We start from the raw sequence: 288,358 nt of genomic DNA, 5'->3' as shown, positions 1-288,358 counted from the left end.
TTCACAAATCCTGGTCAAAAGCATTCCTTTGAATTCCAATAGGAGATCCGGACTTGTCCCAGCCCCCATCCGATCTGAGCCAACTTGGGCTCTCCTAACCCCCATTCTGATGATCTGCTCAGGTTTCCCAACCCCCAACAAGACAAGCAATATAATGAGCTTCCATCAACTAAGGTCTTGGGAGATGGACCTTGGAAGTTCCCTTTCTGCTAGGATCTTCTGTCCACTGAGAACTGCATTCTCAGTGCAAAATTCCATTTTCCATAGATCTGTCCACTGGAATACTCTTTCCAGTACTATCCTCTCTTTATCTTCACCTATTTCCCTAACCAGATTTTAACCTTACTTCCAATCCCCATAATAAACCTCTTTTATCAATCTAGGTTTTGGGGTCTGTAAATTCCTTTACAGAGGGCCTCTGCACTGCCAGAAGGTGTAGAGGGCTGAAACTATTGAGTCGATGCACTGAGGTCAGAACTGCCGAGCACTTGAGGCTAACTACCAATTGGACAATACTCTATGGGCATATGCTTGCAAAATGGTCCTTTCCACTATCCGGACTAGCTCAATGATTGGGTGTATACAGAGGATTGTAGGAGGGACTAGGGGGTGGAGTAAGACTAGCCAGGGTCACTCTTTGGTGGTAGACAAGGGAAAAGGCGGTTGCAGAGATTCTGCTTCCATGCTGTTCAATCCTGTGTCTAAGACCAAGAATAAAGACTAAGAACTTTTGCTTATTCTGACTCCGGCTGATTCTGAGGTATCCTGGGTGCTAGCATGGTTGTCACAAGAAGGGAGTCCCCAAAACTCCCTATCTTTACGCCGAATCCCAAGGGGTTGCAGGGGAGCTCCATTTGATTCCCTGAGCCCTGAACCTGTCACTAGATCTTATTTAACTCCCCGACCACCAGAAACCCCAATTTCATTTGGGTTTTCCAAATCTAAACCTCATCAACATCATACCTTAAATATATTTCATCTAATTAGGATATATAATCCTCTTTAGTTAAGTTACCAAAGAACCTTATACCCAATTTTAAAAAACTTAAAATCAAATCAAATACAGATTTAGTAATTACCTAAGGGGAACATGCAGAGCTCCCATTTCTGACACAAGAACAGTAAGAAAAGACTTAAGAAATTGTGACCTTTAGAACCCTGAGGGAAATTTTGGACCCAGATGTCCAGTTCGGGCGCTATAGCCCAGTGACTAGTGTCTACCCTCCATGCCAGAAATGCCATGAAGATGTTGGGACACCAGCACAAACTTTGGAAGAATCCAGGAAAAATTATACAAGTCTCTTGAAAGATGAAAAGCATAGAAAATCCCAGAGAGGGCATTTTTTGTTTGGTTTGGTTTAGGTCATTTTTGTTTCTTGAGTTTTTTGGGTTTTTTTTTTTTTTCAGTTTTTCTGTAAGGCTGAGATTCAGGCCTTCAGGAGGCTTTTAGTTACATAAATTAGGCCTATTTAAAAATATAATAGATTAACTCAAGTTACCTAACCAACAATAACAAGCAACTTAATGATTAGTCTCAAAAACCCCAGAATCTGCCAAAATGTTTTAGCAGTTCTATAACTTTAATTAACTATTTCTGCAGACCCAAATTGAGCAGTTCTAGGTCTACAGAAATATGTCAGGTTTTTGTTGTTGTTTTTTAATGTGGCAATTAAAAACTTTCCCTATCTCAGAATTAGTCCTTCCTTTCTCTAGCTAAGAGCTATTTGCAAAAATTCAGTTACTTATAAAACAAACGCTTTTAAATCCTAAATGGCCAGATCTTTTCTTTTGTAATTCAATTAACTCAATTCTCATGAGAGAAATATAGAAGACAAAAACACAGGCTCTCTCTCTCTCTCTCTTTCTCTCTCTCTCTCTCTCTCTCTCACACACACACACACACACACACACACACACACACACTGTTTTTCTAAATCAACCAAGCTCTTGTTTTTGGTGCCTCCTTAGGGTGGAGGAGAGGAGGGGAGTTCCAGAGATGCAGCCATAAGAGCTGGCTGGGGGGGAAAGGAAAGTGGGGGAGAGGAAGAGGGGAGGCTGGGGGAAGAGTGAAAAGGAGGGAAAGGGAAAGGGTATACAAATTGTCCTGCAGTCGGCAACCCCAAGCCTGCATAGTCATTCTTCTTCCAGTATTAAAGGCTCCTTTGAATTTATCCCAGCCCTCAGGAAAATCTATAGTTCCTCTAAGCTAGGCACTGCCTAAACAAAACATCAGTATTTAGTCTTTTTTTTTTTTTTTTTTTTTGTCCTTCCCTGAAAATGTTGGTACTTCATCCCAAGTCTTCCTAAAAGACTATCTTCCAGGACACTGGATAGGGTTTTAGACCCAATCTACCTTAGATTGTTCCTTTTCCATGGTTCACAGTATCTTTGATGGAGGATTCTCCTGATCTTACCAAAGGGAAATAGGAGCACTTTTATGAATTATAACCACTTAAAGTCTCTCCCAACTCCAGTCATCCAGGTACTTCACCAGTTCTTGTCAAAGGGAAAGTACTCTTATGGATACTAACCACTTTCCCCCTTAACCAGTTTCTTACCTACCAGGGTTTTGTATATAACCCTGTATACAACTTACCAGACTGATTCCAAACTTTTCTCTTCTGGCTTATCTCCTGAGCCAAATTAATCCTCTATCTTTGCTGGCCCACTTACTTCCATTTTTGTTCTCTTCTCAGGAATTTATCTGATCAGAGAGGGAGTTCCCAACCCAAGTCCAAGGACCATGGGAGAACATAATCTTGCAATCAAAGGCTGCTTCATTTCTATTTTTGTTTCTTAAATAGGATGAATGACTTGCCCAGGATTCCACAGCTCCTATTCATCTGAGGTCAGATTTGAACTCAGGAAGAGGAGGTGTTCTATCCACTGCTCCAGAGCTGGCACATAGTAGATATTTAATGTTTATTTATTTTAAATTAAATTGAATTCAGTGCTTACATCTATTTAAATGACTTAAGAAGTGAACTGATAAAAAAATATTTGAAGAATTGTTATGTAAAAAGGAATGAAATTTGTTCTGTTTGGGCCAGGGGGCAGAACCAGCAATTATGAGTTGGAATCACTGGGAGGTAGATGTCTATATTTCCATTTAAAGAACTTCTCAATACTGAGAAGGGGACAGACTGCCTTAATTGGTAGTGATTTCCTCATTACTGGAGGTACTCCAGTCATTTTGCCATAAAATGAAGAATAGAGAATGATGAGAGGCAACCTGGTGTTGTTGCTGTAGGGCTGGACTTATAGTTAGGAGATCTTGGTTTAAATCCTGCTTTCCTCATTACTAGAGGTACTCCAGTAGGGTCATTTTGCCATAAGATGAAGAATAGAGAATGATAAGAGGCAGCCTGGTGTGGTTGCTGTAGGGCTGGACTTATAGTAGGAGATCTTGGTTTAAATCCTGCTTCTGACACTAATGTATGACTATGGGCTAGCATTTTATCCTCAGTTTCTTTATCTGTAAAAGAGGGATTAACATATTTTAAACTTCTATTTTGTTGATTTTTTTCAATTAATATGCATTTATTTTCTCTCCTTCCCACCCACTCTCATATTGGGGAAGAAAGGAAGGAAAGGAAAGGAAAGGAAAAAGAAAAGGGAAGGAAAGGGAACCATTTAAGAAACTTGTAAAGCTAAGCAAATTTTCATATTGATAATGCCCTAAAATGTGTATCTTAGGCTTCATCTGAGATCTATAGATTATAATATTTATACTACTTCTCTTATACACTGATTCTTTTTATTTTTTTTTATTAAAACTTTTTATTTTTCAAAACATATGTGTGGACAATTCTTCAACATTAGCCCTCGTAAAACCTTGTATTCCAATTTCCCCTTCTCCCATGCCCTCCCCTAGATGGTAATTAGTCTAATATAGGCTAAACATGATAGAAATATATATTAAATCTAATATATGCATATATATTTATACAATTATCATGCTGCACAAGAAAAATCAAATCAAACCAGTAAAAAGAAAAAGAAAAAGAGAAGCAAAATAAAATGCAAGCAAACAACAATAAAAAGAGTGAGAATGCTATATTGTGAACAACATTCAAGTCCTCTCTCTGGGTATAGATGACTTTCTTCATCATTGAACAATGAATCATCTCAATGATCATCGTTATACACTGATTCTTAAAAAAAAAAAAAAAAAAAAAAAAACATTTGCAAACTTTAGCATGATGTATGAATATAAGTTGTCATGTTGTTAAAGGGGATATTCTCATTCAAAGTATGAATTCTTCCAACTCTGAAACTCCATGAGTAATAGCTATCATATAAATGAATATCTTCTGGATTGAAATATGTCAACAAAAGATCAATAAGACGACAGAAAATGAGACTGTTCTGTCTGCAGGGTCCCATACTGCAGTGCTAGGACTGATGTGAAGATTGCAGCACTAGGATTTTGGCTTAATAGAACTCTCATCATTTACAATTAGTCTCTGATGTCACCTCCTACATGAGACCTTTATTGCTCTTCACTCTACCCCCAAACCATCCCATCTGTTAGTGCCTTATTTTTTATATATTTTTGTATATACTAAATATAAATATGCATTGTGACTGTCCCCTACATGTAGTGAGGGGTGGTGCTGTGTAGTTTGAAGGAAGATAGGATAAATGTCTCTTATCTCTTCTCCCCCAACCCTTCAAGTAAGACCATATTTCCTTCTAGGTGTGGAAGCAAGAGGTGGGAGCCAGAAGCTTGGCCACTTTGCTGTCCTCTGAAAGAGGGATACTGGGCTAATGTTTTATCTGATCTTTAATTTTATCTGATATATTTTTGATATTTTATCATAGATATATAAGATAATTTTGATATATTATCAGATATATTTATCTGATCTGATTTTGTTACTTTAGAGGGATGTACCCTTCAGGTTCAAGTAAAGCTTCTCACACTTTATTAATTGGGAAGACCCCCCCCCCCAAACATTATATTCAAGACTCGACTCCCTCCCACCAAATACCAGTTTCACAGCAAACAAAGAGCAAATGGCAGAGACTAAAGTGGCAAAGATCCAAGTTGGTAGAAAAACAGAAACCAGAGAAAGTGTACATAGAAGAATATATATCAGACAATACAGAGTGAAGGTACTCTCTCCCATTGAGAATGAGCTAATTCAGCTCAACAGAGAGACAGACAGACAGACACAGAAAAAGACAAAGAGTTCTTGGTCTCATCCAAAAGAACGTTTCCCAAGTTGCTTGTGTTGCAAGCCAGCGATAGGAACATGATGAAGACTGCCAGCTCTTCCCAGAGTCTTTTCCTTCAGCTGCCCGAGGTGCGTTTGGCATCTTCCATCTTTTTTCTTGAAGCTAGAATCCAAAAGCATCTGAAGCCACTGCAGAAGAGGAAGGGACTCAGAGAGACAAGGACTGTCCTCCCTACACTTCTTACCAACTCTTGCTCCACCTCCTCTCAGGGCATTGATCTCCACCAGGGAGAAGAGAATCTCAAACCAAGAGCTTGAGTTATAAATACAATGTTAGGACTAGAAGGGACTTGTAGGGATAGTCAAATCCAATTAATTGAAAAGGAAATCGCATCCAAAAAAAGGAAAATTACTTAATAGAAGAGCCAGGATTAGATCTGATTCTCATGATCTTAATCTTGCTTTCTTGGCCCCCATTTTATGGCCTTTCTTTTCACTGCCTCCATAATATGTAACAAGTATATGTAAGCATTGTGAGATGTTTGTCCTTCATTTTAAAGAGGATCAGAGACATCATGGGCTGATGACTCAAGCTCGAATTGAATTTAAGTGAGGAAGAGTTGCACAAAGTGATCATCCTTACTCTCTTCTAGAATCATTGAATTTCAGTTAACTGATATAAAGCTATTAATAGATCATCAGATTGTAAGCACCATAAGAACTATTTCTTACCCACTGCCTTGAATGGCCTTTTAGCGAGTGTTTAAAAAAAAGTTTATTAAATAACTGTGAGATTATGGTGGGCAATCCCCCAGATTTTAATAAACATTTGGACTCATCCCCTTGTACAGCTTTCTAATACCATGCATATCTGAAAAAGTCAACAGAGATGAGCAATGAACTGAACAAGGAGGGGGAAGGCAGGTTGGACTGCTTCTAGGAAATTACAGAGCTCCCTTACTGACTTCAAGCTTCCCAGGAAAGCAAGGCCTACTGCTAGGAACAATACAAGTATTAGGAAATTGAGGTATCTGAAGAAAGTGGGCTAATTTGAATGCAAGTTTTCCTGACTCCAGACCTGATGCTCTATACAGGGGTCCTCAAACTTTTTAAATAGGGGGCCAGTTCACTGTCCCTCAGACTGTTGGAGGGCTGGACTATAGTAAAAACAAAAACTTTGTTTTGTGGGCCTTTAAATAAAGAAACTTCATAGCCTTGGGTGAGGGGGATGATTTTCCTTAGCTGCTGCATCTGGCCCGTGGCCTGTAGTTTGAGGACCCCTGCTATCAGTTCTGATTACATTTAGCTGCCCCACTCAATTCTGCCTTTTGTAGAAGTCTTGTGATGTCTTTCTTTTACTTCTTTGGTAGGAGTTTCCCCAAGTATTTCTGCTAACTACTGTTTCTCCAGAAATGCTGGGCTGTACCATTTATTCAACCAATATATAGACCATAAGCAAAATTTTGTTTGCTTCTGTATAGTGTTCCTCTGTATTTCACAACCCCCTCCACCCCACATCCAGTTTATGACACCCCTAATGGCATCTTCAAAAACCTTGTTCTCACTTCCAGGAGGTACTCCTATTAGCATGGTCCTGTATGCCAATTCACTTTAAATACTTTGCTCCAACTCTCCAAAGATTTCACATCCTAATAAACTTTAAACTACAATGATAGTGTTTATATTCTTACAAGATACAAAAGCTTAAATTACAATGCAAAATTAATAAACAAAGCAATTTGACTTTAGCATAAAATCAAGGCATAATGAAACATAGTTCTGTTTAGAAGGGAGTTCCAGCATCAAAGCATATATTAAAAAAAAAAAAAAAATCTGAAAATCCAAGCTGTAAGAATTCATACACTTCTCCAAGACAACTAAACAAAATCTCTATACTTCAAATAAATGATCTCAAAGTCCTCCCTGTGATCATTTGGGTACTGTGACTTAAGACTGGTCCTCTGGAGCATTGAGGACTGGGGAATGAACTATATATAGATCAAGGGTTTAGGCACATTTGTCATTCTACATCAGAAGATACTTTGGGGCATTTGCCATACTCCCTTGTTTGTGGGGCTCTCTGATCCTTGACTTCCCTTGGATTAGAGCCTTTTGTGGATAATGTCATTTTCTAATGCCTAGAATGGGCTGTTAAAATTAATCCAATCAGATTATTAGTTAGAAGCCCTCATCCTTCTGGTTCCTCTTTTGGTTCCTTACCTCTCTATGTGGCTTAAAGTTCTCACAAAGCGAAGCTTAAAGAGGGATTAGGAGAGGAGCCAGACTTTTGATTAAATTGATGTAGAGAACACCCAGAAAAGGAACCTGCCTATGCCAGCGTGGATCAGCACATTCTCTTACATTTCTATTTTTTCTGAGAGTTGCCCAGGGTACTGAATGACAAAGTAACTTTCCCAATGATCATGTACCAAATGTGTTATAGATAGGATTTGTAACCCCTGCTCTGAGGCCAGTTCTCTAACCACTACACACACCATCTCTTATGCTTGCATACAGCTCTTTAATCAGCATATAAGAAATTCATTTAAAAGAGTTTAAAATCAAATTAATGTCAATGCATCTGGCATGCATACTTTCATCCTATATACATCGATACCTACATCAATTTCCCAGTGGCAGGAAGGCCTAGATCCGAGAACTACACTTGCTCCAAGCAGAGCTTTCTCCTTCATAACCAAACTTCTGCAGCAGATTAATTTCAGATTAATTTCCAAGATGTTGATGAGATTTAGGAGCCCAGAGCTCACGGCTGCTATTTCCAAAGAACAGCATCAATCTCTATAAAAATAGGATGGCAGTATTCAGGAGGAGTCCTGATCCCAAGCATCCAGCTTTCCACTTAGAAGCATGCCATCTAGGTGGAGTAGATAATAGTGTTGGGAACTAGAATCAAGAACTCTTGCATTCATAGCCTACTTTAGACATAATAAAATGAAAATTAGTCGTTCTATATCATGGAATATTTAAATTTTAGAGTCAAAAAGAACCTTAGAGAAATTTGAATATTTACTCTTTCTTGAAATTATAACTTACTTTGTATTTTTTTTCCTTCCCCCCTGCAACTAGTCTATCTTCCTTTAGAATAATCCTAGACGTCATCTAATAAAATTCCTCATTTTATTGATGGGAAAAAAAAAGGATGAAGTGAAAAAAGTGAAAAAAGGAAGGAGGGAAAGGAAAGGAAGGAAGGAAGGAAGGAAGGAAGGAAGGAAGGAAGGAAGGAAGGAAGGAAGGAAGGAAAAGAGGTGATACGGTTAGTGGCAGTGCAAAGAGCTGTGGTAACCCCTTTTGGTCAACACAGGACCAGCGTGAAAGAATTCATGAACCCTAAAAGTCTGACTGGCAAAAGGGAAGTTTATTGTGTTAGCCAGCTTTGTTAGGAAGACTGAGTCCTCAGTTGCAAGAGGTCCTGGTGAGAAATAACAAAAGATTATCACTGAGAAGGTCTCTTCACAGCCAGCAGGAGTCCTGGTAGGCAGCTGGGCCAAGAGGAGAGGTTCCTTGGTAAAGCACACTACTTCAGATTTCTGCAAAGATATGAGTTTTTTATGAGAGATCTGAGACTGGAGTTTCTATTGAATGAGATTCCTTCAATGTTATCACTGTCCCCAAGCTTAGATTTCCAGTTGAATGAGACCACTTAAGTTATATCAGGTCCAGATCTCTAGCTGAATGAGACCACTCAAGCTAAGTAGGGAGTGGTCCTGGGCTAATCGTAATGAAACCACTTAGCTGACCTGAAGGGTGGGTCTCTGTCAGAGGAGAGTTTCAGAGTTCACCCCCCCAAATCAAGAAAAACAGTTTCAGGGTTCACCTCTATCATTTCTCCCTTCAGGCAGTTACCCCCAAATTAATTTGAGGTAAAGGGGCAAAGGTCTCTTTTATAACTGCTTTGAGCTGGCAAGGGTCATAGAGATGTCCCTGAGTTTACTGGGGGTTCATGGCAGTAGGGTAAATATGAGATCTAAAGACAGCAGCAGTGGCAACCAAGGGGTGTTGTGTGTCCCAGTCAATCATCCCATTATCTCCAGGCCAAAGGAGCATTTGAAAATTCATAGCTTGACACCTAGAGGAAACAAATCTCAGGAGCAGATTAAAAGTGGGGTGTCACCCAGGGTTAAGATGTTGACGTTTAGAACTGTGGCCTTTTGCAAAAAAATTCATCAGGTCCTGTCTGTCAGCTGCCTTAAGAATGCTGATAGCCCACTCAACAAAGCCGAACAGCCCCAGTGTCCACATAACTCCCTAGCTGAAAGGCTGAGAAGGACTTAACTACTGGCACTGGCTGTAGAGTGCTAAGGAGTTCATTGCTGGCAGGGGTCTTAGAAAGCTAATCAAGAGAAGTAGGAGAGAAAAATGCTAGGAGCAAAAACAATTCTTATCCTTAGTAAAAGTGTTAATAAAACCCAAAGCAGTTTCATTGACCAGCTAGTTGATTGTGGCAGTAAGGTTGGAAAGATGTTCTAAGTATCCCATCCCGGAGGACTAGCAATGCTGTGCCTTTCTTTAAGAACCAAAGAACATTTCCCCCAAATCCCCACTTTTATCTCCTTGAAGGGGTTAGAGGCTGTGTTTGAGGTGCTGGCATTGTATACAGTGAAAGGAGCACTTAAGTAGCCTAGAATGCAAGACCCATAGTGCTTAAAATGTGTCAGCAAAGACCAGAAGCAATTTGAGACATCTACAAGGAGGAATTACCAATCTTCCTCTGGGTATATGGCTCTTCTCTGAATCAACTGGAGAGGGGCAGAGTCCCAATCAGAGGCATTTCTTCTCTCAGGTACAAGGCCTGATAAAGACCAAAGATCACTTTCCACTGACTTGCCTCTGGGATTAAGAGGTAGGCTGAGGGCATTTGAAACCAGCCAGAGGGAGAAAGGATATACCCCCTTTCTTCTGCAAGGGTTTTCTCCTGTGAATTAGAGGAAGGGATATAAGAATCTAGAAGCTGGGGGGAATTAAAGGTGCCCCAGTCAGAGGTAAACTGTTTTAGCAGCTGAATCTGCAAATGTGTTTCCCTTGACCTGTAGTGAATCTCCTATCCGGTGTCCTTTACAAAATATGACTGAAATCTCCTTGGGTTCGTGGACAGCTTGAAATAGATGTAGACTTTCTCCTGCATGGTTAAAGAATGGAGAATTCTTTACTGTCAACAGACAACTCTTTCTCCATATAGCCCCATGAGCATGCAAAATACACATGTTTACTCTCATTCCCTTCCTTTGTTCCAAAGCTCTGGTTTGGGCAATGAGTTCAACCCTCTGAGCAGAAGTCCCAGGAGGCAGTGGCTCAGCTTCCAGGGTCCTATTGAGGGTCACCGCAGAATATCCTGCCTTTCTTTCCCCATTTTCAAGAAAGTTTGACCCATCTGGGTTCTCAAGGGGGATTTTCCTTAAGTCAGATTTACTGGAGTAGACAGTGTCTAGAGCTTCTTCACAATTATGAATAATTTCTCCCAGTTGAAATGTGTCAGGGAGCAGGATGGCAGGATTTAGGGTATGGCACACCCTGAGAGTCAGGTCAGGGGTATTTGCAGGAGCACCTGATATAAGTCTCCCACTCATAAGTCACGGGTGCCCTTTGGCTTCTAAAATGCTCTGGATTCTGTGCAGGGTTAAATCTTTTAATGACTGTCTCAAGGTCAGTTTTGAGGTCTCTTCAATTAAAAGGGCTGTGGTAGCCATTGTTCTGAGACAGAAAGTCCATCTTAGAGAAACTGAGTCCAGTTTCTTTAAGAAATAAGCAAAAGGTCTGGGGCCAGGTCCCAGAGTTTGAATCAGGTCCCTCAAAGCTTGTCCATGCTTTTTAGAGCTTTTTAGCATATAGAATGAAAGACTTCTCCAAGTTGGGCAGGGCCAGGGCAGGGGATAGAGGTCAGTTTGGCTTTCAGTGTTTTAAAAGCTTTGGCCTGTTCAGGTCCCCACTGAAGAGAAAGATTTATTGGGGCCTTGAATAGAATCAGAGAAGTTTGACAATAATCCCAAAATTGGGAATCCAGATCCCACGAAGCCTGCCATGCCCAAATATTTGACAGACTGGCAGGCAATGTGGGCTTTGGGTAAGGAGACCCTGTAGCCCCTAAAGGTTAGAGAATAGAAAGTAGGTCTGGGATCACCCAGGACATGGCCCTGCTTGTTAGGACTTCAAATCAAGATAAGACTGCAATTAAGCTTCTCAAGATCTCTTAACTTTCTAACTAAAAGTTCTTACATAAAAAATTTCTCTGGAGGTATGAGAAGAGAAAATTGGGTCTCCAATTTCACCATTAAGTCACACCAGGAGGAAATAATAAACGAGCATTTAAATGACAGTCACCAAGCTGTCAAGGAAGAGGAGAGGTCTCAAGACAGTTTGAATTCCCCTGCAATTCCCACCCTATGGGGGGGAGGGATAAGAAAGACCAGAGTGCCAGATTGAGAGTGAAGCCCCTCCTATAGTAAAAAGAAATTCAATGGTCCTACCGGCCATACCCAGGGATAGCTGGGGTTCTGATGTCAATATCGTGTGGGAGCAAGGGGGAACTTGACCAAGCCCCAAATGCTTGCCAGAGGGCAGGGCATTGGGGAGACGGCTCGTCCCCTGTAGGCAGTCCCTCCTCCAGTGCTCCTCCTGCCCCAATCCTCCCCAAGGACTTTGGGAGTTTAAAGCACAGAACTCTGTGGTTCCCGGAAATAGCAGTCAAGAATAGGGACTTTTCTCCAAATCTCCCTTCAATTCCATAGCTTCTCTCCTCGGCTAAAGCCTGATCCCTATCATTAAAGACTCCAACAGCTATTTTTGAGGAGAAATTTGAGGGACCAAATCTGGCTTCTGCAGCTTCCTCCATATATCTGGGGTAGGTTGTTTAACATTAACATCTCCCCAGGACAGATCAAGGAGGGTGTTGACCTTGGACCCCTCAGAAAGCTGGGTGGCGTCCCCAGAGCAATGGCCAGGTTTCTCCTCAGTATCCTGAGGAGGAGAAAAGCTGGAAGTCCCAGGATTTAGTTCAGGTGAGAGAGTTAAAGAGATTAGGTCTTATTCTGGAAGGGATTCAAAAGCCTCCTGATATGGACTACATAGAGGTGCAGAGGGGGGGCTCCCTTGTCCCTTAGAGGGGCTAGAAAGAGGGAGTTTGATTTCCTTCCAACAAATTTAAGGAGCACCCTACAATGCTGTTTTAATTTAAGCTTTTTAGGTTTGAGATCTTTCAAGCCGAATTTGTTTCTGCCTAAGGAAGGATCCTTAGAAACAGAGGTGTTTTGTCCCATTTTGCCACAAGCCTTAGTTTCCCTGATTCTATAGCTCCAGATTTTCCAGATTCCCGGTCAGAGAACCAAAATGATGTGGTTAGTGGCAGTGCAGAGAGCTGTGGGAGCCCCTCTTTGGTTGGAGACACAGTTTCAAAGTGAAAGAATTCATGAACCGGAAAAGTCTGACTGGCAAAAGGGAAGTTTATTGTTGGTTGAGAAGCCAGCTTTGCTAGGAAGACTGAGTTCTCAGTTGCAAGAGGTCCTGGCAGAGAAATAACAAGGTTATCCCTGAGAAGAAAGTCTCTTCTCAGCCAGCAGAAGTCCTGTTAGGCAGCTGTGCCAATAGCAGAAGTCCCTTGGTAAAGCACATACTTCAGATTTCTGCAAAGATATGAGTTTAAACTTGTCTTATAAGAGATCTGAGACTAGAGTTTCTATTGAATGAGATTCCTTCAATGTTGTCACTGCCCCCAGGCCTAGATTTCCAGTTGAATGAGACCACTTAAGTTATATCAGGTCCAGATCTCCAGCTGAGTGAGACCACTTAAGTTCCAGCTAAGTAGGAGTGGTCCTAGACTAATTTTCAACTCAATAGAGGGTGCATCTAGTCACCACCAAGATAACAAAATGAAGCCACTTATCTTAATTCCCTAAGGTGGGTTTCTCCTAGAGAAGAGTTTCACCCCCATGGTTTCCCCCCAAAAAAAATCAGGGAGGACAGTTTCAGGGTTCACCTCCTTCAAAGGGAGAGAGAAGAACAGAAAAAAGGAGGGGAGGAGGAAGGGAAGAAGGAAATAAATACATGGTTATTACATATGATAATTTCTGGCTTTTAAAAGTTGAAAACTTATTGGAGAATAGAAAATATTCAGAAAGATTGATGAATCATACATGCATCAACATGAATTAATTAGGAAAGAAAATGATAAAGATTCACAAATAACATGACTTACATAATAAAATTACATCAGTAACCTTGTGAATTTATAATTTGATATTTCTAGCTGTCTTAATGTTACCCTTTAATTTCATTTTCAAGCAAATATTTACTAGGTTTCTTCTTCATAATTATGCTTACAATTATAATACACTTCCTTCTCAGGTATTCTGCCATTTGTTTTCCTAATATGGCTCCAAATGGCAGACAAAGGAGTAGGCTGTTTGGTGTTCTCTTTGCTATCATGAGTTCTGAGCAGTAAATAGCTCATAAATGTACCACATCATTCATGAATTATTCATTTTTGTCCATGCTTTCTATAGAACACTATTCATCAAATTCACATCCAATGTACTGTACTGAGGTTACTTTCTCAGTGGGTCATTAAAGTAGCCAGCTACTCAGCCTTGAAACAAGGTTCCAGAGAGTTTTAGCTATAGAGAACATTTTTTATCATATTGAAACATTTTCATTTGACTTTTTCTGTACTTATCAGAGTCACAGATATGATGAAATGGTTGTCAGAGAACATCAACAGCCTTTGAAACACAGTCGCCTTTGATGGGTTGGAATTTTCATCTAGTATTAAAAGTCATCTTTGTACACAGCTTGTTTGCTTTCCAATTTTATGTCCAGAGGCAAAAGGCCCTATTCATGCACAGTACAGATGAACTGAGTTAGGTTTGGGATAGTGAAGGGCTTTCTTCTCCTGACCACCCTATTTAGACCCTGTGGCCTAGGGCTTTGTTCAGTTTTGTTTGTCTTTTCTTTTCTAGAGGATGGCAGAAGAGTCCCTGAACCCTGAAATTTGAGCCCCATGACCTTGGATGCAAGATTCCTGGCCAGATGTTACAAGCAGCCCTGCTAGATAGCCTTGAGAAACCAAAATACTAGGATGCAAGGAAGGAGAACTTTGGAATTCATGCTTTGTAGGAACTAAATGGAGCTGTGAGTTGAATCCCCCTTAAGGATACCCACAACTGGGAGAGGAGTGGAATGTAACAAATTTTGTCTTTAAGCAGTGAAAGCCAGAGTGGTCACTGTTACATTTGTATGTGTCTGTATTCAAATTGTTTATCCCAAATAGAAAGGAAATTCCTTGAGATAAGAATTGTTCCTTTTTTTGACTTTGTACCCTTAGCAGACTTACTTGAGTCATGTCCAGAAGTTTCTACAAAATAAGAGAGAGAAGGAAGGAGACAAAGAGAGAAAGAAAAAGATAAAAAATATAGCAATAGCAACAGAGAGAGACAAAAGAGAATGGGAGGAGGGAAAAAAAGGAGAGGAGAGGAAACAGGAAAGGAGGCACACAGGAAGTAAGAAATAGGGGTGAGCTACAGCAGAGAAGAAAAAGATTGATAATGGACATTACCCTTCTCCCCAAAACCATCTTCAAACAGAAGCCCCAGGTGAATCAACTCTTCTAAGATTGAGGGAATTTCCTCTGCTCTTACCCCAGCTTTCCCTCCCTATGCCTGTCCACTAACAAATATTATAACGTATAAATAGCTTGCTTCTTTACTTAAACTTTTCTAGTAATTTGAATTTTGTCTCAACCGTGATGTTTTTTCACAGGATTAGCTTAAGATGAAGATAAATTTAAATAGGGCAGAGAATAAAACCTCTCTCTAAATTCTGGGAATTTTCCCAAGTGGGGTATATAAGTTAATGTTAGTGTGTTCCTAATTGAGGTTTAATACTCAATAATGAGTATAAACTTCTCAAGTCAGTCAAAGGCAGGACCATGTCAGTGTGAAGGGATGATTATATTGCCTATAAGCTAAAAAAAAAAAAAAAAAAAGTTTTATTAACAGGGCAATTTTCCTCAAAAACCATATGAAACCAAGCCTCTGAACAGTCTGATGTAATGAAAACACTCTCCAGCCTTTCCGGTCTAACTGGAAAAAACTTCAAAAGTCAGTCTTACTGGGATGAAAAGGGTGCTGAGCCCAACTCATGTAGACTTTGGGAAAACCAGGGAAGAGGGTGTTAATCCCAGCAAATCAGCAACTAAAACCCTAAGTCCTGGCTCAGTAGAAGAGCAAATCACTGGGGCAGCTTCCAGACTCAGCTGGGAAACCAGGCTGTTTCCTGAACAGAGCAGGCAAAGCTTTGCAAAGACAAGTAGCCACTGTGCTCAAAGCCAAGGCTCAGAGATGCACAGGAAGCTTGGCATAGTGCTCCCTTTAACATGGAAGTAGAGCTCAGCCTTAAAAATAAAAAAAGAGAAAATAGCAAAAGGAAAATGAACAAGAAACAAAAAAGAAATTTGACCACAGAAAGCTATTATGGTGACAGAGCAGACCAAAACACAAACTCAGATGAGGACAGAATGTCCACAGAAGAAATCTCAAAGAATAATATAAATAGGTCTCAAGTCCTAAGAAGTTTCTTGGAAATGCTTCATAAAAGACTTTAAAAGATAAATTGGAGAAGTGAAAGAAAAAACGAGAAAGGAAATGAGAGGTATGCATGAGTTAACAGTTTGGAAAAGGAAAGGAAAAAAAAAAACTGTCTGAAGAAAAAAAAAGTTTGTTTACTGAAAAAACAGTAGAATAAACCAAATGAAAAAGAGATATAAAAGATAACTGAAAAAAAATCACAGAACAGGGAAAATGGAAGCTAATGATTTGGTGAGATAGCAAGAATCAATCAAGCAACCTAAAAAGAATGAAAAAAATGGAAGAAAATGTGAAATACCTCATTGGTAAAACAGCTAACTGGAAAATAGATCTAGAAGAGACAATTTTAAAATTATTGACCTATCTGAAGACCATGGCTAAAAAAAGAGCCTTCTTCAAGTGATCATTAGGAAAACTGCCTCAATATTCTAGAAAAAAAGAGGGAAATACTCATTTAAGGAATCTATTGATCACTATTGGAAAGCGTTCCATAAGGAAAACCCCAAAGAATATTGTTGTGAAACTCCAGAACTATAATCTCTAGGGAAAAATACTGCAAACAGCCAGACAAAAATAATTCAAGGATTAACAGTCAGGATTACCTAGAATCTAGCAGCTTCTTCTTTTTTTTTTTTTTAAATAGCTTTTTATTTACAAGTTATATATATGGGTAACTTTACAGCATTAACAATTGCCAAACCTCTTGTTCCAATTTTTCACCTCTTACCCCCTACCCCCTCCCTCAGATGGCAGGATGACCAGTAGATGTTAAATATATTAATATATAAATTAGATACACAATAAGAATACATGACCAAACTGTTATTTTGCTGTACAAAAAGAATCAGACTCTGAAATATTGTACAATTAGCTTGTGAAGGAAATCAAAAATGCAGGTGGGCATGAATATAGGGATTGGGAATTCAATGTAATGGTTTTTAGTCATCACACAGAGTTCTTTCTCTGGGCGTAGCTGGTTCAGTTCATTACTGCTCCATTGGAAATGATTTGGTTGATCTCGTTGCTGAGGATGGCCAGGTCCATTAGAACTGGTCATCATATAGTATTGTTGTTGAAGTATATAATGATCTCTTGGTCCTGTCTAGCAGCTTCTACAATAAAGAACTGAAGGGCCTGAAATGCCATATTTTAGAAATATGGAAATATGGAAAGGACGTAGGATTACAACCAAGAATTAACCACCCAGCAAGAAAGACTCAGCATTATCTTTCTTCAATGAAGTAAGAATCTTTCAAACATTTCTATTGAAAAAACGAGAACTAAACAGAAAATTTAATCTACAAACACAGGACTTGAGAGAAGCACAGAAAGGTAAACAGGGGGGAAATGTATATATATACACACACACATACTATTTAAAGATTATTTATATCTTTAACTCTTGAGAACTGTATTTGTCACTGGGGCAGACAGCAGGGGGAGGGAAGAGAGAGACATCACATGGACTGAGGGTGTGGTTGTAAATGGATTCTGATGTGATGACATTAAAGAAAAAGACACTAAGGAGTGGAAAAAGATCTGTTCTGGAAAAAAAAGAGAGAAAAAGGGAGGTATAATGGGACAATTAGATGAAATATATGAAGAGGCACAAAAGACTTATTACAATTGAGGGAAAGAAGGGGGTGAGGGGTAGTTTTCAGAGACAAAGTAAAAAGGAGAGTGTGGTAAAGAGTGATGACTGTCTACCTCACAATTATACTCTCTACTTGGATACCCACAATCACCTGGTATAACAAATGAATGAATGAATGAGTTAGCCTCGCTAAAATGAAGAGTCAAAGGGTTTCAGAAGTTCAAATAACTGGTAAGTGGGAAGGATATATATCACTAATTAATTTTAGTAAAGTCTGAGTAAAGTCTGGAGGCAGCTAGATGGATCAATGGATAGAGTGCTGAACCTCAGGAAGACCTGAGTAGAAAATCCAGCCTCAAATACTTACTAGTTGAGTTATTCTGGGCAAGCCACTTAATCTTTGCTTTTGTTAATCTGCAAGAGAAGAAAATATCAATTTAACATGCTATCGAAAACAGGGTCATGAAGGGTCAGACTCAACAACAGAGTGTAAGTAAAATTTTAAATACATTTTTACAAAGAGAAAGAAGGTAGAACATTTCAAATATGTTTTTCTTTCCATAAAAGCACAGATTTAAAGATGGAAGAAACTTTGAAAGTTATCTATTTTATCATTTACATTTTAGGCACTTGAGACTCAGAGAAATTACTTAATTAAACATAGGTCAGCCAGATAGTAAGCATCAGAGACAAGATTTGAACACTTGACTATATCTAGTACTTCTTATCTAAAGAGGTATAATAGCTATTTTCACATTTGAAGAAGTCTTTTGTAGAAGAGGCCTAGAACCAGAGAATCAAAGAACTTGAACTGACTTTAGAGGTCATCTTGTTCAACCACCTCACTTTTGAGAGAGACAATTGGGGTTAAGTGACTTGCCCAGAATCACACAGGAGAAAGGGTGGATGTCTATACTAAGCAATCTGGCTGTCTCTTCTACCACTTAGGTACAATCTGAGCAGAAATGAGGGAAATTTGGGGAGCTATTTTAAATTGAACAGAATCACAGATTTTTGAAAACCATCTGAAAATGTTTTAAAAGGTGTATACCTATGAACGTTACTATTTCATAGAACCACAGAGTTAGAAGACAACTTAGAGATTGTCTGAGCCAGGGGTTCTTACCTTGGGATCTACAGACTCCTGGGAAAATCCTTATGAATTGATTTTGGCAGTCCAGAGGGCGTCTGTAAACTCAGAACAGAAAGAAATGGCATCTTTATTTTCAATAATCTCAAACTGAAATTTAGTATTTCCTTAATTTATCTTGAAATATAATACACAGAAGGGGAACATAGATCTCTAATACAAAAAAAAAAGTTAAGCATCCCTCATCTAGGTCATTTTACACTTAAAAAAATTGAATGCCAGTTACATAAGAGACTGGCCTAAGATTACCAAATTTGTAGTTAGCAGTTAGAACTCTTTGCTACCAATCCAGTGCTCATCTCCCTCTCCCAAACATCTTTTCTCTGTCTTCTTTGTTGAAAACAAACCTCTTCATTCCTAGCTGTGTGACCATGGGCAAGTCACTTAACCCCAATTGCCTCAGCAAATTAATTAATTAATTGAAAAAAAGAAAAGAAAAGAAACCTCTTCACACAAACCCCCTTTACTCTCTATCCAAGGAACCAGAAGCAGCTTTCTAAGCAGCACATAATGTCAAATGGGTTCTCTCTCCCTCTGTGTCTCCCCCTCTGTCTCTCCCTCTCCCTCTGTCTCTCTCTGTCTCTGTGTCTCCTCTCTCTCTGTCTCTGTCTCTCTCTCTTTCTGTCTCTGTCTCTTTCTCACTGTCTCTGTCTGTCTCTCTGTCTCTCTCTTATTCATAAAATGGCAACCACTACTTGACTATTCAGTCCTCTTCTGACTTTGGTCAGTCTTTTGCGTTGAGGTGTTTGGCAACTAGCAAGATTTCTTTCCCCTGTCTTTTCTTGAGTGAATATTAATGTATCTCCAAATGTTCTAAAACAAAGAACTGTTAAGGTTACTTGCAGAAGGGCTCCAGATCCAGCAGCTGGGAAATCATTGGCACTTGGAGTCTTGGGTAGAATCTTGTCTTCCTCAAAGCAGTTTTAGTTCACCAAGTCTGTACAAATTGCAGGCTGCAAGCAAAGCAAGGAACAGTCTAGGTAATACCTATATCAGTCACATATATAGAAATGAGCATCTCCTTGTTAGACTATAACTATAATTATATATATATAACCTGTAATAGCCCCTAAAACAGGAGTATCAAATAACTAAATGTTGGTTGGAGGAGTAATTGAATGAATGAAATGTATGTATAGATAAAAGAAAAATCAATTCAGAATGATCTCTTGAAAATGGAATACTATAATGAAAGGATCACTGGGATTATTGTTAGAAAAGAATTGGGTTCAAATCTGGTTTTTTATATTTGCTAATTGTGTGATCATGGGCAAATCACATAATTCATTTTAATTCAGTAATCATGTATTGAGTGCCTGCAACTGCCCCATTGTACTAACATAAAAAATAGATAAATAATAACAAATATAGTAATAATATAATTAAAACAATGTAATAATAAAGATAAATCATGCAACAATCTTGAAATCAAGGAGTTTATATTCTGCTGATTGTAACATCTTTGAGTCTCAATTCAGTACTGATATTACTTGTAGTAATGTCGTGTTATAAGATTCAAATAAGATAAAAGTATGAAAAGTGCTTCCAAAACAATAAGGTGAGAAACCAAATCTTTTTATCCTGTTACTATTTTAGTTACCCCATTCTACCCCATAATGAAGGAGGCTCTGAGTATCTCACCTAGTTGGCTCTGGAGATGACTTTCTCCTCATCAATACCAGAGTGCTCCACAATTGTGACTAAGAGATAATGAGTTCTCAAAGACTTCCACTTTTCTAGTTGAGGAATTTACTTCAGTGGAAAATGCAAATCACATGTGTACATGTACACATACATATACATAAATATATATGCAATACAGACATATAATTTGATATTGTGATGTATATGTACACACATATACACATATGTGTGTAATCATTATTATTGTTGCTTTGTGCCACTATGGGAACAGCAGAAGCACAGAGAGATGGAGCTTTTTTAGAGCTCACTACCTAGCTAGGATGTGTACAGTGTCCAGGGAGGACTAGCTCCTCTGATAGGAGGAATGCCAAAGTCTTTTCGGGGTTGCTTATCCACTTTTGGCATATGCCTGTCACTCAATTCTCACCTATGGCTCCCAGAAACTGTCACATGTTCAGAGGCCACATCCCAAACAACTGATTTTTGTCTTGCCATTGGACTTTGATGATTCTGGAAAAGAGACCAAGGTTGATGATTTTGTGCAACTCTGTTTTACTTAAATCACTCTCTGATTCCATTGGTCCTTTTCAAAAACAAAGAACAAAAAAAACATCATCTAGCTGGAGAGAACATAGACTTCTAGGAGATCAAGCCTGAAAGAGTCTAAAGAGTCATCTTTTCCAACACTCTCCTTTCAGGTGAGAAAACCAAAGCCCAGAAGGTTAACTTTTACTAGATTGTTAGGTTTGAAGTTAGTATTTGAACCCAGTTCCTGGATTTCTAAAGTGAATACTCTTTTCAATGTCCTTTTTAAAAATAAGAATATTCTTCAACACACACAATATACACAGGCAGTAATGTCCCCACAGAATACAGGTTGTGATAGGGGGTTCTGCTGTCCTGTTTTTCTTTTTCTCAGTCCTATTTGAAGGGAGAGCTCTGAATGCTGCTTTTGATTCCATGTTCCATGTAGCTTTCAGAAAAAAGATTTTGTCATCCTACTCAGAAGGAACCATGTGTTTCAGCATGTAGACAATGAATAGAACCTTTCAGGGCAGAGAAAGGAACTCGGAACCAAACATGGTTGTAAGCACAGTATTTCTGTTGAAGCTTTTCCCCTGACTGGAAACATGAAAATAGAAGAAAAGCAAATTCCAGAGAAATATAATATGAGGAGCAGGATTAGCTTGTGGTTCTGATTTCATAGCAATAGAAGCCTTTCAAAATATGAATCACTTCTTAAAGCTGAATTTACCAGAAAAACCCCAAACATTTCCAAATACATTCTGTTCTACTGAATAATTCTCATCTGGTAGCAGACCATACCAGTCCCAGTGACTCATACAAGACACTTTGTAGATATTAACATGTCATATAATCATGAGCTATTATTTTATGTATTTTAAATCTGTCCATTAGGAGAGACAATGCATTTAAGAGCCTTCCTGAATAGTCCAGGTATGAAAAGAACAAGAAAATGGCCATATTTCAGAGCCACATTGCCAGACATGAGAATAAGCACAGTGAGGTTAGGAAACTGTCTGGAGGGCAAAGGGAATCTTTAGGGAATTCACAGGCAGGACAAAGTGTGTGAAGGTTGGACAATATAAACAGCAGCTGGAAGAGGTATTAAATTAGGAAACAAAAGAAATGAACTACAAAATACCTGAGTCAGTAGAACCCCGAGGGTTATGATCTAGCTAGTAAATGAGACTTTCCAAAAGCAATGAAAAAGGGGAAAGGAGAGTGGAAGGTAGAAGAGTGGGGATGAGAAAAGAAGGAAAGAAACAGTGTCTAGTGAGGGACATGATAGAACAGAAGATAGAAGAAGAACATCCTCTAGAGAGATGGGTTGTCAAGAGAGAGGAATTTAAAAGATGGAGCAGTGCTAGCAACTTCAGAATGACTCATCACTGAAAGGATGCTGCCAGCTGCCATATAGATAAAACTTTGGTCTCAGTGATAAGAGTGAAAAGTCAGGAGCAGCTTATCAACAAGGGGCAGTGGGTGGCATAGTGGATAGAGCACTGGCCCTGGAATCTGGAGAACTTAATTTCAAATCTGGTTTCAAACACTGACCAAGTCATTGCAAATATAAACACACTTAGCTCCATGGTATATGTTTTGCATTTTTCATCCTGCTTTCCTCCCCCTTATCTTATCATTACACACACACACACATACACACACGCAAACACACACACACAAACATACTTAAACACTCTCAGGACTCTTGCTTCAAGGACTTCAAGTCCTGTGTTGGTTGGTTGAGCAGGAATAATTACTGTGATTCTATATAATGGTCTTTACTTTTCAGATAAAGAATTTCTTCTTGAACTACTGGGTATCCATTACATTGAGGGCACGGCTAAGTGAGATATTGGGGATGGAAAATGGAGGACTCTGTGTTCTGGTTAATAAAGACTGACTGAATGAAAATAAAAATCATCAGGTGCTTGCAATGAACTAAGTCATCTCAATGAACTTTGGGTTAACCTAAAACCCATGACATGAAAAGAACAAGTTTGGGAAGAAATGTGGAAGAGAGAACATGCCAATGGACAAAACATCTGATTTGGCATAGACACTTAACTTAAAAGAGATGAATATTCAGACACAACAAACAGGTATGACAAAGCAACAGAAGAGAAGGGAAAAAGAATATTTCCATGATTGTCAATGACATCTGCTGGGTATGCAGTGGATAGAGCTCTGGGCCTAGAATAAGGAAGAGCTGAGTGAAAAATCTGCCTTCAGACACTTATTAGCTTTATGACCCTGTGCAAGTAACCTTTTTGCCTCAGTCTTTCCATGTGTAAAATGGGGACAATAAAAGGACTAACTTCCCAGGGTTGTGGTAAGGATAAAAGAAGATAATAATTGTGAAGCCCTTAATATAGTGTCTGGCACATAATAAATATTATATAAATATTGGCTATTACAGTACTGCTGATTTGTTATTGTTGAGTCAGTTCAGTCACATCCAATTCTTTGTGACGTCATTTGTTTTTTTAGTTGTGTCTGACTCTGTGACCCATTGGGTTTTCTTGGCAAAGACACTGGAATAGTTTGCCATTTCCTTTTCCAGTTCATTTTACAGATAGGAAAATGAGGCAAACAGGATCAAGTGATTTGCCCAGAGCCACATAGTCAATAAGTGTCTGAGGCCAGATTTTAACTCATGAAGATGAATTTTTCTAAGTCCAGGCCTGGCTCTTTATCCAATGTGTCACCTAGCTGCCTGAGGCTGCTCAATGACAGTCTATATTTACCTTAAGGATGAACAATCTTATTGATATTTGTTCTATCAATGCAAATTACAGGATCCTTCATCTCAGTGGACAATATTTTTGAGTTTCTTTGGTTGAAAAAAAAAATTAACTCCTAATGGCTTAATGACTATTCTTTCCAAATTTAGTTCATTGAGTCCTCACATAATAAATCCATACTGTTTATTACAGAGCCATAAATGAAGTCTCCCTAGCTTAGTCAGTGCTTACACTAGCATAAGTTTCAAGAACCCAACCTTGCCTTCACACATTACTGATAGGAACAAGATGTTACAGTGGATAGATTGATATGAGTTGAGTTAATAACCCTGACTTACATATTACAATGGGACCCTAAGCTGTCCACTTAACCACTTTTTAAGTTCAATTTTCTCATCTGTAAAAGGGAATAATAATAGCTCCTACCTCAAAGGATTAGTTTGAGGATCAAATTTATATAAAGCCCTTTGAACCCCTTAATTTGTTTTAAAAAATATGTGGATGATGATGAAGACTGCCTTATGCCTGTCCAAATTAGCATGAAGGGAACCATGGGAGCAATTCTCATGGCTGGGAGGCAGTCATGATAACAAACTAAGCAAATAAGCATTTTCTGGGAGCAGCTAATAGAAAGAATTTATCAGGGTAGCTAAAAAGGACTGTAGTTGAGACCTCTACTCAATTTCATGTCAAGAGTTTGTAGAAACTAAGGAAGGGGGCTAGTGCTTTGTGAAATTACAGTGTGACATAAAGGTCCTGGAACTGGAGTCGGGAGATAGAGAGTATTGTCCTAGCTCCACCATTTGCTATCTAGATAATGTTGAATAAGTCATTTCACCTCTTATGGGCACTACCATCTTCATCTATAAACTTAGGGTCCTGGATTACATGATATTTATTGTCCTTTCTATTTCTGCTAGGATAATAGTGGATAGAGCACCAGGATTGGAGCAGGGAGACCTGAATTCAAATTCAGCCTCTGAACACTTACTAGCCATGTGACTCTGGGAAGGTCACTTAATCTTGTTTGCCTTTGTTTCCTCATCTGTAAAAGAAGCTAGAGAAGGAAATGGCAAAACACTCCAGTATCGTTGCCATCATTGTATGGGTTACAAAGAGTCTGACATAACTGAAAAGTGACTAAATGACAACTACTCAGACATTCTTTGAATCTAGATTTGTACTCCTACAGGCAGCATTCACCAACTACTTTTGCATTAACTATGATCTGATCTTTTTCGATTCCTGCAAAGTATGTGGGATAAGTGACTGCTAAGGTCAGAGAAGGTGTAGCCATCAAAATGCTTCTACACCTGCTTTATCAATGCTTATCCTCACTAATCAGAATGAACTCTAATATGCTTTGCTTGCCTATTGGTTCTGGAACATCACCTGTGACTTCAGAATTGATCCTGTGGTCCATTGACTCAGAACCAAGATCTCTTTCCTGATACCCAGGTCTGAGACTTGTTAATTTCTAGATTCTGCTTTGCCTCTACCTTCTTTCCCATATCAGCAAAGAGGTCCAATGAATTGGCAGGTCTCCAGCTCCTGCCTTGAGTACTTCTCTGCTTACTAAGTACTTCAGGTGATTCTGTAAAGCTCACAGGCCCAGTTAGCACCAGGCTGGTTCATATTAACCCTGTTGAATCAGATTCCTCTCAGACTGTGACAGGTTTTCCTGCTTGGATAGAAAATGAAAAAACTTCCCAGATATTTCTGTGTGTTCCTGGGAGGTAGAAGAGTTCTTAGATAGTATGGAAGATATAATCTAAGAAGGAAAAACCTAGAGAAAAACTAGAAGCAGAAAAAAAAATGAGGAAATGGAAGAAAATCAAATCTATGTTAATTGATTGATAAGTGCAAAAACCTGACCAAGCAGAAAATGGAAAAAATAAACTCTGAAAAATTAATGTTGCACAAAGAATGTATGACACTTCCCATTGGAGATGGATCTTGCAAGGTTTTCTGAAGGAAGAACTTCATTCTGTGATCTAGGGAACAATCAGCAAATGCAAGGAAGATAACCATCTTAACAGCCACAAGAAGGCTAATGATTGAGGACTATTGAGGACTGAGAAGAAGATCGTATACAAACTTATGGTCTCAAATATGACTATCCTAATGTATACTTCCCCAGAAGAGTTTCTATTCACCAAGAGATAATAAGCAATATGAAATTGAGAAATGAGCACAAGAAAACAAAGACAATCTCATAGTTTGTAACCAAGACTTTGTAGAAAGTAACTCATGATTGAAATATACAAACGGGAAGGTATACTTTATTGAAAAGAGCTTTTATAGAACTCAGCCAATCAGTAAGCACTTAGCAAACATTCACTACAAAGCAGGCAGGAATTGTATTAAGCTCTGAGGAGGCAAAAATGAAAAGTCCTTTCTAAAATGATTACATTCTATTGGGGAGACAATATATATATACACAAAGTTGTATGCAAATATGTATGTACAGAAATATATGTGTATATACAAACCTGTTATGGTCCAGAACTCTGAACTTGAAACAAAGGATTCTTACAAGGTGTTAAGTCAGTGGAATTGATAAAGACAATGGTAGTTCAGTACATGTACTTAGTACTTAATATAATTCTACAAGATTCACACCTATGATAAGAGAGCATATAAACTCGGACAAACTCAGCCAGAATCAGAACTAGGGAAGACAGAGACCATGGTGTTGGTCCTCCTGTCTCACCCACAGCTGGCCCAGGCTCCAGGCAAGGAGATAATAAAAGGATTTGGACTTTAACCCCTGGCTATTTGTGTGATGATTATGGAACTGAAACGAAGGCTGCTCCCAGAAAACCCAAGAAAACTGAAACAGAGTTCTGGCCCATAACATGGGCCTATGCCTACATGCATACCTATGCATACATCCATATGCATCTGTGCATAGATATAGGTGTCTTTGTATACATATATACCTATGTGAATTGCATGTGTACATGAGTATATGCACATGCTATATACCTATATGGTAATTATATATATATATATATATATATATATATATATATATAAAACAGTAATTTTAGTCATGATAATGGGGTACCAAGTAACTAAGCGGCATAGCAGTTAGTTACTCAGGACTCAGTAAGTCCTGAGTTCATATCCAGTCTCAAATGCTTACTAGCTATCTAACTAGATATGTCACTTAGATTCTGACTACCTCAGTTTTCTCATCTGTAAAGTGGGGATAATAATAGCACCTACCTTATAGGGTTATGGTAAAGATAAAATGAGATGATACTTGTAAAGTGCTTTGCAATTAAAAAACACTATATAATTACTAGATATTATTGGCATTAGCTGGAAGGGGACCAGGGAAGATAAGAAATAGCATGTGGCAAAGTTACACAGGTAGCAAGTATTCACACATTTTCTGACTGCTGGCTCAGGCCCCTTTCTACGACCACACTGCTAACTAGCCAAGAGAGCAGTTCAGGAGGCTCAATTATCAGGACATCTAAAGTATCTGTCCCTTAAAGGGCATGAAACATTAGAAATTATATATTTTAATCCCTCTTCCATTTATAGATTCAGTTCAACAAGTCTTTACTAAGCTTATGGTCTCCTAAATCTAAAAATTTCTGACAATGAATCCAGGCCCTCTAAATACCAGTCCAGTGTTCTTTCCATGATATCACATTGCTCTGACAGATCAGGATTATGTTTTTCATGTTCCTCAATCCCTAAGTATACCCCTGAGTTTAATAAATGTCAAATAATAATAACTCTTGCCTTCTTGATACCTTGTCTAGGTATTTCTTTAGTAGCTCTCCAAATTTACATGTAGAAGGTTTATATTGAACCAAAATTTGCAATCATTCACACACTCCCAGCTTTTTTCTACCTCTTATATACCTGTGAAAGGGGACAAAAATACCTGAGATCACCAGCCCTGTACTAGGAACATTTAGCTTCCCTAACCCATCACTTTGTTTCTATTGCCCTGATAGTCTGCAAATCTGCTGTGAGCTCAGAGTCAAATACTCCAGATCTTTCATATGTTTTTATTTATTGAGCCTGTTTGCTTCAACTCTTCATTGGTAAAAATGAATCGGAGAAGAAAATAGCAAACTATTCCAGTATCTTTGCCAAGAAAACCCCAAATGAGGTCACAAAGAGTTGGACATAGCTGAAATGATTGAACAACAGCTTAGCCTAATAGTGTGTATGCCTATTGTGTTTCTTAATAAATTGTAATAAAGTAGGCAGATGACAGTGTAGATATGCAGAATGCCAAGATAATAGGCAAGGGCGGTTATATAATAGTAGTGTTTTTTAATATAAGATTTCCTTCTTAGGGACAATGAGCAATCTCCTAAGGCTTTGAAAATCTTGGCCATGATTCAATATGCAGTTATTCTAAATGTATAGCTTTGAAAGCAGTCTTTAAATATATCCATGAGTATTACAGAACCAGTTTCTAAGACACAACTCTATACATATATAGATTCATATACATTATATTGTTTCTAAGTGTATGACATGTGTGTTCAAGTTTGTGGTTTTTAAAATCTGCCTAGATAATTTGACATAATTAAAATTAACAAGGTAAACTTTTAATTTAAATGTTGATTGCTTTGCTAAATTTCCCATAGAATTTGAAGGTTTATGGATATTGAAATATTTTCCATTCAATGCCAATTTAAATGTGTTTAGCACAGATTTTCCTCATTTCATCTTATCTCAAATTTCTTTACTGGGTAAGCTTGCCTAGGACCATGGTGAAATTGATCTCTTTTTAAAACTACACAGCCTTTAGTTAGATTGTGGCGCTGAATTGAGGAATAGGAGATAGGTTTGGCAAGGAACTGAGGGAGAAGAAAAAGTGAGGCTGTTGTTTTTTTTTTCTTAAGTGTGAAAGCAAAAGTGATGGAGCCTAGACAGAGGAGATTAAATCCATATTGGATTCCATCTTCCCCAGGGCCATGTCCCAAGGCAAATGAATGGGGATTCTTCCTCTTAGTCTAGAGATTATGCTTAACCACAAAGTTACAAATATGCAGAACTAGGTTCATGTGTCATCCCAACATCCTCTTCCCCCTTTAATGTCATTGGTGGCTAGTTCTAAAGGATTACAGGGTCCAATCTTGAACCTAGACACAGTTATACAGAGTATCACAGGTGCCAAGCGGGATCCTATTCATCTCTTCCAGGAGGCTGGTAGCCAAAAACCACTCACCAAAATAGAAGGGGATATATCATGATGAATCATATGACTTAGGTCAATTAGCAAGCATTTAATTTTTCCTTCTCCTACCTCTTCCAGCCCTCTAAAAAAATTTAAAATAGAGTTTATCAAGCCCAATCCTTTTCATTTCATAACCAAGTAAACTGAAATCCAGGGAGATTAAGCATTTTACCCAGATTCACACAACCCAAGTGCATGAGGTAGAATCTGAATTCAAATTATCCTGACACCAAATCTTCCCTAGTTGCTTTATTAAGCCTTACCTGTCCATTCACTCTCACTCTCTCACAACAAACAGGAACAAAGGTTGACTGGTTTTGATATCTGTTCTCCAGTATTAACCCCACATTAATTAATTGCTATTATTATTTAACCCCATATTAATACTCTCTCCTTCTAACCCAGATGGTAGCTTAAGTATTTTCTTCTCAATTTCAATCCACCTTTGCAATAGTCCTGACAGGGCTCTGCCTACTAAAAAAGCTGTCTTCCTAGCAAGCTATCTTCTTAGTGTAAATAAATCCCCTTTTTCCACAGACTTCAGGTTTGCAAATTCTTTTGAAAGGAATCTTCAGTATCGACCAGAGAGGATCTTTTACCGTCAATTCTCACACCTCATCAAAATCAAGATGTAGAACAGAATTCTAGACAAATAAAAAGTAAATATAGCATTGTAATGTACTGTGCTATATTTATGCTAGCTTTCTTGAGGATCTCTTTGCAGTCTGGAGTCTGAGATCAAGCTCAAGTACACTCTCACTCCTGTCTCTCTCAAGTCTGCTTATCTCAAGTCCTTTCAGCCCTTCTATACCTTAGTACAATTATATCACTACAGCACACTGAGCATGTGTCAACTGTAGAACCATTACATCACCATACTAAGTACTAAGTATATATAAACTAGAGAACCATTATCTCATCAATCAGACTGAGTCAATACCCTGTTGTAAATATGCTTGTTTCAAGTTTACTTTTCCAGAGTTCTGGCCATCTACAATACATAAATGAGAGAAATGGCAAAAGATATTCACATGATTGCTTGGGGGAGGGGGGGGAACCTTCTATAGTAAATAGAAACTATAAAACTACACAAGTGTGCAAAAGAGGTTAGTATAAATACAAATTTAGTGTAAAACTCTAGGGAAGCCAGGATCAACCTTATTAATAAAGCCCAGGAAAATAACCAAATAGGGTGTGGTTTACTAGCATCTTCAAGGGAGCAGCATAGAATCACCTCATATAGGATCTGAATAATAATGTAGGAAGAAGTAGGGTTGAAAAGGATCTGAGGTTGTGAGTAGGAAGGTAAAAAAAACAAGAAAAGCACTACTGGATTTTATGAGTAGCCTAGGGAGCAGCATAGGAGGGAGAAATTCCAAGTCACAGGCTAGCTACTAGTTAGCACTAAGGATGTAAATTTAAGAGTTACAAGATACAATAGGATAATATATTCAAAGCCATTTGCAAACATTAAAAGGCTGCATAAATGTTAACTATTATACCAGGGGAATCAGAAGCATTTAACAATTTACTGAAAAAACAAAAGCCTTGTGATGGTACCATTCCTACTGAACTTATGTGGGTTTGAGATACCTAACTTTCAGGTGAGGAGTGAAGAATATATTAGCAATTAAAAGAAGTGAACTGGTAAAAAGGTATAATCGCTATTTTGCTGCCATCTGGAAGAAGACACTAAGACATTATTGTTATTGTCTGGTTTGTGAAATAGAGACAGCATCTTCTTCCAATAGGTTCTATAAAATATATACAGATATTCTCTGCCAGCCTACCACATGGAACATTGAAGGCCTGCTGCTTTCAACAATTTGTGATTGAGTTCATGTGATGACCAAAAGAATTACACTTGGTTGTAGAGCTAGAAGAACTGATGACTCAAGGGCTGCTTCCTTCATTGGAGGGAATAATCTACATGACTCTTTTCTTTGCAGCTCAGAGGAAGCAGGACAACTTTGTTGTCTAAGAGACAACAATCTCCTAGAGCTAGGTGGAGGAAGGAAGCCTGTCTGCTCTAGCTTCCACCACCCAGCCATGTGGTTGTGAGTCCATGGTCACCTCCATCTTTTCTTGTGTCTCTGGTCTTAGGTAAAATTATATTTCAAGATGTAAGTGTCCTGGTGGCTTTGTGAATTTAGGAGATCTGGAAGTTTTTGTAGAGGGCTGAAATTCTGAAAAAGTGTGCTTGAATCAGCTAGCAGAGCACTTAACGATAATTATTTTTGGATGTGAAATAATGGCTCTATAAGCATTTACTTAGATGATATGGTAATGTGATGGCTCTCATGATTGGCATCTGCTAAATGGGTAGTAGTGAGGTAATCATAGGCAAGGATTGGAGGGCTGAGGTAGAGAGGTCAGTCTCACTTGGCTGCAGGACGAGGAGGAGAGAGGCTGGAGAATCTGGACTCCAGAATCCAGGACACATCTTTGGCAAGCCACATGGCAGTTTGTCTCCCTCCTTCACTTTTCCCTCTAAAGACCAAGGACTTTGATTTAACCTGACTCTGACTGATCCTGAGGCCCTCCAGGGAGCTAGTCCAGACATTATAAGTTTTAACAGAGGTCTACTTAGTAGATTGAGTTTACTATCTATGCATTTGTGGCCATATGAGTAATAGTAGCATATAGTCCATCCAAAAATGGCAAGAGCTTTCAGGAACATGTCCTCTTGTAGAAAGAGCTTATGGTTATGGACTCAAGGAAGTTGTGAATCCCAGAATTCTACTAAGTAGCTCACCTAACAGGAAGTTATTCTTATAGGGAAGTTCATCAGGATTCTAATTTTTTTTTTTAAAGAAAAGATTTCCAGGAGAGGAGTCTTAAGTTAAATCCTTTGCCACATATGTTCTTTATGTATGTGCCTCTCTATCATTATACCCTAAGGTTAAGCCTACTTTTCTCAGTCTTCTTCTATATTTGTAGGAAAATATGCCCCAGATTCTTTAGTAGAGGAGAGAAAATGTTTAATACTATCTGTTTGACCATACCTTGTTAAAGTAAATTCTTGAAGTAAAGGAGTGGAGCAGTGGATAAAATGGGAGATCTGGAGTTAAGAAAATGTGAATTTAAAGTAAATTCTTGAAGTAAAGGGGTGGAGCAGTGGATAAAATGGGAGATCTGGAGTTAAGAAAATGTGAATTTGAATGCTACTTCAAATGCTTATTAGCTGTGTGATTATGGGCAAGTTATTTAACCTGCCTCAGTTTACTTAAAAATAGGGTTAATAATAGCATCAGCTCTCATTTGAGGATCAAATGAAACAAATGCAAATCTAAGAGTACTATATAAAGGCTAACAGCTAATTAAGCATGGGTGACTGGCTTTTAATAGGGAATAAGAGTCAAGACCCATGAATAACTACTAAAAATAGATTAAGTAGCTTTTCTGAGGTCCCCAATCCACCAGTATGAGTGCAAACTGGGAGAGTGGCTCCATAAAGATGTTGTCTTTATTTTCAATCCAAAACATGCAGATTTTGAGTAGTATTATCTTAGATTTTTCCAGCCTTATTTCACATTTTTCTCCTCCTCACTCCATAATTCCATAAAGTCTAGTTTGATTACTAACTGTTCCCAATCAATCAAGGAGCATTTTTAAAGTGCCTACTATGTGTCAGGCACTCTGCTCAGCTCTAGGAATAAAAAGTCAAAAATAAAACACTCCCTGCTTCCAGAGGACTTGCATTTTATCAAGGGCATGTTGGAGAATTTTCTCCATGGAGAGAAATGGGATCTCTTGGGAAAATTATTTCCATTAATGGGAAGGAATGCATGTGTTAAATTATTATGAAAGCCAAACTGAAAGCTAAAGATTTTAAAGATGGCTTAACTCACTGATAACAATTATAATTTTCTATGGAACTGATTGGGTTTTATAAGTTTTCAGCCTTGTTCAGAGCATATAGCCAATTAGCAGTGTTGAGGTAACTATTTTGACAAGACTGCAGGCATCTCTTATCCAAAAACAAGTAGTTATTACAACAATGGATGGGACTGTCTAAATTTAATATAATTGGCCTAGAATATTAAGCACTTAAGTAATTTGCCCAGAGTCACACAGCCCTATATGTCTTAATGAAACCAGGTATTCCTGACTCTGAGGATTCTTCTATTTTCTGTCCAGCACACTGTAACCTCCCACCCAAAGTTACTAATTGTCAGTCTCACCTATCCCTGGCCACTGTCTCTTTGAGCAATGGTTCTCATGTCCAACAGAGCACCCGGACACAGTGACTTGAGAGCTCAAGACTTTATTCCATGAGGTCACATTCTACACTACTCTACTTCCTCCTGAACTCCTATGGAATTTCCACTGAACTCCTGCTAAACTCCTCGTATTTCCTGGTTCCTGCTTATATTGGTTCTGTGAGGTCACATGCACAGCCAATAAGGGAAGGAGATATCTCCCGTTGATGATGTGTTCTCAATGGGACCAGAGCTTCCACTCACAGGGTGGTCCTTACTAGCTGCAGAGATCACATCCTGGTGCCTCAGGCATCAAAGCCTCTTTACTTCCTCTTATACTATGTGAGGTTCCTCTCGGACCCTTACAACACATCATGCTGCCTCTCCTAGAAAAGCACATGGAAATTATAAGCAAAATAAATGCAAAGCAATTAGGAGAAGTGGCACTAGCTAATTAAGGCATCAGAATTTCTTTGGGCATGGAGGAAGGTATGCTCTAATTCTTTTGAGTTGAATTTTCATTTATACTTCACCCATCACATTTGGTTCAATATATGACTAACCAATTAGATGACTTAGTCTAGTTAGTATACAAAGACCATAGTGATGCAGTTAGTGACAGTGCAGAGAGTTGAGGTGTGAGAACCCTCTTCTGGTCAGTGCAGGTTCACCATGAAAGAATTCATGAACCTGAAAGATTAGTAGCAAAAAAGGAAGCTTTATGTTGGCACTGCAGCAGCCAGCTTTGCTAGAAAGACTGGCTTCTGAGTGATAAGGTTCTGGCAGAGAAATAAAAAGGGTTATCACTGAGAAGAGAATGTCTTCACAGTGGGCAGGAGTTCTGGCAGGCAACAATTGCAAGGAGAGGTTCCTTGAGAAGGTATAGTCCTGCTTCAGGTTTCTGCAAAGAAATAATAAATTTAAAATTGCCCTTTAATAGGAAATCTGGGACTGAAGTTACAATGGAATGAAATTCCTTCAATGTTGTCACTGCCCCCAAGCCTAGATACTTGGAGTTTCAAGCCACTCTATATCAAACCTAGATCTCCCAATTGAATGAAAATCACTTTGAAGGCTTCCTGAATGAGGATCCAGTTACCAATGGGTGGGGTGGGGTGATTTGTCTTAAAAAAAAGCCCAGGTGAATGACATCACTTAACTTGTCTGGGGAGATTTGTTTTCCCAGGAAGGCCTAAGACTCTGAATCTCCTTTCTTTATAGATCAAAGGGGACACAGTTTCACCCCCCCCCCCCCCCCCCCCCCCATCAATAAGATCATGGCATTAGAACTTGAAGAGACCAATCCCCTCACTTTTCAGATGAAGAAACTGAGAATCAAAACAATTGCCCATGGTCATACAAGTAGTATATGGTAGAGCCTACTACTAACCCTCATTCCTCTAACTCCATAATGTATTATACTCTAAAGGGACACCATTTCAAATGAAATAGCTCCATGCAATATAATCCAAAAAGTCCTCATTATTCATATGGAAACACAGGCACATTCAGATTCCTGGTATAGCCTGCCTGTTCCAGTTCTTGACAGACAACATGACAGATTGGGAGATAGGAGGGAGAAAGCTTATTCTCTTCCTTTCCCCTTCCAGTTTTCTCTGCAAATCTCTCCCTAGCCTCCACTTCCTGGAACTTTTGAGTTTCTTCTAGGGCTTGGCTATTTAAAGCCTTTATATATAATTTGTTTTCACAAATCATAAAGGGATCAGGATTTCTACATCTTAACTGTTAGCCTTGCTCAGGGTATATAGCCAATTATCAGGGTTGAGATAACAATTTAGACAAGTACCTCTTACCATGGACAAAAACTAGTTGTTACAACAGTGTTACACCTCATTAATGCCTTCTGATGACTGGGCCAAAGAACAACAATACTTACATGCTTACAAAGTAGAAGAAATCCCATGATTTTACAGACATCTTATTACTCCAACTAAGTATTATTTTTTTTCAGAACCAATCCTAAACTTCATTGTGAAGCTAACAAAATATCTTTAGCAGAATTAAGTCTAGCAATTCTGGGACTTGAAGAAATCATGTGTCAAAGATGCATATTATAGGGCTAAAAGAGGCCCAGGAAGAGTCTTTAGATTATGGGAGACATGGAGAAAGAGAGTCCAGGGATACCAAGAAGTTCCTAGATCTTATCATTTAACTCCCTGACCACCAGAAACCCTAATCTCATTTTGGTTTCCTAAATCTAGAGCTTATCATTTGGTTTCCCTACTAAAGGGAACCCCAAAACCTAAATCTCATCACAGTTTGACTGCAGCATAGATTGTGTAGTTTTATTGTTGTTCAGTCATTTCAGTTTTGTCCAATTCTTTGTGACCTCATTTGGGGTTTTTTTTGGCAAAGATACTGGAATGGTTTGCCATTTTCTTCTTCAGCTCTTTTTACAAATGAGGAAATAGAACAAACAGGGTTAAATGACTTGTCCAGGATCACATAGCTAGTAAGTGTCTTAGGACAGATTTGAACTCAGAAAAATGAGTCTTTCTGATTCCAGAGTCAATATTTAATCCACTAAACCACCTGGCTGCCCCATAGATTGCATAGAAGGAAATAATTAATATGATAAATCTTGAAAGGTAGAAGGGTGACAAATTGTTCATAGCTTTGTGAAGAGACAGCCTAGCAAAGTGGATAGAATAACCTGACAGTTAGAAAGATGAGCAGTTAAATCCATCTATCATTTACTAGTGGTGTGACAATGAGCAAGTGACTTAATTTCTTTCTTTCCTCCTCTGTAAAATGGAGGTAATGATAGTACCTGACTCATAGGGCTACTATGCAGATAACATGAGATAATATTTGGAAAGTGTTTTGCAAATTTTAAAGAGCTATATAAATGCTAGGAATTATTATTTATTATTATGATGATGATGAAGATAAATGAGATGTATTTGAAATGTTCTAACTTTAAAATGCTATAGAAGTGCCAGTTATTATTATTATTATTATTAATCAGAAGAATTTGGTATTTACTCTGTAGATACCCTAATCCAGGTAAAATATATTTAACGATTGACAATGGTAAGAATAATAACACAGCAGGCCCTAGACTCACAAATCATATTAGGTAGGTGGCAGCTTATTCTGCCTTTGTATAAGACGAGTCCTGATTATACCCACTGAAGATTTACAAATACACTTCACTCTTTTGAGAAATGGAAACTTACAAATGATAGTGCAATTTGGAGTATGCCAAGAAAAATAGGGATAAATTAAGATAGCTCTTTTAATCAATAATCATCTCAAACTGCTGATCTTTCCAATGTTTTGACAAATAAAATATACTTATGGTTCAGGACATTTATTTTCTATCTTAACTAATAAAATGGAGATTAAAGTTTGATGCTTGGATAATAGCAGATTTATTGGATGTTTTATGTGTGAATTTTACAATCATTTTTTTACAGCCCTTTTAAGAAATAAATCTATTTACCATACCAGCACCTGGACTTTTGGGTCTTGTTCCTTGCCATAAAGGACACATATAGATTTAATTTTACTCTCATCACTCTTTATTGTATCTTCACAGTAAATATTGGATGGCACTGTGACATGGACTATTACTAGAATGCCTACTTTCTTAACACTTGGAGAGAATGTACAGGAAAACTATAATTAAGTTGGATCTTTCAAGATAAGGCTGACATATTTCTAGCTGAAAATTACTAAATGGGGGGCAGCTAGGTGGTGCAGTAGATAGAGCACCAGCCCTGAAATCAGGAGGACCTGAGTTCAAATCTCAGCTCAGACACTTAACCCTTCCTAGCTGTGTGACTCTGGGCAAGTCACTTAACCCCAATTGCCTCAGCCAAAAAAAAAGAAAAAAGAAAAGAAAATCCCTAAATGGGCAGTTTTTGAGTTGTGACAAGCATCCCAGAAGTAATACCCTGCAATGGATTCCATTTAGTCACAATCCATGCAGCTGAATTCATGTTGGATTATGCTAATTGGAAAAACTTTTTTTTTTTCTTCTGACAAGATCAGAAGATCTGCTTCAAAATATTTTATGAATTTAGGGGAATTTCCAGACTTCACATTTTTATCAGCAATATAATTTGTTATTATGAGATTGGGGAAATATGCTCAGAAAAAAAAGAGCAAGGTCTTCCATAAAGTTTTATAATTATATGTCTCTGTCACTGTGGTCCTAAGGTCTTCTTATTCTGAAAATTTTTTCCACTCAGGGGAGAAATTGATTGGTCATTAATTGATTTCATAAATTGACTCCATTTTTAAGAAAAAGCCCATATTGGTCATATTCATTCCTGCACCCCTGTCTAAGCTATCTTCTCTCTCTTCCTTGCTTTTTACCTTCAATGTATATATTTGTCTTCTCCCATTAGAATGTAGGATTAGAATCTTTCAAGGTTCTGCCTTTAAAAAGAAAGGAACGGTCTTTATTTTTGCTTGCAAATACAATTCCCATTATCTGTGTTCTGCTGTATTTTTTATTTTGTTACATTTTAGTTACATTTTAATCTCATTTGGACCATCACCTGTCATGATGCTGGCAGCAACTGCAGGTTCAACACCTTTGCTTTATGCAGTTCTTTAAAATTATAAGTGCTAGATGCAATTCCTCACATGGAAGAGGCTAGAAAGTCACAATGACAGGTAAGAGAAGGGTCCTGCTTCCCAATATGGAGTGTGTGCATACATGCTATAGCTGGTTCTGTTATACTGGGTCCATGAAAGAGGAGATCGTTGGTAGTTGATTGCATAAGCAGACTGGCTCTTTCTAGACCTTCTGCCTTAAAGAATGATGAGCAGTTGTGGCCTCTGAATGGGGGTGGGATCTTAGACTTTCTCACCTGGAGGTGGCATGAAACCAAGGGTGTGTGACCCTGCTATTTCTTTTGTCTTTTTTTCCTGCTTTTACATAAAGGAGATCAGAAATAGCTATGACTCTGCAAGCTCTGAAAGATCAGAAGAATAAGCCAACAGGAATTACAGGAGCAGGGACCATGCCAGGTTTTTGAGCTAGCTATTTCCAACATCAAGGCCCTTCAGAATGGCCTAAAGGATGTGCACAGTAAGCAGAGACCAGAGCACATCCAGAAGCTATGCCATAGTTGGAAGCTAAATGGATGGGACAAATGCTTATGTCAAAATTATTATTACTCTCCATAGTATCAAGGGGGTGTGGGGATAGTCTGTACCAAGTGTTGGGGAAGGAGGGGACATATTTGTACTATTGTTCTTGCTTGTATTTTTGAAGTAAATATCCCTTTGTAAAATTGATTGAATGGAGCCAGGATGATAATCTCTGGAGGCTAATGGAGGAAGGTGGGGAATATAGCAGAATGGAGCTCAAGCTAATGACATTGTAGAAAAGACCTTAACTCCACTAGAGTATCCCTGGAATGCTGAGGTGGGAGAGAGATGTAGGTATCTAGTTTTAGAAAACTGAACCCAGATTTCTTGCTACACAGAGAAAGTGATAATCCAGTGTTCAGCACAGTGCCTAACAAAAGTAGATGCTTAACAAATGTTTATAATCTGATTTGTATCAGTAGAGGGAATTTTTTCACTTAGGAATTCCCTACACCAGTGAAATCATAGATCCATGTTTTGTTAACTAAATGCTAATAACGATGAAAACAGAGAAGGCTGGAAGACTTCCCTGGGTAATTTTCCACTTGAGCTCCCTTTGATGTGATATCAAGTAAAATGAACAAGACCAGAAAGAAACAAGATGATTATAAGTGGAAAGAACAACACAACAGTAGACACTGGATACCATAAAATTATAATGATGACGATTGGCCCCAGAGAAGAAATAAGAGAAGGTACTTCTTTGCAGAGGTGAGGAACTATGGTTGGGGAACCTTGAATATGATTTCAAATTATTGCAATGTGTTAGTTAATTTTACTGAATTTTTTCTTCTTTTTTATTTTTTGTTAAAAATGGATGACTCAGTGCCCATCAATTGGAGAATGGTTGGGCAAATTGTGGCATATGAATGTTATGGAATATTATTGTTCTGTAAGAAATGACCAGCGGGATGAATATAGAGAGGCTTGGAGAGATTTACATGAATTGATACTAAGTGAAATGAGCAGAACCAGGAGATCATTATACACTTCAACAACAATACTGTATGAGGATGTATTCTGATGGAAGTGGATATCTTTGACAAAGAGAAGATCTAATTCAGTTCCAATTGATCAATGATGGACAGAATCAGCTACACCCAGAGAAGGAACACTGGGAAATGAGTGTAAACTGTTCACATTTTTGTTTTTCTTCCCAGGTTATTTTTACCTTCTGAATCCAATTCTTCCTGTGCAACAAGAGAACTGTTCGGTTCTGCACACATGTATTGTATCTAGGCTATACTGTGACCTATTTAACATGTATAGGACTGCCTGCCATCTGGGGGAGGGGGTGGAGGGAAGGAGGGGAAAAATAGGAACAGAAGTGAGTGCAAGGGATAATGTTGTGAAAAATTACCCTGGCATAGGTTCTGTCAATAAAAAGTTATTTAAAAAAAAAAGAATTTATTATCTGACAAAAATTAGCAGGAAAACTGGAAAGCAGCTTGGCAGAAACTAATATAAACTAATATCTCAGACATGATTTAGACATAAAGGGTAATATCATGTGCAAATTAGAGGAGCATAGAAAATTTAACAATCAAATCTATGGCTAAGGGAAGAATTTATGACCAAACCAAAAATAGAGAGGATCACAAGAAATGAAATAAATAATTTAGATTAAACTAAATTTAAATTTTTTGCATAAACAGAACCAATGTAGCCAAAATTAGAAGAAAAGTAGAAAACTGGAGGTAAGGAAGTAGAGAAGCAGGGATTTGCATCAAGTTTCTCTGATAAATGCCTCATTTCTCAAATCTATAAAGAACTGAGTCAAATTTATATATAAAAAAAGAGCTATTCCATAATGGAGGAAATTCCACCTCAGACACTTCCTAGTTGTGTTCCTAGGCGAGGCAGTCATCCTCTCCAGCTGAAAAAGCCCTTGACCCTTTTTAAGCATACTGCGGCCTAAACAGGACAATACAGCAAACTTCTTTGCGGAGAATTGGATTTAGAACTTTCTCAACCTTCACTAAGGTTGAATAAAGAAGGGAATAGATGGCAGAGGTCCGGTAGACTCTGAACCCCAATTTGTCCTTCCATGCCTCATCTTGTGGCGGTGACGCAGACTATGCACTTGGTCTAGGACTGAGGGGATCAGCTCACTGGGACTGAGGGGTCCCCACCTCACTTCCAACCTCTCTGATCACCTCCCTGACATCATAGCCCTCTTTGAGAACAAAGGACAAATAACAACAATCCAACTTTTCCCCATTCTCTTCTCAAGAGTATCTCTCTCTGCCTGTCGCTAACCCCCTGTCCATACTCTCTTGTTATAAGACAAGATGTCTTCTTCCTCAGAAAAATACAAATGTCCACCCTGCCAAATTTCCCACCCTGAGGCAAAATCCAAATCATCTCACCCTGGTTATAGTTCTGGACAATGTGTCTTACCGTTGCCTTTCAGATTGGGATCCCCAGCTGGGGAAACATCTGCAGTTGCTTCTTCCTATTATTCTTCCTTTTCCAACTCAGAAAGGACCAAAATGTTATCACTATATTGGGGACAATGTACTGTATGTTTGACTATGGCTGATCAGACCAATATGAGCTCAGAAGTCTCTACCACAGGTCAGTTGAACCATATGAACCAATAGAACATGCAGCATTTCATGCTTAAGTCTTTTACTTCCCTATCAAAATAAGGGAGATATATTTATCATGTGACCAAGGCCAAGATTAATAATCACAATTGCTCACAATTTGGTTTTGCTTTATTATTCTTTTCATTTGCATTGTTATAATAACGATGTGTTTGCATTACTGTATTATTGTGCATTTTATCTAAGGTCACTAGATGGCATAATAGCCTATAATCTTGTAGTCAGAATTTAAATCCCACTAAAGATGTTTCCTAGTTGTGTGTTTTTAGGTAAATTAGTTGATTTCTCCCAGCTTCAGTTTCCTGAGCTATAAAATATTAATAACACCTATGTCTCAAAGTTGTTGTAAGAATCCAATGAGATAACATATATAGAAAATTTTGTAAACCTTAAAGCACTAAGTAAAAGCTTGTTATGATTATTCATTTTTTGGGTCCTGCTATTCACTCTCTAGTGGTTCATTCAAGTCTTCATATGTTTCTCAGAATTCTTCACAGTTTTCCCTCAGAGCTTTGCTTGAATATTCCCTTGTACCATCTCTCTTAGACTTTGTTGTTTGCCATTCACCAGGAATCTCTGAACTCTGCTCCACCTATCTCCCTGGAGTCTACTTGTTCTGCTCTATACAGCCTTGGAATGGTTATATTGCCAAGGAGAATATTTCCCAACTACAAAGAGGGAGTAAATAGTGATGAGTTTAGAACTCATATCTTCATTCTCCAAATCCAATCTTAATACATATAAAATCCAACAAACATTTACTTATATTCTACATTGCATGCAAGCACTGAGCCATGTACTAGGAAAGGAAGGAAGGAAGGAAGGAAGGAAGGAAGGAAGGAAGGAAGGAAGGAAGGAAAGAAAAAGAAGGGGAGAGGGAAAGGGAAAGGGCAAGGGAGAGAGAGGGAGGAAAGGAGGGAAGAAGGGAAGGAAGGAGGAAGGGAGAGAGGGAGGAAGGAAGGAAGGAAGAGGGAAAGAAAGGGAGGGAGAGGGAGAAAGAGAGAGAGAAAGAGAAAAACAGAGAGAGTGTAGTGCTTTCTTCTCAAAAATGATCATTCTCTGGGAGCAGGTTTCTTGAGGGGCTTCTGGAGGCAGCCTTAGTTTCAGTTCAGAGTAATAATCTCCTCAAATGCAGCCAGGTATTAAAAGTTTAAATTTTTTATTGTCTCCTTTAAAATAGCCTGGTTAGTTTTCTCAGAGGCCTATCTCCCTCCTTGGTTCCAAGAGCTCTTGCAGCTTGCCCTTTGCCTTTGCCAGCTTCAGCCTCCAGCTCTCTCTGAATCTCCAGTTCTGAATCTTCTCCTAACTGAATTCTGGCTCTGTCAATCTCCTGAACTGATTTAATTCTGACTGAGGCTCTAAGAGCTAAGATCTTATATATGATCTCTTAAAGGCGTAAACCCAAAGTGAGATTGTGGGAGGTGTAACTTGTGAACTAATGTATGGATTCTCAAAGGTGTAAACTTAAGTACATATTCTAACAGGAGAGAGAGAGAAAAGTAGGGAGGGAGGAAGGGAGGAAGAAAAATATAGAGAGATAGATATAGCCATGAATATGACAGACTTTTTCTCTTGTGAAATCTACAACTGAATAGATTAAGACACATAGACAAATAACTTGATGTAAATTAAATTAAGCTGTGTGTGCAGAATACACATAGGCAAAGAATAATGTGCATTTCATAGCTGGGGAGGTCACTTTTCCCTTGAGATGAAGGGAATGAAGTAGAGTAGAATGGAATTAAGAAGGCGTCCCAAGAGAAGATTGCATCTGACCTGGACATTGAAAGAAGAAAGGGACTTAAATGAATAACAACAAAAAGGCTATATCTCAATTGGTTTATTTCAGTCATATATGACTTTTCATAATCCCATTTGGGATTGGAATAAATCATTTGGATTTATTTGGCAAAAAGACTGGAGAAGTTTGCCATTTTCTTCTCCAGCTCATTTTATAGATGAGGATCAGGGTTAAATGACCTGTTCAGAGTCACATAGCTATTAAGTGTGTAAAGCCAAATTTGAACTCAGGAAGATGAGTTCTCCTGACTCCAGACCTGCTATTTCATCACTATAGTAGCACCTCAATATGCCTTCTCAAATATAAACTAGGATCATAGATTTAGAACTGGAAAATCATTTGATCTGATTCACTCATTTTGTTGTTGTTGTTCAATTGTTCAGTCATGGCTAATTCTTCCTGATCCATGGACCATAGCATGCCAATCCCATTCATCCTCCACTATCTCCCAAAGTATGTCCAAGCTCATGTTTGTTGATCATGTTTGCTGCTTCCATGAACTGTGACTCTCTAGTAAAGAGGGTTCTGGACTTGCAGTACTTCAAATCCCAGCTCACTATGGGACCCTGCCTAGGGGACTTAACCTCTCTTTGCATAAATTTCCTTATCTGTAGAATGAGGGGATGAGGTAAAGGTTTCTAAGGTCCTTCCTAGTTCTGAATCTATAAACTTATTATATTAAACTTTAACACTCAGTAACTTTTTGTACAAACATGGACATGTGGACCCTGGAAGTAAACCACTGGAAAATACATTTCAGGATCAAAATATAAAGGAGGCTTAAGGCTTTTAAACTGTATGTAAGCTTCATGCCTGTTTATCATGATGATTATGTTCATCAAGAAACGAGTTTGGAGATGGTAACCATGGCAAGCTCCAAGCAACATCACCAAAAGGGAGTCATTATTACATAAATTTGCTATTCACAGTGAGATAATCTTGTTAGAGCAAAGGTAAAAATCAACAATAAATTAGCAGAAAGGATCAAGATGAGAAGATATTGCATGCAATTAAAGTAATTCCAAACTCAGCTATTCAAATAAATGATCGTCAACATGAAAAAAAAAAAAAATGGAAGTGGATACAGCTACAACTTTGAAGTATTATTAATACAAAGTGACTGTCATGAGAAGGAAGCCAACAAACCTTAAAATCCACCTGAGCCAACAAATACTTAGTCTTAAAATGTAGAGAGATATGATAGCCAAGAGAACACCAGCTTAAAATAGATCGTTTGCAAAATCTTACAGAGAAAAAAAAAAAGTTACATGCAGTATCACTTCTTAAAAGACTAACGAGCAATGGAGAGAGAAAACAAATTTGTAATGAGTGTGGCATGAGATCCAAATCATTCCAAAGGCATTTGAGAATGAAACTGGGAAGAGGAACATTTACTGTACAAAAAATGGTTATGGGGAGGGGAAGGGAAATCTGTTAACATTCCTACAACAGATTTTTTTTTTTCATCAGTAACACTGGAATTCTCTCTGCAATTTCTCTCTATTATCACAATCCCCAATGTACTCTATGAAGAAATAAAAAAGGAAGCAAAGAAAGTATACATAATTTTGAGGACACTAAGGATTAATTCTTAACTGAAATGGGGGAGAATTCCAAATGATCAGGAAAAAAGTCACATTATTATCACTGAAAAGCTAATGAATTATATCTATATGGCCTACTTCCTCATTTCTACAGGTTTTTAAAGTTTATTTTTTAGCATTTTTTAAAAAATTGAGTTCCAAATTATTTCCCTCTTTTCTGTTCCTTCCCCACTCATTGAGAAGGAAAGCAATATGATATCAGTTATACCTGTGAAGCCATGCAAAATATATTTTCATTTTAGCCATGTTGAAAAAAAAACAATAAAAAGCAAGTAATGAAGAAAATAAGGGGTGGCAGGGAGTATACTTCAGTCTGCACTCTGAGTTCATCAGTTCTCTTTCTCTGGAAGTAGATGGCATTTTTCATCAAGGGTCCTTTGGAAATGTGTTGGTTAATTCCATAAAAATATTATAATAATCCACAGACAAGACAAGACATATTTGATTTAAAAAAAATGAGAAGGGCACAGATAGGTTTTACACACACACTGTTGCCTTGTTATTTAGTCAATTTAATCATGTCCAACTTTTCAAGTCCCCATTCCTCTCTAGGCCTAGCACTATATCCACTACACGACCTAATTATTGAGAGAAAAAGAAACAAGTTCTCACTATGCTTATTGTTTGATGACTAGAGAAAGTGTTAGATTTCATAGATCAAAATACACCTCGATAAAAACTTTCTTCCAAGATAATCTTCTATGTATCTGTTATAATCATAATATTATCTTTGATAGCTGTAATATCATAAACAAGTTTGGCAGTCTTCTGATTATAAACATTTAAAAAGCATAAAATAGGAAAACATAAAAGTAATTTTATTGTCTGTGACAAATCCACCTTTTCAATCAACATTTATGCCACCAACATGGAGTTTGTCTAGCTTGTTTTTGTTTAGTTATGTTCAATTCATGAAGACCCCATGTAGCATAATTCCACTATCTGCAGAAGTCTGTCCAAGTTCATGTTCATAGCTTCTATGACACTATGCTATGTATCCATCTCAACTTATGCTTTTCTTTTTTGCCATTAATTTTTCCTAACATCAGAATCCTTTCCAATGACTCCCATCTTTTCATTATGTGGCCAAAATTTTAACTCTTCCAGTGAATAGTCTAATTTCTTTAAGTACTGACTGGTTTGATCTTCTTACTATCAAAGGGACTCTCAAAAGTCTTCTCTACACCACAATTCCAAAGTATCAATCCTACAGTACTAAACTTGTCTTATATTCCACAACTTTTGTAGCCATACATTGCTAGTAAAAAACCCACGATGTCTCTGCTTTTTAGTATGCCATGCAGATTTGGCATAGTATTCCTTCCAATAATCAAATGTCTTTTAATTTTGTATATGCAGTGATTGTTGATTGCAAAAATATAAAAATCTGACACAGCTTTCATTTTTTTTTGCTAGGAAGTGATGGGACAAGTTGTTAAAACTTCAGTGGGTTTTTTTTTTTTTTTAATACACATACATACATATACACACATATATAGATATACATTAAGCTTCAAGTCAGCTTTTATAATCTCTTTCACTCTCATCAAGAAACTTTTTAATTCTTCTTACACTTAATTTTTTCTCACTTTCTGCCACCAGAGTAGCATCATCTGTATATCTAAGATCATTGATATTTTTGCCAGCAACTTTAATTTGGCTTTTGACACATTCAGCTTGGCATTTCACTTACTGTAATCTGCAGATAAGTTAAACAAGATAACAATTTATAGCCTTGTTGTATTCCTTTCTCAATTTTAAACCAATCAGCTGTTGCATGTACAGTTCTCTCAGGAGGCGAAATAAGATCTGGCACTCCCATCGCTTAGATTAGACTTTCCACATTTTTTTGTGATCCAAATAATGTTATGTTCTAGGGAGTGAATGGGAACTTTGACTCCAATTAACTATTCCTCAGTGGATGGCATTTTGTAATAATAGTAACTGATAATCATCTAGCTTTCCACATGCATTAATGTGAATTAATTGTTAGCAGTGAGCTTCCCAATGACATTGTGAGACAGGTACTATTATTCTCCTATTAACTATATAACTCCTATTGATGCCTAGATACCCAAGAAGAAGCTCTCTCTCCTACCCTATGATTGAATGAATACCAAATGAATGATATGCAGAAGAAATCTCCAGATGAAAGGGTACAGATGTATTATTATCTGTACTGTCAGGAAAAGTAAAGTCCATTGATAAAATCATAGATCAACAGATGCATTCAAGTAATATGTTAAATGTATTTTAGGATATGGACTTATTATTTCACTGGTGTAAGCAGCTATTTTATTGATATTTTGTGTTTTTATATTGCCTATCTATCTCCTTACATTCAATCTCTCATCCTTTTCAATGAGCCATCCCCTTACAACAAAGAAATTTTTTAAGGAGAAATAGAAAGGGGATAGAGAAAGATCAATACTAGTCAATAAAATGAAAAAAAAAAAAAATCTGATGCTACATTGATGTTCCACAGTCATAGGCCTCTACTTCCCATTTCTCCAAAGGAGTATGGATAGGTATCTTCTTGTAGCCCTTCCCTGAGGCAAAAATAGTTCCTTAGAATTTTACAATAGTCATGTTCAATTTTCTACACTTAGAGTTCATAAATTCTCTCTCTGGTAGTAGATAGCCAAATTAGGGGTTCTTAACCTTACTTCTTTTGGGTTCATTGATTTCATGGAGTTCATGAACATGGGTGGGGAACATGCATCTTTATTTCAATATAATTGGTTTCCCTTATAATCCTATTCATTTTATTTTATACAGTTAAAAACAATATTTTGAGAAGGGGCCTATAGGCTTCACCAGACTGCTAAAGCTAAAAGGATCTATTTTCCATTTACATGGTTGTAGTCATTTTGTATATTATCTGCTTCACTTTGCATCAATTCTTGTAATTCTTACCATGCTTTCTGAATTCATAAAGTTCATCATTTCTTACAACACTTTCTAATGCAGAAGTCAAAGTCTGTGATGTGAAGAGCATGAGGAGCAATCTTATAAGAACACAACATTAGCATATTTAATCTAATTACACTGACATAAAACACTAAATTACAAAGCAGAGAGAAATGCATCACACTAGGAGCAATTAAGTTTATGCAAATCTGTTCAAAGACTTGTACTATTGGGGCAGCTAGGTGGTTCAATGGATAGAGCAGCAGCTCTGAAGTCAGGAAAACCTGAGTTCAAATCTGGTCTCAGACACTTAACACTTCCTAGCTGTGTGACCCTGGGCAAGTCATTTAACCCTAATTGCCTAGGGGGAGAGGGGGGAGAGAAGACCTGTACTTGTCCTCCCTTCGAGTGATTATTAAGTATCACTCACATGGATACCAACCAGCCAGAATGCTGAACTGGTCAGAATAGTGACATCCATTTCCTTTCATTTATAAATCAAAAAAGGGAGGACAGAAACTATAAATCTGAGGGAGATAAGAGGGGAATTCAGCTACTCAGATTGTTCTGCCCTATCAAGAGTCTAAAACACTGGTTATAGAATTAAGAAGACCTGAATTTGAATGTTGTCTCTGATACTAGCCATGTGACACTGAATGAGTCACTTTACTGCTCTCAATTTTAGTTTCCTCTTCTGTAAAGGGGGAGAATAATAGTACCTGTCTCACAATGTCATTGGGAAGCTCACTGCTAACAATTAATTCACATTAATGCATGTGAAAAGCTATATGATTATCAGTTACTATTATTACAAAATGCCATCCATTGAGGAATAGTTAATTGGAGTCAAAGTTCCCATTCACCCCCTAGCGACATCTCACAATCAATGTGCCCAAACTGATGCTGGCAAGATGTTGGCATTAATGAGAGAAACAAGTGATCAAGTAGACAGATGGCGGTGCAGTATGCACTTTAGTACTATGAGACAATCCCTACGTCTTTGCATTTGAGTACTTTATTCCAGTTTGTCTGGTGCAAGTTTTTGTGCAAAGCCTGGCATGAAGATGGTGAGGGAAGGACTGGACCTATGGTTTCAATGAACTCCTATTGATGTAAGTTAGCACTTTCTCTACAATTTATAGTTTTAGAGAGTTGCCTAGAACACTTATATAATTTGCCAAGAGGCGTGGAACCAATATGTATCAGAGGCAGGTTTTGATCTTAGATCTACCTGACTCCTAGGGATAGCAAATTAGCATGTGATAGTGCTGAGTGCATAGTGGAGCATATTGAACTTGGAGTTAGAAAGACTCATCTTTCCGAGTCCAATCTGGTGTCAGAAACTTTCTAGTTGTGTGACCTTGGACAAGTCACTTAACTGCCTAAGTTTCCTCATGTATAAAGTGAGATAGAGAAGAAAATGAGAAAGTATTTCATTATCTTTGCAAAAAACAAAAAAACAAAACAAAACAAAACCAAATTGGACTATGAAGAATTGGACATGACTGAAAAACAACTGAACTGCTTGACTCCAAGGTAAGCTCTCAAGTCATTCTTCTTGAAACATACTAGATATTTAGTAAATGCCTTTCAAATTGAATTGAATCCAATTGCTTAATAAGTCATCTAAAGTCTTCTAATTGCTATAGGCAGTATGATTCAATGAATAGAGGCAGGTGCCCTATTACAAAGAACTGAGTTTGAAATCCTATCTCAGGCACTTAAAAAAAATGTTTTGACCCTGAAGAAATCACTGAATGTCTCTATTCTGCTTCCATGTGTAAAATATTTCCCATATAGAGACAGGTTAAACTTGATCTCTGAGGATCATTCTAAGTTTATGCCTATGAGTTTACAATTTTTTTTTTTAATTAAAATTCAGAATTACAGACCAAGGGGCTGTCCAAAGAAAGGGACTATTAGGGGCCAGAACTCTGAAATAAGGATTCTTACAAGGTGTTAAGTCAGTGAAATTAATAAATACAATGGTTATCTAGTTTAGCATGGTGTTTAATAGTTCTCTAGTTCAGTACATGTATTTAGTACTTAATATAGTTCTACAAGATTCACACCTATGATAATGTAATTAAAAGAGAGCATATAATCAGGGAGCCTCAGCCAGATTCAGAGCCAGAGAAGACAAGCAGACTGGAGGTGAGAGCTCAAGCTCTTGGAGACAAGGAGAAAGATTCATTCCATCTTCATCAGCCTCATGGTGGCCGGCCTGGCCTTCTGCACTTCTCCACTGAAACCAAGACTTCAAAAGGCCTCTAAGAAAGCTAGCCCGGACCCCAGGCAAGGAAACTAGATTGTGAAGGAAATAATAAAGGATTTGAACTTTAACACCTGGCTATTTCTCGTGGTGATTATTCAATTGAAACAAAGGCTGCTCCAAGACCTCCAGAATACCAACCAAGAACACTACAAAAGACCACTATGAAAATGAACTGAGAGCAAACTGTTTCCATTCAAGAGTGTGAATTTTCAGGTGTTCTTGCTACTTCTGTGATTTGCAAAGAGACCATTACAGTGATGGCACAGAATTTCAAAATAAGTTCTATGTCAGAAATACAGCAAAGGTTTCATCTGATCATTTCATCACAGACAAACTTTCCCTTAATATTGAACTCTTGCCACTCAAAGAAAATACTACTTTTACATGATATCAACTCCTTAAATAAGGCATTTTTAGAACATATACACACTATACTCCCTGGCTGCTTCCCTTCCAGATTAAGGCAAAAGAAGAATCATGTAGACATGGTCAATTCAATTCAATAAATTCAACAAACAAACATTTATTAAGTTCCTACTATGTACTAAGCACTGTGCTAAAGTTACATCAGAGAAATTTATCCCAGGGTAATGTAATGTTCGGGCTAGCTTTCTGGAAGTCCTTGGGATTAGCCTGTCCTTGGTTTTAGTGGAAAGTGATGAAGGCAGGACAGCTACCATGAAGCTGGTCAAAAATGGAATGTCTCATTTCCAGTCCTTCTCAGCCCCTTATACACCTTAGTACAATTACATCATTGCAACATATTGAATGTGTGTGAACTAGAGAAGCATTATTACATCACCATACTAAGTACTAAGTATATATGTGAACTAGAGAACCATCATCTCGTCAATTCCGCCGAGTTAACATCTTGTTTTAAATATATTTTTCCAGAGTTCTGGCTCTCTACAGGAGAATCAAGATAATGCACATCACTTTTCTCATGGGCTCATCTGGTTCTTAATTTAAACACTCTACCAGGGGTCCTCAAACTTTTTAAATAGGGGGCCAGTTCACTGTCCTTCAGACTGTTGGAGGGCCAGACTATAATAAAAACAAAAACTTTGTTTTGTGGGCTTTTAAATAAAGAAACTTCATAGCCCTGGCTGAGGGGGATAATTGTCCTCAGCTGCTGCATCTGGGCCATGGGCCGTAGTTTGAGGACCCCTGCAAGCACTAAGGTCAGACAAGTTAATTTAATCCACCAATATTTGCAACAACAGTCCTTTCTTATTTTTAAATATTTCTAGAAATTTCACCATTAAACATAATCACAACAGCAGGGTAGTACAACATAATTATACATCTCTCCTGTATATCAGCTACTAAGATCAGAGCATGATTCCATGATTCACCATCTCTATGTTTGAGAAGCTATTTACTTTTGTCACAGCACCAGTTATGGTGTTGATTGCTTCATTGCTAACAAAGCTAACATCATCTCTTCTTTTTAAATTTTCCTCTTTTATCTTTCAGAAGAGTTGTGATTTGATATGCTTTCCTATTGGGAATAGGAGTAAGGATTTCCTCACAGAGGTAATGGCATAGACATTCTTCCTTCATCTGTTGGCGAGTGATATGGCTGCAAATGTTTCTATAGCTTCCTGAAAAGGCCTTAACACATTTCTCATTACTTTCATAATCACCACACTCTTGTTATTCATTATCATTATTTTGAAGACCTGGTTAATACTAATGGCCACTCTAATTTTATGTTCTATCCCACTTGTGTTTTCAGTGAAAACTCCTGTTTTCACTGAAGCACTATCAGCTCCTATATCTTTTTTTCTTGATGTTTCCTTAGTGGAACAGAGGTTTGAATTAAAGGGTCCTATCTTGCTCAAGGTTTTTCCTAATTCTTTCAAATAACTTTTTAAATACTCCAGAATGTTAGGTCCTTGACACACAGGTCTAAAGTTGGCCTTTCTCCGAGATTACCTTGATTCAAGGCTCTAGCTGCTGCAATAAAGTTTTTGCAGAGGTTCAATAATTGATATTGGTCAGATTTGGTAAAAATGAATTGAGCCTTAGTCAAAGCAGGATTTGTTTCCCTGGAGCAATGCATAAAATCATAGGGTCATAGATTTAAAACTGGAAGGAATCTCTTATTCCAATGTATTTTTCTTTTCTGTTTTTTTGTTTTGTTTTGTTTGTTTGTTTGTTTGTTTTTTGAGGTGGGGATTAGCATTGCTTGGAATAGAAATATTTTAAGGGAACACCCAGCTATAGAATCACACCATGGAAAAGTATAAGCGATGTATCCTTAATTTTAAATAGACCTTACTGAAAGCAGTTCTTTATCTACTGGAGACTTCATTGAAAGGGAGAACTGGCTTCTGATCCCTTTTTTTCATTATGTCACTAATTGGCATTTTAACCAAATGGTATTCTGTCTTCAGATTTTTTATTAATTTTGGTTATATGTTCACAATAAAATCTTTTCACAATACTGGAACAATCATAGAATTTATGGATATTAAACACAAATTAATTATGAATGAAGGCATACTGTGTATTAATATATAATTTTGTATAATACTAACTTATTATTATTATTTTTTTTTTTAGTCCAGGCCTATGATTTCATTAGCCTCAGGGATTCTTAGCATGGAAACTGTGTTCATCAATTCATATTAGGGTATTATTCATTATGTATAGTCTTGAGAGACTATGTACCTAGGGCTACATAGCAAGCATATCTTAGAAACAGAAATTGAACTCAAGAGTTCCTGACAAAATAGCAAAGAGTAAAGATTAATTATCCAAAATGATACCAGAAGTCAGAGAAAGAGTATGTATATCGAAATATAAACCAGACAAGACAGAATGAATGAGATCTCTTCATGGGATCAAGATATTCAACTCAGCTAAGAGAAACAGTATCAGATCTCACCAAAAAGATAATTACCTGAAGTTTAGTTTTAACATGCTAAGGATAAGGACATAATGGAGACTATCAGCTCTTCTCATGTTAGCTTCTTCCTAGAATCTGTCTCTTCCTTCAGAGACCTTTAGAGAGGTTGACATGGTGCAACTTTTCTCTGAAAGCTAAACACTAAAAAATCCAAATATATATGTGTAATGAGCTAAAGCTTGAGGTGATGCACTGAGGCCCCAAGCACATGAGGCTAAATAGTTTTTTTTTTTTTTTTTTTTTTTTAATTTAATAGCCTTTTATTTACAGGTTATATGTATGGGTAACTTTACAGCATTAACAACTGCCAAACCTCTTGTTCCAATTTTCACCTCTTACCCCCCACCTCCTCCCCCAGATGGCAGAATGACCAGTAGATGTTAAATATATTAAAATATAAATTAGATACACAATAAGTATACATGACCAAACCGTTATTTTGCTGTACAAAAGAATCAGACTCTGAAATATTGTACAATTAGCTTGTGAAGGAAATCAAAAATGCAGGTGGGCATAAATATAGGGATTGGGAATTCAAAGTAATGGTTTTTAGTCATCACCCAGAGTTCTTTCTCTGAGCATAGCTGGTTCAGTTCATTACTGCTCCATTGGAAATGATTTGGTTGATCTCATTGCTGAGGATGGCCAGGTCCATCAGAACTGGTCATCATATAGTACTGTTGTTGAAGTATATAATGATCTCTTGGTCCTGCTCATTTCACTCAGCATCAGTTTGTGTAAGTCTCTCCAGGCCTTTCTGAAATCATCCTGCTGGTCATTTCTTATAGAACAATAATATTCCATAATATTCATATACCACGATTTATTCAGCCATTCTCCAACTGATAGGCATCCATTCAGTTTCCAGTTTCTAGCCACTACAAAAAGGGCTGACATGAGGCTAAATAGTAATTGGACCATACTCTATTAATATATATGCTTAGAGAAAGAATGCCCCTTTGTGCAAGTCCTGATGTGTTGTATAGGAAATAACGATTTTGGTGGGTGGAGGCAGAGGGGCAGAGAGAGGAGCGGAAAGAGACTGCTGGCTGGCTTCTTGACACAGCTGCACACATTGTTATCATGATCCCCCCTTCACTCCGATCCCCCTTTACCTTCGATCCTTCTTCACCTCTACTGAGAATAAAGATTGAAGACTTTCCCTTAACCTGAATTCCTGACTCCGGCTGATTTTAAAATACGGGATCATCACATATAACAACATTCTTCATTGGCCTATCATCTAGTTGGGAAGCTTTTCTCCATTGGCTGCATAACCAAAACTGTCAACATCTTTAAAACAGCTGAGTCAGCCCATATAGTGGCTTTTCTGTCATTCCCATCTGAGTAAGAAGGTAGTTCATTCAATCAAATAATATAGTAAAGGGGAAGGATATTAGTGTCTCCAACCTCCTGGCTGCAACAACCTAGAAAACTGGAATTGGATCTTTGGTCTTTTTATTTGTTCTTTTCTATTCCAGGTAAAGGGAGTCTCCATTTTGGCCCAGTAACTCGATTTCTAGGAATCTAGGATTCCAGGGAATTAGACTGGATATTTCAGACAGCTCAATAATAAGGCCCAAAAGAGTGAGGGCCCTTTGGATCCAGAGTGAGTGATTTTAGACCTTTATTCAATGGGACCAATCAATGGGACATTGATCCAAAATGTAAGCCTAATCCTCCTCCAACTCAGAATGCCCCAAGGTGTTGAAGGAAAATGTGCATATGTTTTTGCTCTTATCTTTTAAGTAAATATTTCTTTGTAAAAGCCAATCTGTTGGTAAGTTCATTGAAAATGGGGTTTGAGTCACTGGCACTTGGCTGGGGTGAGAAGATGAGCCAATAGCTGAAAAAGAGACAATCTCAAATCCCTTTATAGAATCTAGAGGGAAGTAAAATGTAACACTGAATGAGTATAGTTAGAATCAGCCATGTTCCACCTATTTTATTTCATTTCATCTTCATAACACAATAGCAAAATAGGTATCACAATCCCTTTTCATATACAACGATGGAGACCCAAAAAGGTGAGGTAACATGGGACAGAGGAGAGAGTGCTGGTTTTGGAATCTGAGGATTTCAAATCCCAGTTATTCTACTTACTGTCTTTGGATTTAGGCCAAATCATTTAACTTCTCTGAGACACATTTTCCTCCTTTGTAAAGTGAAACAGTTGGAACTAGATGATTTCTAAAGTCCTTTCCTACTCTTGAAATTACATGATCACACTAAATGCTGGAAGTGGGATTTGAATTTAGGACTGTCCTAACCCCAAAGCTGGTGTACTTTCCACATTGCCTCTCTGATGCCATTGATATGTGTTTGCTAGCCTTCAGGCAGCATCAGAATGGTCTACATGCTACTGATATATAGTAGATATAATAATTACCAACGTTTAGCTGATGCTGTGAATAAGGTGTTTTCTCCAAAGAAGAACTGATAAATTCAGCTTCACTAAGTATATGACCCTAAGCCATTTAACTTCTCTCTGCCTCAACTTCACTAGGATATTGTGAGAATGAAAAGAGATTGTGCTATAAAAAATGACAAGCAAAATGATTTCAGAAAAACCTGAAAAGACAATACAAAGTAAAGTGAGCAAAACCGGAAAAATATCTTATACAGCAAATATTGCGAATAATAGCAACTGTGAATCCAAAACAATCCCAAAGGACTAATGATGAGACATGCTATTTGCCTCCAGAGGAAGAAGGGAGAGAGGAAAGCTTAGAATTTGGAACTCAAAATGTTTATTAAAAAGGGTTAAAAAGTGTTTCGATATGTAATTGGGGGAAAAATAAAATTTTTAAAAAGAAGCAAATAAGATAATCTATGCAAAACACCAGAAAATCGTAGGGATATATAAATATAAATGAATTATAATCATCATTAGGCATGCCTTATTTGGAAGTATTCCTGGCTGCACTGCCCACAAAACTTCAGAACTGAGACTAAAGAAAGGGCTGGTGATTTAAAAGACTGGATAAAAATAAAGGGGAAAGATTTGCAGAAATGGATACTGGCAAAGGGTTTCTTGAGTATTCTTTTCCTCAACTAAATTAGATAGGATTAAAAAACTAGGTCATTTACGCATATGGACATTCTTCATTGGCCTATCATCTGGTTGGAAAGCTTTTCTCCATAGGCTTCACTTTCTTCATATTTCCCAGTATAAGGGGTGGACAGAAGATCAAGGCACAGAGATGAATCATCTAGATGAAGAAATCAGAACCTAATCTAGACTACTGGAAGAGCTCAAACATGAGCTTGAAAAAGGGAGAGAAGTCAATAGCAAAGTCCTGACTTCCTGAGTCAACTGCACTTACTCTATGGGAGTATACTAACTCTGCAGGATATCTTGTCATGAGTAGGAAAATCCCAAAGTTCAAGCCTTAATCAGTTCCCCATAGAAGTAGATTGGAGAAGGAATTAAGTTCCTCCTTGCTTGCTGAAAGTGAGATTTGAGTTGGTCTGTGGAGATCATATTGACTGATAGCAGGTACTCATACTGGATGATGCACTGATGTATTTGTTTTTAGTCACTTCTAATATGATTATACAATTATGCTTCTAAAAGTGACATCAAATGAAATGTAGCCAAAAATAGTATGAGTTTCCTGGAAAAGAATGTGAGAAGAATGATAATCTGATTGGATGAATGTTGCCCACCACAACAGGAATGAGGCTGAGAGGAGAAAGGTAGTTAACTTTCTGAGAATCAGAGAGCTTGGCAACCCCTTAGAGTACCCTCTCGTGTTGAGTGATGCAATACCTATTGACAGAGAATTTTAGATTGAAAGAATTTGGTTCTTACTACTGAATAGAATCAGGAAAGTTGTTAGACTTCTCCCTGGAGGAGGTGGGGACACCCTTAGTGACTATTATTTTCTTCAGTAATCTTTGAGAAAATCAAAGAAAATCTTATTTCCATTTTTCCATCTATTCTATGAAACTCTAAATAGCATTCTTAAGTGTAATTAAACAAATATTTATCACCAATTAGATGTAATACACAGTACAGGATACTGAAATACAATAATAAAATTAGCCATGATTCTTGCCTCCAAGAGCCTCCAATCTGCAAAGGGTATCAGACATGTACACAACTGTAATGTAAGTTTCAATATTGTATATTCCGGAGTTATTGAGAAATTGAAGAGAATAGCTAAGAATATTATAGAAGAATTTGCGGAAGAGGAATATATTGGGAGGAAACCGTGGCATGACACCTTTCCAGTGCACTCCTTCAATTTTGCCCCTAAAGAAATGTTTTATCACCTGTTAGCTGGGGACCCCCATTAGTAGAGAAACACAGCCTCGTGCTAATTGACTTAAGGAAATTCAAAAGAGAATTTCTGGGCCCATTTAGGCATTAGCCCTAAAGGCAGTAATTGCTGTGCAAAGTAGCCTCTGCGTTAGATAATCTTGGACTTGAAAAAGCAAATTTTTCTTGTTTAAGAAGAGCTATTTTTTTCAGTCATTTTTGAGTCATTTCCCCCATCTGACCTCATTTGGAATTTTCTTGACAAAGATACTGTGGAATGGTTTCTGATTTCCTTTTCCAGCTCATTTTACAGATAAGTAAACTGAGGCAAAGTCAAAAAGCTAGGAAATGTCTGAGGTCAGATTTGAACTCACAAAAATGAGTTTTCCTGACTCCAAAACCAGGACTCTACTATACCACCTCAGTGCTCCCTAAGGTGAGAGGGTGACTTTCTGGTCACCTAAATACAAAAGCCAGCACATAAGGAATTGATGGCTTTTTTCCTCAAGTTTGATGCACCTTTCTGACTGGCATGGCACCATAGCAGATATGGAGCATTCAGTTCAAACAATGCTGTGTCCTTGCTGAATATCCTTTTGATGCTATTGTTAAGCAAACTTCTTTTTATTGATTGGGTTTACTACAAATGTTTGATTTCATTCCATTCTGACAACTGAGTGATCAGATCCACTTGAGTTGGTTATGGCCTAGAAAATGTTTTTTCTGTTCTTTCAATGTATATTATTGTAGTCATTGTCTATATTATTTCCTGACTGATTATTTCACTTTATCTGTTCATATGAGTCTTATCATGCTGTCCTGGATTCTTCATATTCAAAGTTTCTTTCCATTACATTCATATGCCACAACTTGGAAACTGACAATTACTACTAATTTATTCTGGGCTACTTCCAAGTAGCCTTTATTTGCCTTATGACCGAAAAAAAAAAATGACTGATAAGTAGACATTGTACAGGGTCATAAATTAGAAACATTGGTGATTAAAACTGCATTGGAAACATTTGAAAGAAAATGGCCTTCAGTGAGACAGTTCCTACAATTCCTGACTTCATTGGAAGTGGGCAGTGTGTCAAAGGCAGAATTTGCTGACAAAACCATAGAGGCAGGAGAGGAAATAAGAAAACATACATGATCAAAGAAAATGGCCTTTGTTTTTCAAAGAAATTCCAATTCTCTCTAGTTGTATACAGTGTTTGCTTTATTGTTCTGGTTTTTTTTCTTTCTGAGAATGATGTACCTTCTAAAAGATCATAAAAAAATTCATCAATATTCCATCACATCGTCTAGAAATGGAGAAAGCACCCAGAAGAACTGGAGCTAAATCTAAACCTACCTCGTTTAGGTTTATATATACATGTTGTTTTCCCCAATGGGGAAAATTAAGGGTAAAGCCTGTTTTGTCTTTGTCTTTGAACCTAATGCCTAGAAGTGACTGGCAACATAATTCAGTGCTTAATAAATGCTTTTATGGACTTGCCAGGAAAATGAGGTTATGACTTAAATGCTATCTCAAGAACTTAGTAATTATTCCATCACACCAAAGGAAATATGGTGAGTCATCCATGCCCATCACAATATTTTGCTGAGCGTAAATCACTTGAGCTCATTTGGATGAAGCAAAACATTTTCTGGCATGTCCAATGGTCTGTCAATCAACTGGTGACCAATATTTCCATTATAAGTCATATATGGTGAGTATATTTCTTTTTTTTTTTTTTAATTTAATAGCCTTTTATTTACAGGTTATATGCATGGGTAACTTTACAGCATTAACAATTGCCAAACCTCTTGTTCCAATTTTTCACCTCTTACCCCCCACCAGCTCCCCCAGATGGCAGGATGATCAGTAGATGTTAAATATATCAAAATATAAATTAGATACAAATAAGTATACATGACCAAACCATTATTTTGCTGTACAAAAAGAATCAGACTCTGAAATATTGTACAATTAGCTTGTGAAGGAAATCAAAATGCAGGTGGGCATAAATATAGGGATTGGGAATTCAATGTAATGGTTTTTAGTCATCACCCAGACTTCTTTCTCTGGGCGTAGCTGGTTCAGTTCATTACTGCTCCATTGGAAATGATTTAGTTGATCTCATTGCTGAGGATGGCCAGGTCCATCAGAACTGGTCATCATCTAGTATTGTTGTTGAAGTATATAATGATCTCCTGGTCCTGCTCATTTCACTCAGCATCAGTTCGTGTAAGTCAGTGAGTATATTTTTCAAGGGAAGTAACATTTATTGGCTACAACATTTTCAGAGTGGGAAAAGATTTGATTTATGCCAGGCTATAGAAAAGACTAGAAGTACAAATACTTCCCAACATCTGTAAATGACAAAGTACCAAGTTTAACATCAGACAGTTCCTACAATTCCTGACTTCAGTGGAACTGGGCAGTGTGTCAATGGCAGAATTTGCTGACATAACCATAGGGACAGGAGAGGAAATAAGGAAACATACTTGACCTAAGTTCTTAATCTTAGAGCAGGGAGACCAGGTTTGGTTGACATATAGAGTACATAGATCTCTCCTGGGTTTTGGATGCTGATGGTGATGTCAGGTCCATTAATTGTGACTGGTAAAGTCAATCTAGTTACCTGCAAAGTAGAACTACCCAAAATACTAAAAATATGACTAGAATTATATGTACCTTTTTGTAAATTGTGTATTAGATAGGACACTTCTGTCATGCCTAAACAACAGAATTTTCATAGCCATGATATCTGATTCCTATAAAGGTTGGTTTTGAGAGGAATATAAAGTCCAGGAAATTACAGATTGTAAAACACTAGATCTGTAGAAAGCCAAAGGAAATTCATGTCCCCAAATGAATGAATTTCTTCTACCTGTGCAACACATCCAGAAAAAATTACTAAAATCATACCATTTAAGGCTTTGTTGAAGGACATACAGTATACATAGGTGTAGAATTTAACTTTTTTGGTAATAGACCAATGGGTGGATATTTATAGACAGGAATATAGATTTTAATAGTAGCTATATAGCCTTTACTATATTAGCACAGGATCTGGGCTAAATGCTTTAAAATTACTTCATTTGATCCTCAAGACAATCTTGGGAGGTATATACAATTAACCTTTTTAATTTGACCTTTTAGTTAATTAACCACTCTCCCTTTATAGGTGAAGAAACTGGGATAAAGGTGGTTTTTTTTTTGGGGGGGGGGGTTTGTCCAGGTTTACATAGCGAGTCCAGTTTTTGACTTGTCTTATTGACTCCCACTCCAAGTTTTCATACAGAAAAAAATTATAAAGTATTGTAAACACTACATTATTTTATCTTCATGAAAACACTGGGAAGTAGATACTACTATTTATACACATTTTACAGATGATTAAGACTTATCCAGAATTACAGTTTAAGGCTAGGTCTTCCTATCTCCTATAGGCTTGATGCTCTATCCACTGTATAGCTTAGCTATCTCTGATCATTTATCTAGGATGTTGTAGAATGGACTGAGCCTTTGGGAAGAGGTTCTGAATTCTCTTCTAATTCTTAAGTATCTAAACTTTGTAGCACAACCTCTTCAGGGGCTAAAAGGAAAAGTAGTAGTAAAAGAAATGGCAGCCAGATGACATCATATGTATGAAGCTCTGGGCCTGCATCAGGATTTATCTCCCTTAATTCAAATCTGGCCTCAGACATTTAGTGGTTGTGTGACCCTGACTTTCCTTTGTAAAATGAGCTGGAGAAGGAAATGGCAAATTACTCCAGTGCTTTTGACAGAAAGAATCCAAACAGCATCAACAACTGAACCAAATAAATGGTAAAATAAGGCTGGAAAGCAGGCTTTTAACTCCAGCAATGAAAAGGGACCCAAGTAATTAAAAGGTATTTATTCAATTCCCACTGTCTGCTAGGTAGTAGAGAAACATAACCAAAAAGAAACAAGCCATAATCTCAGTCTATGTTTTACTAGGGATATCAATGACTGGAAACATTATAGTACAGCAGGAAAAAAAAATCTTGGTTCTGGAGATAAAAGGATGTATGTTTAAATTTTACCTGACACTTGGCACCTGTGTAATTTTGACAAATCATTTAACTTCCTGTTAACCTACAAGGTAGTTAGGGAGAAAGATTTATGTTATAGATTTATGTTATAGCTGCATAACCAAAGGCAAGGGAGTTAGTAATGTGGAGGGAGGCTATCACATGCATGGAGGTGGATCAGGAGAGATAACCAGTGTAAACACAAAGAAATAAATTGAGTGCCCTTTTAAAAAAAGACAATTTTTTTTTAAAAGTTAGGTTAGGTTAGACAGAAGTCAGGAAAGGAAATAATATACGCTAACTCTGGAAAGACAGTTTGGGACCAGGTTGTAAAGGGCTTTAAAACACAGACAGAAAAGCTTTTATTTTGTCCCAAAAGTAATAAGGAGTCACTGGAGTTTATTGAGTAATAATATGGTTACAACATAATTTAAAAACACACTCTTGAGAGCTGTGTTGGGATGAAGTGAGGTGGGGAGAGCCTGAGGATCTTATCTAATGGAGTGGCTGTGCATATAAAGACATCTATGAGAGATGGAGGTAGAGGTAGATATGAAAAAATTTGGTTAACTTACTCACAGAGTCACTCCCCCCAAAAGAGTAAACTAATAGCTAACGGGTGAAGTGGTAAAGTCCAGGTGTTTTAGACTTGTAATGTGCATCTCCATCTTCCTCCCTTACTTCACACTTCCTGGGTCTCAGTAGCTTTCAGTCAAATCAAGCTCTATACAGTTTATGAGGAAATATGGTCCTAATAAATGCATTTTCCCTGGAAACATTGTTAGGCATTCTGAAGAACTAGTACAGTTCTAAGAAGCAGTGTGGTGTAATGGAAGGAACTCTGGTGATGGAAGCAGGAAATTTGAATTTGAATACAAATTCTGATTGTGACTAGATATATGACTAAGTCACAACCTATCTGAATTTTTCTGCAAAATTAAATTCATACTACTTATATGTAATAAGAAAAATAACTTTGTAAATCTTAGAACATTTATTTATAAGTACAATATACTTATTAAACCCACAATCGGCCTAATATTAGGGGTAAGACTGCCTATACTAGAAACACAAATACCATTTATATTGAGAAACAATAGGAGGAAATGTACGAAGTTCCAAATAATTTCTATAGACATTAATAACTTGGGTGCTATCTAGAATGAAAAAACATTAAATGAGAATATTTTAAAATAGATTATTCTAAAGTAGGTTTACTATCCTTTCAATGTTCACATGATAAAGTATAACCATTCATAGCATCAATTAAAAAATTACTTGATTGTAATTATTACTCAACAATATATGTCACAATAGGCAAAACAATTAGAAAAATATATGAATTATAATTATACTTAGTCAAGGTTTGTTTTTCTGCTCAGGGTAGAGCCATTAGTTTCCAAGGAAAAAAAATTTGTAAATTTTCTCAGTAATTTTTTTTTCCCATCAATAACCCAGTTTCGGTCAAAACGTTTATGGTTATAAAATAGTAAGCGGACAATATTTGAACAAGAAATGTAAATAGAACCACAATAAAAATATGTGAAATCATGCTTTATTAATATGGCTATGAAACAAATACAGCAGTAGGACAGGGTATTAAAAAAAAACAAACAAACAAAAAAAACCTTAGTGTGCTAGTTAAATACAACAAATGAAAAACATTTTTTCTGACATATTATGGACAATTAATGTACAAACATAGAAAGGGAATGGAAAAAAGGGAAATGAAGAGATAAATAAAACTTCTTGCCACCCTTTTCTGATATGTTATTAATAAGAACACACATATAGTTCCCATTGAGCAATATTTGTAGCTTGTGAAAGGCTTGTTGTATCTAGGTACAAAAATGACTAATACCTCATGGTTTCATCTTAGAAAGTCAAGGATTGTGTTGACAATTCTCCACAGACTGAGCCAGATTAAAAAAACAAACGACAAAACCCACTGAGAACAAAACTACTGTTTTCACACATCTTCTGTCTCATCACCATCAGTCTTTTGTGGCTGTTTGTTAATCCTGACGACTAACTCAACAGTTAAGAGTTTTGTCAAGCAGTGAAGCACTGACGTCAATAATTGATATTTACAAGCTACTGATTCAAGGCCTGTTTGACTCTCTGCCATCCACTGCTTAGCTTGTAGAGCATGCATAGTTCTTAAATACACATGACAAAAGCTTTTATTTCCTCTCTTAGCTTTATAAAGAGTTTTTGGAACACTCAATAGTGCATTAGCTATTAATGAACATATCATACTTACTTCTGGCTGTTGGCACTGTCTGGAATAGTCAATTAGATAATAATGTAAGAGGATCTCAAAGTGACCACCTACTGGTAAAACAGAACCAGCCTCTATAAAGGAAGTACAATAATTTTTTGAAGTGTGCTCGAGTATCTCCTTTGATGTCATGCCTATGGTAGTACTGCTCATTTTGCAAGTCTGTTCAATGTCACTTAAAGGATCATCAAAAATTTCTGACAGGGAATCACCATTACAACCACAATTAATAGCTATACGTGATTCCTTGGCATTAATAATACCAATTTTGTTGGGATAAGTATGTATGAGGGATTTGAAGTCTCCCTTTTCTTTATGTGTGTGTGTTAAAGTTGTACTTGAAATCTCATTCTCTGATTCTATACCTGGCAGTACCAAATCTGGAGTGTCACTTAAATGAGATTGCATTGATGGATTATCTTTACTTTTTAAAACCGAGTCCAGACACTGTCTTTTAAACAAAGCTCTATAATCTATCAAATGATGACTTTGTTTATTATCTTTAGAAGTAAAAGATTTTGAGATCTCATTTTGATTATTCCCTTGTGCTTTGTAATTGAGATTAAGCACTTTAAAGACTTGTCGAAGTACTTTAAATGCTCCATGGAAAGCATGAATGTGCTGATCAGTAAGGCCTTGTACTGGTCCACAAAGGACTAAACAATGGGGTATAAAAAAGTGTGTGCTAAGTAATCCAAGATGAACATACCTTTTGGAATTAAGCAAAATGGGCTGACAAAATTTCACTAATGCAGTGTCAGAGATGTAACACTGTGAAGTGGCCCATGATGGCATAAAAGATGACAAAGCACTGATTCTACAAAGGAGAGAAATTTCTTCTGATGGTATACACTCTACCACTGATATGCCATTCAGTTTTGCATAATAAATAACTGCATCCTCTTGCTTCACACTAGACAAAAGCAATTTTACACTCTTACTTTGCAAATCTTTCATTATGGCTCTTGTCCTTTCTATAGTCCAAATGTGAGATGCCTGAAATTGTGCTTCTGAATTTATAATAAGCTCAGAACCAGAAGTGGAAAGTGCAGGCTGAATGGACTCAGTTACAACGATAATTCTCACATCACCATCTGCTGGGCAGTAAACAGAAAAATCTCTATGAATAACAAGCCCTGATATGATTCTTGAACTTGAAATTGGAAGTCCTGTGACAGCAGTGCACAATTCCAGAAAATATTCATCTACTAAATCAATTATTTCATCTTTACCATCTTCATGGCTCAAACACTGATAAAAATAATCACAAGTTAACTGGGAAATAAATTTCTGATTATTTCTTCCCACTCTTCCACAAAAATATGCATCTAATAAGGATTCTAGTGAGCTCTTACAAAAATTTTTTTCTTCTCCAGAAAATGAAAAGATGGACAAAAAGTGTTTACTCAAATACTGAGCCACAATGTAGTCTAATATGTGTGCTTGAAATGTCAAAATAGCTTGAGAAATGTATTTCCACTCACAACAATTTTTCCAATGTCTTTGGTGGCTTTTACTATTTCCCCCATAAGAACTCCTTTCTTTGTCAGTGATTGCCTTAAGTCCTCGGAGTAAATCACAAAGAAGGATAATAAATGTTTTAGAACCATCTCCAGTCACACTCCGATTCATGGAAACACAAGTCACTATCATCCTGTTTAAAAAAGAAAAATAAAACAATTAAGATTCATATGACTTAGATGTCCAAAATTAGTTTATTAATTTAGTTTCATACTAAAAATATTTTCCTTTGTTATCTTTCTCTAAGTAAACTCATTGGAAAGGAGGACTGGATTAAGATAGAAAAAGAAAAATAACTTCTCTAAAGAGGTTTTTGGAAGAAGCATGTGGGGACAGAAAAACATCATGTGAATTAGTAAAAATAAATTTAATAACATGTGAAGTTTAATCCTTGCATGGAATTGTAATTTTGCTATTATTTGAAAATTTTTCCTTCTCACTTCTGAAAATCCTTTTGGATTTTGGAGATTCAGTTTAAACAATACCTTCTATGTGAGATCTTTTCTAGTTCCGGCAGTTTATATTGCTCTGAATTACCTTTGACCTATTTGGAATATATTTATATATGTACCTACTGATTCCTTGATTTGGATGTAAGTTCCTTGAGGGTAGGTATGGTTTCAGTATAGACTTTGTATCACCAATGCCCAGTGCTTGGAATACAGTCTTTCAATTATTCCACTAACATTAATTAAATGCCTACTATTGACTCAGCTCTTTGCTGAGCTCTAGGGAAACAAAAACAAATAGGAAATAGTCCCTGGCTTCAAGGAACTTGTAATGTAACAATATACTTGTTTCTCTATTCATTCTTTGGTCTTTATTTAGATCTGAAGTATGTGTACATACATATATAAACAGGTATCCCTGCCCATGTCTATGCACTTGCTTACATAAAGGCATATATGTTTATACACACATATTACTATATGTTAATATACAAAACATAAAAACTGAACCTGTGGATTTCACTGCTATAGGGAATTCCCTCTACCAATGCACATAAACAGTTTCTCTGTAACTGTAAGTCTTTAGAGAATTCTGGTGTAGGCACTGAAGAGGCTAAATGACTCCCTTGGGATTACAATGCCATGGGAGAGGCAGGATTTTTAACTCATAATCTTCCTGTATCTGTTACACTACTAAAACACAAGATCGTTTGGGGTAAAGGAGGCAGGAGAGGCAATAGCAAGGACGGATCAGGAAGAGCTTCCGGATGAAGGTGGAACTGTTGACTTCTCCACAGAATGTATATTTCTTGAGAGAAGGAGCTGTGTCATCGCCCTTCCCCACCAATATCACCTTGTACATTTTCCCCCTGTTTCTCTAGCTTGTCCGCTTTGGGTCTTCCCCGAGAGAACGCAAACTCCTCGGGAAAGAGAGAGGTGTCGTTTCTTTGGAATCCCCAGTATCTGGTATGGAGTAGGAGCTTAATAAATGCTTAATGGCTCTGCAGAGTTTATTAAAAGCTAGTTGTGCCCTTTTTTTTTTTTTTTTTTTTTTTAAAGGAGCGGTATGAGCTAGCATGAGCACAAGCGCTGTCTTTACTCGGCATTTATATTTATCCACTTAAGGGAGCCAGGACTTTTTCTATCAGTCTCGGCACTGAATGCATTGTAAGCGCCGAGTCTGTGCCTTCCCTGAGCTTACTCTCCGCGGCCCTCCGTTAGAGGGGCGTTCCTTTTCTCATAGCTAGGCCCGCGCTTCCCAAAGCCCGGAGGAGTCACCGACAGCCCGGAACGACGAGGGGAGGCGGAGTGACCGAGGGGGCGGGGCGGGGGCGGAGACCTTGCCCCTACCTGGCCACCGGGTGCTCTACGTTCAGCGTCTCCAGGAGGCGGCCCCCGTCGCGGCTGAGCAGCACGTCGCCCGTGGGCTTGGTGCACAGTACCTGCTGCCCCTCGGGCCCGACGCAGCCCCCCACGACGCTCTCCAGGACCTCGGCCGCCCGTAGCGCGGCTCCAACTCCGCCAGCCGTCATGGTGGCCACCATCGTCACGGCCGCTCTGGCGGAGGGCCCGCCCTCCGAATGCCGAGGCGAGCCGGAAGCAGCGCCACGGACCGGAGAGGGGGCGCGGCCTCTCGGAGGGAGAGGACATGCGCTGTTTTGTTTTATAACGAGATGGAGGCCGCTTCACCCAGTGTGGCGAGCTTCCGCCGGGCGCCGGAAGAGGATGGGCTGATCACAGGAAGTTCCTCTTTCCTCCTGCGGGCTCTTGGGAAGCTCCGCGTGCGTGGTTGTGGCGCCGCTGACCGGCTGCCCTACGCTCCGGGGTGTGTTGGTATCTTTAACAACCGGCTCTCCGGGCGGAAATCTGTTCTACGTGAACTTCCTATCAGTCTGACCCGAATTACGTTTCCCCGAGTTTGCGTCCGCAGAATATCCCAGCCCCGATGTAGCACTGGCCGCTTTCCGCGCCAAGGTGCTAATATTCACCAAAGATGGAACTTAATTGCCGGAGGCGGTGGTTTCAGCTCCGTCCCACCCTCTGGGCGAGCCGCAAGGGGCGCGTCGCCTAACTGCCTGGGGACCTTTAGGGCGGTTTAACTCGGGGCTAGTGACTGCAGTTTCCCCGCTCTTAACACTATACCATATTCCTTTGTATAAATTGTAAGACTAATTAAATCCAAAAGAGATTAGAACGATTGCCGCTTAGGTTTCCTATGTGTACACACATCCCTTTCATTTGCTCATCTCCTGAAAATATTCCCTTTGTTTTTTTAAACATCCCTTTTAACTTTACAACTCCAACAAAGCATATATTTTCATTTTTTTTCAATGCATTTAATCTAGTTTTGGGGGCTCCCGGTATGGGAACCAAAAACATGAGGTTTAGGTTTTGGCGTTCCCTTTAGTAGGGAACCCAATGATGAGGTCTAGATTTAGGGAACCAAAATGACTTTAGGTTTCTGGTGGTCAGGGAGTTAAATAAGGTTTAGTGGTAGGTTCGGGGTTCAGGGAACCAAATAGAGAGGTTTGGCTCCTCTTGGGATTTGGCGCAAGGGTAGGGAGTTTTGGGGAATTCCCTTCTAGTGGCGCAGAGATTCTCTGTTTACAGTTTACAGACCTAAAAACCTAGATTGATAAAAGACGTTTATTACAGGGATTGGAAAGTAAGGTTAGAAATTCTGACAGAGAGGCATAAAGTCTCAGGGAAATAGGTGAGGATAAAGAGAGGGTAACACTAGAAGAGAATATTATTCCAGCAGGCAGAGGTTTCCTTGGTATAGCATGACATGCTTAGATGGGCTCTTTTTATAATAGGAGCTTCAGCTACAAGCTGAAGGGTGCTGGCAGGTGGAGTCCTAAGTTGGCTCATCTACTAACTAGGTTTCAGCTTGATTTCAATAGAATCCAATGAGTTTCTTTAATTGAATAGGGTTGGAATTCTTTTAGGTCAGCCCCACCTAGATAACAGAATGAAACGGTTTTGTCTTATTTCCCTTGGGGGCGAGGTCCCTCATTGAGGCAGAGTTGAAGATTTTCTCCTTCAAGGAGTTTTAGAGTTTCAGGGTTCTTTCTTCATATTGATTTTTTTTCATTAAAAAAATGTTATATAAGAGATTTCTCTTTATATACAAGGGGGAAAACTGATAATGTAAAACAAAGAAAAAAAACCTATGGTTTCCCAGAGGTTGCTACAACTTGGTCTTTCTGTAATAGTGGCTGTACCCTTTACTTCCTCTCTTCAAACCATCAGCACTATCTTACTAGCCACTTAAATAATGAATGCCCTTTCTCCACCCTTAAATCTTTTCCCCAGATTTTCTGATATTTACCCATTACCTCATCTCTTTAAGGAAATCACAAAATCATGCTGACTGGATCCCACTTTCTCCCTAACCCTCCTCAGTCAAACCACTTTGTTCCAGCATCTTAAATATGCTTTACTATACTTTTCCTCTTAGATCAAGGGTTTAACTATCTAAAAATTTTATCTTGTCTTTATTATACCATCTGCAAAATATTGTTCCGACTTTTCTTTTCAGTGCTAAATTGCCAGGAATCTCCATTCAGTATCTACATTTTCTCATCAGTTCCTTATATCTCCTCTTCTTTCAATCTTGCTCTGATTATCTCCATAGTTGTCTCCTTATTGACCACATCGAATTACCCTTTTTTCCTTTCCTCCATCTCTTTGGCACTTGAAAATAGGACCAGTTTCTTCTCCATAGCATTTGTTTGATGTCACTGTGATAATTCTCTTCTCTCCACTTCTATTTTCAAAGTCCTGTTCGTTCAGTCAGTGGAGATTCCAAGGTTCTCTCATGTTTTCTCTTCTTTGACTATACTCAATTTGTTATTTAATCAAGATGACTGAAATCTAGCCCCAGCCTTTCCTTAAAATTCCAGTCTTTTCTTTTCAAATGACTGCTAGATCTCTTCATGGCTGTCACTATGATCCTGGACAGTTAGCCCACTCCATGGAATGAATTCCACATTTTTTCAGCTTCTCAAAAGTTTTCTCTCTGCAACTGAAGTAATCCGTTTGCTCTGAAAATATTTATAGCATTTTGCCTACACTTTCATGGCTGGATAACTCCTAAGGACTTTGTATTATCAATGCTTAATCCTGACTAGTACTGTTATTTCACTCTCCTTTGATTGTAGTTGTTTATAGCTTTGCCCTTCAGGTATCTTTGCACTTAATACAGAGGCGGCTTCACACACAGAATATTCAGTGAAATACTGTCATATTTACATACTGTGAAATTAATAGTGTGAATTTATAGAGCATTTTTCACATTTTTTCTTCAAATGGGAATTGGTCATTTTTAATTTAAATACTGCTTTAGATATCTGGCTATTTAATCTTATGATGCTTAAAACTGAATGTCTCAAGCTCTGCAATAGGATTTCCTCTCCTTAGCCTCTCTTTGTCGATTTCATCTACTCTCATGGACTTCTAGAATGAAGACTGGAATCTCTAAATTTTTTGGAAATTTCTAAAATAGCAATACTTTCAGAGTTCCTTGCCATCTATAAACACAAACAGGATGGAATTAGAATATACTTTCAAATACTCTTAGAAGCCTATGACTGCCTATCTGCACATCTTATAAACTTGGAGAACTCAAATATTGTACACTTACACACACTGCAGATAATATCTCTTTATTCTATTAATCATACAAAACTTGACCAGTGGTAGTGCTTTAATTTACAAGTGGCCATTAACCAGATGTTTACATGGGTTTACACTTAGCATGCCATACAGTGAAAACTCCAGTTGAATTTTTGTGGCTCATTATCTTTGTTACATTACATTTTTCTTTAAATAACTTTATCAGTAATGTGACACTAAAATAATTTTACATGAAAGATGCAGAAACATGAAATAAATTTTCTAAATATTTTAGGAAGAACATTCACATTCATTTTGTCATGGGTTTCTTTGTGGCTCTTCTATATATATGTTTATACTTGTATTCATATAAATATATATATATATGTTAATCAGATTAATTAATGAGACACTGGTCCTATACAACTTTTAACAGTCAATTTTCATTTTTAAAATGTAACAGTATAAAAACAAGCAATATGTTAAAAGTAACAAAAGAGAAAATTAAAAAATGCCAATATGACATTCTCTAACTAGAACAAAATGAAATAAAGGTACATATTAGTGGCAGGCTATGCATTTTAAGGAATCATTTCCCCAGTTAAGCAAAAGTTGAAATGTAAACATTTATTCATTTCTATGTTGTTGTTTTTCAGATAGTTTAAAATGTCAATTTAGGTTTAAATATTAAGTTTAATTTTTTGCATATTTTACATAATGAATCCATTGTAATCTATGGTGTCATTTATGGCTCTTCAATAATGCCACAATGCATTATACCATTACTGTACAGAAAACAAACAGCACAGATGTTTACCACTCAGTAGAAAAACTAAAAACTAGGGGAAAAAATGGAATTGTATATATTGTTTCCTTAGATATTTGACTAAGAGTGAGATAGGTTTCAAAAAGTTATAAGTAACTTAACTGCCTCCCACAAAAGTTTTTTTTAATATATATATGGCACAAATTAACAAGTTCTTTATACATCCCCAAACAGTGTGAATTCATTAAAAGGCACTGTTTACAATACTCAGAAAGAATCTGGCAAATCTATTTCTGTGATATCTGAAGAGTGGAGGATATAATTTTAAGTACAATAATTAGACAAACCCTTATAAAACTACAGAGTTACTGTTTAAATATATTTATAAAAGAAAAGTGACAGTGACCCTTTTAAAAAAAAAAATCTACTGATTAACAAATACTTTCAATTCAGATTTTTGTCTCAGTAAATACAACTGGCAAAAAGATTTCCTTAGAGGCACAAAAGCATAAATATTAAATGAGTATTATATTTTACAAGGCAAAATTTAATACAATGCAGATGGCTATTTGTGCTAATATGAATAAAACTGTACTGTACCTTTATAAGTGCTACAAAAAAGTAGTGACATGTGAAATATTTAGGAAAAATTATCTATTGCTATAACTCTACTTAACATTTCACATGACTCACATACTCTTTTTTGATAGACCAAATGCATCTCACTAAAAGAAAACTAAAGGTTAACATTTAAAAATAATAACATTTCTCTAAATTTTTATGCAAAAAAAAAAAAAAGAGTAATAAAATGAGAAAACAGGTCATAAGGAGTTTAGCCCAGAAGGAGGCACCAGCCTCAGATAACTGCAAACTATACAATCACAGTTTTTCTGAATCATGTGTAGATGAAAAAACAGGTTACTCTCAAAGAACATTCAAGGTCTCAACACATGTTATGGCTAAATACGAGCTAATTATGTGTTTTGAAGGATTCTTATACCAAGCCTATTACCAGCATTGGTCTAATACTAAGCCACCAATTCCTGAGTGTCATGTTCAGCTCACAGAAAGGTACTTCATGTGACTAAAAACATTAGGATATATTGTATTCGATATGTGCTTTTAAGCATATAATAAAACAGTCATGAAAAATCTTATTTTCACTTTTGCAAATTCCGTGAAATATCCTCTGCCTCTTTAGTTAAAAACTGAACCTATATCAGATGGGTTAAGGAGCAAGCAACCACTTTTTAGTTGTGGTTAAGAAGGGATATTTTTCTAGCACATCTATATCTTAACAATTATATTCAAACATAAGAATAAAAATAGATTGACCTGGTCACCAACCACTCATCATCCTCAACTCATCACCAAAAAAAAGTTTCAATTTTAAACTAGAATTGAAATATAAAGGTAACATAATATATGTAACACAAATACACATTTAAATATCTTTTTAAAAACTACAACAGATATCTAGACAGGCTAAACACTGGCAATGGAATGAATAAGTAGAGAAAATGCAAAGTGTAAGTTGCAACACTGTGGTTTCTAATATGGAAATGTTTGATATAATCTTTTTTTCTTTACCTATATGATTATTTCCAACTGAATAAGTAGGCATATTTATTTTCCTAATTACGCAGGAGAAATCAGCTCTTCATGTGTGTATGTTAGATTCATATTACCCAAACATTCTACTTGGGATACTTAATTCAGTCAGACGTAGACTCCTCAGTTTTCATAGTTTACCATATGTCTTTTAATCTTACTTACTGGCTTGTAGTTTTTATTCTGTTAAAGTCAAAACTTGAGAGTTACATCTTTTTGCCCTTATTATCAGCAAGTCTCAGAATCTTTTTTTCAATATTACAAAAAGTCTTTTATAATTAACTACTTTAAGTAATTCACAAAAATTGCATCTGAAGACTATAAAAAGCTTGTAAAAATCCAAAAAAAAATCTAACATCTTAAATGAAAAAGTTAAATTGTCTTACTTTGTATCATGGAGCTTTAAACATAAAACAAGATCTTACAGCAATATGATTTACATTTTTTAAATTACTAAGAATAAGGATAAAAATAAAGGATTAAGTTGCTAAACTCTTCTTAGGTATGTAACACTGCTGTATTTCTTAAGAGTAATTTAAAAAAATCATTTGCAGAATCTTTAGATCATTATTTCTCATTTTCTATCTCCTTTTGGCTTTGATGTAAAATTTTAATAGTCTTCTGTGCTTTTCAACCATTAAACAGTTTAAGGTATAAATAAAAGCTCAAGAAGCATTCCTAAAACAAACCACTTACTGATGAAATTACCTGAATCATCTCATTTCTCTGTTTCATAAACCACTTAGAATTGCTCTAGGCTGTATCATAAACAATACTCACTTTTGAGTTCTAGGGCATACAGTAAAAAAAATTCAGATAGCAAAGATAATTTAATACCCAATAAGTTTTTTTTTTTTTTCAAATTTACTACAATGAAATTAAGTTCTCTTGTTTTCTTGAAATTTAGATTCATAATAATCAAAGTGGTAGAAGGCCATGAATGTTGGCAGGTCTTGCTTAAAGAAATAAATTTACAGAAATTTTTTCTAAGATGTGCTCAAGGAGTCATCAAACATGACAAAGACAATACAAAGGTCATTACTAGACATAGAAAATAAAGTGAACTTTTCTACATGTACATGCGTAAATATGTCCATACCAAAAGTTATCTACATTAAACATATGCTAAGAGTCCACACAAAAAACAAAAACCCTTCATGTAAATTTGATTTTTGATCCAATGTGTCATTGTGTGTATTTGTGTGTACCATCAACATATTTTTCTTTTTATATTTCCAAAAAGAAAGAGATAAAAGTTAGGTCCTTTGGAAGTCATCTGTGTACAGTACAGCAAATTCTTTAGATCTATTTCTCTATTTTTCCCCATAATGTAAGTCCTTATCAATAAAAGTTGTATGCCTGTTTTATACAGAAAACTGATTACTGTACATAGTTGTACAAACTTAATAACCTTTTGTTAACAACACTACATGACTACAGATTGAAACATTACTATAGAATATATGACTATTCTTAGGAACTAATACCTACAGGATGTATATGCACAGATGCACACAGATAAAAACACATGGATAAAAACAAGAAATATTCTGGCACTTACGCAATTTTCACGTTAACCAGAAAGGACAGGTCTTGTTCCCGTTAAGGATACAAGGCATGAGAGGTCAAACCTTATAGATTTATCTCTAAGGTTCTTTTAAGAAATATTGCATTGTTTGAATAAAGTCCAAACCAACTTGAAAAATGGTCCCAGGATAAATCTAATCATTCCATTTAATTCACTCAATTGTGTAAAGAATTCTACTTAAACATGAAGTTTATTATGATCTGTAGCAAAATCAGCAAGAAAATGATGAAGTAGTCTCTCGGTTGTAGGAAATAGTCTGTGGCAGTTGAACTTGAAATAAGATGATTTCGTAGAGCCATAATATTTCTACAAAATACAAAGCAAATACATATTTATAGTAACTTGTTAAAAATTAATATTGCAAGATTATATCTAAATATGACTTAGAAGATTTCAAAATGCTTTTAATTGCATTCTCTCATTTGAGTCAACAACTTTATAAACTAGGCAGGAAATATAATATTTGTACTTTAAATATGAAAACATTGGCTCAGAAAAGTTACAATGACCAAAGTTATATGGCCAGTAGCAGAAAGAGTAAAAGACCAAAATCTTCTCATTTCTACTTCAGTACCTTGCTAAATCACACTCTAATACAGATATATAAATTTTGGCATTAAGTATTTTCATGCAAAATTCTAGAATGTGTCTGCCAAACTCAAATTCCTTTAGCTCTGTAAATAATGGAAAGCTGAATAATCTGTATATATGAAACATTATCTATGAATATCATGAAGTTATAGAGTAACAAATGTATTAATTATTAAAACATTATTTATTTATTATTATATTTCTCCCCTTTTTTATCTTCCATTGCCTGCTTTATCCTAACAAAGACTTCTTCTTTTTTTATTTTTTAGTGAGGCAATTTGGGTTAAGTGACTTGTCCAGGGTCACACAGCTAGGAAGTATTAAGTAAGTGTCTTGAGACTAGATTTGAACTCAGGTCATATTGACTTCAGGACTGGTGGTCCATCCACTACGCCACTTAGCTGCCCCTCCTAATAATTACTTTTAAACAGTTTAAATTTTGCTTTATACTTAGCTGCTAGAGCCCTCCCAGTATAGAGATTTTGGAGATGAGGAGAAAAAAGCCATTCAATTTCATACAGGGGAAAAACTCCTCTGAATTTCCGGCCTCTACAAACTCTATTCCAGTAGTTTATACTGTGGAGGTTATTACATTACTGAAGATTATATTAGCATGGCACAAACTCTGGCAAGTTCTGTCATGATGGCACAGAATATATGTTTGGAAACTATATTTTCACAATGTGTTGAGCTAAGCTGAAGCTGATAGATGTTACCTGTAAGATGCTCCCTGAGATAGATTCTATTCTAGATTATATTCCCCTGAAGAAAGTTGTGAACCTGCAATGTGATATCACCAAACACATAAAGCTTAAAATCTACTATAATAGTCTTGTAGAGGATTATGAGGGTCATGGGTGGACAAAGTCAGCTATGACAAAAAGAATTGACCCTGTACCTAATGTATGCCAATGAAATAGGTGGCAGAAATCATGGGAGAGAAATGAAGATGGCATAGATTTGAGCTTGGCATCCTGAAATTCTGGGTTCCAAGAAGCCATGGTTATGTCTACTGTGATGAGAATTCAGTGTTTTCATAGATTATTGCACTGAGACAGAAAAGCAAGCTAAGCAGAGAGTTTTGGGACAAAGTCAAGCATCTATATGTAACCTTTTTCTACAGTGCTGAAGATTTAACTGGATAATTAAGTATCACTCCTAGAAGAAAGCTGAAGACAGCAACCTTTTAGGTATGGATACAAAATGTCATTAACATTTATAGCCTTTATTCTGACTTCATATGTTTTATAGCAAGATGCAAAATATCAATAGGGAGTCAAAGCTATGGATCTGGGTAGATGACCCAAAATATAAACTGTCCTTTTCAGCATTTCTTATGGCAAAATAATATTCCATTAAATTCATATACCACACTTTGTTTCCAACAGCTAAAGCTGAGTATGGTTAAGAGATATACCATATGTTACAATGAAAAAGGGTAAAGACCTAATGACTGAGGTGGCCTTTTTGATAGCCACCTTGGTGATGAATTACTTTGTCATTAAAATCCTTCAAATGAAAATACCAAATGACTTTTGGTCCTCTATGGCTCCTTTTTGCTACTGCAGTGATAGAGTAGCACTGTCACACAGATTTTAGATTACTTATTAAAACAAAAACTTAGCTACTAGGGTACTGAAGGCAAGCTCCTTATCCAATACACAAAACAGATCAGTACCAGAGGAACATAATTGTAAGTCTTTTACATTCTCACTACTAAGAAGGGAGGAACATTTCCCCATCTCATTCTCAGAGACAAATCTTATTTTTTTCATAATGTTATCACTGCATAAATTGTTCTAGTTCTGCTCATTTCATTCTGTTTCAGTTCACAGAGGTCTTCTCAATTTCCCCTGGAACTGTCCTTTTCAGTATTTCTTATGGCAAAATAATATTCCATTAAATTCATATACCACAATTTGTTTCCAACAGAAATTCCCTTAGTTTCTAATTTTGGGCTACCACAAAGAGTTGTTATACTTTTGTATAGGTAGACCTTTTTCTTCATTCTTTGATTGTTTTAAGTAGTGGAATAAACTACTTCTTTCCAAAATAGATGGATGAATCCATTACACATTAGAACACATTATTCTGTTTTCTCCCAGAGCCCTCCAACTTTTGTCATCTTTTATTAATCTGATGGATATGAAAGAGGACTTCAAAGTTGCTTTAATTTGTATTTATCCATTTATTAGTGATTTAGAACATTTTTTTTCACATGGTTGATGCTAGCTTGGATTTCATCTTTTGATCATTTCATATTCATGTCCTTTGACCATTTATTTATCTATTAGGAAATAGTTTTTATTCTTCAAAGTTTTCTTCAATTTCTTATGTATCTTGGATGTGAGACCTTTGGGCAAGAAATTTATTGCAAACAGTTCCCATTACCCAGTTGCCTGTTTCTTTTCTAATTTCAACTACATTAGATTTAATTGTACAAAAACTTTTAAACTGTACATTCTAAATATTGAATACTGCCCATTTTATCTTGTGTCATCTTCTCACTTGAGTTTGAATCCTTCCTCTATCCATTTATCCTATTCTAGGTCATGTATCCACTTAAGAGTTTATTTTGCACTGTGGTATTTATACCATAGTGTGGTTAGTGAGGTTAATCTATTTCCACCAGACTTACTATCCAGTACTACTCGCAGTTCTTGTCAAATAATGAGTCCTTCCCTCAGGAATTGGGGTCTTTGGTTTTTTTAGAATGTGTTTGCTTCTATGTACCTAATCTGTTCTACTGACTGCCTTCTCCCTTTTTTAAAAAGCAGTATCACAACATTTTAATGATTACTGCTTTGTATAGTACAACTTAGTTTTGGTACGGAAAGATAAAAGATGAAATTCTGAAGACACAATCCCAGTTGTAATGACAAGGAAAAGGCATAGTTCTCTAAAATTAAATTGATAGAGATGCAGATGAACTTTCATTTTCCAATGTAAGATTTTTAATATATGACTGAAGGAAGGGCAGATAGCAAAGAATGATTATTAGAACATAGCATGGCTCTATAAGAATATCAGGTTTACTAAAGTTCAAAATTCAGGCATTTATTAAGCACCTACAATGTACATAATACTTATAAAGTGTGCTAGGCTCTAGGTATTCAACTGCAAAAATGAAAGTCTCTGTCCTCAAGGAGTTTAAACTCTATTGGAAGAAATAAGACATAAAGTATTAATATGTAGTAAAAACAAGATATTTTGGGGAGGGGTCATTAGTAAGCTGAAAGATCAAGAAAAACTCCCTATTGAAGTAGTATTTGAGCTGAGGTAGAGGTAAGAAGGGAGTGCCTAAAAGCAACAAAAAGGTAGGGGTAAGGGTGTGTGTGTGTGTGTGTGTGTGTGTGTGTGTGTGTGTGTGTGTGTGTGTGTGTGTGTTCCTGTTAACATTTGGGAAATGAATGTGTGTGTCTCTTTCTGTTAACATTTGGGAAATTAAAAGGCTCAATTAAAGGACAGACCACTACAATGTTCAAGACAGAAAGGATGATCATAATGACTGATGGATAATATAAAGGGTGTTTGACCCTTCAACTATGCACTCTCATATAAATCCACAGCAGCAAACATCAGTTTTAATCTGTCGTTGAATAGTTCAGCCCCAAAGCTGCAATGAATAGAACTGCTTTTATGTCAAATAGTATCTTTCTCTTTTCATGAGTCAAAGATTGACTAAAATATGTACATTTGTAAATGTATACATATATACCACACCAAATAGTTAAATAATTACAAGGTCATCTAGGAGGAAGGCACTAACAGAAAAGGATTAACACAAAAGATGGCGCCTCAGTTCCTTTTTAAAAGAAAAGAAGCACTCTCTAAGGTAAAAGACTTAGGAATTAAATACTATAATCATTATGTATTACCTTTTAATTTCTTCCTGTGTTTGTTTTATAGATTCAATGGAACTCTGCAGGTCTGCAAGATCTATTGTCTTCTTTCTTCTTGAACTTGGTTTTAGTACTTGAGCTAAAAAGACATTTAGGATGGAAATAATGAGACAATGAAATTCCATTCTTAAATGAAGGGTTTTTTTTTCCATCAAGGTTTCAATTATACAAAAAACATTTTCTAGGGGTGGATTTAATTTTTGTGAATTTATAGTAGTGTCTACTATATAGACACTAAATCCTTACATCCAAATAATTTTTAATTTTGCACAAGTAAATTTAAAGTAACAACTGAATTGGATAATATTGGTTATAAGATTTATTTTTCTAAGTTATAATGCAAAGTATCATATATTTTAAAAGTAATCTTTTATCAAGTATTGAATATATGACCTGTAGATGCAGTTGAAGAGAAAGGAGAGGAGAAAAATAAGTGGAAGAATTAAGTCAAAAGAGTAAAGGTATTACTCTTTCCCACCACTGTCATTGAACAGATCAGAGGATCATAGACTTAGAGTTGAAAAGGAAAGAAGTTTTTTAGAAAAGGAACTCTATCTAGAAAGGTTAAGTAACTTTTAATCAAGATCACTGAGGTGTAGTAATCAAGGGTAGACCTGAGATTCAAACCAAGGTCTGTGACTCTAGATCTATACCCCTTTTCCATTGTGCTATAATTCCTCCCAAGAGCTAGCACTATTTATAACTTTTATTATTTATGTTAATGGTACAACCTTTTACTCATACACTTGAAATCTCAGAAAGTTTTGACTTCCCATCTTTCTTGGATTTTAATATTTTATAAATCACCAAGTCCTATTGATTCTTCCTTCACAATATTCTCTCATGTGTTTCTTTTCATTTCTAATGCCATCATCTTGTTTTAGAACCTCTCCTACCCCATATCTAGATTTAAAATTGGTCTCTGTTTCCAGACTTTCCCCTATTATATCTATCCTGTTTATTGTTCCCTAGTTTATCTTTCTATACTTTCTATTACTTTCATTTCATACCCCTTCAGAAATCTTCAGTGGCTCTACACTAGCTATACAATTAAATTAAAAGTTTTAATTTAGCATAAAGTCCTTCCTGATTTGACCTGAACATAATTTTCAAGTTTTGTTTCCAATAATTCTCTTCAAAAGAAAGAGTTGGAAAGGCTCTGAAAGGTCATCTGAATTCAACCAGCCCAACAAGAATTTTACAAAAAACATTTTCTTTGTAAAAACCTCCACTGAAGTGAACTTTTTATTTAAGACATTAAATATGCCTTCTCCACTTCCCACTATTTCTAGTCCTCCTTCTGAAGTCAAGTAGAACAGATCATATATAATATATAATAGATGTTTCCTATAAATCTTTTCTTCTCCAAATTAAATAAATCTAATTCCGTTCACTGATCTTCCTTTTACACAATCAATAGTCATTTCCTGTTTTGCTGCCTCTATATAAGTTCCAACTTATCAATGCTGACCAAAAAGATGGTACCCAGAATCATGAACAATAATTCACATATGGCCTAAACAGAACAGAGTACAACAATTTCCCTATTTATGGGCCTTATACCTCTTTTATAGTCTGATTGTTTTCAATGAGTTCTTTTATATTACCCCATTGGTACTGTTGAGACTAATTGAACTGACAAGAACCCCTAAGATCTTTCACTTAAACCATAGACCACTGCCACCATAAAATTTGTGCAGTTAATTTTTAAAAAACTGTTAGGATTTTGCATTTTTCTCATTTTATAAAATCTGGCCCACTGTTCAAGCTTATTAAGATATTTTAGGATCCTAACTCTGTCATCCTTTACAATTATCCTCACCATCTAAGCTTTATACTCCACACATTAAGCTTGAACCCACGTAGAATGTTCTTTACTTTCTTCTTCACCTATCTATATTCTACTCATCCACTGAGGTCTACCACATCTCACTTTTTTAAACTTTGTTTTTAGTTTCCTTATTCCAAAGTAATGTCTCCCTCTCAACTCTTAGAGTCATTTATTATCTATACTATTCATTTACCAGTTATTTAGTTAACTTTTCATGAATGTCTTAACTTCTCAATTGGACAATAAGCTTCTTGAAGGCAGAACTTCTTTATACCTCCAAATATATGTAGGCAGATTGTTAACTACTTCATTAAAAATAGATTCATAAATGCTAGTGTCATGTAGTAGTAAGGATGAAAAATGACTTAATATGGTCAATATTAAGATTAAAATCTCTAAAAAGCAATTATTTGTATTGCTATAATTTCTGATTTTTACTAGGTATGTAATTGTATTTAACTTAAAGTGAAATACTATGCTTACTTCTTCAAAAGGCAGTGATGGAAAGCTCACAAATATTTGCTGAAATGAACATGGTATATAATATCTAGTGATTTCTTAGAAGTCAAAAAAGCAAAAGATAGTAAAATACCATTCTTGACTTATATAGCAACTCCTCCCCAAATTTCCCAGTGTCATTACTTTCAGAAAAACTTATTAGTCACCTCAAGCAGGCACCAGCTTTCCTCCCATCCCCCCACCCCCCAAAATGCTTATTCCACTTTGGTAAGTCATTTTCTTAAGTTTTGGAATATTTTTTTTCTTAATATATGCCTTTTATAAGGCATATATACTACATGCTACATGCTACAATGAATAGTAATACCTTCACTTCCAGAGGAGTCCTGGATATCAAGTTCTGGAGAGGAATAGCCTTTTATCACTTTCTTCGGTTGCCTACTTGGCTTATGCTTCATTTTGGGAACACTAACCTGAAATCAACAAATTTATGAAATTGACTGGGAAATGGTGGTTCCAGATACAAAATTTATGTAAGGGAAAAAATGTTGTTTATCTTTCATTCTCAAAGAGGACCATGACATCAGGGAAGTGATGCCATGACGTACAACTGAGTTGGATTTAAGTGAGAGAGAGCTGTGCAAAGTTACTGGCCTCACTTTCTCCTCCAGAACTATTTGGGTTTAGTGGCAAGATATAGACATCTATACACACACACACACACACACACACACACACACACACACACACACAGATAGATATTCTGTAAAGATATGGACAACTGGAGATAGCCTTGACGCAGTGGGAGACCATAAAGAACATAAAGGACAAGCAATGATAATAATAACAAAATATGGTGATAGGAAATATCATAGTCTTTGAGTAAACGTTAAAAGTCTAATTTCTTTGCCATATGAAGCATGTGAAGGTGAAATAAGACTAAAAAGATAAATTGGCACCTAGCTGTGGAGGGACCTTAAAATACCAGGCTGAATTTACAATTTATTCTAGAACCAAGAGAGAGAACCAACATCAAGACCTTTAGACATAATCAAAGGCAAATATAAGGAAACTCATCCCAAAAGTTTGAGCTCTACAAAAGTGGAATAAACTGCCAAAGGAAGTGGTGGGTTCCCTCTAATACTAGATGACCATATGTCAGATGTATTGAACAGTAAATTCATGTTTAGACATGGAATGGATGACCTCTACTGTTCCTTCCAACTTCAATTTTGTAAGAATTTTCATTTCTATTTTATTTACATAACAAAACAAAATGTACAATTAAATTCAACAAATATTTATCAAACACCAATTACACAAAAAGTACTGTGTCAGTTCAATTTTGTTACAGTATAGAATGCATATGAGTTAAACCATGAGATAAGGTTAGAAAGAAAGGCTTCAATATCAGGAGAAAAATTAAAAAGGGAAGCCATTGGAGGCAGGGAGCTTATTTAGGAGATGCTGTTACTTTTCAACAAACATAACTTCTTCTAAAAGAGTTTTCTATCTAGCACTAGTCAGCAAATTATTTATGTGTCCTGTTTTTCTCTATCTCTATATGCCAAAATAACCAAATCCTCTAGCTCTGTCGCTTTCCTATTTTTCCCAGTTTCTACTCCTACTTCTAACATTCTTTTAAATCCATCCTTCACAATACACTTAAGAATAATATTTTCCAGATACAGATCTGACCCCAATTCTTTTCCTATTCTAAAACCTAAAATGGCTCTTTCAAATAAAATATGAACTCTTTAGACTGATCTTCAAGGCCTTCCATAATCTACTTGAGGAAGCCAATAGAGAAAATGTACAGTAAAATTTACTAAACTGTTCAAACCCTTTGACTCAGTGACCCCACTACTAGTACTATATTATAAAAGTGAGAGGCAATGTGGCATAGTGGATGATGAGCTGGACTTGGAATCAAGAAGATTTATCCTACCTAAAATACTTATTATGTGACCTTGGGTAATATATAACTTTGGGCCCCAATTTCATTATCTGTAAAAAGAAGGGGCTAGACTTAATGTGCCCTATAAGTTCATTTTTAGCTATAAATCTAAGATCTTATTTTATTAAAAGGGAAAAAAAAATCACATCTGTACAAAAATGTGAGTTTTATTTTTAATAATAAAGACATAGAAGCAACCTAAATGTAGAACTGGAAAACAGTTGAATATATGGTATATATGGTGTATATATATATATATATATATATATATATATATATATGGTATATATATCAACATAAGAGTATTACTGCAACATTAAAAAATTGGAAATTTGGAAAAATAATCCCAAAATATATAAAGTCTTATGCAAAGCTATGCAGAATGAAGAAAGAATAAGGCAAATAATATACAATAACTCTCACCAGATAAAAATGATTACCATTAAAAAATTGGAAAAAATACTTAAAAGATTAGAAAGGGGCATGGAAACAAGCAGGACTTTTTGTTATTTAGTTGAAATTTATTTTAATTTCAACTAAATAACAAAAAAAGGACAGGAATAGGCACCAGACCTATGATTTCATTGGTACAGGGAATGCCTACAGGAAGCAAATCCTTTTACCAATGCAGGTCTACAGCACTTCTGCAACTTAAAACTTTACAAGAATTATCCAGAGCCCTAACAACTTAAGTAGAGACTGCCCAGTCACACAACACATTATAGATATCAGAAGAAGGGTCTGATACTACATCTCCTGACTTATAGCCGTTTCAAAATAAATAGTAGATAATTTTAAATTTATGATTTTTATAAAGAGATTTTTTTAGCTTTTCTAACTGCTACATATCTATGCTGAAAGCATTAATAAAAACAACTATATTTAATTACATTTTGAGAGCATAGCATACCATTGGTGTCCGATGTCTGACTTTAGTTTGGATGACACCATCCTTTTCAAACTGTATCAGATCATTCAGAGGATCCCATGGTCGGGTACTATTGAGAATGAAGAAAAATATTTGTTTAGAGGCATCTTCATCACAAAAATACTCCTTAAGGAGCTCTCCTTAACATGACATGATGCTCTTTGCTAGACAAAATAAAGAAGATATATTGCCACTTCTTGATAAGTTTATATTATTACTACACGGAATAAAGTTTTCTTTATTTTTTAAAAAAACACCAGAAAGGATTCTTCATACAAGCAAAGAACTGTCTAACATGGGCTAGTCACTTAAAATAGCAAATGACAAACACAATGGTTGCTTATTAAACACATACTACAGGCAAGGCCTAGTTACTTTTTATTTCAAAAAAACAAATAGAATAAGTCCCCTCCCACAAAGAATCATGGATGAATAAAAATTTTCACAAATAAGTATATGGTAAGGAAAACTGGCATGTAAAGGATTAAGAACTGAGGAAATGAAATAAACTTCCTTCAGGAAGGAGGTGGCACCTGCCCTGAGCCTTAAAGAATGATCACGATTCTAAGATGTGTGTATATTAATCCCTCTCTAAGCCAATTCCAATGAAAGTAAAGTTTAAGCATGCCCTTCCCCACCTTAGCTCTGTGTAAAAGTACTTTTGTGCCTTTTATATTTGATTAAAATTTACCCCATTGAGAGTAAATCTAAAAAAGAGTTCCAAATAACACTAGATTAAATTACCACAACAGAAAGAGAATGGATCAGTGATTATACTGGTACTGGAAAGTGCCTGGTGAGAAACTTCCTCTAATTCATATCAGAAACTTCTCTGCAAACTAGAGTTTAAAAAAGATGTCTAGAGCACTAAAAGGTTATGCTACAGGTACAGGTTGAAGTCAAATATGTTCCAAAAGCAGGATTTGAACCATATTTTCTGGTTCTAGGGATCCATTCCTTCATAGCATTTGAGTTCAATTAAGATTTTGCCAATTGATCCAGGTGGAACCTTGGGAAAGTTAAGGCTGGAACAGAGGATTTCTAAAATTCCTTTCAGTCTCAAATTTTATCATTCCATAAGATAAGAATTATTAGATTACCTGAAAGCCATAATGCAAAAAAACCAAAAAACAACAACAAAAAAAAAATCATACAATATAACAAGAAATAAATGGAAAGTACCTTGAAATTTTAGAAGAGGTAAAAATAGAAATGGAAAAAAAAATTCAATGTGCATTGTAGTCAAGAGATGAATGCTTCTGGCAAGGCACCAGATATGTTCAAAGAACAAAATATAGTACAATTTGGCTTTACTACATACAGTTCAGCTTCTCCACTGGAAGCTCAGCATTATGAAATAAAGTCCTTATGGCAGGTAAGGGCCAGACTATCAATGATCTACACACCAGACAGAGGCACTGAAGGTTTCTGGGCAGGAGAGTCAGACCTGTACTTTAGTAAGCTTATTTTTGCAGCAGTGCAGAAGCTCATTTAACAATACTCTCACCATTTGATTTTATAATGTAAGCACATTAAGATCACAACCTCTAATATGCCAGGATTGAATTTTAAAATTTCTATTAAAAACAGTAACAAAAATGTGCTAAAAACTGCAACAACCCTCTCCCCCTCCTCCCAAATGTTCTGTTTACTATAAGCATTTTAAGTTACTCACTCAGAAAATCTGTAATGCCATTCTCCTGTGACTGAATCGAGTTCAAATAACTTGCAAACCCATTCTTCATTCTTCCCTTTCCGTTCTCTGGCAGCCTTTCTTTGAGCTTCTTCTAAAACATATTTCTCTTGAGTAGCTTCTGTCTGATCTTTGGCATTTATGGCCCGAGTAACCCGTTGCCACAGCCTGGATATATAAAAAGAAAATAACTTAAAAGTGAAACTTTCTAAAAGGTACTATAATCAACCTCTGTGCTTGTTGCTTGAAATATAAATTTAATTAAACAATCTTTATTCCCAAAGAGCTTCCACATAGGAACAACAATAAGGGTATATAAAATAAATAAAGTATTAGGACAGCAGAAACAGCTGAAGAAAAGCTTCATGTAGAAAGTTATACTTGAGCTGCCTTTTTTCCATATGCTTTTTTAATATTTTCAATTTAATGTTTTATTTCCCCCCAATTACATGCAAAAACAATTTTTAACATTCTTTAAATTTTTAAGTTCCAAATTCTCTCTCTTCTTCTCTCCTCCAATGAGAAGGCAAACAATTTGATATAGGTTACACATGTGCAGCACATAGTGCAATGATTTTGCAAATCATGCAAAATATATTTTCATGTTTGTAAAAGAAAATAAAAAAGAAAAAGAAAAAAGGAGAAAAAGTATACTTCTATCTGCATTCAGACTGCATCAGTTCTTTCTCAGAGAAGGATAGCAGTTTTCATCATAAATCCTTAACTGTATTGCTGAGAATAGCTAGGGTCATTCACTCTATAATATTAATTATAGACAATGTTCACTTGGTTCTGCTAATTCACTTTGTATTACTTCACATTTGTCTTTTCAGGTTTTTCTGAGCATTCTGCTCATCATTTCTTAAAGCACAATAGTATACATCACAGTCATTTTAGAACAGCTTGTTCAGTCATTTCTCAATTAATAGACAAGCCCTGAATTTACAAATCATTGTCACCACTAAAAAAATTACTATTAAACATTCTTGTATCTATAGGTTCTTTTGCTTTTCATTTTTTTATCTCTTTGAAATACAAAATATCAGCCCTACTAAACATATTCTTCTACATACAAATTATCTATGCATACAGCCTCACTATATTTCCCACATCTCACAACTCTAGTAATATTGTTGTATTGCTTGGTCAAAGGGTATGCATGGTTTTATAGGCTTTAGGGAATAGTTCCAAATTGCTCCACAGAAGGGTTAACTTAGCATACAACTTCACCAACTGCATTAGTGTTTCATTTTCCCACCTCCCCTCTTAACATTTGTCATTTTTTTTTCTGCCACATTAGTCAATCTGATAAGCATAATGGCTAGTTCAGCAGCAATGTAACAGTATTTTTTAAATGACCAAAGATAGCTTTGCTTATTTGAAAGCTGCCTGTTTATATCATTTGATCATTTAATCCAGGGGTCCTCAAACTGCGGCCCGCTGAGGACGTTTATGTGGCCCGCTGGGTTATGGCAAAATCAGACTGGAAGTAACATTTGGCCTAAACTCGCGTTAGCAACGCACACTTATGGCACTGGGCTGAAGCGATGGAGACAGAGTGTGAGGGGATACCAAGGTGAGGTGAGTTCCCAAGCCGGGATGTGTGGTGTGGGGAAGGGAGAGAGATGCAGAAGACGGAGAACTGACAGCCTGCAGCCTTGTATAGTAACGGCAGCTACCACAACAGACAAGCCCGGGGGATGTACAGTGCATGCTGCGCATGTCATGGCCGCTGCAGGGGGAATTCACTGCAGCAGTGAAGGTCGGAAGCTGGAGCACAAAGTGCAGGAAATGGAGGCATAACAGCACAGAGGCAGCTTGGAGGAAGTTGGGCATTGCAGTCTGTATGTCTCTGTGTGGGCAAAGTTATTGCTGGTATATTGTTTTTGTAACTCTGTGTGTGTGTGTATATATATATATGTATTTTACTAATAGCAATTTGGAATCCCTAGGAAATAATGAAGTCAAGAAAAAGAAAAATTGACTCGGAATATAGGATATTAAAAAAACAGTAGACTTATGATTACTTTTTCATGCAGTACAAGGAAAGAGCTGTATGTTTGATATGCCAGACACTATATTCTGTGTTCAAAGAATATAATTTGCATGAACACTATAACTCAACATAAAGATAAATATGATTGTTTGGTTGGAGAAGTGAGAAAAGATAAAATATTAAAACTGAAAAATACATTGACAACTCAGCAAAATACTTTTGTGAAAGAGAAGCAGCTAAATATTTCATCACTATGAGCAAGTTTTCAAGTTGCCAAGCTAATAGCACGCACTGGGAGACCATTCATGAAGGAGAACTTGTTAAAGAATGCCTTCTTTCTGTTGTCAAAGAGATGTGTCCAGAGAAGGTCCATTTATTTAGTACAGTGAGTCTTTCAGGACCTACAGTTACACAGAGGGTTGAAAAAATGGGAGACAATTTGCATCAGCATTTGCAAAACTCCATAAAAAAAATTTCATATTTTTCCTTAGCACTCTACGAAAGCAATGATGTTCATGATTCTGCACAACTTCTAATTTTTCTATTTCTAATTTCTATTCGTGGGACGAATGATTATTTTGAATTCATAGAAGAGCTTGCTGCACTGCAAAACATCAAAGGTACAACTACAGGAGAGGAAAAGGTTTGCCAAACTATGAATGGTTTGGAGCTGGACTGGGCTAAACTAGCCAGTGTGACAACTGATGGTGCTCCTAGCATGGTGGTGTCTAAGAAAGGAGTAATTGCTTGCATTAACCAAGAGATGGACAAATATAACCATTCTCATCCAACAGCCATACACTGCCTCATCCACCAATAAGTGCTGTGTAGTAAATCACTGAAGTGGGACTCTTATGAAAATTGTGGTATCTTGTGTTAACTTAATTAGAGCTAGTGCACTAAATCACAGACAATTTCAGGAATTTCTGTCTGAACTAAATGTTGAGTATGAAGATGTTCTGTATCACACAGAAGTCCATTGGCTGAGTCGAGGGAGAGTTCTGAAACGTTTCTATGACTTACTTCCACAGATTACAACTTTTCTGCTTTCAAAAAACAAAGAAATACCAGAGCTCAATGATGCAGAATAGAAATGACACCTTGCCTTTCTGACAGATGTAACAGAGCTACTCAACAATTTCAATATGCATCTTCAAGGAAAGGGGAAGCTCATCTGTGATATGCCATCACATGTCAAAGCATTTGAAGTAAAATTAGGCCTCCTCATCAAACAAGTGAAGGAGGAAAACTTCTGCCATCTCCCCACAACTTGAAATCTGTTAGCGGAAAAACCACTGATTGCATTCCCAAACAAAACGTGTGGATTCACTGGAAAAATTGCAAAAGGAGTCCAATTTAGATTTAAAGAGCTTCATCTCCATGAACAGGACGCATAGCTTTTCTGTAACCCATTTCTATTGACACTGAAAATGTGGATACAATTTACCAAATGGAACAGGATCAACTGCAGAATTGTGACTCTGAAAGACGCATTCAAGTCAAGCAGCCTTCATAATTTCTATGTATCTCTCCCCTCTGAGACACATCCTCATCTCAGGAACCATGCATTCAAAATGGCAACCATCTTTGGCAGCACTTATGTCTGTGAACAGACTTTTCTAAAATGAAACATTTGAAATCTCCAACCAGATCAAGACTAACGGATGCACACTTGCATCACTTGTTACGACTAGCAGTGACAAATATGGAACCAGACACTGACCATCTCATTACTGGTTAAGTTTGTTGATTTAACTTTACTTCATTTTAAATATTGTATTTGTTTCCATTTTGTTTCTTCACTTCAAAATAAGATGCAGCGTGCATAGGAATTTGTTCATAGTTTTTGTTTTTACTATAGTCTGGCCCTCCAACAGTCTGAGAGACAGTGAACTGGCCCCCTTTTTAAAAAGTTTGAGGACCCCTGATTTAATCAATTGAAGAATGGCTCTTATTCTGTAAATTTGACTCTGTTCTCTACATAACTAAGAGGTCTTTATTGAAGATACTTGCCATATTTTTTTTTACAGTTATGATTACTATTTATTTCCCTCTATCCTATTTTCCCCATTTATCCTACTTTTTCTATCCTTTCACCCTGTCCCTCCACAAAAGTGTTCTGCTTCTGACTCTTAGCTCCTCCCCAAAACCCCTCCACACCCTCCATTATAACATGCGCGCTCACACACTCTTTCTTTCTCTCTCTCTCTCTCTCACACACACACCCCTATCTTTCCTTTTATCTTCCCCTCTTATTTTCCTGTATGGTAAGATAGATTTCTTTACTGAACTGAGTCTGTATATTAATCCCTCTCTAAGTCAATTCCAATGAAAGTAAGGTTTAAGCATGCCCTCCCCATCTTGCCTCGTGTTTTTGTGCCTTTGTTACACTGGATTAAAATTTACCCCATTGAGAGTAAATCTTTAAAAATGAGTTCCAAGTAACATTAGATTAAATGATCACAACAGACAGGGAATGGACCAGTGATTTTACTGGTACTGGAAGCTCCTGGTGAGGAACTTCCTCTAATTCAAACTTACTCTAATTCTGAGTTAATTCTAACTCAGAAGCTTCTCTGCAAACCAGAGTTTAACAATGTTGTCTAGAGCACTAGCATTAAAAGGTTATATGACAGGTACAGGACAAAGACAATATGTTTCAAAAACAGGATTTGAACCCATATTTTCTGGCTCATTCCTTCAGAGCATTTGAGTTCAAGCAGGATTTTGCCACTTGATCCATGTGGAGCCTTGGGAAAGTTAAAGCTGGAACAAATGATGTCCAAAGTTCTTTTCAGTCTCAAATTTTATCATCCCATAAGATAAGAATTATCAGACTACCTGAAAGCTACAATTAAAAGAAAAAAAAACCTTCATTCAATATTACAAGAAATAAATGAAGAAAAGTTCCTTGAAATTTTAGAAGAGAGGGGAAAGTAAAAATAGAAAAAAAAAAAAAAAAAGAATACAATAATCACCAATTGAAAGAGATCACAGGATGAAAACCTACAGGAATATTATAACCAAATTTCAAAACCCCCAGATTAGAGAGAAAATGTGAGAAACAAGAAAAAAATAATTAAAATACTGTGGAGCCAATTATTGAATCCTTTATTTCAAAGAGTAAAAGAGCTGGGGTTGCAGCCAAAAATAACTTACCCAACAAAATATAATCTTGAATGAAAAATAATGGCTATTAAACAAATTGATTAAGACTTTCAGGGTTTTTTAATCATAAAATACAAGGTAAATATCAAAGTCTAATTACAAGAGATTCAAACTTTTTTATAAGCAGAAATATAAACTGTATTCTTAAAACTGTCATAAGTAATTGGGTAATTCAAAAGAAAAGACTTGGGATGATCTGGGTATGATGTGGTGGGTTGCTTTTTAATCTAGTTTTCTTTTTTGAGAGGCAATTAGGGTAAATGACTTGCCCAGGATCACACAGTATCAAATTTGAACTCAGGTCCTCTTGAGTCCAGAGCTGGTCAGTAGATAGAAATCTACTGAGTTATCTAGTTGCTCCTGATGTATTAATTCTAAAAAAAAAAAGCAAAGCTGTGTAGGAAAAAGTAAAATGAGCAATTATATCATGCAAATAAAGCACAAGAGGACAAAATGATAGAGAAGAATCAGATGAGGCTGGTAGTGCTGAAACTTCACTATCATCAGATTTGAATTAAAGAGGGAGCAATATATACATCTAAAAGAGAATAAATATAAAAACTTTCTAAATTTATAAAGAAATAGGAGGATAAAGTCATTATTAATCAGAGAAATGCAAATTAAGACAACTCTAAGATACCACTACACACCTGTCATATTGGCTAAGATGACAGGAAAAAATAATGATGATTGTCGGAGGGGATGTGGGAAAACTGGGACATTGATGCATTGTTGGTGGAGTTGTGAATGAATCCAACCATTTTGGAGAGTAATTTGGAACTATGCTCAAGAAGTTATCAAGCTGTGCATACCCTTTGATCCAGCAGTGTTACTACTGGGCTTATATCCCAAAGAGATTATAAAGAAGGGAAAGGGACCTGTATTGCACGAATGTTTGTGGCAGCCCTTTTGTAGTGGCTAGAAACTGAAACTGAATGGATGTCCATCAGTTGGAGAATGCTGAATAAATTGTGGTATATGAATATTATGGAATATTACTGTTCTGTAAGAAATGACCAACAGGATGATTTCAGAAAGGCCTGGAGAGACTTACACGAACTGATGCTGAGTGAAATGAGCAGGACCAGGAGATCATTTATATACTTCAACAACAATACTATATGATGAGCAGTTCTGATGGACCTGGCCATCCTCAGCAATGAGATCAACCAAATCATTTCCAATGGAGCAGTAATGAACTGAACCACGCCCAGAGAAAGAACTCTGGGAAATGACTAAAAACCATTACATTGAATTCCCAATCTCTATATTTATGCCCACCTGCATTTTTGATTTCCTTCACAAGCTAATTGTACAATATTTCAGAGTCTTGATTCTTTTTGTACACCAAAATAACGTTTTGGTAATGTATACTTATTGTGTATCTAATTTATATTTTAATGTATTTAACATCTACTGGTCATCCTGGCATCTGGGGGAAGGGGTGGGGGTGGGAGGTAAGAGGTGAAAAATTGGAACAAGAGGTTTGGCAATTGTTAATGCTATAAAGTTACCCTTGCATATAACCTGTAAATAAAAGGCTATTAAAAAAAAAAAGAAATAGGAGGATAAGGTAATAGGATAAAAGGTAAAGGGCTTTTAGAAGGGTATACGGATTAAGATTTAGGGGGAAGAGAGAGAAGAAAGAGGAGAATAGAAAAAGGAGTGAATAGAGCAAGAGAAAGGAGGGTTAGGAGAGAGAATAATGAAGAGACAATTTAAAAGATTATAGATTAGGGAGACAGTGGCTAGAAGTAAACTAGAGAAGGGACAGAATAAAGAACAGTGAAGAAAAATAGGATGAAGAAAAATATACAACTTATAATTTTCTAAGTTATGATACACACACACATACACATACGTATACACATACATTCATACCCACCCAACAGACCCACTCACATACCTATATAGACACATACAGAAAGTAACCTGCATACATTTGTATATATACTCAAATACATACATGCATGTACCCATATGTAAACATGCATGTAAAATAACATTAGTATGGCTGACATATAATGCAGATTTCTCTTGATTGAATCTTTTAAGTTTAATTTTGTCAAAGTCAAGAATTTCAAGGTAATTAATGAAAAAAATGCAAAGAAAGGTGGCCTACCTGTATCAGATCTAAAATGATATTATAAAGCAGCAGTCATCAAAACCATTTGGTACTGGCTAAGAAATAGTTGTGGATAAGGTAGGTACAGAAAATATAATAGTCAGTGACTATAGCAATCTATTGTTTGATAACCCGAAGCTTCCAGCTTCTAGGTTAAAAACTCACTATTTGACAAAATAGCTGGGAAAACTAGAAATTAGTATGGTAGAAACTAGGCATTGATCAACATCTAACATACTATACCAAGATAAAGTCGAAATGGGCTTATGATTTAGATATAAAAGGTGAAACTATAAGCAAATTAGGAGAACAAAGAATAGTTAACCTCTCAGATTTGTGGAGAAGGAAGGAATTTATGGGCAAGGAACTAGAGAAATGAAAAATAGATAATTGTGATTACATTAAATTAAAAAAGATTTTGTATAAATTAAACTAATGCAGCAAAGATTAGAAAGAAAGCAGAAAGCTGGGAGGAAATTTTTTACATCTAGTGTTTTTGACAAAGCCCTTATTTCTGAAATATATAGAGAACTGACTCAAATTTATAATACAAACCATTCCCCAATTGATAAATGGCCAAAAGATATGAACACCTGTCATTTCTAGTCATATGAAAAAATGCTCTAAATCACTAAAAATGCAAATTAAGAAAAATCTGAGGTATTATCTCATATCTTTCAGATTGGCTAAGATGACAGGAAAAAGTAATGATAAATGTTGGAGAGGATGTGACAAAACTAAAACACTAATGCATTGTTGGTAGTTGTGAATTGATCCAAGAATTCTGGAGAGCAATCTGGAACTGTGCCCAAAGGGCTATCAAATAGCATATATTATTTGATCCAGCATTGTCTTTACTAGGTCTGTATTCCAAAGAGATCATAAAAAGGGAAAAGAACCCACATGTGCAAAAAATGTTTGAAGCAACCCTTTGTGTAGTGGCAAGGAAATGGAAACTGAGTGGATGCCTATCAGTTGGGGAATGGTTGAATAAGTTATAGCATATGAATGTTAGTGTTCTATAAGAAATGACAAGCAGGATTTTTCAGAAAATCCTGGAAAGACTTGAATGAATTGAAGCTAAGTGACAGAACCAAGAGAACATTGTATACAACAAGATTATGTGATGCCAAACTACGATGGACTTCCCTCTTTTCAGCAATTTAAACAGATTTGTGATGTAAAAGAGTCATCTGTATCCAGAGAGAGAACTATGGAATGTGGATCAAAGAATAGTATTTTCACCTTTTTGTTCTTGCTGCTTATTTGTTTGTTCTTTTTTCTTTCATATTTTGATCTGATTTTTCTTGTGCAGCATGACAAGTATGGAAATATGTTTAGAAGAATTCCATGTTTAACCTATATTGGATTGCTTCCTGTCTATAAAGGATAAAGGGGGAGGGAGGGAGAAAATTTGGAACACAAGGTTTTGTAAAGGTGAATGTTGAAAATTATGTTTGCATGTATTTGGAAAAACAAAAATCTATTTAAAATTTTTTAAAAAAAGAATTACACATTTAATTAAAAAAAGTTTATCTTTGTCTCAGATTAATGATTACTAGCCATATTTTTTTCCCTAATAAATTCTATTCCTAATCTTTGTTGTAGTGTTTGTGTAGATCACCTTGCCTACTCCTGCCAACTATTTGCTTTAATTCTGCTCCTTAAATTGCCTCACTGCTACTTAACCTTCTCCTACCCATGGATCCTTCCCTTTGCTTCCCCCTACATCCATCTCTTTCCCCTTTATAAATTTTGCTATACCTTCATGCTGTATATGCGTTTTATATTACTTCCCCCCTCCATCCATCTCTTTCCACTTATTTCTTTTGTTGTGGTTGTTGCTGAGGCAATTGGGGTTAAGTGACTTGCTCAGGGTTACACAGCTAGAAGGGTTAAGTGTCTGAGACCACATTTGAACTCAGGTCTTCCTGACATCAGTCCATTTATGTCTTTACAAATTTTATTATACCTTAATGCTATATATGCATTTTATATAGTGAGAGCCTATTTAACCCATTCTCAATGTGAACAGGTTTTCAGAACTATGGGCCCTCCTTCCCCTTCTAATGCCTTTTTGTCTACTCTTCCTCTGTACCTCATCTGTATAACATAATTACTGTTTTTACATTTTTTCCTAGGCGGTTTCACTTTTTAGGGTCAGGTCATATTCAATTCCATGCCAATCTTTGTTGAGCCACTCAGTTGCTGATGTCAATTTAAAACATATGGTATACATTTCTATGTAAAAAACAAAATGATTTATCCATGTTAAGTTCCTTGAAAATGATCTTTTATTATGACTCTTATATGTTAAATTTTCTATTGAATATGGATTTGGTTAATAGAAAATCCTGAAAATCTGCAAGTTATCCCTTTTTTCTCATTTAATATTTTAGATAATTTTGCTGGTATATATTTTTGGCCACAGACCTAGTTCTTTTGTTTGTCAGTAGTATGATTTCAAGATCTGCAGTCTTTTATTGCACTGCTGTGATAAGTCCTATAAAATTCTAATTGTAACTATCTGAATTATTTGTTCTTTTCTTTTTTTTTTGGTATAATGTTCTCTTTGACAATATTCCTATGTATTTTCTACAAATGATCTCTTTGAGGTGGTCATCAATGGATTTTTTCCTGTTTCTACTTTTCTCTCCTGTTCTATCATCCAAGGACAATTTCCTTTTCTATTTCTTGCATTATTGTGTTGAGGTTCTTTTTTTGGTCACAGCCTTCAAGTAGTCCAATTATTCTTATATTTTTTTTTTCTTCATCTGTTCTACACACCTGTTGTTTTTTTATGTTTCACATTCTTTTCCATTTTTTCATTATATTGTTTTGTTATTTCTTTTTCTCCTATATCTTCACTGACTTCCCCTTGCCCAATTCTTGCCCAAAGAGTTATTTTCATCTTTAAGATGAAAATCTTCAAGATTTCATCCTTTTCTAGTTGGTTAACTTTTTTTTTTTTTTTTTTTTTTTAATAATCATGTTTTTCCTGGATGGTTTTTATTTTTTATTTTTATTTTTTCTTCAATGTCTCTCATTTAATTTTTAAAATTCTTTTTTGAGTTCTATAAATTCTTTCTGGGCAGGAAGGCATTATTGTTATTCTTGGGGTATAAGAAGCTTTTTATTTTTAAAAGTAGTGTCCTCCTCTGAAGATGAACCCTTGGTATTCCCTATTTCCATAATAAGTGTCTGTGGTTGGTTCTTCTTTGCCTGTTCTTCTTTCTTTCTTTTTTTTCAATGAGAAGTATTAGTTTAAGTGCTCTAATCATAGAGTGGGAGGCTGGTGCCTCTAGTTCACTTCAGCTCTCCCCTCTGACCTGGAAACCCCCCTCCCCAAATTCCACCCTCCTGCAAATGCCAACCCCACTTCCTCTTCACTCAATGAGTATGCTGGCTCCTTCCCACCCAGGGCCACATTTCTGCAGCACAACTGGGCCTGGTGTTCCTAATCAGCTGAGTTTCACTTGGTTTTCTTGCACTCTGACCTCTGACTCTACATGCAATCCAGTAGGTGAAAATTTCTGTGGTTTCAGCTGAGACTCCAGCCAAACCCAGCTAGTCCCAGAGTTCCCTACTTGGTTTTCTGTGGAGCTAACCTGGAAGTGTTTGCATTTCACACTGATTAATCTTGACCTGGGTTCTTCTTCCTATTTTCTTGGGTTGTATCAGGAGGATCCCTGTGCTACCCCCAAGTCTTTTTGATTTTTCACCAGTCTATGTTTGCCCTGAGGTGCAAATTTGTTTGGTTTATGGGGGCAATATGGAGAGCTTGAAATTTACTGACTTATTCCACCATCTTTCCAGAAATCTCCCCACAAATTAAAACTTTGATTGTGAATGGGATTAATTCACCCACAGAATTGAAATGGATTGTAGAATGGATTAAAAACCAGAATCTGACAATATGCTACTTATTAGAAACATGTTTACAAAAGAGAGATACACAGAGTTAAAACAAAGGGCAAAAGCAGAAAAGCAAAAGTAGCAACCATTGTATCAGATAAAGTCAAAAGCTAAAATATAATAAAATATTATAACTTTTTATTTATAAAATATATGCATGGGTAATTTTTCAACACTGACCCTTGCAAAATCTCTTCCAACTTTTCTCCTCCTTTCCCCCACCCCCTCCCCTAGATGGCAGGTAGTCCAATATATGTTAAATATATTATATGAAATACATTTAATTTTAAAAGATTTTAATAGAGAAACTATATTATAATAAAAGACATCATAGATAATGAAGTAATATCGATACTAAATTTATATGCACCAAATACAATAGTTTTTAAATTTTAAAAGAAAAGCTAAATGACCTACAGGGGAAAAGAGATTATAGTACTAATTCTGGGGGATTCTCATCTTCCCCTCTCAAAACCAGACAAATATAACCAAAAAACAAATAAGAAAGTGAATAGAATTTTAGATAAGCTAGATACAATATGTATCTGGAGAGAACTGAAAAGAAATAAAATAGAATACACCTCAGCAGCACATGGAACCTTTAAAAAGATTGACTACATATTAGGGTACAAAAATTTTATAGCTAAATGCAAAAAAGCAGAAATACAACAAAAATTCTATTTAATAAGGGACCGTGGAAATATAGAAAAAGATTGGAGAATTAAACAATCTAATCTCAAAGAATATATGGGTTAAAGAACAAATAACAGAATCAGCTATTTCATTAAAGAAAATAACAATAATGTGGAGCAGCTAGGTGGTACAGTGGATAGAGCACCAGCCCTTTAGTCAGGAGGACCTGAGTTCAAATCTGGCCTCAAACACAAACACAACACTTCCTAGCTATGTGACTCTGGGCAAGTCATTTAACCTCAATTGTCTCAGTTAAAAAAAATCCCCCCCAAAACCAATAATGAAACAACATACGGGATTAAAGCAAAAATTAGAGGAAAATTTATCTTGCTAAGTGCTTATATTAGTAAAAAGAGAGAGAGAGAAGAGAGAGACATCAGACCAATAAACTGCATATGCAATTAAAAAAAAACAGAAAAAGAACAAATTAATAATACCCAATTTGCCACTGTTAGAAATTTTTAAAATTCGTGCTGAAATTAATTAAATTTGAGCACAAGAAAACCAATGAATTAGTAAATAAAATTTGGTGTTGGTGTTATGGACAAAAATCAATAAAACTGATAAACCATTGATAAATGAGATTTTTAAAAAGAGAGAGAAAAACTCTAAGCTAGAAAAAAAAATTTGAACAGACCATAAATAAGCTTCCTAAGAAATAAGTATTGGGAGAAGAAGGATTTACAAGTGAATTCAAATAGTTATAGACCAATTAATCCCAATATTAAATATTTAGAAAAATAAGCAAAGAAGGGGTCCTAACAAATTCCTTTTATGAAATAAACATGATAAATAAAAGCTGAGAAAGAAAATTATAGAACAATTTCATTGATGAATATGAATGCAAAAATCTGAAATAAAATACTAGCTAAAAGATTATAACAATATGTAACAAGGGCCATATATTATGATCAAACATGATTCATACCCAGAATGCAGGAATGATTTTAACATAAAGAAAACATTTAAAAATTAACAAAACTCACTAATAAAAGTAACATAAATCATATGATAATATCAATAGATTCAGAAAAGCATTCAGTAAATTACAATAAATTAAAAACACTTAAAAATATAAGCACAATTGAACTGTTCTTTAAATTTATAAGTAGCATTACCTAAAACCATTAGCTAAATGCCTCCCCAGTAAGATGAAGTGTGAAACAAGGATGGCCAGTGTCACCAATCTTATTCAGTATTGTATAAGAAACCTTAGCAATAGCAATAAGAGAAGAAAATGAAATAGAAGGAATCAGAATAGGGAATGTGGTAATAAAATTATCTCTTTTTTGTAGATCATATACTTGGAAAATCCTAAAGACTCAACTAACAAGTTCATTAAGATAATTTCAATAAAGTAGCAGAATATGAAGTAGACCCACATAAAATCATCAGTATTCATATATATATATATATATATATATATATATATATATAGGATCTTCCAGGAAGAAACAGCTAGAGTACTCCCCATTTAAAATTCACTCTGTACACTATAAAGTACTGGGAATATGCCTACAAAACAAATCCTGGATCTATATGAACAAATCTATAAAAACTTTGTACACAAATAAAACCAGGTTTAATTAAATGGAGAAATATTGTTTATGAGTAAGCAGGCCCAAATATAATAAAAATGACAATCTTACCAAAATTAGTCTATATGTTAAATACCAACCCAATTAAATTATCAAAAAAATATTTTGTAGAACTGAAAAAAAAATGATAAAATCCATTTGGAAGAACAAAAAATAAAAAATATACATTAAAAAAAAAAACAACTAATGAAAAAAATGGTATTGGCAGCAGTACCAAATCTTAAACTATATCGTATGGCAAAAATTATCAAAACTATTTGGTATTGACTAAGAAAGAGAAAGATAAATGAGTGGAACAGAGTAGACCTACAATCTATTGTAGCAAATGAATATAGTAAACCAATGTCTGACAGGGATAAAGACTTAAGTATTGGGGATAAGAATTCATTTTCTGATAAAAATTGTTGGGAATGATGGAACCATTTACCAAGAAGGTCAAAATGGATACATGACCTGTATATAAAGGGAGAAAATGTGAAGAAAAGGAACCTATAACCTATCAGATTTACGGAGAGGTGAACAATTTTTGAACAAAGAGATAAGAGGGTATTATGATATATAAAATAGATAATTTTGATTATGTACAAATTAAACCAATGTAGCCAAGATCAGAAGAAAGCAGAACACTGGGGGAAAAAGACTATTCCTCAGATAAAAGTCTCATATCTCAAATATATAAAGAACTTTGTTAAATCTTTTAAGAATGTGAGACATTTCCCCCAACTAGTAAGTGATCAAAAGATATGTCATTGTCACATTCCTCCATCTGTAATTTCACTTTCTGTAATTTTGTTCAAGTAACACAGACTGCAACCCTCCAGCATGTAGTAGAATGCGTTGAAGAACTTATGTGGCTGAAAAATAACAATGTAACAAACCTACCAAAAAACCTCTCTAAATCCTGTTAAGATGAAACTCAGATAAACGACATTTCCAAGATCACATCTGGAACTGACAAAGCTGTGTATTTTTTTAAATCTAAATTTTGTTTTCTTTCCAAAGAATGAGTACTGGTGAGCTAAATTCCATGAGAATAGGATTGTCTCTTTCATATTTATAGTTATTAACAAGGGCCCCCAAAACAAAATACTGCCCTAATCTATACATAAAATAATAGATATAGTCTTAAAGGAAAATAAAAAGGCTGCATACATAGTGAAATGCTAACCCTGGAGTTAGAAAGACTTGGCCCCACACTATATATACTGACTATATGACTATTAATAAGTTCAGGCCCAAGTAGTTGGAATTTACTCACATGAATTTTCCTTCACCCATGAAATAACAACACAAAAATAAATAGGCTTTACCGGAAAGCAAAGTATACCTACTTCTCTGATTCAAATGGTTCCTGTTCTTCAAATTTTACAGTGTGCCTTATTAGTCTCCGCTGTTTAATTTCACTAGTTGGATTCCAGAAGATCTCTGAAGAATCAGTCTTTTTATCATTAATAATAACTTCACTATCCTGTTTAAAATAATCAAAAATTGGGTTATCTTTAAAAATTCCCTTTGTTTTTACAGATTTATATTGTTACTGAGTGCCAAGTACTTAAAAATGTGATGTGATCAATTTTTCATACTTACCCCTTATCTCAAATTTGATTGGCTAAGATATGAACTTTATGGTTTCTTTTGCTCCTGAATCTTCTGAGAGTCTGCACCAATTTCAGTCTCTAAATTTATTCAGTCTCTTTCCTATATAGATCAAATTATCTAAGATTTTCTACAGGATTGAGACTTTCAATTAACTGAAGACAGTACCTACTTTTAATTTAAGAACTAATAAATCAAAATATTTTTATAAGATCTTTAATAGAGTACAACATTATTCAGAAATGCTACCATGAAACTTGAGGTAGAAAATTTATCCAATAGAAGAGTTTCAGAAATTGTTTTCAAACATGTGTATACATACATACATACACACACACACACACACACATATACACACACACACATCTATAGGCTGTTAAAAAACATACTGACATATGCATATAATTAGCATTTTAATAAAAAATCTTTAGACAGCGATATATGCCCATTGCAAGAGGCCTCAACAATAAAATCCCACAAAATGACAATCCAATGACAATAGTACAAATGTACCTCTTCATTAATTTTAGCTCCTCTTGACTAAAGTGGATGAAAACTTTATATAAGTGTGCTAATTACAGAACAGGTTTAATATATCATTTCTTCCTTCTTATAATGCTGGCTTCACAGAAATTTTCTTAGTCTTTTAATGCAATGTTTGTTTCTAAAATATTAATTGTAATACATTGTGAAGAAATCCACTGAATTATAAAATAGTTTGTCTAATAAAGTTCTATTACTAACATTTTTAATATAAAGATGGCACTCGTGAATAGCAAGATTAGTCATAAATTTTCATTTTGATTATTTAAAAGTCATTTTGTAAAAGTTAATACTTACCCAATGGCCTTCCAAAGTAGCCAACACTTCTTTTCCCAGTTTAAGCTTCCCTGATATCTGATTAACACAGTCACTGCTACCTAAAAATGGCTTTAAAAAAAATTTCTTTCATTTTAAAACTATACATATACAACAATGACCACATAAACAAAAATCCTGCATAGTTGGTTTATTTTGAAGCCCTCATGCAATAATAAAGTATTTTTCATAGACAGTGTCTCTGGGGGAAAATGAGCAAAATATAATGAATCAAAAAATATATATACACACACAAATCAGTAGATTCATAAAGAAATCTCTAACAGAAATTACAGAAACTACAGAATTATAGAAATAACAAACTACTTTATGAGTAAAAAATTTAAACTTAAACAGATTCAAATGAATACTTATCAACTGAGTACTGTAGCACCATTATTATTACAGAGATCATTATCTTCATTTTCAGAAGGTGAAGCTGAGGCTCAGAAGTTGTTGACCATAACCACACATCCCCTAATGAATCATTGCCCTTCATTTCCTGATTGTACTGATTTGATTATAAGAGCTTCTCAGTATGATATAATGGAAGCCACCTATTTTATATTTTATTATTTTCTCTATCCTTTGTTTGAGTACTTCCACTCAGCCACAACTGTTATACAGCTCTTTTCTAGTTTTTTTTTTTTTTAATAGTTTGAATCTTTTGTTTCACTAGATAGTGTATTCATGTATTAAGTTTATTTTGGCATATGGTTTACGATGTTGGGCTAAGCCAAATTTCTGCCAAACAGCTTTTTATTTGTATATCCAGCAATTGGCACAATATCTAGGCAAATTATTAGTAAACGCATGCTAACTGAATGACTAATTTTCTTAGTTTATTCAAATACTGAATCAATTTTCTGATCAATGTCAAATAAGTAATTTATATTCTTGGATTTTTTTTTTTAGAACACAATTTATTTAGTTCATTTTTAATTCTTTCATATTAGTTTGCTTCAATCTACTTTTCTGTTTTTAATTACTACCTAATATTTTAATGATTATTACTTTAAAATATGATTTGAAGGCTGGAAATGATATCTCCCCTTCATTAATTTCCTTAAGATTCTAGAGCTTTTATTGTTCAATTGAATATTATTATTGTTTTGTTTAACTTTATATGAGTACCTACTCTATCTGATGGTCTAGCATTAAATCTTTAAATTAACATCATTTTTATTAAATTTTATTCTAACCATAAGCAACAATCCTTATTCATTATTTCTTTAAAGAGTTGTTTTATAACTATATAAAACTCAATGTAGATTTAGTGCCAAATATTTTAAACTTTTTTTCCTTTTTTTAGTTATTCTGCATGAGACTTTTTTATTATTAGATTTTGTCATTGTTATATAGATATGCTAATAATTTTTCAGATTCACTTTCTATTCTTCTATTTTATTAAAGGCAATAATGGCTAGAAACTTTTCTTTTTTGATTCTTTCTTGTTTTCTAAAGAAAACATTATTTCAAATGTAAATAAGGATAACTGGGGTAGCAAGGTGGTGCAGTGGACAGAGCACCAGCTCTGAAGTCAAGAGGACCCGAGTGCAAATCTGGTCTCAGACACTTAACACTTCCTAACTCGGTGGCAAGTCACACAACCCCAATTGCCTCAGCATTAAAAAAAAGAAAAAAAAAAAGTAAATAAGGATAACTGTCTTTTCTTTGCTATGTCTTTAGTTTCTTCTTTTCATCTTAACTAGCATTTGAAGAACTGTATCAAATTTTAAAAAAAGGTACCTTGTTTTGTTCTTTACATTTTATATTGAGAAAGCTTCTAACTTTCTCTCACTTCAAATAAGGCTAAATGCTTTTTAAACATACATTTTTTTATACATACATAATGCAAACTTGTACTTTCTCTGCAGTTTACTGTCTTATTATAATGTTACCTATAGCAGTAATATCGAACTCAAATAGAAATGAGGCTCACTATACAATGCATAATAAACCCTATATGAAGAAATTGACTTGTTTAAAATTTAATTTATTTTATTAAATATTTCCCAATTGTATTTTAATCTGGTTCAGGCCACATGCTTGAATATTATGAACCTAGTTTAGAAGTTAAATCACTACCCCAGGGTCAAAAAGCCAGTGCATACCAGAGGTAGACATGTACTCAGTTTGTCTTCCTAGCTCATTCTTTACCCATTACACGAAGCTTCTCTTGATTTAATAAATGTTACTTTAAACATTGACTTTCGAAATGGTATATAGAAGATTCATGAACTTGCTCTTCATCAAATAACTGCTCTTCCATCAAAGAAGACATTTAGATATTTATATTTTATTAATGCTAAATGTACATATAGTAGAATGAGAAAAAAAGGATCTTTAATATTATGTTTAAAAATCAAAATCTTAGTAAATGAAGAAATTTTAAACCATTCTATGTTACATGGTGTGTAGGTTTTTTGGTCTAGGAGGAAGTTTGTTTTTTCTTTTTTTTAACTCGGCCTAACAGCTGAGATGAATCTTATAGCTTAATATCATTTCTAGTGTGTAAACACAAATCAACTGTAACTTCATAGTGTCTCTAATATATTACTATCTATTCATGCACTTGGATCTTGTTTTCATTATGTCTACAATGTGTGTTTCCATCAATACTATCTTAGATTCTAAGCTTCTTGGATCTATATGTACATAACCCACTTTGTTCACCCTTAACATAGCATTCCAAAGCAACTCGGATAGTATAGTAAGAGATTCTGACCTTTAATTTGAATTCAAGTATCGCACTATATCCAGTTTTCTGACATGTAATGTTAACAGTTCCCCCAAGCTCCAAAGTCATTGTTCCATACAAAATTCCTAAAAGAAAAAAAAATAATAATTCCGGAATATTTTGAAGAGAACAAAATATATAGCAGCAACAAATATGCCTTTGTAAAGAAAAAGTCAGAGTACAAACTGAATCTACGTCTATAACAAATTATTTTGTTGTTTGGTCAGTTTTCCATAGTGTCCCTGATTGGGGGATGACGACCGTGAAACTGTCCTGACTTTGGGGTAAATGCTCGAGAAACTGTCCTTGAAGGGGAGAAAATTTCCTCTGGGAATCAAGATAAAGTGGTTTCATTCTGTTATCTTGGTGGGACATCCTAAGTCCAAGACTATTCCTACTTGGATCAAACTTAAGTGGTCTCATTTAGCTGAAGATCTAGATTTCTATAGACCTCTATTGAGCTGAAAATTAGCTCCTCAAGACTACTCTTGTTCAGTAAATACTCTTTTTCAATTGGAAATCTCCGCTTGGGGAAGTAATCTCATTCAATTTTAAAAGAGCAAATTTGGGGTTCATTTCTTGGCAGAAGCCCAAAGCAGGAATATGCCAGGCCAAAGGACTCTCTTTGGCATAGCTGCCTGTGAGGACTCCCTGCCCACTGAGAAGACACCCTTTTCTCAGCATTAACCCCTCTTTATCTCTCGGCCAAGACACCTCTGCTACACCTTTACTTTTCTGTCAGGACCTTGCCATTGAGGAAGTCAGCCTCCTAGAAAAAGCTGACTTCTCAGTGCCAATAAACTTCTTTTTGCCAGTCTAACTCTTTGGGTTTATGAATTCTTTTATGAAGGACCTGTGCTGACCAGAAGGGGTTCCCACAACTTTCTGCCCTGTGCCAAATCTGATCCTTTGGTTCTCTGACTGGGAAACCCTCAAAATTCTGGATGAGGTAAAAAGCCTTTTTTTGTTGTCTATTCAATAGCTAAGACACTCAAACACCCAGTAAGGTCTGAGTCTTCGGAGCCCCAGGCCCGAGCAGAATTCTCTCAGGGACGCTTGAAATGGGAATTCCTGCATTCTCTGACAATAAGCCCCCTTAATCAGGGAGCGTTTTGTCATCTATCTCTAGAGACCATCTAGAGACAGATGAGGAGCTATAGAATCAGGGAACCTAAGGTTTTTTTCTGGCAAAAATGAGACAAAAACACCCCTGCTTCTAAAAACCCTTCCTTAAGCAGAGACAAGTAAGATGCTGAAATTTGCTGGGTGGGAATCAAACTCCCTCCATCCAGCCCCTCTAGACAAAGGAGCCTTCCTTTGCATCTCAATGTACTCCTACCTCCCTTTTGTGAACTAAATCCTGGGACTGATTTTAACCTCTGCCCTCTGGAAGAAGCAGCTGAGACTCGGAAGTGCCTCTTTCAATGCCTAATTCTTCCTAGACAAAGGAGAAACCTGGCTATTCTGGGGACCCTACCCAACTTTTCGTGGGGTCCAAGGACAACACCCTCCTTGATCTGTCCTTGGGGGATAAATGGAGGAAACTGGAGAAGCCATTTTTGAGCCCTCAAGTTTCTCCCCTTCAAGGAGAGTTTCTCAAGCATTTACTCCAAAGTTAGGACAGTTTCAGGACAGTCCCCCCATCATCCTAAATCTTCGTGACCATATGGGAGATTTTCCTGACACAGACACTGGAATCGTTTCCATTTTACAAATGACAATTTCCAACTCATTTTACAAATGAAGAAATGTGTTGAGATGTGAGAAATGGGGGTTGAGAGATCCTGTTGTCAGTTCCACATGTTCTTGGCTAAAGAATTCACAATCTCGAAAGGTGAGGTTTGTGGCAAAAATGGGTTTATTACACTAAGAAGAAAATATTTTCAACAGCAGGCAAAATCCTATTAGGATTTTTAGTAGACATGGGTTTATAGGCTTTTGGTTATATTGGATTTTTGTGGCCCGGGACTGGGGGGCAATTTGAGGGACTAATTTTCAACTCAATAAAGAGTGCTGATTATGCCTTAGGCTAAGATCTCCAATTGAACTGCAGGAGGATATTACTCTCTGGGAGTTTTCTCTATGAACAAGAGAATGGGGCCCCTCCCAGAGGGATTTGAGATTTCTAACCCAGGACCACCCTTCTCTCAAAGATCACAATTTACATCAAAGGGAGGCAAACAGGATTATATGACTTGGGAGGATCACATAGCTAGTGTCTAAGGTCTGATTTGAACTCATAAAGAGGAGCCCAAGCTCTACCCACAGAAGTAAATGGCAAAACATTCCAGTGTCTTTGCCAAGAAAATCCCAAATAGTCAGACACAACTGAAAGACAAATGGATGACAAATGTAAGAGTATGATAATTCAATAAGAAATTAAAGAGAATCTAGTTAAAACACAGCAAGACTTTTGTTTTTGGTCATCCATGAAAGCTTATAGTTTGGATCAAAAAAGATCAGTCTGACCAAATGAAATTAGTGTCACACTCTACCAGTGTCACAAAGAGCTTTTTTCAATCTTCAAAATAAAAAGACATTGAAATGAAAACATCTTTCATTGTTAATTAGTTAGAACTTGAGTCATTAAATTGCCACCATATGTAAGGCTTTCAAAGTATGTTTTATCCTTTATATTCTAGCAATAATACAATTCACAATGGCTATTTTTTCATCATGCTTGCTTCATGAGAACAGTATAGATGGTCCCCTCAAGTTGGCATTTCTAGTACAACCAAAACAATTAAATGGTACATACTCTAATAAGCCAATGATATGAGCACTGGTTAGAAATCGAGAAACCTTGGTTTTGATGCTAATGTTTCCACTATAATTAGCTATGGTAGTTCAGGCAAAGCATTTAAATTGAATCTCAATTTCCTTATCTATAAAATGAAGGAAGAGAACTACATTTAATTTAGTAATTCAATTAACATTAAATAACTATTCATTCCTTGGAAAGTACTATTATGCTAGATAGCGGTAGAGATACCAAGATTAAATAAGACAGTTCTTACCCAGAAGCAGCTTAGGATCTTATAGAGAGAAAAAGAAAAAAAGCATCCCTTATAGGAAGAAAGAGACCCATCAATAAGTCCTTTTCTAGTTTTAAATTTCTATTCTATTCTAAAATGAATGGGAACCAAAGAGTAATTAAGGACTTATTTATAAAGGAATGGGGAGGGAACACAGGAAGAGAAAGAATAAATTTAATAAAAGACTGTCCTCATAGGATCATTACATTTAATGTAATATGTAATGTAATATCAAGATTGTCAAGCATGCTCCTTGAAAATTGAGATATCATTACAGGATTAAGATTAATGTTTTGATTGGAACAAGAGGTTTGGCAATTGTTAATGCTGTAAAATTACCCATGTATATATCATGTAAATAAAAGGCTATTAAATAAAAAAAAAAAAAAAAAAAAAAAGATAAATGTTTTGTAATCTGGAAGAATGAGTCAGAATTCTAAATGAACATGGAAAACTGGAAAGTTATCGAGAAAAAATATAGTGAAAATACTACAAAGATAAAATGTGGGGAAGGGGCACTTTAATAAAGAATACTGTATTCTTGTAAATATGGAATAAGAAGACCAAAGTAACAACACAAATAAATGATATACATATTAGAGAATGATAGTACCTTAAGCAAGCATTAAAAGAATCAACTAATGTTCAAATACTACCTTTATTTTATTCAATATTGCTCCTACTCTTAACTAGCAGAAAAACCTGTACTTGATTTTGAATTTTATAACTAAAGAAGAGATGAAAATTTGGGACAAAAATCAAAGAAGAGGCAAAGGCGTCAATAGTTCCAAAACACTGAATAAGGAATGAAATTATTCAGTTTAGAAAAAAGAAAGCTAAGAATATGATATAATACTCTATATGATATAAAAACAACTTAGACAAAAGATGGTGACTAGTAGTCCTTTACCTCTGTTGAGAAAAGGAACAAGCAAAGAAAAGGCAAGGGAAAAAATTCCTCTATGAGGAATTTATTTTGTGTGTGCGTGTGTGTATGTGTGTGTGTGTGTGTGTGTGTATGAACTATAACTACTAAACACTAGAAAAAAACAAATTCAGTGATGCAATCCTACCAATAGTCTTTTAAAAAACACTTACATTCATCCAATAGTAATTATCTATAACAAGGAAGTAGTTGATCTTTCAACACCTTTTCAATAAAATATATTATGCTTAAAGAAACCTAAAATGGCAATTCTTCTCATTTGTAGATTAATTAAAAGAAGAGACGAAACTAAAATAACAATGGAAAAGAGACAATTCTTTAAAATTTCTAGCTATTCTCAGATCTCATACTATTTCTCCCATCTCTAAAAATTTCCCTCATATCTGTCTGAAAGATATTCCTTCTCCATCTTTATCTAATGAAATGCTTTTTCTTCTTTCAAAGTCCAACTCAGATGATCTGAGAAACCTTTCTCCAAGTTACTTCTTCCTTTCTCAAATACTTCTGGATTTTTCTTTCACCCATATCTCATTCTACCTTATATTATATATTATATATATATTACATATTATATATATTAAGACTATAAGGAGCTGTGTGAGGGCTCCTGTGGTTTTTTTTTCTCATTCTTGTATTCCTAGAGTACAATGTTTTGCCCACAATAAGTGGTTAATGTTTGTTTAATTGAACTGAAAACTATTGCTGGTTCAGTTATCTTGGAGAAGCTAAATAATGATCATTTACTATCAAATAAATTAAACTCTATAACTGAAATAGAAATATAAATCAGTTGGATTGTCTATAATTACATAAGAAAGTATATACTTGATTAAAAATATTCCCTTTGATAAGATCTTTGAAAATTTTGAGTAATTAACATTTTTCTTATACAAACAACTAAGTATTTCCCAAAAGATAAAGATTCTTAGAGCAGAAAATGTTAGAATTAGCTGAGACAGTTAATCAGAGACAGATCTCTATTTTGTATTCTTATCTGTAGATACACAAAAGCCATGGAGTAGTACATAAAATGAAAAAATATATATATTATTTCCTTAAGTTTAAAAAAGTAACGACTATAAAGCTTCTTTATGATTTCAACTAAATAGCAAAATATAAGAACTGGAAGAAACCTTAGCTTAAAAGTGATGTTCAAGGATCTATTCAATGTATAAATGATCTCAACATTCCCAATAAGTAATTTAAATATCTCAAAAACTAGGGAACACAGGGGCAGCTAGGTGGTGCAGTGCATAGAGTACCACCCCTTTAGTTAGGAGGACCCGAGTTCAAACCTCAGACACTTAATGTTTCCTAGCTGTGTGACCCCAATTGCCTCAGCAAAAAACAAACTAACAAAAAAACAACTAGGGAACACACTAATACACAAAGTAGCCCATTTTACTTCAGATAATGTTAAAAAATACATACATACATACATACATATAAAAGAAATGGGTCCTGGGCTTTAAAGGATTTAAAATCTAGCAAGATGATAAAATATATGATAAAAATCAGAAAATGTTAAGTATATAAGAGGACGAATATAACAACTAGCATTGGTATAGTGCTTTAACGTTTGCAAAGTCCTTTAAATATGCTAACTCCTAATCCTCACAATAATATTGTGGAATAGTTGCTACAATTATTCTCATTTTACATGAGGGGAAACTGAGATAAAGTGAGGTTAAGTAATTTACTTGCCTAGGGCCATACAATTAAGTGTCTGACACAAAATCTGACCTAAGGTCTTCTTGATTCAACTTACCCAGGAGATGTTTTTTATCTATCTACTGCACCATCTAATTTACACAGTACAAGGTGCTATGAAATCATATATAAGAAAAAATTTCCAGCTTGGGGAAATAGGGGAAGTTTCATGAAGGCAGTATTAAGCACATGGGGTTTTCTAAATGGGAAGGAGAGCAACAGAAAGAGGTGAAGCAAAAAGGTGGGGAAACATTTCTTCTGGGGTATAATAACTTAAGAAAAGTTTGAGGGGCAGCTAGGTGGCGTAGTGGATAGAGCACCAACCCTGAAGCCAGGAGGACTTGAGTTCAAATCTGACCTCAGACACTTAACACTTCCTAGTTGTGTGACCCTGGGCAAGTCATTTAACTCCAATTGCCTCAGCAAAAAAAAAAAAAAAAATAAGAAAAGTAAAGAAAAATTTGAGCAAACACAGTACAGTAATAGCCTGCAATTTGTATTGTTTCAGTGTGTTCTCAGGTAAAAAAAAAAACTATGTGAAGGGTGAAAAAGTAGATTGGAATCAGACTGTGGAGCATACTAAATGCTAGATATGAGCTAAGGCTTATCTGATATGCAAAATAGAGACATTAAAGTTTGCTGAGTATACTGCAGTGTGTTTTCACTGATATTTTAAAAAACTAACCTGGATGCAGAGCTTGGGATGCTTATGGGACCATTCAGATAAAAAGATACCTAGTAGCCATATAGAAACAGGATTCTAGAGCTTTTGAGGGATGAGGAAAAGGGGCTAGAAATGAACACTTTGAAGTAACTCACATAAAAAATACAGATGAAATTATAGTAGAAGGTGAAAGAAAAAGAAGGAGAATGTCTTAAGAAGAGGAGAGAAAAAAGAAATGCATTAAGAGAAGGAACTGTCAAAGAACCAGGAGAAAATCTGGGCTTTGAAGCCAAGGGAGGAAACTATTATAAAGAAGACAATGGTGAGCAGTATCAAATGTTGCAAAAAGGATAGGGAGAAATAGATTTTTTTAAAACAAGCCACTGGATCTGATATTTTGAAAGAATATTTTTACAGTATAATACTTCATGTAGAAATTAAGAGAATAAGGGAATATTATCAGTCAAATTCTATAAGCAGGTGAAATAAAGTAAGAATTAATGGAAGGAAATTACATCAAAGTATAAGTATGGTTCACCTTTCTCTTGAAAGGTGGGACTAATGTCAAGAAAAAATTATGGGTGAACATCTATGATTCTACATGATAGATACCAAAACAGCATACTGTCGACAGGTGATGGCAGAACTCAAAATTGAGTTTCTTCAATCTAATCTTCAGCAAATAGTACTCATTTGAAAGATATAAAAAATCCAGAAATTTAAAGTATTTAAACTAGACTTTTCTGTCAAATTTGCTCTGAACATTTATATTTATTTACCTTTACAATGAGCATATGGCATCGTCATCACATAATCTTCACCTCTATTCAAAAAAGTTAAACGTGCTTCTCCTTCCAGTATAGCAGATAGAGAATTTCCTGAAAGAAGTAGTTCATTATAATTATACAGAATATATCTAAATACACTTACAAGATAATAACTTGGAATACTTTAAGATAGCTTGACCTCTTTCCTGTCTTCACTAATGTCTTAATTTGATATTTAGAAATCACTCCTGAGAAATGACTATTTAAAATTATTTAATATAATGAATATATTTGTAATGATATACAAGTAGAATAAAGAGTGTTAATAGCCTATAAAAACATAAGGATACAACTGCTATCATTTTGAATATATGAAAGCACAAAGCAAAATAAAAACCACCAATGAATATTTCTCAAAACATAGCTTTGAGTTTTGATTGTATCTCTAAGAATATTCCAAAGTAGTTCTTGAAGCATGAAGAGCAGAGACAAGTTTTGCTTAAGAAACGACTCTTGTATTACTAATATTTCAGAATTTTCACAAAAGCACACGCACACACAAAATCTATTTATTTTGGTGGTTTATTCTTGGAGTTTTGCCAGTTGCTTGGGGTTTATGTTTTTTGGTTTTTTGAGTTTGTTTTTTAATGTAAATGGTATACATTGTCCTTCTAAATGCCTGGGTTTATCCATTTCTATGTGACCATAATTACTCAATGGTAAAAAAAAAAATAAGTCAATTGCATTTTATGTGTAACTGGGATATTATCACACGTCAATTTTCTTTCTAAGGATGGGGGGAGGGGGAAAGTAATCTTCTCCAATCTAATCTAATTTTTTATATCTGCTAAGGAAGATTAGATTTCATTTATCCAAGTAAACTCTAGGCTAGATTTCATGTTTTCTTTTGCTTATGCTTTACACTGAAACCTTTTGTCTCCTACAACTTATCAGATTCTTTATAAAAATTTTTTTTTTTTCAAATAGCCCATCCTATAAAAACTTTCCTCCAAAATAAATGTTGGATAATGCTCTGTATCTTATTTAAATGACTTTTTAGATCCTGACTCAGTTTTTGGATCGTTTCTCTCTCCTGCCAAATCCAACTCCTAATCTTTATTATGCATTGTTGTTTCAAATTCTACTTGGGAAATTTCCTTTTTATCCATGTATACCTTACAACAATTCTAGTTCAGTACTTAACCAATTCTCCCCCACATCTACTATGAGTCTAGCTGATCTCTCTGCCTCTAGCATCCTTTATACTACTGTCAAAGTAACCTCACTAAATATACCATTAACAGAACCATAGATTTGGAGATGAAGGAACAAAACATGTAATTCAGTATAATTCCCTCCTTTTATAAATTAGAAAAGCTGAAGCCTAGAAAGCAACTTGCCCCAGGTCACACAAACTATAAACTACAAAGCTGGGATTTAAACCTAAGTCCTCTACATCCCAATGGATTACTCCTTCCACTGTACCACATCACTTCTCAAGAAAAGGCCTATTACAATTCCTAGAATTCCCAAGGTCTCCCATTTAAGCTTGATCCTGATTAATTTCTGAGAACAGATGAGAATAGGTGCATTCAAGGCACTAGGGCACTCTAATAATGACAAACTAATAGTCAACCTTTTTGGTAATTTCCCATTGTCTAATGAAGAAATTTCTCATAATAGCACTCAAAATGCTTCATAAGCTAGCCCCAATCCAGCTTTCTAGTCTTAGGAAGTTTTATTTTCATACTAGTCCCTCTTTGACATATTCCATATTTTAGACAAAACTGGACCACTTAGACGCCAATGAGTAGTTTTCACCATGCTTACAATGGAAGCCTTTGCTCACCGTCCTCTTTTCCTAGAATGGATTCTTCCTTGTCTCTCCTACCACTAGTTTCTGATTACTCAAATATCTGCCCTTCCTTCATAAAAGTTCTCCTTCTTTCCCCCTTTTTTGTCTAGACCTCCTTTTTTGCACTTATATATTGTTTTGTAGAAGTAATTTGTATATAAAGTTCTCTTCATTAGACTCTAAATTTCTGAAAGGCAGGGAACCTGTTTTGTTTCACCTTCATATCTAAGTACCAAGTACAATGTAAAGTATATATGAAATGTTTGCTGTTGTTAAATTATAGCTCTGAAAATTTTCTTCTCATCCTCTACTATATGTTAATTTACATATTAATATATATTATACACACTACATAAATCCTTTTCGTAAAGAAATATTCAATAAGAGCATCATTTGTGGATGGTTGTTTATATATCTATCCCATACAATATGTGTCTGACTCTGCTACCTCTATGAAAAATCCTAATGGGCAAAATCATGTGGGAAACTTCCTTGACACTAGCAAAGCACCAAGCATTTTAAAACAATGACTATTATTCTTTTCATTACTGTGAAAGAATCTCCTTCTAATCTAAGATTAAGTATGCTTCTTCTCCATCAGTTAATCTCTGGATTTTAAGAATTTTAAGTCCCAAGACTAAGGATTTCTTTACAACTATCACTTACTTTAAGAAATAGATCTATTTTTTTTTTAAACAAAGTAAGCCCAGCTTTTTTCTGATATCTTTTTCCATTTCAAATTTAGGATTAAGACACAAATATCAATGGACTTATAAGAAAACTTCCAATAACATAAAAAATTACTTGAGGAAATAAGAAGCATATAAGCTAGCAGGGAGTTGTCGGTCCTAACTACAATTCACTTTCCCTATGGGGACTTTTCCCTCTGCTATTGGTTATTCCATGTCTTAAATGGACTGTAAGAATTACTCAATGGCCTAATTCCCAGTTTGTGGCTACAAAAACTTAGCTCCCATTTGTATTTATCAAACTGAGTCACAATACTATATTTGCTCAATGTGTCCTACAACTTAACATGATACTACTATTTGAAATGAAATATATACAAAACCAAAAAATTTTACTTTTTACTAAATTAAGTTTAACATTTTTCTAATCCATAAACTCAAGATTCCAGGTATATTATACCATTTGTTTGAAGAAAAACTGTTTCAACTTAGTCTTCCCTTATCTATTTCAGAAGAGAAAAACATTTTTAAAAATCCCCCACAAAGAATGTCTAACTTGCCTTAAATTTCTTTCTTTCTTTCTTTTTTTTTTTGCTAAGGCAATTGGGGTTAAGTGACTTGCCCAGGGTCACACAGGTAGGAAGTGTTAAGTGTCTGAGATCAGATTTGATTTCAGGTCCTCCTGACTTCAGGGTTGGTGCTCTATCCACTGCACCACCTACCTGCCCCTTAAATTTCTTGGTATCATCATTAAGATGCTTTAATAAAATTTTTCTTTCCTTTCGTATTGATTTACAAGAAAACATAAGCTATGCAAAAAATTCTATTGAATATTTTAAAAGGGGAAGCCTACAAATACCTAGTCAAGTTGCATTCTTTTACAGTAACTGAAATTTGCAAAATCACAGAATTTGAGAGTTGGAAGCAACTCTGGTGAACATCTAATCCAAATCATACATGAAGGGATACCCAACAAGTAGTAGTCAGTGACCTGATGGTCATGCCCTGGGATGAGGACATGGCCCAAGATCACCAAACAACTCTTCTTCTTTTCCTCTGTTTATCTTATGCTACCTACCACACATCCAACTCCTTAAACTATACCAAAACACCCTACATAATAAGAGCAGGAAAAAAGCAAAAAGGGACTAGAGTTATCTCTTTTTCAGAAGCCCTGAAAACTGACCAGAACTATTTTTCTTACTTCCAAATCTAAGCCAACTATAAAGCCCATTCATCTCATTCCTCTGAAACTGGGACATCTTTCCTTGGAATAAAGCATTTTGCTTACTTAAATTATTTATCTTTTTGGTCAGGAACTCCATTCAGTCGGCTAACCTATCCTTGGATTAAGGCTCACACTATTCGGACAGAAGCCACAATTTGACAAAATCGGAGACAAAGGAGCTCTGTTCAATGCCTATCTTCAAATGTTTGTATGGAATTTCTAACTGCATAATGGTCATTTTTGCATAATAGCATCATAACACTAGTTGTGGACTGACAAAATCAGCACAAAAGGTACACCTACATCCAAGTAAATATGGTTGATGAAATGGGCATTAACTACACAAAAGCACTAAAAATTTAAGGCATGAAAGATTACCATACTCTGACTAGCTAAAGTTGAATACAAACTCACCATAGAACTTGGACTTGGCCAGGATACTACCACTAAGGCAAAACCCATCCTTTCGGTTGCTAATATAGAAGGCAGAAATAGGTGGGTGATGGGACACCTATTGAACACAACAGGAAAAATAATAATATAAGTATTACTATACTGTATCATCTTAAATTTTATTAATTAATTCCTAAAAGTATACTCTGAAAAAGACATTCATAAGATAAAAACCCGAAAAGACCATGTATAAAAACTGTGGTTCAAGTCTTCATACATAATACTGAAAAGATTTTAGAAAATCAATGAAAACACTGCTGAAGCTATTCCTGCTTAGAATCACAGAAGGCTTGAGAGAAGAAACCTTGGCCATCATGGAGCTAAAGCATGTGAAGCTGAGTAGTGGAGTAACTCTTAGATCACTTTTACAATCAAAGCAAAAAGTCAGGATAAGCTCTCCTAACTTTGCTCTTTTTTGCTATAAGCCACCTCCCTACTTCAAAATCATGTGTGCCATCTGCTTCCTGAAATAAAATCAATGCCACATAACATTTTGTTTGTGAGGTTTCGGTAGAAAGGACCTTCAACAGAACACTGAGTTCACTGCCTTCATTTAAAAGTGAATAATTTGAGATTCAAAAAGGTTAAATGATATATCACATATATGATAGAATCAAGATTCGAACCTAGGTCCTCTGACTCCAAATCCACTCAATATTTATCTAATGTATTTCCTCTTACTATATCGTGGTACCTTCAAAGCATTTGCTATGCTCAAAAAGATCCAAGATTGTAAAGATAAATGGGGATATAAATATTATTAGATTTTAATTATGTAAAAAATACATCTATTTTGATGGAAGGAAACATACATTCAATTAAATACCTGCTATATATAAGACACCTTGATAAGTGCTAATAGGAATACAAACACATGGTTTCCTTGCCCAAAAAATTTAGTCTAGTTGGAAAAACAAAACAAATACATAATGTTAAATAACAACATATGATAACAGGTTTAATATTAATACAACAATCCAAGATATATAAAATAGTACAAAATTGATATAAGCACAATAAGTAAATAATACTCATGTGCTTAATTATAATAACAGTAATAAGAGTTAAGAGGAAGGAGATAACAATGAGCTAGAGTCATCTAACAAAGTTTTTGAAATAAGAAAGGATCTGAACCAGGCTCTGAAAAATGAGCAGAATTTGGATAAGCATAAAAGGCTAGGGAAAGGCAAGAAGAAAACTGCTTTTTAAAAGTATGAGAGAAAGAATAAGACATGTTCAGATTATAAGAAGATATGTTCAGCTTATAATAAATGTGCCAGTTAGTATGGGAGTCAATAAATTAATCAGGATCAAATATTGAATAGCAGGTTGGGCTAGAATATGGAAAAGTGTTTTCATGTCATATTAAAATTTTAGATTTTGTAAGAAAGAGGAAGCCAATGAAGATTTTTGATCAAAGGAATATTAAGATATTGCTTTAGAAAGACAAGTCTGCAGCAGGAAAGTCAGCCTAGAATAGGAAGCTGAAAACAAGAAGACAAAGTAGTATTCTCTATTGAAGTAGTCAAGACATAAAAGGTTGAGGGAATAAAGTAGGATGGTAGCAACAGAAATGAAATAAATGAAATAAAAATCCTGCCCTATGTAAAAAGATAAATGGAAAATAGTAATTTACATATACAAAATAATCCCTATAAATAGAAAGGTCACCCAGTAAAAATATATTTATTTTATACACAATTCATATGAAATCTATATATTTGTCTGAAGATTAGAAGTAACTAGAAAGAAATAGAGAATTTCAATAATTAACACTTTTGTAGCACTTTTAAGTTCCTCAATAGGTGTTAGTCCAGTCTCCATTTTACAGATGAGGGAACTAAGACCCAGAAATGTTATGTGAATTACCAAGGATCTCAAAGCTAGTATCTGAGGACAGTCTTAAGCAGTAAAGACGGCGCTCTAACCACTTAGCTACTTAGCCACTAGCATAGGGAACAATACTCAGTAACAAAACCCTTTACAATGTGCCAATACTGGAAAAACAATAAACTGAATTGTATAGGATTCTCTCAGGGGGATTCTCTCAGGGGTCCATGATAAAAGACCATATTTACAGCTGAAATAATATCATAATAAGGATGTGCTTTTATTTAAAGAATATATATGAAATATATGTTGGGATGTTTTTAACAAACCAAAGAGAAATGAATCTCTGAAAGATCAACAACAGAACGTAGGTTTACTTATTTTTTTACTAAATAACTTTCATGGATGTGGTAGTAGTGCTTTTAAGAAAGTGAAAAAAGTAAAAGCCCACTTATTTACCAAATATCCATAAACTTTTGTTTTTAGCTGGAACATTAATTAGAAACAATTTCCACCAATTATTTTCTTCAAAAATAGTCCACTGACTTCAAAATCAGTTTTGCTTTATAGATATGTTGCTCATACCTGTTCGGCAATATAAAAAGTTTTGCTGTTTGTTCTTGGATGAACCCAGAGACAGCGGAAAGTCTCACCAAGTATAGGATTATATGGTTTCTTTAATCCCTAAAGAAAAAAACACCAAAAAATAGGTTTAAAGTTTGTCATATAGATAACAATCTCTAAAAGAGTCCAAAGGCTTAACATTTCACATAGCAGTAGGTATTCAATGATGTTGTTCCCCGATATAAGATTAATTATATTACATAATGATATTAACCATAATCAGATTTAACATTAGGAAGCAGAAACACCATTCTGTTAAACCAAAAATACTTAATAATAAAATTGACAAGAAACAAAGATGCTTCTTTTGAAAAACAAAAACAAAAACAAAAACAAAAACAATTAAAAGTTCTAAACAATAATGAAGAAGCAATGATAGGCAAATTACCTTTGGTTTTTTATAGAATCCTGACAAATACCATTTCACTACCCTTTTTAAGCGGAAATAAGGATTTTCTTCAAGAGATGCCCTACAAAATAACAAAAGTAACATGAGATGACTAACGTGAATCTTCTTTAATCTAAAACAATTGTATTGAGTTGAAATATAAAATGTAACAATGAAAAAATTATGTTAATAATATTTAAATAATTGGGGAAATGGGGAAATATCAGTTTATTTTCCAGACAGAACCAGTGAAGTAGTTTAAACTAATTCTTTGAAAGGCATTTAGCCATATGAACATCATTAATGATGATGTGCCAAATTCAAGGACAGTTCATCAAAATTGATGAGTAAAGAAAAATCATTCAACAGAATTTATAATGTTCTTTAAAGGAGTGAAATACAACCTCAATATAGTTTGTATTTCACTTATTCTTTAGAAGAATGTATGCTACCAAAAACGATACTTTCTTTGCAAACATAACAACTAAATTACAATTTAGAAAACAAAGACCTGTTTTAGAGTAACAATATCTATGATAAACACAACAGTTAACTTTTCTATACATTAAGCATTTGCTTCCCCAAAACAGGAAACTTATTTTTTTTTTTTTTTACAAAGTACACTCCATTTTTACAAAGCTCTAACCATTAAGGCTGAAATATACCTCTCATATTATTGGTCATCTTAGTTTTTAAGTTTAACTCTTCAGAGAAAAATTCAAAGTTTCATTTAAACAGAAAAAAGTGATTGGTTTCTAAAAGTTTATTTTTATAATTAGATTATCTAATGGAAATATTTAGTGTAAATCTATAAACCTCTTAATAATCCTTTACAAAAGTTTTCAGAGGAAGAATAAGATAGATCCCATGCACCTAGGGAAGTCAGCCCCAGATGGGAGATGTTCAACATGTAAACTCTGAGACATAAAGGGAAATGTTTCCAATGAGGAACAAAAAGGAAATATGTGTGAAGGGATCAAGTTAGATACATAGCCAACTTAGAAAGAAATGTACAGAAGGTGACAGGCCAGATAACAGAAAACAAATGGTGAATATAAGAGCTTAAAAGTACTATAGTACTGTAAAAAATAAATAAATTAATTAAATAAAAGGGCTTATCAACAGAATAAGTTATGGCCAATAAAAGAAGTGAAGGACAAATAAAATGCCTTGTTTCCCCCCTTTTTAGAGTTAAAATGAAAGAGATAAAAGGAAGAAAAGATGGGACCAATACCTGAGGTGACTGGAGTAATGACTCAATTCTTATTTGATTTCTAATTTTCTTTCTTTTTTTTTTTTTAAAGGTTTTTATTTTAAAAACATATGCATGAATAATTTTTCAACATTGATCCTTGCAGCCTTGTGTTTCAGATTTTCCCCTCCTTTCCCCCATTCCCTAGGTGATAAGCAATCCAATATATGTCATACATGTTAAAATATATGTTAAATCCAATATCTGTAAACATATTTATACAATTCTTTGCTGCACAAGAAAATCAGATCAAAAAATAAAGTAAATGAGTAAGAAAACAAAATGCAAGCAAAAAACAACAAAAAGGGTAAGATTGTTATGTTATGATCCACATTCGATTCCCACAGTCCTCTCTCTGGGTGTAGATGGTTCTCTTCATCATGAGATCACTGGAACTGGCATCAATCATCTCATTATTGGAAAGAGTCACATTCATCAGAATTGATCATCCTATAATATTGATGTTGCCATGTACAATGATCTCCTGGTTCTGCTCATTTCATTTAGCATCAGTTCATGTTAAGTCTCTCCAGGCCTCTCTAAAATGATCCTCCTGATCGTTTCTTATAGAGCAATAATATTGCATAACATTCATATATCATAACATATTCAGCCATTCTCCAACTGATGGGCACAACTCAATTTCCTGTTCCTTGCCACTACAAAAGGGCTAACACACCTGTGGGTCCCTTTCCTTTAAGATCTCTTTGGGATATAAGGACTCGGAACTAGTTAGATGGTCAGGCTCAAAAAACAACTATTAAAAATTTCAATATCAATATTGAAGTAATATTCCAAGGAAGTAACCCAGGATGATTTAGATGAATGCACTGTATGTTTACAAAATTGGCAGGTGACAGAGAGCCAATAGTCAGGATCCAAAAGTTTAAACTAAACTTAATAAAGTTGCTCGAGTTTAAGCTAACCAGTTTAAATCAGCAGGGATAAAAGTAAAGTCCTGCATTTGGTCAAAAACAAAAAATGATTTTTTCACAAATTTGACATGGGAAGATGCGGTTTGAGAGCAGATGTTCTAGAAACAATCAGGGTGAGAGAAGATAGTTATGCAAAAACTTAATGAGTCAGCAATATGATGTGGGAGCAAAAAAAAAAGCTTATGTGATCTCAGGCTGTGTTAAGAAGGACATACATAGCTTTCAGGAAGGAAATGAGTCTTATGTTAGTTTAGAGCCTTATATTCAATTCTAGATGTCAATTTCAGAAATACACAGAGAAGCTGGAAAGTGTCCAGAGAGCAATAATCAGGATGGTGAATGGTTGTGAGACAAGGGCTGTGAGAAAGAAATGGGCGTTTCAGCATAGGAAAGAAAAAGACTCAGAGAAGACATAATACTAATAATAGTCAAGTATTATAATACTAGTCAAGTATTTGAAAGGCTATCAAGTAGAAGAATGATTAGATTTGTTTTGTTGCCCAAAGATCAGAATCAAGCAAAAAATGGCCAAGTGGCCCATTTGATATCAGAAGAGAATTCCTAATGATTAATATGGTCCTAAAGGGAAATGATCTGTTTCAAGACTGAAAAGTCTTCAAGCCAAGACTAGATAAGCCATCTGTTGGATTTGTTAGCATGGAGATTCCTTTTGTATGTGGAGTGGACTAGGTAGCCACCGAAGTCTCTCTCAACTCTCAAATTTTGTGATTCTGCAAAGCTGCATATCTGTAACTCTGGGAAGTATATAGCATAAAATGAACTCTTTAAAAAAAAAGGGAAAAATTATTAATCCACCTTTCAAACTCATCTTTTTATTAATTAATTTAAGAATAGATCTTTAATTATAGTGGACAGACAAGGCCCATGTCTTAGATTATTGCTATTTATAAAGTACTGGCAGCATTTGTCATTATTCATCAGGTAGAAACAACTTGATTTTGTACCTATTAGAAATCAAATTTAAAGAAATAAAAATTAAAGTATCAGATGACACACTTCCTTAGCCTGTACTCTCAACCAGTGTCCTAAGGTCTTTTATTCACAAGAAGAATGTTGTTCACCTCTGACAGGGCATTATATCTGTTCCTAAAGTCCCTCTGTTTAATTGAATCTGTCTAAAAAGTTGATTTGATAAGAATCTTTCATGCTGCTTAACCTGGTCCTATTTGTCAGAATTAACTAATTATATATACTACTCTTTCTTTGTTTTCATAAAAAAAATCCCAAAATGTATGAAAAAGAAGGTATAATGGTAATCTTATAATCAAATTACTTAGAAAGACAGAATTTAAAAAGACATTTCTGAGAACTAAAATATTATCAAATATTTTATGTTTTAAGAGATAAGAATTCACTTACTCAGAAAGGAAATCTGCATGATAGTAGTAATCAGAGAGTTTATCCAGAAAAGAACGAGGTTCCAAGATAAATGTAGGCAGAACAACCCTGGACAAGTCCATGCCTGGCCGCACTTGTTTCAGCAGTGTCCATATAAGACTTTTGTTTTCTTCGGATACAGTTTCTGTTTGAGAAGCCTCACCTGCCTTTAACAATTAAATGAAATTATTTAAATACCCCATTTACACAAAGATGTTTGAATATATGTGAAAAATATTCACCCTATATAATGGATAAAGTATTCTTATAAATTAGAAGCTTTTTAGCTTATAAATACCAGTTATTAAAAAGTACACAAAATAAATGTCATTAGATATGAAGAGTTCTAAAAATTTTTAAATATATTTAAAAAGTTGTATCAAATCATTACATATTATTTTTATGTAAACACACACACACACACACACAAAAGAAAAAAAGTTCATATTCTTTTGCTAATTGCCTGGAATATCACAATCACCAATTACAGTCCTGTTTATCAGTTGAAAAAATTTTAAATGCTCATTTTTAAGTGTTCATTTTTTGGGAGCAATGCCTCTCTTTATTTTCTGAAATATCCCACAAATTAGTGAGCTATGGAAAAATAAACACAGGTAGAATTTTTTGTATTTAAATAGAAATAATGCAAATGCCTCTTTGATTAAAAACAAGCAATTGTTGATGTAAATTATTTTCCAATTTCATTTCAGTTAAGTCTCCAACTGTTACAATGCAAGACATTTGACAAACAAATGCAGGTTCTCACCTCTCCAAGTTCTTCATGACCCTGCTCTGTGTAAGTGGTCTCTTTCAGAAGTTCAATAGGCTCAGGTTCAATGTAGGAATCATCCTGTCTTTCTGATGTATCTGTGTCACTTTCTTCACTTTTCCCAATTCCCTCATTGTCAGATTCATCATGTTCATGATCATTTTCCTTATCAGATTTATCAGAGTACATATCTTGGTCCTTAAAATGTTGTCTTTCAATTTCACTGTCATTTAATCTGTGGTAGAAGAGAATTAAAAATACAAGAACAAATAGTTTCATTTCTGATAACAATAAATTTCTACAATCTGTTTTTAATATTCAATAATTTAAAAACATATTTGGTAGATTAGGATTTCTTTCCCTTAAGATGACACAAGTTCACAGAGGCCTGGGCCTAGAATCAGAAAAACCAGAGTTCAAATCTAACCCCAAACACTTAAATTTGACATACAGTTTATGACTGTATTTGCCTCCAGTTTCCAGAACTATAAAATGGAGATGATAATAATAACATCTACTGAGAACAAGGGATAATTTACCTATTAGATCTTTAGAGAAGGGAGGAGTTTATGGCCAAAGAATAATTAGAGAAAATTATGAAATGCAAAATGGAGAACTTTATTTATATTAAATTAAAATGGTTTTGCACAAACAAACCAACACGGCCAAGATCGGAAGGAAAGCAGAAAGCTGGGGAAAATTCTAAAATATATACAGAACAGTCAAATTTATAAAAATATGCCATTCTTCAATTGATAAATGACCAATTAAAGCCATCTATAGTCATATGAAAAAAATTCTAAATCATTATTGATTAGAGAAATGAATATTGAAACAACTTCAGATTGACTAAGATGACAGGAAAAGATAATGATGAATATTGGAGGGGATATGGGAAAACTGGGACATTAATACATTGTTGGTGGAGTTGTGAAATGATCCTACCATTCTGGAGCGCAATTTGGAACTATGTTAAAAAGGTTATAAAACTGTAAATACCCTATAATTCAGCTACAGACCCAAAGAAATCATGAAAAATGGAAAATGACCCACATGTGCATGTTTGGAACAGCTTTTTTTGTGGGGGCAAAGAATTACAAAATGAGTAAATGCCCATCAACTGGGGAATGGTTGAATAAGTTATGATATATGAAAGTAAATAAATATTATTATTCTTTAAAAAAATGATGAACAAGCTGATTTTAGGAAGACCTGGAAAGATTTGTATGAACTGATGCTGAGCAAAACCAACCTGGTGATGAGTCTCAGAACTTATTATTTAGGCTGATGATCTTTGGACAACAGAGATAGATACATTCTTAGAAAGAGACAAACTAGACATTTTCAAAGTGGTTCTAGTTTGAACAGACCTTACAGAACTACTCTCTCTTGGCATAGTCTTTAAGAGTTCAAAATCACTTCCATGCTACAAAGAAGCTGAACAGAAGAGGGCATACAAATATTTGCCTCTTCCTTACAACAATATGGTGCAAATATTATCATATGATCATCCAAATCCATTTTAGAAATGAAGACTTAGGGTCCATGAAACTCCAATAACTTGTCCAAGGTCATATAGCTAGTTAAAATAGCAAAATCAGGATTCAAAGCTCGTGTTTTCAGGTCACATTTGCCTCTCTAACATAATTCTGGATCGTGAGATTACAGAGATAAAGGAGTTTCATTAATGAAATAAAAAAAAAAAAAAAAAGGAAAAGAAAAACCCTATATTAAATAAGGCAAGAGAAAGAGATCCAAGCCTCACAGTACAATATTCTTATCTTTCAAGAGAAAACTTATTGCTAAAAAGGGGAATTAGACAGTATCAGGACAACTGCTGGGACCTTGCAGGAAGTTATATTGTGTGGTTTACATGTTATCAATAAAGATCTAGATAAAATAATAAGCCCACCAAATCAGTGCCTAGCTAGCTGACAAGAAATTTCACCTTCCACTAACAATTAAACAAGTTTTAGGTCATATTTTGGATCATTAGTAAAATTATGAGTCTCTTTAGAGAATTCAGAGAACAAAACTACTTTTCAAACTATGGCCAAGCCCAGTGACAGTGTCTACTTACTGGAAATTGTCACCACTATGAAGATTGTTAGCACGTAGTAAGCCATACAAAGTCACATGTGTATTTTCTGATGACATGGTCAGGTCATGTTCTTTACCTTCCCTGATCATTGTGCGTTTAAGAAGACTGGAACATTTCAAAGCCAATTCCAAAGCATCCATCCAGCACCTACCTAAAAGAATACATATACTATTTAGTGTAATTAAACAATCTCTAATATTAATATCCATTTCAATTTAACTATTAACCAAGAAAATATACTATTTTCACTGAGAAAATGACACTGTCAAAATCTTAAAAATTAACAAAAGTTAATTCAAAAGTTAACAAAATACAATTTTTTCCCCTTAAAACCGTGATATAGTTTATATTACTTTTGTCATAGTTCATTCAAGCACTGATTCATAAACTTTATACCCCCAATTGAGAGCCATTGTGGTGTAATAAATAGAAAGTTGTCCTTGCAATCAGAGAAAACACAATGTGGCCTGACAAATAAGTCACTCACCTCTCTCAGTTCTCTAAAAATGTTCCCAAAATTATAAATTGAAACATATCTGCCAACTTGTATTGGTAGAAGAGTTTTCTCACCTAGGACCAACCAGTAATTTGATTGGTACAGAGAACACCTAAGTGAGAAAACTCCTCTACCAACTTTTCCCTAGGAGTTCCCTGTACCAATTAAATCACATTGATCCTTTTTCCTAAATAGGTTACTTATTTTAAGTTATAAAGTATACCAAAGTTATATATCTGATTTTTACACATTTCCATAGAGAAATTTTAATATATGACATACATCAAAGGTTCGCGTTATGTTTCCTCTGGAGACATGGAGACAAATTAGCTTTACTTTGAAGCAACATTATATAGTAGAAAGAACTTGGGTTAAGATTAGAAAATCTGAGTTTTAACTGGCTCTTCAACTCGCCAACTATCTAAACTTGGAGAAAGTATATGACCTCACTAGTCCTCAGTTTCCTTGAGTAGCTGTAAAATAGGGAATATGAGATTTTGAAATGGAAAGGACATTAATGCTAACTTTATCCAGCTCCTCATGTAATACACTGGTAATATGGCTACATATTAAGGGAAAATAACATATAAAACAGCATTGTAAATTGTAAAATATATAATCTTTTCTATATAAAACTATCTAACTTTAAGATATTTACTTAATATTACTTTTTTAGCCCTAATACTGTGAAAAACTATCAAATGATTCAAACATACCTACTCTTTAAAGTGGTTATACCACAGGAAGAAATTAATTCTTTTGACTGCCATGATTCATGTTATGTATCTTACTTGACTACCATAATATTCCTGTATCAAATTAAAAATAAATACCCCTTGTTTTTTATGTGGGGGGAGAGGGAGAAATACTTTTTTTATTCTAGCACAATTTAAGGCTAGCTTATTGAAACAAATATTGTTTTAAAATTATATCATTGGGGCACCTAGGTGGGGCAGTGGATAGAGTACCAGCCCTGAAGTCAGGAGGACTTGAGTTCAAATCTGATCTCAGACACTTCCACGTTGTATGATCCTGGGCAAGTCACTTAACCCCAATTGCCTCCAGGGGGGTGCAGGAGTGGGGGAGTGGGGGGAAGGTTCTATCATTAAAAAACTAAAAATTTAGTTTTCTCAAGTCTAACTTCCACATTTTAAATTAGTTTTATGGTTTTTTTTTAAACCTTCTGAAATTCAGCTTTGCAAAAAAAATATTTAAAATAAAAACATTCTTGGTTGCTAGTTCACAACCCTATTAAATTGTTTCTTGTTTTTCTATTAAGTGACCTGAAACCAGTAAGCTAAAAATGCAGATCTTTCAGTTTAACAATGTACTTGCCGTACTGCTTACAAGGCTTATGATTTGCATTTTTTCAAATTCTATAAAAACATCTTACTAAAAAGGCTTAAAAATAAATAAAAAATTTACCATCTGATTCTGAAGTAGCTCGGATGATCAAATAACTGCTAGGTAATGGCTGAGTTATAGATCCAACTGCTTCACCTTTTGGGCCCTTAAATTTAAACAGAGTAAGTAGAGTATAAGAAGATGCCACTACTTATATTCCACCAACTAACTCCACAAAAGTAAGTAAAAAGTAAAGGATGCTAATTTGGGATTTTATGATCGATGAAAAAACTTCTAACAATTGCAATATGATTATATAAAAACACCTGATTAACTAGAAAATGATCTTTTTAATTAGAATTTTAGCTTTCTAAATCAAACAGGTATTGTGAGATAATTTTTTTATTAAAAAATCTCTTATAACAACTGACTTGTTTCTAAACCCTGATAATTTCATCTCTTGTTATAACTAAAATAAACCCAACTTATTCTTCCCAAGTTCATTTTATCTAGTAAAATGTTAATTTAACTCAAAATTCTAGTTCTACACTATTCCACAATAATAACACTGTACAATTTCTAGAGGTCTTCAAGTGTACTTCAATTGTGCTAATGGTCTGAGAGAAAAGATAGAAATGTGGTAACAAATTATGAGTAACAATAGGTAAATTAATCTTAAATAGGGTCGAGGAAGGTACAAAGATTCTCTCATTTGATAACTGAAAATTTTGTTTTTAAAAACATGTAACAGAGTCCATAATTTGTTGTTTTAGGAAAGGGAAAGAAGCATTTTTATTTATTTATTTATTCATTCATTCATTCATTTATTTATTTTTTATAACTTTTTATTGACAGAACCCATGCTTGGGTAATTTTTAGAATATTATTCTTTGCACTTACTTCTGTTCTAACTTTTTCCCCTCCCTCCCTTCACCCCCTCTCTTAGATGACAAGCAGTCCTATACATGTTAAATATGTCACAGTATATCCTAGATACAATATATGTGTGCAGAACCGAACAGTTCTCTTGTTGCACAGGAAGAATTGGATTCAGAAGGTAAAAATAACCCAGGAAGAAAAACAAAAATAAAAAGTTTACATTCATTTCCCAGTGTTCTTTCTTTGGGTGTAACTGCTTCTGTCCATCATCGATCAATTGAAACTGAGTTAGATCTCTTTGTCGAAGCACTTTTATTTATTAAGAAGCAGCATAAGGGGGCAGCTAGTTGGTGTAGTGAATAGAGCACCAGCTCTGAAGTGACAAGGAACCCGAGTTCAAATGTGGCCTCAAACATTAAACATTTCTTAGCTGTGTGACCTTGGGCAAATCACTTAACCCCAATTGTCTCAGCAAAAGAAAAAGGGAAAAAAAAGAAACAGCATAACACAGGACCAAGTAATTTAACACATAGGATCATAATTTTCAGGCAGGATGTATTCTGAGAAGTCTCTGATTCAACCTTCTTAGATAAAGAGAATGAGATCTCTAGATCTCTGAATCCAGAGATCTGTATGATGTCACATTTGTAGTAAATAAGCATCAGACAAGAGATTTAAACCCTCATCTTCCAACTCCAGAGCCAGGCTTTTTTCCAATCTTCTGTGCTGCTTCTTCATAATACAAAGTATTAATAGTCAAAAGATTTTTTTTAATGCTTAATCCTACCAGTTCAAACAATTCAAATTGTCATTAGATTCTGAATTGAACAGAGGCAAAAGGAATTACTGAATAGGCAAGTTCCTTTATCTGGGAAAGAAATCTAAGAAATCTAATGCACAGCAGGGATTCAATAAAACAGGTGTAATTTTTGCTAAAAGGGATCAAAATATATTTAGACATAAATAAAAAAATAAAAATCTAAAGGATTTCATTCAAGCAGTAGGGGGACTTTTGAAGCATATTTAAGTTGAGGAAATAACAACTGATGAATTAAAACAAGAAAGATAAAAGGGGGAAACCCCCTGCCACTAAAACAACCAATATTCCATCAACTAACTCCACAAAAAAACCTGAAGATTTCAAATAGGTCTGAATAAAAGTATGGGTTACTTCTGTCTTTATATCCAAATCACTGTCTTCATAATGCTAATATAGTAAGGTAGTTCAGAAGACTATTACTGATGGCACCATTAGTCCAAATGGCAATACATTTCATAAAGGTATTTTGGTGACAAAGAGGTAATGTGGCAAAGCAGAAAAACACTCAGCCCTGAAAGTTAACTAGGAAAATATGGATTTAAGTCCTATTTCTGAAACACATTAGCCATATAATACTGTGCAAGTCATTTATATGCTCAGTGCTCCAGATGACTTACTAACACCATAAATTAAAGAGCACATACAAGTTGGTATTAGAAGATACAAAGTTTCTTATATCCATGTAATCATAGATCTTGTCCAAAAATTTTGGAGGTTTAAGATCTTAAAAAAAAAAAGACTTACAAATCAGTTAAATGTTAAATTATTTGACTATGGCAGAAGTAATAGGTATTGAAATAACCATTTTCATAGATTTTACAGAAAAAATATCTAACAAACTTTTCTTAAGAAGTTTTATTAAGCAAGTAGAATTTTTGATGCAATGTCTTATCTAATCTTTTAGCATTACAAAATGATCTGTTCCTGAGATAAAGGACCAGACTTGAGATATGAATTGTCCCTTTAAATTTCACATAATGGGGGTGGGGGATAAGAAGAATGTTAGACTAAATCAAGAAAAAGTTAAGTCATAGAGTAGTCATCCCTATTCTGGTAGATAACTATTATTGGATAAATTACACCAGAGAGGCAGTGAAGGGAATAGCAGAACAATTAAGTGCCATTAGCATCGCATGGTAAAATAAACTAGCTTTTTTGAGCGCAGAAATAAGAGGAACATGTATTATGGTCAGAGACAATTATTGTACCTTCAGTCATTAATATATACCCCTCACAGAAGAATTAGCAGAGAATTCAGGCATTGACTAACTAAAGGCATGGTTTAGAAAATGGCAAGGAATAGCAATCATTATCCTGACCTTCTTAACCAAAGTTGCTGAGACTATCCTGTGTAAGGAAAACTCTTGCAAGAATATAACAGACTTTTATGAAAACGGATGTAAAAAGTATTAGCCAAATTTGAGGGATTAGAAAAGAATGTGGAAATGAAATTATGGATTTAAAAAAGGGGAAGGGATTATGAGAAGTGCATGGGGATTTAGCTTCCACAGATTTATAAAATTTAAATTGGAGAAATGAAACAAATTACAAAATTGAAACCTAAGAAAAGCAAATAAGCAAAACTAAAAAAATACATATACTGTATACAAAGTAATAATAATGCTCTGGGATGACTAGCTATAAATGACTTTGTTATTCTCAGTAGTACAATCACCCACAACTACTCTGAAGGATTTATGAAGGACTATCCATAGCCAGAGAAGGAAATGATGAAATCTGAATACAGATCAAAGAATTCTCTATTTCTCTCTCTCTTTTTAGCTTAGTTTTTCTTGGGGGTTTTTATTTTCATCAGGGTGGGAGATTCATCTTTTCCTTTATAACTTGACTTTAATGGAAATGTTCTACATAACTTTAAATGTGATTTCTTACTTGTGGGTGGAGAGAAGGGAGAGAACCTAGGACTCAAAAATCTAAAAACAAATGTACAAAAAAACCCATTTTAAATGAAAAGAAAAAATACCAAATAAACAAATATTTTTTTAAAAAAAGAAAGAAAAAATAAAGAAACAATCCCATTTGAATTGTCTAGATTTAAGAACTACCGTGCTAGCATTAACATATTCTACTCTCAACAAGCTCAGCATACAGCTACATCACAAATGATGATTCTGAAAATGTGCCTATCAAAAACTGCTTACAAGTTTATGATATCCCTATAATAGTCATTTTAGACACTGAAAGTCTTTTCTCTTTATAGCTCTCTTCTTTCACTACTACAAATGAGTTAGTTATACCTTCTTTTGTCAAGTTTCTTAGGATAGGAACACTTTAAAGTCAGGAGAAAAAAAGAAAAAAATAAACAAGAGGATCATTTCAAATTAGTATTTGAAAAACAGTTTCTTAGATCAGCATTTTGAGATGGTCAGTGGAGAGGGTCTGGTGTGCAGTACCAGGGCAGGGCAGCCCCAGTCCCAGCCCCAACCCCAACTAGCACACTAGATCTTATAGGTACATAGGGCAGAGATAGACCTAACAGCTCCAGGGCAGAAAAAAGTGTTTACGGTCAGAATCCTAGAAAGAGTTCTAAAAACAGCTGCACAAAACCCTCAAAGCTTAGGACAATGCACCTTCCATCCTGGATATAAAGTCTTACTTTAACAAAGAGTTAAAAAGCAGAGTAATAAAAGACTAGGAAAATGAGCAAAAAAGGAAAGTTTTCCATTTTAAAATATACAAGTAATTTGAGAGCTGCTGTCAAAGCCTAAAATATATGAACTTTCACTACTACTACTTAATATTATAACAATAATGAATTGTTAGCACTCTCAAATATCAATTATCGATGTTAATAGTATACCTTCTAGTAAAAAGTAAATTCCTTAAGGATAGAAAATAATTCTTTTGTTAACATATCTCCAGTATTAAGTCATATTGTTCTGAACACAGTATGTGTTTACTGTTTGAACAACAACTGTTGGGGACAGGGCAAAAGAAAGAAAATAAATAGGAACAAATACAATTAGCAATAGTAACTGTAAAAATAATTTTGAAGCAAGTTTCTCTGATGGAACATTATTGTTCTTTGAGAAATGATGAGCAGGATGCTGTCAGGGAAAAAACAAACATGGAAAGTCCTCCATGAATAAAGTGGAATATACTGTATATAAATTAATAGCAATGTTCTGGGATGACCAGCTGTAAACAACTTTGTTACTCTCAGTAATACTACTGAAGGACTTATAAAGAAAAATACTATTGACACCCAGAGAAGGAACCAATTGTGTTTCAATACAGACTGAAGAATTCTTTGTTACTCTATTTCTCTGTTTATTTTTAACTTAATTTTTCTTGAGGATTATTTTCATTAGGGTAGAAAATTTCTTTCAGAACTTGACTTTTATGAAGATGTTTTACCTAACTTCAAATGTGGTTTCTTAATTGTGGGTGAAGACAAGGGAAAGAACCTGGAACTCAAAGATCTTAAAAACAAATAGCAAAAAAATATTCCGAATGCAACTGGGTAAAATAATAAATTAGATTAAAAAAAAAAAAGAATGTAAAATAAAAATTTTCCTGCATTCATCAATGAGTCATTGTAGTTCTTAGTAAGATATTTTGTTTCTTATAGTATAAACTGAATCTATAAATGTAAAGGAAAGATAGAGAAGCAATATGAATAGGAGTAAATGAAAATTTCTGGATGAATTTCAATTTAGATTCTAAGGAAAACTAAAGAAGCTATGAATATTTCCAATGAGAAATATACAATGTAAAAATAGAAAAATAGGAATTTGCAAATAATGACAATAAAAATAATCATTAAGTGAATTTTTACATATTGATTTCTGCTCAACACTAGTCTTAGAATTTTAATTCCTATCTTTGATGTAAGTACCAGCTTCATTCTTACCTTAACTGCCCAAATGGACTGTTCCAAAGGATGAAAAAGTTTGAAACAGAAGCCATCCTTTTTGGATGGTCGCTCAATAAGTTCACAGGCATTCAGAAGCACTGTTCCAACCCACTGACCATTTTTTTGGGTTTTATAAATCAGCAACACTCCAGGTTTCAAGACACACCAAAGTTTGGTCCAGCTTTTAAGTGTACCACGAATCTGCAGAAAATCAAATGTAAAATATAAAAAAACAAATTTCTTATTTTATGAAATGTGCTGGATGCAAGTTATATGACAGAATATTCATGTTTAAATCAAAGAAATAATGCTTTTAAATTTAATTCTTGAAATTAAACAACTTGAGCAATATTGAGATACTAGATATTCTATTCCTCAGCAATGAGGTTTTTATACCTAAGGGTTACACCCAAGTTAAATTTTAAAATTATAAATTAAACTCAAATCTTTCTCTATTTTCATCAGATGTACATGTTCAAGGGCTCAGTACTTTAGAAAAAGGATTACTAAGACACATTAAATGTTTTCCAATCAATGTTTAATTGCATAGAAACACTACTTTTCCATGGCTCAAGGACTGCATGTAATGAAGTTCAATTCTCAAGTATCTCTATCCATATAAAAAAACACCATCCCTGTTAATCTATGGCTTACTCCTATTTTCTGCTACAATGAGGTCAATATAAAGATCTATACTGAAATAGGAGGCACCTGAGCCAAAGAAAGAGAAGTATGTATTTCAGACAGACTGTATATACATGCAAGAGAAGATTTCCTAAGAGAATTAGAGAGTAGAAAATAGATGAGATGAGGTTTTCTGGAGTCTGGAGAAATAAATGGAAACATTTTACTAACAATTTTGAGCTGTCTAAAAGTGGAATGTCCTTCCAGCCTTGTGAAGTTATGGAGTATGGAGAATATATCCCTGGACATATTCAAGCAATGTATGACCATTTGCCAGATTTATTATAGAGGTTTCTCTTCCAGATATTAATCAAATTAAATGACTTTTCATGTTCCTTTAAGCTGTATGATCCCAAGATTCTGACACTTTCATTCAATTGATGTCACTCAGATATTGTGACCATGGGCAAGTCGCTTAATTTCTTCAGACTAAGTTTCTTCATCTAGAAAGTGAGAATATTATAGTATCTATCTCCCAAATTTATTTTAAAGAACATGTGAGCTAATATTTGCAAAGTATTTTCAAACCAAAGAGGGCATTATAAATTTAGTTATTATATTTGTTAATTTTTTTTTTACCAAAACAAACGTAAAATCTAGCCATGTTATTATAAAAGTACTGTTCACAAATTCACAAATCTCACATTAACCCAAACCACTTTTTAACTAATTACTGTGTATATTTAAATCCAAGAGTTTATTTCTATGCTGTTTTAATGGATTTTTTTTTTTGATTCCAGAAAATAAATATCAAACAACTTAAAATTCTAAGTTCAACACAAAATCTGACCTTAAGCCAATCAGCCATAACAATAACTGAAGGATCTGTGATTGTACTTAGTAATTCTTTTGTGGCTCTCTTCTTTTCTTCTCGGTAATTTTTCTTTTGTACCTGGTTTTAAAGAAAGAATATAAAATAAAGATATGATAATTTCATGAAAGTGGGCAAAACGCTGAAAAGAAAGTCACACATATGTAGACTGTGGGATGAAAACTTTAAAAACATCTAGAATTCTTGAATCTCAGACTCAAAGAACTTTTAGAACTAGAAGAGATCTTACAGATGATCTGATTAGTCACCTTTACTTTACAATCAAGTTAACTGACTCCCAAAAAGGTTAAGTCACTTAGAACTATATGACTAGGAAAAAGCAGGAGTAAGACTAAAAACCTATGTTCCAAGTCTAGTTTAGTGTTCTTTCCTAGGAAAGGTCAAGGTTGCCTATTAAGTCTGAAAGTCAGAACAAAATACGAACCTTGGCTTGATTATATTTATTCATTTTATTCATTTAAGAAATCACCAAGGTTTTACCTTCAAAATAAGTCACTTATTAGGTAATCTGTGAAAGAAATATTAACATAATCTTGAAATTATATTCCTATTTAATCTTTCTTTTATTTTATTTTTAATAGCTTTTTATTTACATGTTATATGCATGGGTAATTTTACAGCACTGACAATTGCCAAACCTTTTGGTCCAATTTTTCCCCTCCTGCCCCCCACCCCCTCCTCTAGATGGTAGGATGACCAATACATGTTAAATATGTTAAAGTATAAATTAAATACAAAATAAATATACATGTCCAAATCGTTATTCTGCTGTACAAAAAGAATCGGATTCTGAAATATTGTACAATTAACCCATGAAGGAAATAAAAAATGCAGTCGGGCAAAAATATAGGGATTAGGAATTCTATGTAATGGTTCTTGGTCATCTCCCAGAGTTCTTTCGCTGGGTGTAGCTAGTTCAATTCATTACTGCTTCATTGGAACTGATTTGGTTCATCTCATTGCTGAAGATGGCCAGGTCCATCAGAATTGATCATCATATAGTATTGTTGTTGAATAATAATAATAATCTCCTGGTCCTGCTCATTTCGCTCAGCATCAGTTCGTGTAAGTCTCTCCAGGCCCTTCTGAAATCATCCTGTTGGTCATTTCTTACTGAATAATAATATTCCATAATATTCATATGCCACGATTTATTCAGCCATTTTCCATTGATGGGCATCTACTCAGTTTCCACTTTCTGGCAAACAAAGAGGGCTGCCACAAACATTCTTTTCACATAAAAGTCCCTTTCCCTTCTTTAAGATCTCTTGGGGATATAAGCCCAGTAGTAACACTGCTGGATCAAAGGATATGTACGTTTGATAGCTTTTTGAGCATAGTTCCAAACTGCTCTCCAGAATGGTTGGATGTATTCACAATTCCTATTTAATCTTTTAGCCACAATAAACTTAGCAACATAGAAAAATTTCCTAACAGCAAACCTGGATGAAATGACATTTGTAAAGCTAAAGAGGTATGATAATAAAATATTATTTGAAAATTCTGCATGCACAGGTTTCTTTTAAAACTCAGGCTACTCTCATTTATGAGCTTGATTTGTTACAGTACTGAGCTAACTGTTTAGTTAATGGAAAGGACAATAGATTTGTAAAAAATAAAAAGGAAAATTGTTTCTATTACCTGGTCAGACTTCTTTTCTATTCTGTTATACGGAATTTAATTCTGCAAATTTACCTTAAATGTTTAAGGCGTTGGGGCCAGCAAACATTTATTAAGCATCTATGTGCTTTCAAAGGAAGGTAAAACTAGTGCTCTGTTTTCAGAAGCTCAGAAGTTACTTGAATAGAGGGTTGACAAGGTCAGACATGACTTTAAGATCAGAAATGCACTTTGATAGCTTAGTAAAAAATTTTTCTTTCCATAATCTTCCCCCACTTTACCCAAATTTATAATTTATGTGCCATACTCAATTTCTCACTCTCTTTCACCCAATTCATTACCAGGTCTTGTTGATTCTATCTCATAGCATTCTATCTCTCTTAGAAGCTTCTCTTCATCACCTCATGCCTAAACTATTATAAATGCCTTGATTGTTCTCTATTTCTCCCCATTGCAGTAAATTTTTCTATAGCAAAACTTAAGTCTACTTCTACATTTTAAGTTACTTATACTTAAAACTGTACCAAGACTTTTGGGACATCCCAAGTATTAAACTGGATCATACCAAATACCTTTAAGCAACAGCAAAAAAATGTTAAATTTTAAAATGGTAATGCTTGTTATAAAGGCAAAAATTACTTACATTATTATCTCTAAAAAACAAAAAAAAAACCTTTTTCTTAACTAAAAAAGGTAGTGTATATTAAAAAATTAATTGATATGATTGTTGTCTTGATTTGATTTTCCAAGGAAAACTGCACTTTAAACTTCCTTTTTTTAAAGGCATGTAAAACAAAATCAAAGGAAAAACTTCATCTAAAATGTGAAATTTTACTTTTATCTTTTGTTTTTATATTACCAGCATTTTCCACTACAATTTTCCCTCATCCCTTCTTGCTCTGTGAACCCAATGTTTACAACAACAACAACAAAAAACCCAAACAAATAATTCAACAAAACTTAAAAAAAAAAAAAATCAGAGGGGCAGTTGGGTAGAGCAGTAGATAGAATACCAGCCCTGAAGTCAGGAGGACCTGAGTTCACATCTGGCCTCAGATAGTTAACACTTCTTAGCTGTGTGACCCTGGGCATGATAGTTAACCCTAACTGCCTCAGAAAAAAAAAATCAAAGAAAATATGACATTGCAGGCAGTATTATATATTTTATACAACTCTACCTCTGCAAAGAAGATAGGAAGTACTTCCTCATAGCTTGGGGTCAATGTAGGGTCAATGTATTTATAATTTTTATAACACTCAGTTTCAATTGTTGTTCTTTCAATATTTCTTTATCTTAGTATCAATAGCTATACTGTTTTACTGATCTGCTTGTATCAGTAAATGTTTTTTTTTTCCCATTTTTCTCTGTATCATATTGTTTCTTATAGCACAGGGATATATTATCACATCCATGTAACACAATTTATTTAACCATTTCCCAATTGCTGGACATTTACTTTACAAGTACAAAAAGCCCTGCATATATATATGTATGGGCATTCTAGTTCCTTTCTTAACGCCAAAATTTTTTCCCAACCCCTTTGAACCAAATTTCCACAACATTCTCTTTTTCCTAATCTCCTAAGTATTAACATCATTACCAACAAACCCAGGTAATTTAGATGTTATCTTCAGCTTTCATTTTCACTCATACCCACTTTCATTCTCACTCATACCCAATCTGTTGCTCAGTCTTGTTGATTCTACTTCACAGCTCTCCTCCTGGAGGCCTCTTCCATTACCTTCTGCCTTCTCTGTTACAAGTATCCTCTGGGGGGTCTCTTTGTCATGTTACTCTCCATTTCAATGCATCCTCTATATTCATTTTAATCCCAATTTTTAAAAGTTTACGTGTCTTGTGCATGTGTAGTTCTGTCTATTAGAAAAGACTGAACAGCAAGAAGACAGGATTTCTACTTTTATAATCTAGGAGGGGCTGTAAGATAATGCAGTGGATAGAAAGTGGAACCTGAAACCTAGCAGAAAAAATGAGATGTCCATAATATCCATATAAAGGGGATATTTCAGGAGCAGACTATTTCATGGTGAATGTTTCTATGCGTAAGGAGTGAAAACACCTTCAAAAATGTGTGTGAACTAATCCAAAGGGGAGTGAACAGAATGAGTTAACAGTTCATATAGCGACAATAACACTGTAAAAAAGAATAAGCATTAATGGAAGTATTAATAACAATGATCAATCATACTTCCTAATGGGAAGGCCTAATGGGAAAGAATGCTATCTATCTATTTCCTCATAGAGAGGAGTCCTCATGGACTAAACATACAAAATGAGACATTCTTTTCATGTTTTTGATATGATCAATAAGGTAATTTGTTTTACTTGACTATACATATTTGTTACAAGGGTTGTCTTCCCCCCCCCTTTTCTCTTCCAGTAAGAGTAATAAGTGGGAAAGAAAAATAAGTGCTTGTTTATTGTACCCCAACCCAAAATTTAAAAAAAAAAATTAACATTAAAAAGGGTAAAGGACCCACCTGTGCAAAAATGTTTGTAATCTTTTTGGAGTAGCAAGGAATTGGAAATCAAGTGGATCCCCTTCAGCTAAAGACTGGCTGAATTAATTATGTTATTTGAATAGAATGGATAATACTGTTATTCATTGTTATCTATTATCAGTTACCCTAAAATAACAGTTAATACTGTTATCAATTACTGTTAACCCTAAAATATCAACTGTTCTAAAAGAAATGATGAACAGGCTGATTTCAGAAAAGTCTGGAAAGATTTACATGTACTGATCAGAACCAGAACACTGTACACAGTAACAGCAAGATCAATTCCTTTTTCCCCCCCTGACATTTTTAAAATTTATTTTATTTACAAAAACAGAGTAAGAAAAAAGAAAAACAGCAAAGAAATACAAAACAAAATAAAACAAAACAAAAGAGAACATTGTCATGTGTCCAGCAGAACATATGAGATGATTCAAAATATAACCAGAAATTACCAGTTCAAGAAAGTATATATTCTACTAATGTAAAAGAAATTATATTCATATGTTCATCTTTTCTTTACTTCCTTGTAAATTGTTCTTTTGTTCTCTGCTGTGCACTTTATTTTCTCCTCTGTCATCCTTCCCAACACCCCCAAGCAATAATTAAGAAAAGATATATGTGTGTATACGCATGCAGATATATACATACACACACATTCATACACATATCTTTCCTCTCTGCTGACTCTTTGCTTTAATTCTGCTCCTTAATTTGCCTTGCTATTATTAAAATAGCTTTCCTATACCCAAGGATCCCTCTTTTGTCTTCTTCCCTCACCCTTTGCTTCCCCATTCACTCATTCCCTCCCCCCTTATGTCTTTATACATTTTGGAGGCTGCTATACCTTTCATGGTGTGTGTGTGTGTGTGTGTGTGTGTGTATGTGTGTGTAGTTTCCTATTTAACCCATTCCCAAAATGAGTGGATTTTCATAACTACAAGCCTTCCTTTTCCCTCTAATGCCTGTGAATAATAGATTAGAGTCTTATTCTGCCCCTCATTTGTATAACATAATTACTATTTTTACCTTACTCTGTTCCCAATCTTTCTTTTGAGTTACCCTATTGTTGATGTCAATCTTAAACATATGATATACATTTCCCATGGAAAAAAAAAAGATTTGTCCACATTGAGTTCCTTGAAATTGATCTCTGATATTGGTTCTCATATGTTAAATTTTCTATTAAGTTTGGGATTGGTTGAAAGTCTTGAAAATTTGCAAATTTGCTGAATGTCCATTTTTTTCTCATTCAATATTATAGATAATTTTGCTGGATGTGATATTTTTGGCCACAGGCCTAGTTCTTTTGGTTGTAGTAGATATAATGGTTACAGGACCTATAAAACCATAGGTCTTTTATGGTTGATGATTGGTCTGGTACAAATTGGAACTCCAGAATATTAAAACTTTTTTTCTTGTTTCTTGAAAATATTACTCTTTGATCTAGGGATTTTGAAATTTGGTAATAATATTCCTATGTGTTTTCCACAAAGGATCTCTTTGAGGTGGTAATAAGTGATTTTTTCTATTTCTACTTTCCCCTCATGTTCTAACATTTCAGGACAATTTTATTGGATTATTCCTTGCATTATTGTGTCAAGGTTCTTTTTTTATTTTTTGTCACAACTTTCAATTATTCTTATATTTTCTCTTCTTGACATGTTCTCTAGATCTGTCATTTTTTTCTTATAAGATATTATATTTTTATAACATATATATATTTTTATAACATTCTGTTATATTTTTTCCATTTTTTTATTATCTATTTTGTTATTTCTTGGAATCTCATAGATTCACTGGCTTCCCCTTGCCCAATTCTAATTTTCAAAGAATTACTTTCATCTCTGAGACTCTTATCTCCTTTTCTATTTGGTTAACTTTTTTTCATAATCTTGTTTTTCTTTCTTTCTTTTTTTTTTTTTTTAAGTTTTTCCTCAATGTCTCTCATTTGATTTTTGAATTCTTTTTTGAGTTCTATAAATTCTCTCTGGGCAAGGAGCCATTTCACATTACTCTGAGATAGAAGCTTTCTTTACTTCAGTGTCCTCCTCTGAAGATGAACCCTGGTTTTCCTTCTTCCCACAGTTCATATGGTTTTGTTCTTTCTTCTTAGCTAGTTCATTTTTTTTTTTAAATAAGAGGTATTAGTATAAGTACCTCTAATGAATGGGTGAAGATGGTACCTCTAGATTCACTTCAGCTCTCCCCATGACTAGGAACTCCAAACCAAGAGTTCCACCCTCCTGCAAGTGTCCATACCCAGCAGTGTCCCTGCCCCATTGCCTCTGCATCCACTATGGGCACTGGGGCTCTTTCTCACCTAGGGCCTCATCTCTGCAGCACAGTTGGGCCTGGCATTCCCTCAGCCTTCCTGGACTCAAACTTGGACTCTATACACAATCCAGAAAATGAAATTTTCTGTGGTTCCTGCAGAGGCTCCAGCCAAAATCAATTAACCCCAGAGCTCCCCAATAGCTGTTTCTGTGGAGCTAGCCTGGAATTATTTGCACTTCACACAGGTTAATCCCTAACCCAGAATCTTTCTTCAGATCTTCTAGGGTTGTACCCAAGGATCCCTGTTCTGTCCCAAGCCTTCCTGATTTTTCGCCAGTCTGTGAACATAAATTTGTTGTATTTGTGGGGTAAATCTGGAAAGTGTGAAATTTACTAACCTACTCAGCTATCTTCCCAGAATCCTTCCTCTACAAGTCAATTCCAATAGACTTGAGGTGAAAAATGCCATATCTGCATTCTGAGAAAAAGCTATGAAAATTGAATGCATATCCAAAGCATAATATTTTATTTTTTATTATTTTCCTTTCTTATAGTTTTTCCCTTTTCTTTTGATTTTTCTTTTGCAACACAACTAATAAGGAAATATGTTTAAAATGAATGTATATGTATAATCTATATCAGGTTGCTTGTTGACTTTGGGAGGGGGGGAGGAAGAAAGGAAAGAGAAAAAATATTTGGAACTCAAAATCTTACAAAAGCAAATGTTGAAAACTGCCTTTACATATAATTAGAAAAATAAAATAAAATAAAATAGAGACATTATATAGAGAAGGTAGCATCAAACAACGTTGAAGGAGAATTCAGCAAGAGAAAATAAGGATTATGGAGGAATATGGGAAGGATATGTCATTCTAAAAGCAATAACAGAACAAAACTTTGTTTTCAAAAAAAGTGGGAACTATTATGCATGAAAACTACGGGGAGTATTTCAGTTTGACTGTAGTATAAAGTATATAAAATGAAATAGTATTAGGCAAGGATATAAAGGTAGTCCTAAGCCAGACAGCAAAAAGAAAGACTGTAAACTAGATGTTTAAATCACTGAAAATTTGGGAAATTATCTAGAGGTTAGTCAATAACAGCATGGAAGATGAGTTTAAAATGGCATAAATGAAATGCATAAACTTTGAAAGAAAGAATACTAAAAGATGTAGGGAGAGGAAAGGCACTTAGAAGTAAGAAGTACTCCAGCCTCTCCTTATGGTACATGTCCCACAGAATGATTTCCATCATCTACCACAGTAAGTATGAGAAAAATATGCATTGTACTCGGGAGAATTCCAGGTTGTACTAAAGCAAGAAATACTGATTGAGAAACTAGATAATGAAAAGTTTTTTAGTCAACAAGAGATGTGATTGTGGATTTCAAAGGATTCATAGTTCAAGGTATTAGCAGATAGATGCATTGGTTTGAAATGGACTCAAGGAGAAGATGGGCCAATAAGAATAAGGATCAGGACTCAGCATACAGTCTGCCTTATTTTTTCACCTCCCACTCAATTTCCAATGCTTTGCAATGTGGCATCTCACCTGTCATTTGATAAACAGCTCTCACCAAGGTTATAATGAAGCCAATCAATGACTGACTTTTTTCAGTCCTTATTCCTCTTCACCACTATAGCTTTTCACACTGTAGAAACTGCTTCCTTGGCTTCTGTGACATTGGCCACTCCTACTTGTTCTCTACTTATCTGAATACATTCATCAATCATCCTTTCAGGATTAAAAGCTATCCTTCAGATTTTATACTGGGCCCTCTTAATTTCTTTCACTATATTTTCTGTATTAGTGATCTCAGCAATCCACTTATTTAACCACTAATCTCTCTCCTCTGCTCCAGGCTCACATCATAAACTATGTTATATATCTTCATATAAACTTCATATAAATGTATGAAACTTACAACTTCCAAAATGAGACTCACTATATTTCTTTTATAAGATCCCTCTGATGATTTTATAAAAAGTTCTGGATAAGCATTTTAATAATAATGCTAACATAATATTAAAGAACTGGGGGCAGCTAGGTGGAGCAATGGATAGAGCACCAGCCCTGAATTCAGGAGGACCTGAGTTTAAGTCTAGTTTTAGACAACACCTCTTAGCTGTGTGACCCCTGGGTAAGTCACTTAACCCCAATTGCCTCAGCAAATAAATAAAAATTTAATAAAATAAAATAAAAGAACTGATATTTGGCCATCTCTCTTAGATGAAAGATCCCTCATGGAATCCATTCAAAACTTATATGCCCTTATAAGAATGTATGTTCCTAAGAGTGGAATTTAAATCTCACTAGTTAATAATTAATAAGAATATTATAATGAAAACTAGACGTTTTCTAATGAGAATCTGAAGGGAATGTGATGCTGATCATTCAATTTTCATGCAAGGCAGTTTTGGTCAAAAATAATTAGAGTATCACCTCCCAAGTTTGAAATTTCTATTGAGGGTATTCAATTATTAACATTTGCAATCATAGTATCAAAGTTGGTTTTTTTAATTCTTACTTTTGTGGGAAAAAGTTTTAGGAGATGGAGCAAGATTTAGACAAAATGAGAAAAAGAAAATTATGTAGAGGACTTGTAGTTTGGACTATGTAAGTAGTCAAAATGTGTATCATATGTTGAATGTGGAGAAGAAAATTAACAAATTGGGAGCAACTGAGGAAAAAATATAAAAAATAATCTTCCAATCCAGATATTGGTCCAGATTTTACTTCCTGGTTGAAAGAAAAGCAGAACAATTTAGATAGCTATAAGAGACAATCTGGTAAGAGTGAGAGGAAAAAAAAGAGAATTAATAGTAGCTGGTAATTCCTTGACCTCAGAATTGAGGCAGCCATTTGTCAACTTGACAGACAGCTGATGTCTTTTCAGGGCATTCATGACAGAGAACACTTATGAAAATGGGTGATAAGTACCCACTTTAGTTGGGTATAGCTGTCAGAAAAATATTAAAAAGTACTATCACCATTTTTGAAGGTAAAGATCATAGGAGAACAAAGTTGTGTTTTTCTCAATGTGGCCTTGAAGGGATGAAAGTGGTATCTGAGAACAGGATTTGTATCTCTAGACCATAGCCTACAATGTAAGGATGACAAATTCTAAGACATAGATAGAATATATCTAATGGAAGTTGATAAAAACGTATTCAACAGGTGTCTTGTACAGCTAATCAAAAGGATTTTGATAGTATTTCCTGCCAAAATGGTGACAGGCTTAAAATGCAGAATGAAACATGCCTTTTTGGACTTGGCCAAGATAAGGATTTGTTTTGTTGGACTTTGCATGGTTAGGAGGGTTTTCATTTTTTTCCCCCCAATTGTTTAACAATTGGAGGAAGGAAGACACTTGAGGAATGAGAGGAAGAGATAAGTGGTTATATGAGGGAGAGATAACAAAGGCCTTTGAAGCATGTCCAGATCACCTGACATGCTTGAACCTTGTCTTGCATCTTATATTCCCCTACCATGTGGGTAAGACTGATATCTGTTGGCTGCATAATTGAATAAACTGTGCCTTTGAAACTACTCAAATTGGGATAGTTCTTCTCTCTCCTCCATGTAGTTCACTCATATTGTAAGCATCATAAACTGAAGTAGGATTACCATCACGCTCTCATCTCTGTCTCTCTGTCTCTCTGTCTCTCTCTCACACACACACACACACACACACACACACACACACACACACAAAGGAAGTCTCTGCCTCTCTCTCTCTTTTTTTGCTGAGGCAATTAGGGTCAAATGACTTCCCCAGGATCATATAGTTAGGAAATGTTAAGTGTCTGAGGCCACATTTGAACTCAGGTCTTCCTGGCTTCAAGGCTGGTGCTCTATCCATTAAGCCACCTAGCTGCCCATACAGAATCTCTTTTACTCTGACTCCAAGGAAAGGGCCTGGATATAGCGACGTTTGCTCCTGTTCCACACATTTGTACTTCCCAGTTTCAGATAACAGTTAATGTTGTCTACCCCTGCCAGAGAAAGGAATTATTTGCTTTCAAACATTCTGCCATCTAGCTTCTATTTCACCATACAACTAAAACTACCCTCTTGAAAATTACTGAGAATCTCTTAATTGTCAAAGCTATCTAATAGCCTTTTCTCAAACCTGATCTTCCTTCATTGTAGTTTTTTAATGCTATTGATTACCTCCTTCAAGATATGCTCTTCTTTCTGGCCTTTTGTGATAGTGTCTTCTCCTTCTCTATACCTGACCACTTCTCATTATCCCTTGAAAAATTTTCATGTAAGGCAAACCCACTAAGCATAAATATCCCCTAAGTCTCTATATTATACTTTTTAGATTCTTTTTCCTTCTAAATTATCTTGCTTGGTAAATAACACTCATGAGGTCCAACTACTTTCTCTATGTAGATGACTCTCCGAACTATAAATCCAGTTCTAATTCTGTCTCTTGAATTTCAGTCTCACATGAACAACTGCCTGTTAAGATGCCTAAAATTGGGTATCCCAAAGATCAAACAGAAAACTCAAAAAGGTTTTTTTCAGTCGTTTTTAGGAATTAGTCAGTTAAAACAAAATCATACTAAAAATTGGCTCACCTTAAGAGATTCCTTTTTGGTGAGCTTGCTTGAAGATGAAATGTCCTTCTCTGAGCCATTATAAAGTTTGGATTCAGACTGTAATTACAGAAAAATGAACAGAAAAGTAAGACTGATTGAGCTCTTTCTATCTAGCACTCATGATCATACAGAACTTTAAAATAATTTCTAAACACAGTATTAAAACTATGTCCATTTAATGCAATGATATACAGAAGTACCCATGAAAGAAAAAGTTATTTTTGTGTACAATGTTTTTTAAAATAATTATGCATATAACAAAGTAGTCTCATTTGATAAGTTAGGAAGGTAAACAACAAATTTTGTACATTTTCTATATTTCTTTCCAAAAGAAGTTGAAGAGAAATGTCATGTAAATTTTAGCCTTTCAAGGAATAAAAGCAACCCTGATAAGTTGTTCAACTGTCAAGTCTTGAAACTCATTAGTAGTACACTAACATTGGCAGAGATACAGTTGAACAAAATGTTTACATTACTTTACTTTTTACATGTTCTTCTGAGGAACAACTATGGTACTATGGAATGTGCCAATTCAGCTTGTCCACAAGAACCATATTGTATTTAAAAACAACCTACTCAAACATTCAACTCCTTTCACTTTTTATAAATACACCATGCGTTTTATTAAAAAGAGAAATGCAATTCTAAAAAGTTCCTTCTAAAAGTTTGGTCCAACATAGCTATATTGTGCCTTCCTTTGTATCCTCAGAGCTTGGCATAGTGAATGGCTACATAGTTGGTGCTTAATAAATGCTTGCTGACTGACTGACATAGCTAGATGATATCAACAAAAAATCTGTAAGTTATTATCTAAAAGGAGACAACACTATTTATTGCTTAAAAATCATTCACTTACCTTCAAAGGAAGGCATACTTGAATGTTAGACAATTTAGACAAAGGGACAATAGCAGAAATTTATACAAACAAGTAGTTAAAGAGACAGGTAGGAAAACTTTGAAGGTTACATATTAAATTTATTATAACTTCATATTTTGTATTGTTCATATTATATTATTATTTGTAGGGGATCAAAATTAGTGAGGAAACTCTGGGTGAGATATAAGACCCTTCAGCCCAGAGGGAAACTGCTAACAATGTCTGATTCGGCTCCCCATCGCTCCTAAGGGCTCCTGGCCTTCCTGAGAAGTCAGGGGGTAGTGACAACCTGTGTTGTAATTGCAACAGAATGATTCCAGGTGGCAAACTACAAAACAAATTATTTATGTGCACAGTGTTATGTACATAAGGGAAAAGCCCTTGAGATAAAGGAACACCATTTTTCCACCATCCTCAGGAGTCCTGCCCCATCACTTCTCCACTAGGAAGGTATATCTTAATCACCCTGATGTGGGGGCTCTGGAAAACAATAGTACATTTTGGCACCCCAAGTTGGGAGCTCTAGAAAGCAGGACACAACAATTATTTATATTATTACATATTGTATGTTATATACTTTTATTAATTATATACTATTTAAATTATTTCATTATACTTTTACATTTTGTATTTGAAAAAGAAAAGCATGTACAATCCTTCCCCCCACCCCCCCCCCTTTTTTTTTTACTATAGATGTGGATATGCCTATTGTATTTGATTAAACTAACCTTAGATTTTACAAGTTTTCATTAAAAAAAGTCAATCAAGTAAAGATTTAGATTTAGATCCGTACTCTTATGGAACTCATATTCCATCAGGAGAGAAAACACATACATACAAATATGTAAAGAAGATAAATACAAGACAGGTAAATACAAATTATTTAAGGAATAGAAGCAACTAGGTTACTACAAAAAAATTAGGCAATGATTCACCAAAAAGTACTTGAAATGCATCTTAAAAAGTTAAGTATGAGCAAGGAGTCAACTAGATTGGATGGTAGAATGTAATAATAATAATAATATATAATATGAAATTGAAAAAATAAATTGAGTCCATGTTGTAAAGGGTTTTGTAAGCCATACACAGGAATTAGTTAATATTTTATATTAGAGCCAATAGGAAACCACTGAGTTCCTGAGGGGCTGTTACTAAATTAACTGAATAACATGGTTAAATAATTATCTGAGAAAAATTATTTAGGTAGCTATGTGGAAGTCAGATTAGAGAGTCTTGTGATAGAGAGAACAATTAGAATGGTGCTGCACTAAATTAGGAATGGCTCTAATTCAGGTCATAGTTGAATGCTATGTGATACAAATAGAAGTCAGATATGAGAGATCTTATAGAAATATCATTGGGTATTTATGAAAAAATAATGGGGTAGTAGTATATCACTTGTCAAAAAAGAGATTTTAAATAAGTACCACAAATTTTAATGTGTTTCTAGATCTGAAATTGGCAGGACTTTCTAGGCTATGACAGAATAGGGACTTTGAGTACTGGCATGTATGTGCACCATCCTATCTCTTCTTTCCATCCAACAAGGGGTTGCTAGGTTTTCCACCCTGTTTCCCCATTTTGTAAGCTTTGATTAAGGCCTATCAAATAAATAAATAATCTGAGAGTTTAAAGACTTTATTCCTAATATTAACCCAGACTCTAGCTGCTTGAAAAATAAAATTTATATTTTGAGTTTTTCAACTTCAAGAAAATCATTCATCATCCTAGTCTACTATTTTCTGATACCACATCACCTCCCACCTGACTAAACAACACTATTTTACATAAGTGTTTTTAGTGTTAAGTATAGTATCAGCACTTTAAGGACAACCAATATATATAAATGTATTTAAAGCAATTTACATTCATTATGCTCTGAATACTAATGAGGAACAGCACATAAACCAAAATTCTGTAATTGAAATAATAACCAAAATATGCTACAAAAATCTGCACCATTCTCTGAAATGAAGGCAACAAGTTTACAAAAAGAATGAAGAAAAAAAATCTCTATTAGGATGCAAGGGCAGATTTTTATGGAATCAAAAAATGCATTTTTAATCTGAAATAAAAAAAATTGATATTAGCAATCAAAGCTTGTCCCCAAGATAATAGAACATATTAAAAATAAAACCACCATAGCCAAAAAGCACTTCTTGTAGGTTAAGTCTTGGAAAATCAAAAACAGCAGAGAAATGAAAAATTGAAGATGCAATTCCATGGACAAAATATAGCCAATTAAGAAAAGATCTAAAAATGTACTCAAGGTCAAAATGCAGAAAACCTGGTAGTAATGTTCTTATTTTGATGCACGCCAAATAACAAATATTACATATTTCAATGTAACTTGTTCCCACTTGGTATTGGCTGCTGTAGAATCTCATTTCTTTTATATTTAACACCATAGGTTAGGATGGGATGATTTTTTTTAAATGTCATAAACCAAATCATGTAAATTGATACATATCTCTATAATATCAGATGGCTACTGACATAGACACTACTGATGCCATCTTGTACATGCAGAATAATTATATCATAAAAATACTTTTAGGGACAACAGAAAACTTACCTTGCTTTTTGACATTGAATGTGATGCCTCTTCTTTATTTTGAGCAAGATCATCCTTTCCTCTTTCAAAACCTTAAAAAGAAAATTATTATTATTATTATAATTATATTGCTACATTTATTTATTTTTATGAGGATTTCTAAATCTTATTTTTGGTCCAGATTAACTCTGTAACTAGAGACTTGCCTTCTAGGAGCTACCAGAAGTATAAAACATAAATAAAAAACAGAAACCACCAGAAGCACAAAGTTACTTGACTATGGTCATCAGTACATATGGCAAAGACAGAAACTGAATTAAAGTTTCCTGACTTCAAGACCTGACCTCTCTCTGGCACTGTACCATGCTGCTCCTCATGCTTCAAGTAAATTCACATGACACTGTTTTCAATTCATTTAGAGAGGTGTTTAGGTATTTTTAAAATTACTCATCTTCAAAAAAATCACTGAAAATAAAATTAATTTAAAGTTATTGCCTAAGAAGTCAATTACTTATTTAGCGTCAGACTAATCAAAGTATCAAAAATTTATTTTATACTGCTAGAAAATGATAACAAAATTCATCTGAAAAGAACAAAAGTTCAGGGATATCAAAAGAACCAATGGAAAATAAAATGCAAAGGAAGGTGGTCTGACATGCCAGTCTCAAACTATATTGTGAAATGGTATTTATCAAAACAATCTGGCTAAGAAATAAACTGATACAGCAAGTGAAAAATTCACGTACAAATTACATAGTAATTAAGTATATGATAAACCCCAAAAACCAAACTTTTTAAGCAAAAACTCATTATTAGACAAAAACTGCTAGAAAACTAGATAACAATATGACAGAAACTGGATAGACCAATATCTCATACCATATACAAGAAAAGGTCAAAATGGGTATATGATTAACACAGGATGATACCACAAGCAAATTAAGAGAGCATGTAACAGTTTATATGTAAGATATGTGGATATGGAAAGAATTTAGGACTAAAAAAAGTATGGAGAGCATTATAAAATGTAAAATTAAGTTTTTGTACACACAAAAAACATCAATGTAACCAAAATAGCAAGAAAAATCGAAAACTGGGGGAAAATTTTTGCAATAGGTATCTCTAATAAAAGCTTCTTTTCTCAAATGTATTTTTATAATTTATTTTCATAAATTTGAGTTGGTTCTAATTAAAAGTCATTTCCCAATTGATAAATGGTCAATGGCAGTTTTCAGACAAAGAAATCAAAGCATATTGAAAAAAAATTATAGGACAGAAAGTACTGGCCCTGAAGTCAGGAGGACATGAGTACAAATCCGGCCTTAGACACTCAACACATCCCAGCTGTGTGACTCCTGGGTAAGTCACTTAATCCCAATTGCCTCACCAGAAAAAAAAAAGTTCTAAATCATTATTGATCAGACAAACTGAAATTAAAACAACTCAGAGGTACCATCTCACACCTATCAAAATGATTAAGATGACAAAAAAAAGGAAAATATTGGATGTTGGAGGGGATGAAGAACTGTAAATTGATCCAACCATACTAAAGAACAATTTCAAGGGCTTTTATTATAAAACTGTGCCTACCCTTTGATCCAGAAATGCCACTGCCAGATCTATATTCCAAAGACATCTTTAAAAAGGGAAAATGACTTATTTAAACAAAAATATAGCATCTCTTTTTTGTGATGGCTCAAAATTGGAAATCAAAGGAATGCTCATCAACTGGGGAATGGCTAAACAAGTTGTAATTGTCAAGGGATATTATTGTGCTATGAAAAATGACAAGTCCTGCTTTTTCACATATAGTAAAGTGAACCTAACAGGGAAAATGTACACAGTAACAGCAATACTGTCTAATGAAGAACTGTGAATGATTTAGCTATTTTCAACAATACAATGATGCAACACAATCCCAAAGAACTAAAGATGAAAACATACTATCTAACTCCAGAGAAAGAATTTATATTGATTTAATACAATCTGAAGCATGCTATTTTTCATTTTCTTTCTTTCAGTTTTTTCTTTAATCCGAATCTTTTTGTACAAAATTAATAGTATGGAAATATTTTACATAATTATACATGTATAACCTATATCTGTCTTATCTATCTCAGGGAGGGAGGAGGGAAGGAATAGAGGTAGAGAATTTGGAACATAAAAGTTTAAAAAAAAATGTTTTGTTTTGTTTTTTTAAATGGAAGGGGAAAAGTCAATTACAAAAACAATTTCAAAACAAATGATAAGAACACTCAACCATTTGCTAACATCATTTATGAAGATACAATCTCACATAATCAAATACATTCATGAATTTATCTATCCGTATACTCTCTCCAATGATTACATGACTACCCATCCTGATTTAATTTTACCTTATGCCCACAAGGCCCAAAATGCACACACAAAAAATGAGAGAATATTTCTGCAAATTTATAATAAAATGAGCTAAACAGCATAAAAATGAAACATGGGCAATATATGGCAACAAACTCTTGGAACCCAACAAGTAATTTTTTCTGACAAGAAGTATATTTCATGAGCAGAACCAGGAGATCATTATACATGTCAACAAGACTATACGATGATCAATTCTGATGGACATAGCTCTCTTCAACAATGAGATGATTCAAACCAGTTCCAACTGTTCAGTGATGAGGAGAGCCATCTACACCCAGACAAAGGACTGAGGGAACTGAGTGTGGACCACAACATAGCATTTTCACTCTCTATTGTTATTTCCTTGCATTTTGTTTTCTTTCTCAGATTTATTTTTTTTCTTCTTGATGAGATTTTTCTTATGCAGCAAGATAACAGTATAAATATGTATACATATATTGGATTTAGTATATATTTTAACATATTTAACATGTATTGGACTACCTGCCATTTAGGGAAGGGAGTGGGGGAAAGGAGGAGAAGATTTGGAACAGAAGGTTTTATTAAGGGTCAATGTTGAAAAATTGCCCATGCATATATTTTATAAATAAAAAGCTTTAATTATAAATAAATAAAAATATAAAGAAAAGAAGGAAAAAGAAAAGAAATATAAATATACTTCCAATATGCTCCAACTTCCTGCCTAGCAAGATTAAGATGTCATAAATCAAACTCAATATTGAGACTACAAAAGCAAATGTTTTTCTTTTCCACAGATCTTAATTATTCCTCTACACCTATCAATTACCATTTGTAGTGGCACCACTTTTATTGCTACCTGAAGTCAAAACCATGGAACACTCCTCAAATTCTTCACCTATAACTTCCAGTCAATTTTAAAATATTTGAGCCCTTCAGAACCTAAGCCTCCAGGGATTAGCTTTTCATTGTGAATGTTCATCTGAAGGTCAGGAGAAGCCAATGGAAATCTTAACCTTAGACCTTTGGAGGGAAGGAAAGAAAAAGACTGGAGAAAAGAAGAATAAGAGTACTCCAGTTAAATAGAAAGGACTGAGATGCAGGATTTCCATCTTTTTATCTTTTAAATAAGTAGCAAACTATATACTACCAAGAAAAATAGACAACGTTGTTCTTGTTTATGAAAAAGTCACTGAAGTCATCTATGTTCATAATTTGTTGTTCAAAACTTTTTTTGAAAAAGGCTATATTAATGGACTTATACATGTTATATAAAAGTTTATATATAACATTAAGTATTAAAGAGGAAGACATTTATTGAAGATATTCATTCATATGTCCTAGTATGGAGATGTCAAACTCAAAATGAAATATATGTTTCTCCGAATGCCATATACTGACTTAGTTTTAAAATGTAATGTTATCTATGTTTTGTTTAGTTTTTAAAATTATTTTGTTAAATATTCCCCAATCACATTTTAATCTTATTTAGGTTACACTTGGAAGGGTTGTGGGCAGCATGGCCCATGAGCTATTTGACACTTGTCTGCTAGAGACTGTTTTGCAAAGTCCACAAAATACCAGAGGAATTTTCTCTTTTAAATATGACATTATTCTAACTGTATTCATTTCTGAACCCCTAATTGGTGAGACTAACAATTCCTAAGCCTAATATATACATAAGAAAAAGCAACTCAACATAAGTTATATATTGACCATATTGTGATAAATGGATGAAAAATCTACTATATCATTATACTATGCCATTAGTATAAATATCTTCATCAAGATTTCAGATGGACAAGCTGTACCCAAAACCCACAGGTAAGTTAGACTCCATTTTCTGAAATTACAATGTGCTTCTGAAAATACAATCCCAAACCATTTGGTTGATAATAGCACATATTTTTTAATACCAATATTCTCCCATGATATGCAGCTCCGTTTGGTCCATAGGACCTAAAAATTTCAAAGTGAAGTATATTATAAACACATCAAGGTCAAGTATGACTACAAAAGGAAGTAAAGCAAGCAAGGCTTAGCATAAGCAGATCAACAACCTAGATTCTATACAATTATCCTTCAAATATATATATTTTTTTAAAAGGAAAAAGGCAGCCTTCAGAGTACTGGATAAATATTCTACGAAAAACCTGGATGAGAATAACATAGAAGAAGGCACAGATTGAAATTAACATCAAATAAGGGAATACACACATCAGTGAAGTAGAGATCTACTAAAGTATGCTTCAAGATATGCAGGTTTTTATCATTCTCTTTCATTTCTAATTAGGAACAGACACAATACAAATTGTGTTTTATATTATTGTGTTTGATACACAAAAACCCAGGAACATTCATTCATTCACTAAAAAAATATTAGCTTGATAACTTAAGAATTCATAACATCTTTCTTTGGCAAACATTGATTGAAAATGCATGAAGCTTAGAGGGACAGGCAACACAGAGGAAGACAAAGCTAGTTTCCAAAAAGACCCTGACAAGTTAAGACCATTGAGAGAAATCTAATAAGATGAAGTGAGTTTCCTTTTTTCTTTGTTTTTTAAAGAACATTTTAAAAATTTTAATTTTCCCTAGTTACATGTAAAAGAAATTTATGTTACACATGTACATTTATTTTTTACATATTTCTACATAAATCATATTGGGAGAGAAAAATCAGAATAAAAGGGAGGAGAAAAAACAGAAGGAAAAAAAGGTGAAAAGTTATGTGTTGACCTACATTCAGTCTCCATAGAGACTAGATGTAAATGGCATTTTCTATCCAAAGTTTATTGGAATTGCCTTGGATCACTGAACTGCTAAGAATTAAATCTATTATATAGTTGATCAATAAGATGAAATTTTAAAGGGAAAAATGTAAAATTTTACACTTAGGCTCAAAAAGTCAAATTTGTGAGTACAGGATAAGAAAGATGGGGGAAAAAAGGTTATTTCTCACAAGAGAAAAAAGATCTGGGAATTTTAATCTGAGTCTACAGTACTGAAGTCCAAAAAGCTAATGTGATTTTTGGCCTTTCAGGAATGAAGATATATTATGGCCATGCAGTCCTCTTCCCAGGTCAAAGTACACACCTTGCAAACTGATTTTAGTTTAAGACACCACAGTTTAGGAAGGACATTATCTAAAAGTACAATCAAGGCATATGAGGACTGGTTAAAAGAATCTAGGAAATCCCAAAGAATGAGAAGATCAGGGAAACTATAATCACATTTAAATATACAGCAAGTTGTCATACAGAAAAGACAGTCAACTTATTTTGAGGGAAGAATCAGGGCAATGATTCAAAGTAGAAAAGGGGCACAGTGAAGATTGATATCAAGAAAAATTTCCTAATAATTACAACTATTCAAGAATGGACTGTATTGCTTTAGGAAGTGTTAGTAACGCCTCCCCCCCTCCCTTCCCCCACCAATGGATCTACAAGTAGAATATAATCATTTGTAATGATTATTCAGGGTATATTATTTTGAGCAGAAGACTATAGAAGCATCATTTAATTCTATAATCTTAGGGACTCTGTGAATTTATAAAAGTGGATAGAACCTCCAATAGTGCAGTTTGTTGCCCATCCCTTCCTTCTTTTTCTGATCCTTGGAAATTCTCCAAAGAGAGCATAACCAATGTATTTGCAATCTTCCTGCAGGACTATCAACATTAGCAGTCCATATGCTCTTTCTTATACTTGATACATAAAGAATTCAGCTCTTTTTTATTCAAATATCTTTTTTCATGCTCTTATACCACTCTATACAATACATTATCAGTTTATTAAGTCAACATTTCATGTATAAATTATAATTGGCAATATGTTTATTTATTTTGCTTTAATTTAATATTTTATTTTCCCAGTTATATGTAAAACAATTTTTACATTTGTTTTTAAAACTTTTTGAGTTACAAATTTTCTCCCTTCCTCCCTCTCTATTTCCCCCCAGCATATGTGAAGTTAGAGAAAACATTTCCATAAAAGTCATTTTGTGAAAGATTCCCCTCCCCTGCAAAAAAATTTCAAGAAAAATAAAGTTTAAAAAAAATTGTGCTTCCTCTGTATTCAGACATAATCAGTTCTTTTTCAGACTATGGATAGCATTTTTCATATGATGTAGTTTTTTTTTTTTTTAGACTTATCAAGTGTCTTTCCATTGCTTTTAGTATGGTTTATGATTTTAATTCTTCTAAAAAGATATGTATTCCATTTTTAGCAAAGAATATATATATTAGAAAGAAGGGTCTTTATAAGTCATTCTCTACAATTATATGAAATAATGCTACAAATTATTAATAATATGAAAAACATAATTCACAAGAACAAGTGGTTAAAGCTTACAAAAGATGGGAATAGCCAATACTGAATAAGTTGTGGAGAGATCAATGCATTGTTGATGGGCCCTAGAAATTTGTACAACCATTCTAGAAAGAGATTTAGAATTATGTGAAACGACCTTCATATACTTATAGGAAGTTACTAACCAAAAAAAGGCTCCCTATTCACTGCATTGTAAAATAAAGAATTCTGAGAAGCAGAAAAATTTACATGAATATATTCAAAGGGAAATAAGCAGAACCAAGAAAATTATATATTCTGTCTACAAAATGAAGATAAAAGAGCAAACAAAAAACCCCAAATATATTATTATATTGTTATTATATAAACAATTACCAAAGCTGGCCCTAAAGAAGAGATAATAAAGAGTATCCCAAAAGTCTAAGTATGCATTTTAAGTGATTTAAGCTTAAATCCAACAGTAAAATTTTTGGTACACTGTCTCACCTCTTTGCTTTGGCAACAGTAGGTAACTATGGTTGTAGAAGCAAGATAATTATAAATCCGATGTACTTCTTAGTTTGATTCAACTTGTTTGTGTTTCTCTCCCTCCCTCCTTTTCCCTCCTCCTTTCCTTTTTTCTTTCCCTCTCCTTCTCTTCTTCTTCCATTCTTTGTTAAAAGGGAAAATTTGGATTTCAGTTGCTTCCTGAGCTGCTATCCAAAGTACCTCTATGGAAAAGTCTTTAATATCATACATACTTGTGCTTCTTCTCATAGCCAGCCTTAGTCCAGGGCCTTATTCCCAAACTACTTTCAAAAACAGGCAAAAACTCTGTAGCTTAATCTATTCTACAAACATCAGTAAGAATATTTTCTAATTGTTTTGATGTTAGTTCTCTAACTCATAATGCTACAAAAGTTCTCCTTTTGAATAAAATATTAATTCCTGGCTAAAGTTTTAACATAATGAACAAACTGTTGTCACTGCAAATATTTAATGTGCTACTTTGCTCTAAATGGCTTCAATATTTCTTAAGTTCTTAGTATGTACAAAGCACTAATCAAGCTTACTTTTCTCATTGATGTATCCTTTTTGCCATCTCTGACACATGTTCTACCCACCCTTCCTTTTTTTGGCCACAAGACTATTAAATATGTCCACAAAATTCATGACTCACTGCTACTTCAACTTCACATTTTTAACCTCTCTAAAGCACTTAGCACTTTTGTGTATATATTTATATATTTCTCTATATAAATCAGTCAATCAACAAGCTTTACTTGAAGGACTACAAAAAAAATGCTAGTTGATGTGAAAAACCCCCAAAAGATTTCTAGACCATCTTCAAGCAGTTTATAATCTAGCTAAGGAGGGCAGAAGTACAAAATGTAAAAATACAGTTATTCAAAAGATAAATTTAAAAAAGAGATGAAAGACAAAAGTGTAAGCATTTGAGGGGAATAAGAAAGGCCTCATGCAGAAGGGGGAATTTAAACTGCTTCTTGAAAGAAGGCATGGGTGTAGTATGTTTCACTTACATTTATGTGCATACATCCAGACTCTGCCTAAACTCAAACAAAATCTAGATTATCCTGCTAACACAGCAAACAATGGGGGCTTTGTCCTTATTCATTTAACCAACAAGCTTTACTTCAATCAACAAGCACTTAACAATATGCCAAGGACTACACAGAAGACTTCAAAGGCATTCACTATATAGCCTCAATTTACTAACCCAAGTAACCCAAACTGTCAACTAACCAAAATTTATTTTCACCCCATTTTTTAGGAGAAAAGAACCAACTCACAAGAAAACAGGTGATCATATTTAGTAAAAATGTTTCAGACACATCTTACGATTGGTACCCATTCAAGCACATCTCATCTCTTAAGAAATATAGTAAATAATTAGCAATTTCCAGAAAATGATGGCATTGTAAAATGTTCAATAATCCAAAATACAGTTTTAGGAGCATATATCTAGAGTTAGGAAGATTCTCAGACAATAGCTCATTTAGCCAAGTGAAAGGTTGAATATCAAAGTGACAAGATCTATCAAAGAGTTGCAAAGGCAGTAAATATGACAGAAGCAAAATAAAAATGTGACTCACCAAGATTCTAACATCAATACTTATTTTTACTCCATTGCACTGCAAAGTGATATCAGGGTTTCAGTCCAGACAGTAAGTGTAGTCAGGCTGCTATGGCTTTTGAAATTTTATCTTTTATTTTCTTCCTTTCCTTCTTAACGTTCGCCTGCTGGCTGTCACCTGTGTTAAGTATTTCCTATTTAATAAGACTAGCAAGCAAGGGCTAAAACAATAACCAAGTAACCCTGTCAATCCTCTACCAGTTAACCAAAAAAGCAAAATTAATCACAATACTTGATAAAAAAAAAAAATAGTCTATGCCTTCTCAAAGCTTGATATTGTATATAAAACATATTTTTTGCCTTAAGACACTGAACCCAATTTAATGTTTTTTGTTATGAAAATTAATTAACCATATTGTGCAGTAATGGGTTTGTGTGTTTTTATTTTTCTATCTCCTTAATCAATAACAGACTATCAGGAGTCACTCTTCCTGTTTATTTTATTTATTTTTAAATACTCTTCCATTCTAGTTTTGATGATAATAATTTAAGTAGTCTTTTTTAACATTAAAAATATACAAGAATTGACAGATATATGTAAGCACTTTAAATAAAGCATTTTACATGCATTACACCTCATTTAATCATTAAAATCTATTTGACAAATAAGGAAACTGAGGTTTTGTACAGTTAAGTGACCAGTCCAGTAAAACATGAAACAAACTTAAACCGAGGTCTAGATACTTAAAGATATCAACTTTCCATTCCACCACAATTACAATCACCTCTATTCAAGGGAACTCACAGGTGACTTTTGGCTATAGTATAAATTAAGATTAAGATTTTTTTTTTTTTTGAGAAGGGTAAGGAGATGCAGCTTATATTTTCTAAAATGCTTAATTTCACTATTTTTAGTGGATTAAAAAAAGCTAAAATTTTTCATTAAGAACAAAATGGAGGGGAAACATTCTCCTTTATTTTTTTTTCCTTCTACTGCAAGCACTACTGAAAAAAAAAATACGCACTATTCACTTGCTTTTCTATTTAAATCATTTGATACTATAAACCTTGGTACTATATTGATTACAATAAACCTCAAGAAATACCAATATTTTCTCCCTCTCTACTAAAGTAAATCTTCAAAATGTTGTGAAGCTTTGTACTGTGATTATACTCATGTCATCTGGCTTTTCATCCATTACTTACAAAATTGTCCTGGGTCATACCTAGGCATGGTATGCCCAAAGGACTGGGCAAAAAGGTGCTGATGCAGAACAATTAGGAAAAAAATCATTTTAATTATACTTCACATTCTGTGCGACTGCTGTAGTTACATTTTTAAAAAAAAAATTATAACTCTCATTCACATTACACAGAAGCATAGCATGAAGGTCAAGAAGTTCAGCTTTTGTTTCTAAGGTTGGCCTGGGAAAAAGGATAAGAGAAAGGGAAACATTCATGAAACCAAGCATTAAACTATCTTGAGAAATTCAAAAATACTGAAATTTTCAAGGTAATTTCTAAGGTAGGGGAAAAAAATGTTTTATTTTAGATATGTTTACATGAGTAAAAAGGCACATATAAGTTCACTGGGACATAAGAGTGGAGCAAGTCAGCAAGTGTACTACATGACCTGGATGCTGAGGACAGATTATTTTACTTCTCTAAAGTTCCCTATAATACTCATATTCAGCTTTGAAGTTCTAGATTCTTTCTTAAACTTATGAAGCGAGCTCATCATTTGAAAATAATCACCTACACATAAACTATATGAGATTTTCACTACCTTAAAATAAGCATTAGGTATATGTTTAGATACATGTATATGTGTCTTAAGACTATTATAAAAGCTTAAAGTCAAAACACAATAAACAACCTGTATTTTGAACAAAAAATGTAAAATGACAAATACTCAAATTTTTGTAACTAATTTTCAGATAAATATTAAAGCAAATATATATCAAGATAAAAATTTTTTAAAGAATAAATTCAATTATTGGCAGTATATTAAAAAATTATAATTTTAAATTTAAACATTAAACCCAAAACCCAAAACAGTGATTAACTATTAATGGCAACAAAAACTTCTTAAACAATAATGACCAATTTGTCTCAAATCAATGTTATATCACCTTAATCATATTACATGTACCTTGAAATATCTTTTTAACCCTCATTCTAAAATATTAGTTTCTTAACTGAGAGATACCCATCCTACTTCTTCAATATCCAGAAAGTAATCATGTATGAACAATTTCAAAGCTTAAATTTATGATGACAGCAATGTTCACTGTAACTGAAACTCAGATATTATTTAAAGACAATATTGAACATGAGTTTTATTATAGTTGCAATACAATTAAATTTACAGATCAAATATAATTCCACTGCAAAAATCTTGGATGGATTTGGTACAATTTTAGAATCAGAAGTGTCTCTCTAATCCAGAGAATATTTTCATTTTACCAGACAATGGTCATTATATTTACATGTATTTAAGGGTCATTATATTTACATGTATTTAAAGCAAAAACATAGTATTTTTAAAACTCAAGACTTCTGATACACTGAATTCAAAATGATAAACCTCTCTTGACAAATTTCACAGATGATAAAGATATAAAGAAAGCTCTATCTCTGTTTCTGAAATAAAATTCTTCATTAAAAATTTTTCTAAAAAGAAAAGCTATTTAAAAGGCCAAAAGACTTGGCTTATTTAAGTATCAAGAATCTGCCTAATAAGAGAAAAATTCAAGATAAAACTAACAAACCTGGCAATGCAGGGGAAAGTTCATTGTATCCTCCAAATGAAGCATTCCGGACAAGTTTTCGGCCATCAATTCGTGGAGGAAATACAAGAGGCGAAACCCCAGTACAGGAAGAAAACCTACGTCGTTGTGGACTCTCCTCTTTCATGGTTAGAAGCTCTGTTTAAGGTATATGCTCACAGTGGAGGCTAGTTAGAACAGCAGGGTAGCAATGGCAGCCTTTTCCTTTACATTCTAGTATAGTACAAACAAAGGACAAATACACAATAACAAAGGAGAAGGACCAGAAGACTGTCAAATCAGCAATAAACAGAGACAAGAATAGAGATGGATGGAAAAAGGCATTAAGCGGTGCTGCTGCTTTCCTCCCCCCCCCCCAAAAAAAAAATTAATTGATAAACAGGAGAGACTTCTCCTTCCATTTCACATTTGATCACAATTTTGACTGAACAGCTGCTTGCTGCCTTAGAAACATAAAACAATAGTCTTAATTGGGATTCAGAATGCAGTAATGAAATCAATTTCTCTTCTCATTTTAAGACCTGAAAAATCCCCTCCCCCTTTACCCACATCTCCTTATTCTCTCGCTATAAAGCTCTGTACACTTCAGAAATAAATATAAAAACAGAATATGGCTTTTATTTAATAGATATTTCTAAAGGATATCTAGTCCAGCGTTTGTTTCAGTCATAATTAAAAATTCATAAGGAAAGCTATTCTGTCAAGCATCCGATTCCAAAGACATCATCAGCAAAAGCAGTAAACGTTTAGTTTCAGCATTACAGAGCTAAAATATGAATGAAAATGTTAATACCAATGAATGAACTAGAGATTAAAATGATTTTGTAATAAGATTACACTCCTTAAGAAAGGTTTCCCAGAAACAGATTTTACTGAGATATAATCTTCAATGTATCAACATTTAGTATAAAATCAACTACTTTCATTTAAAACTCCCTACACATTTGTATTTTAAGTTGCTTTTCTAACAAAAGCATCTTTATAACACTTCAAACTGGTTAATATCATGCCATATTATTAGGTTTAACAGTAAAGAAAATGGAAGGTCAATTTATGCTAGCAATCTAAGATTAAACTATTGTGACAGCTTCCCAGATAACTTTAAATATCAATTGACACCTAATAATATCCAAAATCTGATGATTCTACCTTAATTAATGTTTTAAATTAGTATTCTATATATATTTACATCCTTTTGTTTGATTTGTTGAAAAACCATCCTCCATGATGAGTAGCACCGAGGGAGTTGGACAGCAGTTGATTCAGTCACTACTTTTCAAGATTTTTCTAAGTCCTTACCCCACAGGATGTCCTTCCCTGCTTTATCCTGCCCTACTGTGCATAAACTTTATAGTTACTTTTTTTTCTTACAAGACAACAGAAGTCCTACTATGGCTGCCTTTGTCAGTTTGGTGAAGTCTATGGACCCTTCTCAGACAAATGTTTTTAAATGTATAATATAAAATATATAGGATTGCTATATGTAAATACAGTTGTTAAAATATTGAAAAAAGAGGTTACAAATCTCAGGTTAAGTACTTCCCTTCAAGAAATACTGTTGGAAAAGAACATTATTGATATATCCAAAACTGTAATTTTTTTCTTCTGGAATTAAAGAAAAAAGTCATTACGCTATGAAATAATGGTTTTTGTTTTTTTTTTACATTCAAAAAGGGAGGAGAGAGAAGAAATTCACTCTAACTATATGTAATTTTGATAACTTCTAACTTGTAAAAAGCAGGAAAGAAAATGAAGAAAGGAAAAAGATCCTAACAATCTCTCTACTTTACATCTTGGTTGGATCATTTCATAATGATGATGATGAGAGCAGTTAGTCTTGTACCTAACAATATACAGCAGGCTAAAGCAATCCCTACAAGAAAATGCAATGATATTATCACAATGACTTAAAGGAATGTGAAAAACTGTGTTAACACACCTTCTCTCCACATCCTTACAAGCCACCTATAAAATGAAATATATCCCCAAAGCACTATATAAATGCTAACTTCTATCAATCTTATTATTAGCTGATATACATCCCTATTGTCTTTTTCCATTAAATCTCTTATTAAAAAGAACTTTTTCTCCAAATTTCATGTCCTCACTAAAACATTAAACTGATTTCTTCAAATGATCAACAACTTAGATATTTTTACAGTGCTATTTTGTATATACCTGGATGGTGTAGACTTTTTAAAACATTTATTTGGGGAAAAAATGTTTACAACAAGAATTCTCAGACTGGTCCCTGAGACGATAATACTTATAAGTTGAATCTGAAAAGTATAAGATGCTATGAAAGTTCATAGTTAACATGAATAATACATTGCTTTCAAGTTATACACAGTTATTGTTGTTTCCTATCATGCAATCTGAGACGTGTTTAGTGCTATGTCAGAGTTGTCTTAATTTGTATTTCTCTGATTAATAGTGATTTGGAGCACTTTTTCATGTGACTACAAATAGTTTCAATTTCTTCATATGAAAATTGTCTGTTCATATCCTTTGACCACGTATCAATTGGAGAATGGTTTCACTATTATAAATTTGAGTCAATTCTCTATATATTTTAGAAATGAGAACTTTATCAGATCCTGTAGATGTAAAAATGTTTTGTCAGTTTATTGCTTCAGTTCTAATCTTGTCTCCATTAGCTGTGTTTGTACAAAAAACTTTTTAATTTAATATAATAAAAATTATCTATTTTGTAATCAATAATGATCTCTAGTTCTTCTCTGGTCACAAATTACTTCCTCCTCCACAGTTCTGAGAGGTAAACTATCTTATATTCTTCTAATTTGTTTATAATATCATTCTTTATGTCTAGATCATGAACCCATTTCCATCTTATCTTGACAACAGTGTTAGGTGTGGATTGATGCCTACTTTCCACCATATTAGTTTCCAATTTTCCCAGCAGTTTTTGTCAAATAGCGAATTCTTATCCCAAAAGCTGGGGCCATTAGGTTTGTCAAACACTAGATTGCTATTGTCATTGACCATTTTGTTCTATGAACCTAACCTATTCCACTACTACTCTATTTCTTAGGCAGTACCAAGTGGTTTTGATGACCGCTGCTTCACGATAGTTTCAGATCTGGTACAGCTAGGCCCCCTTCACTTTGCTTTTCTCTTCATTAATCCTTTTAAAATTCTTGACCTTTTGTTCTTCCAGATGAATTTTGTTATTTTTTCTTGGTCAGTAAAAGTTTCTTGACAGTTTGGCTGGGATAGCACTAAATAGATTAGTTTATGTAGTATTATCATCTTTATTATATTTGCTGGCTAAACAAGATCACTTAATATTTTTCCAATTGTTTAGAACTGAATTTATTTGTGTGGAAAGTGTTTTGTAGTTTTGCTCATACAGTTCCTAACTTTCCCTTGGCAAATAGATTCCCAAATATCTTATACTATTGACAGTTATTTTAAATGTAATTTCTCTTTGTATCTCTTGCTGTTGGATTTTGTTAGTGATGTATAAAAATGTCAATGTGGATTTATTTTGTATACTGCAACTTTGCTAAAGCTGTAGATTATTTCTTTTTATTATTATTATTATAGCTTTTTATTTACAAGATATATGCATGGGTAATTTTTCAGCATTGACAATTGCAAGACCTTTAGTTCCAATTTTTCCCCTCCTTTCCCCCAGATGGCAGGTTGACCAATACATGTTAAATATGTTAAAAGTATAAGTTAAATACAATATATGTATACATGTCCACACAGTTATTTTGCTGTACAAAAAGAATCAGACTTTGAAATAGTGTAAAATTAACCTGTGAAGGAAATCAAAAATGCAGGCAGACAAAAATAGAGGGATTGGGAATTCTATATAGTGGTTCATACTCATCTCCCAGAATTCTTTCACTGGGTGTAGCTGGTTCAATTCATTACTGTTCTATTGGAACTGATTTGGTTCATCTCATTATTGAAGAGGGCCATGTCCATCAGAATTGATCATCATACTGAAGTATATAATGATCTCCTGGTCATGCCGATTTCACTCAGCATCAGTTCATCTAAGTCTCTCCAGGCCTTCCTGAAATTATCCTGCTGGTCATTTCTTACCGAACAATAATATTCCATAATATTCATATACCACAGTTTATTCAGCCATTCTCCAATTGATGGGCACTCAGTTTCCAGTTTCTGCCCACTACAAAGAGAGCTGCCATAAACATTCTTGCACATACATGTTCCTTTCCCTTCCTTAAGATCTCTTTGGAATATAAGCCCAGGAGTAACACTGCTGGATCAAAGGGTATGCACAGTTTGATAACTTTTTGAGCATAGTTCCAAATTACTCTCTAGAATGGCTGCTTGTATTCACAATTCCACCAACAATGTATCAGTGTCCCAGTTTTCCCACATCCCCTACAGCATTCTGCATTATCTTTCCCTGTCATTCTAGCCAATCAAACAGGTGTGTAGTGGTATCTCACAGTTGTCTTAATTTGCATTTCTCTGATTAATAATGACTTGGAGCATCTTTTCATATGGCTAGAAATAGTTTCAATTTCTTTGTCTGTTCATATCCTTTGACCATTTATCAATTGGAGAATGGCTTGATTTTTTATAAATTAGAGTCAATTCTCTACATATTTTGGAAATGAGGCCTGTATCAGAACCTTTTAGTGTAAAAATGTTTTCCCATTTTATTGCTTGCCTTCTAATCTTTTCTGCGTTAGTTTTGGTTGTACAAAAACTTGTCAATTTGATATAACCAAAATTTTCTATTTTGTGATCAATAATGATCTCTAGTTCTTCTTTGGTCATAAATTCCTTCTTCTTCCACAGGTCTGAGAGGTAAACTATCCTATGTTCTTCTAATTTATTTATAATCTCATTCTTTATGCCTAGGTCATAAACCCATCCCATTTTGACTTTATCTTGGTATACAGTGTTAAGTGTGGGTCAATGCCTAGTTTCTGCCACACTAATTTCCAATTTTCCCAGCAGTTTTTGTCAAACAGTGAATTCGTATCCCAAAAGTTGGGGTCTTTGGATTTGTCAAACACTAGATTGCTATAGTTATTGACTATTTTCTCCTGTGAACCTCAGGTACAGCTAGGCCACCTTCATTTGATTTTTTTTTATTAGTTTCCTTTAAATGGAATTTCTCTTTGTATCTTTTGCTGTTGGATTTTGTTAGTGATGTGTAAAAATGTTGATGCGGATTTGTTTTGTATCTTGCAACTTTGCAAAAGTTGTGGATTATTTCTAATAGCTTTATAGTAGATTCTCTGGAGTTCTCTAAGTATATCATCATATCATTTGCAAAGAGTGATAATTTGGTTTCCTCGTTATCTAGTAACTCTAATTCATTTAATCTTTTTTTTATCTTTTATTGCCAAAGCTAGCATTTCTAATACAATATTGAATAGTAATAGTCAAAGTGGGCATCTTGTTTCACTCCTGATCTTATTGAGAATGGTTCCAGTTTATCCCCATTATATATAATGCTTACTGATGGTTTTAAATAAATACTACTAACTATTTTAAGGAAAAGTCCATTTATGCCTATACTATTGGGTTTGTTAAACACTAGATTGCTATAGTTGACTATTTTGTGTTGTGAACCTAACCTATTCCACTGATCAACTAATCTATTTCTTAGCTAATACCAAATAGTTTTGGTGACTGCTGCTTTATAATATAGTTTTAGATCAGGTGCAGCTAGGCCACCTTCATTTGATTTTTTTCTAGATCATTAAAATATTTTCCTGGAAATCTGATTGGTTTGGCACTAAATAAATGGATTAGTTTAGGGAAGCATTGGCATCTTTATTATATTCACTCGGCCTATCCAAGAGCACTTAATATTTTTCCAATTATTTAAATCTGACTATTTGTGTGAAAAGTTTTTTGTAATTTTGCTCATATAATTCCTGACTTTCCTTTGGTAGATAGATTCCCAAATGTTTTATGCTGTCGACAGTTATTTTGAATGGAATTTCTCTTTGTATCTCTAACCATTGGATTTTGTTGGTGATGCATAAAAATGTTGAGGATTTATGGGGATTTATTTTGTATCCTGCAAATTTGCTAAAGTTATGAATTATTTCTAATAGCTTTTTAGTAGAATCTCTGGGGTTCTCTAAGTATACCATCATATCATCTGCAAAGAGTGATGGTTTGGTTTCCTCATTGCCTACTCTAATTCCTTTAATCTCTTTCTCAGCTCTTATTGCCAAGGCCAGCGTTTCTAATACAATACTAAATAATAATGTGATAATGGGCAACCTTCCTTCACTCCAGATCTTACTGGAAAAGGTTCCAGTTTTTCCCCATTGCATATGATGCTTACTGACAGTTTTAAATATATGCTCCTCACAATTTTAAGGAAAAGTTCATTTATTCCTATCCTCTCAAGTGTTTTTACTAGGAATGGATGTTGGATTTTATCAAATGCTTTTTCTGCATCTATTGAGATGATCATATGGTTTTTATTAGTTTGGTTATTGATATAATCAATTATGGTAATAGTTTTCCTAATATTGAACCAGCTCTGCATTCCTGGTATAAATCCTACTTGGTCATTGTGTATTATCCTGGGGATGATTTTCTGTAATCTTTTTGCTAATATTCTATTTAAGATTTTAGCATCTATATTCATTAGGGAGATTGATCTATAATTTTCTTTGTTTTCAACCTATTTGGGTTTAGGTATCAGTACCATGTCTGTGTCATAAAAGGAGTTTGGTAGAACTCCTTCAATCCCTATTTTTTCAAATAGTTTATATATCATTGGAGGTAATTGTTCTTTAAATGTTTGGTAGAATTCACATGTAAATTCATCTGGTCCTGGGGATTTTTTTCTTAGGAAGTTGGTTAATAGTTTTTCTATTTCTTTTTCTAAGATGGGACTGTTTAGGATATTTACCTTTTCCTCTGTTAATCTAGGCAAGCTATATTTTTGAAGGTATTCTTCCATTTCATTTAAGTTGTCAAATTTATTGGCATAAAGTCGGGCAAAGTAACTCCTAATTATTGCTCTAATTTCCTCTTCGTTAGTGGCAAGTTCTCCCTTTTCATTTTTAAGACTAACAATTTGATTTTTCTCTTTCCTTTTTCTAATAAACTTTACCAAAGGTTTATCTATTTTGTTGGCTTTTTCATAAAACCAACTCTTAGTTTTACTTACTAATTCAATAGTTTTTTTATTTTCAATTTTAGTAATCTCTCCTTTTATTTTTAGAATTTCCAAGTTTAATATTTGACTAGGAGTTTTTAATTTGCTTTTTTCCTAGCTCTTTTAGTTGCAAGGCTAATTCATTGATCTTCTCTTGCTCTATTTTATGCAAATAAGCCTCTAGAGATATAAAATTTCCCCTTATTATCACTTTGGCTGCAGCATCTCATAAATTTTGGTATATTGTCTCATTATTGTCATTCTCTTGAGTGAAATTATTGTGTCTATGATTTCATGTTGCACCCATTGGTGAATGGATTGATTACTTAGGATGAGATTATTTAGTTTCCAATTACTTTTTGGTCTATTTTCCCTGGGCTTTTAATTGAATGTAGTTTTTATTGCATTGTGATCTAAAAAGGATGCATTTACTATTTCTGCCTTTCTGCATTTGATTTTGAGTCTTTATGTCTTAATATATGATCAATTTTGCACAGTTTCCATGAATTGGAGAGAATAAAGTGTATTCCTTTCTGGCTCCATTCAGTTTTCTCCAAAGATCTATTATACCTAACTTTTCTAATATTCTATTTACCTCTTTAACTTCTTATTTATTTTGTAGTTTATCTAATTCTGAGAACGCAAGGTTGAGATTTCCCACTATTATAGTTTTGCTATTTCTTCTTTCAACTTCTTCTTTAGGAATTTATATGCTATATCACTTGATGTATATATGTTTGGTATTGATATTGCTTCATTATCTATGGTATCCTTTAGCAAGATGTAATTTCCTTTACTCTATATGTATGACCCTACTTTAAATGTGTTTCCTGTAAACATCATATTATAGAATTCTGTCCAGTCTGCTATCTGCCTCCGCTTTACTGGACAGTTCATCCATTCACATTTACAGTTAAAACTACTAATTCTGTATTTCCTGCCATCTTATTTTCTCCAGATTATACTTTTCTCTTTCCTTTCCCCCTTAGCCCCCTCCCGAGTATTAAACTTATGGGCACTTGCCTCACACAGCCTTCCCTCTTTAGAATGCCTCCCTCCCCCTTTCTTAAACCTTTCCCCTACTATTTCTGTATTTCCTTCTATTTAGCCTACCCCTTCCCCTTTCACCTTTCTCTTCCTCCTTTGCAATAAGGTGGGAGAAGTTTCTCTGCAAATGAAATATGCCTAATATTTTTTTTCTTTGAGCCAAATCTGATGAGAGTTAAGATTCATACAATGTTCATCCCCCTCCTTTTTTCCTCTCAGCTATAATAGGCTTTCTTTGCCTTTTCATGAGATGTAATTTCCCTCATTTTACCTCCACTTTTCCCTTTTTCTGGTACAATCTCCTTTCCATCTCTAGTTCCTTTTTAATATTATAACAGTATAATCGAATTATACATTTACTCTCTTTGTATACCCATAACAGAAATGTAGTTCTCAAGAGTTCTTTTTATGTTTTTATGCTTCTCTTGAGTCCTATATTTGGGACTCAAATTTTGTGTTTAGCTCTGGGTTTTTCATCAGAAATAAATGGAATTCAACCATTCACTGAATGCCCATCTTCTTCCCTGGAAGAAAATGCTCAGTTTAGCTGGGTAGTTTATTCTTGACTGTATTCCAAGTTTCTCTGGCTTTTGGAATATCAGATTCCAAGCCCTTCAATCCTTTAATGTGGACCCTGCTATATCCTGCATAATCCTTACTGTGGCGCCTCAGTATTGGAATTATTTTTTTTTCTAGCTGCTTGTAATATTTTTTTTTCTTGGTCCGATAGTTCTGAAAATATAGCCATAACGGTTCTTGGAGTTTTAATTTTGCAGTCTCTTTCAGGAGGTGTTCAGCCAATTTTTTCAATGGCTATTTTATGTTCTGATTCTATGACATCTGGGCAGTTCTCTTTGATGATTTCCTGAAAAATAGTTTCTAGGCTCTTTTTTTCATCATGATTTTCAGAGAGTCCAATAGTTCTTAGATTATCTCTCCTAGATCTATTTTCCAGTTCTGTTCTTTTCCCAAGTAGGTATTTAACATATTTTTCTAACTTTTCATTTTTGTTCTTGCTTGACTGATTCTTGTTGTATCATCAAGAATTCATTTCCATTTGTTCAATTCTCATTTTTAATAAATTATTTTCTTCATTTACTTTTTTTTAACTTCTTTTTGTAATTGTCCAATTGAGTTTTTAAATGAGTTGTTTTGTTCTATGGAGTTTTTTCCATTTCACTGTTTTTTTTTTTTTTTTTTAAGGGAGTTATTTTCTTTTTCCAATTCACAAATTCTGTTTTCCTGGGAGTTCTTTACCTTTTCCATTTCACATTTCAGAAAGTTGCTTTTTTTCCCCACTTTATCATATCTTTCTTTTAATAAGTTATATGCCTTTCCCCATTCTTCTTGTAGCTCCTTTTTAAGATTTAAAAAAATTTCTTCTATGAGAACCTTATGTGGTGAGGACTAGGTTATGTCGCCCTTTGGGGCTTCATCTGGAGGTAATTTGCTTTTAGTCTCCTTAGGTTTTGAAATCTGTTCTCTTTCACTATAGAAGCTATTCTAGAGTTAGGGCTCACTTTGTTTTTTTTTACTCATTTTTAAGAAAAAATTGGGATCTGTTTTTTGGGCAAAGAGGTTCCAAGCTTCCTCTATAGACCCAGAAATGACAGCAGCTGCCCTGGGGTCAGCGGTTGTGCTGGGGTCAGCTGCACTGGGAGTGCCGAGTCACTCCTGACACTGGGTGGGCATGACCAGGTCCTATGAGACTCTGGCTCCTTGGAGTACACACTTTACTCTCTGCATTTGTGCAGGGTATTTTATACCTTCTCTGCTAATCTACTGGCTTCCAATCAGAGCCAAGCAGCCATCACTGAGATAATAGTTCTCCCCATAGCTTCTCCACCTGATGGAAATCAACCCCCACCCCTAGTCTCCTCAAAGTGTGCTGGCTTTCGTGTCTGTGCCTAGCCACCTCCCACACCTAACCAAAACAGACATTTTCTGGCAATCTTCAAAATTATCTTCTACTGGTAATTTGCTGCATTCCCAATATTTGTGAATCCTGTCAGCCTAGTACTATTTCAGAGGCTGAATTTCTTATTTAGTTTGAGGGTAATAGGAGAGATCAAAAAGAAGCATGTGTCCTCTCCACCATCTTGCTTCCGCTCCATACCGAAGTGATTTTAAATGGAATTTCTCTTAGTATCCCTTGCTATTGGATTTTGTTAAGAATGTAGATGATTAATGTGGATTTATTTTCTATTTTGCAACCTTGCTAAAGTTGTGGATTATTTCAAATAGTGGGAAAACTGGGGTACTGATACATTGTTGACGGAACTGTGAATGAATCCAACCATTCTAGAAAGCAATTTGGAACTAAGCTCAAAACGTTATCAAACTGTTCATACCCTTTTATCTAGCAGTGTTTCTACTGGTATTATATGCCAAAAAGATCTTAAAAGAGGGAAATGGACCTACATGTGCAAAAATGTTTGTGGCAGCCCTCTTTATAGTGGCAAGAAAGTGGAATCTGAGTGGATGCCCATCAATTGGAGAATGGCTGAATAAATTATGGTTCGTGAATACTACTATTGTTCTGTAAGAAATGACCAGCAGGATGCTTTCAGAGAGGCTTGGAGAGACCTACATGAACTGATGCTAAATGAAATGAGCAGAACCTGGAAATCATTATACATAGTAACAACAAGAGTATATAAGACAATTGATTCTGATGGATGTGGCTCTTTTCAACAATGAGATGATTCAAACCAGTTCCACTTGTTCAGTGATGAAAAGAGACATCAAAGAGAGAAAGAGAGAGGACTATGGGAACTGGGTGTGGAAGACAACATAGCATTTTCATTCTTTCTTTTGTTTGCTTGTATTTTGTTTTCATTCTCAGTTTTTCTTTTTCTTCCTTCTTGATCTGATTTTTCTTGTGCAGCAAGATAACTATAAATATGCATACATATATTGGATTTAACATGTATTTCAACATATTTAACAGTCCAACGTATTGGACTACCTCCTAGCTAGGGGAGGGCGTGGGGGGTGAAATTTGGACATTGTAAAGGTCACCATAACTTATAATGTTCAAGTTCTTTAATGTCAGTTTAAAAATAATGACAAAATCAAAACATGGAAATTACTAGGCCCCTTACTTCCTGTTAACATGGGTTAGGGAGTCCCAAATCTTGCATAAACATTCAAATAAAGTTCAAAAATTATACCGGAAGGTACAAGGAAAAGACCAAAGAGGAATAACTATAAGCACTTTTATCCAAACCAGAGATGAGCAAAAAGATTTTCAGAAGCCTGCAGTTTCTGTGAGTAGCAACAAGCCATATGAAACAGATGACATAGTCTCAAGCGGCACACTTAGGGTCATTGAACAAGACAGGATCAGTATAGTATCTTGAGCAAAACCCCCAACAACCAGTGCAGAAACAATAGAAGAAAACAGTGCCAGAGCACCATTTGTAGAACAAAGTGTATGGGATCATAAAGCAGGCTTATGATCAGCAGATTGAACAATATCTTTCTGGGACCTGTCAGGGTCAGAGCAAGGCACAGAGCCAACTCCCAGATGAGGACTATACATGGAAGAGATACAAAAAGGGGCAAATCAAATCCCAATTCAAATCACAGAGAAACTAATCAAGAAGCCAAGTATTCCTACAATGAGTGGGTCACAGCTTTAGTCATCATTCATCTACCATGGCAGAGGCAACAGGATCCAGACTAGAGAAGGAAAAGGACCCAAACCAGCACCTGAGGCTAGAGAAATGAGTAAAGTGAAGAAAACACTGAACACAATAAAGAAACACTGCGGACTGAAAAAAGGCAAAATAACCCAGAAAAAAAGTAACTATCCATCATTGTAAAGAGTCATAGAGGGGGAAAAAATGGGTACAAAGATTTTAAAATTACCTGAACAAAATAAGAAGAAAAATAATGCAAATAAATAAACTAACTAGACTAGTAGTCAAATAATGAATGGAAACATTATAAGTCAGTTAACTATAAGACAATGAATATTAAAGTCAAGAGATCAGAAAAAAATAGATGACATTAGGCATTTACTTATCAATAAACTGTCCTTGGAAACAAATTGAGTAGAAATAATTTAAGTTAGACACCCTAAAAACGATGACAACATACTTCACAAAAATCATAAAACTGCCCACAATCTATTTAAACACAGGACATGTGAGATAGAAAATGAACATTTTTATTATATTAATTTGAAAACTTCTTATCCAAATAAAATCAATGTAGACAAGAGTAGAAGTAGAAAATTGAGGACAAAAATTTCAGTCTCTCAGATTAAGGACTCATTTCTCAAATATGTAAAGAACTTTGTCAAATTTATAAGAATTTGAGTCATTCCTCAATTGACAAAGAGGTCAAAGATATGAATAAACAATTTTTCAATGAAAAAATCAAAACTAACTATGACATAAAAAATGTTGATAAAAAATTATTGATGAGAGAAATGCAAAGTAAAACAACTATGAAGTATGTTGGCTTAAATTTATAGATATCCTTCTGTGACCTCCCAGGTAATTACACCTGCCTGGGTGATGTAATCATCTGCCTAGTATGTGCATACTTTTGTAAAGGGGTGACAGGCTGCAATTTTGACTGCAGCTGCTACTCTTGCCCTGAGGCAGAAGCTGAAGACTGTGGCTGTTCTCTCTGGGCTGGGTCTGGAGTCTTTTGTTTAATTGTAATGGTCTTGGCTAAAGGAGGTGCCTTATCAGGATAGAATTTCAGCTGAGAGGTGCTTTAACTTCTCAGAAGCAAGTGGGATCAGCCTCGCACAATTTTAAAATATTATGCAGCTGAAAACAGTGAATGGGAAACTTATCGGGCCCTACCTTTTGAAAGTGTTCTGTTAATTGCTCTCTCATAACTTTCCATTGTGATAAATCCAAAGTTCCTTCAGCTGGGAAAGAAGGAGAAACCAGCTGAACTAGGTCCAAAAACTCCCTGATTTGCTTTGAAGTGATGATGAGGCCCTTCTCCCTCACCAGGGCTTTTAAAACCTTTTCATATATATCTCAGCAAGGTGGCTTAACTTCTGCTTACCCCATTGACTGAGTGACAATAAATGAAAGGAAAAGAAAATGCAGATTATATTTACCCCACACTTCCTTGTGATGTTCCTGGTTTGAATGTCTTCTGGGGCTGACCTCAGTACAACGGGAGTGTGGGTCTTGGGCTCCAGGAAATTTCTAAATTATCCCTTGATTATGCTTAATTGTGCATTGAGGCAAGTCCCGCAGTGGGTGCCCGTGTGTGGAATGCATAACCCATGAAAATGCCATAAAGCAGACCAGCTCTTCTGGGTTTCACAGAGACCATGAAAAGCAACAGTTACAAAGAGTCACTAATGTTCTTGAAAAGTGAAGTTCTCTCTGGAAGAGAGACTAGAGAGAGTCTCAAGAGTTTTATTATCATTAATAGTACCCTTAAATGCTTTCTAACCACAGTGTTGCTAAGGAAACACAAATGAAAACAAAAAGTAGATAAACAGTCAGTGTATGAAGGTGAAGCGGGTTGTGATCCCTTTAAGAAACTATTTCCTATTGATCTGTGATTCCTTTCAGATTCCCAGCCCCTCCTGGCTGAGGCATATTCTCCCCAGACAAGTGGTCTTTCCTGGATGCCAGAGCCTTTGATTCAATTACAAGTCCTGGTCAAAAAGCATCCCTTTGAATTCCAATAGGAGATCCGGGCTTGTCCCAGCCCCCATTCTGACTTACTTGGGCCACCCAGCCCCCACTGGTTCTGATCTGCTTGGGCTTCCCAACCCCCAGTAAGATACCCAATATAATGTGCTTCCATCAATTGCAGATGGACCTTGGTAGCTCACTCAGCTGCCAGGACTTTCTGTCCACTGAGAACTACATTCTCAGTGCACAACTCCATTTTCCATAGATCTGCCACTATAGAAGTCAGTCTCTGGGTAAACTGATTTCTATCTAACAATAAACTTTCATTTTGCAACTAATATTCGGGAATGAGTAAATTCTTTCACTCCTAAAATCTGCGACCTATTTAAAGGGGATTCTTAATAACTCTCTTATAACCACTAACCTCTAGACCACCAGGAATCTAGACCATTCTAAACATCATCAAAGGGACTATGAGAAAGTTGGGTTCAAGGAGAAACTTAGCATTCTCAGACAAACTGTCTCTCCTCCTTTCTGTGCAGGTGTCTTATTATATCCTGCAAATTCTATTCTCATGAGAACTCAGTACTCCCGAAGCTTCCTACCTAAATCTAGAGGCAGTTGTTTTAAATGTGGCGAGCCAGGACACTTTCATTCTTCTTGTCCAGGGTAAAGGCAAGATCAGAAAAAAACCCCAGCCTTTTATACCTTGTCCCAAGTGTAAAAAGGGATTTCACTGGTTTTCAGAATGCACGTGAGGAAACCAGTAAGAGGACTCTGCCCCCAATCCCGACAAAAGAATTTGGGTATGATGATTCCATCACAGCAGCTGCAGCTAAGTCAGCAGTGGCTGAAGGGGCAGACACAAAAGCCTTCATTTTTAAAGATGCCCAAGATAAAGCTATGTTCACTGGGGATTTCCACTTTTTGTAGCCTGTGTCAAATCTTTTTCTACTTTCCAGGTTAACATAGTAGAAAATCCAGCTATTCCTCCATCCATTCTAGGCATTACTGTAGACACAGAGGATACTGCATTTAGTTACATTATTCACCCCATCCTCCGGACCCTAAAGAAATTTTGAAAAAAGTGGCTATCATTAATCTAACCAAAAGAGCAATGTATTTTCATGACTGGGAAGTGTTAGCCTTATAGTCTTATTTTCCACACCAAACAGCCTCTTAATTTCAAGAAATTTGATACTGAAGAATCCTTCAGCATCCTTTAGATGCAGCACATTCTCATGTTTATTGGTCTAAAGTGATATCTCAGTCTTCTTGTCCTATATTGACAATTAATATTTATGTAAAAATGTTTGAAGGTTTTATAGACACAGATGCAGAGAAAATAGTGTTGTCATCTTTATTTTGGCTGGCAGCATGGCAATCTCAATTGGCTGATATCGCCTTGGTGATAATCCGTGCTGGCACAGCACCTCGAGTTAGTACTCAACCCTTAACTTGGGCACCAAGGAAAAAAAATCAGACCTTATATTATTGACTACCTGCCAGCAAATTTATTGACTCCCTGCCAGCAGAGATTTATTCAGTGAACTAGAGATTCACCTTACCACAGAGGTTTTTTCCCCAGGGGCCACAGCAGAGCCTGCTGCTGTCCCAAATAGATGGAAAACAAATCAACCAGTATGGACAGAGCAGTGGATCCTCTTTAACCAGAAATTGCATGCTTTGAGAAACACAGTACAAATTCAATTACAACAAGGACATATTAAGATCTCTAACAGTTCCTAGAACTCTCCAGTATTTGTGATAAAAAAAAGAAATCAGGAAAGTAAAGAATGTTAACAGATAAGAAAAGTAATGATCAAATGGAGACAATGGGTTCTTTACCATCCGGACTCCCATCTCCAAATATGATTCCTTCACACTGGCCAGTATAGGTCATAGATATTTAGGACTGTTTTTACTCTATACCTGTTTATGCCAAGAACAGACCGAGATATGCTTTTTCTGTCCCACTCCTAATCTTCAGCTTAAGAAAGGCATCAATAGACAGTTTTGCCACAGGACATAAAAAATAGTATCACCAATGTACATTACAGAAGTTATTAAGCCTATTTTGGACAAAATATCCAGGTTCTATAATAATCTTTTATATGGATGATATTCTTGGTGCTGCTACAACACCCTCAACTATTTAGGACATGCTACAACACACAATCAGAGCTTTAGAAACAGTACAATTACATATTGCTCCTGACAAAATACAGAAAACTACTACTGTTAACTACTTAGGTTTCAAGGTATCCCCAGAATTTTGAAAGTGATTAAGAGTAATCAATCAATCTGTTCTTATTTGTATCTTCTGAAGTGAAATGAATTGATACCTTTCATGCTTTAATTGAGCATTAGTTAATGGTAATCTCAGACAGAACCATTAACTAATGCTCAATTAAAGCCTTGATATGATTTGCTGCCAGGAGATGCAGCTTTAAATTCTCTCCATTTCCTCACTCCAGTAGCTAAAGCTGCTTTGGAGCAAGTTGTAAATGCTCTTCACTCAATGTCTCATCATTATGATCCAGGCCTTCCAGTTACTTTGTCTCTCCTTCCCACACCCAAATATCCTACTGCATTACTCCATCAAAATAATTATGAAGGGGGAGGGAAACTATTCCCTTTACTGAAGTGCTGTGTTCCCTTTAAGATTGTCACTCTGAAACAGTGTTGTGTTAACTGTGTTCCCTTTATTGAAACTGTATTTCCTTCTTTTGGAGTCTCAGCCCCTCCTGGGCTTATCCCCCCAGATAAGTTATCTTCCCCAGATGCCAGAGCCTTTGATTCTATTAGAAATCCTGGTAAAAAGGCACCCCTTTGAAATGTTGTTGATTCCAATTGGAGATCTGGGCTGGATACTGATAAGCATCTAAGCCTAGGAACCTTGACTTCCTGAAGTCTCAAGACTTAAAAAGGGCAGTTTCTGGACTTACTCTTGGCAGAGGGCCAAAAGCAGGACTTGCTATGCCAAGGAACCTCTCTCTCTCTCTCTCCTTGGCATAGCCACCTTAGAGGATCCTCTGCCTGCTGTGAAGACCTCTTTTCAGCATTAACTCCTCTTTATCTTTCTCACCTATTTCTCTAATAGGACCTTGTAGAGGTCCAAGCAATTTGCTAGAACCCTGCCGGCTGAGAAGCATTCTCAGCACCAGATTCCATTTCCCTAATTAAAGTCAGTCTCTTAGCAAACTGGTTTCTATCCAACAACAAACTTTCATTCTGCAATTAATAATTCGGGAATTCTTTCTAAAGTGAAAAAAACCTGTGGCCGACCGAAAGGGGGTTTTAACAACTCTCTTATAGCCATTAACCTCATCACCACTGGGAAGTGAGAGGATACGGACCTCATCAATTCTATTTTAGAATGTTTTTTTCCTCCTATTCAACCTAACAAAGTGATATTAACTTATGCTTCTTCAGCAGAACGTCTCTTACAAATAGCAAATAAGCAATTTTATGCTTAGCTTTACTTCCAGATATTATTGCAACTATGTATACTAACAACCAATTGGAAAGACTCCTTTCACAGGACCCTGAATGGCAATTGCCTACACTATTCCATTCATGCCATCATCTCACTCAAAAATTCCAATCATATCCACTATTTCTTACTGGCTTTGGATTGCTCTGAGAATAACAAGTCTTTCTCCCTTGTCACAGGCAATTCACGCATATACAGATACTACAAAGAACTATAAAGCTTCCTTATTTCTTGCTGATTTGTCTCAATCTTTTGTGTTTAACACACCTTTTATTTTTATACAGGGTAATGAACTTTTTGCAATTCTTCAGGCAGTAAACTTTGTCTCTGGTCCTCTCAATATTATCTCTGGCAGTTTGTATGAAGTAAATGCTATTAGACAATTAGAGACAGCTATCCTCCATAGAGGTTCCAATGATGTATTTCAATTGTTTTCAGATCTTCAAGCCTTAATACACTCCTGGAGCTCAACATTCTATATCATTCATATGCGCTCTCATACAAATCTACTCGGCCCAATGGCCAAATCAAATGCCATTGCACTCTCTTCTCCTAGGTACTCTACAAGAAGTTCAGTTTGCACATGCGCATTTATATTTCTCAGCAAAATCCTTTGCAGATTGTTCCACATTGAGAGAGCAAGCTAGACAGATACTGAAAAGCTGTCCTGCTTATCTGCCCTTTTCTTCACTCACTCTCTTTTCCTCTTTTAACCTTTACAGTTGTTTTCCTAATCATCTCTGGCAAACTGATGTTACTCATATTTCAATGTTTGTTTGCCTTCCTTATGTCCATGTTTTCATAACTATCTATTCATCCCTTACATATGCCTCAGCCCATTCCTCAGAGAACCCATCAGTGGTTAAAAATCATTTTCTCCTCGCATTCGCAACCTTAGGTATTCTGGCTTCTCTAAATGGCCTTGCATATGCTTCTGCTTTTCGAGCATTTTGTGCTCCCTTTAGTATTTATCATCTCACAGGTATTTCCCATTATCCCCAGGGTCAAGCCATTGTTGAATGCTGCTACCAAGACATCAAAGCCTATCTCTTTAAACAGAAAGGGGGAGGGAGTTAATGGCCATGAGCAATCACTTTCTCCAGCAGCATGATTAGCACAGGTTTTATTCACTTTGAACTTCTTAACTCTTGACTCAAATACCATTTCTCCTGCAGAAAGAATTTTTCTTCACCCACCACAGCAAGTACCGGAGCGTGGTTATCATGACTGGCCCCCACCATTAGCTTCACAAATCATGTGGAAAGATCTGACCACAAGGCTGGGAGAAAGTTTCTGTTCTTTCTTCTCATTACAGATTATGGAGACAAGGTAACTGTACCCTGGCAAGCGATACAGTCCATGCAAAGTAAAGCAGTACCTGAGAAGCCACCATGAAGATCTTGCTGTGCCTCATCGTTATTCTAACATCAGAGCATGGATGCACAGAACTCCGTTGGGCATTATGGGATGCACCTCTGTGGTTTTCGTTGGTGACTTGGGAAGATCCACTTGTTCCCTTAGAACGGATGACAGTTCCGAACCACCCAAACTATGGACATACTAATACCTCCCACTGTAAAACATGCTTCATGAGAATGTTATGTTACATTTTAATTATACTGGTGTGTCAGCTCACCCACTCACCCATTCACCCCATTTGTTTCAACTGGGGCACGGGTCCTGGAACCCAGATAGAAAAGGTATCATTGTTATCATCTGGAAATGTACATGTAAATAATAGATTCTTTTCTCTAGATATTATTCTTCCTGCAGCTCAACATGTTAATCAACCCAACATACCTGTTCTTGGTCCCAACCCTCCTTTTTGTTACAATGAAACTGATGTTATACATCCTGAGTTCCCTATTTTAAAATTCCTTCCTTTAGCATATTGCAGTACCAATAAGTTATATCAACACCCTCTATTTGGAGCCCACTGTACTTTGGTATTCATACTCCCATAAGTGTGCCTCAAATAATTTTTTGGTAATCGGATCCCAAGGACCTTCTTCCCACTTTTGATACACCAGTTTTTCAGGAATTGAGCACCCTTCTTCATGGATGTTATTGTCCACCTTTGCACCAGCTATTAATGTTTTATATCTCTCACTTTTTAAGCACAATGCTATAACTCTGTTATAAAATCACTGCCTCATATAGTGTGTACCACAACTGATTGTGCCTTTTGGTCCTTCACAATTTCATTATGATCCCAAATGTTAATGGACAAGGATTATGAAATGTAATTTGTATGGATTGTATGATTTTGCAATGTTTATCTTATGGAATGTATACTAAAGCTCAAACTTTATGGCCTGAAAAGCAAATTCACATCTATATATTAACATATATTCCATTTGCTATATTGCCTGTAGTTCTTCCTGCCCAAGAAACGCTGTATTATCTTCAGCACAATAGAAAAAAGCAATGTATTTCATGTATCATTTTAGGTGTTATGCTTCTAGAATCTCTTATTACTTCTGCAACCTCTATTGCTTTTTCTGTACAAGCTGTTCATGAGAATGGACAGTTTAATTTGTAACCTCTTATCAAAAACAAGAAGCTATTAACCAGAACTTATTACAATTTATTACTGAAATAAGAGATACTTTGTTAGTTTTAGGAGATCATGTAGATCACTTAGAATAATGGCTTACACTGAGATGTGATTATAGATTTTATCCTTTGTGTGTTACTGCTGTAAAAGTTAATGCATCTAACTATTCTTGGAATCAATTAAGAACTCACTTGTTTGGTGTTTCAGACTTCTAAAATAGGTGTTAATATGGCAACCTTTGAAAAAATCATTCAGGATATGAATCAGACTTCTTTAGATCAACCTGACCCTAAGAGCATTGCTGATAAAATTTGCAAATTATTTCAACCAGCCCTGTCATTCTGGCAATCTATGTCCTAACTCCTTTTTCCTGTAGTCGCCATCCTATTGTTCATATTTACACTCTGCTGCCTGATGCCCTGGCTCTGTTGAGCTTGCATAAGCAAATAGCGGTTATTAATCACCAGATACATTTGCAAAAAAAAAAACCCTAAAAGGTGGAATTTGTGACCTCCTAGGTAATCACACCTGCCTTGGGATGTATAATCACCTGCCTAGTCTGTGCAAAGCTTGCTATTTCCAAACTGTACTTTCCCAGGCATTCTGGCTCAATCTGCACTCAATTTGTAGTAATTTGTGTCATCCGTGGCACAAACCCCCATTTATTGGCCGGCAGAGGCCAGGAAACTTCAGAAGTACTGAGTTCTCATGAGATTAGAATTTGCAGGATATGATAAGACACCTACGCACAGAAAGGAGGAGAGGCAGCTTGTCTGAGAATGCTAAAGTTTCTCCTTGAACCCAACTTTCTCATAGTCCCTTCATACACTGATTTATCTATTTTTTGTTTTCATTTGTGTTTCCTTAGCAACACTGTGGTTAGAAAGCATTTAAGGGTACTGTTAATGATAACAAAGTTCTCAAGTCTCTCTCTACTCTCTCTTCCAGAAAGAATTTCACGTTTTTAAGAATACCAGTGTCTGTTCATTTTTCTTTCTGTCGATTTTCATGGTCTCTGTGAGAGCCAAAATAGTTGGTCTGCTTTCTGGCATTTTCATGGGTTGTGCATTTTACACCCTTCAATTGGAGAATGGCTTAAAAGTTGTGAAATATGACTGTGATGGAATATTACTGTCTATAGAAAATTATGAGCTAACTAGTTATAGAAAAACATAGAAAGACTGGAACCTATGAAAGATGTTACCCACCTCCAGAGAAAGAACTTATAAACAGAAGTAGGTACAGTATACTTTTACATATATGTATGTGTATATGCAACATGTATACACACACACACATACATATATACACAACACACGTAAAATACTAATCTCAGCCCTCTCTCAGGCAGGATAAGGAGAAAGGGAGAAAAAAAGCTTAAAGTACACAACAAAGAACAAAAGAAAACTTAGAAGGAAGCAGAGAAAAGCTGGTTAGTTTTTTTTTTTTTAATGGGTAGTATCAACATAGTTTTTTAAAAAAGATAAACAGTCTAAAATGGCAATTCATGGTTTTATATTGAATCTTCTATGCTCTGCTCTGTACATGGAAATTTTTTTCTCATTTTAGTATTTAAATTTAAAATAGTTAATTTTTTTAAAAAGGAAAAAAATGATATTTTAAAAAAGCCGTTTCCCAAAGACAACCCAAAAAAGGTTAAAGGACCAACATGTGCAAAAATTGTTTATAGCAAATCTATTTGTAGTGACAAAGAATTGGAAAATGAGTCGATGCCCATTAATTGGGGAATGGTTGTTATGGCATAGGAAAGTTGTAGAGAGCCAAAATTCTGGAGAAGTATACTTGACACAAGGTGCTAATTCAGAGGAATTGATGAGACAATAGTTCTCTAGTTTACATATATACTTAGTACTTAGCATGGTGATATAATGGTTCTCTAAGTTCACACATAATCAGTATGCTGTAACGATGTAACTACAATAAGATATATAAGGGCCAACAAGGACTGGAAGAGAGACATTCCATCTCCCACCATCCTGGTGGCTCTCCTGCCTCCAGCATTCCTCCACTAAAACCAAGGCCCATGTGAAGGTCCTCCAGAAAGTTAGCCCAGCCCCAGGAGAAGGAGTCAGATTGTGAAGGAGATAAGGAAGACTTTGGACTTCATTCCTGACTATTCTTGTGGTGATTGTTCTGTTGAAACCAAGGCCCATTCAGAGGACTTCCAGAGAGCTAACCAGAACATTACAGAAAGTGATGGAATTAATTATTGTTCCACAAGAAATGATGAATAGGCAGATTTCAGAAAAATTTGGAAAGACTTACATGAACTGATGCTGAGTGGAGCAAGTAGAACCAGGAAAACATTGTATACAGCAACAAGATTATGTGACAATCAACCATGATAGACTTAGCTCTTCTCAGCAATTCAGTGATTCAAGGCAATTCCAATTAACTTTAGATAGAAAATGACATTCACGTTCAGAAAAAAAAAAATCACAGGGTAAAACAGAAATTAAAAGAATCCCATAGTCACTTTCTGACAAAAAACCTAGAAAAAACACAGACCAAAAACAAAACTAAACAAAAATTTCCAGGTCAAGGATACTGAAATAGTCCGATACCAATACTTGACTGAAATAGTCAGTCAAGATGACACAAAATTAAATTGCAATTAGTATAAATTATAAGAAAATCTTATAATATTCCAAAATACAAACTATAAAGATTTAGAACAAAGAAACAATTTATTTTACAAAGGTGAATATAATCCCATAGAGACTTATAAGGGACTAAAGGGATTTATGCAGAACAGAGCATCCTAGAAGAAAAGGTAGAGTTGGGTAGAATCACAAAAATGAAAACAGAGACAAGAAAAACCTTCAAATGAGCAATCTAAGCAATAAGGGGCCAAATGCTTGTATTTCAAAATGAAAAGAAGACAAATGTCCCTTTAAAATGTCACTTGGCTTTTCAGACAACAAAGGGAATACAGAAACTGCAAGGATCTACTTTGCCACAGTAACAGAGATTACTTAACATAGCTCATAATTATATGAAAATATAAAGAAAGTTTACTAAAAAAATATACTAGTAATTTTTTAAATTTAAGACTTCTTCTCTTACAGATTTTAAACATTTTTTGAACATCCTTTTATAATTTTAGGAAAAATTTCTGGTTTAAGATTCTGATTTCCTCTTAACTCGCAAAATGTGAAATATTTGGAAATAAGTAGGATATTTTATAAAGATTCTAACTCCACAATTTTCTAAATCTAACAGGTAGATTTCCCACATTAAAAAAAAAAAAATTACAATATACATCAATGACAAAGTCACATTTTTTTTCCATTTCTACACTCTACCAAGACATTTAATGTTGTTGAAAGTCTAAACAACTAATAAGCAGATATTCAGCTTTCTTTCTGGATCAACCATAGCATAATATTTTCAGAAATAAGGAGCTAGAAGGGCCATATAAGTCAACTTCCTCATTTTACAGATGAGAAATTGGGTACTATTTAATGAATTTTCCAAGGTCACAGTGTCAAGAGATCAGTATCTTACTTTTAGTATGAGTATTATGAATGAAAGCAGATGAAAAAACTGGCCATTTCTATCCTTCCCAATCTAGTATTTAAAAATTATTTTAATAGATTACAATATGCAGCTAGATAATCAAGTAGATAAAGCACTAAACTTACAATCAGGACAATTCAATTCCAATCCAGTTTCAGACACTAACTAGATGTGTGACAATGAACAACTCTCTTAGCTTCAATTTTTTCTGCTGTAAAATGGGCAATATAATAGCACCTATCTCATAGGGCTACTGTAGACAGTAAATGTAAAGTGCTTTATACTCCTTTTCCCATTCCTTCTTAACTGTCAGTGCCTTCACTCTGGTGATTATTTTCAAATTGTTCTATATTATTTTATCTTCTCTCTCGTTAGACTATGAGCTCTTAAAGAGTAGGGTCTGTCTTTCACCGCTTTTTGTATTTAAAAATATGCTAAAGCACTGAGCATATAGTAGATGCTTCTTAAACATTTAATGGCAAATCTTAAAAGAACTATCATAATACTAGGCGTCATCATCATCATTATCATCATCATTACTAGCACTCCCACCACCATCATGGGACTTAAATCTACCCCTCTTTTTCACCATTTTTTGTCAATGAAAAATTTCCTAAATGCCTGCCCCTTATATCAGATATTCATTCTCATTTTCTATATATATATATATCACACACAATTGGGGTTAAATGACTTGCCCAGGGTCACACAGTCAGTAAGTGTTAAGTGTCTGAGGTCACATTTGAACTCACATCCTGAGTTCAGGGCTGGTGCTCTACCTACTGTGTCACCTAGCTGCGCCGGCTCCCCCTCCCCCTGCATCAGATTCTGAATGAGATCCTGAACACACAAAAACAAAACCCTAAAAATTCCTTGATCTCAAATAGCTTACATTCTCAGTGCCTCTCCTCTAATTCAGGTCCTGATCAGTTTTTCATTCATACAAACTGCCCTTCTAAGAGACACTGTTGCTTCTAAACCAAGCTACAAATCCCACAGCCTAGATCTAATCTTTGTGTACAGGTCTAGTCACAAAACTATATAGTTTCAAACTGGCTCTGGGTAGAAGTAGCCAATCAAAGAAAGGGGTTTCTAGGGAAAGAGGTTTTTCAGTATGACAAGTTCAGACTGGAACAAAGTGAGCTTGCAGGGAGCTTCCATGGCCTACAAGAGAAAGTCTGGAGTGAGAAGCAAAAAATGAGGAATTTAAGACAGATGTCCTTTTTGACAAGAGTTACAAAGAGAGACAAGTAAAGTAAACAGGGGACAAGGTGTGCTTTGTTTTTACTTTATTGGTTATGGGGGGAAAAAAGAAAACAGTAAAATTAGTAAATTAGTAAAACAATTAAATTAGTAAAGGGGAAAAAATTAACTATTTAAAACAAATAGCACATATGAGAAAACGGTTTACAAACTTGTCGGAAGGGATGAGGAAAACAAGCATCTTACAAAAAAATAGAAAAGCAGCATTTTAAAAAAAGTTCAACATTAAATTAAACTAGAAATCAAAATTAAACGGAGATCAAAAACAATGAAAGCAAAACAAACTTAAGTGCATACATGCATACCCTCATACATACAACACATTATATATATACACACATTACACATATATATACACACACAGTTTTGATAAAACTAAGAACTAGTATTTTTTAAACTATTAGTATTTTTAGATAACATGAATTTTAGACTACAAATAACATAAGTTCCTTAAAAGCAGGAAATGTCTTGACCAAGCCTTTAACACAATCCCTGGGACATAATTAAGTACTTAGTAAATACTATATATTATGTTACACAGGAATCACGATTCATACTTTTGATGTGGCCCTGAGTGACTAGGTAGGATTAGCAGAGAAAGTCTGAAGTACTGACTGATAAGATTGCCCTGAGGCAGGCAAGGAAGGGCACTGATGGGGATCAGCTCAGCCTTACAATCCAAATTCTATGCAAGTTTTTGTTAACCTCACCTTACTGTATCCAATCAGAAAGCCAGGTTATGAGGTCAAAACCCTGAAGTTAAATTTCCTCTATAGCCTATACTATCTTTGTAGAAACTCTTTTGGGTCAGTCAGCTAGCTACCAGGTCAGCCTGCTCCTAATGTCTTTCTCTTTACTTCATCCCTCCCCTATGCCTATGGTGTCTTTCTTCTTGTTAAAATTAACTCTAAAAGAGTTTTTTGAGTCCTAAACTACTGCCATTTAAATGGCTATTTCCCACCTCAAAATATACTCCCTTTCTATTGTTTAATTGTTAGTTCTCCTAGGAAACATGCCCTTTCCCTTGTTAATTGCTATATATATATATATAAAAACACCTTTCCTATATGCTCTCCCAAATCATCTTCATATTTACCACTCCTGTTATTTAATTTATTTCTTTATTTTGTCTGTAACCTGTTATGGGCCAGAACTTGAAATTAGGTTCTCAAGTCAGTAGAATTGATAGAGATAATAGTTATTCTAATTTAGCATGGTGCTTAACAGTTTTCTAGTTCAGTACATGTACTTAGTTAGTACTTACAAGATTCACACGTTTGATGAGAGACCATATAAGCTTCGACAAACTCAGCCAGAATCAGAACTAGGGAAAACCAGAGAAATGATGATAGGCTGTCCTCCTTCACTTCTCCACTGAAACCAAGATCTAGACGGACTCCAGAAAAACTAGCCGAGCCCCAAGTGAAGGAGATAAGACTTTGAAGGAGACAATAAAGCTTTGGACTTTAACACCTGGCTGCATTTGGGGCGATTATTGAACTGAATTGGAGACCCCAAGAAAACCTCAACAGAGAATATTGCGTTTTAAAGAGAATATTACAGTAACCTTTTCAGATTAAATAAATGTACCTTTTGACAAAAAAGAAAATCCTTTGGAGGCTTCACTTGTGAACTACAAATTCCATCATTTGATACAAATTGCTCACTTCAGTCTCATTGCTTTTATTCAGCAATTTACAGTTACAGAGTTAATTATAACAACACATTCTCTGATCTGATCTAATAATATTGTGGATTCATTAACACATAAGCTTACATGTCATATGCACAAATAAAGAGGAAAACCAAGATTTCTAGATTACAATTTAGCACTGAGAAGAATTTTACCCAGAATAGTAAGAAAATTAAAATACAAAGATGATAAATTTATGGAGCAACTACTATTATCAAGTTTTAAAATAAATAAAACTTTACAAAGAAAACCATTCTCTATTTCTGGCCCCTCAGGCTAAGTGAACAAGTTTATTAATAACATTTAAAGAAATATACAAATTAAGAAGATAATGAGTTTTGCTCATTAGAAATCCATACTAAAAGTTTCTTCCATCCATTCCCATCTCTTTGAGATGAGATAGAGAATCATGGAAGATATTTAGGTTCAAGTATATTCAAGTCTCATTGATGTATTATAATCATGTATCGTTAATATAACAATTCTAAAACACAATATTTTTATTTTACAGTTATTTGGAAAAGAGATCTGCAAGTTCCATATTATCAGAATTAAATATGATCAATAAAAATGCTTTTCATAGCAAACAGAACAAATAAAAACAAACTTTTCAAGCAAATCAAAAATATTCAACTACATAATACTCAAAGGAAAAAAGGTAATTATTCTTCTGTTATGCCACAGTTCTCTTTAACTGTTCTGACTCGCACTAGTTTCCCTTATCTGAGTTTCCTTAACTGTTCTCTCAATTCCTTAAAACTGTAAAAACCCCTTCTGGTCCATTAAAATTGGGAACCGTTTACTCTAAAGTTATAAATTGTTAGCAAGATAAGCAAGAGAGCAGACCTCCTGACCCTTCCCTGTCCTCAAGAATTTACAATATCCCTCTAAAATATTCCAAGATACCTCACTGACATCTTTATCTCTGGGTATTCAGACATCCTGTCTCTGGGCTTTAAGGATTTATGGTCTTCCCCCAACCTGACAGAAGTTCTTCTCCCTCCCCCCCCACCCCCAGCTTCTTGGTTCTTTGTTTCTAAAAGGTATTTAAGAGCTTGAGATACACCCATTCATTGCTGGAGGCTGGCTACTGGCTATGACAGTCTCCCCCAGCCCTGGGACCAACATGGATTCCGTGGTCCCAGTATATCTATCTGACTGGATAATTTGAGATGAGAGTCCTGTCCAGTCAATTATACTCTCCAATTAATAAAATAATGAAAACTCTCTAATTTCTCTCCTGCCTCAGTTTCTCCAGCATTACACTTCTGTGCTTTAAATAGCACCCTCACACACACACACACACACACACCCCTACCTTACAGATATAATGTACCAGAAGTAGAGTACTAAACTACCATGTGGATTTAAAGAAAGGACCCTGAAATTCTAAAATCTCTTGAAGGAGAAAAACTCTGCCTCAGTGAGAAACCACCCCAGGGAATCAAATAAAGTGGTTTGTCTAAGTGGGATTGGTTCAATCCTGAGCTAAAAGAATTTTAACCCTATTGAAATAAAGAGACATTCAATTCTATTCAAATTCCAGAAGAGCTGAAACCCAGCTTGGAGATAAAAAGCGCCAACTTGGAACTCCTTGCAGAGAGGCCCTGACATGCCATGTTATGTCATGCTATACCAAAGAAACCTCTGCCCACTGCAATAATATTCTCTTCCAGTGTTGCCCTCTCTTTATCCTCACCTATTTCCCTAAAGAGACTTTATGCCTCTCTGTCAGGATTTCTCTCAGCCTCTCTGCCAGAACTCCTCCACTGAGGAATTCTGCCTTTCTATTCTTGTATAGTTCCCAATGCCAATAACAAACCTCTTTCATCAGTCTAGCCTTTTCAGGTTTGTAAATTTCTTTACAGAGAATCTCTGCACCACCAGAAGGGGGTTCCCCAAAAACTCCCTACACTTGTGTCAAATCCCAAGGTGGGGCAGGGGAGCCAAACTTCTCCCTTTGGTTCCCTGAACCCTGAACCTGTCACTAGATCTTATTTAATTCCCTGACCACCAGAAACCCTAATCTCATTTTGGTTCCCTAAATCTAGACCTTATCATTTGGTTCCCTGACAAAAGGGAACTCCAAAACCTAAACCTCATCATATTAATTTAATTTATCCAACACTTGTTGGATAAGTTTGTGGAGCATTTTCAAACCTTATGACATTCAAACTTCAAAATGCAATGACTTTTTGACAATTAAGGTAACCAAAACCCCAAAAATTGCCCAAGAGCAAAGTCAGATTGAATAATTTAACCTAAGTATTCCAAAAGAGACATCTATTCAGAATTCTAACGTGGAATTCACATGTCTCCCACTGCAACACTGACAGGAGGAGGAAAATCCCCTTTCCCTACCACCTGCCAAGTTGTGGCAAAAGTAAGAACCCTCAACTCTAAACAATTAGTATTAGATTCCTTGACTTGACTTGTCCTAGGCAAGGCAAATTTTTTATATTTTTTCTGTATACTGTGAAAGTATACACACACACACACACACACACACACACAAACACCATGAAAGAAAGGACACAGCTATTTGGATGTTTGAGACAAACAGACTAGTGTTCTAGAAAAATAAGTAGAAATTATCCATAAGTAAAAGTTTCAATCTACAACACGAAAATCACACAAATAGCAATAAAGACAAATAAATAAGGCTTTTATGAACTAATGTTGAGTTGAAATAGCAAAATCAAGAAAACACTATAACTAATTATAAACTGAAAAGAACAAAAAAAAGAAAAAGAAAAAGAAAATGAATGCCTTGTCATAATTATGATCAAGCTTTAATTTTGAAAAGAAAATTTACCTTTTGCTCTTCACTGTAGAGGGGAAAACTGCAACTATAGAATACTGCATATAATGTCAAACATTACTTATTTTTTTCTATTGCTATTTCTCTCTTTTTTTAAATCTTTGCTAAAAAATATAACTTGTTAAATAGGACACGTTTTTAAGTGTGTAGGATATGATGCAAAGCAATAACAAGATTCTAAGTCTTAAAGCCAGAATGGAAGAATGCTCCAAGATCATCTAGTTCAACCTCCTCATTTAACAGAAAAAGAAAGTGAGGCCCAGAGATATTAAAGGGAGGGTCTAAACCTAGATCCCCTGGCTCCAGAGCTAGATAGTTTTTTAAAATTATGCCAAATTTACTTGAGGCTAATATTATAATGGCTAAAATTAGTACATGTGTTTCATTTTTCAGACTATCCCATTCTATTTACAGTCCTGAGGAAATGAGAATTTAGAAGCAAGAAACAGAATAAAAGACTTTGAGAGAAAAGATAAAAAGATCAGGAGTTCTGAAGAAAGAACATCATAAGGATTTATATAGGATTTGGGAGCTTCCTACTTTTGTTAATCATCAGAATACATCTAACTCCCTGGTTATGCTTTTCTCTTCCTTATATATCTAATATGTATTCAGAATCCTCAGCTTCCTTAAAAAGCACAACTCAGTTATTACTTCCTTTTTTGACACCTTTCCCCTACCTGGAAATATTCATTTTCTCTCTTTGAGTATTGTAACTAACTACTAAGCACACAATTTGTATCTAGTGCAATATATTTTCTGAGGGCATGGGCTTTTGTTCTAATAACAAATATTGAGCAAAATGTCACAGAAAGACCTTAATAAATATGTAAAGAATTGGAGTGAATTTTATTCCCTGGACTCTGAGAATGGGTAGAGTTTCCCTCCTGTTTGGGAAGCATATAGCTCTTTCAAGAGGTGGAAGGATATTTGTTGGGTTTTTTGTTTTTGGAGGAAAGGGGAATGTTGTTTTTTTTACTAGTAATAAGAGGAAAGGAGGGTGGGGGGGGGGAAGAGAATTAAAGAAACCATTTGCATCAAGCTTCTGAATTGATAAATTACTGTTTTTCATGGTCCTGTGATCTTGGTCTTTTAAAAAATAAATTACCATTCATTATCTTTCTTGTTCACCTGACAATAATCAAATTCTAATTGCTTGAACAACTAAATTTTATTCAAACTACTACTTTCAGAAATTCCCTGACCAAAAAGCCTTGGAGATAATCATTTTTTGGTATCAATTTGTAAACAATGGGAGCTGCATTGTTGGCTTATGTTTGTCAAGCACTCAGTGAACTGTTTTTTGCGCTTTCTTAAAAGGGCTTTTCTAATTGTATACCTATCATCTGCTTTTCATACTCTGTAACAACTCTGTATTTTATTTTGTATTTTTTTTGGATTTTATTTTATACTGTGTTACTCTATTTTATTTTATTATTGTTGTTATTTTATTGCTAAGACAGATAAGACATGTCTCATTTCAGTAATGTGGGTCTTTTCTACATATGCCTGTATTAAATTTATTTTGCATTTTTAAAATTTTATTTTATACTGTGTTACTCTGTATTTTATTTTATTATTGTTGTTGTTTTATTGGTAAGATAGATAAGACATGTCTCATTTCAATAATGTGGGCCTTGCCTATATATGCCTTATATCTTTACCAATTAAGTCTTATACTCATTAAAACTGAGATTATAATTGGCTCTTGCAGTAATATCCAAGGTGGCAAGTATTGTTGTTTTTAACTATTGTTTCTTAAATTTTGTTAAGTAATCTTCTTTTGCTGTTCAGTAAGCATTTCCAAAGTTAAGGAAATGAATTAATAAGGAATTTAAAAATTAAAAATGTGACTTTTAAAAAGTAATTTTTAAAAATGTTAGTACATTAAAAATTCAAACTTTAATATAAAAAGAAAACCCCTTAAAATATATTTTAACATTTTTTGTGAAAGGAAGGAAACTTTAAATATAAATATCAAATTTCAGTTTATCACACACACAAAAAAACAAATGCTAAATCTCTTAGGGAATAAAATAAAGGAACAGTATTATTCACAGTTCTCATTTTTAAACAAACCAATCTAATTGATTTCATGTTTATCTTACCTATGACAGAAGAATTGCTTCGGTTCATGGAGAAAACTGATTTCTCTTCTTGGTTTTGTCTAATATCAAAACTAATGAATGTGCTCTGTATTTTCCCCTTCGTGTTTTAGACACAGTGTTTAACGTTGTCACTCTAGGGATTTGGCATAACATCTTCAGACTTGTAGGCTTTTGTTTCAACAGAAGGTAACTTTAATTTTGCAATTATTGTTTCTACTTTGTGTGCAGATCCCAAACACAACCTTTTTACAGATTCCTCTTACCAAGAGAATCAATGAATATCAATGGATGGAGGGCAAAGTGTAAGTCAAGAAACACAAAAATGTTTTATGTAGTTATAAAGAAAAGCACAATTACCTGAGATGACACCTGAGAACTCTGTAAAAGCAAATGTAGGATCACATTACTGAGTTGTAATAAAAGGCTAAAAACAATATTTTGTGGTATCTTATTACTTATCTACACATACACACATCTCTACCCTCCCACCCCCAAAAAGTACAGTACTTAGAAAATGAGCTTATATCCTAAATAAAAGCAATACACCAAAAAATAAAAATAAAGGGCAGTGGAAGCATTATTTACAATATCTGATGGTATTTTGACAATGATGACAAACATAACTTTGTACAGAATATTATTTAAAGGCTGAACTGTAAATTAATCTAGAGATTCAATCAACAGATCCCTTTATCCCTCTAGTGAAGTCCATAAGAGTCCTTCTCAGAATAATGATTTTTTTAAAAATGCATAAAATGCATTAGATCAAAAGAGGAAACCAATTATATTGAAATGAGGAAATATTTTCCTCCACCCAAGGCATAGATCTCCCAAAATTGACAGACCTTTTAAGGAGGTCTAAATAAGTCTCAATTTCTGGGGTTGGTCCCTGGTTTTGTATCTAGAGTGGGAGGGAAAGATAAAGAAGTTAATAAGCTATTTCTCTTCTCTTTGTAAAACATTCAAAATATGCTAGACTTGCATAATTGAGACTAAAATATAGTTATGTGCATTAAGAGATACGAAGATGAATACGATTTTGTTTGATTGTAAGAAGGTTAAAAATAGCTTATATTTATAAAGGATTTTAAGATTTGCAAAATTCTTTTCATGTATTCCCTCACTTCACAATAGTATGAAGTGGGTGCTATTATCCCTATTTTACATATGAGCAAATTAAAGCTCAAAGACATCAAGTAATTTGTCCATGGTCACACACCCCAAGTAAATCTGAATTTGACTAGATCATATCTTGACTGCAGATTCAATAGTATTCACTATACCAAGCTAGTTTAAGAAAGAAGTTGTTTCCTCCAATTTAGTGGAAATACATAAATAACTGTAACAAAAAATATAAATTATCTGTACTTACAATAATTTCCATTTAGACAGTACATGAGGTTATTACTATACAAAAATGGAACCAAAGAAAGAGGAAGCCATGGTGAATAACACACCTTAATAACCTTACCTTGAACTCATCATTTGCTTAATGTTTTTATATTCACCAATTAAATAAACATTACTTAAGTTCTTATAATTTTATAAATACTGAAATTCATAAACTTTTATAGTATTTAGTTTTATTGGATCATCCTGTTCCAATGCCAATACAGATAAATTACCCTACTTAATATCTGAGGAGGAAAGTAGTATTCCATAGTATTCAACAAGGACATTCTTATTCACTAGTTGCATATATACGATATCTCCATCATCTTTTACTGTCTTTTACTACTATAAGATGCAAAATATTAATATCTACAACTATGTTACTGTGTGGAAAGGAAGGCATGCTTTTGAGAATATACAGCACCCACAGCTAACAGTTATTGTATTATCCTTTATAATTTAAAAAAACATTTTTATATGATATACATTTTCTTGTTTGCTCTGAACCTTTTGAGAATGGTAATTTATGCTTAACTGCATCCTTCTAAGAGATAGAACATATAAGTAGATAGAACACAAGAATTGGAATCAAGAAATCCAGCCTCAAATATTTGTGTGATTCTGAGTAAGTCACAAAGCCTTATTTTCTTCATACATAAAATGGGAAACATCACAACATCCACTTAACAATACTGTTACATCCAATAAGAGAGTGAATATAAAGCCATCTGCAAAATATAATTGTTGTTCTTTTTGTTTTCCCAAATGACAAACAGGTGAGACTACCTGTTAGAATCCTTACAAAGTGTTAACTCATTAGAGTTGATGGAAACAATGCTTGTGTGCTTAGGATTTACACCTTTGGGAGAATTCACACATTAGAGCTCACACCTTTGAGAGTTCACACATTAGCTCATACATTGGAGTTCATAAATTCAGGAAATTCACATGTCAAAAACTCACAATCCCACTCTCTCAGAGGAGGAGTCAACCTTTGGGTTCACACCTTTAAGAGATCAAATATAAGAAGCTCTTAGAGCTTCAGTCAGTCAGTCAGTTAGTTCGGAAGACTGCCAGGAGTCGGAGTTGAGTTAGAGCAGAAACTAGCAGAGACAAAAGACTAGCACGAGAGCTCTGGGAACCAAAGAAAACTCAAGTCAGTCAGTTAGGAAGATTGACAAGCTAGAGACTGCAGTCAGGCAGAATGAAGGATTCAGAGGAGGAGAACCAAGATTCAGAGGGAACTGGAGTAGACAAAAGACAAGCTGGAAGAGCTCTTGGAACCAAGGAGGGAGATAGGCCTCTAAGAAAGCTAACCGGGCCCAAGGAAAGTGGCAAGACTTGGAAGGAGAAAATAAACATTTGGATTTTAACAGCTGGCTGCATTTGGGGTGATTATTACGTTGAACTGAAACTAAGGCTGCCTCCAGAAAACCTCCCCAAGAAACCTGCTCCTAGAGAACCATTATATTTTAGAAAAGAAGAACATCACAACTATCATGTATAATTCCTATAACTTCTAAAAGCAAATTTGGTTGCTTTGTTAGAAAACACAATGTATTTGGAAAGGATCAAAAATTGTAACTGGATCTATCACTTCATTTCTTTGGCCCTCAGACTCCCTACCAGAAAAAAAAAAATGAATTACTACATTTGGCAACAATTATTTTTTAAAAGATGGTATTTACAACAATTTAAAAGTTCTATACAGCACCGTAAAAACATTAATTGATTCTTGCTAAGTTCTATTATTAGCTCTGTTTTTTCAGGGATGAAACTAGAACTACAAGAAGATAAATGACTTACAGACAATCACAAAGCCAGGACATCCCTGCACCACAAAAGTCCCATATGTAAATTTGAAAAAGTCCCATCAAGTTCTCATATGAGAGCTAGAGGCAGGAATTAACCTAGTTGAAATCAGTACTGAAAACAAATATAAAGATACTTTTATACTTTATGGTGTATGTTTTTCTAGCATTCTATTTACTACTTTAATTTATCTAGTTCTGAGAGAGCAAGGTTGAGATCTCCCACAATTATAATTTTACTATTTCTTCTTGCAACTCTCAACTTCTCCTTTAGGAATTTAGATGCTATACCACTTGTTACATATATGTTTAATATTGATATTGCTTCATTATTTATGGTACCCTTTAGCAAGACATAGTTTCCTTCCTTATCTCACTTAATTAGATCAATTTTTGCTTTTGTTTAATCTGAAATCAGGATGGCTACTCCTGCTTTTTTTATTTCACCTGAAGCATAATAGATTCTGCTCCAGCTTTTTACCTTTACTCTGTATGTATCGCTCTGCTTCAAATGTGTTTCTTATAAACAACACAATGTAGGATTCTGGCTTTTAATCCAGTCTGCTAATCACTTACACTTTACAGGAGAGTTCACCCACTACTAATTCTGTATTCATCTCCTTTCTTTCCCTCAATTATAATAGATTTCCTTTGCCTCTTCCTGAGATGTTATTTCCCTCATTTTATCTTCACTTTCTCCTTTTTTTCCTGTTACCATCCCCTTTCTACCTTTAGTTTCTTTTTTATAACAGTAAAATTAGATTATGCATGTACTCTCTATATATACCCATAACAAATACAGTTCTCAAGAGTTCTTTTCTTTTTACCTTTTTGTGCTTCTCTCCACTCCTATATTTGGAGGTTAAATTTTTTGTTTAGCTCTGGTCTTTTCATCAAAAATAAATGTAACTCACCAGTTTCATTGAATGTCCATCTTCTTCCCTGAAAGAAAATGCTCAGTTTAACAGGGTAATTTATTCTTGACTGCCTTCCAAGTTCCTTTGCCTTTTGGAATATCAGATTCCAAGTCCTTTATTCCTTTAAAGTGGAAGCTGCTAGATCCTGTGAAATCCTCATTGTGGCTCCTCTGTATTTGAATTGTCTCTATCTGGCTGCTTTTAATTTTTTTCCTAAGTCCAATAGTTCTGAAATTTAGCCACAATATTCCTTGGGGTTTTAATTTTGGGGACTCTTTATGGAGGTGTTGGGTGAATTCTTTCAATGCTCATTTTATCTTCTGATTCCGTGACATCCAGGCAGTTCTCTTTGATGATTTCTTGAAAAATAGTGTGTAGGATTTTAGGGAGTCCAATAATCCTTAGATTGTCTCTCCTAGATCTATTTTCCAGGTCGGTTGTTTTCCCATTAAGGTTTTTTTTTTTTTCCCTACTTTTTCTTTTTTCTTTTTTGGTTTTGCTTGACTGATTCTTGTTGTCTCATTAAGTCATTCATTTCCAATTTTTTAGTTCTGAATTTTAGTGAATTATTTTCTTCATTTATTTTTTTTAACTTCTTTTTGTATTTGTCCAATTGAAGTTTTAAATGAGTTGTTTTGTTCTATGAATTTTTTTTCCATTTCACAAATTCTGTTTTTTAAGGTGTTATTTTCTTTTTGTTTCACAAATTCTGTTTTTCTGGAAGTTGTTTTCTTTTTCCATTTTATCAAATCTACCTTTTAATGAGTTATATGCCTTTTCCAAACACTCTTGCAAAGTTTTCATTTCCTTTTCCCATTTTTCTTCTACCTCTCCTTTAAGATCCTTTTTAATTTCTTCTATAAGAGTCTTGTGTAATAGGGATCTTTTCGGGCTTCATCTGAAGACAATCTGCCTTCAGTCTCCTCTGGGTTTAAAGTCTGTTCTTCTCTTTCACCATAAAAGCTGTCTGTGGTCAGAGTTCTCTTTACTTTTTTACTCATTTTTTAAAAAAAAGTTAAGGTATGCTTTTACGACAGGGGAGGTTTTCCAAGCTTCCTCTATAAGCAGCCAGGGATGTTGGATCAGTGCTGACTCACTCCCCCTAGTGCTGGGTGAGCATGGCCGGGTCCCATGAGATTCTGGCATTATGAGGTTCACTTTTGTGTTTGTATTAGATGTTTTATAACTTCTCTGCTGAGCTCCTGGCTTGCAATAAGGGCAGAGTGGCCAACACTGCTGTAGGTTTTTATAGATTTCTGTAGATTCTCCAGCAAGGGGTCTGCATCATTCTGTGGAGCCCTCACTACCCTGGAGACTCCTCACCACCCTGGGACTCTGCGCTCTCTAAGCTGGTGTCTGTGCTCAGCTGCTCCTTCCCATTTCCAATTGAAACAGATCTTTTCTGGAGATCTTCAAGATTATCTTCTGCTGATAATTTGTTGCACTCCCAATATTTGTGGATTATGCTGGTCCAAAGTTAACTCAGAGGCTAGATTTGCTAATTAGTCTGAGAATTAGTAGAAAGTCAGAAAGAAAGGTGTGTCCTTTGCCATCTTGGCTCCACCCCCAGAAGTAGTGCATGTTTTTAAAACTCCATATTTTAATACGCTAACATTTTTTTCTACACTTTCTTATTGATCAAAAATAACCAAAATATATCCATTAGATTTAAAGAATATCTTGGGTTTTCAGGAATATAATTAATAACTATATATTCTAATTTGGTTTATAGCACTGAATAAAGATTCCTAGGTTGAGTAACAGAAAAATCCCAACTTCTCAAATTTATAAAGGAGCATTCTGTATTCTAAAGAGATGAAACCCAGGTTCTAAAGGAACCTATGGTTTAAAGTTTAAGTGTTACAGCACTTTAAACAATAAATCTCACCAGAAACAACAACAAAAATTTCTGTTTTGAGTAATTTTGACAAGTTTAAGAAGTCTTCTCATAATGAAAGAATTGTGAGGATAGATAGGATTTAAATAGATAGAAGCATAATTTGGGTTGAGATAACAGTATAACTATAGGCAACACCCTGGAAATGAGTGAGGTTGGAGAGCAATGATGAAACTAGCTAGAGGAGAGGACTGGGACTTAATGATATTGTCAAGGGAAAGCCACTGGAAGATTGTGAGCAGGAAAGTAACAAAACAAAATTGGTCCCATTTGTCCACACGCTATTTAACATTTTTATGAGTAACTTCAAAAACAGGGTTGATAGCATTAAATTAAATGAAAAGATGACAGATTAAAAAAAAAAAATCAAAAAAACCGTATCAGGGAAAGTCAATTTGGATAACAGCAAGCAGAAGACCTTTGACAGGCAAAAATGTTGGCCATTCTATTAAGAAAACAATGAATAGAAATAAATGTAATTTTGTATGTGGGAGAATGGGGAACAAAAATGAACTTTATAAATATAAAATGGATGAGATATAATCTAGAGGAAAGGGTATAGTTATTGTGTGCACTAAATAGCAAGTGTCATAGGGTACCCAAAAATATTAATTCAATCTTAAATTTTCTTTAAAAAATGTTTGCATTAGAGAAATAAAAACTATGCTGTATTCTTACTGCTTAGACATTTGGAATATCTTATGCAATTCTCTGTGGTGAAATTAAGTACGTTAGAGAATATCCACAAGATGATGACCAGGACAGTGCAGGGCTTGGATATTAACCATATAAGTAACATTTGAAAAACCTAGGAGGTTCCTTCTAGTTCCAACTAGGAGTTAGAAACTAAATAGTGGAAAGGGCTAAAGCTTTGCATAAGGTAAGCTGCCATGTCTTTAAGCAAAACATATTGTTATTTGTCAAAGCTGATATAAAAGGAATTTGTGTTCAGATATGATTTACACTTGACAATCTCAAATGGGCCTTTAAACCTCTTAGATTCTGTGATACTTTTTTAAAAATAAGAGTTACAATGCTGAAAACCAGAGTAGAGAGGACTAAACTGTAGGAGAATGACAGACAATTCTAATTAAGACAATAAGATGCCGGGTGAATCCATGAAAAAGAGAACTGTTAAAAATTGCAGAGACAAATTTTGGTTAACTAAATAGATGAAAAACAAAGGAAAAAAAAATATTGTTTCAAGGTATTTATAGCTTGGGCAACTGACAAAATGGCATTTCCACTGATGGAAATATGGAGTACTAAGCTAGGGATTTGGTAGAAGGTTGGGGAATGGGTTCAAATGTTGTACAAGTTTAGTTTAAGTTAAAATGAGAATATTGACAAATAGAAGGTGCTATAGGCAGCCAGCTTGTCGCTGAGAGGTGGAAATTAAAACTGTAGTTTTGAGATCTAACATAATGGATACCATATAGTATTAATTATTAAGGGAAAAGAACAGAGAAAGAAAATGTAGGGAGCCAATGATTGGACCTTTGAGAATACTCACAAGTTAAGTACTGAGAGGGGGAAAAAAAAAAAAAGAGGAAGGAAAATGATCAAGGAGATAAGACATAAGCATTTTTTTAAAGCATACCTATTTATACCTAAAGCTATCATTTTTTCCCCACAAGCCAGCTAGTTATAGTAAAGAAGAAAAACAACAATAAAAGTTGTAGAAAGCTTTCAGTAATGAAGATTACTACTTATGTTTGTTCCAACAAATATTTGAAAATGAAATATCAAGTTATTAAATTTATACCTATACCTCAAATAAAAACTTAACCCTGTCAATGGAGAACTAGCCCTGCTTACATTAGGCACATTCCTCTATATAAAAAGAATAAGATTTGAAATCTAATACTTAGAACAATTTTGTTAACAAAAGAAGGCAACCCAATATTTTAACCATTCAACCATTTTCAAATATTAAAAGAGAACAGCTTTTAAGAAAAGCACCAAAATTCTAAATATATACAAAGAAAAAGTTAATAACAATTCAGAGCTCAAAAAGCATATTTTAAAATATACTTTAAGTTTATAAATTACAAGAAAATATTTTGAATTAGTTGCAAGATGTTCAAGTTATAGCCACAGTTACCAATGGTAATCCATCATTTCCTAGCAAGCACTCATATTTCCAATCAGAAAATATGTGCTTCTGGACCATTATATAATTTTTTATAGACTTACAAAACCAAAAACCAAAACAAAATTTTATATCAATGTCTTTAATCAAAATTACCATAAAAATGTTAATCTAATAATTAAGAGTTATAGCTAACTTTTTTTAATAGCTTTTTATTGACAAAACATATGCATAGGTAATTTTTCAACATTGATCCTTTCAAAAACTTCTGTTCCAACTTTTCCCCTCCTTCCCTCTACCCTCTCCCCTAGATGGCAGGGAGTCCCATACACGTTAAATATGTTAAAGTATATGTTAAATACAATATATGTATACATATTTATACAGTGGTCTTGTTACATAAGAAAAATAAGATTTAGAAAGAAAGTAAAAATAACCCGGGAAGAAAAAACAAAAATGCAAACAAACAAAAACAGAAAGAGTGTAAATAGTTTGTTGTGATCCACACTCATTTCCCAGTGTTCTTTCACTGAGTGTAGCTAATTCTGTTCAATTACTGATAACTGGAACTGATTTGGATCCTCTGATTGTTGAAGAGAGCCACTTCAATCAGAATTGATCCTCATATACCACTGTTCCTGCTTCTGGTCATTTCACTTAGCATCAGTTCATGCAAGTCTCTCCAAACCTATTCATCCTGCTGGTCATTTCTTACAAAACAATAATATTCCATAACATTCATATACCACAATTTACTCAGCTATTCTCCAATTGATGGGCATCCATTCAATTTCCAGTTTCTGGCCACTACAAACATTTTTGCACATACAGATCCCTTTCCCTTCTTTATTATTTCTTTGGGGTATAAGCCCACTAGTAACTCTGCTGGATCAAAGGGTATGTATGCACAGTTTCACAACTTTTTGAGTATAGTTCCAAATTGCTCTCTAGAATGGTTGGATCTGTTCACAATTCCACCAACAATGCATCAGTGTCCCATTTTCCAACAGTCGTCATTATCTTTTCCTGTCATCTTAGTCAATCTGAGAGGTATATAGTAGTATCTCAGAGTTGTCTTAATTTGCATTTCTCTGATCAATAATGATTTGGAACACCTTTTCAATATGGGTAGAAATAGTTTCAATTTCATCAGCTGAAAATGTTCATATCTTTTGTCCATTTATCAATTGGAGAATGGCTTGATATTTTACAAATTTGAGTCAATTCTCTATACCTTTTGGAAACGAAGCCTTTATCAGAACCTTTAACTGTAAAGATGTTTTCCCACTTTATTGCTTCCCTTCTAATCTTGTCTTGCATTATAGTTTTGTTTGCACAAAAGCTTTTTAACTTGATATAATAAAAAATATTTTGTGATCAACAATGATCTCTAGTTCTTCTTTGGTCACAAATTCCTTCCTCCTCCACAGGTCTGAGAGGTAAACTATCCTATGTTCTTCTAATTTACTTATAATCTCATTCTTTGTGTCTAGATCATGAATCCATTTTGACCTTATCTTTGTATAACTGTGTTAAGTGTGGGTCAATGCTTAGTTTCTGCCATATAGTTTCCAATTTTCCCAGCAGTTTTTGTCAAATAGTGCACTCTTATACCAAAAGTTGGGATCTTTGACTTTGTCAAACACTAGATTACTATAGTCATTGACTATTTTGTCCTGTGAACCTAACCTATTCCACTGATCAACTAGTCTATTTCTTAGCCAATACCAAATGGTTTTGGTGATTGCTGCTGCTTTATAATATAGTTTTAGATCAGGTACAGCTAGGCCACCTTCATTTGATTTTTTTTTTCATTAGTTCCTTTTAAATTCTTGACTTTTTGTTCTTCCAGATGAATTTTGTTGTTATTTTTTTCTAGGTCATTAAAATAGTTTCTTGGGAGTCTGTGTGGTGTAGCACTAAATAAATAGTTTAGTTTAGGTAGTATTGTCACCTTTATTATATTCACTCAACACTTAATATTTTTCCAATTGTTTAGATCTGACTTTATTTGTGTGAAAAATGTTTTGTAGTTTTGCTCATATAGTTCCAGACTTTCCCTTGGCAAATAGATTGCCAGATATTTTATATTATTAATAGTTATTTCAAATGGAATTTCTCTTTGAATCTCTTGCTGTTACTAAATCCTGCATATTTGCTAAAGTTATGCATTATTTCTAATAGCTTTTTACAACTTAGGGTTCTCTAAGTATACCATCATATCATCTTCAAAGAGTCATAATTTGGTTTCCTCATTACCTACTCTATAGCAAACTTTTAAAATGTAAAAGTTTTTAAAAACTGGTCATGTAAAAAAAATTCAATTTACAAACGTTTCAAAAATATGTAACTTAACTAAAAGCACTAATTTAAAAAAAAATATTAGAACAGAAAAATCCATATATGCTGCAATACAGGCTGCCCTGAATAAAAACAATTATGCCACTAGAGAATGCCCAAATACCAGACATGTACATTTTAACCAAATGAGAAATATTCTTGAATGTCTTATTAGGAGAGTGATAAAAATACACTGGTCCAAGCAATTGATGGACCATCTGAGCCACAATGTTTCTAAAAGTAATCTAAGAAGATACATCTAGAATGTATTGTAGCAATAATAATAATAAACATTTATATAAGCATCTATTTGGTTCTAGGTACTATTCTAAGTGCTTTACAAATATCTCATTTCATCCTCACAACAACACTGTGAGAGAGATGTTAAGTGAAGTAAACCTTCACAGAGGAATTTGAAGTAAGATTTGAGGAACTGGTTGATAAAAAAGAAAAGATATTTATGGGAATTGTGGGAAACAAATGAATCAAATTTGGCTGGAATATGGTATATGTTAAGCTGCGTACCAGGTAATAAAGCGGGAAGGATTCAAATGACTTAATGAACTGAAATGCCAGAAATAAAATAGATTTCTCTGTAAGTAAACTAAGGTGAGAATCACAATTTTTAAAAATTATTATTTTTTGTATTTTTGGATTCCAAATTCTCTTCCTCCCTCCCAATCTCTCCACCATCCATTAAGAAAGAAAGCAATACAATATCAATTACATATATAGAATCATGCAAAATATATTTCTCTATTAGTCATATTTCCAAAACAAAAACATTAAAGGAAGTAGAAATTTCGACTTCAAATTTGTACTCCCCTCTCTGGAGGTGGATAGAATTTTTTTTTTCCCTGCACAAGTCCTCTGAAACTGTCTTGGCTCATTGTATTAATTGGAGTAGCAAAGTCTTTCATAGTTGCTGTTACTGTTACAATGATCTTCCAGCTCGTCTTACTTCAATTTGCATCAGTTCATATAGGTCTTATACCAAGGGTCCTCAAACTACGGCTCGCGGGCCAGATGCGGCACCTGAGGACGTTTATCCCCCTTACCTACGGCTATGAAGTTTCTTTATTTAAAGGCCCACAAAACAAAGTTTTTGTTTTTACTATAGTCCGGCCCTCCAACAGTCTGATGGACAGTGAACTGGCCCTCTATTTAAAAAGTTTGAGAACCCCGTCTTATACTTTTTTTCTGAAATTACGTTTCTCATCATTTCTTAAAAGTAAAATAGGACTTTATGACAATCATATGCCACTTGTTCAACTATATTTCCCAAATAATGAGTATGCTCTTGATTTCCAATTCTTTGCCATCACAATAAGAGTTGATATAATAAATCTTTCTAATTATAAGTCCTTTTATTTTTTTCTTTGATCTCTTTGAGATTCACACCTTGTGGTGGTATCGGTGGGTAAAAGAGAATGCCGAGTTTTATAATTCTTTTGGCACAAAAGTTTGTTTTTCAGAATGGTTGGACCAGTTCACAATTTTAGCAATACTTCATTAGTGTACCTATTTCCCCTCATCCCCTTCCCAGTATTCGTCATTTCTTATAAATGTGAGATGGTATCAAGATAAAGTTATGTTCGTTCGCAGTTCTGGAATCGACAGTGATTTAGAACATTTTTTTTCATGTGACGATAGATAGCTTTTATTTCTTCTTCTGAAACCTGCCATTTGTCAACTGGGAAATGGCTCTTAGTTTTATAAATTTGACCAAATTCTTTATCTACCTGAGGCCTTTATGAGAGAAATTTCCTGTAAAAATCTTCAATATTATTTGTATGGTACTTTGTAGCAAAATATCGTTTTCTTTATTATAACAGTTAACAAGGTCTATTTATGCTTCTGCTTTGTCCAAGATCATGACTGCTACTCATGCCTGTTTTTATTTCAGCTGAAGAATATCTGATTCTTCTACAATCCTTTATTCTTCTACAATCCTGAAAGTGAAAATTTTCTTTTCAGCCCAGGTCTTTTCCTCAAGAATGCTTGGAATTCCTCTATTTCATTAAATGCCACCATCTCCTCCCCAATTCCTCCCCGCTTTTATCTTGAAGATTTATATTCAGTTTTGCTGAGCAGGCTATCCTAGCTTGTAATCCTTTCTTCCAAAACATCATACTCCAAAATGCTAAATACCAATTATAACTCCATTTGAATTGTTTCTGGCTACTTGAAGTATTTTCTCTTTGACCTGGGAGCTCTGGAATTTAGCTATAATATTCTTGGGAATTTTCATTTTGGGATCTCTTTTCAGGAGGTGATTGGTGGATTCTTTCCATTTCTATTTTACCCTCTGGATCTAAAATATATAAGTAACTTTCCTTTAAAATTTATTGAAATATGATGATCATATCTTTCTAGTAATCTAATTCTTAATTTCCCTCTCCTTGCTCTGTTTTCCAGGTCAGTTACTTTTCCTATGAGACATTTCACATTTTTTTTTTTATTCTTTTACTGTTTCTTGATGTCTTATGGAGTTATTAGCTTACCAATTCTAATTTTTTTTTTTTTTGAGGCAATTGGAATTAAGTGACTTGCCAGGGTCACACAGATAGGAAGTGTTGTGTCTGAAGACAGATTTGAACTCAGATTCTCTTGACTTCAGGGCTGATGCTCTATCCACTGCGCCACCTAGCGCCCCTCTAATTTTTAAGGAATTATTTTTCTCAGCGAGTTTTTGCATCCTCTTTTCTGCGTGGAAAATTCTGCTTTTTAAGGACTTCTTTTTTTCAGCAAATTTTTGTGCTTATTTTACTATTAAGCCAATCATGTTTTTTAGAGTATTATTTTCTTTAATATTTTTATGTCTCTTTTACTAAAGTATTCATTCTATTTTTACAATTTTCTTGCATCACTCATTTCTCTTCTCATTCTTTCCTCTTCCATTCATCACTTTAATTCTTCCAGGAATTCTTGCTGTATCCTGCCACATGATAGTTTTTTTAATATAGTCAAGTTCTTTTTTGTTACTGTTTACTCATTTTTCCCAGTCTCTTTTTTGACTTTGAAGTATATGTTACAGTTCTCATCTAGGGGTAGGTCGGCACAGTTCCAAGTTTCAGGTTTCTCTATTCTGCTGCTATCTGATAAAGTTCTGGGAATGGGCAAGTTCAAGTGCTTCAAGATAATGTATCCCTGGAGAAGTGCGGTCACTGCTTTCTTACTTTACCTTCTGGTCTTTACCCAGGAAGGTCTCCTGGCCATATAGCCACAAGTGCTAGTATTCCTTTTGTCCCTAAAACAAGGAGATCCTGTTGCCCTGAAGTTAAAAGCAGTGCTCCTGATCATAACAAGAAAGCCCTTGTGACAGTCTAACTGTGACCACTCCCAGGAAAGCCTAGAATGTCCCTTTGTAGGATAAAAACTCCTGTTCCTACAATACATTTTAAATGGGAATTATCTATCAAGCAATGGTGTTTTTACCTTTAGTTTTAAAAGTTTAGTTTTTTGAGTACCTTTAATTTTGAAAAAAAGCACAAATGGAGAGAGAAAACATGATATCCCTTGAAAACAATAAACAAGAGCAGAAACTATGAAACTATATCTTCACATTTCCCATCCCAAACATGCTCAAGTCCTATGATGACACTTATGAATCTTTGTGTCCAAAATTATGATTTCATATACCTACATAGTTTCTCTTAGAAAACTCCCACTACCACTGCAGAGTAACAACCATTCTATAGCATACAATCTTAGAAAGCTAGGAGATACAAAAGTTACATGACCTGTCTGAGGCACAAAGTAAGCACGTATTACTGGCTAAAAGTGAAGTGAGGTCTTAATATCCCCAAAGCAGACCTTGAATGAACTATCAGATGATGTCTTTCTATAGATAATTAACTTTTCAAATGTCTATTTAATTATTCTTCTATAAAATCATAAAATAATCATCATAATACCAAAGACTTCACTTCTCTTTTGTTCCATAATACTGATTTTGAAAAATACATCATAAAATTCTAAACAAATGAAAAACTAATTTTTCATTATATGCGAGGCAGAAAATACAAAGTGTCATTTAAAAAAAAGAAAATAAATTAAAATAAAGTGTGATTTTGAGTGATTATCAAGAGTTGACGAGGATTCAAAATTTACTTATTATTTAGATATGTAGCAGATTCTGGATACTAACTCTACATATATAAAATTTTAAAGAGCAAGAGTATCTGCTTCTCAACACAGTGGAAGAGGTTAATATATATTAAAGTAGATGCTTCTGAGCTAGAAGAATGTCAGCTTTATAAAACTGGCCAAAAGGCACACAAGTTATTTATGTCAAGGAAAAGAAAAAAGGAAAGATAAAAATTAAAAGACAAAATTCACAGAATTCACTTATATTAAAAGTACTATTTCTGAAAGAGAAAGCAAAAAAATCAAAAAAGTAAAGATGGTCAAAAACAAAAAACTGCACATTACTGTTTAATAATTAGCAGCTCTCACCCTGACTATGAGCAATTCCTGGACTCAGGGATGGCTGAAGCAAATCTTTGGTTGGAGTTAAGTAGGTTTCTTTTCCCTGTCGCTGATTCATCTTCACTGAGGTCAGAAGGTGTGAATCATCACTGTTTGTTACCAAAGCTAGAGGAAAAAAAGAAAATCATTGTTTATCAAAGCTAGAGGAAAAAAAGGAAAAGCAGATAACTTTACAGCAGCATGTTAGTTCCTGTGGTATATAGTCCCTCTCCATTTCCTGGTTACTTGTTTTTTAACTTCTCTTAAAGATTCACATTGCCATTTTTGGTGTAATATTCTTGAGAGTTTTGACTTGAGATGTAACTGAATAAAGCTCTGACACTGGAGTCAAGAGGGCCTGAGTTCAAATTTGACCTCAGTTACCCAAGCCTTCCTAGTCGTGTAATCCTGGGCAACTCATTTAACCCCAGTTGCCACACAACACATACACACACACACACACACACACACACGCAATCAAAAAACCAAAATGCCATCTTAAAAAAAAGATTTTGACTACTTAAAAATTAACCAGTTACAACACTATAAATGGTTTAAGGGGAAAAGAGGGAGGATGTACAATGTTATTTTAATTGCCCAAAGGATATTCAAAAGTTCATCTTAACAAAATTGAGTATGGGTACAGAGTTTGAATAAAGAATTTCAAAGCACTGTTAAGTAATAAATATTTAACATTCTATAGAAAAATCACATGACAAGTTGGTGGTAGACAGCAGTTCGAAGAAATAGGTTAATAAATATCACATTTATAAAAATATAAAATAGAGAAATGAATCAATTTTTATATTTTACCATTATAGGGGATAAGAGGCAAAAAAACCTAGGATAATTTTGCTTAGATAAGTGTTAGCCCTTATTTAACTGAAAAGTCCAGTTATGAGGACTATCCCATTCTCCAACCACAATGAGAAACTGAGATGTTACTGAATATTTCTCCTTCTGATAACCGCAAAGAGGGCCAAATAGTGTAGGAATGGTAGTGCACAGTGCCTCGCTATTCAGAAAAGATCAGAAATCCTATTCTTTAATTACTTCTACTACCTCACCCCTTGTACAACTTGCCTAGTTAAAAGGCACTAAAATATTCTCTGAATATAAACCATATAATTATACAGTAAACAAAATGTCAGACACCAACATTTTGTTGTGTAATTTATTTATTGCAATTTTAGTTTTGTCATTATGTCAACTTTGTACCTGAACTAATAAAATATTAATTAATCATTAAACATTTATTAAGTGCCTGCTAAGTGCCAGAAATACAGAATGAGGTAGAAGTCAAGTCCTATCTTCAAGGAACTTATAATCAAATGAGAGAGAAAAAAGGCAAATGTAGGATAGACTGGAAAAGTAGGAGGGGGGCTAAGTTATAAAGGACTTCGATAGATACAGAAAGAACAGAGATTAAAGTATGGTGCCCTCTACTGGCTTCCACTAAATACGGAAGTGAACTTCAAAGTAAAATAGAAACCACACAGGGAAATTTAACTGTAATGAAAGTTAGAATATATGTTCAACGTGGACCCTATTTTGAGACTAATGAAAGCCCACAGCAATGCCTAAGTCTAAAAGCCTGATTAAGCATAATATCGTCCCTTAATTTAAGTGGAATCTAAGACAAAAAAAAAAAAAAGATTTTAGATGATCTTCATAGGGCAGAGGTATAGAAAACTGAAACTCCAAAAAGGCAAGCTTGAATCAGACTATAGAGCACTTAAGGTTAATTACCTATTCCATGTGAGACAATAGCTCTATATACATATTTAGATGAGATGATGATGTGATGGCTTTCATCATTACATATTTAGATGAGATGAAGATGTGATGGCTTCTCCTCATCATTGGTGCTTGCTGAATGTTGAATGTTGAGATAATCTTAGGCAAGGATTGGAGGGGGAGAGAGGAGAAGCCAATGTTGCTTGGCTGCAGGACAAGGAGAAGAGAGGCTGGAGACTGGACTCCAGGATCCAGGATACATCTTTGGCAAGCGGCCTGGCAGCTTGCCTGCCTCCTTCAATTCTCCCCCAAAAGGCCAAGGACTTTGATTTATCCTGACTCTTGCTAACCCTGAGGCCTTCCAGGGAACTAGCCTTTATTTTACATTTTGGCACCCAACATGGACCAAGGACCCTAATTTCACTGAAGAATTCCCTGTGACCAGGAAATAGGGGGAGTATTAAGATAAATAAACAGGGAACTGACTTTGTTAAGAGCTAAACTAGTTAACTTTCCTTTTCTACTTGAAATGTGCAGATATTAGAAAAAGATTCTCCCCTATCCCCACCCCTATAGAAAGCATACTTAGACTAATAAAGAGGCAAGGTTTGCTTGTAACTTGGGAGCAGACTGGTGGACTCTTGGATACATTAGAATGCATGTCCCCTTGGAAGAAATAGAGGCAGATAATTGCAAATTAGTAGGAGATCAACTTTGTGAATATTACAATGATAAAGGTCCTTCTTATGATCATGCTCGCTCCCAGGACACCCAGAATCAGCCAGAGTCAGGATAAGCAAAAGTCCATCTTTATTCTTGGTCTTTAGAGGTACAAGTGAAAGGGATGGAAGAGAATCTCTGCAACTGCCTTCTCCCTCATCAATGCCGAGAGTGTGTCTCTGGCTAGCTTTACTCCATCCCCTAGTCCCTGCTACAATCCTCTATACACCAATCACTGAGCCAGTATAGATAGTGGAAAGGACCATTTTCCAAGCATATGACCAGAGAGTATCGTCCAATCAGAAGTTAGCCTCAAGCACTCGGCAGTTACGATCTCAGTGCATAGTTCCAGCCCTCTACAGGTCCTGACTCAATTTCCAAAGAAACATTCTATATATACAACAATACAACTGGATTTAAAGAATCCTACAAGTTCTTAAAAAAAGAAGTTTTAAAAGTTTTAAGAGCAGCCAGATTAGGAAACCTGAGGAGAAAGAGTAAGAGAAGGGAGAGGGTAATGAAAGCAACAGAATCCAGGAATATTCTGGACAGCAGCTGTGACAGCTGACCAGCCTATGCTCACTATCTATATAAATGGCATATCATTAGAAGGATTGGTAGACACGGGGGCAGATCATACAGTCATTAGAGGTGCCAAATGGCCCAGTCACTGGCCAAAGATTAAGGCACACACTTATATGTCTGGTGTAGGAGAATCAATAGCAGCTAAAGTTAGTGCTACCCCTTTAAGATAGACATTTGAAGGTGAAACAGGAGGTTTTACTCCGTTAAAGTTGAAAAAATCCCCATCAATCTATGGGGAAGAGACATTTTAGGATTAGCAGGATAACAAATGAGTACTTCGGTTTTTTAGGCAGGGTTGCTATTGAAGGCCTACCAACACTCTCACCTGTTCTTCTTCAATGGAAAACTGATACACCAGTGTGGATAGAACAATGGCCCTTAGCTAGTGATAAAATTCAGGAGTAACTTGACCAAGGACACTTACAACCTTCTCTAAGTCCTTGGAATTCCCCTGTATTTGTTGTAAGAAAGAAATCTGGAAAATGGAGGATGTTGACTGATTTAAGAAAAGTAAATGAACAGATGGAAACTATGGGAACTCTTCAGCCTGGACTTCCATCTCCTACTCAATTGTCTAGAGCAGGGGTCCTCAAACTACGGCCTGAAGGCCAGATGCAGCAGCTGAGTACGTTTATCCCCCTCACCCAGAGCTATGAAGTTTCTTTATTTAAAGGCCCACAAAACAAAGTTTTTGTTTTTAATATAATCCAGCCCTCCAACAGTATGAGGGACAGTGAACTGGCTCCCTATTTTAAAAGTTTGAGGACCCCTAGAGAATGGCCTCTTTGGGTTATAGACATTAAAGATTGTTTTTATTCTATCCCTCTAGACAAAGAGGATATGAAAAGATGTGTCTTTTCAGTACTCATCATTAACTTAGCTAAGCCTTATAAAAGATATGAATGGACAGTTTTGCCCAGAGAGTGAAAAAGAGTCCTACTATGTGTCAAATGTATGTAGCTGCTCCTCGTACTCCAGTAATTAAAGCATTCCAAAAGTAAATAACATTACTTTTGGAAATGCTTTAATTACATTACAAATAACATTACACGGATGATATTTTGGGATGTGCACCTGAGGAACAAATATTAGAAGCATGTCTACAAAAGACCATAGAAACACTAGGAAACTACAAATTGCATATAGCTCCAGAAAAAATTCAAAAACATGCTCCTTTTCAATATTCAGGATATGAAGTATATCCTAAGGTGCTTACAGTACAAAAACTTTCCTTAAGAAGAGAGAAGCTAAACACCTTAAATGACTTTCAGAAATTGATAGGAGCTATCCAGTGGATGTGTCCAGTGTCCAGTTACCTATCAATTGCAACCATTATATGACATTTTAAGGGGAGACAGTGCTTTAAACTCACCACACTAGCTTATACAAAAACCTCAAGAGGCTTTGAGAGAAGTAGAACTGGGCAGTTCTTCATCAAGGAGACAATGTGGGTGAACAAGTGGATTAACCTCCCAGCACAACCAGAACAAAGTCTTACTCCTTACCCAGTGCTTGTGGGAAGAAGTTTTTATTAAAGGCCATTAAGCTAGTAGTACAATTATCTGGGATAAGACCGGAGAAGATATATACCTTTTATACCAATGCACAAATTAATGTATGCTATGAAACCATCCCAGCATGGCAGATTTTATTGGCCATGGCTCCAAATTTTACACACCAGTAGTGGGTCTCCATTAAAGATAACCCAACTATTACATAATTGGCAATGGATTCTTGAAGAAAAGATTTCTAAAGTTTCTCTTAAAGGACCAACTATCTTTACACATGCATCCAAACGTAACATTTGTGCTGTATACTCTCATGACTTAATTATAAATAGAGTAGTCAGAACTTCTTTTCAGAGCACTCAGCAGAATGAATTATATGTGATCATTCTAGCTCTTACTTATTATCCAGGAGATATAAATATATTATCTGATTCGGTCTATTCAGTAGATGTGGTACAAGGAATTGCCACAGCCCAAATCAAATTTGTAGCTTCTAATATATATCACCTCTTTAAGGAACTTCAAGAGCAAGAAAGAAAGCATCCAGGTAAGATTTATATCTTGCATGTGTACTCACATAGTGGATTTTGAGATCCTATTTTTGATGGAAATTCAAAGGCAGATAGCCTTCTCCATCAGAATACATCCTCATACAGTATCATTGTTGAGGTATATAATGATCTCCTGGTTCTGCTCATTTCACTCAGCATCAGTTCATGTAAGTCTCACCAATCCTCTCTGTATTCATCCTGCTGGTCATTTCTTACAGAACAATAATATTCCATAATATTCATATACCACAATTTACTCAACCATTCTCCAAATGATGGGCATCTATTCATTTTCCAGCTTCTAGTCACTACAAACAGGGCTGCCACAAACATTTTGGCACATACAGGTCCCTTTCCCTTCTTTAGTCACTGGCATACCCTTTAATCCTCAAGGACAGGCAATAGCGGAGAGGAGAAACAATGTTAGAATCCTTAGGAAGCGTTAAGTCACTTATGTAATTTAACATGGTACTTAGCAAGTTCTCTAGCTCACTAATGTATTTAAGTACTCATTGGAGTTCACACTTTGGGAAATTCACAAGTCAGGATTCAGGATGAGATTCACAAGTTCAGTGGAGGAGATTCACAAGTCAGGAACCCACAATCCCACTCTCTCAGAAGAGTCAACCTTTGAGTTCACACCTCTAAAAGAGCATATAAAAGGACAAGCCTCAGTCAGGAGTCAGTAGAACTGGAGATTCAGAGAGATCTGGAGGCAGAAGCTGGCAGAGGCAAAGGACAAGCAACAAGAGCTCTTGGAACCAAGAAAAGCTTACCGGGCTATTTTGAAAGAGACAATAAAAGATCTGAACTTTTAACAGCTGGCTGCATTTGAGGTGATTATTACTCTGAACTGAAACTAAGGCTGCTCCCAGAAGTTCCCCAAGAAGTCTGCTCCCAGAGAATGATCATATTTTAGAAAAGAAGAACACTACACATCAAGACACTCCTCCAAAAACAAAAGAAAGGGGGAGCCACAGGTAACCCTAGAGAACTTCTAAATTTAGCTCTTTATATAATTAACTTCTTGATTTTTGATAAAGATGCATTGACTCCGGCAGACAGGTTTTATAACCCACCAGAAGGGCAGTGTCCAGTGCGAGCAGCTCCACTCTCTTTAGATAATTGCCAGGTGACATGGAGAGATTCAGAAAGTGGTGAATGGAAGGGACCTGACAGGTTAACTGCTTGGGGGAGAGGGTTTGCTTGTATCTCCACAAATGGAGAAGGAATCAGATAGGTGCCAACGAGCCGTATTCGCCTTGTCCAGTGGAGACAGACAAAGCAGACCCTTGAAACAAAGGAGAAAACCCAAGAAACACTGGATGTTTCCGTTGCTGACTGTGCCCATCACTGAAAGAGCATGGCAGTTAAGGCAACTGACCTATGGACATCAAAACTTGTTAATGAAACTGATGCAGGACTTCAAAACCCTCACAAATCATTGGAATCCCTGAGACATGAAAAGATTATTGGTAGAAGCTGAAAACCTTCAGGAATCATTGGATTCCTGAGACATGATAAGACTGTTGCAAGACTTCAAAAACTTGCAGGGATCATTGGATTCCCTGACATATAAAGTAATGGTTAATAGAGATTGGACTATCTCTTGGCTGCTGAAAGAGATATATGTGTGATTGTTATTTACATACCCTTCTTCTAGGACTTCTGGAAATCTTTTACAATACCATGTTGATTCATATTGTTTGTTATATCACTACTTGCATGTACAATTCATGTTTGTTACACCACATTGAGTCTGCACTGACTGTGGGGAGAGTCATCATTAATAGCTTCTCTATTATTGCTATGTGCTTGTGTAATACCTCCCATGCTGATGGATTTGTGCATACCTGTTTCTAGTAAGACCCTTCAGCCCAGAAACCCGCTAACAATATCTGGCTTGACAACCCACTTCCCTTTGATGTTTTTCATCTCTCTTCCTGAGAAGTCAAGGAAGGCATGATCATCTCCTTTTTAGTGCTTTCATCTCCCTTCCTGAGAAGTCAGGGAGGGTGTGATCACCTCCTTTTTGGGGTTCTTACCTCCCTGAGAAGTCAGGGACAGGGTGTGACCACTTGTTATCTAAAACAAAAGAAAGAAGATGTAGAGGCCTGAAATTTCAAAAAGGTATGCTTGAATCAGACAATACAGCACTTAAGGCCAATTACCTATTCGATGTGAGACAATGGCTCAATATACATATATATAGATGAGATGGTAATGTGATGGCTCTCCTCACCATTAGTGCTTGCTGAATGTTTGGTGTTAAGGTAATTGTGGGCAAGGATTGGAGGGTGGGGGAGAGAAGCCAGAATCATTTGGCAGTAGGACAAGGAGGAGACAGGCTGTAGACTGCAGACTCCAGGATCCAGGAAATATCTTTGGCAAGCCATGTGGCAACTTGCCTGCCTCCTTCACTTCTCCCCCTAAAGACCAAGGACTTTGATTTATCCTGACTCTTGCTGATCCTGAGGCCCTCCAAGGAGCTAAACCATACTTTACACATAGGTAATTCCTAAAGTAAGAATATAGTGAAGCAATACTGAGTATAGCTATCTAGTACCTAGAATAAGATTTCTTAACCTTTTTATTTCATGGAGCCCTCAGGCTGAGTGAAACTTAAGAACCCCTTTTAAGAAGAATGTTTTTAAATACATAAAATACAAAAGAGATTTCATTATACTGAAATACAGGTACCCTGGCTCCCCAAAATTTTTTTTTTAAACTTCATAGTCCAGATTAGGAATGCCTATTCTGTAGAGTGGATCTTAATCTTATATGTTCAAAAGTAAGGCCTTTTATATATCAAAACAAATGCTTTAAACAGAAATGTGAGATATGTACTATACTTTTTCCATTAGTAAAACATGGAAGCTAGGAGGTACCTTACTTAGAGTCAGAAAGATAAATTCAAATCTAGCCTTAGACATTTACTAGTTGTGAGTCAATTAACTTCTATGTGCCTCAGTTTCTTCATTTGCAAAATGAGTAAGATTAACACCTATTTTTAAACATTTCTGTGAGACTAAAATAAGATAGTATCTCACAAGGCATTTTGCAAACCTTTAAGTATTGTATAATGCTGCTTTAGATGGGAATCAGAATTTGAGGTACAAGCTGTCTGTGGTTTTATCCAGACATATCAAACAAATTAGAAGCAACAAGAGACAAAAGTTACTGGGCCTAAAATAGAGCTGGAAGGGACTATTTGAGACCTTTGATTCAACTCTAAGAATTAAGTGGATGGTCCCAGCTAGGACACTAAGTTAAGTCACAGTACAGGAATTAGAACTCAGATCTCCTGACACTTACATGAGCTTTCTTGATTTCTTCCTGCTGTTTAAGGTTTAGAGTTTGGAGATACAAAAGACATAATATTTTATAGTCAACTGAACATTCAACATGCAAATATTTAGCTAAGAGTTCAGTAAATTCTGACAACTCATTTTAATTTGGGTAGTACCCTCAGCATAAGGAAAAAAGCAAAGAATCTGGAATCATGAGTCTTGATTTCTTTATCTGTTTCTTTAGTTTTACTATAAACTTTAATTTGAGTTTCTACTTTCTCACCCACCAAAATGTCAGAGATGGACTACAAATTCTCTTAAGATTCTTTCCAATTCTAAAAGTCTGTGATAAAATGCTTCATCAGAATAGTATAATCCATAGTTCTATGTAAATGAAAATAAATATTAATTTTAAAATATATGTATTTAATATCTTTCCTGACACAAGTCTCATAGATGGAACTTTAGCAAGAAAGATTGGCTCAGCTTAATGGATTCCACTGTGATAAGAAAAGGATACTGCCTCAAGTCTCTATTCTGAGCTTCCAGACATTGTTCCTGGAAGTTCAAAAGGTCATAATACATGCAGAATCTAAGCTGGGCAGGAAGCGGCTGTTTTGACTAGCTGGCAGGTATCCTTATCTTACCTTCTCCCTTCTATTACTGGTTTCCAAACATGCATGTGCTTATCTTTTCCTGCTTTCTGTAAAATTCCATTTTTCTGTGCTGTTTATGTATCCAAATTTTACATAAGGTGGCTAAAATTAACATTGATTGCGCTGAGTTTTTCTTTCATAGAGATAAGCCTCTGCTCTAAAAATAAAAATAAATAAAATCTGCAGATAATTATTTCTGCATTGCTGATTAGGAACTACTGATGGATTCTTAGCTAATTTATATCAAAAAACTTCAAAATAAAAAGAACAGATTTTCACATTCATATTATATTATCATCTATTTCATCAATTCTATACTGTAGAAAGTATATCGATCACATTTTTTTTAGTAACTGCTAACAATAACCAATTAGTAACCTCTAAATGTCAATTCATAGATGAGGTTTAATAAAGGAATTCCGTTCTTTCCAGAACTTCCCCAAAGCTGTCCTACTAGCAGAACTTATATATTATCAGTTTTCTTTAAAATGATTGATATATTGAGAGGCCCTAAAGTAACAAATCAATCTAAAAATTACCATGAGATATTTATGTTAATACTGCTCCCTCACTACTAAACTTAAAAAGACATTTAATTAATTGAGAGTAATTATAAAAATTATTCCTTATTTTTATTGTCTTCAAAGAATAGTAGAATTCTTACTTGCCTATCATAAACAAACGTTAAAATATTAGCTCCCAAAAGACTTATTAACATTTCATTCACTTACTTGATGGCCCATGGACATCTTTGGCATCACCAACATGCTTTTAGTGTAGTGTAATTGAGCAGCAAACAAATATAGTCCACACCAGGAAAAAGCAATATGCATCAGGATAGAACAGTGAAAGAAAAGGAAAACAGAAATAGTTTTAGTTGTTTTTTTTTTTAATCAAGTAGAAAAGCACATGCATATCACTTCTAATAAACATGATGTTAAGTAAAAAGAACTTTTAAGGATTTTTTTTTAATTCAACATACATCTGTCTCCCCAAAAGATCATCATATTTTTGGCAGTATTCTCTCATTCATTTATTTATTTAATTATTTTGAAGAGAAATTTACTGAGGAGATAGGGTAGTTAAGGTATTTCTCTTTAGAAAAACTGCTAAAAGTTTTAAACTAATGGAAATGACAATATATGGACTTAAAAATGCTATGTTGTACATTTATTTTTAACAGCAAATAACAATTGGTTAAATGTTCATTATAGTTAAAGAAATTGATAATTATTATTAATTTATACATCAGCATTCTTTAAAATATCTAAGAGTAATAATTCTCTGTTTAATGATTATTTTTGCATATGACCAAAAACAATACCACTTGAAAATATTACTCTAGGTACCAGTTTAGATAACAAGTTTATTTTCAACATTTTACTTTTTTTGCAAAGACACAAATTTCACATGGCAACAAAAATAAAAGTGTATGTCAGTTTACTTAAACTTTTTTTTTAATATTCTACCATTTGCCCTGTATAAAGCTGTAGGTAATTTTTGTATAGATTTAAATAAAATTACTGATCTTGAAGAGCCTAATATTTAAAAAAGACAAAATAAAAGCATAAATAAATGTGGACCATTACATGGACATATTGTTTAAAGTTTCATGGAATGTTACCTTCAGGCTGTACCAGATATTTAGCTACATTAGTATTCCTTTAAAGGTACAAAACAATACATATATTGGATTTAACATATATTTTAACATATTTAACATGTATTGAACTATCTGCCACCCAATGGAGGGGTGAGAATGGAAAGTTTTATAAGAGTCAATGTTGAAAAATTACCCATGCATATGTTTTATAAATAAAAGCTAATAAAATTTTTAAAAATCAGATAAAAAATATTAAAAAGGTACAAAACAAAATTCATAGTATAGAGTAATACAGAAAAAAGAATCAAGAAAACAAGACAATTATAAGACACAAGTTTATTTTAAAAGCCTTGATGGGAAATTATGGCTACATCAGTAGAGAGAATGAAGAAAATCTAAGATTTTTTTTACTTTTATTAGCTTTTGCCTCTCAGAAAAATGTTTTTACCTCTTATTTCCCAATGTAGGGGCTACTTCAAAAACCTTAAAATTATATCCTGTTGTATCCTTACAAATATTTCTTCTAAATTTTTTTATACATTATCCACTACATGAATCAATAATTTTTTATTTTAATTTTAATTAATCACTAATTTTTACCAACCACCAGAGACCATATCCCTACCCTAAGCCTTGTTCACCAGACTGGTGAGTGCCTGTCCCAAATTACTATCTCAATAAAATTCCAACAAAGACTCACTAATCTTTATCCACTCCTCCATAGCCTCTCGTCAGCAATAAACTTTTCTCCCTACCCTTCCATAAAAAAAAAAAAAAAAAATTAACTTTACAGAGAAATTAACTAAAGAGACCCCATTTATCAGTCCAAATAACTCCTGCTTCGGTCCATTAATTCCCTTTCACATTAGAATGTATAAGCTCCTGGAGGGCAGGGACTATCAGACTTTTTGCATTTGTGTCCCCAGCACAGACATTAACATATAACAGTTATTTAATATTTTTTCTTTTGTAGAGAAAATAGAACAAAGAAAACTAAATTGGAAAACGTGATTCTAGATCAAAACATTGCTTAGAGAATTCAGAAAGCTCATTCCTATATATTAATACTTTTCTAAGGAAGAATGGAGAGAAAGTAGTTATTCCCAGCACCAAAAAAATACTGAAAAAGAATAAAAAATTAACTATATCTTGTTAAAGACCAATTACAAATACACACACACACACACACAATCATTGCTTTTTTATATCAGCCATAATTGGATTCTTTAAAGACTATATTATTCCATGTTTTACAGACCAACTTCATGATAGGAAAATGAAAAGGCAATTTAAAATACTGGCATATTTGTAAAATATATATGGGGCAAAAAAAACAAACAAAAAAAAAAACTGAAGAACACGAGCAGCACTTCCAAGCCAAAAAGACTCAATGCCAGAAATTGTACCAATTTGGAGTTTTAAATTTCTGTCACCATAATTTACAATGAAGCTATTTGAGAATAAGAAACTTCTCCATATGATATAACGTAATATTACTGCTTTTGCATACTAATAGTTTGGTGACAAAAAGAAACAGAAAAAAGTTTTTATTTCTGAAAAATACAAAAGATGATGGTGTAAAGAAATGGTTTTCAGAGAAACAATGTTTAAAACTGGCTCTGATTTGAGGCACTTGAAAGCCACTGAACCTGGCTGATAATTAACAGAGAGGTCAAAGAGAAGAACTGAAGACACATAAGGGGTGGAAAAACCAGTTTTCTCAGAATAAAGTGAAGAAACTGGCACAGGAAGAGGCATCAGAGAGAAAAGCTTCAGATAATATAAAGGACAAACTCTGGAGAAGTATACTTAAAAGAAGTATATTTGAAATAAGGTGTTAACTCAGTGGAATTGATGAGGCAATGGTTAGCTAGTTTACATATACTTAGTACTTAGCATGGTAATGTAATAGTTCTACAATTAATATAATTAATAGGATATTTAAACTGAGGACAAAGTCAGCCACAGACATTCTTTGACTATCCTGGTGGTGGCCTCCTCCTGCCTGCACTATGGAGGAGACTGGGTAAGACTATGAGTAAGTGTTAGAGACAATAAAGACTTTGGACTTTATTCCCGACTATTCTTGTGGTGAGAATTGCTGAGACCAAAGCTGGTCCCAAGGCCCTCTAAAATGCTAGCCTGGACATTAAAAGATGCTAGTTAGCAGCATAAACAATGAAACCCACTTTGACTTGGCATTACTTACACCCTAAGAGTGATGAAACCTCTCAAAAGGGCTTGTAGCTCTTTGCTACAATCTCTAGAGGAAAAGGAAAAATGAGGAAACCAGGCTTTTTAGCTGATCTGCTGATGGATCAGCTGGCTGGTGAAACTGGACAACAAAGAATCCTTATGATTTAAAAACAACTAGCTGAACTTGTCTGAAATGAATTTTGCATTTCTCTGGTTAAACAGAACTGATAGCTAACACAAGAGCAGTTAACTATTAGATGGCAAAAATGTGGCCCATTACTGAATACTGCTGGCAAAATAAATAAATTAATGAATAAATACATAAAGCTTCCCTGTTTCCTGACAACTATCTTCATAAAGGATGCCCTAAATTTGTACACACAGAAGTGGGAGTGGAATTCCTGGCATTGAGATCACAATGGGCAAGAAATAAAATAGAAAAAGGAAGAGGAGGGGACAACTAGATGGTCAATGGATAGAGTAATATTACCTTGGAGTCAAAAGGACCTCAGGCATTTACTAGCTGTGTGACCCTGAGCAAGTCACTTAACCCCAATTACCTGATACAAAAAAAGTCCTAGAAAATGGAGGAGGAGAAACATCTAAACACAGAAAGGAGGAGAAATTAAAAGAGACCACAAAGTAAGGATAGAAAAGAACTGAATCAAGTTGACGACAAGAAAGTAAAGAATTTAAGAGAAAGTTTAGATTCAACAGCATTAAAAAAAATATGCAGAACTACACAAAGGATAAAGACTTAAATTCTTTAAGACTACTGTATTTATATTTTATTCAATAAAATTACTTACATAAGTTGTTACTGTTCCTTTCAAAATTATTAGCAACAGAATGTATTCATGTTTAGAAAACATGAATAATATTAAAATACTAACAGCCCGAACCAATAATTTCCATTAAGTCCCCTTTACATAATAAAACACAAAAAATCATTAGCAATTACAATATTAAAAACCCTCAACAAATCTAAAATCAAAGCCATCATACAAATCTTCTAGGGATTTTTCTTAACACCGAGCATTTTTATTAAATTAATGTGAAATAAAAATGAAATTAACTGTAGCTCCATATCAAAATAAATCAATGCCATTTGAATTCTAAAATATTCAAGACATGAATATAGGTCCGTATATATTTTTTGTTGCTATATAGAAATAACCCTTAAGATCTCAACCTAATTTGTATACTTATTCATTTGATTTTGTATCCTAGTTTTTCACAAATTTCCTCAGCAATAACAATGAAAAGCTATTAAAGGTTGATGGTGTTATGCCACAGTTTCCCTAAATTATTCTGCCTCAATAACCCGAGCTGCAACCCTCCCTCCCCCCTTCCTATTAGGACTGATACAATTTAGGACTGGCTACTCTAGGGTCATAAACCATAAATGTTTAATCTCAGATAAGGGGGAGTTCAGACATCCTAGCTCCTAAGTCCTCCTAAATTATCAGAACTTATGGTCCATCCCCCAACCTGTCAAAACTGAATTGATGGTCCCTTCCTGAAAATTCCTGCACTCACCAGTGTTTGGACTCTACCCCTTCCCTTTGTCTCCTCTGATCTCTAGAGCCATATAAAAATCATTGGAATCTCACATGTGATGCTGAATTCTTTGACACAAAAGTTTAATTCAGCTTGGGGAGAATAATGGATTCTCATCTGGCCCCCAGAAAATCTCTCCCTCTTAAAAATTCAAATAAAATGTTAAAAACTCTCTAATCTCTATCTTGCCTCAGTTTCTCCAGCATTACAATGGTATGGTTATTGTCCCAATACAGTTTCTTCACTCATGAAGTTAATTCAGAAAGAAGCCTGTTGGAATTCATTTGTTATAGCCAAGATGAGAACTGAAGGAAAAAAAAAAAAAAAAAAGCCTTATAGAAAACATCTTTTAGAAACTGTCCATTCATGGTTCACTTTGATCCTTAAATTTATAATTTTATTTTACACCTGAAGTCTATAGTAATATTAGTTTATACTTCTATACAACTGTTCTAAAACTCTTCTTGTAGTCTTTTTTGTTTTCTTTCCCTACAATCAATGAAGAAACACTAACAATTAGTTTTATAAGAGGTCATTTAAAAGTACATACTTAACTCTGAACACCTTCACAGACTATGCTTAGAAGGTGAACCCATCAAGGTCATTTTCCACTATGCTATTTGAAATGGAGAAGACAATCCGATTTCCACTTATTGGTATGGGGAATATAATCAAAATAATACTTCCTCTGAAAAAGTCAAGTCTATCTTATTGTTCCTTTGCATCCTTGTGATTTTAGAGACTAAAATAAAACTTTACTGGCCACTATACCTCTAAATGTATTTTGTTATCTCCTTTTTTTGAATCTAAGTTCCTTGAGAGAAAGGACTATGTCTTACTTTTGAAGTAGGTGCCTTCCCCTCCCCCAATTAGGTTATCCCCATCCAGTTACCTCCCCCATTATGTAATTGTTCTTGTTATCCTATAAAAAAGCTTGCTCTCTGATACTTAGTGCTGGATTCTTTGAGATGATAGTCTCGTCCAGCCCTGGAACCAAGATCTATTTGTTCCCAGTATATCTCTACATTTAATAAACCATTAAATTGGTCTCTAACCTCTGTCTTGCTCAGTTTCTCCAGCATTACACAGCTTGCATATATACAAGAAAAGAAGGCCAAGAAAAGAACGTTTTGTTATACCCACAGTTAGAAGCATGAAAATTAAGAATGAAAAGTTATAAGGAAAAGAGAACATTGTCAGAAAAATCCACAGAACAGAGTATATCCATGAAAAGAGGATAGTTAACAATGTTCATTGTCACATTAAGGTCAAGAATTAAGACTGAGAAAAAGTTATCAGACTTGGCAATTGGGAGATTACTAGTAACTTTTCTAGAGAAAGCAGTTTCCATTGCATTTTGAACATGGAAACCAAGGAACAAAAATTTAGAAGTGAGAAAAGAGGACATGAAAGCAAATGAAAACAGTTTTTGGTCTTCTGTCTCAATTGTGCCAAAAGCCAGACAGGTAATAAATTGAATTCTGATGGACAATGGAAGAAAAAGAATTCCATACCTACATTAAAAAGTTCATAAACAGACCCTTATCTGTTAAATTCCTGAGGGATATTCTGATTCTACTTTTCAATTTATACCTTCAGAATCTAACACACTGGACATTTCATAAATGAATAATTTTTTATACTGTATTTTTCCCCAATTACATATAAAAATAAATGGTAATGTATTTTTTAAAGGCCTGAGTTTCAAATTCTAACCTTCCTGTCCCTTCCCTCTCTAAGCAATCTGATACAGATTATACATGTACAATAACGCAAAATGTTTTCATGTTAAAAATTTTGTGTAAGAAAACTCAATTTTTTTAAAGTGAAAAATAGTATGCTGCAGTTTGTATTTAGAGACCATCAGTTCTTTTCCTGGAAATAGATAGCATTTTTCATCATAGATCTTTCAGTTTTGTCTCAGATCACTATATTGTTGAGAAAGGCTAAGTCATTCATAGTTGTTCATCATAAATACATTTTGCTATTGCTGTGTACAATGTTCTTCCGGTTCTGCTCACTTCATTGCTCAGCAGTTCACAGAAGTCTTTCCACATTTTCTGAAATCCTGCATTTCCTATGTACAGTAATATTCCATTACAATCGTATGCCACACACGAAATAAAAAAATAAACCATGATTATATACCACAACTTCAACCATTCCTCAACTGATTGGCATCCCCACAATTTCTAATACTTAGTCACCAAATAAGTGCTGCTTTAAATAATTTTAGTCAAATAAACTCTTCACCCCACCAATAAAATTCTCTTTGAGATACCCAACTTAAAACATCATTGCTGAATCAAAGAATATGAAGTTTTATAGCCCTTTGGGCATAGTTCCAAATTGTTCTTCAAAATAATTGAAACTCCAACAAGGCAAAAGTATTCCACATTTCCCATAGTCATAATTTCTATCATATTAGCCAATCTGTTAGTTTTGAGGTAGTACCTCAGAATTGTTTCGATTTGCATTTCTCTATAATTAATAACGACAAAACACTTTTTCCCTTAAACTACAGATAAACTGATTTCTTCTGAAATCAGTCTGAAAACTGACTATTCATTTGATTCAGTTCTCTATATATTTCAGAAACTAGGCTTTTATCAGAGAGATTTCCAATAAAAGAATGTTTCCAGTTTTCTGTTCTAATTAAACTTAAGCAAAAACTTAATTTTTTTTAACTAAAATTGTCTATTTCACATTTCATAAATTCTTCCCTTATTCACAGATTTGACAGATAAATTGTCCAAGCTCTCCTAATTTACTTTTTGGTTATCATCCTTTGTGTCTAAATAATCTAGTCATTCTGGACTTACTTTGATATTTCAATGTGAGATGTTGATCTATAGCTAATTTCTATTATTGCATTTACCACTATCATTTACCCAGAAGTTTGTCAATGAATTTTTATCCTAAAGCCTTAGAGTTTTTGGTTTGTAAATAATGAATAATAACTAGTTATTACTACAATGCATTGTGTACCTATTCTATTCCACCTATTCAAAACTCTTTCTTAGCCAGAAACAGACTGTTTTGAGGATTACTGCTTTGCTAGCCTACCATCTTACATATTTATTTCCATGAATTTCCTAGATATTCTTGACTTTTTCTGTTCCAGATAAATTTTGCAATTATTTTTTTTTCCTAGATATTTTAAAATATTTTTGGTAGTTCAGCTGACTGACTCATTGAATGAGTAGATTGGCAGACTGGTAGAATTGTCATTTTTATTATATTGGATCAGCCTACCTATGGGCAGGTTAGACCTGACATTGGTTTTGTCTTGGGATGTAAACTCCCAAGTATTTTATACTGTCTACAATTATTTCAAATTAAATTTCTCCTTTTAGTTCTTCTTGCTAGACTTTGCTGGTAATATGAAGAATTAATAATTTATGTGAGACTTTTTTATATCTAACTTTGTTAAAGTTGTTAATTACTTCAACTAGCTGTTTAGTTGATTCTCTAAGTAAACCATCCTATCATCTACAAAATCTGATAGTTTTGTTCTTTCATTGCCTATACTTATTTCAATTTCTTTTTCTTCTCCTTTTTGCTATATTTATTAGTATATTGAATAACTGTGATGAAAGCAGACATCCTTGAAAGCTTCACTCCCTAATATTATTCAGAAGTCTAGCTTATCTCCATTACAGACATTTGTTGATAGTTTCAGATAGGTTACTTATCATTATTCTATACCCTCTAGTATTTTTAATAGGAATAAGTATTGTATTTTGTCAAAGACTTTTTCTGCATCTCTTAAAATAATTATATAATTTGTTGATTTAGTTACTGATATGCAATTATGCTAATAGTTTTCTTTATGTTGAACTAGCCCTGTATTCCTGGTATAAATCCCATATGGTATACCATATTTGTGATATATTGTTAGTGTTTGATTTAAAATCTTTTGCATCAAAGTTCATTAAGGAAATTGGTCTATAGTTTTCTTTCTCTGTTTTGGTTCTTTCTGGTTTAGAATCAGCCCCATATAATGTCTTAAACGGATCTAGTAGAACTTTGCTTTTTTTTTTTTAATCAGTTTTTATAGTATTGGGATCAATCTTTAAATGTTTGATCAAAGTGGTTTGTGAGGCCACTTTATCTGAGTTCTTCCTGACATCCCTCAGATCAATACCAAATCAAACCTCTGAACTGGTTTTCAAGTGACAGAAACCACAAATATTTTCAGTGAAACAAATTTCCAGCAGAAGATATTTTGGAAGATATTCATGCACAGAGGAGTATCCCAAGCGCAGGCACAGGAACCCAGGGTGGTGTGATGTTCAAGCACCAGGGAATCTAAAGAGGCTCTTAGTCATAATACAGCAGCATTGGCTACTCTGTCCTGACTACAGGCCAGTAGATCAATAGACTAGCTGAACCAACACTAGTAAATCCAACACAAATACAAAAGGCATAAATAAATAGTGAGCCTCTGAACACTAGAATAAGGTGGGACATCATCAGGCCCATTCAGCACCGGAAATCAGCAGCACCAACCCAGGGCAGTTGCTGTCACCTATAGAGAAAGCTTGGGACATTCTCCCCTCTGCCCTAAGAAGAGACCTGAACCTTTAAAAAAATGAGCATAAAAATAAAAAGAACTCTGACCATAGACAGTTTCTATGGAGAAAAAAAAACAGACTTCAAAACCTAAGGACACTAAAAGCAAGTCATCTCCAGATGAAGCCTCAAAGGGTTATTTGAGTTGGTTCCCATCTCACAAGGCTCTCCTGGAAGAATTCAAAAAGGATTGTAAAAGACAGTTAAAAGAAAAATAGGGGAAGGTATAATATTCTTAGTTCGGTTTTCTGGAGGTCTTGGAGCAGCCTTGTTTCAGTAGAGTAATCACCACAAGAATAGCCAGGGGTTAAAGTCTTTATTATTTCTTTCAAAATCCTGTCTCCTTTCCTGGGGCCTGGTTAGCTTTCTTAAAGGCCCTCCAGGAGTCTTGGTTTCAGTGGAGAAAATGCAGGAGGGACAGCCCTGCCACCACAGGGTGTGAGATGGAATGAATGAATCAATAGTCCAAGGGCTTGAGGGAGGTGATGGTCAGAAGCAAAATACTGAAGAGGAGGGAAATGGAAAAAGAAAAGAGCAAAGTATAACTTGAGGAAAATGAGATGGCAGGAAACACAGAATTAATTATTTTAACTGTGAATGGAATGAGCTCTCTCATAAAACAGAAGCAGATAGCAGACTAGATTAAAAGCCATAATTTTACAATATGTTGTTTAAAAGTAACACATTTAAAGCAGAATGATATATACAGAGTAAAGGTAAAAAGCTGGAGCAAAATGCATTATGTTAGTTGTAGTTAAAAAAAAAAAAAAAGCAGGAGTAACAATCCTGACCTCAGATCAAGCAAAAGCAAAAATAGATCTAATTAAAAGAGATAAGGAAGGAAACTATATCATGCTAAGTAAGATACTACAGATAATGAAGTAATATCAATACTAAATATGTATGTACCAAGTGGTATAGTGTTATGGGCCAGAACTTGAGTTTTTAAGCTTTCTTGAGAAAAATAGCCCGGGCCCCAGGCAAGGAAACTAGACTTTGAAGAAGATAATAAAAATAATAAAAGGTAATAAAGAATATGGACTTTAACACCTGGCTATGCTTCAGTTAAAATGCAGGCTGGTCCAGAGACTTCCAGAAAACCAACCAGAACATTACAGTACAGCATCTAATTCCCAGAAGAGAAGTTTAAAACGCTGTAAGAATTAGACAACTAAACTACACTAGTGGGGAATTTCAATCTTACTCTCTTTAGAAATAGATAAATCAAACCACAAAATAAATAAGAAAGAAGTTAAAGAGGTAAAGAGAATTTTAGAAAAGTTAGGTATGATACATCTTCAAAGAAAGAGAGAGAGAAAGAAAGGGGTATACTTTTTTTCAGCAGTACATGGAACCTACCAAAAAAAAAAAAAAAAAAAAAAGACCATGAGGGCATAAAAATCTCAAAATGAAATGTAGAAAGGCAGAAATAGTAAATTCATCTTTTCCAGATCATGTATGCAATAAAAATTACACATAAAAAAGGATCAGGGAAAAACAGACCAAAAATTAATTAGAAATCTTATCCTAATGAATGAGTGAGTGAAACAACAAATCACACACAATTGATAATTTCATTCAAAAGAATGACAGTTATGAGAAATGAGACCAAAATGTATAGGATACTACAAAAGCAGTAGCGCAGAAGTTTTATATCTCTAGATGCTTATTTGCATAAAAGTGAGAAAGAGAAGATTGTTTAGTGAATTGGAATGCAACTAAAAAAAAACTAGAAAAAGTACAAATTAAAAACCCACAATTAAATACAAAATTTGAAATTCTCAAAATAAAAGGAGATGGATAAAAGTGGAAGTAAAAAAATATTGAATTCTAATAAACAAAACTAAGAGCTGGTTTTATGAAAAAACCAACAAAATTGTTTATACCTTAATTTGATTAGAAAAATCAAAGAAAAAAATCAAAAATAAAAAGGGTGAACTTTTCACCAATAAAGAGGAAATTAGAGCAATGATTAGAGGTATTTTGCCCAACTGTATGCGAATAAATATGATAATCTAAGTGAAATGGATGAACATTTTACAAAAACAGATTATTCAGATTAACAGAGGAAATAAATTATTAATCATCCCATTTTAGGAAAAGGAATTCAACAAGCTATTAATCAACTCTCTGCTGACTTATGGGACCCTGCCTAGAGGGAGTACTGAGGCCATCTCGACCTTTGATACACAGTAAGTTTTTCTGCCACTTTGCAGAACCACCCTTGTTGAGCAAGTAGCATTGATTTATCATAGAGGGAACAAGTGAGTCAGAGGGTCACAGCCAGTGGCTACCTTAGCAGGGATGCCTGAATAAGGCTTCTCACCTGTGAGTGAGCTGCTCATTGCTGCATTGACTCTCCTCCCATTGGTAGATACCATGCATATGCAATGTCCATGAGCTGCTTCTCTGAATGGTGACTGAGGATTGTCTACTGTCCATATGCTGATCACTCTTGCAAAAATGAATATCAACAAGGCTGTATGGCATAATAAACTGCCTAAGACAATTAGCCCCAATGCTATATAAACTATTTGAAAAAAATAGGGAATGAAGGAGTCCTACCAAATTCCTTTTATGACACAGACATGGTACTGATACGTAAACCAGGTAGGATGAAAACAAAGAAAGAAAATTATAGATCAAACTCCCTAATGAATATTGATGCAAAAATCTTAAATAAAATATTAGCAAAAAGATTACAGAAAATCATCCCTAGGATAATACACCACAACCAAGTAAGATTTATACCAAGAATGCAGGGCTGGTTCAATATTAGGAAAACTATTGGCATAAATGACTATATCAATAACCAAATTAACAAAAACTATATGATCATCTCAACAGATGCAGAAAAAGCACTTGATAAAATTCAACACTATTCCTATTAAAAACTCTAGAGAGTATAAGAATAAATGGAGTTTTCCTTAAAATTGTTTACAGCATCTATTTAAAATCGTCAGCAAGCATCAGATGTAATGGGGATAAACAAGAACTATTCCCAATAAGATCATGGGTGAAACAAGGTTGTCCACTATTACCATTGCTATTCAATATTGTATCAGAAATGTTAGCTTTGGCAATAAAAAAAAAAAAAGAAATTAAAGGGATCAAAGTAGGTAATAAGGAAACCAAATTATCACTCTTTGCAAATGATATGATTGTTATCCTAATCCTAGAAAATCAATGAAAAACTACTAGAAAAAATTCATAACTTTAGCAAAGTTGCAGGATACAAAATAAATCCACATGAATCATCAGTATTTTTATATATTAGCAACAAAGTCCAGCAGTAAGAGATACAAAGAGAAATTCCATTTAAAATAACTGTCAATAATACAAATTATTTGAGAATCTACCTTCCAAGGCAAAGTCAGGAACAATATGAACACCATTACAAAACACTTTCCACCAAATTAATCCACCAGATCAATTGGAAAAATATCAAATGCTCATGGATAGGTTGAGCTAATATAATAAAAATGACAATATTACTTAATCTATTTATTCTGTGCCGTTCCAATCAAAATCTCAAGAAATTATTTTAAAGAGCTAGAAAATATAATAAAGTTCATCTGGAAGAACAAAAGGTCAAGAATTTCTAGGGAATTAATGGGTTCATGATTTAGACATAGTGATATAAATTAGAAGAACAAAGCATAGTTTACCTCTTAGATCTGTGGAGAAGGAAGGAATTTGTGACCAAAGAACTGGAACTTATAATTGAACACCAAATAGATAATTTTTATTGTACAAAATTAAAAAGTATTTTGTACAAACAAAACCAAATTTAGAAGGGAAGCAATAAACTGGGGGAAAAAAATTTACATTCAAGGATTCTGATAAAGACCTCATTCCTTAAATATATAAAGAATTAACTCCAATTTATAAGAATTGGAACTATTTCTAGTCATTTGAAAAAATGTGCTAAATCACTACTGATCAGAAAAATGCAAATTAAGGCAACTCTGAAGTACCACTATATACCTCTCAGAATGGTTAAGATGACAGAAAAAGATATTGACAAATGTTGGAGGGGATGTGAGGAAACTGGGATACTAATACATTGTTGGTGGACCTGTGAATGAATCCAACCATTCTGGAGAGCAGTTTGGAACTATGCTCAAAAAGTTATCAAACTATGCATGCCCTTTGATCCAGCAGTGTTTCTACTGCGATTATATCCCAAAGAGATCTTAAAGGAGGGAAATGAACCCACATTTGCAAAAATATTTGTGGCAGTCCTTTTGGTAGTGGCAAGAAACTGGAAACTGAGTGAATGCCCATCAGTTGGAGAATAACTGGTATAAAAATGTTATGCAATATTATTGTGCTGTTAAAAAACTATAAGCAGGACAATTTCAGAGAGGCCTGGAGAGACTTACATGAATTGATGCTAAGTGAAGTGAGGAGAACCAGGAGATCATTGTACATGGCAACAAGATGATTACAAGTAATCAATTCTGATGGATGTGGCTCAACAATGAGATGATTCAGGCCTGTTCCAATGATCTTATTATGAAGTGAGCCATCTGAACCCAGAAAGAGGACTGTGGGAATTGAATGTGGATCACAACATAGTATTTTCACACTTTTTGTTGCTGTTTGGTTGCATTTTGTTTTCTTTCTCATTTTTCCCTTTTTGATCTGATATTTCTTGTACAGCATTTTAATTTTGGAAATATGTATAGAAAAAATGTATATGTTTAACATATATTGGATTAAATTGCCATGTAGGGGAGGGAGGGAGTAGAAGGGAGGAAAAAAATTCAAACACAAGGTATTGCAAGGGTGAATGTTGAAAATTATCCATGCCTATGTTTTAACGCTAAAAAGGTTTAAAAAGAGAGAAAGAGAGACAGACAGACAGACAGACAGAGAAAGACAGATTTCATCAATGGCTATTCAATTTCTTTTTCTAAGATGGGATTATTTTAGTATTCTATTTTCTTATCTGTGCAATTTATATTTTTTGTAAATATTCATCCATTTCACTTACACTGTCAGATATACTGGCATATAACTAGGCAAAATAATTCTTTATTTCCTCTTTATTAGTGATGAATTCATTTTTCATTTTTGATAGTAGTCCTCTGGTTTTCTTCTTTCCTTTTTAAAATCAAATTAACCAATGGTTTACCTGTTTTATTGTGGTGTTTGTTTGTTTTTCATAAAACTAGCTTAAAAGTTTTACTTATTAGCTCAATGGTTTTCTTATTTTCAGTTTAATAAAACTGAAAATAAGTTTAATAAAACTTTTCTTTGATTTTTAGGATTTCCAATCCGGTATTTAATTGAGAATTTTTCTTTTGTTAATTTTCTAGTATCTTAGTTGCATTCTCAATTTATTTGTTTGCTCTTTTCTCTATTCAATCATTCTCTTTGCAAAGGAAAGAGCAGGCACTACTTTTTTTTTTGTATATGTATCATCACCTATTAGCACAATGCTCTGCATGTAGTAAGCCCTTGATAAATGCTATATATTTAGTCAATAAGTGTTCTTTCAGCTTACTCATCCCCATTTTCTCTACTATTCACTAGCACTGGCCACCTTGCTCTTCCTTGAACATGACACTCCATCTTCCAGTTCTACAGGTTGGTGCCTCCACTTCATTTTTTCCCTCCCCTGCCCCTATGTTCCCCATGCCTGAAACTCATTTCTACCTTCTGGCTTCCCTGGCTTTTAATTCTCAGATAAAATCTCAAGACTTCCATGTTTTAAGAGGCCTGTTTTGATTCTTCCCCTTCATGTCAGTGCCATCCCTCTGAAGTTACTTTGTATATATCCTGCATGCAATGCAATTCTTTAAGGTCCTTAAGAATAAGGGACTGTGTTTTGCTTTTCTTTATATCTTTAGCACTTAGTATAATGAGTAGTATTTATTCTCCTGCCCAAATTACCACTTCATAAGATGTTCAGATCATGCTTTCTTTACTACTGCTTCTACTCTCTGTGGACTTCCTTTACTTCTTTTTTATTTTTTCCTTCATTCTTTCCAATTTCTATTACTAATACTACCACCATCCAAGTCAGGAAGCTGAAAATCACAGTAAACTCTGACTCCTTCCTCATCCTCTATATCATAACATATTGCCACAAAATCTATTATATGGTACTTCTTCCTCTAATCCTTCCCTTTCTATTCTCAATGGTACTAAATGAATTCAGTTTTACAGATTTAGAATCACAGTTTTATAGATTTAGAACTAGAATAGATCTTTGATCATCTAGTCCAAATTTCTTTCCATCCCATTTTAAGAATAGAGAAAACGAGGAACAAAAGTTAAGGGACTTAATCTCTCCCCTATATATCTTATATAAAGCTAGCAATAATTTTCCAAAATGCCACTTTATGCCATTTCCCAGCTCAAAATCCACAAATGGCACCCAACACACACACACACACATGTATATATGTAGCTTTTTTGAGATCAAATATGAGAATTTGTCACTATGCTAATGTACTTTTCATTTTTGTCATCGATTATAAGCATTATGTCTTATCCCCAAATTTGTTAATATACCTGTGAGGACAACCACCATATTATATATAAATTTTGTATTCTACCCACCCTCTACCTCCAGTGCATTAGGATGCTATCCCCATTAGTAATTTGATTAATGGATGCCTAATCAATAATATCTCTAAGTTATTTTTCCTCAAATGTTTTAATGGCTTTGCAAAGATCAAACCAGTTTTCACACTAGTGTCTTTTATACATAGATTTCATACACAGATGAATACATATGCATGCTTCTGTGTATGTATAATTATACATATTCTATAAAGGTATGTTGATTTTATTTTTGTGATCAATGATTTGTATACATGTAACAACATTATATGTTAAACGAGGTTCTCAATTAAGAATTGGATCTGCAGCCTATGATTATACTACAAAGATCAGAGAATTGATATCATTTTCATTATCATCTGCTCTATGTGAGCTAACCAGTCATGCAAAAATATACACACTAAAAAGAGATCAAATAATTTTGAGGCCTCAAATGAAACTGGCTAAGGATCAGGTGATCAAGTCCCATTATCTGTGGAAGGTGATAATCGAGAAACAAGGTTACTCAAGACAGCTTAAACCCCACATACATAAATATTTAAGTAAATGAAGGCTAATCTCATACATTGCAGTAAATGATTCTGTTTTACACTCTGAAATAAGAGCTTATCTTATTTTGAATTTTATTTTGGCCATCTCTTTATATGGAGACATAAGACTGTATTCTATTTAGCCCCATTCAAGACACAACCTCTATTTATTACCATATCATTCATTAAGGATATCATACTACACAAGATCAAACTACCACAAGCAACCTGCTAATATCATATTAACTTTATTCTCTCAGACCCAAAAAAGCTATTCATTAGACTTGAACTTAACAAAAATTTCTCTCCTTTTGGATTCTATGTGCCATCTGTATACTAAGATATCTTATGATAGAAAAATCAACTTTGAGTATTAGCCACACAAAACAATAGAATAAAAAAAGAATATAAGCTTTTCATTTACATGGAATATTACATGTTACATACTATTAAAAGGTAGATTATAACATATAAGAATCCAAATATTAGATTAAATTTGCAATGCAACATTAACTTTAATACTTTCTGAGATTTAAATTTGTAATTATTCCTTTTTTGGTAATGATAGACCATTTTCCTAATATATTCTAGTAAAACCAACTAACTAGGTAGGATATGTGTAGAGGAGGTTTGACACTGGAAAGAGAAAGAAATCCACATGTCAAATAGTTAGGTCATATGAAAATAGGAAGCCATTTAGCTAAGATGAAAAAAGCCCAGGGCACTGAAGAAAGGAAACTAGTAGTTGGTTAAGGAATTACTGATGTTATTCTTTTTGAAGCAGCATAGAGGCACAATGGAGAGCATTGGGGCTAGAATCAGAAAGAGTAACTGTGTAACTCTAGGTATATCATTTAACTTCTTGTTTCAGTTTCCCCAACTGTAAAATGAAGATAATGGCATACTTCACAGGATTGTTGTGAGGATCAAATGAGTTAACATTTGTAAAGTGCTTAGTGTACTTTCTGGCACAAGGTAGGAACAAGGTTTATTCCGCTTCTCTTCTGCAATCAGATTTTAATCTCAAGTGTTCATAGTGTGAAGGGATGATTCAAAATAAGAATGGTGTTATATAGTGTAGTTGCATTGGGAGTTTTCAGACTTCTGTAATTTATTAACAGTCTGACTTTGGAGAAATCAAAATCTGTTAGGCTTCATTTTCCTTACATATAAAATTAAAGGTATGAATCCTCTTTCATAACTAACATCTTATAATTCTAAATCTGATTTCCACTTATCAGAAGGGTTCATGCTAAAACAAGGTAATGGTTGAAGATAAAAATAAAAAAAGGTAAGATTAAATATGACTATTCTTGCAGACCCTCAAAAGCTGTTTCAATCTAGGGGACCAACAAGAATCGATATCACCACTAACTGATAGAAAAGAAGTTTTGATAGAAAAATTTTGCTCTGTTTGAATATTTCTTCAAAGATAGAAACACACCTTTCTGGAAATAATTTTTCGAGAATATGATAATAGATAATTCTGCATAAAAATTATTTTGCATTATTAAAAAGAAGCACTAGGAATTTTTATGTACTATAAAAATATTATTAATTGTTAAAGAGCTATTCAGGTATGAATAATTAATGAAATATTAATTATTAATTAATTAGATTAATCAGTTACTCTAATCTACATGAATATGAAGAAACATGAGAAACCATCACAAGTGGCTTAAATATCTATATAGGTAATATAAATAGCTAATTAAACACCTTATTTTCTGGAAGTGGAATACTTTGAAGAATAAATGTATACATTAAGTGAATTAAGTTGTAAACTATTGAATTTTCAAACTACTTTTTTTCCCCCTTAAACAGAGTTATGGAAAGATGTCTTCCCATCATGTTATTTTCTCTTTAAAATGCTCTCAAATTTTAGATTAATTAAACAAGTAAATGTATTAAAAGTCTTTTAAACAGTTGGAAAGGTTGGTCCCTAAATAAGGCATATAGCCTCCAGTTCTAATCTATGCAGCTTTCTTATAGGACTCATACCAATTATAAAAAGGTTTCTTCAAGAGAAGACAAATTTAAACAAGATATTTATCCTTGTCATCACTTCACCCATTTTAAATTTCTAGTCCTGTGTGTTCCAGATCCTTATGTGATAGGAAATGCTTCCATACATTCTAAAAAAATAATGCAAATTTCTCCCAAGTGCTGCAAAAACAAAAATTTAACTAATTTTCATGTTTTAAAAATCAAAGATCGTAATCTAAAGAGCTTTACCCATGGCAAATAGAAGCTTCCTTCTAAAAAGACAAAATTATAGAGCATTTAGAGATAGTCTTTTGAAAATTGTATTGGCCAGAAAAACTTATACCATAAAAACAAGAATTATTCCTTTTTTGTATTTAATATGACATTAATATAAAAATATATACATTAACAAAAATATATAAAAGAATAAGAAGGTAAGCATCTGAGGAGGGGATGGATAAAAGTTTACCTAAGCAGGACAGCTTAAAAGAAATACCAATTATTTCCCTGAAAAAGCAACTAGAGCCAAGATGGCAGAGAGTAAAGGCAGGAACTTGCCCAACCTCTCTCCCAAACTCCTCTAAATACCTTTAAGTAATGACTCTAAATAAATTTTAGAGTAACAGAAGAAAAAACAGAATAGAAAAAAAAAAAAGATTAAGAAAATGAGCAGTAAACAAAAAAAGCTTCTGATCAATTATTATATTGACAAGGAAGATCAAAATACACTCTCAGGAGATGATAAGAAGGTCAAAATTCCTATATCTAAAGCCTCCAAGAAAAACAAGAATTGGCTCAGGCTAGGGAATTGCTCAAAAGGAAAAATCAAGTAAGAGATAAAGGGAAAATTAGGAAAAGAATTGAGAGAGGTGCAAAAGGAAATACAAAAAGCTAATGAGGAGAATAATTCCTTAAAAAGCAAAATTGGCCAATTGGAAAAGGAGGTACAAAAGTTCACTAAGGAAAATCAGAAGTGAACTATAACATATTTAACATGTATAAGACTACCTGCCATCTAGGGGAGGGAGTGGAGGGAGGGAAGGGAAAAGTTGGAAGAGAAGTGAGTGCAAGGGATAATGTTGTAAAAAATTACCCATGTATACAGTCTGTCAATAAAAAGTTATAATAAAAATAATAATAATAATAATATAAAAGTTATAATAATAATAATAAATTCAGCAGGAAAAAAATAGAATTGAGCAAATGGAAGCTGTCTATGAGAAATCAAGATACAAAAAAAAAAAAAAAAATGAAATATCTCATTGGAAAAACAACTGACATGGAAAATAGATCCAGGAGAGATGCTTTAAAAATTAGTGGTCTACCTCAAAGTCATGATCAAAAAAAGAATCTGGACATCATCTATCAAGAAAAAACTGTCCTGACATTCTAGAACCAGAGGGTTAAATAGAAATTGAAAGAATCTACCAATCACTTCCTGAAAGATCTCAAAATGAAGACTCCCAGGAATATTATAACCAAATCCCAAAACTCCCAGATTAAAGAGAAAATACTGCAAGCATCCAGAAAGAAATAATTACAAGTATAGTAATATCATAGTCAGGATAACACAATATTTAGCAGTTTCTACATTAAAGGACTGAAGGCCTTGGAATATTCCAGAGAGCAATGGAGCTAGAATTGCAAACAAGAAATCACCTACCCAAAAAAACTGAGTATAATCTTCAGAAGAAAAGGCAGTTATTCAATGAAACAGAGGATTTTCAAGCATTTATGATGAAAAGACCAGAGCCAAATAGAAAATCTGTTTTTCAAATATAGGAGATAATTAGGAAAGTAATATCATAAGGGACTTAATAAGGTTTATTTGTTTACATTTCTATATGGGAGGATGATACTTTTAACTCATATGGCTGTTAGAAGGAGGTGAGAGTTGAATATGAAGGGATAAAATGTTTTTTTTTTTAAAAATTATGAAATCAACAGGTGAGAGAAGAAAGTGCTAGAAGAAAGGAAAAGAGAAAAATGTAATGGTGCAAATTATTTGCTATTAAAAAATAGCAAGAAAAAGCTTTTACAGTGGAGAGGAAGAAGAAGAGGAGAGGATGAGTGAGTAAACCTTACTCTCATCAGAATTAGCTCAATTAGGAAATAACATATAGAGAGAAATCTATCTATCTTAACCTGATGGAAAACGGAGAAGAACAGGATATGGGAAGGGAGGATGGGTGATAAAAGAGAAGACATATAGATAGAAGGAATAGTCAGTAGCAAAACACCTGAGGAGAGACAGTGAAAGAAGAAAGAATATATATGGTAATTGTAAAAAAATTTTCAAGGCAAGATTCTCTGATGGAATATTATTGTTCTCTGGGAAATGACAGCAGGATGTTCTCAGGAATAAAACAAACCAACCTGGAAAGTACTTCATGAACAAAATGAATATACTGTATACAAAGTAATAGCAATGTTCTGGGAGGACCAGCTGTAAATGACTTTGTTAATCTCATCCACAACTACTCTGAAGGACTTAGGAAAAATCTCTTCCATACCCAGACAAGGAACTGATCAAGTTTGAATATAGATGAAAGCATTCTCTCATTCTCTCATACTCTCTGTCAACTTGACTTTTCTTGAGGGTTTTTATTTTCCTTAGGATGAGAGGTCTATGTTTTCTTTTACAACTTGAATTTTATGGATATGTGTTGCATAACTTAACATGTGGTTTCTTAATTGTGGGTGAGGGGATAAGGGAAAGAATCTGGGACTCAAAAATCTTAAAAATAAATGTAAAGAAATGTTTTGAATCTAACTGGGAGAAAATATTAAATAAATGAATTTAGAAAAAAAGAAAAAAGAACTAGAATTACATACATTTATTATTAATAAAGAAAAAACTCCATATGAACTCTCTAGATTTAAGAACTAACTTGCTTGCATTAACATGTTCTATTTTCAACAAGTTCAGTGCACAACTGGTCACAATTAGTGATTCTAAGAATGTATTCATTAAACACTGCTTAAAAGTTCATATGTTTTCCTTACAATACATTGGAAATCTTTTCTCTTTAGAGATCTCTCTCCATTCACTATTACAAAGGAGTTAGTTATAGGAATACTTTGAGATGTGACATACAAAAAGGAAAGCTTTTCTTAAAAATATACAATTAATTTGAGAGCTATTGTCAAAGCTATATGTTTTAACATATGAATTTTCACTACTACTCATTATTATAATAATAATAATGAGTTATACTCAATATCCTAAAATTATTCCGTATTTCTTTATCCTTGTCAATAGTATACCTTCTAGTAAAACATATGCTCCTTAAGAATAGAAAACAATTCTTTGTCATATTGTTCTGAATATAGTATGGGTTTACTATTTGAACAACTGTTTTTAGAAATTACAGGAGGAGGAAATGAAATTTGTTCCACAATTACAGAGTTTCATTGTACAGGATTACAAAGGATAAAATCAAAAATTTTCATCATGAGAAACTTTAGTTCATTCAAAAAAAGATAGTTAAAATTATAAGGGAAACTAAACTGTTAACTAGAAAATATTGTACCACATGGTCTACTATCCAAGAATTCAGAAGCAATTAGATAGGAAGATGGTAGAGTATGTCAGTAAATTTCAAGCTCTACAAAGAGAACAAATTTACACCTCAAGGCAAATTGGTGAAAAATCAAGAAGACTTAAAGCAGAACAGGAGTCCTCTAGGCACAAGCAGAGAAAATCTGAAGAAACACTAGACAATTTTTAAGTAATATAATCCTCTTTTTCTATTCTACTTTTGTATGTGAAAATGTTCTTTTGGGGGCATTTGTTAAGCTCATACTTTCTTAATAAAGTAAAAGAGAAATCTAAAGGGTAAGCAATGTATGAAAATTTTATTCAATTAACATGTAGAATGATAGGCTATAATTATATTCTACTTTTGTAAAGTACCTGCACTTTTTTTTTAAACTCTGAGGAAATTTTATTAATCTTTTTTTCCCCCCATCAAAACCTAAAAGATCAATTTTAGTAAAACAAACAGCCATTCCCACTTCAGTAAGTTCACCGTCTACATTAAGTAAACAAACCACTAGCTTTTTGAAATATGATACTTTATTTTGCTGGTCACTTACCACTAGGTTCAGAAAAAATATTAGGATGGAATCTGCACTTGTGCTATCAGTGATGTTCACTTCTATTTCACTGAATTATGTTTAATAAATCCCTTTCTTTCTTGTTGTTCTGTCTTTTCAGGTATATCGAACTCTTCATGACATCATTTGGTGTTTTCTCCTTCTCCAGTTGATTATATTAGATGAGAAAACCAAGACAAACAAGGTTAAATAACTTGTTGAGTGTCACACAACTAGTAAATGTCAAAGGCTGGATTTGAACTCAGGTCTTCCTGATGTCAGACCTGGCACTCTATCCACTCAATCCATGAGCTGCTTCTCCTTGTCTCTCACTCATCATCAATTATTCCTTCTACCTATAATAAGCATACTTAGGTCTCTATCCTAAAAATAACCTCCTTTCACTATACCATCCCCCTCAATATATCAAATCTTTTCTCCAATGGTAAACTTCTAGAAAAATAGTCTATAAATATGTCAAATGTTGTATAATCTGAACCCACTGTTCTAATAAAACAACTACCAAGACAGTCAAAATAATTCCTATCACTCCGATAATCCCTTTCCAATTTGAATCTCCCTAGTCATTTATGAGTATCTAGAACAGTTGCTTCACTCCACTTGATACTTTCTTCCCTGGGCTTCTGTTCTCCTGGTTCTCCTGTTTGACCAGTCTCCTCCCAACTCCTTCACTTATCTCTATTCTTCTCCTACTTCCTTTATATTACCTTTATGTAAATGATTACCAAATTGAAATATTCAGCCCTGATCTCTTTCCTGAATTCCTGCACCTCATTTCCAAATCCCAAATTAGACATCTGGTTATGTCAATAGCATCTCAACATATCCAAAACAGAAATCTTCTCAATTTCTGTTGATGGCATCACTATCCTCCTGGTTACTAGGACTAAAAATCTGAATCATTTTTGATTCATTCCCTTACTTCCTACACAGAGCCAGCTGCCAAGTTCTATAGATTCTATCTTGGTAGCACCTATTCATAAGTGCCTCTTCATTATCACACACACTGCTACCACCCTAGTTTAAGCTTTCATTACTCTGAAGAACTACTCTGATAGTCTCAATTTATCACTTTGTCTCCAGTCTCTCATCTCTATAGTTCACTTTTCATTTAATTTGTGAATAACTCTTCTAGTACCATACTACAATTCTGTTCAAAGACCTTCAATGGCTCCCTAAAGTTCATGGGATAAAATAAACCCCAGCATTTAAAGATTTCCACAAGAAGGCGATATATAAACCTATCCCTATTCTACACGCGTTCTCCACATTCACAAAGTTATATTCCCACCCTGCACTTCTCCGATCTCATTTTGCCCATTTTAGGCAGTTATATAACACACTAATATATATATATATATATATATATATATATTCAAATTGAATATATTGAATTGAAATGTAATCTCAATTTCATCAAATTCTTTTCTTCCTTTAAGACCCACCTCACGTCAATTCTACAGAAGCCTTCACTGATCTAAATAATGATTTTGTAATATTTTTGTACGAAAGATTTTCTGAATTTTTCCATATCACATTTAACCCTGAACCATATGTATTTGTGTTCATGACTGCATTATTAAATTACAGTTACTTGAGAATTGAGAGAGGCAAGCAACGGAGTAGGAAAAAAGTACTGAAAAGGAAAGAACTTATTTCCAAATCCACTGCTAACTAATTTTAGGAACCTTAGAGAAATCACTTAATAAATCTTATAATGTCAATGACTACTATTTATGCTCCTTTAACATATTTTAATTTATAAACTTAAAATTATTAAAAATATAATTAATTAAATTATTTTAAAACTCAAAAAGAAATCTGGAATTAGCATACAGAAACTATGATAATCAAGTAGGATGTTTTAACTTTCTCATGTGAGGACAGACTGTTCATAACTGAAGTTAACTGCTAATTTAAACAACTCGGCTTTTGACAAGTATTTACTGAAGAAAGCTCAATGCAGTACTCATTATCAGTTCTGTAGCAATACTCATAAAAATAAGCATCAATTTTCCTCCTAAAAATGTCTTCACAAAACCTATTTAAAAGATCATGTATGAGAAAAGAGGGACCACAGGAACTGGTTTTTAAAAAAAAAGCCCAAAATCTATTTTAGGTCATAATGTATCACTAAAATGATGATTAGTAAAAAAGAAAAGGAAGTACGGACTACAATGAATCAGCATGGCTACACTAGGATATATCATGATAACTGACGTTTTTTTGACAGTTAGTGAACAAGATAAGGAAAATGTTATAAATATAACTTACCCGGGTTTTATCAGTTTTTGATAGAGTACTTTACTCTCAGTATCAGGATCCTAAACTTATCTCACATTTATATGTGAGAAAGTATGACATTATTTTAAAGACCTTGTTCTGCTTAGTCCCCCAGAATTTAAAAAAAAATGAATAGATATTTAAACATAGATTTTTGGCTTAAAACCAAAAAAAGAAAAAAAAAAAACTTTTTAATAATGGATGAAATGTATTACACTCAAAGTGTTTTAAATAGAGATTGTAGATCATCTTTTCACACATGCACTAGACAAAATTTTTGATGATCTCAGATTCTTCCAACTTAAATGTTTTTTTCCCCGTTTTAAAATAAAATTCAGTGTTATATTTAAAACACTCACCAAATTTCGTTCAAGATCCCCGCCTTCTGCCAAAACTGTTTCCATGCTGTATAAGGATTTGTTATGCTTCTCTTTCAATTAATACTTTGTCATTATGCAAATCTGAATATCCTGGAAGAAGAGAAAGAAGAAGAAAAAGAGACAGAAACAGACACAAAGAGAGAGATTGATTTATTAGTAGTAGTAAGAAAAGAAACTAAATAGGAACATTACAAATTTTGGACAAAAGTTTGCAAAACATCAATAAATATTAAGTTTTAGAAGAGCAAGATATTGAATTAGAAACTAAGTTGGTACAAAAAATTATATAATCCTTGTCTTAAAGGAGCTGATAATAATTTATTAATAGAACTAAAACCTTTACAAAATATCATATAAGTAATAAATGATATGTAGATCTTAAAATTGCTACATGGAGGAGAAAGCAAAGTGAGAAAACAATTCTATTTGGAGTGGTTCAGAATTTTTCTTGATAGCCAGCCTTAATGCTGGGTGCAAGCCTGGATAAAATTTATAGGAAGTTATATACAAGTCAAAGAGGATAAAAAAGTATAGATTATACCTCTGGAGAGAAAATCTGTCAGTGATTCATTCAAGTTTAAGTGCCATATGACTTAAAGAAACATGATAAATATTGACATTTTGTAGGTTATTCCACATATATAGTACTATATATCCCCCCCCCATCTGTTAAAACTAAAAGAAAAAAAAAAAGATCAATATATCTAGTTTCCAATTGATGTAAATAGTTTAATTATTCAAATTATTCAAATTTATATATTGTAAAATATGATAATTGATTTTAGCCCAAAAGAAAAATGCAATGAAAAGCTTTAAAAAAAGATAAGAAAAGTCTAGTTCAGTCAAGTATATTGCGACATAATAAGTAAAAGGAAGCAAAACCTTAAAAGTACTGAATATCAGGACTAAAGATAAGCTTACACTGGCAATATAATGAAAGCATAATTAATGTCATTTAAAATATTTTAGCCAAAAAAATGTTTTAAGAGCATAATCTTTTCTTTTTATAAATGTTTGTATATATCCTGGTAAGTAGATAAACTTTATCCATATTTCAGCAAATGTGCATGCTTACATTTGATGGATTGAAAAAAAATGTAATTGAATGATATACAGTTGTCTTGTATTTTTCAACAGTTAGGCTAAAATTACTTGAAAACTAATCCCTGAAAACAGTTTAATACCAGTTGTTCCCCAATTAATAAAATGGTAAAAGGATATGAAGAGACAATTTTTAGATAAATTAAAACTATCTATAGTCACATGAAAAATATGACTAAAAATCACTACTGATTAAAAAAATGCATATTTAAAACAATTCTGAAGTAACACTTCATACCTCTCAGATTGGCCAAGATGACAAGATAATTATAAAAAGTTGGAAGGAATGTGGGAAAACTGGGACACTAATGCATTGTTGGTGAAGTTGTGAAATGATCCACCATTGTAGAAAGCAAATAGTAAAAATGCCCAAAGCATACTGTGCAGTGCCACTATTGGGTCTAAATCCCAAGAAAATTATAAAGGGAAAAGGACCCATATATTCAAAAAATTGTTTGTAGCAGCTCTTTTTGTGGTAGCAAAAAATTGAAAAATGAGTAGAGCGCCCATCAATTGGGAAATGGTTGAATAAGTTGTGGTATTTGAAAATAATGGAATATTATTGTACTATAAAAAATGATGAACAAGCAAACTCCTGGAAAGATTTACATGAACTGATACTGAGTGGAAAAAGCAGAACCAGGAATACATTATAAAGCAAGACTGTGCTATGATCAACAATGAAAGACTTGGTTCTTCTCAGCAGTTCAATGATCCAAAACAAGACCAATAAACTTAGGTTAAAAGACAGTCTGAATTCAGAAAAAGAACTAAGGAGAATGAATGTAAATCAAAACATGCTATGTTCACTTTTTCTTCTGTTTTTTTTTTTTCTCTCATGGTTTTTCCTTTTTATTCTGCTTTTTCTCTCAACATGATTCATAAAGAAATCTGTATTTAAAAAAATTAATGTACATGTATAACCAAAAGAAAACAATAAAAAAGGGGGGGGGGAAATAAAGAAATAAGAATAAGCAACATTCTTCAACGGATAAATGGTCAAAAGATATGGGGGGAAAAAAACCTTCTCAAAGGAAAACATTCAAGCTATCAATACACATGAAAAAATGCTCTAGAACCTTAACTACAAAGGCACAAATTAAAGCAATTGTGAAATTTCATCCCATATCCATCAGAATAGCAAAGATGGGGAAAAAAGGAAAATAACAATTGCTATTTTCTTCTAGCAAAACAGGGATATTAACAGATATGGTAGAGCCATGAATTGGACAAACTATTCTAGAAAGCAATTTTAAACTATTCCCCAAAAGCAATTAAACTTTAAACTAGGAATATTTCTACTAGACCAAAATTCCAAAGAACTAGTTCAAAAAAGAAAAGGAAATTTAAATACATAAATTATGATACCAGCTCTTTTTCTAGTGGTAAAGAGCTGGAAACCACAGGGGCATTCATCAAATAGGAAATGGCTAAACAAAATGACAAATGAATGCAATGGAATATTACTATACTATAAACAAACTACAAAAGGAATAGGTTCAGAGAAATATAGACAGATTCTTTCCACATAGGGTGAAATGAATCACACCAGACGGAAATTGATACAACACTAACAAGAGTGTAAAGACAATTTGGAAAGACTTTAAAACTCTGACCAATGCAATGATCAACCAAGTCTCTAAAAGAACAATAATGAAACATCACTTATCTTGTCAAGACATGCAGAGCTTGAAACATACCTTTCTTAGACATAGCTAAAAGCTGATTCTTAGTTCATTCCTTTGACTACTATATTTCTTTACCAGTTTCTCAAGAATACAAACTGTCATATACATTACCGTGTCTCCAGCATCTAACACAGTGTAGTTCAAGTAAGTACTATAAATATATGCTGGGAAATGAATCACATTTACTTTCTTCAAAATGCAATCATTTCTTTTTGAAATTACATATATTACAGAAACTTTCTATTATTATTACAGTATTCAATCTAAAACCCTGAAGCTAAACATTGAGTAACTTAATGGTGAGTAAATTATCCCTTATTTTATGTTATCAATAAATATCTGAAACAATACCTTTGATAGCTTTCTAGACCTATAATCTATGAATTAAGGAATTATGATACCTTCAAAAATTAAGACAATTCCTGAAATGCACTGGAAAAGCTATCAATGTACTCTAAATACAAAGTGCTTTAAAAGCAATACGTCACCAGACTGAAATTCAATAAGTTTATGATTTTTAGTTTCTTACATAATACCAGACTGGAGACCTAATAAATCTTAAACTACCATGTCAATTTAGACTATTTGTACAAAAGTTAATAATAAACTCAACTTAACATTTTCTTAGAAAACAGCACTGTTTTATTGTTTTTAATGATTCTAAAGTTCAAGGAGAAAAAGAAACATAAATTGTAGATTTAAATTTTTTTTTAAATTCTAGATTAAAAAAAATTCTAGAAGTCAACAATACAATGGTTTCTCTTCTGACTAGAGACATTTTAAGAAAGAATTTAAAATTAATGGCAGAGAGCTTCTGGGTCATTTGACCAAAATATGGAGCACATTTTCTCTGATCTCCAGAACCGTAAAACTTCTTCAAAATAAAAATTACTATATAGTCCAAACTAAAGTAACTTCAGATATCGCCATGGTTTTGAAGACCAAGAATCAAAAAGGTTTAAAAAAAAAATAAAAATGAATTTACTTCTACCCCAAGTTCATGTGGCAATCATTCCTCTCCCCCAGTTGCCCAATATGCTACTGACAGAGTGGCCACACTAGCCAACCCAAAGAACTAACCTATAGGCTTGAAACAAAACCAAATTCCACACTCCAATCTCCCCTTCCTCTTTCACACCAGAGACTACAGACACTTGCTGTGACCCAAATAATCAGAGCCCTGACAGTACCATATGCTGCAAAAGGACTCCACAGAAGACCTAAGGAAACAAGATACATGGGCAAAAAAACAAGTATCTGGGTTTAAAATGGGGTCAAATGTAACACCACACATCCCTGGCTCTTTCCATAGAGATATATTAGAGACATAAATACCAAAATGCATGTAACAAGTCTAGATGTAATTGAACTGTCAAAGAAGTAAAAAACAAGGAGATTGGGGAGGAAGCTACAGATTTTGCTGAATCCCACTAACCAAAAAAGCCCATCATCCAGCTGAGATCCAAAAGTCACTTGGGACAGAGATTTAGGCTGGTTAATCCAGCATGGTCTAAGAGGCAGAGAAGCTTTCAAATCCAGTCAAAAGATGGAAAAGAATCAGAAAATGAGAAATAAGAAGGGGGGAAAGAGAGAAAACACTAGCACTGCCAAAGATCTCAGAAAGAAGACTACTCAAAAACTTGAACATAAATAGATAAGGAGAAATAATACAAAAGTACTGAGTAGAATTTCTGAAAAGAGAAAATGAAATACCAATTGAAAAGATGCATAGATCATCTCTAACGGGGGAGAAAAACATCTACAAAGTCCAAAACACATAACGGTTAAATTTAAATTTAACAATCCAGTTTAGAAACAAGAAGTTCTGAAACCAGGAGAAAGACCTTCAAATACAAAAGGGGAAAAATTAGTAACACAAGACTACTTACTCTCTACCCACCAGAAAATATAGGGAGTAATGAAATAATGCACTCTGAAGGACAATGGAATTCAGAATGCATCCTAGGGTGCTGTACCCTGAAAATCTTAATTTAACCATAAGTGAAAATAGATGGATTTCCAATAATAAAGAGATATTTAAACAATATATTGTTAGAAAGTCAAATCTGTAAAGATTATTTGCTTCTCAAGATCTCAAAAAACAGAAATTACAAATTCAAAGACAGCAACAACAAAAGTATGTCAGTAGAGAAACCAATAAGAGACTTCCTTCTAAATATACTCGAGGAAATAGAGGTGAAGGCAGAAAGAAGTCTCGTGGAGTTAATAACAAGGCAGACCTAGGGCATCATGGACAAAATCCTCAAATACCCTGCCCACAAATCAATCCAAAAAAAAAATTATGTGTGTGTGTGGACAACTATATTATGAAATGGCAGGATACATGAAAAAGTGAAAGGGAACACAGGAAAAGTGTGAAACGCTCAGATCAAATCAAGAGTAGCAATGACCCCTATGCAATGATCAGAAAGAAGAGACTTCAGGTGAGTAGGTGAAGAGGCGACAGAAAAAAAAAAAACTGAAAAGGCAAAGGAGGAGACTTGGTGTTAGAATGGGGTTTCACCAAAAGGAGATGGGGACCTTAAGGGTAGGTGCTGTCTGGAAAATTTGGTGCTTTGAGAACCTTCTTGTCCTAATTCAGGAGGGATGGAATTGGAACTCCTGGGGATAATTCACAACAGGGAAAACGGGAGGGCATGGATCCAGGATGGAGATTTTGTTTTTTGGGGTTTTTTCCTTACTTAATCTTTATTTTTATTTTTTAAAGTTTTTTATTTACAAAACATATGCATGGGTAATTTTTCAACACTGACCCTTACAAAACCTTGTGTTTCAAATTTTCCTCTCCTTCCCCCCCACCTCCTCCCTTAGATGGTAGGTAATCCAGTACATGTAAAATATGTTAAAATATGTTAAATCCAATATAAGAATTGGAAAAAAAAACACGGAAAGAAAACAAAATGCAAGCAAACAATAACAGAAAGAATGAAAATGTCATAACATTTGTGGTCCACACTCAGTTCCCACAGTCCTCTCTCTGAGTATAGATGGCTCTCTTTATCACAAAATCATTGGCATTAGACTGAATCATCTCACTGTTTAAAAGAGCCACGACAACCAGACTGGATCATCATATAATTTTCTTGTTGCAATGTACAATTATCTCCTGTTCTGCTCATTTCACTTAATATCAGTTCACGTAAGTCTCTCCAGGCCTCTCTAAAATAATCCTGCTGATCATTTCTTATAGAACAATAATATTCCATAATATTCATCTACCATAACTTATTCAGCCATTCTCAAACTAATGAGCATCCACTGAGTATCCAGTTTCTTGACACTACAAAAAGGACTGCCACAAACATTTTTGCACATGTAGGTACCTTTCCCCAGGAAGGAGATTTCGAAACAAATGGAGACAAAAGGAAACCACAGTACAGACTGATGGTGAGATGCATAATGGAAGGAGAGGTAACAAGGGGTCATGAGAGATTCCTGATATGGCAGAGTATCTCTTCTCTCTCACCAACAAGAAATGGTATTTTTCTGCGATCGAAGGATAATGAAAAAGGAGAAATGGCAGGACAAACATTACAAGGTGCTCCTCCATCTTGCATAGAACAGATATTTCAGAACTTTTGTGTTAGAATTTTTACAAGGTGCTGTCAGTTATCGAATTTAGCATGACAGTTTTCTAGCTCACTAATGTATTTAGTACTCATGGAGTTCTACAAGATTCACAAGTCAGAAAGGACAAGCCCACTAACCCACAAGCCCACTCTTGAAGGTGGAGTCAGATTCATTCCATATATCATCTTTGTGCTGGCTAGAGGCTTTGGAGTCGGAGTTGAGCTAGAGTCAGAAGCTGAAAGAGTTAAAGGGCTAGCAACAAGAGCTCTTGGAACCAAGGACAGAGACAGGCCTCTAAGAAAACTAATGCGACTATTTTGAAAGAGTAACAATAAAGGACTGAACTTTAACAGCTGGATGCAATTGAGGTGATTATTACTCTGAACTGAAACTAAGATTGCCTCCAGAAGTCACCCAAGAAATGGGAGCACCCAGAGAATTATTAGATTAATTAGATAATGATTTAGAGAAGAGTAATATTATACTTTTGCTTCCATAGGGAATAAGAATAGGATGAAGCCAGACAATTATAAGAGTTATGAATTGCAAAATGAGGACAAAGAGTAGACAGAATGAGAGAATGCATAACAAAATGAAAGATCCTTTTTGGAAAGGAATACAAAAAAATGAAACTATAAAAATCAATGAACAGACCCAATTGAGTGGGAAGAGACAAAATGGTAACCACTTGACTGAGAGAAGGGAAAACAGAGGAGGAAGATTAAATAGTCAGATAAAAGTAGGTAAGAGAAAAAAACTGATAAGCAAAACTTCAAAAGAAAAAGAATAACATGAGAGGGAGGAAGTAGGGAGGAGAGGAAGGAAGTCAGTGAGACTAGGGCCACTTATAAAAAGATTTAATTTAAAGTAAATGAAGAGGCATATAACAATGAGAAGAGGGGAAAAAATTATAACTTGAAAAAAAAAATCAACATTAGAGACAAATGGAGGAAGATAAAAACCTAAATCATAATTTTAGATATGAAAGAATTAAACAATCCAATGAAAAAAAGAAAAACAGAAGATATTTTAAAAAACAAAAAGGCAAAATAAAACTGAGAAGATAGGAAAAAATTAAACAAGGAAATTATATTATTGCTTATCAACCATAGACAAACCAACATCAGCAATATATACATGTTTCATATGCCTTCACATCCAAATTCAAAAAGGATACAAAATATCAGTAAAAGAAGAGTAACAGGAAATTTCAATATCCCTTGGAAGTTTTAGATAAGTCTAACAAAAAGATAAAGGAAAGGGAAAATGTAGACCAGGACAAAATGTTGGACAAACTAGAGCTAAAACACTTATGGGGTCTTCAAAATGATCTTGCAATACTAAATAATACTGAAAAGTGTGTATTTCTCAGCACTATTATATTTTTCCAAAAAATTACCATGTGTTAAGGCACAGAGTTATTATCTTTTTTTTTTTTTTTTTTAAATTTAATAGCCTTTAATTTACAGGATATATACATGGGTAACTTTACAGCATTAACAATTGCCAAACCTCTTGTTCCAATTTTTCACCTCTTACCCCCCCCACCCCCTCCCCTAAATGGCAGGATGACCAGTAGATGTTAAATATATTAAAATATAACTTAGATACAATAAGTATACATGACCAAAACATTATTTTGCTGTACAAAAAGAATCAGACTCTGAATTATTGTACAATTAGCTTGTGAAGGAAATCAAAGATGCAGGTGTGCATAAATATAGGGACTGGGAATTCAATGTAATGGTTTTTAGTCATCTCCCAGAGTTCTTTTTCTGGGTATAGCTAGTTCAGTTCATTACTGCTCCATTAGAAATGATTTGGTTGATCTCGTTGCTGAGGATGGCCTGATCCATCAGGACTGGTCATCATCTAGTATTGTTGTTGAAGTATATAATGATCTCCTGGTCCTGCTCATTTCACTTAGCATCAGTTCGTGTAAGTCTCTCCAGGCCTTTCTGAAATCATCCTGTTGGTCATTTCTTACAGAACAGTAATATTCCATAATTTTCATATACCACAATTTATTCAGCCATTCTCCAACTGATGGACATCCATTCAGTTTCCAGTTTCTAGCCACTACAAAAAGGGCTGCCACAAACATTCGTGCACATACAGGTCCCTTTCCCTTCTTTATAATCTCTACAGAGTTATTATCAAAAACAAAAAGTAAAATAGAAATAGTAAATACACCTTTTACAGAGCTTAATATTAAAAAAAAAAAATTGTCACTGGCTCAGGGACTACAAACAAAAGACACAAACCCAAAAGAAGACATAAGAATGAAATTTTTTAATGAGTAGGGTCAAAGAATAAATAATGGAAACAAAGAACAATTATGTAAAATAAAAATGATAACTAAACAACATAAAATTTCAGGAATAGAACTAAAGAAATCTTCAGATAAAAAACCCACTATAAGCATTAATAGAGTACTGACAAATTACAAGAGAATAATGACCTGAACATTGATTTTAAAAAGCCGAAAACCACAAATAAACCTAAAATAAACACAAAATATGTGATATTAAAAAATTAGAGGATAAATAGGTAAATGAGACAGGAAATAATAAAACAAAAAGTTGGTTCTTTGAAAAGATTAATGACAGACCTTTTGCTAATCTGATTAAAAATCAGGCAGAACCAGAAACACATAAACTGATACTAAGTGAGTGAAACAAGCAGAACCAGGAAAACTTTGTAAACAATAAAACCAAGTTTGTACGATGATCAACTATGAAGTCCCTATTCTCATACAACAATCCAAGACAAACAATTCTAGTAAGACTTGGGATAGAAAATGCCATCTGAATCCAGAGAAAAAATTAGTAAGATTCAATGAAGATCCAAGCATACTATTTTCACTTTGCTTTGTTTACTTTCTTTTTCATGCGTTTTCCCTTTTGTTCTGATTTTTCTTTCACAACATGACAAAAATGGAAATATTTTTTAAAAGCTAATACATATATAACCTATAGTCAGATTGCTTGCTGTCTTGGGAGCAGGGAGAAACATTTGGAACTCAAAATAAATTTTTAAAAATTGGGCAGAAAATCATATAAAAATATAGCAAATAAGCAAGGTGAAATCACAACAAAGAAATAAAAAGAACAATCCTATCATAACAATTATATGCTAACAAAACTGAGAACACTAAAGAAATAGAGGAGTAAAATATAAAATACCCAAACCATTAGAAAATTAGGCAGAAATCTTAAATAACTTAGTCTCAGAAAAATAAACAGACCTAGCTATAAAAAACCCTAAATAAATAAACAAACAAAACCAAATCCAAAGTCCTGGTCCTGAAGGATTCATCACAGAAGAATTCTGTCATACTTTTAAGTAGCAATTAGTTCTAACACTTCACGAATTATTATCCAAAAAATGAGAAAGGCTTTTACCAGAATCCTTTTTAAGACAAAGGTAGTCCTAATTTCTAAATACAGAAACAAAATAATAAGCCAATATCAATAATCTTATTCTGATAATAGCTAATATTTATATAGCACTGTGCCAGGTACTGCTTACACTTTTTGAATATTATCTCATTTGATCCTCACCCCTAGGATATAGGTATTATTATCACCATCATCATCATCATTTTAAAGTTGAGAAAACTGAGGTGAAGTGACTTTTCCAGCATCACAAAGCTATTAAGTGACTAAGGCCAGGCCCACTGTGACATTTATCTGCCCCAATGAATAGACTTCATAACTTTCAACAAAATCCCATTAAACAGATTTCATTAATTTATCTAGGAAAATATTGATTATAATCAAGTAGGATTTATACCAAGAATATAATGATAGTTCAATTTAAGTCAAGAATATCAATTGGAATTAATGGGAAAAAAAAGTACCAAAGATGGTGACTTAGTACTACATGACCTAAAACTATATTATAAAGCAGCAACACAATTGGTACTGGCTAAGAAATAGAATGGTGGATCAATAGAACAGATTAGATACACACGATATAATCAAGGCTTATACTAATCTAGTATTTGATAAACTCCCAAACCCAAGCTTCTGGAATAAGGACTCACTATTTGACAAAAAATAGCTGGAAAAATAATATCAGAAACTTAACACAAACCTATATCTTACCTCCCATACCAAAATAAGATCAAAATGGATACATGATTGGGACATAAAGAACAATACAATAAGCAAATTAGGAAAGCAAAGGATAATTTACATATTAGATATTTGGAGAAGGGAGGGGTTTCCGTTTATTTATTTTTTAATTACAGCTTTTTATTCACAAAACATATGCATGGGTAATTTTTCAACATTGACCCTTGCAAAACCTTCTGTTCCAACTATTCCCTTCCTTCCCCCACCCCGTTCCCCAGATGGTAGAGAGTCCAATACATGTTAAATATGTTAAAGTTTATGTTAAAAACAATATATGTACACATATTTATACAGTTATCTTGCTGCACAAGAAAAATTGGATTTGGAAAGAAGGTGAAAATAACTTGAGAAGGAAAACAAAAATACAAGCAGACAATAACAGAAAGAGTGGAAATGCTATGTTATGGACCACACTCCTTTCCCATAGTTCTTTTGCTGGGTGTAGCTGATTCTCTTCATTACTGAACAATTGGAACTGATTTGGATCATCTCATTGTTGAAGAGAGCCTCGTCCATCAGAATTGATCATCACATAGTATTGTTGTTGAAGTGTAGAATGATCTCCTGGTTCTGCTCACTTCACTTGGCATCAGTTCATGTAAGTCTCTCCAGGTCTTTCTGAAATCATCCTGATCATTTCTTATTTAACAATATTATTCCATTACATTGATATACCACAATTTATTCAGCCATTCTCCAATTGATGGGCATCCATTCAATTTCCAGTTTCTGGCCACTACAAAAAGGGCTGCCACAAACATTTTTGCATATACAGATCCCTTTCCTTCTTTTAAAATCTCTTTGGGATATAAGCCCAGTAGTAATACTGCTGGATCAAAGAGTATGCACAGTTTGATAACTTTTTGAGCACAGTTCCAAATAGCTCTCCAGAATGGTTGAATTTGTTCACAATTCCACCAATAATGTACCAGTATCCCAGTTTTGCCACTTCCCCTCCAACATTTATCATTCTTTTTTTGTCATCAGGAAAAAAATTCCCAGCTAATGTTGGTAGAGTTGTAAAATGATCTAAACATTGTAATGAGCAATTTGAAACTATGGGCTCACATTATTAATCACTTTAAAAACCAAGATATCTTAAATCACATAGGCCTCTGACAAAGTATAATACTTTTGTATGCTTAAAAAACTCACAAAATATATTTGTAATATATTCAAATATATTTGACATTCCTTTTGGAATATCAAAGGAAATAAAAAATAGGGATGAATCATAATCATTAAAACCATCTGGTATTGGTTTAAAATATAAATAGATCAGAGAAACAGACTACACAAGAAAGAAATAGAAACAAATGAACTTAATAACTCAGTGTTTGATAAAGTAGAAAGCAAATATTACCTAGGGAAAACTTTTTTTTTTTTTAAACTGCTGGGTCTTTTGCACCAAAGAATATGGAGATACTGAGGAGAATTATGACAATAAAAAACATCAGTAAAAACAAGAAAATAAAAATAAAGCTAATGGTAAAAATCAAAAATACTAAAACCAGAAACTTGTATCATAAATTGGCTTTCATTCAAATGCAAATTATGTCACATTAAATAGATCACTCCTATCACTTTACTAAGCAGGAAAATTAAGGGTATGGAATATTGCATATGCTTTCGGGTATAAATATTTTATCAAGTGATTTTCTTAACTTTTGCTTAAGGAACATAAGATTAAATATTTGGAGCAACTAGAAACCCCTAGACTTAAATTAATTGACCTTAGATTACTCATCTAAGTCCCTGGGATCAAAAGGGATGGCAATTCAGTCAATAAATATTTATCAAGTGCCCAGGCACTGTACTTAAATACTAAGATTATAAATAAAAGTAAAAGATAGTCCTTGTCCTTGTGCTATCTACAAGGGGGGAAGGAGGGGAAGGAAATAAGAGAAGGCAGGCACTAAAAATAAGAGGTGGGAAAAACTGTTTAAAATTTTTTTAAAAAGGATTTCAGTTGGAATTTAAAGGAAGCTAGTAAACCAGACATAAAGAGCTAGAGCATTCCAACTACAGGGGACCAAGACAGTTATAGGATACCAGCGATGACGGGGAATCACTAATTTCAAAAGCTTCTCTTATGGAGAGACTGTAGATACTGTCATTATATCTTAAAGAGAAAAGAGAGTAGTAGTTTAGCTACTATTCAATGAGGAATTTATAAGGAATACTTTTGTTTAATTTTCATTCTGGTGAGATTTAACTATGATAGCTGAAGAAAAAAAATTTTAAATACTAAGAGAATTTATTTCTTGAAAGAATCTAGTTTAAACCCTATCATACAGAATTCTTGAAAAGAAATTTTAACTGGTATCCTAACAGAACTAGAAGTAGAACTACGCTTCCAGGATTGAAAAGTTAACAGCTATAGGGATGGCCGATTTTTCTCAGGTGGTAAATTCTAAACATTTAAGTCAGGAAGTTTTAATTTATTTATTTTATTTATTTAAACCATTATTATTAAGAGGGTGAGAAGTAGGAAAGGGGAGAAACAAAGGGAAATGGGAAAAACAGAAAATGGGAGAAAAAGAAGTTAAGAGGGAGAAAAGAGAGGATAAGGGAAGCAGGAGAGAGATGGGGGGAGGGGAAGATAAGGAGGCATAAGTGAGAGAAAAAGTTTTTAAGAGAAGTTAAAGTTAAAGAAGTTAAATTTTTCAAGTTTATTAAATAATTTATATCTAAAGGTTTATAGACAATTGATCAATTAATAAAAAATATATTATGATTTCAATAATTTGTAAGCAACTATTAAAATATCCCTCTCTATTGCCTTAGAACTCAGGAAGAGAATGAACAAGGAAAAAAAGCAATCAGCAGGTAGAAAAAGGGATAGTCACCAGAACTTTAGCTTTTTCTGTGAGAATAGTAGACTAATAACCTCTTCTAAAAGATTTAGAGCAAGAATTCTTAAAATTGTTTGTGTCACTGACCTTTCACAGTCTGGTGATACTTATGAACCTTTTTTCCCCCCAGATGGTTTTAAAATGCACAACTGAAGGAAATGCCAAATTTCAGTTAATAGTAAAAATAGACATAATATTTTCCTTATCCAGGTTATGGATATTCAGGTTGATGATTCCCCTGAAATCTATTCATAGGTTTATGGGAGTATATAGACCCCACATTAAAAACCTGCAATTGAGATGTCGTCTATTCCCAAACCCTTTTGAGACCCTGAAAGGGTCATAACTTGAATATAGTCACGCAGGTACTGAAAGACATGATTCAAACCTAAGTCTTGTAAGTACAAATCTAGGATCCTTTTCCCTTCCATACAGAGATGTGAAAAGAACTGTGATGTAAAAACAAAAGACATCAATAAAACTTCACAAATCATTTTAATTCCTTAAAAGGCCACATTGGAAGATGTCCTTACTAGTCTGTTGTTACAAATTACACAAGAGATAAGTTTAAAAAAAAAAATTAAAATGTAATTGGGAAATGCTTAACAAAATAAACAAAAATACAATAATGTTAATTTGTAGTTTTCTTAAATTAATATCCAGTCTGAAAGGTCATTTCTACTTGAGTTTGACACCAAGAACATTTTGGCATTTGGTTACACTAGTAAACAAATTTAAATTTAGAAACAAAAGCAAAAATTGTTTAAATCTACAAGTTCTTTAAAATGTGAGCTTATCTTTGATTTTAGGTTAAAGGAAAACATATGATAAAATGTTATGTTGTTTCTTTGGCCTTCTTGTACCCCACACATAAAGTCTTTAAAGAGACAAAATGAAAAAACCAAAAAACGTTTTTTAGAGAAAACTATATCCTCATTTTATTGCATGTCAATAAAATGGAGTATATTTTTACTATAAGTTTAAACATTTCTAGTAGCAAATGCAAGATCCTTGAATAAAGATATCACAGAGGGGCAGCCTAGTGATGCAGTGGATAGACAACCAGCCATGAAGTAAGGAGGACCTGAGTTCAAATTTGGTCTCAAACACTTAAGACATCCTAGCTGTGTGACCCTGGGCAAGTCACTTACCCCCAATTGCCTTAGCCAAAAAAAATCACAGAAAGGGTCACTAAGACAAATGTTTGAAACCTTTGAAGTAGATCTTAAGGAACTATATGATTGGAAAATTCTACTTGCATTTTTCATAATTTAATGTCAGGCCAGGGTTATGAAGCAATGTTCTTTAGGAACTGATTCATTTGGCTACTGACTTCACTAGCTGTTAGCTATTTACAAAGGTTATTGCACAAGAAATTTTACAAATTTAACATTAAAATAATGGTTCAAGAAAATATTTAACAGTGCTTGTTCTCAGAAGATGGTGGAATAAATTACTAAAGTTCAAGGCTTCTGATTTGCCCCACAAATAGAACAAATTTTCACCTCAGAGTGAATAGACTGGTAAAAATCAAGAAGACTTTGGACAGAAAGGGGTCCTCCTGGAAAACGCAAGGTCTGAAAAAAGTCCCCCAGCATGGGATTAACCCATGTGAATTGCAAATACCTCCAGACTGCTCCCCAGAAATAGTGAGTAGGAAGTCCTGGGAAGAGCTGGGTGTGTCTAGAGCTTCAGCAGGAACCACAGAAACTTTCACCTCCCAGATAACCTGTAAAATTGTGGATATGAGTCTAGGAAAACTGAGAGAACCTGGCAGATTAGAAACGCCAGGCCCAACTATGCTAGAGGGATGCAGCCCTGTGCAAGAAGCAACCAGTGCACCTCACCTCACAATTAGAGGAGCTTACAGTAATATCTATTTAAAAAAAAAAAAAAAAAACAGCCAAGAAGAAGCTTACTATGTGAACTGGGAAGATCAGGATTCATCTTCAGAGAAGAGCACTGAATTAAAAAAAAGCTTCTATCTCAAAGAGTAATGTGAAATAACCCCTTGCCCAAAGAGAAATTTATAGAAGTTACTCAAAACAACTTGAAAAATCCAATGAGAGATACTGAGGAAAAACTAAAAAAAAAAAATAAAAAATAACCAGCCAAGAAAAACAAGACTATGAAAAAAATTAACCAACTGGGGCAGCTAGATGGCACAGTGGATAGAGCACCAGCCCTGAAGTCAGGAGGTCCTGAGTTCAAATATGGTCTCATAAACTTTTCCAAGCTTTGTGACCCTGGGCAAGATACTTAACCATAATTTCTTTAGCCAAAAAAAAAAAAAATAAAAATAAAAATCAATAAAAAGTTAATCAACTTGAAAAGTATATACAAAATCTCAAAGATGAAAATAGGTCTTTGAAAATTGGGGAAGGGGCAGGACACGCACATCTACTTAATCTTCGTCTTTGCTCTCAGAATTTATTTCATGACAAGGCCTCAGAATTAGTGCTTAACTGAAAAAAAAAAACAAAACAAACACAAATAATTAGCAACAGAAATGACATCCTTGAAATTTGCCAGAAAAGATCTGTTTTTGCTCATGGGTGGGGGCACTTAGACCAGGCCCAGACTGAAGGCAGCTGCAGCACAGCAGACAGAGTACTGAGCTGACTGAGGGGAGTGGGGGGTGATCCAGCCGTTTCTTAGGGGAAATCTTTAACACAGTGTTAGCTACCTTGCCCTGGCAACAAGCCAGTAGACCAGCAGAGGAGCTGTAAACACAGGAGGTAAAGACTATATAACCTGCAAAAGCTAAGGTCTCTTGGGACCTGGCCACACCCACCTACAGTGTCTCAGCACACTCTCAAGAATCTCAGAGTGCACCCGCAGCGCAACCATTACTGTCCTCCTAGTGCCTCACTGCTGCCCCCCCTAACCCCCACATCCTCTGCAGTCTGTAGAGGAAGCTCCGTAATACCATCCAGTCCCCATCCCCTCAAAAGCAGACTGCATTTGGTTTTTTTGCTAGTTTGTTTTCTTTGATTCTTCTTTGACAAAATGAACAAAAAATTAAAACGGACTTTAATTAGTGAATTAGAAAAAGAAAATAGCTCTCTAAAAAATAAAAATGGAAAAATGGAAAAAGATTCCATAGAACAAAACAACTCACTTAAAAACTCAATTGGACAATTAGAAAAAGATATATTAAAAAAGTGAATGAAGAAAATAATTCATTGAAAATCAGAATTGAACAAATACAATTGAATGACTCAAGGAGACACCAAGAATCAGTCATGCAAAACCAAAATAAAAGAAACAAGGGAAAAAAACATCAAATACCTTCTTGGGAAAACAACAGACCTGGAAAATAGATCTAGAAGAGACAATCTGAGAATTATTGGACTCCCTGAAAAATATGATGGAAAAAAAAGAGCCTGGACACTATATTCTACTAGGAAATTATCAAAGAGAACTGCCCAGAAGTTATAAAAACAGAGGGTAAAATAGACATTGAAAGAATTCATCGATCACCTACTGAAAAGGACCCTAAAATCAAAACTCCAAGAAATATAGTGACTAAATTCCAGAACTATCAAACCAAGGAAAAAATATTGCAAGCTGCTAGAAAAAAAAATCAATTCAAATATAGAGGAGCCACAATAAGAATTACCCAGGATCTAGCAATGTCCACATTAAAGGATCAAAGGGCCTGGATTATGATATTCCAAAAGGCTAAGGAACTTGGTATGCAGCCAAAATGAGCATTTTTTTCCCAGGGAAGAAGATGGACATTCAATGAAATAAGGAATTTCATTTATTTCTAATGAAGAAACCGGGAACTAAACAAAGTTTGATCTCCAAATATAGAACTCAAATATAGTTACTCAAGAGTAACCTAAAAAGGTAAAAAAAAAAATCTTGGGAACTATATTTCTGTTATAAAGATATATAAAGAATACATGATAATTTGTTCTAGAAACAGAAGTAGAAAGGAAATTTTACCAGAAAAGGATAAAGGGGGTATACATCTCAAACTTATTTATCTGGAGAAAGAATGAGGAGATAAACATAGTGTTATCATTTTGTCAGAACGGCTTAAAGAGAAAAAAATTAGACATATTCGAATGCTGAAACTTCTTCCACCATTGAAAAGGAGAGGGAAAAGGAAAAAGGAAGGAGTAAACCAAGGAAGGAATCAGTTGGGAGGAAAAGGAAGATAGGGGGAGGAACCTAAGGTGGGGGAGGGATAAAAAAGAGGGGTAAGAAGCAACTGGTGCTCACAAGTTTAAACTGGAGGGGGGGGGGGGGTTTAGGGAGAAGGAAAGAGAAAAGCAAAGGGGGTTAACAAGATGGCAAGTAATACAGAATTGATAATTTTAACCAAAATTGAATGGGGAAAACCCCTAAAGAGGAAGCGTTAGCAGACTGAAAAAAGCCAGAATCCTACAATATGTTGTTTAAGGAAACACACTTTGAAGCATGGTGATACATGAATAAAAAGGAATGATAATGAAGCAAATCAATATTAAAATATATGACCAAGGATGAGGCCTAAATTTTAAAGAGAAATTAAGAGAGCTGCAAGAAGAAACAGACAGCAAAACTATAACAGTAGCAGATCTCAACTTTGCACTCTCAGAATTAGATAAATCAAACCACAAAATAAATAAGAAAGAAGTCAAAGAGGTAAATAGAATACTAGACAAGTTAGATATGATAGATCTTTGATGAAAACTAAATGGAGACAGAAAGGAGTACACTTCTCAGCAGTTCATGGAACCTATATAAAAATTGACCATATATTAGGGCATAAAAACCTTAAACTCAAATGCAGTAAGGCAGAAATAGTAAATGCATGCTTTTCAGACCACGATGCAATGAAAATTACATTCAATAAAAAGCCAGGGGAAAACAGACCAAAAAATAATTGGAAACGAATTTCATACTAAAGAATGATTTGGTGAAACAGCAAATCATAGACATAATAACTTCTCCCAAGAAAATGACAATAATGACACATCATACCAAAATGTGTGGGATGTAGCCAATGCAGTAATAACAGGAAATTTCATATCTCTAGAGGCCTACTTGCATAAAATAGAGAAAGAGAAGGTCAATGAATTGGGCTCACAACTAAACATGCTAGAAAAGGAACAAATTAAAAACTCCCAAACACTAAATTTGAAATTCTAAAAATAAAAGGAGAGATCAATAAAACTGAAAGTAAAAAAACTATTGAATTAATTAATAAAACTAAGAGTTGGTTCTATGAAAAAAACAACAAAGTAGACAAACCCGTAGTAAATCTGATTTAAAAAAAGGAAAGAGGAAAATCAAATTGTTAGTCTTAAAAATGAAAAGGGAGAACTCACCACTAATGAAGAGGAAATTAGAGCAATAATTAGGAGTTACTTTGCCCAACTTTATGCCAATAAATTCAATAACTTAAGAATACCTTGAAAATATAGCTTGCCCAGATTAACAGAGGAAGAAATAAATTGGTTAAAAAGTCCCATCTTAGAAAAAGAAATAGAATAAGCTACTAATCAACTCCCTAAGAAAAAATCCCCAGGACCAGATGGATTTACATGTGAATTCTACCAAACATTTAAAGAACAATCAACTCCAATGCCATATAAACTATTTGAAAAAATAGGGATTGAAGGAATCCTACCAAATTCTCCCCAATGAATATTGATGCTATATATACATACAGAGTAAAGGGTTCTTTACTGAACCCTTAGTAACTGAAAAGTTACTAAACACTTTTCAGACAAATAAAAACAGATATAAACAACTGCTAAGATATTAATTGCTAATGGGTAGGCCTAATATAATAAAACAACAATTCTATTTAAATCAATTTAAAAATACAATACTATACCAATCAATCTACCAAAGAATTATGCTATAGAGCTAGGAAAAAATAACAAAATTTATCTAAAAGAACAAAAGATTAAGAATATCAGGGAAGTCAATGAAAAGAAAATATGAAGGCAGCCTAGCCATACACATTTCAAATTATATTACAAAGTGGTAATCATTAAAACAATCGAACACTGACTAAAAATGAAATGATGGATCAGTGGACTAGATTAAGAACATAATGTAGATATAAATGACAATACTAATCTAGTATCAAAATCTTAAAATTGAAGTACTTTCAACAAAAAATGCTAGGAAAAATACAAAGTAATCTGGCAGAAAGTAGGCATATGCCAACATTTCACACTGTATACAAAGATAAGATCAAAATGGATACGTGACTTGCAGTTTATAACAAACATAAGGAAAGCATGAAAAAACTTAACTGTCAAATCTATATGTAAGTAAAGTATAAGACCAAATAAGAGGTAGAGAAGTTTACAGTAAGTAAAATGGCTAATTTTGATTACATGAACATTTTGCACAATCAATGTCAAAATTATAAGGAAAACAGGAGGGGAGAGTATTATATTATTTCAAAGTCTCATTTTTCAAATATATAGGGAATTGAGCCAAATTTATAAAAATTAGAGCTAATCCTCAACTAATAAATAATCAAAAGACACAAATAAGCAGTTTTTAGAAGAAATAAAAGCCATCTATAATCACATGAAAAATACAGCACTAATTTTAGAGAAACACAAATTAAAACAACTGCAAGATACCACCTTACATATTAAATTGGCTAAAATGAGAGAAAAGGGAAATGACATATGTTGATGGGAATAAAGAAAAATATATACACACATGCACAGTTGGGGTAGGTAAGTGGCATAATGGAATTTTCCAGAACTGCAATCAGGAAGATATCTTCAAATTTGGTCTCAGAAATTTATTGTGTGACCCTGAGAAAATCACTTAATCCTGTCTGCCTCTGCTTCCTCATCTGTAAAATGAACTGGAGAAGCAAATGGCAAACCATTGTATTATCTTTGCCAAGAAAACCCCAAATGGAGTCACAAAGGATAACATCATGCTGAAAATGACACCAACAAATACACTGCTGGAGAAGTTAGCTGGTCCAATCATTCCAGAGGACAATTTGAAACTGTGCAAAGAGCTGTAAAACTGCTTACCCTTTTGACCCAGCAATGCAACTAATAGGTCAGTATCCAAAGAAAAAGGGAAAGGATTTATATCTATAAAAATATTTATTGCAGTTCTTTTTGTAGTGCTAAAGAATTAGGAATTCAGGTAATGTCCATCAGCTGGGAAATGGCTGAACACTGTTGGCTGAAGCTGTGGTAATATGATTGGTGGAATATTATTGGGTCATAAGAAATGAGCAGGATAGTTTAAGAAAAACTCATTAGACTTATATGAGCTGATTCAAAGTGGAATGAGAACTAGAAGAATGTTGTCTACAGTAATAGCAACATTGTAATAATGATCAACTGTGAAAGACTTAACTATTGTCATAATATAAATGATCCACAACAATTCCAAAGGAGTCATAATGAAAAATGCTATCCAACTCTAGGGAGAGAATGAGTGCAAATTCAAACATTTTTTCACTTTTTTTTCCCCACATGGCTAATATGGAAATGTTTTGTATGGTTTCACATATCATACTACTTGCCTTCTCAAAGTGGGTGAGGAGCTGAAGAGAAAATTTGGAATTCAAAATTCAAATGTTAAAAAAATAAAAATAACTTTTAGAAACAAAGCTTGAAGGGTAATTGTCACCCATAGTTTACATTAGAGTTTCTTTAATCAATGAACTGTTGATGGTTGATGCTTCTGAATTTTATTTATGAAATAACTACTTGCCAGAAGGAAGACTAAAGGTAAACTGTTGATGTCAATAATGATGAACCAAAGGAAGAAAAAAAAGAAATATACAAAACAGATCCATGAGAAAGTAATTACTTGTGTTACAAAAACATAAAGAAAGAGTATACTAGTTCATATGGTGCAGTTAAAATGAAACAATCTAATAAAAAACTGCTTTTTGTCATTTCAGGAATGGGTCTATAGCACGAATATAGTTCATTGCCTGTTTTTCAGCCATCCTTTTTTTTGCTCAATTCATTTTTAAATTATCTGATAAATAATAGAACCAAGAACCTAATATAGAACTAAAAAGATCTGGCTACTAGAAAGTTTAATTCAAATTCATAATAGTACATGCTCTGTTTACTCTGGCCTGATTTCACATGATTCAGTGATTTTTTTTTTTAAACTCCACAAAGAGAAAGAACTAGAAAAGGGGAGAGAATAAATATTTATAAGCATCTATGGGGCAGCTAGGGGGCGCAGTGGATAGAGCACCAGCCCTGAAGTCAGGAGGATCTGAATTCAAATGTGATCTCAGACACTTAACATTTATTTCCTAGCTGTGCGACCATAGGCAAGTCATTTAACCCCAATAGGCAAGTCATAAGAAAGCAAGAGAGAGAGAATGAGAGAAAGAAAGAAAAGAAAGAATATAAAGCATCTACTATGTGCCATGAATTGTGCTAAATTTTACCACATTCCAAGGTATCCTCCCAATAATGTTGAGGTAAGTGCTATTATTATCTCTGTTTACTGTTTACAAACTGAAGGAGGCAAAAGATTAATTAACTTGCCCACAGTCATTGAGCTATTTAGTATCAAACTAAATTTGAATTCGGGCCTTCCTGATTCTAAGCCAAATGCCCAATTCCCCTGAACTATGTAACCAGTCATCTAGAGAATTGCTGACCAAAGTTTTACATTTGGTTTTCTAATTGTTGGGCCCTTATTTTCCTAATTTGGTCAACTATATACTTTTTTATTTATGTGAGCTTTTCTTATCCATTCATAATCCACATAAATGCCTACTAAATGTCATTCTATTTTTTTTCTGACTAATTCCACTGGACCAAAATAACTGTGGTCTCTAAAACCAACCCCCAAAATCTCAATACGTCTACCTTTCAATGCTGTCATCTTTTCACTTAAGTCTCCCTATTATTCCACCATCCTAATAACTAATTAAATGTTAAATTATCCTAGGACCAAAACCCATCTCTAGAGAAATGTGCTGTTGTTATTTATAGCTCATATACAACTATATATAACGAAATGTAATTTTCAATCATACTAAATACCAACTTCCTACTAATAAGATCCAGGTCAATGATTTTCAAAATTCCAAAGTTGTAGATAGATTCTTCTTCTATCGTTTCCACTATGACAAAACCTCTGCTGAAGATGGAGTATGAAAACCAAAAATAATGGATTAGAAATATATTAACTAGGACTTGATTTTAAAGCTTGGCCTCTACCACATTTCCTTGTCTTTTGTGTACTACCGGTTTAAAAAAAAAAAAAAAAAAAAAAAGATGGAAGGAAAAAAATTTTAAGTCAGCAGTCATTTTTAATTAAAAAAAAAAAAAGATAAATTCAAAGTATTTAATAAATATTTATCATGAATAAAGCACCAAGAGAATTATTAAAGGAAAGCTTAAATGTTTGTGCCTGTCCTTACAGAGTTTTTAGTTTAATGCAATGCAAACACAATAAAAATGCAACCAAGTGGTACACAAAACTAAATGATATATCAAGTCTGAGAGATGATGACATTTACTTAGTGCATCTGGCATTTGATCTAGGCTATCAGAAGGAATTAAAGAGCCAAGATAGGGAACAAGTGAATTCCATATATAGAGGACAGGGTAAGATGAAAAAGCACATCTATGTCTAAGGAAAATCAGTCTGACTAAAATAAAGGATGTTTATTAGAAGGCACAGAGTACAGGCAAGAAGACCGGTTAGCAAATCAATCAAAAACAATAACTTGTATGTGCCAAATACAATATGCTCAGAAAAAAAGACAAAAATGAAACAGTCCCAATCCCTAAAATCTAAAAAGCAGTTACTAAATACATACAAAATAAATACAAAGTAAACTTATTTTTGGAGATGAAAGGCAGAAAGAAAAGAGAAGGAAAGATAAAGGAGAGGTTTCCTGTAGAACAGTTTCTTAACCTTTCCCCTCATGACACGTTTTTGCCCAAGTGATGGGGGAGGGGAGGAAGGGGAGGGCGAAGAGAAGGAGTATGTATATAAAATAGGCGTACAAATCAAACCTTTGCTGATAATAAATTATAATTTTATGACCCCAACATTGAGTTAGAAGATCCCATATGGGTTCACAAACCACAGTTTAAGAAGCCATGAATAAAATGTTTAAAGAAATTAAGAATTCTAAAGGAGTAGAAGAGGACATTTTCAATTTTCAGACTTGAGGGGAAGACAGTAAAAAAACCAAAAATGGGTATCATTTGAGAAAAACAGCAGAAGGCTAGTTTGGCGTCATTATTTAACAAGGGAAAGTGAATAATATACAGATAGAAGTCAAGTTATGAGGTGGTTTCAAAGCTAAATAAAGGAATTGGGGAGCTTAATGAACATAAGTGACAGGAACAGACCACACCCACTTGAGCATTTGTGTGAAGAATAGACTGGAGTGAGCAAAGGCTTACAGCAAGGAGACCAATTAACAGGCTACAATGGGCAATAAGAGAGAAGTAAAATAGCTGCAACAGTCTAATGTCAGTAATGTCAAGTGCTAGTAGGAATCAAGAGGAAGGAAAAAATACAATAGACCAATATCAGGTAGGCGGACTCAAGTAACACTATGAGAAAGCAATTAAGTGGAAAAATCAAAAATAACACCATAATTTCAAATATGGAAAACAAAACAAAAAAAGTCAGTTGAAAGGTTTAGTTATACACATAAATATAGGAATGTGCTTTTTGATATGTACACATATATGTGTGCACAAATATCTCTTATAAATTATTTTTAATAGTTACATAATTTTTACATATTACAAAATTTTTACATATTAAAAAGAAAATATTTCTAATAGTCTTCCAACTCATTGAATTCAAAATTTTTTAGAGTTGAACTTCTCAAATTTTGTCACCATACTTCTAATACAAAGTCAAGCATTCAATTCTATCTGTAAGAAATCCAAATAAAGTATGAAATGTGACGAAAAAGGGTGAAGCATTCCAACAAAGCAAATATAAATTTAGGAAGGACACAATAGCTTCCAATGCAAGGAAAACAATTATTCCTCTATAATTTACCCTGTTTTAAAACACATCTAGAACATTTTAGGAAAGCTAATGAACAAATTGCAGGTTGGTATCCTACTTATTAAAGGATCATAACTTAGAGTTGAGGAAACCCCTTAGAAGTCATCCAATGCAACTCTTATTTCAAAATTAAGAAATTAAAATGGGTTCATGACCTAGGCATAAAGAATTGAGATTATAAATAAATTGGAAGAGCATAGTATAGTTTACCTCTCAGACCTGTGGAAGAGGAAGGAATTTATGACCAAAGAAGAACTAGAGATCATTACTTGTGGTTTTCTCTTCTTTTATTATTATTTTTATTTTTTTTATTCTCTGGGAGCAGGTTTCTTGGGGAGGTTTTCTGGAGGCAGCCTTAGTTTCGGTTCAGATCAATAATCACCTCAAATACATCCAGCTGATAAAATCCAAATGTTTATTTCTCCAAGAGCTCTTGCAGCTTCGTCCTTTGCTTCTGCCTCTGCTTTCTTCAGCCTCCAGCCAGCACAAAGGTGGAAGATGGAATGAATCTGACTACACCACCTTAAGTGGGCTTATGAGCTTCCTTCCAGAGTGCTCCTCTCCGACTCCTGGCAATGTTCTGAACTAACCTAGTGAAGCTCCAAGAGCTTCTTATATATGATCTCTTAAAGGTTGACTCCTCCTCTGAGGGAGGGATTAAGGGAGATGTGAATTCACAAAGTTACAAAGTTAACTTTGTGAATCTCCCATACTTGTGAACTCCAATGAGTACTTAAATACATTTAGTGAGCTAGAGAATTTGCTAAGTACCATGCTAAATTAGGCAATTGACTTATCACTTTGTAAGGATTCACTCTAAGGTGTGAACCAATAAGCATTGTATCAATTCCATTGAGTTAACACTAGGATTCTAACATCTCCCTAGAGATGTTTCAAGTTCTGGCTCATAACAATTACTGATCACAAAATAGAAAATTTTGATTATATCAAATTGAAAAGATTTTGTACAAACAAAACTAACGCAGACAAAATTAGAAGGGAAACAATAAACTGGGAAAACATTTTTACAATCAAAGGTTCTGATAAAGGCCTCATTTCCAAAATATATAGAGAATTGACTCTAATTTATAAGAAATCCAAGCCACTGTCTAATTGATAAATGGTCAAAGGATATGAACAGACAATTCTCAGACAAAGAAATTGAAACTATTTCTAGCCATATGAAAAGATGCTCCAAGTCATTATTAATCAGAGAAATGCAAATTAAGACAACTCTGAAATACCACTACACACCTGTCAGATTGGCTAGAATGACAAGGAAAGATAATGTAGAATGTTGGAGGGGATGTGGGAAAACAGAGACACCTAATACAGTGTTGGTGGAATTGTGAATTCCAGCCATTCTGGAGAACAATTTGGAACTATGCTCAAAAAGTTATCAAACTGTGCATATCCTTTGATCCAGCAGTGTTTCTACTGGGTTTATATCCCAAAGAAATCTTAAAGAAGGGAAAGGGACCTGTATGTACAAGAATGTTTGTGGCAGACTTCTTTGTAGTGGCCAGAAACTGGAAACTGAGTGGATGCCCATCATTTGGAGAATAGCTGAATAAATTGTGGTATATGAATATTATGGAATATTATTGTTCTGTAAGAAATGACCAGCAGGAGGACTTCAGAAAGGCCTGGAGAAGCTTACATGAACTGATGCTGAGTGAAATGAGCAGGACCAGGAGATCATTACATTCTTCAACAATACTATATGATGATCAATTCTGATGGACGTGGCTATCTCCAGCAATGAGATGAACCAAATCAGTTCTAATAGAACAGTAATGAACTGAACCAGCTACACCCAGGGAAAGAACTCTGGGAGATGACTATGAACCACTACATAGAATTCCCAATCCCTCTATTTTTGTCCGCCTGCATTTTTGATTTCCTTCACAAGCTAATAGTACACTATTTCAAAATCTGATTCTTTTTGTACAGCAAAATAACTGTTAGGACATGTATATTTATATTGTATTTAATTTATACTTTAATACATTTAACATGTATTGGCCAACCTGCCATCTGGGGGAGGGGATGGGGGGAAGGAGGGGAAAAATTGGAACAAAAGGTTTGGCAATTGTCAATGCTGTAAAATTATCCATGCATATAGCTTGTAATAAAAAGCTATAATAAATTAAAAAAAAAAAAAAAAAGAAGAGGAAGAAGAAAAAGAAATTAAGACCCAGAGAGATAACTGACTTACCCAGAGTCACACAGGCAGCAAAAGTCTGAGGAAGAATATAAATTCAGGTCTTCCTGACTCCAGATTCAATACTATTTGTTATGTTCTCTATAGGTTTAAATACCAGAAGACAACAATAACGAGAGAATTTTAATCATGAAGAATTTTAATTATGAATGATTAAAGGAACAGGAATTATTTTTTTTGGGGGGGCGAGATTAATTGTTGTTCTGAGGGACCCCAGGAGCATTGTTAGGTATAGACTAGTGATTTAAGATAAAGAAGTTTCTTAAGAATTAAAGCTATCTTATAAAGATAAATAGCAATGATTTTTCAGTTACTGGAGAACTTCAAAGATTAAATAATTGATGCAACTATATGAAATAAGAAATAGAATACCTGCCCTGGAGTCAGCCTCTGAGTTCAAATTCATATTCAGATACTTGATACTTATTGTGTAATCCTGGGCAAGTAACTTAATCCTGTTTTGGGGGTAAAAAGACTAAAGAGATTATCCTTTGAAAGTTATAATAGGGGAGCATACCTGTTAAAGAAAGTGCTTAGAGAATATGGCATACCCTCTAAAGTCTCTTCTAATATCAAAGTTTCAAAATGCTATGGAAATAGCTTATATTTGTACAATGTTTTACAGTTTCCAAAAATGCTTTCACATTCACTATCAATCTTGATGGTAGCTATGAATTTCAAATTGCTTGAGAGGCATTATTAACTCAAGTTTAAGGTATCTCTATAGTACATGAAGCTGTAAATATAACAAAGCATAAAACATCCTGGCTCACACCAAGAAACTGATTTATGCAATTATAAAATATAAAAAGATTTTGTAACATTTTTGCAGTTTTTATACTGGGAAGAGGGGAAAGAGGCGTACACATTTAGAGGCAGAGTTTTTAAATAAAGAATGATACAGAAATTCTCAATTTCTAAAAATGGTATTAGACCCTAAAATAAAAAACAGCAGAATTCACTTCTTCAAAATCATATTGGGAGATATTCTTGGGCAAAAAACCTCCATCAATTTAAACACCTCTGCTCTGAAATGCCACAGGAGGCCTAAAGATGGACCATTCTACATCTCAAAGATCCAGCAGGACCTCACCCAAGGACAAGCAGTAGGATTTGGTAGTTTTCATAATCTGTGTAAGAGTATGCAAATATGAAATGAAGAACAGAGTCTTACTGTTTGTTGTTCAGTTGTTTTGCTTGTGTCTCACTCTTTTGGGATTTTTTGGCAAGGATACCATTTACTTCTGCAGATCATTTTTTTTTTAATTATAGCTTTTTATTTACAAAACATATGCATGGATAATTTCTCAACATTGCCGCTTGCAAAACCTTTTTTTCCAACTTTCCCCCTCCTCTAGATGGCAGGTAGTCCAATACATGTTATATATGTTAAAGTATATGTTAAATACAATACATGTATACATATTTATACAGTTATCTTGTGCAGATCATTTTTACAGATGAGAAAAACTGAGGAAAAAGAGTTAAGTAACTTGTCCAGGATCACATTGACACTAAATGTCTGAGGGCAGATTTGAACCCAAGAAGATGAGTTTTCCTAAATTCAAGCCCAGCACTCCATCCACTGTGTCACCCAACATCAAATGAGCATCATTCCTATCTAAAACAAAGAAGGGTCACAAATACACAATCTTGTTGTAGAAATACATCAAACTTAACAAAGAAAAGGGTGACAGAATAGAAGGTTAAGAGAGAAGATTAAATCAGGAAGGAAAAATCAGAAGCAAAACAAATTTTGTTTATTCTAAAAAGACTAGAATCCTTTCGTGAAGTCAGGGAGGGCATGATCACCTCCTTTTTGGGGTTCTCACTTCCCTGAGAAGTCAGGGATGGTGTGACCACCTGTGTTCTAAAACAAAAGAAAGAAGGAGACCTAAGGGGCTTAAACTCTGAGTAGGTGCATGCACTTGGACAACAGAGCACTTAATGCTAATTACTTATTGGATAATAGTCTATTAGAGTATGGTTGGAAAATGGCCCTTCCTACTATTCTGTGCTGGCTCAATCATTTGGCGTATACAATCAATTTGAGAATTGTAAAAGGGACTAGGGGGTGGAGTAAGATAGGCCTGAGGGATTTTGGCAGTAGAGGAAGGGAGAAGGAAGGTGGTGGAGATCCTGTGTCCATCCAATTCCCTTCTACCCCTAAAGACCATGAATAAAGACCAAGGACTTTTGCTTATCCTGACTCTGGCTGATTCTAAGGTTTCCAGGGTGTGCTAACTCAGTCTTCACAATATTTAACTTTACAAATATGTCATGAGTACATTTCTCTCCCTGAAAGTCAATTGTTACACATCTGCCAGCATATCCAGTGCTTCTCCTTCATAGTCTGGGGGAAGAAAGAGAACCACAAACTCTAATCTCTAACTTATCGACCCACAGGCCTATAAAACAGGAACTTACACTATCTACTTCTACCTCCAATTACCTAACAGTGCTCTAAATAGAACAGGCATTTAATAAAAATGTGCAGGTTCCATCTACCATTGTAAGTCATTTCTGCTATCTCTACTTCCATTTAGTTACTTATAAAATGAAGAGTTTAAATATAGTTGTCAAAAAATAGATTAAGTTAAAATAACTGAAGAGACAAAGGACCATGTTTACAGAAGAGGGAAAAATATCCTTAAGAAAAAAATATTAGAGGAAAATATAAACCTCTCATAATTTTATATATATGTTAAACAATTCAATAAAATAAAAAAGAACAATACATAGAAGAAAATAAAATCCCACAATCAAAAAAAAAAAAAATACATTTTAAAAAAGAAGGGAGGAAGGGAATAAGCACTTATATAGCATCTACTATGAGTTAAGCATCATGTTAAATGTTTTTACAAACATCTCATTTGATCCTCACAGTAACCCTACAAATAGTACATACTATTATTATCCCCATTTTACTGTTGTAGAAACTGGCAAACAGTCCTTCAGTGACTTGCCCAGGGTCACTCAGCTAGTAAGTATCTAAAACTGAATTTAAACTCAGGTCTTCCCGACTCTAAGTCCAGTATGCTATCAACCTCGCCATTAGCCATTTTCACAAAAATTAAGAAGCTGGAAAAAAACTTACCATGCATCAGGTAAGTCCAAAAAAGCAGGAGTTATAATCATGCTATCAAGCAAGCCAAAACAAACATTCACAAAATAAAGAAATAAACAAGAAATATACACATAACAAACTAATACTAAACTTTAAAGACTTCAGGTACATTAGGATCTAAATTCATAAAGGAGAAATCAACTGAACTACAAAAAGACTTTAAATTAAATTAAAATACTAGTGGCAGGAGATCTTGGTCTTCTTTCCCTCACTTTAGGATAAGTCTATCACAAAAATAGGCAAAAGAGAAAATGGTTGGAGAAACCAGAGCTAAAGACTCATGGCACTTTTATATTGAAATTGCTAAAAAAAACAAAACAAAAATATTTCTCAACATCACATGGAAATTTTATAAAAATGGCATGGTTCAGGACACAGAGATACTACAAACAAATATGAAAAAGCAGAAAAAATAAATATATCCAGTACAACTCATAATATAATGATGAATAGATCATAGTCAGCTGACTGTAGATCTAGCCCCTTCTCTCACATAACACAGATACATAGTATTATATGATCAATGTTTTATATTAATAACAATTAACATACCAAAATTTCTGGGATGATGCTAAGGTCGTCTTCAGGAGCAAAATCATATCCCTATGAATATACATTAACAAAAAAGAAAAAGAGAGGATCAATAAAATGAATGGAAAGGATCCTAGGCAATATTTAAATAATTGTGATACATGAAAGTAATATATGTTTCAATGATCTCATGATGAAGAGAACCATCTACACCTAGAGAGAGAGCTGTGGGAATAAGTGTGGATCATAATGTAAGTCTCGTTCTTTTACATTTTGTTTTCTTACTCATTTTCTTTCCTTTTTTGATCTGATCTTTCTTGTGCAGCAAGATAATTGTACAAATATGTTAACATATACTGGATTTAACATATTTTAACATGTATAACATATATTGGTTTACTAGCCATCTAGGGAAGGGGATTAGGGGAAGAAGAGGAAAATTTGGAACACAAGGCTATGCAAGGATCAATGCTGAAAAATTATCCATGCATATAATTTTGAAAATAAAAAGCTTTAATAATGATAACAATAATAATAAAACCATAGTGGGAAGATAAATATGAAGAATTTTGAAAAACAAGGGAAGATTTACATAGTGAGTATAATAAAGACCATACAAAAAAAAAAAAACAGCTAGTATTCATATACCACTTTAAAATCTTGAAAATGCTTTCATATATTTTCTCATTGGATTGCTCAAAACAACTCTGAAAATAAATACATTTATCATTCCCATTTTACAGATGAAAAATACTGAGGCTAAGAGAAATTAAATTAATTTCCCAGACATACTGAATTTGCTTAACTAGTTAGTCCTATTGGGGAAAGGATTACTGAGATATTACTGATATATTAAAAAAATATATCAATAAAAAGCAGCAAGAGTAAACACATTCAAGTTCTTAAATGAGCTACTATCATCAACAAAAATATAATAGCAACTGACATTTATGTAGCACCTTAAATTTTATATGTAATTATTTCATTTGATCTTCATAATAACTGTTGAGGAAAGTGCATCAGGTATTACCATATTCCCTTTTTTACAGATAAAGAAACAAGCTCCAGAAAGGTAAAGTTATTTACTGGACCATGCTAATGCATCTAATAAGTCTTTTTTCCCCCTTGAGGTCACTGGGGTTAAGTGATTTGCCCCAGGGTCCCTGGGTCACATTTGAACTCAGGTCCTCCTGATTTCAGGGCTGGTACTCTATCTACTGCACCACCTTAACTGCACCCCATCTAATATGTCTTAAAGACAGAATTCAGAACCAGATCTTTCTGGCTTCATCTCTAATACACTTTCCATTCTAACACACTACAGAATCATAAAGTACTAAATACCTATACACCTAATTTTGTTAAATTGATTTAAATAATTGATGACCTAAAATCTCTGGTATATCTTAAAGCTCTTGAATGACTGCAAAATGTGAATCAAAAAATTAAAACTCTCAGAACTCTTTATTAAATTCAATAAACATATTAAGCATTTACTTACTGTGAAAGTCATAGTGATAGGCATGAGGAGAAAAAAATAAAACAGATAGTTCCTGTCTTAAAAGATTGTTGTAAGGATATAACTTGTTCACAATTAAGTAAAAACAAAGTATATGCAAAGTTACATAAAATAATTTCAAAAGTCAAACTGGGCTAAGGAGGGAAACAGAAGGCTTTTAGGAGATGTTGAGGTATGCTTTGAAGAGAGTGGTAATGACCTCTGGATGGCGAACTTCAGGAACCACTTCTGCAAAGTCAGGGAGATAACTAGGTAGCAATCCAGTATGAAATAAAATCAGTCTGGAAAGGTCGGTAGAAACCAGAGGATTTTAAATATCAGGTTAATGATTTTTTTGTACCCTATCCCAGACACAGTAAGAGATCACTGATGGTTTTGGAGCAGGTGAGTAACATGGACAGATCAGTATCTGAGGAATATCAGAGGTTGGAAGCTGTGTGAGAGACTAGAAAGAGGAAAGATTAGAAGCAGGCAGCCTAATGAGGCTTTTCCAATAGTTCTTTACTAGACTATTTTATTCAGGTAGCATGGGTTTCAACTAGGATATACAATGAACTGTAAATGAGAATTGAGGGAAGAGAAGGATCCACTGATGAGAAGAATGATTTCAACAAAAATAAGGAAGTGAAGATAAAGGATGGGTTTGGGTGAGGAAAAGAAGGAGAACTTCTTTGAATTAAGTTAGAAATGTTTAGCAGGAAGATAATTAGGCCTAGAGTTTATGGAATTTGAAGTCACTTGCACAGAGAATATAATTAAAGCTACTGTAGCTAACGAAATAATATAGAATGTAGAAAAAAAAAAGGATACAAAACAGAGTCAGGGCTCAAGACGTTTGGAAGGATAATCCAGCAAAGTCAACCAAAAAGGACAGGTAACAATGATAGAAAGACCAAGTATAAAGTCTCAGAAGCTAAGAGAAAAGATTAACAACAATGTCAAAAGATGCACAGATGCCAAGTAGAAAAAAAGATATATTTCCATTCATACACTCTTAAATAGGAGAAAGAACAAATGTTACATTAACAGGTCACATAGCTAACTGTAATTATATTACCTGGATGCAGATCACTTTAAATAAAACTGACAATGAAATCTACACTCAACAATCTAACCTTTGATAAATTTCTCCAATACCTACAAGGTAGAACTTTCGATTCTTTTGTACCTTCCCACAGATTTAGCATGCAGCAGATGCTCAATAATGAGGTGCTGACTAGGAACATTTGTAAATTGCATGTTGTTTTCTAAACAGAGGAATTTTAAAGTAATGTTATAATTTGCTTGGCCTAAACTGATTTTAACAGACTTGAGGTTCCTAATGAAATTTCACTGTGAAGTAGATATCTAATTTATGAGAGGGGAGGGGAGGAAATGGACACTGTTCTCTCTTCAGCATGATTAAACAAGATAAGCCCAATAACAAGTAAATACTTCAAAAAGTCTAATTAGTATTTCCTTCTACTTAAAAGGTTATTTGATTCTGCTTCTAAAAAAGAAACCTTTTCAAAGGATATGAACAGACAATTCTCAGACAAAGAAATTAAAACTATTTCTAGCCATACAAAAAGATGCTCTAAATCACTATTAATCAGAGAAATGCAAATTAAGACAACTCTGAGATACCACTACACACTTGCCAGATTGGCTAGAATGACAGGAAAGATAATGCGGAATGTTGGAGGGAATATGGGAAAACAGGGATACTGATACATTGTTGGTGGAATTGTGAATACATCCAGCCATTCTGGAGAACAATTTGGAACTATGCTCAAAAAGTTATCAAACTGTGCATATCCTTTGATCCAGCCATGTTTCTACTGGGCTTATATCACAAAGAAATCTTAAAGAAGGGAAAGGGACCTGCATGTGCATGAATGTTTGTGGCAGCCCTCTTTGTAGTGGACTGAAACTGGAACCTGAGTGGATGCCCATCAACTGGAGAATGGCTGAATAAATTGTGGTATATGAATATTATGGAATATTATTGTTCTGTAAGAAATGACCAGCAGGATGAATACAGAGAGGCTTGGAGAGGCTTAAATGAACTGATGTTAAGTGAAATGAGCAGAACCAGGAGATCATTATATACTTCAACAACAATACTACATGATGATCAATTCTGATGGACGTGGCCATCTCCAGCAATGAGATGAACCAAATCAGTTCCAATAGAGCAGTAATGAACTGAACCAGCTACACCCAGGGAAAGAACTCTGGGAGATGACTATGAACCACTACATAGTATTCCCAATCCCTCTATTTTTGTCTGCCCGCATTTTTGATTTCCTTCACAGGCTAATAGTACAGTATTTCAAAGTCTGATTCTTTTTGTACAGCAAAATAACTGTTAGGACATGTATATTTATACTGTATTTAATTTATACTTTAATATATTTAACATGTATTGGTCAATCTGCCATCTGGGGGAGGGGATGGGGGGAAAGAGGGGAAAAATTGGAACAAAAGGTTTGGCAATTGTCAATGCTGTAAAATTACTCATGCATATAACTTGTAAATAAAAAGCTATTTAAAAAAATAAACCTTTAAAAAAGATTATTAAGAAAAAAACATAAAACAGGTATAATATGTAAATTGTGGAGATCATTGCATAAGTTCGGAATTTGGAAGCCTTAAGGTACATTTTAGAAGACTTTTGGGACCTTGGACAATTCACTAAACTGCTACAGATCTCAGTTTTCGTTTCTAAAGTGAGTTTAGATTATACAATCTCTCAAAATTCCTTCCAGCTCTAAGTCTATAATCTTGTAAGAAATTGGTTCAAATCTGGTAAGAAATATAATCTAGAATTCAATAAAAATTTCAATTTTAATAGGCAAAGTCCATTTCTCTTGGACCAATCCTTTCAGTCTGGCATTAAATGTGCTTCCACCTGTCCTCTCTCTCTCTCCCAAAAGCAGGTGATTTAGGGATACTGCCCCAAGTTCAATCTATATGGCCCTGGGGCAAGTCACTTTGAACCTTTCAAAGCTTCAACTTGTTTATCTTTAAAAAGAAAAAAAAAAAGTAGGGCTGGATCAGATAGCCTCTAAGGTTCCTTCCAGCTCTAACTCTCAGGACTGTGACCTTTCTGAGCCTCAGTTTCCTCTACCGTAAAGCGAGAAGGATCGCCTTAAACGGCCTCTAAATTCCCTTTCAGGTCCCATTAATTCAAATTTGGCTACATGGAGGTCGACAAAGAGGACAGGACGAGTCGCACATCTCACTCAAAATCAGCATCTGGACAGGCTGTCGGGAGTGGAAAAAACGAAACAAAAGTGTCCCCCTGCCAAGGCTGAGGGTTCGTCTGAGGATGTAGAGAGAAAATGAGGTGGGGGCTGCCGAGGGCACAACGAGCCCAGACAATTGCTTCCCCAACGCAGAGCGGGACCCGCCCGCTTTTCCATCCTAGGGGAAGGGGTACCCCACCCCAGATTACGGAGATCGCCCTCCCCGTTTCCGGGGTTCCCCAGCCAGGTTGGGCTGGCAATTTGAGCCTTAACGAAAACAGGAGTCTGGTCAAACAGCCCGGGTGACATCTCTCCGGAGCGGGAAAGGCGCCCGCGAGACAGCCAGGGAAGGGGGAAGCTCGGATGGAGGAAGAAGGCAGAGTCCCCGGCCCCAACTTAGGCTTTCTCCCGTTCTCGTTCCTCTTCAGACCTCCACGCCCTGGGTGTCGCTCTCATCCGCCCCCCACCTTCGCGCCCCTCTCGGCACTCACCAGGACGGGGCTCCTGAGGAGGCGGCTGCGGGGGTCGGGACCACACAACTTCCCTTCGCAGCTGGGGGCGCGGCCCCGGGGAGTGGGTAGTGGCGGGGGCGCCCGGCCGCGCCTCGGCCCGCTCTGCGCCCCGGCTCAAGCTCGAGCTCACTCCCTTAAGCGCTCACGTCGCCGAAGCGACAAACGCCGGGACTGCCTTAGCCCGGTTACTGCTGCGGCCGCTGCCCACAACTCCTAGGACGGCGTCGCGGGACAATGCTGTCATCGGCCGCGCCACCTTCCCTCCGGACCCCAACCGCCGCGGTCCCGCACCGCTTCGCATTCTAGTGCGCCGTCACCGCCCCCTCCCTGTCACTCGCCAGCTTCGCCCCGCCCCCTTCCCGTCACGTGAGGACGCACGGAGGCGGCTGCCGAAGCCGCCTCCCACCACGGGGGTGGAGCCGCTGCTGGAGAGTCCGAGCACGTCCGCTGGGGCTACGCCCCATTCTCACCCTCCCCCACGCCCCCTCCCCGCCGTGCCCCTTACTGGCCAGGAGGCGCCAGATTGAAGAATACCTACCTTTTCCTCTGCCTCCCGTCGGCCTACCTCTCCTACGGTGGCCACTGACCTGGCCTTTGAAGGGGAGACCATTCCCTTCCGTTCCAAAAAGTTTTAAGTAGGGATTAAGCTGCTGAAAGTGTAAACGGCCAAAGAAATATTGCTTGTTGATTAGAAGGGAAGCAATAAACTGGGAAAACATTTTTATAGTTAAAAGGTTGTGATAAAGGTCTCATTTCCAAAATATATAGAGAAATGACCAAAATGGTCAAAAGATATGAACAATTTTCAGATGATAAAATTGAAACTCTTTCTACTCATATAAAAAGGTGCTCTAAATCACTATTAATCAGAGAAATGCAAATTAAGACAACTCTGAGATACCACTACACACCTGTCAGATTGACTGAGATGACAGGAAAAGATAATGATGAACATTGGAGGGGATGTGGGAAAACTGGGATAATGATGCATTATTGGTGAAGTTGTGAACACATCCAGCCACTCTGGAGAGCAATTTGGAACTATGCCCAAAATTATCAAACTGTGCATACCCTTTGATCCAGCAGTGCGAATATCCCAAAGAAATTTTAAAGAAGGTTAAGGGACCTGTATGTGCATGAATGTTTGTGGCAGCCCTCTTTGTAGTGGCCAGAAACTGGAAAATGAATGGATGCCCATCAATTGGAGAATGACTGAATAAATTGTGGTATATGAATGTTATGGGATATTATTGTTCTGTAAGAAATAACCAGCAGGATGAATACAGAGAGGCTTGGAGAGACCTACATGAACTGATGCTAAGTGAAATGAACAGAACCAGGAGATCATTATGACAAGGTTTAGCTTTAGGGAATCAAAATGAAATTAGGGTTTCTAGTGGTCAGGGAGTTAAATGATAAGGTCTATTGGCAGGTTTGAGGTTCAGGGAACCAAATGGAGAGGTTTGGCTCCCCCGCAACTCTATGGCATTCTGCACAAGGGTAGGGAGTTTTGAGGACTCTCTTCTGAGTCCTCCCCAGTCAGTCCTGACGGCACAGAGGTTCTCTGTAAAGGAATTTACAGACCCAAAAACCTAGATTGATAAAAGGTTTATTATAGGAATTGGAAGTAAAGTTAGGAATCCTGACAGAGAGGCATAAAGCCTGGTTAGAGAAATAGGTAAGGATAAAGGGAGGATAACACTGGAAAAGAATATTATTCCAGCGGGCAGATCTATGGAAAATGGAGTTTTGCACTGAGAATGCAGTTCTCAGTGGACAGAAGGTCCTGGCAGCAAAAGGAGCTGCCAAGGTCCATCTGCAAAGACATTAGTTGATGGAAGCTCATTATATTGGTTGTCTTGGTCGGGGTTGGGAAACCTGAGCAGATCACAACCAGTGGAGGTTGGGAGAGCCCAACTTGGCTCAGATACAGCGGGGCCTGGAAAAAGCCCGATCTCCTATTGGAATTCAAAGGGATGCTTTTATCCAGGATTTGTGAATCAAAGGCCCTGGCAAGGCAACTTTGTCTGGGGAGGATATGCCTCAGGCAGGAGGGGCTGAGAATCTGAAATGAATCACAGATCAATAGGAAATATAGTTTCTTAAAGGGACCACAACCCACTTCATTCCCCCCACAAACACTTAAAACTTAAATTCATTTAAGGGAAAAAGGACTTGGGGCAGGGTCTCTTATTGAGGCAGAATTGAAGGAGATTTTCTTCTTCAAGGATTTTCAGAGTTTCAGGGTCCCCTCTTCAATTATACACTTCAACAACAATACTATATGAGGATCAGTTCTCATCGAAGTGCTGTCTTTGGCAATGAGAGGATTCAATTCAGTTCCAGTTGATCAGTGATGAATAGAACCAGCTACACCTAGCGAAAGAACACTGGGAAATGAGTGTGGACTGCTTGCACTTTTGTTTTTCTTCCCAAGTTATTTTTACTTTTCAAAATCTGATTTTTCTTGTGCAACAAGAGAACTGTATAAATATGTATACATATATTGTATGTAAGATATACTTTAACATGTTTAACATGTATGAGACTGCCTGCCATCAAGGGGAGGGGATGGAGGGAAGGAAGGGAAAAGTTGGAACAGAAGTGTTTGCAAGGGTCAATGTTGAAAAATTACCCATGCATATATTCTGTTGTTTGTTGCTGTCAGGAAGCATGCTGTGAGCATTTATTAATTGCCTAGTGTGTGTTAGGCACTGGGGAATACAAAGACACTACTCTTTTCCCTCAGAAAACTTGTATTCTCCATCATTGTCAAGAGCACCACCCTCCTTCCAGTACCCCAGGCTTGAAACTTTATTCATATCATCCTTGACTCCTCACTTTCTTCCACTTCCCTTATTTTACTTGATGCCAAAACCTGCCAATTTTTTCTTTGCAACACCTCTCTGCTTTGCTACCTAATCTGATCTGACACTGCCACCACCTTGTTCCAGGCCTTTATCATTCACAGTTTTACAATAGCATGCTGGTGAATCTGCCTTCAAGCCTCCTCCACTCTAGTTCATCCTCCATTCAATCATTAAAGGATTGTCCTAAAGTTTAGGTCACCTACAGGTTCAATAAAGTTCAATGGTTCCCTATTCCTTCCAGGATGAAATATAAAAAATTTCTGTTGAACAAAAAAGCCCTTTGGATCTTAAACTGGAAAAGGCCCCAACAGGGCCTTTGTTATTTTCTGTGTGGACAGTTGACCACAAGGAGCAGAAAAACAGGACACTATCACCCAGGGGACTTGGATCTTGGTACCTCTTTCAAAAATTTATCTTAAGTCTTAGCCAATGGTTGAAGAGTAAACAACCCCCCTTTCCTGGGAAGGAGATAACTGTTGGCTTATTCCATAAATACCATCACAGGCAACCTTATCTGATCAACTAGTTCCCTGATGCTAAAAGCTGTCTGCTTTTGTGACAAAAAAGTCCCTTTGAGAAACCAGTTTGAGTCTTTTGGTGATTTTTACCAATCCTACCTCAAATTTCACTGCAAAACTAGCCCCCACACATTTTCGAGTCTTCCTACAACTTTCCCCATCCTATTCTGCAATATAAAGACATTGGCTTCTTTGCTGTTATTTGCACAATACACTCTGGATGACTTGGAGCATTTTTACTTGTTCACCATTAGAATATTCTCCTTCCTCATTTCTACAAGTCCCAGTTCAAATCATACCCTCTGTTAGAAGCCTTTCCTGATTCCCCTTATGCTCATGTCTTTTGCCTGAGATAATCATTATATATTATATCTTGTCTGTATATTGTTGTTTGTATGTTGTCTCTGCCTTGTTCCCCTCTTCCCCAATTAGACTGTGAGATCCCAGAAAGCATAAATTTTTTGTCTTTCTTTGTGTACTCAGTACTTAGTACAATTCTGGTGTATGGTAGGTGTTTAATAAATGCTTCTTGAAAAAGTGAACAATCAAGATTGCCCTCAAGATGCTTACATTCTATGGGGAAGATTTGGGTTTATTCATTTAGAGCCAGGAGGGGCTTTCAGAATCTAGTCAAACACTCTCATTTTTTAACATCATTTTACAGATCACAGATTTAAAACTGGAAGGGGCCTCAGGGATGATCTACTGCATCCTTCTTCCCATACCAGTTCAACCCCAAACTTTTTAATAGATCTGGAATAAGATGGAACCTTGAGTTTGTCAAATCTCACCCCTTATTTTTTTGATCATAGATTTAGAGCTGGAAAAGATCTCAGAGATTATGTAAACCAACCCCTTCAGTTTTACTGGTGAAGAAATTGAAATCCAGAAAGCTCTTGTCAAACATCACACAAGTAGTAAGTGGTAGGAATGAGATTCAAATCCTGACCCTCTTCTTCCAAATGGATTGCTCTTCCCACAGTACCATAAAGCTTCTTTTGAGAAAGAACAATGTTTGACAAATCCTACTTCTAACAACATACTGTCTTCCATACCTTGAATGCTCTCCCTCCTTATCTCCACTTCCTGGCTTCCCAGATTCCTTTTCAAGTTCTAGATAAAATTCCATGTTTATCAGAGTCTTACCTTCCCTTGGTTTATTATTTCCAACTTATTCTATATATACATGGTTTGGATAGTTATTTCCATGTTGTATTAGACATGTATTTTACTTGTGTTTGAACTTGGCCAAAGTAGGAATTCAATAAATGTTTATTGACTAATTGACATATTAGCTATAAATTTCTGAGCAAGTCTTCTCTCAAGATTGCCAGGCAGCTTTCTAAATCTATAAAATGCATAATATCTGTCTCTCCCTCATTCTTGGGAGGGAGTTTTCAATTAAACAATAAATATTTTAATGGCCCATTATGTGCCTGGTACTGTGCCAGGCTCTGGAGATAAGAAAAAATGAAACAGTTCCTGTCCTCACTTTGGGACTACCCCACACCAAGGGAACCACAGATTAGATAGAAAAAAACAAATTCTAGGCATGTGTTAGGCACTAATCAAAGATAAAAATGGCCAAGGAGAGGCTAGAAAGAGGGAGATAATGCCTAAGATAGTTACAGCTTTTACAGTATTCCTCATCCAAATTCTAACCCTCTAGTATCATTTTTCTCACCTCAAAAATAAAAGAAAAAATGATAATGGGACATAATAATCAAAAGGCATTTGATACCTACTTATCTCTATTTCTAGTTACATATTAATTATAAAAATTCAGTTTGCCATTCACTGCCTTTCAGGGCTATTTTTTGCTCAGAGAGAGGGTGGCTTTTCACTCATGCTGAGTGATGAAAATAGTCTAACCAACTTATTTTTGTTTCTAGTCAGGTTTGAGATGCTATGTGACAATTCATTCGATTTAACAGCTAGGTTATTTTGATGACATTTTATGCAGATTCACAAGAACATGGCTATTCATGCAGTTTCTAATAAAACCTTTTCTCTATTTTGCCTAGTCCTTATAAGACCAAACCTTCCAAGCAAGGATAGTTCAATTAAGCTCAGCTAGTTCCATTACAACATTATGTATAGTAGGAATAGGTTAAAACTCAAGTCTGAAAGGCACACTGTCATTTTAATCAGTCAAATTTACATTTTAATTTATGAAATTAATTTCTGAAGTCTGGGAAAGTCAAAAGTTGTTATGGGCTTTTTTTCCGCCAAGTGGAGGCAGGCATTGGCAGGCACCCAACTCGTTCCCATAAGGCTGAGGAACTCTGACCTAGAAGATTTTTTACAAAAGAAGGCGTAGTTTACAATTTCCCTTCCTCATCCAATCTAGTCAGAACCTTCACTTGTCAAATGTTGCTGATCAAGATCTAAGGCTAAGAACTCTTGCTCAATGGAAAAAAATTGACTGAGAAATTATCATAAATGGATTATTCAATAATTCAATTAAATTAGACTTTTTTTTTTTTTAAATTGAATTGTATACAATGTAAAGGACAAGGGAAAAGTTAGAGAAAGCTTTTATTAAGTGCCTCTCATGTGCCAGGCACTGTGCTAAGCATTTTACAGACATTATCTCATTTTATCATAACCCTGTGAGGTAGATATTATTATCCCATTTTACAGATGAGGAAACTGAGGCAGAGGAAGAGTGACTGGCCCAGGATCACATAGCTTATAAATATCTGAAATTGCATTTGAACTTGAGACTTCCTGATTCTAGGTCCAGCTCTTTATCCCCTTCACTGCCTAGTTGCTTCAAAACTCTGAAGAACATTACAGAACACATTGGATGAGTTTGAAATTTTGTAGGAATAAATGATGTATAATGATTGCAATCAAGGGAACAACCATAGGTTCTGGCTAGAGTACATCCCTGTAGCAAACTTGGAACTGATCCCCACTCTGACTACATATTCCTCTTATTCTTTTTTTGAGTACCATGTGCTTTCGCTCAGAACTGAAAGACTTGTGTTTTGAGATGATGAAATAATCCCTTTAATGGTTCCTTTGTTGGAGTTTGGTCACCAAATGATGGGATATGGGAATAATAGCCAGAATTATACTGAGGTTAGTGACCAATGTAGAGAATTATCTCAAAAGAATTTGTAGGATTAAACTTCCAAATCAAGAGGCAAAGATTTTATTATGCTGCTTAAAGCAAGCTAAATCCATAAAAAATTTTTATCAAGAAGTTTTAACAACATGGGTCCTAAAAAGCCATTAAGGCATGGCAAGTGAAGTATTTTACCATGGACTAGTGGGCTAAAATCCTGAAGAAGTTTAGGAGGGCTTTACAATATGAGTAAGGAAAATTAAACCTTGGGGTTGAAATCATAACTTGGTTTTCTGATTGGATAAAATAACTGTGGGGTTATGATGATTTTTTCAATACAAAGTATGAGACAAGAAACCAAAGGCCTACTTAAGAACAAATGCCCCACTTAAGGCCCAGATGATCCTACCAGTGTTCCTCCTTGCTTGCAGGAATAGCTAGGTTTCCAGATTGTTTACTGTAATTAGGCTCTCTTCCTGATGCTACTCTCCACTAACTTGCTTGGGTCAAAGATTCGGGGTTCTACCCTCTTCACCTTAGTCCAGTAATAGCTTCTTGATTAAAAGGATTGGCCAGTAGTCTACAAAATGCAATTTTCCCACTCAAGAAACTTCAAAAGGAGCAACTTGACCCTCTGTCTCTAGCTCTTCCTATGGGAAGTATAGACATTTAGCTCCCTCTCCCTGTAGTTTCCTTAGAGGAAAGTGAAAAAGTAAGAACCAAAGTTAGGAAGATCACATCTTTCCCAATCCTAGAAGAAATAACTGATTCACACATGGAAATCATCACATGTACAGTCCAATGGCACTTGAGACTGGATGTCAAAACCTGATTTCACCTGCTTTGTGGACATTTATTGGAAGCCATATTGTGAATTTGAAAATAAGGGACTACTGGGTCTCTGAGCTGGAGCTGGGTCTTCAACAGAAGGCCTATCCTACATCCATCCCATAACTTTTTGGTAAAGAAAGTATCCAACAATAAGAGGATAAGTCCAAGTCCAGGCCTTGCCAGAAGACATGAGCCAAGAGGGAGAGAGAATAAAGGTGAGGTGAAGCTGATAATTCAGCAGTCCTACAAAATTTATCGAGTTCAGATTTTCGGCATCAAGATCACATCTTTCAACAGAAGTATTCTTCAATCAGTATGTAGCTGTGAATTGTTGCATAGGAATACAGAATTGTGGGTGACCCAAAGAGCAATGGAATGGTGGGAATAAATAGGCTATAAGATATTAGTAATGACTTGTGAGTGAAAAATACATCAAGAATAAATCTGACCAGAAAGAATGGTAAGTTGGTCATACAATAAAAGTGAAGGATAACAAATGAGACAACCTGTGTGTTGCTGTAGCACTTAGGAAATATTCAAAGAACCAGAGAACCATATAAACCCTCTAAGAAAGATTTAGAGAAATACTTGAACAAAATTTCACAGGGATAAGAAGGTGTTGAAGTTTTCACCTTATGAATTAATAGATACTTTAAAATATCAAACTCTGCTATTTCAAATTTTATGTACTCTATTATCATTCCAAGTGTTTTTGCCATAATGACGTACTTTAATTTTCCAACAGTAGGAGATTTATTAATAGAACAATCACTTAGCATGCATTAAAGAGCTCATGATTTATTGTTACAAAAACGAATTAAATACTGTTTTTCATAAGATTGTGAAGTACTAATTATTCTCATCATAGAAGTCTAAAAATGAGAGTTCAAAATAAATTATGTATTCATAAGTTAAGGATAATTAAGTCTTGTAGAATTCTGCCTACTGCTTCCCACTCACCTTGCCTCTACAAAAGTAGGTACTAGCTATGATTTTAAGTATTGAAGATTTTGCCATTAAAACATGAGGCATAACTTTTCAGTATCATTACCTCACAGATCACATCTTAAAGTCAAAGATATATATATATATGTGTGTGTGTGTGTGTGTGTGTGTGTATGTGTGTACATATGTATATGTATGCTATGTAAATGTGTACATGTGTATATGTATACATATGTATATATACACATATATACATATATATATATATACATGCATATGTGTATACATATAAGAGAGAGAAAGAGAAAAGGAAGAGGGAAAGGAATACACATCGAAATAGTGCCTACTAGGTGCCAGGCATAATGCTAAGCACTTTACAAATATCTCATTTACTTGATATAGATATTACTCATATATACATGTATATAGCTGATTCTATATACATACATATATTTTTATCTGATGGTTATGGTTACTCATACTACTGGGATAGGGACTGAGAAAGGAACTGATCCTGTGATTTCACTATGTTTGAGGGAACTCTCAGATAAGGAAACTCCCCATACTAAAGTAGGTCAGCACCTCCCTTCGCAATGTAACTCTAAATGATTACTTACTCTGGTATACCATTTCAGAGGCCCCAACCATACTTCACAGAACTCCATAATGCCTGTCCATTCTCTCACCAACAGTCTTGCCAGGATCAAAGCCCACGTCCAGAAGATTTTAATCCTTTAATCTCTGGGACTTCTACCCCGAGTCTGCCATCTTGATTGGTGCTTTCGTTTCTTGGCTCATTATTTTAGTTATATTTCAGCCATGTTTGACGTCACTCCCTACTCTGTGGACATCTGCACAGAGATGGTGCAGGTTCAGTTCCAAAGTTTCTCATGAAGTGAATATTGAAAAAAGAAAAGAAAAAAGAACGTTTATTGGCTATGAAACGGGATGGATGGATAAAAGTTCTGAAAATGTATTGATTAAAGTTCCTATTCCATATCATGTAGAGAAGGGGCCAGTATAGAAGGAAAAAACAGAGATAAGCATGAAGAATTGATAGAAGAGCCACACTTCCAGGGGAGACAAGATTTGATGGGATTGAGAACAAGAGCATATATATTACAAACATGACAAGTTGAAAATTAGAGATGAATATATTAGATTTAAAATCATTTTGATTGTCAAACTCAAGGGTAAGTCACAATGCAGAGAAATAGCTTTTATATATCTTTCTGTTTAACAAAGGTTTACTTTCCCTTCCTCCCTGGAACCATTTGTTCTCTTACCTGCAGAAGTTCTTATCCTTATCTTCTTCCCCAAAGTCCTAAAACTCCCTAATTGACCTGTATATTTAGCAACTAAGTACTACAGTTGAAAAAGTGGTATAATAGGAATCAAAAAGACCTAAGTTCAAATTTAATCTAAGACTAAGTTGTGTCATTTTGGGCAAGATAACTTGCATCTGCTTTAATTTCTTGAACTATAAAATGAGATAATAGTAGCACCCACTTCCCATGATTGTTGTAAGAGTAAGAGGAGTCTTATGTAGCTGCTTCTTAAATATATAGACCTGTTCCTTAATCTACTGAAGAAGGAATGGCAAATTGCCAAGAAACCTAATGAACAATAAGGACCATAATGTAATAAGTAGAACAACAACAACCTATTTATATTTCTCCCAACTTGTTTTTTCACAAAATCACATCTAAGTAAAATAATATAAATTTCAAAGGACCTAGGACAGAGCTAAAAACCAGCAGAGACTCTAGGGTCAATTAATAGACTAAAATCAGATCAATCCCTCTTTTATTTCTCGAAAGTACATTATTTTTTTTTCCATTCTGATGCATTTTGAAAATATTCTCATGGCACCTTAAATATAAACAACTGATAAAATCTTCCATGAACATTGTTTCTTTCTCATCTGAAGAATATAACCCATAGAGAAGTCATGTTACAAACTTACCTGTTTATTTTGTACTCAACACCCAAAATAACATTTTTCTCTTGATTGTCCTTTGTTGCTGTCCCTGTTGCTGCTCCTGATGATGTTTCAGTGGTTGAAATCAAAGCAACTGCTCTGTGGCCTCCATCAAAATTAATTGTGAAAAGTTTGACATAAAATGATCTACTGTAAGCATATCCAATCAAGCATTTTTCATAGATTTTACATATCAGACTTTGCAAATATAGACTTCTATAGAAATGCAAAACAAGCAATTATATTCAGCTCTTTAGCATTTGTTTGATTCAGTTACAATTGGAGATGTCTAAATTCCAAATGCACAATTGGCCAATTTGCAAAAAATAGAAAGAATTGTGAGGTTAGGTTTGGCACTAAAATAACACTATCTATTGAATAAGGAGTACAAATAATTTTTAATTATTAATTTCTTTTATTCTAAACAAAAATTTCAGATGTCAAGCTATATCCATAGTATGCATGGAGACCCACTAAGTTAAAGAGTAACACCCCAGAAACTGTTCATCAGTACCTTATGATAAAAATACAACTATGTAAATTAAGTGAATCTACATGGAGAGCAGAATGAGGAGCTATCAAAATACACAGATCTGACACTAGCTGTATGTATGTAGACAAGTTAGATTTCTGAGCCTCAATTTTTTCATCTGCAGAATGGAAATAAAAATACTCATGCTACTTACCTTATAGGATTGTGTTAGGACAATGCTATAAAGACTATATAGATACAAAATCTGTTTAATAAATATGGCAATAAAGTGAATTTCTAGGTCATTAAAGCAATATTAAACTAATTAACATTTCATCTGGTCATCTATATGGAGAGGAAACATGATATCAGGTACAGAAAACCAGATTTGAAGTCAGGAAGTTCAAATCTTATTTCTGACACATACTGACACATAATCTTGGTCAAGCCACTGAACCTCTTGCTTTTCCAGAAACCCCTATAAGTTTTCTAAAGAGAAGGTACCAATTTGTAGTTGATATTTTCTTACCAAGACTTTCCTATACCAGTGAAATCCCATATCTGGTCCCGTATCACCAAATTTTTTACTCAAAATTGCTGATTTAATAATCTTAATATGCTTATTACCAATACATGCATACATATTTTTCACACACATATATGTATATTGTATTTGCCAAATACATATATGTGTGCATTATATATGGGTGTTTATATGTAGGTATGTTATATCCATGTACACCCATATATGGGCATATACATGTATATAAACTGTATATATGTGCGTTTATGTGTGTGTTCATACACATACATATATGTGTGCATATGCATACTTATATATGCATGTATGTATATTGATATGTGTAAGTATATATAATCTATCCCAGTATTATGAGGTTCAGGGTTGTATCCCCAAATGATGAGGTTCGGTGCAAGGCAGGGAGTTATGGGAACCCCTTTGGTTGATGCAGAGGTCCTTCATAAAGGAATTTACAAATCCCAAAAGCTAGACTGGCAAAAAGAAGTTTATTATTGGCATTGGGAAGTCAGCCTTTACTATGAATGAATAGAAAGACTGAATTCCTTGGTGGTAAGGTCCCAACAGAGTGATATAAAGTTTCTAGCAGAAAAATTCTGACAAGAGAAATGAATAAGGTCTTGTAAGGGAAATAGGTGAGAAAGAGATAAAGAGGGATTATCGCTGATAGAGAATGTCTTTCGGTGGGCAGAGAGTCCCTTGCAGGTAGCTATGCCAAGGGAGGTCCCTTGGCCTGGCATGATTCCTGCTTTGAGATCCTCTACTGCCAAACATTGAGCTCAGCTGCCCTCTTTTGTAATTGAAACCTTGGCCAGAAGCTGGGGGCAGCTCTTGTTGGGGCTGGGAACAGATTGAGCTGGAATCAAAATAGAAAATCTTGGAACTGAATGAGTGTCCCTGGGCTAATCTCCAACTCAGTAGAGTTAGATAGAAATCTCCAGTTCTGGCTAAGTAGGAGTGGTCCTGGACTCAGCCAGTCGCACCCAGAAAACAAAATGAAACCACTTTATCTTGATTCCCTGGGGCAGGTCTCTCAGGGGAGAGCTTAGTGTTCCCCCCAAAGTCAGAGAAAAGAAATAGAAAGAGTTTTGGGGCTCCCCTTGTCAAGTATGCATGTGTGCATGTGTATTGTACATGTGTGCTTGTATATGCACTTTTGTGTATATATGTATAGTGTGTGTGTAACTATATGTGATACACAAATGCTCTTCCAGGAATGCTATTGGACAATAAATCATGCAACATCAAAATTTCAATGAAAATTTTAGGTGACCCAAAGAGCAATAGAAAAACATGCTTTGTATTTAAAAAAAAATGCAACTTATTATAAACAATGTATTGCAGAAGAAAAGCATCATGAACATGCACAATCTGAAAAGAAGATAGAACAATCATGAATCAATAACCAGTGATCAGCACAAATGCTTCATTGTACTTCTCTGTTTCATCATCCATATTTCTTGTCCATGTCTTCCTGTAAATCTTCCACAAAGGATCAATTAACATGATGGCATTTTGGAGAGAGAAATATCTTTCTCTAGTTTTCTTGACAATGCATGAATAACAGTGGTGCACACTACACTGGCTAGCCATCTGTGATTCCTCACTCTCTTCATATGACAATCTCACTTTTTTTCTCATGCAATTCTCTCATAACAAACTTTACTCTTCTTCCTTTTTTCTTCCTTCCTTCCTTCCTTTCT

At 34.7% G+C, this 288,358-nt stretch overlaps 2 protein-coding genes and 1 long non-coding RNA gene across 11 annotated transcripts; all 3 read right to left on the bottom strand.

Moving 5' to 3' along the window:
• Window positions 1–12,664: 12,664 nt before the first annotated feature.
• On the bottom strand, window positions 12,665–21,916 carry LOC105750822. The gene is made up of 6 exons (XR_001121251.2): window positions 21,827–21,916; window positions 20,588–20,670; window positions 19,356–19,469; window positions 18,493–18,561; window positions 17,734–17,780; window positions 12,665–12,814 (listed from the first exon to the last, which is right to left on the bottom strand). It is a non-coding gene; the product is annotated as an uncharacterized LOC105750822 (long non-coding RNA).
• A 40,017-nt stretch (window positions 21,917–61,933) lies between these two features.
• Window positions 61,934–66,293, bottom strand: BBS10 (Bardet-Biedl syndrome 10). The gene is made up of 2 exons (XM_031938016.1): window positions 65,996–66,293; window positions 61,934–64,329 (listed from the first exon to the last, which is right to left on the bottom strand). Exons 1-2 carry the CDS (start codon window positions 66,187–66,189, stop codon window positions 62,364–62,366), a joined length of 2,160 nt encoding a protein of 719 aa, XP_031793876.1. The 5' UTR covers window positions 66,190–66,293; the 3' UTR covers window positions 61,934–62,363.
• Window positions 66,294–69,296: 3,003 nt separating this feature from the next.
• OSBPL8 (oxysterol binding protein like 8) lies at window positions 69,297–275,771 on the bottom strand. Of its 9 annotated transcripts, none has more exons than XM_031937859.1 (26): window positions 275,407–275,771; window positions 270,188–270,238; window positions 239,880–239,990; window positions 237,217–237,379; window positions 214,824–214,860; window positions 205,034–205,171; window positions 147,327–147,397; window positions 143,854–143,931; window positions 132,812–132,913; window positions 131,335–131,538; window positions 125,843–125,927; window positions 123,901–124,072; window positions 121,818–122,055; window positions 121,034–121,218; window positions 117,467–117,548; window positions 117,040–117,138; window positions 114,586–114,682; window positions 110,412–110,510; window positions 103,266–103,363; window positions 100,520–100,609; window positions 99,415–99,551; window positions 84,571–84,756; window positions 82,878–82,965; window positions 80,378–80,483; window positions 77,697–77,799; window positions 69,297–73,533 (listed from the first exon to the last, which is right to left on the bottom strand). In XM_031937859.1, exons 6-26 carry the CDS (start codon window positions 205,122–205,124, stop codon window positions 73,401–73,403), a joined length of 2,544 nt encoding a protein of 847 aa, XP_031793719.1. In that variant the 5' UTR covers window positions 205,125–205,171; window positions 214,824–214,860; window positions 237,217–237,379; window positions 239,880–239,990; window positions 270,188–270,238; window positions 275,407–275,771; the 3' UTR covers window positions 69,297–73,400. The 9 variants fall into 9 exon arrangements, with proteins under 9 accessions (XP_031793719.1, XP_031793720.1, XP_031793716.1 ...); XM_031937860.1 differs by having other exon boundaries at window positions 237,217–237,376; XM_031937856.1 differs by lacking the exon at window positions 237,217–237,379.
• Between the last annotated feature and the right edge of the window lie 12,587 nt (window positions 275,772–288,358).

Source organism: Sarcophilus harrisii, chromosome 5 (assembly GCF_902635505.1).
Source record: "Sarcophilus harrisii chromosome 5, mSarHar1.11, whole genome shotgun sequence".
Lineage (NCBI taxonomy): Eukaryota > Metazoa > Chordata > Mammalia > Dasyuromorphia > Dasyuridae > Sarcophilus > Sarcophilus harrisii.
Note: the sequence above shows the minus strand (reverse complement) of the source record. Positions and strands in the feature narration are given on the sequence as shown.

Excerpts from the sequence above, each read along its gene's own strand:
- BBS10 (XM_031938016.1), bottom strand. The coding sequence starts at position 66,189 with ATGGTGGCCACCATGACGGCTGGCGGAGTTGGAGCCGCGCTACGGGCG. Across the intron at positions 64,330-65,995 it reads GTAGAGCACCCGGTGGCCAG|GATGATAGTGACTTGTGTTT; the intron begins GTAGGGGCAAGG and ends TTTTTTAAACAG.
- OSBPL8 (XM_031937856.1), bottom strand. The coding sequence starts at position 239,924 with ATGGAAACAGTTTTGGCAGAAGGCGGGGATCTTGAACGAAATTTG. Across the intron at positions 205,172-214,823 it reads AGATGTCCATGGGCCATCAA|CTTTGGTAACAAACAGTGAT; the intron begins GTAAGTGAATGA and ends TTTTTCCTCTAG. Across the intron at positions 80,484-82,877 it reads TCAGACATCGGACACCAATG|GTTAGTGTTCCCAAAATGAA; the intron begins GTATGCTATGCT and ends TGTTGATTTCAG.